This window comes from Podarcis gaigeae (genome assembly GCF_964106915.1).
Source record: "Podarcis gaigeae genome assembly, chromosome: 7".
In the NCBI taxonomy this organism is placed as follows: Eukaryota; Metazoa; Chordata; class Lepidosauria; order Squamata; family Lacertidae; genus Podarcis; species Podarcis gaigeae.
This window is the reverse complement of record NC_139683.1, coordinates 20,702,542-20,954,531: the sequence shown is the minus strand read 5'-3', so window position 1 is coordinate 20,954,531 and position 251,990 is coordinate 20,702,542. Positions and strand designations below refer to the sequence as shown.

The 251,990-nt window shown below is 42.2% G+C and overlaps 1 protein-coding gene and 2 long non-coding RNA genes across 3 annotated transcripts in view; 1 reads left to right on the top strand and 2 right to left on the bottom strand.

Moving 5' to 3' along the window:
• Positions 1-8,453: 8,453 nt before the first annotated feature.
• On the bottom strand, positions 8,454-147,986 carry ANGPT1 (angiopoietin 1). The gene is made up of 9 exons (XM_083749248.1): positions 147,143-147,986; positions 78,570-78,725; positions 74,489-74,610; positions 59,461-59,693; positions 51,234-51,361; positions 48,048-48,149; positions 38,041-38,210; positions 23,525-23,655; positions 8,454-12,082 (listed from the first exon to the last, which is right to left on the bottom strand). Exons 1-9 carry the CDS (start codon positions 147,437-147,439, stop codon positions 11,922-11,924), a joined length of 1,500 nt encoding a protein of 499 aa, XP_083605374.1. The 5' UTR covers positions 147,440-147,986; the 3' UTR covers positions 8,454-11,921.
• Positions 147,987-192,582: 44,596 nt separating this feature from the next.
• On the top strand, positions 192,583-194,184 carry LOC310849433. Its single transcript, XR_014566902.1, has 3 exons — positions 192,583-192,630; positions 193,611-193,757; positions 193,861-194,184. It is a non-coding gene; the product is annotated as an uncharacterized lncRNA (long non-coding RNA).
• A 36,802-nt stretch (positions 194,185-230,986) lies between these two features.
• LOC310849342 overlaps positions 230,987-251,990 on the bottom strand; it is a 431,248-nt gene continuing 410,244 nt past the window's right edge. The window contains exon 2 of the long non-coding RNA XR_014566878.1: positions 230,987-231,598. This is a non-coding gene — a long non-coding RNA (uncharacterized lncRNA). The remainder of the gene's footprint in view (positions 231,599-251,990) is intronic.

Here is a 251,990-nt window from a genome sequence, read left to right as displayed (position 1 = left end):
TGAGATGCACCTATGGTCCACTGTTTTGTTACTACTTCAAGATCAGAGCCTTTAAAAGTGTTCAGTATCATGCTGTTTAAGTACATAGGTAGGCCTGTTAAAAAATATTTTATGAAACCGTGCATATTTAAAAAAGCACACAAGACACTAGAAAATAATTGATTTCACAGGTACAAAATGGAAAGTGTGCAGGAAACCATTTTAATATATGGTGCAGAACACTATGGACCACGTTGACAATGGAATTCCCCTCCTTTCTACAACCAATACTGCACTGTCAAAGAATTAGGTGGTTTTCACTGAGTAATTTTTATTCCTGTTCATTTCAGTACTTTCATTGAGGCTAGTTGATTTTTGTGACTTGTCTGATTGGCAAGGAATGAGAACGGCATCAACAACTGGATCTGCTCAGTGTTCCAAATATTGATTTCCCAAAAAGTATTTGTTAAAGCGAATTAGTTATGGTGGGAAGTCCAGGCTAGAATGCAAAGGTTATCTGTGGCATTGTGACCTCTTGAGCCCAATCTGCATGCTGCTCTGGCTGGAACAGAAGAAAGCTAAAAGGTCAAAGAAACAAGATAGCTGATGTAGGGCAAAAAGATTAGCGGCTTTCGCTGCCTGCTAAGCTATTAATTCAAACCAGAACTGTACCTTTTTGGCAGGTACTGTGGGGGTGGGAGAAGGAGTGTATTTTTTATTATTATTGCTAATTAGAGCCGTCCGAGTGCAGGCAGTGCAGGTCCACCCTATTTAGTTTTGCAGAATAAATCTATCTCTGTGTGTTGCCATCAATGAATGAAATGTAAGCAATGGTGTAAGTTCCTGCGTCTGCATGAATTTCACTACTGAACATGAAAGAAAATAGCAGGTGAATGTTCAGGGATGGATTTTCCATCTATGCCAAGATATTTCCTGTTTCTCCTCCAGTCAATGCATACACTTCCAGGAGAGACTTTGGGTTTATAGAAATGATAAGTGGAGGACGATTCCTACCGAACCTGGGATTTTTTTAGCTTAAACAAAAGGCAACTAAGAGGTGACATGATAGAAATTTATAATGTTATTGGAGAGAGTTGACAGAGGAAAGTTATTCTCTCTCTCTCATAATACTGAAACTCATGGAAAAAGCTGAATGTTGTAAGACTTAAGACAGATAAAGGAAAGCACATAGTTAAACTCCCATTTTAATTATCATCATAACCACAATCTTGATTCCTAGTCCTTGCTTTTAAAATCTAATGTAATTCTGCATTAAGCGCTATCTTATGTTCTGCAATATTGGCAGTTTATTGCAGTCTTGCTAATGAAGTCTGCCTTCTGTTCAGAGACCTGAGACCTGATCAAGCAAACGGCTACGTTCTTAAGTGTGGCTCAGGATAACCCCAGTTGACTATTACCAGATATAGGATAACATCCATGAAGTACCGTATTTTTCGCTCTATAAGATGCACCAGACCACAAGACGCACCTAGTTTTTGGAGGAGGAAAATAAGAAAAAAGATATTCTGAATCTCAGAAGCCAGAAGAGCAAGAGGGATCGCTGCACAGTGAAAGCAGCAATCCCTCTTGCTCTTCTGGCTTCTGGGATAGCTGCGCAGCCTGCATTCACTCCATAAGATGCACACACATTTCCTCTTACTTTTTAGGAGGGAAAATCTGAGTCTTATAGAGCAAAAAATACGGTAATTAGACCTCAGCAAAGCCAGTGGGTGTTTGGGAAGTTAACACCTCAGGATATGATGGGTTAATGTTTGTACATAGTTCTCATAACTTTTCATGAAAAGTCGAACTCTGCCGCACCAGTCCTGGATTAATTCTTTATTCCCCTGTGGGATGTGTGCATGGTGTTGCTGTTGTTTAGTCGTTTAGTCGTGTCCGACTCTTCGTGACCCCATGGACCAAAGCACGCCAGGCACTCCTGTCTTCCACTGCCTCCCGCAGTTTGGTCAGACTCATGTTTGTAGCTTCAAGAACACTGTCCAACCATCTCGTCTGTCGTCCCCTTCTCCTTGTGCCCTCAGTCTTTCCCAACATCAGGGTCTTTTCTTTTGTCTTAAACAGGACATAATCCTAGCATGACGCTGATGTGGATTTAGAAAATAAAAGACAATTTATCAAAAAAATGAATCAACTGCTTTTCAGCCCTCAATCTCCTCCTCTAGTTTTGTATGGTGAAAACAGTTCATTTGAACTTGGCTCTTTTGGCTTCATTAAAAATGTTACTAATATGCTATAGGTGGCAGCAGACATCAAAAGAACTCAGCTGAAAGACCCTTGTGTATTTCATTATGGCTCCTAGGTGCTGGTAATTTCCTCACTGCTTATTTACAGTCATGTCTTCTGTGGGCAAATCCTATTGACTTTGGTAGGACTTATGAAGCAATCCTATGCTCAAGAAGCTGGCGTAAAGCAGGCTGGTGTAAATTAAACCAGCATAAAATTACACCAGATCTTTACCTTGTTCAGCAGCAGGGCTGCTGCTCTGCTTTAAAATCTGGCTATGGAGCACTAATAATAATAATAATAATAATAATAATAATAATAATAATTTATTTATACCCCACATATCTGGCTGGGTTTCCCCAGCCACTCTGGGTGGCTTCCAACAGAATATTAAAAACATGATAAAGCATTGAACATTAAAAACTTCCTTAAAGAGGGCTGCCTTCAGATGTGTTGTAAAAGTCAGATAGTTATTTATTTCCTTGACGTCTGATGGGAGGGCATTCCACAGGGTGGGCGCCACTACCAAGAAGGCCCTCTGCCTGGTTCCCTGTAACCTCACTTCTCGCAGTGAGGGAACCACCAAAAGGCCCTCGGAGCTGGACCTCAATGTCCGGGCTGAACGATGGGGGTGGAGACACTTCTTCAGGTATACTGGACGGAGGCCGTTTAGGGCTTTAAAAGTCAGCACCAAAAGTCTGAATTGTGCTCAGAAACTTACTGGGAGCCAATGTAGGTCTTTCAGGACTGGTGTTATGTGGTCTTGGTGGCTACTCCCAGTCACCAGTCTCACAAAAGCTCACTTTCATGCATAGAGCTCTCTTCCTGGATGGAAACAGTTGTGTATGTGTAACTATGTGTAGCATAACAGCCTTATTTAATACTGGCTGTGAGGGTGAGCATTATTTCTGGTCTTGAATGCTACTTTCATCACTTACCTGATAGAAATTTGAGCTCCCTTCTTTCAACCACAGCTCATTGGTACAGCACTTCTTTCAGCTAAGTAAACACCTGGGCCCATAGCATGCCACTTTTGAGTGGCTATTAGCCTTCGTTACAATAGCTACCTAAAGGAAGGACCATAGCTGAGTGGTGGAGCACTTTCTTTGCATAGAGAAAGTTTCTTGCACCTGCAGTTTAATGACATATAACAGGTGATGGGAAAGGCCTTAAGCTCTCTCTTGCCTGCCTGGAGAGTCACTGGGACTCAGAGCCAGATAGACAAGTAGCCTGACCCGAAGGTAAGGTCAGCTTCCTATGTATGTTAAATAAGTTTACAATTCTTGCATTGCTGATTCCATCAAGGTGCATTCAACCACATGGTTCTAATTTAAGGAGTGGTTGCATTTTTTTATTTAATGCATCCTATCTCCAGCATGGGCAAAGTCCTTCAGCCTGTATCTCTTGTTAATCTGGGCCCTGCTATGTTTGTATATCTATGATGTGCAGTTTAATGCACACCGTAGAGCAACCATAAAGGATTAAGATGGATGATGCTACACCATGTCCGTGTCAGCTTTGTATAACCTGCTTGGAGCTATATCGCGGTGTTTGCTGCTGTAGATGCCACTACATATGTGAGGAACAAAGAGAGGGGTTCTACTCTGGTTTTATGAAGGCAGAATTTTGCCTGGCTATCACCCCATTGGAATCACATTTTCAGAAGAGGAAAGACAAAATAACATACAGTGGATGCGAGACAAGATCTAAAGTCAAAGCCTTTAGTAAAAGGAAGAGAAAAAAGGAAAAGAAAATATACACTGAGGAGTTCTGCTCCATTTCCCTAAAGAAAATAAATGAACAGTTCAATGATGCATCTGAATGTGAAGAAATCAGAGATTTGTAGTTTCCCTGAGAGCAGACAGTGCTTCTAAATTTAAGCATGAAAGGGATGCTGGAGGATGGGTCTACATTTAAACATGGAAGAATAAATATTATCTGAAGATGATTTATTTGACTTAAGGGTTCCTGACTCAGTAGAAATATGGACTGTTTCTTGAGACACCCCCGCTGAAGTCTCTTTAAGAAAGTGAATGTTCTCTGGGTTATGTCATCCATTTTAGAGCCTGATGCCCACTGACATTTCGATATACTGATAGTAAATCTGAAACTATCCATTCATGTTGACTAGTTACACAGCTTGGGCTAGATACTTGTACCATGAGATGCTTTAGGCTGCAGTTCTAACACTACTTATATGGGAGCCGTGGAGGCTGGTCCATTAGGGTGAATGTGACAATGCCCCACCAACTCTCTGGACTCTGACAGCCTCCATCAGCTGGCCTTCTTACAGACAACCAGTCCAGGGGCTGTCATTGCCTGTGACAGCTTTCTCTTCCTTCATCTCAGTGCTGTCCTTGTAGAACTCAGGAGACAGAAGGCAGATGAGGACAAGACCAGAATTAGTTAGCTTTGCCTGTCCTTGTCTCAGGTTCTATGGGCTGTTGGTTTCCCTGTCTTCCACCCTGCCAGTCCCAATGGATACCAGTCACCAGTGCCTGTAAGTCCCACTGGATTCAGTAGGACTTATTTCTGAGTAGACATAGTTAGGACTGCACCATTATTCTCCCACTTTGAGAGCCAAATTGATTCTTTGTACAGTGGTGCCTCGCAAGACGGAAATAATTCGTTCCGCGAGTCTTTTCGTCTTGCGATGTTTTTCGTCTTGCGAAGCACGGTCCGTCACAAGTGCACCTCTTCAAGCGGCTTTAGGAAAAAAGCGAACAAACCTGCAATACATTTTCGTCTTGCGAAGCAAGTCCATAGGGAAATTCGTCTTGCGAAGCGATGCAAAAAACGAAAAACCCTTTCGTCTTGCGGGGTTTTCGTTTTGCGAGGCATTCGTCTTGCAGGGCACCCCTGTATATGAAGCCAGTGAAGGCTTTAGCATTCAATCAAGGCTAAAGGTTCAGAAAAATCACAAGGCATAATGCCTTCAGGACCATGAAGGCATGTTTGAAGGCTCTCCTGTATCAAAACATAGCATTGATATAGATATACCACAAACAGTTTAACATCTACTTGCCTTATATATATTTCTAGGAGACCAGCAATAACTTGCAACTGAACTCAACATATTGACTTGTCCCAGAAAAAAGGACTTTTAGGAGAAGGAGAAGTGGTGTTTCTTCATCATAATAATATCTACCACCTGTTCAGGTCCTCTCTCTCTCTTGCTTTCTTTACTCTTCTGCACCCTTTAGGGCACAGAGAGTTGCCTGAAAGCACACAAGGGAGCAGTCAAATATATATATATATATATATATTAAATAAAATAAAAAAGGTGGCATCTCCAAAATGTGGAGTTCTTTCCAATGACGTACATAGGTGAAGGGTGTGGTGGTATAATAGCAGAGACTCCCAGTAAAGACTAGGGTGTCGTAAAGCTTCCCAGTAAAGATTCTTTCCCAGCAAAGATGCTGTTACCACAAGGGACATTGGAAGAGGGTGGGCTTCTCTCTCCCCCCCCACAGATTTTGGGGGACAGAATGGAGTGCTCTCCATGCACTTAAATGGGGGAAGGCATGGATCCACCTGCAAAATAAACCCAGTTTTTAATCCCTCCTTCAAATCGCTCTGATTCAACTGGCCTGTGAAAACCATTCAATGCAACTAAAAGCTAGACCAGTCCATCAACTCACAATATATTCCCACCTCTGCACACACTCCCTTCTTGAACTCTGGATGTTTTCCCAGGCAGCTTGGCTTTGTTTCTCAGGGTGGTAAAGCAACAGCCGTTGTTGTTGTTGTTGTTGTTGTTGTTTTAGGAGAGCCAAAGCCACAGAGCCAATCAAATTTAGCAAGGTCCTGATTCACTTTGAGACACCCTGTTAATGGTGCATTCTGACTTGGAAATGTGAAAACCTTCACTGAATCACCCAATTTTCCTTATAATTCAGAGAACACAAAGACCTGAGGCACACCCTTAGTATATCTATACAGTGGTACCTCAGGTTACATATGCTTCAGGTTACAGACTCCGCTAACCCAGAAATAATGCTTCAGGTTAAGAACTTTGCTTCAGGATGAGAACAGAAATCGTGCTCCAGCAGCGCGGCGGCAGCAGGAGGCCCCATTAGCTAAAGTGGTGCTTCAGGTTAAGAACAGTTTCAGGTTAAGAACGGACCTCTGGAATGAATTAAGTACTTAACCCGAGGTACCACTGTGTATCTATATGCTGTATCTTAATATTTTGCTAAAGTTATAAATGCATTTCATAGAATCATAGAATCATAGAGTTGGAAGAGACCACAAGGGCCATCGAGTCCAACCCCCTGCCAAGCAGGAAACACCATCAGAGCACTCCTGCCATATGGTTGTCAAGCCTCTGCTTAAAGACCTCCAAAGAAGGAGACTCCACCACACTCCTTGGCAGCAAATTCCACTGTCGAACAGCTCTTACTGTCAGGAAGTTCTTCCTAATGTTTAGGTGGAATCTTCTTTCTTGCAGTTTGGAACCATTGCTCCGTGTCCGCTTCTCTGGAGCAGCAGAAAACAACCTTTCTCCCTCCTCTATGTGACATCCTTTTATATATTTGAACATGGCTATCATATCACCCCTTAACCTCCTCTTCTCCAGGCTAAACATGCCCAGCTCCCTTAGCCGTTCCTCATAAGGCATCGTTTCCAGGCCTTTGACCATTTTGGTTGCCCTCCTCTGGACATGTTCCAGTTTGTCAGTGTCCTTCTTGAACTCCAATTCAGCAGATTGGATTCCATCCCCTTCCTAAAAAAAAACCCTTTCACATTTACTTTCAAGGCATACAAGAGCCTTTAGCTGTAAGTACTAATTGGCATGATAATCTAGGACTTGAAAGAAGCAAAGACACATTGCTCCATTCCCCTATGTCTTTTGTACTGGCTCCCACCCCCAACCCCTGCTTTAAGCTAGGCTGGCTTGAATGTATACAAGAAAGAAGTCTAATTATGCTTAACTTCCCTGAAGAAAAAAGTGGATAAATCTGTTACAAAGAGATGTTGAAAATACTCCCGCCATCCTTGAGCTATATATATGAAACAATGGCTGGGATCTGGTAAAAGAATTTGAGCTAATTGAAGCTGGTCACTGCCAGGCTTCATAAACCAGAGAGGGATTAATGAATAAAAAGTCATTAGGGAAGAAGAAACAAGTAATTCCATTTCATACAAAGATGGCCCAAAGGAAAATGAGTCATTAGAAAGGAAATCCAAATCCAAATTAAGTTGTGTAGTAATCAGCTGGTAGGAACCAGCAAGAAATGGAATTGTATCATTTGTTAGCAAGAGACAGAATACTTTTAAAAAATAATAATTGTGGAGTGCTTTTAGAACATAAGAAGAGCCTGCTTGATCAGGCCAATGGCTCATCTTGTCCTTCACTCTGATCTCATAGTGGCCAATCAAATGCCTAGGGGGAGCCTGAAAGCAGAAGCTGAGTACTTGAGCCCTGTCTCCACTTGGGTTTGTCAGGTTTTTCCTCTTTGTGAAAGAAGCAAGCAGAAGGTTCATGATTGTTTGGGTTATACCTTCAGAGAAGCTGAGCACAGCTGCCTTGAACTGGTTCTCTTATCTCTTCCAATTAAGGTCATGCTGACTATAAATTTAAGTGAGGATCCTGGGTTTTACTTTTGGTATGGTGTTCTGTACACAGTATGCTTAGGGTTAAGGTTTAGTCTTGTTATGAGTTTTTGTAAGTGCTGCAATTGGATTTTTTTATGGACTGTGCTGATCCTGAATGTACTGGATTTGTGACCATTATGCTTATTTGCCTTCAGATGAAAGTAAAGCTCTGCTGGATGAAATATTAATTGCCTCGGGTCTATTTTGGGGGAACTCTGCTACATGTTAAAGTTTTTTTCTCCTCCGGCGCTGGTGCGACAGGGATACCCAGCAATTGGCATGCAGGGGCACATTGGAACATATTTACAGCCTTATCCTCCATGAATTTGCCTAATCCTCTTTGAAAGCCATCCAAGTTGGTGCCCATTACTACTTTTTGTGGGACTGCATTCCATCATTTACCTTGGTGCTGTGTGAAGAAGTACTTCCTTTTGTCTTTCCTGAATCTTTCAACAACCAGATTCACTGGATGTCCCCAAGTTCTAGTAGTGTCAAAGAGGCTTGATCTTCTCAGCCCTCAGATTGCCAGCCTGAACTTCTGAATATTGTTCTACTTAGGTTTTCCCTCCTCTCAAATGTGGGCTACCACAAGAACGTACACTCCAAACACAGCAAAACACGGAGCCAACCAATGTGTTTTAAATGTTTTTATTATAAAGGATAGGAAACCATGTTCCCATTTGTTCAAACTGAGATAAATAAACAGTAAATATCATGCTTGAGTTTTGACATATCTTTTCCTTTATGATTTTTTTTTAATTGTCCTTTGCAATACGATCTACACGATGGCATTCCTGATTTGGAGACTTAAAAAAAAAAAGAATTTTTGAGAAGTAGCACACTTTTTGGACTTAAATGAAGACTGCTGGAATGGGAGAGAAACCAGAAGTATGTAGGAACCACTGAGCAAAGAACAAGTTGGAACACAACAAACTAACCCTTCAGGCAGGATAATGCAAAGAAAAATACATACAGATACATCAATACAAAAGACCTTCTAAACTTGAGAGACATTGAGCCATCACGGTTACAAATAATCCTGTGGTCACCCCCTTGTACTTCCAGGTTTTCAATAGGAAACCTGTGCAAGCTTCATCATTCCCATAAATGGAAGCAAAGCAAGCTGCCTACCAGGGATGAAGAGGGTGGATAGTCAACTTTCTTAAGCACAACATTAGAAACACTTGTTGAACATTTTTTATTTCCTTCAAAAAGAGGCTCATGCTTCAGAGCAACCCAACTGTGTGCTCATTTCAACAGGGCCGGATTCCACTACTGTTTATTTATTAGTTATTCATTTCCATTTCTGAATCACTTGCTATAAAATAATTTGCAGTGATTCAACAGTTAAAAATATATCAAACATTAGACACAGTGAGGTGGTCATCTCAAGTGACAGAGGCTGAGTGTGAGGGATTGACTGTGTTGGAAGGCAGAGCAATGTGTCTACACCACAGCCTGCCCTGCACTTCCTATGTTAGCCTGTTGTCTTCAGGAGTGATGGAGGACATCAAACTTAAAAGAGCCTGCTGGATCAGCCCAATGGCCCATTTAGTCCAGCATGGTGCTCTCACAGTGGACAACTGGATGCCTGTGAGAAACACACAAGCAGGATTTGTGCACAAGAGCACTCTCCCTTCCTGTGGTTTCCAGCAACTGGTATTCAGAAACATTACTGTCTCCAACTATGGAGGGAGACTATAGCCATCATGGCTAGTGGCCTGTCCCATTTAACGGGTGTGTGTGATGAGGGGGCACAAATAAGACCTCTTGGAGGACCAGATGTGGTCTGCAGCCCACAGGTTAGACACCCCTAAGGTACACCCATAATGATATATGAAACACAGTTGAAAGTCAGAGTGAGACTTGTTGAACAGTCCTGAACACGGTCTTCTTACAACAAGGACTTCCTGAGATGCTGATTTGTAAATGATTTCCCCCATAAGATGATCCTTCCTCACTCAGATACTTCTCATGGCATAGAAAAGCTCGGATAATGATACCTTGATAGCTGGAAAACCCCCAATCTACACATACATAAGGAATGTGTGCAGTGCATGTCCATGCTTTGTTGATAGCATTTGCTCAGCGCCACACATGCACACAAGTTCCCATCACAATGTGAGTTCCCATTCACATTGGTTTCCCCATTTAACTTCTCATGCACACTGGAGCTCTGAAGTCTTGTCAACATTTTGTGGACCTGATAAGTTCCCATGTATTCTGAAAATGCACATAGATGAAAGCCAACTGAGCAAATAATATTGGATGTGGACCAGATGGTTGCACATACAAATGTATGGCCGGTCAGCTTTCTCTGATCCCCATTTTCTTTAAAAGGATGGCTCTCAAAAATAATGGAATGAGCCTAATTTTTACGTGTGAATGGTTATCTCACCCATTTCTGCAAGAGAAGGACCACAAGCTTTGTGGCAGAGTACATGGTTTAATACCTGACATCTGCAGGTAGAACTGGGGGGAACTCACATCTAAAACCCTAGAAAGATACTGATAGTCTGCACAGAAGCAGCGCTGAGCTAGAGGGACCTGCATAAGGCAACTTCCTATGTATGAGATCTTTTATGCACATGAGTTACAATAAATGAAGCATAGGTGTGTTTCCTTGGGCCATATGTCTGTCTGAGCTGGTCGACAATGTACACAAGGAAGCACATGAAATTCTAGAAGTGCATACATTGGAGGCAAGTTAATCAGGAACCAACATTGTAGTACTAGAGCACAACAAACCCCTTCCATACAACTACCGAAAGCTACACGTTTATTGCAGCCCTACGCATGGGACATGATTCAGATGAGCACTTTTAAGTCCCATTCATTTCAAATAAAAGAGTTACGCATAGGCTTAATTTTCCCACTGAAATTAATGCCTTTAACTGTGGCTACTCTGTGCCCATGCCCACTGCAATTACAATACATAACTGTAAGTATTCCCTTAGTTCTCCTGTATTTACTATTTCACAGCAGTAACTGAAGCACAGCAAAGAACTGATAGTCTCCTGCTTAACTTATTTTGCAGATTAAGGGTGAATAACATAGAGAAGAAACGAAGGTCTAAAAGCAATCCAGAAGTAATTAACTCTAAAATGTGCACATGCAAAAACAACAACAAAACACTGCTTCATGAACCAAATCCAGTTGGAATATGTGGTTACGCCATCTGCATCCATGCCGTATATTTCAAAGGAAATTCCATTTGCAAAATAACCTTTATTTCACCTTACAAAATATCTGGGTTTGACATTCAGATTTCATTTGCTAGAGGCCAGAGCCGTAACAGTCAGAAAGAAAAATCCCTGGTTTCTTTTGTTATCATGCTATAAATCCCAGTTGAAGGATTATGCCAATTATCAGGATTACCTACATTCACCCCAGCCATGCAGGACCATTGACAACTCTCTGCGTATTGCTCTTATCATTCTCTGTCCATCATGATTCACAGTCTCTTTATTGGGGGCATGTTTCACATTTGAAACTGACTTAATGAGAAATTGCTCCAACATACCATATTGATCCTACATTAAAGAGACGTTATCCATCTAAATGGTGTTTGCTGATACCAAGCAACGCTTTGAACGACCATCTTTGTGTTTCTTTTTTAAGGCACATGTACCAATTAAAATAAATATCGGTTGTGCTTTTTTTTGCATAGATTCTGTGTTATTTCCTTCACTGACAAGCCTCCTTTTCTCCACGGATGATGGTGATGATGATGATGATGTATTTCTGCTTTACAAAATTTCATCTAGTTTAATCTGGCAGTTTTGTACAAGCAAACAAGCTTCTGCTCAAAAGTATTAGGTTCATTTGTGGCAACCGAACCGTAATGTTGTCCACTGATCTGCCGCAATAAACACCTTCGCTAGTCCAAGCAACCACAGTGTCATCTGCATCCTGGTGTGTTGGGTGGTGACTTGTGTCCGTTTACTGCAGCCTGTGACAGGGAAGATCTGAGTACTGATGGGCGGCTGCCATTTGGTGCTTTCAGGAAGTCCTCACCCTCTGCTTCTGAAGGTCACATACGAAGTTCTTCAGAATATGGTAGCTATACTGCACATTGTTCTTGCTTTTGCTTGGCGCGTTTAAAAGTCTAAGGGCCGGATCATCATAGTTGTGGAACGTAATGAATAACTGGGGCCTTTGAAGTAGTGCCATTTGATTCCATTTATTTTTCCATGGTGCTGCCCAGCAGAGTAGAACATTCCATTGAGATTGGAAGGCCCACAGGCATCAAACCACCACCCTGAAATCATTAAAAACAAAACCATTAGACCATACACCAACTAAGCATGCTCACTTTGGCTTGCAACATCATGCTGGCTGGCAAATGTGTAGAATCCAACTCCACGGTAAAGGCCGTGGAGGCCATAGTTTGAGTTTCTTCTTCTTTTTTTGAAAAAGAAGAAATATTTTGAGGTTGGGATTCTAAGAACTGCACGAGTGGCTACATAAAAAACAGTCATAATAATAGAAATAGGAATAGCAGTACTCTGAAAGTGAGGGAATTTTCAAAAAATATTTTGTTATGTGGCATACAGGTCTGCTTCTCAAAAAGAAAGGAACAACTATTCCAGTGGATATTGCAAACCCTTGACAGCAGCTAAATTTTGGGTCCTTGCCTATAATCAGAGTTGATTCTAGATCAAATGACACTGAACAAGACATCCTTCCATTTGTTTGACTTCTTAACATCTTATTTTATAGTAATTTCACAACACTGACACCCAACATGCATGCATAAATAAATTTTCATGGGTGCATCTGCAAATCTAGTCATTCATGTCATTGTCTCTAAACTTATGGAATAGAGCTCTTATGCTGGGCTGCCAGGCCTTGTGACCAAACTGAATGGGGTTAAAAGGTAAAGGGACCCCTGACCACTAAGTCCAGTCGTTGCCGACTCTGGGGTTGCGGTGCTCATCTTGCTTTATTGGCCAAGGCAGCTAGTGTTTGTCCGCAGACAGCTTCTGGGTCATGTGGCCAGCATGACTTAGCTGCTTCTGGTGAACCAGAGCAGCGCACGGAAACGCCGTTTACCTTCCCACCAGAGTGGGACCTATTTATCTACTTGCACTTTGATGTGCTTTCGAACTGCTAGGTTGGCAGGAGCAGGGACCGAGCAACGGGAGCTCACCCCGTTGCGGGGATTCGAACCGCCGACCTTCTGATCGGCAAGTCTTAGGCTCTGTGGTTCTGCCCCTGCTAATTTCGGGTGAATTATGCTGGCATCAGCTGAGTCCTGGCTGAGCCAGGATGAGCAAGTTACACCACCATATTTTCAGCCTAAGCAGGGTCGGGGAGTTAATCAGCTGGGCCAGAGATCCACTGCATCCTAAATTGCTCATCTCAGTGAATCTTGCCATAGGATTGCTCCCTAAATGTATGAAAGAACTGCAAAGATTTTTTTTTAACAGGGAAGCTTGTTTCTTTCCTTGATTAAGAAGCATACATGTTCCAGCCGTGTTTGTGGGGGATCACAATATTTCCTTCTTGAAAGCATAAAATTATGAGAGATCAAGTTTTGCCCTCTGAAGATTTTTTTTGGGTTGTTTAAATATTTGTAGCCAAACTTTAAAGAGGTAAACAATGGCTAAATAAATCATTCAGAAACAAACATTTGCAGACTCTTATTCTTGATGACACTCACTCAAACAAACTCAACTAGTTTTAATTAGAATACAGAAAAGGATCATATCACTTTACTAGCACAGTTTGAGCAAGGCAGAACTTTATGCATTGCAAGGGGTTGGACTAGATGACCCTTAGGGTACCTTCCAACTCTACAATTCTATTATTCTAAATCAAATCATACCCCCTGCAGTGCAGAAATCACAGCCAAAGATTCCCTGACAGATAGCCATCCAACCTCTGCTTAAAAACCTCCAACAAGGGAGAGCCCACCACTTTCCATATGTCCCTTCCACTGTCAAACAGCTCTTACTACCAGAAAGTTCCTCCAAATGTTTAGTTGGAATCTCCTTTCTTGCCATTTGAAAACATTAGTTTGGGTCCTACCCTCTGCTCCCTTTGAATACTTGAAGATGGCTATCACAACACCTCCCACTCTTCTGTTCTCCAGGCTAAACATAACCAATGCCTTCAACATAGTTGTCAACCTTCCCTTTTTTGGCGGGAAATTCCCTTATTCCAGCACCGTTTCCCGCTGCTTCCCGCTGCTATCCCGGATTGTTAGATATCCCATAGACTGTCCCTGGAACAGGTGAGGCTACTGATTCCTTATTTTCGAGGCTGCTGATCCCTTATTTTCAAATCTGGAAGTTGACAGCTATGGCCTTCAACCATTCCTCATAAGGTTGCCAGAGGTCCCTGTTTCCTGGGGACTGTCCCTGGATTTACAAATCAGTCCCCATACAAAATCCATTGAAGCTGAAAAGTGTCCCCGGATTCACTGAAAAAAAACACCTGGTAACCTTATATAAGGCTTGGTTTCCAGACCCTCTATCACTTGGTCACCCATGACGATATGTTCGCAGGCATAGAATCATGGACTTGTAAGGGACTTTGGAGGCTATCCCATTCAACCCCCATGTTTCAGAGGCCTGACTGACCTCCCATAGAAGTCAAGTAGTTAGTGTTACCAGGACCATGCTGTGGAATACTCTTCCAGCAGAGATTCAACAGGTATGCTTGCTATTGACTTTCGGGCATCTCTTGAAGACAGGCCTATGCAACAGTATAATTTTTTTGATCAGCCAGTCACTTTAACAATCATTTTGTACTGTTTATATGGTGTTTTATACTTTGTATATATTGTTATACACTGCCTTCTTATATTGTATGAACTGGTGGTATATACCGTATTTTTCGCTCCATAAGACGCACCAGAGAATAATACACACCTAGTTTTGGGAGGAGGAAAACAAGAAAAAAATATTCTGAATCCCAGAAGTCAGAACAGCAAGAGGGATCTGGCTTCTGGGATACTGTGTGGCTGTTCTGGCTTCTAGGATAACCGCGCCAAGCCTCTTCAGGGCAGTGGGATGAAGGCTCCCCCTGCCCGAAGAGGCTGCTCATGGATAAGGCAGAGGCCAGGACAGGCATGTCGCTGAAGGGGTGCTGCACAGTTCTTCTGTGCGCAGCACCTCTCCTTCATAGGAGAGGCGCTGCGCAGAGAGGGAGAGCTGCACAGCACCCCTTCAGTGAAGCGGGAGGAGGAACAGGGTCTCCTTCTGTTCCTCCTCCCGCTTCGCTGAACGGGTGTTGCACAGCTCTCCCTCTCTGCGCAGCGCCATTCGCTCCATAAGACGCACTCACATTTCCCCTTACCTTTTAGGAGGAAAAAAAGTGTATCTTATGGAGCAAAAAATACGGTAGCTACTTTTATAAACAAATACAGTCATACCTTGGGTTACAAATGCTTCAGGTTGCATGATTTCAGGTTGCGCACTGCGCTGAACCCAGAAGTACCGGAACAGGTTACTTCCAGGTTTCGGTGCTTGCATATGAGCAGAAGCGCTAAATTGCACTTTGCACATGTGCAGAAGTGCCAAATCGCGACCCGCGCATGTGCAGACATTATGCTGCACTGCGGGTTGCGAACATGCTTCCCACACAGATCACGTTTGCAACCCAATCATCCACTGTAAATGCACAAAAGCCTTGTTAACACTGGTTTTACCCACTCACCCTTTCATTCTGTTGTTTCTTATTTCCACTCCTTTTTGCCCTCTTTGATACCCCCACCCACCCACCACCAACGAAATTTAGACTGTCAGCAGATTTGTGGCAGAGACTTGCCATGTACATTGATGAGAGAATAAAATAATGTGGACGTTCCTTCCCCACCTCATATTACTTACAATTCTCCTTCCTCCCACCCCCAACCTCTTTCCAAGCAAATCAATAAGGGATATGCGAAACTCCTGTGAGAACTCTTAGTACTCTTTCCAAACAAAATTGGGCTACCCTCAAAAGCTGTTCACCTGAAAAGGAACCCCCACATTAGCCTTGAATTTCAGTTTAGGTAACGTTTCAGCGGTCACTCTAAGAGCCAAGCTAAATAGTGTGTGGGAGATCTCTGACCGGATCTCCTGAAATCTTTTCCTTTGGTTAAAAGCAGCCACCGTGGAAGCAATTTCACTTGACTTGCAGTTGCAATGCTGGGGAGGGGACATTAATTCATCTCACTAAGCTAAAACTCTGCACCCCCGCTGGAAGCTGCTGTTTAGGTGGCAGGAAAAGCTATCTATAACATGGAATATCATCACCATTCCCACTTTAAGAGTCATGGAACATCCTGAAAACTCTAGGAGGTTAAAGGTGATGACCTCACAGGACTATAATTCCCAGCACCCTTAACAAACTACAGTTCCCAGGATGCTTCATGCTTGTCACAGGATTATAAAAAATGCTTTTAATGTATGGACGTAGGTTATCTCCATTGCTGATAGACGTTTGGGGACATTTTCATCCAAACAAAGCAGACTGAATCCAAACCCACGTGGCTGCTTTTTACCAAATTTAAAAACTATCATGGTTCCCACTACATCAAATCTAGTTTGGCCCTCAGATAAACTGTTCCTTCTACAAAGCACAATGCAGAGGGACCTGCAAGACAAGAATTCTGAAGCAAAGCAATGTATCAGAAGCATGGCTTTACTCATTACAGAAGTCCCTTTTTTGAAAGGAGTATATAGCAGGACAGCTTAGGTTTGTGCTTTTGGGGTTGAAGGCTAATAATGAAATAAAGAGATTCCCCCATCTCCCAAAGGGGAAGGAAGCCCGTCTGCACCTTTTGTTCCATTTAAACTAGAGGTTGCTTGTTTTGTGCAGCAACACAGCATCTGTGAACCTGCTGGAAGCATCTGCAGGGGAGCCTAGCAGAGCCAAGTAACAATCAAAACTGAGCACACACAGTTAGCAGAGCGGTGTGAGATTTCTTTGACTCCATGGAACAACACGGCGTCTTCCAAACTGAAATGCTTACTAACTTTTTTTTTTTTGTAAGAAAGAATAATAAAAATAATAAAAGGCACCTTTGGTGTTCAAGGATTCCCGTCCTATCTCTGGAGATGCAGGGGAATTAAACACAAATTTCTTTTTTTGTGGGCAGAATGTGCTTCCCATGCGGTTTGTGCACTTTGTCAGCAGAATTGGTCCTCTGCATTCCACCCAAAGGAAAGGAGTCCTTGTTTTCTTTTTTCTTTTTTAACCAGTGGTAACAATGATCAGCGCATAGCTCCAAGGTTTACGCGACTCTGTGCATTTCGACCAGAGTGAATTTATGACTTGAGCCTTGCAAAGTAATTTCTTGCATATTTTTTTTTGAACAATACTTTGTAAGCTCCCCACCCCCGAAGTAACACTTCATAACAAGATCTTTGGGGAAGGATCATTGCCAAATACATTCTGGCATTCTGCTATTTTGATATAGCTGACCTCTCTTTGATTACAAAGCTATACCTAAGGGGCTAATAACCAAAGAAAAAGAAAGCAGCAGAGCTGATGTTTGACTGTAACAAGAGCATAATCTTGCAGAAATTTAAGACAAAGCTAAACATGGAAAAATCTAATCCTCGATTTCCCCCTCCCCCTTTCCAGAGCTGAGCCTGGAACACATAAGCGGCTCTCAGCTCCATTTACACTGTCAGGAGTATGAACCAGGAAAGTGGTATCTATTACCATTCTATTTCACAACAACCATCATAGCATGAAAGACAGACTTTCTTTGGGGATATTTTTCTTTTCTGAGCAAGGCAACCTAAACACTGTGTAATCCCAAAGCAGCCCTACATGACAGACTACCTAAATTATGCCTACAGGAATGATTTGCTAAAGTACGTACCACATTTAAGGACTCCCGGCTGACTTGCACAATTAAGTGGGGTCTCCTTTATGGGGTACTGGAGACATGTCTATTATGGTTTATCTATGTGGTCCAGCTCACACAAACATGTGTTGTTTATCCCTTCTTGACTGCCTCATCAAATCATTGCTCGTTTGCTTGGATGAACCATCAGAGTTTAATCCCCTCAGAGAAAACCTGCATCTCATGCAATTCCAACTCAAACAATGCTTTTCCAGTGAAGATGCTTCACACATTCAGCTGAGAGATCAAGTGAAATGTGTGTGTGTGTGTGTGTGTGTGTGTGTGTGTGTGTGTGAAACAGGTCCCAGGATACTAACTTCCTGCCTTCCTGCTGACCTGGCTACAGGACAGATCTCCATATTTCCCCCATAGTTTCAAGTGTTTAAAAGTTGCCATTGCCTCAAAGGTTCGATTTTTGCTAAGCAGCAACTGCAACTTATTCTGGAGAATAATGTGAGGAATGGTCTTTTTTAAACTCTACTTATGGCGCTATCCCCAGCCCAGCAACAGTAGACTGGCAGATAACTGCACAGATAAAATGGGGAAAGGGGAATTTCGGCCTGTTAAATTAATCCACATCCAAATTACAGCCATCTCCCCTACAAATCTCTGAATTTTTCTCATACAGCTAAGGGAGTGGTGATTGACTAGACAGAATTGCAATCAGCTTCTGAGCTGGTCCATTTTATCCCCAGAGATATATTATACTGCCAGAATGATTCAATATAACTGGAAGGATTTTGCATTGTTCTTGGTGGTTCCATTATTCTAGAATTTTTTTTATTTGTTGTTTTAAAAACACTTCAAATATTGTTATGGTCAATGGCTTCAATCATTTCAACAGTAAACATTTATTCATTCATACCAGAAATTATACTGGCCTAAAACAATCAAGGTTTGCTACTTATGGACCTGTAGGGGGAGAGCAAGAAATAATTCTACTGATGTTTCTAAATCCTCATCCTTCTGTTTAAATTACTAGTTGAGCATCTGCTGATTTTAATTCAATATTCCTAGCTAAAAATATGTCTTATTTATTGGAACCGCAGCATACCCTCCAACTTTCTCTGATGGAAATAGAAACATCCCATTCCATAATGATAATTTTTCAATTTATACCCTACACATCTTACTGGGTTGCCTCAGCCACTTTGGGCAGCTTCCAACATATATATATATATATATATATATATATATATATATGCAGGTTTTGGTGTCCTCGGGTGTCTTCCCGTGTAAAAGTTGGGGTGTCTAGGCGACGTTTCGACGAGGTCTCACTCGTCATCTTCAGGCTGGTGCTTTCGGCTTCTTGTTACTGGAACAGAGCGGGATCTCAATGTTTGAGTTCCTATAAATACTGTAGAGGGGGTGTGGTGTCTAGCCTCCAATGTTCTGGGCAGAGAGGAAGTTCCCAGGCTAGTGTGCCTTTTCTTCTTTTGTTCCTTAATTACTTGAGAGATACCTTGAGTGATTAAGTAATTAAAGAACAAAAGAAGAAAAGGCACACTAGCCTGGGAACTTCCTCTCTGCCCAGAACATTGGAGGCTAGACACCACACCCCCTCTACAGTATTTATAGGAACTCAAACATTGAGATCCCGCTCTGTTCCAGTAACAAGAAGCCGAAAGCACCAGCCTGAAGATGACGAGTGAGACCTCGTCGAAACGTCGCCTAGACACCCCAACTTTTACACGGGAAGACACCCGAGGACACCAAAACCTGCATTCCTGTACCCGTGAAAATCTACGAAAGCAAATATATATATATATATATATATATATATATATATATATATATATATATAAACACAATAAAACATTAAACATTAAACATTTAAAGAACCCCTTCCCTATACAGGATTGCCTTCAGACTGCTTTTGAGTCAAATAACTCCATACCCTCCAACATTTCTCCAAAGAAAATAAGGACATCCTGCCATACCTTCTAACATTTTTGCAATGAAAATAGGGACATCCTAAGGGGAAAAAGCAGGATATTCCAGGATCAAATCAGAAACCAGGATGGCTTCCCTAAATCAGGGACATCCCTGGAAAATAGGGACACTTGGCGGTTTACAATCTTTTGTCTTCAAGCTGGTTTCTATCTTTCTCTTTCTGAGGCAGAAAGTTCCACAACTAGAGATGTTGGGTAGCTTGGAAATCCATCCAAAAAATAAAACAAAGCAAAACATTTTTCGGATGATTCTGAACTAGTTCACTCATGTATGCACATTGATGGAGTTTGCCTAGTCTACATGAAAAGACTGACATCTGAAGGTATAGACTTACTATTGATAATGTCTGTTTGATGGGCCATTGGATAATATGACTGCTCCATCTCTGGTATTAGGTCTGTGATGGCTCATGGGCACATACATTGACAGTGTAGTCAGAAAGTGATGAATGCACAGAACACTGAGGAACTAGTTTTCAGTAGAAATGTTGTGTTTATGTCCCCAAGTTCAGGTTAAACTGGCTGCCTGCATGTGCACAACTCTCTCTCTCTCTCTCTCTCTCTCTCTCTCTCTCTCTCTCACACACACACACACACACACACACAAACACACACACACATAAAGAACTTTGCTTAGATCCTATGAAAAAGTAAATTAATGTTTTGTATGTCTGTTCCTTAGAAAGAACACCCATTATAATAACATACAGCTCAGCATTTAGAACATCCACACATGCAACAGGCGATGTAAAACGCAACAGTTCAATGTCCTGTAACTATATGCCTACAAACTCTATGGACATTGGCTCTATAACTGTGGAGGCTGGTCCATTCATAGTCTGCCCTCAGCTGGCCTCTCCTGCCTCCCTTCTTACTTACAAACCAGTCCAGGGGCTGAAATTGCCTGTCACTTTCTTCCTTCTAAGTCTCATTGTTTGACATGAAGGAAGGAGGGGGCAAAACTAGAATGTCTTGGCTCTGCCTGCCACTAGCTCTGTCTCTGCCTACGGTGGCTCCCTCTGCTTTCCGTCCTACCATTGACAATGTGCACCAGCCACCGCGGCATTTAAATGTGATTTAAATATGCAAATGGCCTTAAATATGGCCTTGTCTTAATAATAAATGTGCTCAGTACTTCTACGGGTTTTCAATGGAAAAGACCTTTTTTGATGGTTCACTGAAGATTGTAAACCTTTTTGGAAACAGACTGCTCTACTTTTGCGATCTGTATATACTTCACAGCACTGTAGGTAATTATGATGATCATAACAGGTCAACAAAAGCTGCATCAAGGGACCTTTTATATCCTGTTGCAAACCTCTGAGCCAGGTATGCCAGCACAAAGCAATAGACTGTGGTAGATCTACCTGCTCTAAATCTTGCTTGGCCTTCCATAATTACCTCTTTCGATTCCACCCAGCCTATCAAATGATTGCATGAATGGCATGCAAACATTTTAGATGCAAAATAAATAACGGCTTTTGGAATACTACCTAGAAGGATCAGAGCATTAACTATAGAGTTTTCTACACAGACCTTTAAAGTTTGGCCAAACTTGAAGCCCACCATTCCACATCATGCTGGAAAGAGAAATTCAATCAAGTTGTTGAGCTGGTGGAAGCCAACACAATGAGTCCCTCCAGTGCAATGGGACTTTCCCCTCTCTCCTCCCCGACACCCTCCCCAAATCTGCTTGGGAGGGTTGGGAGATTGTTCCATCTGGCAAGCAGAAATGTTTGTGCTGATGGAGCTAACACCTTTGCACAACACTGAATTCTACCCAAAATCTTCTCCCGTTGGCCTTGTTATTTCTTAGCCTTTAAATCAAGTGTTTAACTTTTGCTGAATTGACAAATGATCTCTCCTCTCACCATGCATCACCCAGATTTGTCCTAGAGGTCCCTCCCGAACCCTCCAGAGCAGAGCTGGGTAAAGTAAATGGGGAGGAGTGGGGGGGGGGAGAAATCCCATTGCACATGCAGAAATCTTTGCAGTGATGGGACGTTGCACTTGAATATTGCAATTAGTTTTATACACATTTGCTTATTAATCCTATAACAAGATCAAATATGTTTCATTTCAGAATGTCTTCATACCTTCCTATGTTCCTAAGTTCTACTCAATGTCTAGTCAAAAATCATATGTTTGTAATTCAATCCAATTATTTTAGGTCCCATCCTTTGAAGCAACATAAATTGAACCTGCTTTATCACAACTCAGTTGGTAGAGCGTGAGACTCTTAATCTCAGGGCTGTGAATTTGAGCCCCACATTGGGTGAAAGATTCCTGGATTGTAGGGGGTTGGACTCGATGATCCTTGTGGTCCTTCCAACTCTATGATTCTGTAATCTTTGTGGCAGCCCTTCAGTTATTTGAAGATGTCTATTTTGTCACTTTTTAATTGCTTTTTCTCCAGGCTAAATATCCCAACTTCCTTCAAACTTTCCTCAAGGGACTTTGGCACTAAAACATTTAACAACAGTACAGAATAAATTGTGGCTTTCCAGTTGTAGTTTTTAATCTCTGGTTATTCCAGTCTCCATCTCTGATCATCTCTTTTGTCACTTGCTACACATAAAATATTTTGCTCATCTCCCAGAGACTACAAAACCCTCCAGGCTGTCAAGATAGCTGCAGAACTTGTGTATATTTTATAGAATTCATAATCAAAAGGCTGTCTATGGTGTTGCCAAAACCAACAGAAAGTCTGATAAGGCTTTCTACTGTCTAAGATACAATTATTTTACAAGATGAATTATTTTTATTACATAGTTATCACAGCCACTTTTTGTTATCAGACAGTTTGTTGTGACAAAAGAATTGAACGGATCTTTCTACGGTTCAGTGTTGTGAAGTGCTCAAAGCGCTATCTCACAGGAAGCTGGCTGTACATTGCAAATCCATGAAAAAAAATAACCCATCATATCCTATTTAAAGATGTTTATGCACAATCAATTAGTAGCACCGACCCTGAAAAAATGACTCAGGCATCGTTAGTCATACAGCTGACAAAAACGGGTAAAAGCATCTCCTTATATGTCCATATAGCTTTTTCTTACTTGGAAGCTTTGCACAAGAAATTACTAGGACTCACTTCAAATGTCTAGGATCGCCCTGGCGGGGGGCATCTTGGTTACTAACTCAACATTCCCAGTGAATTTCCCATTGGACTCTTATCAATACATCAGCAGTATTTATTTTTGTTTGGCGCCATAAATAATATACCAAGATGATAGTGACTTGAGATCAGATGACACCCCCACCGTCCACCCCAACATCATCACCACTATCATTTGTAACAAGCAGCCATGGGGGGGGGGGGGCAGATGACAAAATCAGAAACTGGAACTGAAATCCCCAGTGTTCACTTATTTGTCCCATTTCCAGAACAGAACTAAATCTAGTGAACATGAATAGATACTGTGGTCCCAATCCAAATCTAACAAAAACGTTGTGAGACAGGAGACCCAAAACCAGGTCTCCATTATCCGCACCTTTCGCCCTGCGTCTTTCTTAAAAAGAAGATTTAAATCAATTCGTCACTTCTTAGAAGGTAGAGAGCAGTACAAGAAGCAGAAGGTAGCTCAGTAACAGAAAAAAATGTTGAACACACCAGGTTTCACAAGCCTTAACAAGGCTCCCTTAAAACCCTGCAGATGTTTCCCCTAAGGAGGAAGACCAATTTCCCATTGATTTTCAGTGAAACTTTAGCTAAAGGAATCTCAGTAAGCTGAAAAGAACTTCTGTTTGAAACCCTTTGGAAAACTGTTGGTAGCAGCGGGCTGGAAGGATTAGAATCATGATTCAGTAGAAAGCAGCTCTTTCTCCATTGATCCATCCATCCATTCATCTTTTGATCCATCCATCCCTTTATTATGAGTGTTTTTTATCATTTGATGCTTACCTCCTGTTAGCATAAGGGCACATTTGCACATGCAGTTGTCATTGTCAGCATCTTTGGTACTAAAGTCAGCTCCGTGCAGTATCAAGCTGCTCTGTTTTCCTGCGGTTCCTGAATGACCCTTTAGATACAGCCTACAAAGAGACAAGAGAGGTTCTTCGTGTTATCCAATACAGCCACACAACGAACCACACTTGATTTGGAATTCTGTGGTGGTGACAAGTCAGGAAGATTCCCGAAATCCTGAAAATGCTGAAATCATATTTCAGCCATATCATTATGACTTAACTAATTTGTGATTTCCCCCACTGTGTACAACAGACTTAGAATGGCTCACACTAGGGCTGTATCTAGACACATCAAAGAAGCATTTCAGTTTAAAGAGTTGTAAATTTAAACAGGGAAAACATGGAGAAAAACGGGACTCCATGTCGCCATCTGGTGGCACAATGTTATATCACACATACAACACATATACGTAAATGACTTTTTCTTTACCAGTCTAGCTGAGTCCTAGAACTCATGGACATACAATGAAGGTGAAGGTCGGAAGATTCAGGAGAGACCAAAGAAAGGAATTTTTCACACAGTGTGCAGTTATACTATTTAATTGGTTCCCACAGAAAGTAGTGATGGCCACCAACTTAGGTGGTTTTAACAGAGGATGAAACAAGTCCCAGCAAAGGAAGAACGGATGCAAAAACTTATGGAATATGTGGAAATGGCAAAACTTACCGGAAGAATAAGAAACCGAGGTAACAATTTTTTTATTATAAAAGAACGGAAAAGGTTTATTGAATATTTACAGATAAATTGTAAACAGATAAAAACACAGGCAGGGTTGTTGTAATAACCTGCAGCTACATAAGAGTATATATTTAAAGAAGATAAATAAATGAGTAAGTTACGTTAATCTGGATATGCAGAAGATATTTAAAATAAAGTTAAGGGAACCTGCAGAAAGAGTGGGAAGGAAGTCAAGTTTTCAAATGTTAGAATGATTGTAAGGTCAGTGAAATGTATATATCTGAAAAGTATAAATAAAATGTTTAAAAAGTAAAAAAAAAAGGATTCACAAGTTCATGGAGGATCAATGGCTGTGATCTGTGATGGCTTTGTTCTACCTGCCAGTGTGGTGTAGGGGTTAAGAGCGGTGGACTCGTAATCTGGGGAACCGGGTTCGCGTCTCCGCTCCTCCACATGCAGCTGCTGGGTGACCTTGGGCCAGTCACACTTCTCTGAAGTCTCTCAGCCCCACTCACCTCACAGAGTGTTTGTTGTGGGGGAGGAAGGGAAAGGAGAATGTTAGCTGCTTTGAGACTCCTTAGGATAGTGATAAAGCGGGATATCAAATCCAAACACTTCTTCTTCTACCTGGATGGCTTTTATTGCATTCTTGTACAATTGCACTGTCAGCTACACAATGCCCATTCCCAACTAAGAGAACGTTGCTACATAATCCCTTTACACACAGCCAGAATTGGATCGGTAAGGGGAGAATTAAGGGCACTACGTTGGAAAGAATGCAGCCAATCAAAATGGCAAGATAAATCCAATGTAGGGGAAGTTCCAAATGCAGAGCTAAGATAAAGTATCTTGGAAAAAGTCAGAGAAAGGCTGGGCATAAAAACAGTCACGCTTTATGAGGCACAGTTGAAATGCAGTGCCAATTAGATATTGTTTTCTAAAGCAATACACAGGCTACGTTTTGGAGCAATAAGTATTCCGCTGGTCCTTATGCTTTTTTTGTTGTTGTTGCTTGAATATAAACAAACTAAATTGAGATTAAAGCCTTCTAGATTTACTGAACTTGGACTCTCATGGCTTATTTTGGTAAATGATCTTACTTTTTTTCCCCCCTAGAGGAAAATAAACTCCTTTGGAATAGTGCTGATAGAAAAACGACTCCGGAACATGGTATCTACAAGCTTATTTTAAACTGTCACAGATTGTCAGTACATCAGCCCCCTGCCAAGCTCACAGAAGCAAATGTCAGCAGAAATAGTGGAACCTGGCTTTTTGACACCATTTAAAGAACTCTGGCTAAATCCCATCATGAAATCAATAGCCGAAAGTGCTAAAAAAAGAGCCAGGGGTTTCTTAACCTGGATGTATAGAAACTCGATGAGAATTTTTGCTCGACTTAAATCCAAACTGGTCATGGCATAATCTGCACACGAACAAATAATCTTGTCATGTTTATAGCATTGAAATGTGGTGTCTTTGTGGGTCATTGCTGTTGTTTTGCTATGTCATTATGAAAGTGTTTTTGAACTGTTTGTTTGAATGCAGCCTTGTTTTCTTTGTTGTAAACTGCTTTTAGCATAATTTTATTTTGTGGGAAATCGGCATACAAAGAGCATGAATGGAATTGAATGAATGAACACAGAAGGTCCCATATTCACTACCCATGTATTGAATGGACCTGGGAGACCAGAGTTTGAATCCCCACTCGGCCATGTGTTGGGGCATGTGCAGAGTGCCCATTCAACACACCAGCAGATTGTGCAAATGGACAAAACCTAGGATGTGGTTGTCAAAGAAAAAACCCAGACAGTTTGGGTAGGGTCAGTTTCTTCACTGACAGGCAGTCCAAAATATAATGCTGTTCCTCAGCTTAGCAGTAATATACTGTACAACTGTAGCATAAAGTAGCCCTACTTCAGTCTGTCCCAACAGACTGAGGTAGCTTATGGCAAAATTAATAAAATGTATTTCCATCAAAATGTCCTCCTTGTGGCCTTCCAACACAGAATTGGTTCTAGCCAAGGGGTGGGGATCCAGTGGAACGTGCTACAAACACAAGGGTATTTATACTTTAGATTGTGCTGAGTCACTCACTCACAAGTTTGCTGACTCACACTTAACCAGCTGCAGGTAAAGGACAATCACACCTAAAGTAACCCTTTATTGTCCCTTTTCTCTGCATGCATCAACTCTTATACACACAGAGTGTCTTTCATAGTTTTTATAGGAGGGGAAAGGGGACTAATTAAAGGGTCAAACGACACCATTAAGTTCACTGGGTGACTTTGGGCCAGTCATTGCTTCTCAACTTAACATTTCTCACTGGTTTGCCAGTACTGGAGCTCAAAGAAAGCCAGTCCTTGCCCTGCCATTTTAGATTAGCAGTATGTGCTACTTCAGTATCTGCACAGAGAGGGACTTTGCAATTGGGATAGTGATGGGTCAAGACTGATTGGTAAGGAAGCTTCTAAAAATCCCCCCAACTGAACTTTTAATTAATTAATAATGTTGAATATTAATAATGTTGAATATTGTAGACCAGGCTTAGACTCCCTACCATATGTCTTGGATAACAACACCCATCATCCCTGAGCATTGGCTATGCTGGCTGGTGCTGATGGGAGTTGTAGTTCAGGCCGAGGGAGCTGGCCTTTGTCTGCAGACAGCTTTCCAGGTCATGTAGCCAGCATGACTAAACTGCTTCTGGTGCAACGGGACACCGTGGCAGAAACCAGAGCACACGGAAACACCGTTTACTTTCCTGTCACAGCAGTACCTATTTATCTACTTGCGCTGGTGGGCTTTCGAACTGCTAGGTTGGCAGAAGCTGGGACAGAACAATGGGAGCTCACTCCATTGTGGGGATTCGAATCGCCGACCTTCCAATCGGCAAGCCCAAGAGGCTCAGTGGTTTAGACCACAGCGCCACCCACTGTGGGAATGAGAACCACCTTATTCCCTCATAATGTTAGATGAGTCATTCATTGGGGTATCTGGTGATAAAATTATCTGTTGATAAAATTCATATAATATTTTTTGCATGAAGGGGAAAGTTAACTATACAGTGGTACCTCGGGTTAAAAACTTAATTCATTCCAGAGGCCTGTTCTTAACCTGAAATGGTTCTTAACCTGAAACGTGCTTTTGCTAATGGGGCTTCCTGCTGCTGCTGTGCCGCTGGTTCGTGATTTCTGTTCTTATCCTGGGGCAAAGTTCTTAACCTGGAGCAACCACTTCTTGGTTAGCGGAGTTTGTAACCCAAAGTGTCTTTAACCCAAAGCATCTGTAACCTGATGTATCACTGTAAAGGAGAAAAAAACCCTGATTACCGAAAGGGGAGAATGGACTAAATTCTTTCCTTGTTCTCTCCCACAGCTGTCTATATTTATGACATTCTTCCAGTCTAATAGCATAATTGTGTTTTACCAGAAGTTCTCTTCGAGCCTTTGCAATTTTGAGTTTTGATTTCTCTAGTGTTAATGGCTTAACATATCTTTCACATCATGCTACAGAGATGGTTTCCAGTACAGATGGAAGGGAGATTGTGGTTGATAGGAGACTGCGCAGTGAGACACCGCTAAATGAGTATCTGTAACGGAACACAGATGCAACTGGATTCTAAGTGAGAAACAGAAAGAGAGGGCAATTCACATGTGGAGAAAAGATTGCCGCAGTCGGGACTTTTTAGTTTAGGTAAAAGGCGAGTAAGGGGATTGTTATGTACTGAGTTGAATAGGATCCAAAATGCAGTAGTCTGATTGGTCCTAGAACAATAGGATCCAGAATGCAGCAGTCTGATTGGTCCACAGGAGCCACCCAATCCAGCTCCAGGTGGAAGTGAATCTGCAACCTGATTGGCCTACAGGCGAATCCCAGAATTAGCCAATCACATGAGGCCCATTGTGTAAATAATGTATATAAAGCAGACATCCTGGGGGAACTTCCATTCCTCCTCCCCACTGTGAGGTGAATAAAGAACATGAAATCCACTCTCGATTCCGAGTATATTTCAGAGATGATTATGCAAGGTACGGAGAAAGTGTACTCGTTGACATCAGATGAATACTGGAAGATTCACCAAGGCTCCAATTCTATAGGCAGGTGACAAACTGCCTTGTCAAATGCCAGCAGAGTAACAGTGAATGGAGCCTGCAATTTGTCTCTGTGCCCTCTTTAGGAATTTCCCTCCCATTTGGAACAAGGTGAATGTAATTTGCTGTGCCAGCTGTGAGGGTGGACTTCCCTCCCTGGAGGAGGGAGAATAGCATGGATCCTTCCTCTGATCATCCCCAGCATGCTCTGCATCAGCATCCTTTTTGCCTCCACCAACATCTACTGACTGTTGGTGAAGACTGGACCAAAACGGTGAGGTCCCCTTCTCTGAGAAAGGAAATCTCTCTCCAGCTTCATACACAGAGATCTGCTTTATCCTATAGTCTCTGCAATGCCCCCTTCCTCTTAGACCCTAGGATTTCAGGCCCCAGAACTGATCACATTTACACATTTACAACAGATTCAGAATCCAGCAGATAAAATCTGGAGCTAGATTCAAATATGTTTACTCAGAAGCAAACAAACTCTTTGCCTGGAACTGGACCTTTTAATGAGATATTTAGGAAAACTTCCTTCATTTCTAAGGGTTGTATTTCCAAATGAGTTACCCAAAGGGGTTGACTAATTCCCCTGGGATGAAATCTAGACATCTATCTGTTCTGATTGGCTTGGGTCTTCTAAGGAGGCCTCAAAAGGCAACAACTGGTCCAGATTATGCTTGAGTAATGTCCTAATTCTGATTTATTGCTTTAACTACTAAACACTTTTTATCTAGAGGTAAAAGGAGAGAGAGAGAATGAGCCTCATCTGAAAATATGCCAGGCGTTGATTCAACTTTATTGCAAAATCAAGCGCCAGTAATTGTATATTTTCAATTCATCTGAAGCCAAAAATATTTTTTCCTTGCAAAGAAGTCGATATTTTTTGTATCACACACATGAAATCAGGGATGTACTCCTACTTTGGCAAGGGAACATTCACTTAAGGCAAGACAGTGATTACGGGGAAGTTCCCAAGTATTTGAAAACGCATAATAGGATACAGTAATTGTCATAGTTACAAGAAAAATGCTTATTTTCTATGCCACAAATTATTTGATTTCCTTCTGTATTCACTAATAGCAGAAGAAAATAAGCACATGCGCTTGTTATGCTCAGAGGCAGTGACTGAAGCTGCCTTGACCTAACCTGGTTAATGATGCAGATATATTTGCTGGAATTGCAGGCTTGGACTATGCATGTTATGTACTGAAGTTCTCACCCTGGGCCAGCAGGGGGATACTGTAGATAGTTATGCAAATAAGGGATCAAAAGTGACATTCAGTGATTGGATAGTTTTAGAAAGTTGTTACAGTAACGTTGTACTGGAGCTCTATACAAGCAGGCTGACTGAACCCTTCAGTTCTGTCCTGGCTTGTGAATAAACAAGAGCTGTTTGAAGAATCGCTGTGTCGTCTGATATGTTCACCCACAACCTAACACTACACATAGCAGAAACCCTGGAGAGTTGAATTGTATATTGATTTCTCCTTTACGCCTTATTCTGGGAATGCCATGGAGGTCCCAAACCTGTGTCTGGGTGTAGCAAAGGATTGGATGTGGGCAAACAAATTGACACTTAATTCAGACAGGATAGTTGTGCTCAGGGTAAGGATCTGAAACATGAATTTCAAAGGATACAGTAGTTGTGTTTCAGTTCACTAGCTTCAGGAAATGTGATTAAGTAGGTTTGCATTAAAGATGAAATGAGCCTAATATCTTCCCCATCCCTTATTATATGGAAAACAAGAGGTTGCCACACTAGTGCTTGCCTTGTAATGCTAATGTGAAGGCAAGGGGGGTTGTGTAGAACCCATGAGTTGGTCGGAGATACAGAAATGCCTAAGGAATGTGTGTAGTTTGAAACATACACCAAGCGCAGACATGATGCCCAAACAATGAGGTTTAGCTGTCATTTTTTTATACCTGTATATTCTAATTCTCCTACTGACTCCCTGGTTTGAACAAACCATAGATTGCTGTGTTTTTCTACGCATGGAACCTATGGTTTATTAAAACCATTGTTTGTCTCCAAATCAGAAATGGAAGGCACAGTGTGATCTCGGGTTCTGTTTCTGGCTTGTGGATTAGCTATGGGTTACTCATACTGGGAAACGAGTGAGGGAATCAGATTATGCAAGTGGCTGCAAAGCTGTCTTTAACAGCCCAACTTATAGTGATGTCACAACTGGGTTATAGGGTGTTCATATAAACACAGTTTTTCATTCTATAACTCAGGGCATGAAAGTTCTTTAACAAACAGCTAATTTCTAAGTGTAGGTAATCAGTGCAGAAAAATCAAGAACTGGAAAGGGTATTCCTGGAAATGTTTACAGAAATTTGAAATAAATAAATGTTGTCTTGGAATCCTTGATTTGCTTTCTAAGGACATAATGTGGGTTTCAAGAAGGGCCAAGATGAATGATGTGCCACTAAGACCCCAGTTTGAAAAACACAAACAGCCTGTTAAACATATTTCTACTCCCATGGCGTCATTTGTGGCTTCTAGAGTCAGATATGAGTGAAAGGTTCACTCATTGTCATCTATTTATACTTTAAGTTGTTAGCTGGTGCCATACTGACCAGGCCAGGAGGGTTCAGACTGAACCCTGAACCCTGAACACTTTTTTTCTTCTTTTAAAAATCAGAGTTATGTCCTTATAAAAAAAATCTGCAGTTCAGAATTATGACCCCATCTCTTTAAATAGAATCAGGAATTAGGTACATGGGGCTTATTATTACTGCTAAACAGACTAATAAAGACTACTCAATAATGAGTTTGCTTTATGCATGGTTCGGTTTGCAGCAGATTGTCAGGGAGATTTAATGCAATCAGGTATTTGGCAGGTCTTAGTTTTCCATACTGATAAAAGTCTCATATAATTGCTTGTTTGTAGAATCTGCTGCCTCATCATGTTCGGGGATGGCCTGCTTTAAGATTAAGAAGCATGAGAAAGGAGAGCAGGAGTCTTGAACTAGAGCAGCGGTTCTCAACCTGTGGGTCCTCAGATGTCGTTGGACTACAACTCCCATCATCCCTGAGCTCTGACCTTGCTAGCTAGGGGTGATGGGAGTTGTAGTTCAACAACAGCTGGGGACCCATTGGTTGAGAAAGGCTGAACTAGAGCATCAACAGGACATGATCATCTGTTGAGTTGTGGTAGATCAGTGATAGGACATCTATAGCAAGCAGTGCACCAAACTTCTGAATTGGCCCTTCCCGGCACTCTCTCTAGGCCACACCCCTTCTCCCAGGCTCCCCCACCCCGCACCTTAAGGAGGATTTTCTGTGCAACTAGGAGTGTGGGGTGGAGGCAGACAGATCATGGTGAGGCAAGCTTTAGCCAAGAAACAAAACCAAACCATAAAAACCCTGTAATATTTTTTTTTAAGCATTTGGCTCACACCTACTGCAAATGCCTAGTGATAATTGATGACAGCTTTCAAATTTTTTTCTCTTTTAAAAAAACACAGGGCGGGTGAAGGGTGGAAATTGATGGATGATGTATGAATGCGTCCTATCTAGCTGTCAACATATTGCATGGACTGGGATTTGATTGGATTAAGCTACAACTGTGAGTTTACAAACCTTACGAGAACAATAGCATCAGCTTTCAGTTAGCCAAACAACGTTTCTCTTAACATTCGCTAATGCTCAGAGATAGCTCACACAGTGCCACTTAGGACTTTGGTCACTCAACTGATAAAGCACTTTGGCGTTGTTCCAAAATGGGTCTCTTGCTAATGGGCACTAGATTAAATCACTACACGTTTTGGTATATTTCAAGTCATTCCCGAGAAGTCATGGTGGCCTGTTGAATGCAGGGATAAATCTCCATGTTGAGAACATTTGCAAAATATGCACAGAAAGCACATCTGCTAAAATCTTATTATGTGTTGCGTTCTACAGCGTTGTGTTCTACAGTCATATGGCTTGAACGAGCTCATTTGGATTAGGATTGATTGGATGGGAACTTGGAGGTCCCATTCTGTAACCAGAGAAGGAGAAAATTGGGTGTTCCAACCCACCTAGGCTGTTCTAGAGTACATCCTTCCAGTGGCGTAGCGGGGGGTGCAGGGGGGCCCGGCCGCACCGGGCGTAACATCTGGGGGGGGTGCTCGCACTCGCAGCTCTCTGCCCCTACCGGGTTAGGGGGCGCAAATTACTTGCCTTGCCCCGGGTGCTGACAACCCACGCTACGCCACTGCATCCTTCCCATTGTGATATCGTAATATTATGTACTTCCCTACCTCTGTTACCATTATTGGCTGTTGATGCTGCTGGAGGCAGGGGAAAGCACAACAAGGCAATCGTATGGCATGGGTGAAATGTCCCCCACATTATATTTGAGAGTGGAGAATGTAATGGCAGGATGCTATCCCCATGTTCAGTGCAACACGTTGTTTGGCTGTTTCATTAATTCCCATCGCACTACTTCTTGCCATTGCCCCCCCTCCATATTTTCTCCCAGACACATTATTTAGTAAATTCCCATCTGAAATTTGCTTGCAAAATCAGAGAGAAGTTTATGTTCTGGTGTATACTATTTAAATCAAATACATCTGATGAATGTGAATGCTAATGTGAAAATTTGTTTCAGCCAAATATTCTAATTTGAAACAAACACACATGAAAGCTCATAAAGTATATGCAAGGCATGCCAGAAACAAATGTGCATTCCCCATGATTACAAAGTCTTCTGTTTAACTCTCTTTATTTCCTCATATAGATATAGAAAGAGATTAATTTGGCCCCTGGAATGTAAATATGAATATTTTGCCATTATTTAAAATGTGTATCTAAACGGCCCTTACTTGAATAGAGTTACCTTGTGGTCTAAAAGGATACTTGGAGATAACCCGTTTAATCATTTCTGCATGCAAATACTGCCAGAAAGTAATATTAAAAAACATATAAATCAGATGAGATGCGTTCAGATTCAGGAATTAGGTCATCATTCAGCATTGATTAGTAAATGCCACTTATTATCAGCCAATACTCTAAGCTCCTTCGCACTTTTTTTATACCCATCTGGGATATATTTTATCCTGCCTTCTCAGAATATATATATATATATATATAGAGCAGCTGTATGGTTCTGTAAAGAGAGGATATTTTTTTAATGTACATGTGTTCAGCATTACTGCTTTCAAATCAGAGATCCTTTAGGCTAATAAAAAGTAGTAGAAAGAAGGAAATACAAACAGTTAGGAGAATAAGCAGAACATGTCTGAAGTCACCGATTGGGAATGATCCAGGCTGAATCAAAACTTTCTATAGTGTTTTGTAGAGCCGCATGAAAAATGATTTTCCATATTTTCTCAGGCGTAATATATCACTCCATAGCCTCTGAATCCTTACATCAGTGATTGCAAGGAAATGTTGGAGCAGCGTTATTTGTCCTTTGATAAGGCATTAGTTTGCTGAATGCAAACAAAGGGCTTCTTCCACCTCCCAAGGCTTCCCCCCTCCCACTCCTTCATGTTGTTTTCTGTTTTCTATTTTAGGTTTCCTTGAACTAATGCCCAGGCCAACTTGGAAACCAGTTTCTTTGCTGGTTCTTATTATTGCTGATGGAAATGGTAGTCTTTGGAAGTTAAAAATGCAGTGCATCCTTCCTCCGTGTTTTCTTGCTAACAGGAAATATTGGATGCAGGATCATTGTTGCTGTTAATAGTTTCATCAGCAAGAAAGATCATTTGCTTGGCTGAAAGGAATCTGTTTCCCGTGAGGGATATTCAGAGTAGATGCAACAGGCAACTAGCAGTGCAAAAAGAAAGCAACAGTGGATTTTTGCTCAGTAGGCACTTCTTGGGCTTGCTATGCACAATGCGAACCAATGAAAGTTGCACCATCAAAGGCACAGACACGCTCTGCTCTGTGGTAGGTTGGCCAGCTGTTTGGCATCCAGCCTTAAGATTTAGCTCCCTCCTCAGTTCCACAGCCAACTTCTGTAGCCATCCTAGATTTGGCAAGGGAAGTGAGACTTTTTATTCACGAGGCTGTAACAAGTTCCTACACTAATGCCTTGATGATCAACATTCTTTGGTTAAAAAAAGCTGGGGGGGGGGGGAGAGATTGGCCAAGTTTAAATCTCCCAAGATGAAGAGATTTGCATATTGGTAACACACCTCATTATTTTAGCAGCGATTTAGACTGTTGGCTGTAAAGGACAAAGCTCTCGCTTTATGACTTATGCTACTTTGTAAAGCATCATGATGGCACAATATAAATAGACACATAGGATTAGTTTTAACTACTCTGACCAGCCTGCATCTTCTCAGAATGTCAGATAATTTTCACCTTTAACTCAAGATGCCAAGGACCAGCGCTCCCCCCCCCCCCCAGGAAAACAGGTACCATAACTCAACATGTTACAATAAGTCACCAGGTGACTCGGGGCAGTCCTGGACAGATAATGGTTTTGACATTAGGGATGCGGGTGGCGCTGTGGTCTAAACCACTGAACCTCTTGGGCTTGCCAATCAGAAGGTCGGCAGCTCGAATCCCCATGACGGGGTGAGCTCCCATTGCTCTGTTCCAGCTCCTGCCAACCGAGCTGTTCGAAAGCACGCCAGTGAAAATAGATAAATAGGTACCGCTGTGACAGGAAGGCAAACGGCATTTCTGTGCACTCTGGCTTGCATCACAACATTCTGTTGTGCCAGAAGCAGTTTAGTCATGCTTGCCATGTCTGAAAGCAAGATGGGTGTCACAACCTCAACCTTTGACTGGATTTAACCATCCAGGGGTGCTTTACCTTTTATCTTTCCTTACTGGTTTGACAACAGCTGCGTTTACTGCCAACAGAGGTGCTAAAAACTACAACAAGCTGCCTCCCTAGCTGGCTTGGGGGTCCCCCCTGGTTCTGGTGCAGGTCAAATAAATGTGCCCCCACCTCCCTTGTTCTCTTAGATTCAGGCAGATGGCTAGGGCAGCTAGGAAGGGCCCTCGCGCAAATGCATACATGTGTAATGGTAGATGCCTGGCTGGAAACCTTAAAGCCCACTGCCTCTACACAGGAGACAGATGGAAGAAAGAGAAAGATGAACTGCCCCCACCCCCGTGGCTAGGAGATGGGTGGAGTCATAGATCTAAAGAAAAGTGTAGACTCACACATGCTAGCCAGCTTGCATTTTGACTTGAAATGTTTGTTTGGGGATTCTCAGAAGTAAGTAAAGGTAGAAAGCAGGACAGGGGAGCGCCAGCCCACAAACTGGTGCTGACCTTTAAAGCCCTAAATGGCCTTGGTCCAGTATACCTGAAGGAGCATCTCCACCCCCATTGTTCTGCCCAGACACTGAGGTCCAGCGCCCAGGGCCTTCTGGCAGTTCCCCCACTGTGAGAAGCCAAGTTATAGGGAACAAGGCAGAGGGCCTTCTCGGTAGTGGCACCTGCCCTGTGGAACGCCCTCCCACCAGATGCCAAAGAGAAAAACAACTACCAGACTTTTAGAAGACATCTGAAGAAAGCCCTGTTAAGGGCAGCTTTTAATGTTTAATAGATTATTGTATTTTAATATTATGTTGGAAGCCGCCCAGAATGGCTGGGGAAACCCAGCCAGATGGACAGGCTATAAATAATAAATGATGATGATGATGATGATGATGATGATTATCATCATTATTATTATTAGTGCCAGAACTGTGCTCCAGCTGGGGGGAAAGTACTGCCAGGAACTGAAACTAAAATCTGAGACTAAGGGTGCATTCAGATGTTGCTCTACTTTTCCTGATTACAAAGTTAGCACTTTGATACTGGATTTTAATGTTCCTTTCACACTGAAATACCTGTTGATTATGGTACTGTGGCTTTTGGACTGATGTGGAGGGAAGAATACTGTGCCGGAACACTGGCCCATATTTCATCATGTGAAATTGCAACTGAAAACTCCTGTGATTTTCCAGATTAACAGAATAACAAATGGATTTTTTTCTGGCCGCAAATAACATGGAAATACCGTAATTGCTAGATTATGGTACTTTTCCAGAAGTGGCTTTTACAGAGTGTGAGAGATCACAAAAAGAATGGAAATTATCATATAAAGAAACATTAGAAAAATGGAATTTCTGAAAGTCCTGAATGTAGCCTGACTTTGGCTAGATAAGGCTATATTCGGGTGCTGAGAGACAGGGTGCTTTTGCCTTTATTTGTGTTAATGGAAAGACATCCATAAGATTTTGTGAGTTTACAGACTTTGAAACTGTACTAGACAAGCTGGGCAATAAGGAGACAAACACCAGTATATCAAGTCCATGAGATTCCCCTATCACTGTTGGATCTTGGCTCCAACAGATAAGAAACTGAGCTTGGCTACAGAAAGAACTGTGCAGCTAAACCTCAGCTATTAGATCACTAGCTAGTCTCTTATTTCTACCTTGGGAAATGTTAATCTTTGGGGTTTTAACTGATGTAAGCAGAATTTTCTTGTATGGCTTAAAAAAACCCTACCACCATTATTTCCCCCCAGTATTTTCAAAATATGCATAAAATTAAATCAAAATTTGATAGTTTGGTGATTATAAACCAAACTGAACCTTGTTGCACTGCAGATGATGGAACTGGATGTGCAATAAGGTAATATCAGCTCTCAACTCTATTCTTCTCCTCCCAACTAGCTGTGGCAGCAGCTGCTACGCTAGAGGCAAGGACAGTTGTATCTCTCTCCGACACACCCTTCACCCCTTTTCCCTGGCACTGGGAACAATGTCATGGCAGCAACCAGGTACAGAAAGCTCCCAGAAATGCAGGTTCCTGGGTAAATTACCTTTCCCAGTCTGTTAGCATCTGCGTCACTGCCATAATAATGATCTATACACCGGGGGGTGGGGGCGGGCAGAGACACCTCCTTCTTTCATTGCCTCCCTGCAAGTGCCAGAAAATCAGCTGCCAGATAGGTGAATGGTGGAAAGATTTGTGGTGTGGAGGAGTTCTTCTCTGGTTCAGATTACAATCCAAGCCAGAGGAAGACTCAGAACTTAAAAAATAAAATAAAAAAATGAGGTGAGCATTATGAGTCCCAAGATTCATATTTTGAGCCAAGGAATTGACTCTGTGACATGATTTAGGGGCAACAATATATCCAGTGAATGCAAGAAAAGAAAAGAAAAGAAAAGAAAAGAAAAGAAAAGAAAAGAAAAGAAAAGAAAAGAAAAGAAAAGAAAAGAAAAGAAAAGAAAAAAGTCGCTATAATTCAGAGTGCTGATTCAAGCACTTAAAATATTTTAGGCTACAACTGTATGCACACCTACTGTCAGGAGCAAGCCAGCAGTAAATCACACCGTGCAAGTTTGAGTTAACTCTTTATTAGCAAGAACACGATCTGCACACCTACCTGGGGGTAAACACCACTGAACATAATGAGACATACTTTGAAGTAAACATAGGTAGTTGTGGGAAATATCTCTAGAACGTTATACCAGCAGAATGGGGATGCCTTGTCAAGCATGACCACTTTATATTTACATGTCCATAGTATATGGATATCTTATATGTCAACAAGTATAAGTTTGTACCTAGGCAGTCAGTGTAGACAATACAGAATAGTCTAATTCATGTAATCGAGCTTCATATATTTTCTCATATTCCATCTACTAAAAGCTACCTTCCAATTGTATATGTTTGGTTAGTGAGTATCTAATTCATTGCATGCACACAGTGACAAAAACATCTGGACTCACCTGTAATTCTGCTTTTCATTTCCTATGTAAAATCTATCGTATTGTGAATATGCCCGGCTGCCTTCCCAATCCATTAGTTCAATTCTTAGAGAATAGTGTCTTTGACTAGTGGTTATTGCAAAGATAAACTCATTCCCCAGCCAATATTCTCCAGAAGGACTACCAAAGCCCTAGAAAAAAAAGAGATAATATTCAATTTATTGGTCTTTGCTTACATTTCTTTAATACTTAAACTATAGCAATTGTCACTTGAAGGGAAACCATTCACACCATAGTTGTGATAAAACTTGACTAATACCCACAATATTATTGAAGTTGTCAGATGCAATTTGGAAATACGAGATCGTGTTTTCGTTGACAACTATTATTATTGCTGCTGCTTGTTGACTATGATGACATAAGATTGCTATGAAAGTTTCCTCATGTTTGAGGCATAGAGTTACTACTTATTTTTCCCAACTCCTCATTTATTAAAACATGGCAAGCTTTAGGTCGGATCAGATGTACTCTTTGCAAAAGAATTAAAATATATCAGGTTGGATCCAGACAAAGTTAGTCATAAGGTAGCCACGATACCCTAATTTTCCAATTGATTTTGATAGACCTTGTGTTTGCTTCTGCTGCAGAGAACATTTATACTCTACTTCATTAATTACTTTGTTATACTACTTTATTAATTATTAATTATATTTCTGGGTTGTATCCAATGTAGTGCTAGGCAACCCGCTCTGTTAGCACAAAGATTTCTGCTTCTGCAATGGAGCTTCCACTCTCTCCTTCTCCTGTCCCCCTAAATTTGCTCTGGAATTTTCCCCAACCCTCTGGATCAAATTTGAGAAGGATACAGGGCATTTGCAGCGGTAGGAGGAGTGGGAATCCCATTGCACAAGCAAAAATCCTTGCACTCATGGAACGAGTGCACAGCATATCTCCCTATGCATGTGGAATTTTATTAAAGAGTTGGTTTGATGGTTTTAATGCTATTAATTGTTCTAGGATTTTTAAATGAATTTATTTATTATAAAATTAAAGGAATAATAATACTAAACTTAGTTTGAATGGAACTCATGCCATCTAGAAAATGCAATAAAGGATGGTAAAAAATTCCCAGGAGAGAATGGGAGAGATGGATAGCATTAGCTGCTAAAATAAAGGTAAAGGGACCCCTGACCGTTAGGTCCAGTCGCGGATGACTCTGGGGTTGCGGCGCTCATATCGTTTTACTGGCTGAGGGAGCCGGCGTACAGCTTCTGGGTCATGTGGCCAGCATGACTAAGCCGCTTTCTGGAGAACCAGAGAAGTGCATGGAAATGCTGTTTACCTTCCCACTGGAGTGGTACCTATTTATCTACTTGCACTGTGTGCTTTAAAACTGCTAGGTTGGCAGGAGCTGGGACCGAGCAACGGGAGCTCACCCCGTCGCAGGGATTCGAACTGCCAACCTTCTGATCGGCAGGCCCTAGGCTCTGTGGTTTAACCCACAGCGCCACCCGTGTCCCAGCTGCTAAAATAGCTGTCTACTAATACATGATATGGGACGCAGGTGGCGCTGTGGGTTAAAGCCTCAGCGCCTAGGACTTGCCGATCGAAAGGTCGGCGGTTCGAATCCCTGCGGCGGGGTGCGCTCCCGCTGCTCGGTCCCAGGGCCTGCCAACCTAGCAGTTCGAAAGCACCTCCGGGTGCAAGTAGATAAATAGGGACCGCTTACCAGCGGGAAGGTAAACGGCGTTTCCGTGTGCGGCTCTGGCTCGCCAGAGCAGCGATGTCACGCTGGCCACGTGACCCGGAAGTGTCTCCGGACAGCGCTGGCCCCTGGCCTCTTGAGTGAGATGGGCGCACAACCCCAGAGTCTGTCAAGACTGGCCCGTACGGGCAGGGGTACCTTTACCTTTACCTTTAATACATGATATTGAAAAGGAAGGACCTTTTGAAAAAACAGAAAGAAGACAGCATGTGTTTTCCAAACCAATAGGTTCTAAACTTTTGTTGTGAGCCACATTAGGAACATCTATGTAGAAAAGTGTCATAAAATAAAAACGACACCACTACTACCAACACATAATGGCAGGCCCAAAGGATTACCATATCTAGAAATGACTGCTATAATTAAGCCACATATCTTTGCCCACTTGATAAGGCTCTAAAAATTACAACATAATGTTATTTTTATTCATAATTTTGGCCTGGTTGGGACATCCAGCAGCCCACAATCAAATTTGCAATATTTAAGCTCCTGCTGATCTTGAAATAAAATAAACAACCTGGCAAGCAAAGGCAACATTAATTTGGGACACAGCTAATTGCTCTTGTGGTATGTTTTAAAATGGCAGACTGTCTTTTAAGTGGGATGCCTTTATCCCTTAGGACACCTGGAGTTTCCCATAGAACCATTGGCATTGTCTGCCTGGTTGTGTAGCTGAACTGGCAAAGCAGCAAGCATTGGTGCTGAATGCACTAGAAGAAAAGACATGACCCTGGACAGCTCTGTTGGACGTCACTTTAGAGGGCTTTGCGCCCTAATGGTCTAAGGACATAATGCATCACTTGGCTCTCCTTATTGCAGAGGGGAGGATGTTTTCCTTGGCTCTGCCCAGCATGCTAGGCATAAGAAGCCTACTTTCCTTTCTCCCATGGTTTCTTCCATTTCCCCCCTGTGATTTCCAGGCACAGGTCTGGGCGGTTTTTCCTTTTGTCCTGTTTTTATTGTTGCCCAGGAAAACCCACAGTTTACTGCTGAATTGGAACAAATGTCAATCCACAGAAAACCTGACTGACGTTTGTTCCGATTCAGCAGTAAACAGCAGGTTTTCCCAGGGGAAGTAGAAGGACATACCTAAAACCTTTCAGTCCCGTGCCTGGACATCACAGGGCAAATGTGATGAGCCCGCAGTTATAAAAACCACCATTTGTGTTAGTGCGGACTGATATGGCTACATTAAACCAGTCGTGTCCAATAGCAATAGTCAATTGTTAAAATGTTATTTCAATGACATTCTGATCAGAGGGATATATAACAAAGGGAACTGGAGACAAATGGCATTTTATAATGTTTCAGCTACTTAGCAAGAACCACCAAAGGCCAATCTACATTTCCCGTTAATTGTGCTGCAATTAGAGGAGCTGAAATAACAAAAAGGGTCAGGGAGTCTGTGTGAGTTTTGAAAGCAACTGCAAGGATCTTGCATGACTCTTAATAGAGCCACTCAGAATTTGCAGACTCGATGTTAACAAGGGGGCAGGGGAAAATCCCATGGATGGTGCAAAAGGGATTTATTACCTTTGGCAAATTTCATAAGGGTATCCTATTTGAATCGTGTTCCTTCAGCGTCATTAAACCATTTTCTCTCTTGCGTTGTTTATTTTGTCTGATAATGTTCATAGGAAGCTTTGGCGTTTTTTGTAGGCACTCCCCCCAAATTGAAACCAGACACAGACAGTATAGCCTATGGGTTCATCTCTTGTCAGACAGCCCACTGAAGAAAGCAGTTAATATGTCAGGTAAGCCCCCCTCTCCCCAATCTCAGCAAGCATGCCTTTCCAGGGACTATAAAGAATAATCAGGGAGATTCTCAAGCTTTACATGGGAATACGCAGCAGTCTTTGAACATTTCTGGCAATAATTTTATTACTGTGCACAATTTCTTTTTTTTTTATGCATACCCCACTTTTTAGATATTTCTCACAAGGCAGTAACAAAAAACCACACACACCATAAATAATATGTATAATGTTTTGCGAGGGGGGAATCAACAACAAAGTCAAAATTGTAAGAATAACAGTCAAAGCTAGCAACCATTGATAACCTTATACCCCGTGAATTTGTCCAATGCCCTTTTAAAGTCATTCAGGCTGTGGACATTTCTTTAGATGAGGCCAACCAGAGTGTTCCTCTCTGTTTGCCGTCCCTTATGTTTCGTTACCACAAGGTCAAAGTCTTCATTTCACCAAAAAAGCCACAAACTCCACCAAGAACACCTCTACTGTGGGGTTTGGTTGTTAAGGGTGGGTGGTTAAAATAATAGAGACCACAAGGTTTCATGAGCCAAGATTAAAAGCTAACGAAAAGGATAAATAGAAAGGTTGTTCTTAGGATAAAATGTTTTCACATATGAATAGTTACATGCACACAATCAGTGGTGGACCTATATTTTGGGGGCTTGAAGCTTGAACGGTAATGGGGGCCCCTTTGTAACCAGCAAAGAGGACTGGGTAACCACTGTTATCTTCTTCAATGGGGTTGTTCCATGACAAACCTTTACAACACCTGTGCTACTGACTCTCAAACTTTGATTAACACAAAATTGATCAATTTGAGCTGTGCGACTCATATCACCCTTTTTTTAAAAAAAAAAAAGCAATGTTGACTAAGGTCACTTCTGGGGCCCCTCTAGAATTAGGGGCCTTGATGCTTAAGATTCATTAGTTTTATAATAGACAAAATCAATCCCACAAGAGGAGCAAAGTACAGAAAACAAAAGCAGGTCGAACTCATCCCAACAGCTGAGAGTTAAGGCCCTAAAGATAAAAGTCCTAGAAACCTTATTGGCAGTTTGCAGCTCCCTCTGGCTTGTCATCTTCCAACACCTACATGATTTATTGTTCTAGAGATCCGTGCCAGTCTGACAATCATTGCAAGTAGCTGGCTAAATATACCTTTGCATATCCCAAACTACAAACAGACACAAACATCAAAGAAGTGCACTTTTGTCTGAATCCTGTTTGTAGACGGGCCCACCCAGAATCCACACCTTATCTCATTATTTCCTAAAACCTCCTGAGAAGCTTACCTGAGAAAGATAGCAAATTAACCCCTTGATTCCCCAACCAAACTATATACAATATTTCTGTTTCTTTTTAAGCAGCCCGTTTCCTTCACAACCATCACTATATCTTCTAGTAATAAATTCCATAGTTTGGCTATGAATGGTGTGCATCCTCCATGTGCCTGCAGAAGACCCACTGGATATCTTCTAGCTCACCCACCTGAGCCAAATCTCAGACAACCACAAAGCAGCCATGGTTTTTCTCTTCTCCACCCAAGAAGATGAGGCATGAGGAGAGCAAAGACCTGTTTGAGAACCAGAACAGGGGTCTCCTCTTGCCACAATCCCATTTGAAATAACCCAATCCCATTTTATCTTAGAAATTAAGTAGGGTTGAGCCTGGCTAGTAGAGGCATAGGTAAAGTTGGCCCTCCAGATGTTTTTGGCCTACAACTCCCATGATCCCTAGCTAAGAGGACCAGTGGTCAGGGATGATGGGAGAGCCAGTGTGGTGTAGTGGTTAAGAGCAGTAGACTCGTAGTCTGGTGAACTGGTTTCGCGTCTCCGCTCCTCCATATGCAGCTGCTGGGTAACCTTGGGCCAGTCACACTTCTTTGAAGTCTCTCAGCCCCACTCACCTCACAGAGTGTTTGTTGTGGGGGAGGAAGAGAAAGAAGAATGTTTGCTGTGAGACTCTTTCGGGTAGTGATAAAGTGGGATATCAAATCTAAACTCTTCTTCTTCTTCTTCTTCTTTTTCTTCTTCTTCTTCTTCTTCTTCTTCGCCTGGGCTAGTACTTAGGTAGGAGACTGATTGGGAATCCTACGAGCTTTGACCTCCTATTTTGTGTTTCAGTGAATGGTCATTAACTAGCTCCAGGTTCTCTGGAATGAAATGGGATTTTCCAGATCCATTTCAGTGGGGCTTTAGACCTGATTTTGGAACTGAAACTGCCTTAGTCACCCTGTGAGATTACTTTCGCCAAGAGACGGGTGAGAGAGTTCAACACTGCTGATTCTCTTGAAGGCTTTTGATGCCATCAGTCATGGTATAGGCTGCCGGAATAGGGGAGGGAGGCCTTCCTTTGCAGTTTTCCCTCTCCTGTTTGGATGGTAAGTGTTAGTAGATTTTTGCTTCACCCTACTTCCATTTTTCCTGTGCAGCCACACATCTGGGAACCTGATATTTCAAGGTTCTGCACTTTAGATGTTTGTGTGGTATGGTGAAGCTGGAATATGTGATGTCTGGGGCAAGGCTAAGTGGGACACCCTTCTGCAATGCATGAGCAAATCTTCTGAAGGCAGCTATAATTTCCTCAACAGAATTTATATACAATGCAGCCAAGCGCTATGTGTTATGAAACAACTCTTTTTGCTAGAGCTGAACTCTCCTTGTCCTTTCTGACTAGGGAACACTGCCATATGGGTATTATTTAAATAATACATGGGTAGCATTTATTACAGCATCCCTAGAAATGCTGCACTCAGCCGAACCAAGCAGATATATAGCCGCATGTCAACACAATTCCTCAAACAGATGTTATTCAGTAACATTCACAAAGAGAGGATAGCGGATTCTTTTTACCACAAGCTCAGGCAAAGAAAGTGTAATCAGCTTTTTGTTCAGTAGCTGAGAAATGACTATAAATTAATTAAACAAGAATGTATGTGGTGGCTTGTGGTTTTATCTAATAGGTTTGCTGAACTGCGTGGGGCGGAAGTGTCTCAGATTCTAGTTACATGATTTTGGGCACAGCAAGTTTCTTCCTCTGATCTTGTCCATCCATACCACTCAACCTTCTCCTTTCACCCAGCTGCAGACAGTTTGGTCAAGCAGTTGCACATACCTGGCCTCTTGATAACTGAGCCACTATTCTCCAATTTCTCATAATCCACCCTGGCCTTTCTTGTATATTGTAGGCTTATAGGCATTTAAGTTTGCTTTCAGAAGATGCCTGTTTGCAGCATTTTCCCCCTTTAATGTCTAGATTGCTGAGGCATCACAAAGTGTTTCAGGGGTCCCTGTTCAACTTATACCACCTCACAGAGATCTGCCTTCACCTCTAGAAATCCTCAATCCCACCAAAGTCACCCTGCTATGATTTGGAACTCATCTGAATATAATGCCCATCCTTATCCTAGTTAAGTATGCCACATGCCAGAAACAAGGAACTGAAATAATCTATAGTAGCTGTATTTAAATTAACAAAGAACCGTAAAATCAATAGCATGAGTTGTTTAAAAATGCAGAATATTTATTTTGATCAAAAACATACCCTTCAAGCTAAGCCAAATGTTTTTTGTTTGACAAATGCATGTAAAAGTGGTTTTCCCACTAAAAAAAAAAAAATCATTAGTAGTGAGAGCAGAATGGAAACAGTGAAGCAGGCATGACTAACTCTGAAAACACAAAGCTTTTAAAAATGTAGTTAACACCTCATTTGGAAAAAAAGGGAAAATATTTAATCAGGAACAATTTCTTCCTAATTTAATAAGTTGCTTGACATTATGTCTTCTAGTTTTAGCCTTGTGGTGTACCCTGGCATCCTTCAGAAAGTCTTGAAACTTCTCTATACCCTGGCACCCTCTGGAGGACACAAGGACAGCTAATTTCATTTGTCACAAGATCACATGGAGAAGTGCTGTCAAGTTGTTCCTTGTGTTCCAGAAACCCAACAGGCTTCAGTTACATTTGGGCATTTAGTGACAGTAGCCCCATGCTGTGGAGCAATCCTCCAGCAGAGATCTAGCAAGCATCATCAGTTTTGACTTTCAGGCATCTCTTGAAGACTTTTTTTTTTAATGCTGACAGGCTATGCAGTTGTTTAACCCCCCCGCCCACAGCCAGTCATTTTAATGATTGTTTTGTACTGATATATTGTGAATTATTTTTGTACACCACCCTGACGTTATAATATACAAATGGCAATATATAAATACTTTTGTAACGGAACAAATACCCAACTATTTAAATAGCCGCATTTTATCTCTGGGATTAAATGCAGAACAGAAAAGCCCAAATCAGTGTTAGCCACCACCATCTATTGACTTCAGAACAGGAGTTCAGAGGAGGTGACTGAATACAAATAAGAGTGGTGTATAAATTCATTGTGTCCTTAAAAAAGAAGAGGACCAAGCCAATTCAGCATTTCTCAGTTTTCTTGCACAGTAGAACACAACTATTAGTTGGATTAGCCACTTCTTTGGATTTTGCTCCGCAATAGTGGTCTCAAAACGTGCACATTTCAAAACATTAGTAAGCACACAAAATGTGTATGTTAGGATGAAAGGGAATGTATTGAAAATGCATATTTTATCGGTAAATGAATTCAAAGTTCATATGATTTACATGTGAACTTTGTTTCTGTTAATTTTGGAAAGCCTGCAGAAAATAGGACATAGCAGATCTATATCTGAGAACACCAGTGAAACTGACATAGAATGGACTTAGGCAGGTCTGCCCATCCTTAATCCAGACAAACCTACTTCCCATCATGCCACTATTGCACAACTAGCAGAAGGAATGCAGATGTCCTCACAGTCTGACAATTCATTCTCACAGAGAAACCACATCATAGCCTCAGTCTCATCGGTGATAGTGGAGCCAATGGCTGCTAAAGTAGGCAAAGTGCATTTGCCTACCAGAGGCAGAGGAAGCCAACTGGACTGAGTAACAGCCCCATTTTAGTCTCAGTCTAGGAGTGCCTGGTGCTGAAGCAACATTTGGGCCTGCTCCTGTCAGTCTGTCTACAGCCTGAGCTGCTCTTGGAGCTGTCCATGGTACTACCTCGACCCTGAACTCTTGCCTTCAACATACAGTGGTTCCTCGGGTTAAGTATGGTACTTAATTCGTTCCGGAGGCCTGTTCTTAACCTGAAACTGTTCTTAACCTTAACCTTAACTTTCTTAACTGTTCTTAACCTTAACTTTAGCTAATGGGGCCTCTTGCTGCTGCTGGAGCATGATTTCTGTTCTCATCCTGAAGCAACGTGCTTAACCTGAGGTACTATTTCTGGGTTAGCGGAGTCTGTAACCTGAAGCGTCTGTAACCTGAAGTGTATGTAACCCAAGGTACCACTGTATACTCTTCCCATGAACGTGAACTGCTTATGGGTCTGCTCCCTTCAGGTTGGACTGGAACATTCAATGGGCTGCAATTACTACCCACTTGGACAAGAACACCTCCATCTGAGGGCATCCCAGCAATGAGTCTCTCCACAGCCCTAAGTTTTAATGCTGGAGTCAACAATGTGTCTGACTGTGGAGTAACACAAGCTTTTATGGGTTTTGTAGGATAAAAACATAATGCTTTGATTACAGCTGGGAAGTTTTCAGTCTCTCTATTTCTTAAATAAATTAGTCATTTTCAAGACCTCTATCTGCAAATGCAGAAATGAAAAAATATTGCCTGAATTATATTTGAAAGATGATCCTTGAGAGGACCCTTGGGCTATAGAGAAAAGATGTTCTTCACCATCTGATTATCCATCCCCAGGTTTAAAATACTGAACATCTGTTATTCCCCCACCTCAAATTGAATACATAATTTGTGCTATGTTTTTTAAAAGGAATAATCTAGGGCAGGGTTTCCCAAATTTGGGTCTCCAGCTGTTTTTGGACTATAATTCCCACCATCCCTGACCACTGGTTCTGCTAGCTAGGGATGATGGGAGTTGTAGTCCAGAAACAGCTGGAGACCCAAATTTGGGAAACCTTGATCTAGGGCAAGGTATCAAGTATAGCAGTTTTCCTCAGAACAGTGACTGTGATCCAAACCAGCTTTCTCCTTTAAAATACTAGTCAATTCTCCGTGTTTCCTTTCAGAGACAATTCTCCCTCACTACATGAGAAGCTCCCATTCTTGAGCAGAAGTCCTTTCCCCTTGTTCACAAGGGAGTTTGGAGCTCACCCAAGGACACTTTTATTATTCATGCTGAATGTGACACATCCTCTTGGGGTGAGGAATGGAAAGCATAGACAAAGGCAACAGATACATCCCAAAATCTGCGAGGCATGGGGAGTTTCTGAGCAGAGGAGCTCTAAGAAGTATGATTCATGTTAAATCAAATCAAGAAAGGGTTCTTCAGATGGCTATATGAGACTTGAGTCACATGGTTCTTCTGGCTTTCCTGTTTAAAGGCCACATTCTTAACACAGTGTCTGCTTCAAAATAAGAATGATTTTATAGCAATATCCCCATGGATTCTAGGGATAGAATTCCTGTAAGTAACTCCCCCCAGCTTACCATCTTGTATTCTTTCCAGCTTTTTTGGAAATCTAGGCTCCCATCTTCTCGGTGTTGTATGACTGTCCAGCCTCCTCCTGCGGTCTCCATGTTACAAAAAACCTAGGCATAAGAAGAGACACTCGTAAAATTCACTGTGTGGATCTGGGCCCTTGATATATCCAGGTCAGCTTCCTGCCTCCTGCAGTGGCCAATCTGAGTCTTCAGAAAGCTTTGCAAAAAAGCAAATTAGATAGTAACCCATGTTTTTTAATGCCTAGATTCTAAAAAAGGGGGGAAATGGAAAAAAGAGGGTTACTGAACATAGAGGGTGGATTTCTCAATCTCAGAGACCCAGGGAGCAATCGTATACACAAGAAGCTGGCACAAAGCAAGCTGGCATAAGTTACTCCAGATCCAAACTCCACTAGCAGTGGAGCCACAAGCTAAGCCTGGCAGAGGGAAAACAAGCCTTCAAAATAGTTTGAGTTACACTATCCTCTGACCCTGTCAGATCCCTCAGAAGACAGGCAAGCACTTACCACACTTTGAGAAGGTGCTGCACCACTCACACTGTGCGAAATACACCTCTGCCCACATGCATTTAACTATGTAAGTAAGGCCCCCTTTCCACACACCAGCAGCCCTCTCAGAGCTGTTTCCCTCAGGTGCTATCAAACACAGCTTTGGTATCTGTCCGGTTGAAACATCCACATGGATGGGATCTATAGCACAATTCTTTCTAGCCTCAGCTGAGAGAGTGTAACAGGTGGAAGAGACCCACACAACCACCGTTGGCCACGTGTGGGAAGGGTTGGGCAGTGGCTTCCATGTTCCTGCAGGTGCATGCAAATGGCATGAAGGATCCACACCACTGTGCGCTTTATACTGCACATCTTTTATGGGAGATGCCGGGCCATACACACACACACACACACACACACACACACACACACATATGAGATGCATTCCTATGCCAAAAGGAGCTTTCACTGATTGTATAGCTTACACGGTCATGTATTTAGGAAACAAGTTAGTCAAAATATTCTCAGCCCTTTCCCTTTCTAAGGAGCGGGGGGGACGAAAAACCCGGTTTTTCAGGTTTTGCTCAGTCTTCTTTCTTGAAGCAATTTCCTTAAATATGTTCATACTCAGACGCACACACTCCAGAATGGTTGAAAGTATTTCAGAGTACTTCTCAATGTGATCTCTTAGCAAGGCTACATGCTCCGCTGGTGTTTCGAGCATGATTTTAACAAAAGTTGTTATGAATTCAGTGCAGGTCTCAGCATTCTCACGCAGGAACATAGAAGGAAGCGGACCTCATGACACTAGCTGGTAACATAACGCTGTACATGGCCTGATCACATGGGGGTCACTACCCAATTCCTTTCAACTGTTTCCTTCATAATTGTCCAAAGGATGCTATTTTATCCTTAGCTGAATCAATTCCATGCCTTTCACTCCAAGGGGTATTGTCCATTCTGGTGTTATGCGGTTCCCACTACTGAATGAACTTCCAGTCTGCTTTATGCAGCCAAGAACCCCGCATTTTGTATCAGAGGAAGGGGACTGTACAATGTCCCCCACCCCCGCCACCAAATGGAAGCCTTATTTGAGGAGGGAAGATCAAAAAAGGAAAAAATCTAAAGAAGTGCTTTTGCTTGGAGAAAAACAATTTGGCTCTCTGCTTCCTCCCACAATGAGATTTGAGTGCAAACATTTATCTGCACCATGTGGCTTCATTGGTCTTTGATTTATAGCCGCCTCTTTAAAGCAATTCATGTATCTTATTTAACACTCGCATCAAGCTCCCAGAAACACAGTGGCTACTTTTTATGCACATTAAATTCTCATACACCAGTCTGTAGGCTTATGTTTCCATATGGCAGCTGTGGGGAGGGCATGGCTGGGGGAGATGTATAAGCATGCCTACACATACAGGAAACTTCTTGAAGCGTATTTTTTTTAATTTAAAAAATCCTTTCCTAAACAGGTTAGGGAGTTTTACTGTTCTGAGTAATGTAGCAAATTAAAAACGAGGAATCAGACAATGACAGAGGGATTTGCAGCACTAAATTATTCACTGTGTGGTCTGGTCCACTCCATAGCAATGGAAGGGAACACCTGCCACATTAACAGGAATGGCAGGCTGATTATAAATGTTAGCTTACCACTATCTGAGCCAACAAATGTCCTCAACTGGCTCATGTCCCAGACAAGGTCAAGGAACTCAGCTATTAAACACCTTCAGCATGTTTTGAGGTCGAAACTTGAAATAAGAACTTGAATTGCTCTGCTTTTTTTTTTTTTTTTTTTTTGCTCGATAGTGGATGGAATATAACCTGAATCATCACAATGCAGTGGATTCTAATGAAATGAAACTCCCTAAACTGATAAGAGATGTATCAAATTTACAACAGCCCTATGGAAGTGTGTGCTTTTGCTGTTGTTTCAGGATTAAAATATTACCATAGCTTTCAACTTTATTTTAGATGCTGCCAGTTCCAGTCATATGTCAGCTGAAAGAATTCCATCAAAAATAGAAACAGGAGTGGGAATTGTCATCTCCCTCCCTTTTCTGTCCCATGTCTGGTAATAAAATAAATCCGGTGACTATGATGGGTACAGCAACACAAATGATGTTATCTTTGGCCGAAGGCGAACAGTAGCTGAATGGAAACAATGCCACACGTGACTAATATATGGCAGAATGAAAAAGGATGCCTTCTTACATCCCTAATGATGGACTGGTCGGAAGAAGTATTTGTGGTACATAGGTGACTGCACCCAGTACTCTTTCTTCTTTCCCTCTGGTAACTGGAGATACCAATGAAATGGATCACTGATGGGACACGCATTTTGAAACTATATAGCACTGCTCCAAGCATTGCTTTTTCTTGCTAGATTATTTAGACGTCTTTGTATTTAGAGGATCATGGTTTTTTCGGTTTTTGTTTTTTTGAGGCACAATATTGCAACTTACCTTAATACTGCAAAATTTCGAAATCCCTGTTAAGCAGACACCTGCTTTTAAATCCCTTCCTGCAGAAATTGAGGAGAGGGGCCAGGGATGTATCATATCTCACAACATTATAATTTAAAGATATGATACCCAGATTGCAAAAGGCCAACTCTTGAGCTCTGCGGAGTATCTAATGAAACAGTTAAAAACAACAACAGCAACAACCCACAAAAATTATTTACCTTTTTAGGTTCTGATATGTTATTAACATAAATAGTGTAGACACCACTTTTGTTGAAGCCAGCTTGGTATGCATCAGCACAGTCTCTGAATGGCCTGTCATCTTCTCTTTTTGTATTCTTTAGTACAACTGGAAAACAGAAAACGTGTATGGTGTTGACATCAGCAGTAACAGCCGCATTGCAGTGTTATTTCTAATGGTGTATTTTTTGTTAATGGTTGCTCTAATATTTTACAATGTGGTGACATAAAAATACTTTCATAAATAGATCAATATAATATACAAAAATTAGAGGCATTTAATTCAGTGACAAGCAGAGTGATACCGCAGCCTGAGCAACTGAGTCTAGGTTATCCTGGTCAAAGGGCAGATCCACACTTGTGGTTTTTAACATTAAAGAAGGGTTAAGAAATGCTTTTGATAATGTAGATGGACACATGGCACCCTACTTTTTACGTTCATAAAGCATTATTACCTTGTCTTTTTTATTGCTTAATTTTTAATTGTTTTATGCTGCTATATCGGTGCACACTGCTCATATGTCCCTAGGTAGTGTTTTGCCTTTTGGTTTTCACTGCATTCAAACTCCGCCTCTCCCCCCCCCCCCATAGTATTCAAGGGGCAGATAACAAAGGACACGGAGGGAGAGAGGAAGAATTAAAATGTGAGACCAGAAGGTGGAGCACAGCAACCAGCGACCACCACCAGCATTTTGGAAAATGGCGTAGCCAGGTATTACTTACATTTGACAGGGGGGAAAGCCAAAGGTAAAAAACGTTTTGATTAACAAATATGCCCTGTGACATTTTAGGATGACATATCTAATAGTGTTCCAATAGGGGGAAATAATGTTCAACAGGTCAGTGTAGATCCAGCCCAAGAACACCTGCAGTTGGTGAATTAGCCTACACTGGGCAGAAGCATTCATAGCCACAAAAGCCACTTGAGACTCCAGTGATAAGCCCTGAAGAAAGAAGCAAGTCCTCACCTGGTGCCTAAAGAGATGGGGAGTGTTGATACTACCTGGACCTCATGGGGGAATGAGGATGATAACCCTGCTACTCCGAGGGCCTTCAGGTGGTTCCCTCACTGCGAGAAGTGAGGTTACAGGGAACCAGGTAGAGGGCCTTCTCGGTAGTGGCACCCGCCCTGTGGCACACCCTCCCATTGGATGTCAAGGAAATAAACAGTTATCTGACTTTTAGAAGACATCTGAAAACAATCCTCTTTAAGGAAGTTTTTAATGTCTCATGTTTCATCATGTTTTTAATATACTTTTGGGAGCCGCTCAGAGTGGCTGGGGAGGCCTAGCCAGATGGGTGGGGTATAAGTAATAAATTGTTGTTGTTGTTGTTGCTGTTGCTGCTGCTGCTGTTACTGAGAAGGTCTTCAGCAAGGTACAGACCTCTCCAGCAAATGCTACAGTAAATCAGGGGTCAGCAAACTTTTTCAGCAGGGGGCCGATCCACCGTCCCTCAGACGTTGTGGGGGGCCGGACTATGTTTTGAAAAAAAGAAGAACGAATTCCGATGCCCCACAAAAGCCCAAAGATGCATTTTAAATAAAAGCACACATTCTATTCATGTAAAAACACACTGATTCCCGGACTCTCTACAGGCCGGATTTAGAAGGCGACTGGGCCAGATCTGGCCCCCGGGCCTTAGTTTGCCTACCCATACAGTAAATTAACAGACAGAAATAAACAGCTACAGGTTTGATGGAGGAAGCTTCTCCATCCTGCCAACATGCCTGTTTGAAGCACACACTATCTGCTGACAAACGAAGGTGGAAGCCCTATGTTTAAGTTATGCTACGATACATAAAACTCACATTACCTATTAACGGCAGGATTCGTGACTCACAATCTGTTGGCACTATATAAATGTTAAATAGTAGCAGCAGTAAAAGTTTTACGGAGGGATCTTAACGTCTTTTGTTACACTTAGAGAGGGAAAAGGCAACAGAGCTACTGTTACATTGCCAGATTAGCACATACTCTCTCCCTTTTATTATCAAGGAAAACATCCATTTGCTGCCTTCTTCACCTCACTTTTCTTTTGAGTTCCTAGCACAGCCCGATGGATGAGGCCCAGAGTTTATTGTTTTAGGCTGTTTATCTTGAAAGAAAAATCAAGGCAGCTTAGAAGTCAAACAGTGGGAAAATAGAATGAGAAATCAGAACAATAAAATAGGGTGCTGTTGGCTTCATTCATATGTTATCATCAGTCTGGGTTGCTGAAAGATTGCTCAGATAAAAAAGATTTTATCTTCCTCTGGGAAGCAAATTCCACTAAATAGCGGCTAAGGCTATAAAGGCTTGCCAGTTGCCTTGAAGCTCTGATAAAGAGAAAAGGCAGACCCAGAACAGCCCCAGTCTTGCTGAGCAAGAAGACTTCTATGAGAAGCTCCCTGTGTTATGCTGGTCCCAGGCCTTAAAAAATGAAGTCAGCATATTAAACCTTACCTAGAAGAACTTTAGCTAAAACAATTGTTTTGTAAAGGTAAAGGGACCCCTGACCGTTAGGTCCAGTCATGGCTGACTCTGGGGTTGCGGCGCTCATCTCGCTTTATTGGCCGAGGGAGCCGGCATACAGCTTCCAGGTCATGTGGCCAGCATGACTAAGCTGCTTCTGGCGAAGCCAGAGCAGCACACAGAAACGCCGTTTACCTTCCCGCCGGAGCGGTACCTATTTATCTACTTGCACTTTGACGTGCTTTCGAACTGCTAGGTTGGCAGGTTGTTTTGTAACCTAGGCCAAATACAAATTCCAGCAGCTGAACCGATCAACAGATGTCACCATATTCTATCATTCCAGCTGGAGTGAATTGCATGCTGTGATTGCTATCCAAGGTAGAATCCTGCTATTTTTATGGTAGATGTTTTGTTTCCTGTAAGTCACCACCACCAAAAAGCACTTGCAGGAAGGAATCCAACAGGTAGAGGGGTTTTTTTTGCTTTTTTTTTTTTTACAATCACACACATTCTCTACCTGCTGAATTTCTGGGGGAAAGTTTTTATTTATGGCAACAGAATATTGTTTCTCCAGCAGGGTAGTCATTGATTGTCCTCATACTCACCCATCTATTATTTTAAATATTTATTAGTTGTTTTTTCTTACAAATCTGTATATATATTTATATGTTTATGAAAAAATAAATATATATTTTTTAAAAAAAACGTTTAGTACACACAGAAATTCAACAGGTGGATCATTTACAACCACACATATTCTCTATCTGTTGAATTTCTGTCTCTGATTTTATTACTAAACAATAGGGAAAAAATGGCAGGAATGTTTTATTGTGAAGAAGGACTGCATGAAGAAAATGAAATACAAGCTTGATAACTCAGTTCCTTTTGTTTTTACATCAAATCAGGAATCTCAGCATGGTGTGGTGGAACAATAATTCCCTTACAGGTGCGTTTCCCCAAAAATAAAACTGGCTTGAAAACTGAGCTGCCAAGAAATTGTGTTCCTTAAAGACTGCTGCATTTCCTTTTTCTTTCTCTTTTATGTGTGAGCAACGAAAACCTTTGCCTTCTTGGCAAAGTTCCAATTTGTAATTACTCCAGGATGGAACTACGTTCTCTTGTATCCAAACGAAATGACTTCTGTGCCAAGAATTATCTTCCAGTCACTGCCCTTGTGCACCTCTATTCTATCTTCCCTTACTTGCTCCCACCCTAAACTGAACCCCCCCTCAACATTGTAACCCTTTCCTCCTCTAGGAATATTGCTCCAGTCCCTTGATCATTTTGGTTACTAGTTAACAATCAGCTTTTAGAGATTTAGATTCAGGTAGGTAGCCGTGTTGGTCTGACACAGCCGAAATAAATAAAAAATTGTCCAGTAGCACCTTATAAGCACATGAAAGCTTATACCTAGAACAAACTTAGTTGGTCTCTGAGGTGCTACTGGACATTTTTTTATTTATTTAGAGATTTAGGATATACTTCTTTAAGACACTTAGGTAAAGGTAAAGGGGCCCCTGACCATTAGCTCCAGTCATGACTGACTCTGGGGTTGTGGCGCTCATCTTGCTTTATTGGCTGAGGGAGCAGGCGTACAGCTTCTGGGTCATGTGGCCAGCATGACTAAGCCACTTCTGGTGAACCAGAGCAGCGCACGGAAACGCTGTTTACCTTCCCACCGGAGCGGTACCAATTATCTACTTGCACTTTGATGTGCTTTTGAACTGCTAGGTTGGCAGGAGCAGGGACCAAGCAACGGGAGCTCACCCCGTCGCGGGGATTCGAACTGCTGACCTTCTGATCGGCAAGTCCTAGGCTCTGTGGTTTAACCCACAGTGCCACCTGCGTCCTAGCAGTAAATCTGGGAGACCAGCAAAGCCAATGTGGTGCACTCCAGAATTTGGTGACTACAACTCTCATCAGCCCAAGCCAGCACAGCCAATCATCCACAACATCTGAAGTGCATCGCACTGGCTACCCATGCTGCAGACATCAGTAGGATTCACAGTTAAACATGAAAGACCATGATAACTCAATGCTAGAAGACATGCTTCTACTTTGCATGCAGAAGATCCTGGGTTCAGTCCCTGGGCTGTCCAAGCATGCCTGGTAGGGTTGCTATATTTCAATAAGTGAAAATCTGGACAGAAAAGTTGTTGAGCTTATTTCTGCAAAACAGCAAAAAGATTTTGAGCTTTCTCCTTAGGAAAATCAGCAAAAACAACACTGCCAACATCAGTTGCCATACGTCCAAATTTTCCCGGACATTTAGCAGAGTTTCTGCCTGGACACTGCTTGCGGCAGAAGAAAGACTTCTTCCTGAAACTTGGAGAGCTGCTCTCAACCTGTAAACCATTGTGAGTGATATAGAACAATGGTTTGATTCAGTATATGGCAGCCTCTTCGTGATCTGGCTTCATATCTAGGGCTTATATTAAAAACTGAGCCTAGCTTGCCTCTCCTTCCTTGAATCTGCTCTGTAACTGGAAGTGGACAAGTCACATCCCTGTGGACGGAATGCTAGAATGAGTGGGCATTTACTCTCTCCACAGAGATGATTCTGCCTGAGAAGAAAAGGGCAGCAGCAGTAAGGCATCCATGTACTGTAGGCTGTTCGGCCTCTTTACTACATTGGATTATGATCCTAGGGAGCAAAGTATATTGTGTGTTTTAATAACCACGATAGTGCTGTGCCTGCACTTTTTTTTTTTAAAAAAAGCCCTCATTCACAGCCACTTTGGAACCTTTTTTTGGCTGGGAAGTGAAGCATAAATGCAAATAAACATTTGTGGGTATATAGTGATCTTTTATATCAGTTGCTGGGAAGCAACAGTGGGAGAAAGTTATTGCATTCATGTTCTGCTTTTGTTTTTTCTTAGGCATTTGCTTAACTGCTGCGGAAAACAGGATGGTGGACTAGATCGGCTTTTGGTGTGATGCGGCAGGGTTCTTTTTAATGTTTAAATATGCACTAATTAGTGTTTAATTATCATGTTTAATTTGCTAAGAGGAGCAGTTCAGCTGCAGAAGCTTGTCTGTTTTATACCTATTTATGGGGTGGGGTATAATTAATCACAGGAAGACTTCAGAATTCCCAGTACCTTGTGCTAGACAAGATAACCAAGTCTGAGGTAGATAGAACCTTGCTGACTGTCACTCAGCAACAATGCAAGATTGCAATTGCTATACTCTCTTTTAAGGCCAAACTACATATGATATTCAATGCAACAATTGATGTTTTGAGTGTGTGTGTGTGTGTGTGTGTGTGTGTGAACACTAATGTTGGAGGACCAATCAGGATCAGAACTGCAGTGTGTGGGGAATGGGGCTAACTTATTCCTTCCTCATTGCTTTCTCAATGAAAATCACCCTCACAATTTGGCATTATTTGGTTTAGAACAGAAGCTTCCAATATTTCCAATTCTGTTGTTGTTGCTGTGGGAATTTTTATACACCTTGAAATCCCACCTTTTACCTAGGAAATGTGCATGTGCAAAGTTGACACAGTATTTCCTTAGTGTTGGGATTCAGCTTTTTTCATGCTATAATAAACCTTGAGGTGAAGTGTGAGAAGCTGAATATTGCAAGTAGGAGTTGATGGACACAGGAAGCTAGGCTGGAGGCTGGCACTTGTAACATTTCCTTGCATCTACCATGCTCCCTGTTGTTTTTGTCCATTGAGTTGGGAAAGATGGAGGGCACAAGGAGAAGGGGACAACAGAGGACGAGATGGTTGGACAGTGTTCTCGAAGCTACCAGCATGAGTTTGACCAAACTGCAGAAGGCAGTGGAAGACAGGAGTGCCTGGCGTGCTCTGGCCCATGGGGTCACGAAGAGTCAGACATGACTAAACAACAACAACCATACTCCCTAATGCATGGGGAAGGGCTGTAGCTCAATGACAGAACATCTGCTTTGCATGCAGAAGGTCCTAGGTTCAATCTCCAGGTAAAGAGCACCCCACTTGAACTCCCAGAAGCTGGTGCTGCCAGTTGATGTACTGACCTAGACAAACCAATGGTCATACTTCATGTGTTCCTGCGTTGGTGTGAATAGATTCTGAATTGTCCTCATATGGAGTCAGGAACTTTCCTTTGATCAACCAAAGATTGTCCAATGCTAGTTTAGTAATTCCCAACCCCCTGATAATAATGTGATATTATATATCAGAGGATGTTGAGAAAAGGCTGTGTCAAGCAAAATTAATTTTGATTTACTCAGTAATCTAAGATCTGACACAAGGAATAAAAAATTCAAAACACGGTATTTACTGGTTCCGATGTAAATTAACCAATCCTATTACTAATCGAAGGATGCTTATCTTAATACTAGCATATTTCAACATTTCCTGACATTTCTAATCACATGTTGATATAATGAAGGATGTAGTGCTTTGTGGCTTTTCAAATATCTGTCAAATATGGTTGTTATATTAACCTAAAACTGACTTTTCCTGATTGCATGCTCGACTATTCAACAGTCATCGCAGACATGGGTTTGTGATCCCATTTGTTGGTGAGACTGTTGATCCTACTCATTATTAAGATTGTATAGTTCCATTCAAAGTTCAGCTAATGAGAGTCGAAAATTTCTTGTAGGTTGGTAAAGACAAAAGCTCTGATGCAGTTGCACTTGCACCTAAGTCACCATGATCCCCAGTGACAGTAGAGCCACCATGTCTCACAGCAGCAGAGACCTCTAACTTTTCTATGGTCACAAAGAGTACACCAAGTGGTGGTGTTCCATTTCAGGTCTGGGGGATGCCCTTTCAATGATCCCTACTGGTTGGAAAGCAAATGAGACCCGGGAGAGGTTGACAGGGCCTAGAGAGATATAAAGGCTCTGCAGGAGTAGGGACTTTGTTATGAACAAGTGGTTGACTGATGCCTCCTGGGTCCTGGGTCCAGCCATCTTTGCTATGTGGAACTGTAGTGATCTGCTACTCTTGTCATCCTGAGTTTTGAACATGTACTTGGTTCACCCAGGTCGACCCAGGGTCCCTTCAACATCCCACTCTGTTTAATTCACCCTTTCCCAAGGCAAACACAAGTCCCAGCTCAGCCGCGATTCTCACTGTTATGCTCCCTCAAGGGATTGTTCTGAGGATAAAACTTCCATGGGTGGTGCTTTAATACTAACATGTCAATATATGCTTGTCTAATGCATGTGTTATGAAGCTTATCCTGGAAATCTCTTGGCACTTACTAGTCCCACTTGGTCCATTGGTAGGACTGGTCCTGGTGGCTACCTAGCAAAATCCTCAAAAATGGGAGTCCAGTTGCTGTCCTTAGGCTTAGAAGCCAGCCTTGGAAATCATCCCTGTCCCAACAATTCCTTAATCTGTCTTATTCACTCTTGCCCACTTAACTATGCATAAGTTCTACTCATACAACACTTCCGTGAGGTCAGATGGAGACATGCAGAACTTGGGGGGGGGGGCATCTAGCAACCCACTGAATCATATCACAGTAGTTCTGAAAGTCTACATTATAATCTTAGGTGTTAAATTGGATAATGGCTTTACAATCCACAAGGAGCATAATTCAGTACCCAGTGGTCATTTGATTCTGAATGTGTTCAAGGAAGCCGGCCTAAGCAGGTATTTGGAAAATATAGCTTTATCCTCAGAATTACATGCTAATACAAATCTTGGACAGAATTGACTCAATAAGATGGCAGTCATTGTATTAGAGACATTCTGTTGAGAAATCCATAACCAGCCCTAATTTAATTGTTCAAACATATGCCATCTTACCTCCTTCTTTAGAACAAAGACTGACTAAGTTGTGAACGGTGTCCATGAGCTCCAGCTGTTGTTTTTGCAGAATACTGTTATTGGTGGTTGCCTTACTCAGCTGCCTCTCCAGTTCTTGGATGATGTAGGTCTGACGTGAAACCAAGCCTTGCAGGTTCTCTTTCTCCTCTTTCAACGTATCCAGCTCCCCTTTATGTCTTTCTTCCATTTCAAGGATTTTGTGTTCCAATAAACTAGTAGGGGCAAAACACATCAATACCACATCTTTGTTAGTGCTAGTGTATGGGAGTAGCTGGCTGGAGAATCAAGCAGAGGAGATGAGAGGCTGCAGGTCATTTATTTATTCATTCATTACATTTATATCCCGCCATTCCTCCAAAGAGCTCCACATGGTACCCATGGTTGTCCATCACATTTTGCCCTCACAACCACCCTGTGAGGTAGGTTAGGCTGAGAGACAGTGATTAGCCAAGGTTGCTGAGTGGGGACTATTATCTTAGTCTTCCAGTTCTTAGTCCATCACTCTAACTAGTACATCACGCTGGCTGTCTTTTATATGTGGAAGGGGCCCAAAGCCTTTGAGAACCAACCCAGCTCTGGAGGGTAGCCTCCCAACGATAGGAGTGATTGCATCTGTCACTTTTGGTTTCTCAGTTTCTCAATTTCCCACTCTTAGTTTCAGGTCTCCACATTTTCACATCAGTTTGCAACTTTTTATTTTAATACATCCTCATGAAAATGCATCAACAGTGAACTGCAACTTTCTCCTAAAATACACATGTTTTTTGGAGGGGGGATTCCCAATACAGTGGGCAGCTAAAACCTGCAAAGAAAAAGAGGATAAGGAGAGGAGGAGTGAAGGAGAAGCACACTAGCCCAAAGCTCACCTTATTATTACCATAAACTATAGTCAAGGCATGCCTGCCCATGAGGTGGGCTGAATTTGCCGCCTTGGGTGGTGGAATCCTGCGGGGCAGCACTTGTGCAGCAATGGACTCTTCTGGCAAGATCTCGTGAGAGTTCTGTGAGATCTTGCCAGAAGAAGCCACTGCTATGTGACCTAGGCAACTGAGGCTTCTGCAGGAAAGGGCACCTCACATTTTGCCACTGGTGGTTAAACAGGATGGGTCCCCCCCATACCACAGTTTATCATTACAGCAGAAGAGTCTACACTAAAATACAGCACTGAGTTGCATTTGAAGTGTGATTTCAAGACACTTTGGAGGTTACTGGCTGGAGAAACGGCAAAGGGAGCAGAAATGAGATTCCAAAAGCCTAGTGAGCCCCTCATTGCTCATCCTCAGAGGAGCAACATAACGCAGGCCTGTTTCTGGATAATACTGCTGACAAACATGGCCAAACCTTGAGACCTGGCAACATACCATCGTTATAATGTGAATGGTTTCCTATCTGAAAACTAATATTTGGCTAAAGAGTAAAGGTGACTAGACTGACTACGGCTGCATGGAAAATAAAAATACCACCCACCCACCCCCGCGCGCATTTTATTACGATTCAGATTTCCAAGTGAGATAACATGTACAGCATACAGGAATATATTAAATATGTGTTTAGAAAAAGAAAGATGATGTAAGATCTTCTCTCTCTCTCTCTCTCTAAATGAGAGTGATACCCAGATCCTCGTGTGTCCCCCTTGCCCCCATAGTCTTTAGTTGTACTAGGATCCAAGGACATTTAAAGTTAAAAAATATCAGTTTCTCCAAATCTACTTAATTTCTCTGTGAGGTGTCAGAGGAAATATGGCACCCTAACTGTTCTCAGATTGTAGGGTTATGTGAGGTACATAGCGTCTTTAGAGAACAGGGAAGTGAAAACCAACACAGAAAAGGTGATCCAGATAAAGAATATAATAGTTCATCCAAAGAGGAAATTAGGCACAAGCTAACATGATACTTTACTCTGCCAGAATTTCTTTCAGTGAAGTTGGCTTGTGCATGTTTGAAATATATTTTCATGGTGAATCAGAGGGCGTTCACTCTTCATTGAGAACTTCAGGCTACAACACGGGGATGGGGGAACCTTGGACCTGGGAGCAGAATGTGGCCTTCTCGGCGTCCCTCTCTGACCCTCAGTACTCTCTCCACAGACCCCTCTCAGGGTCACACAACTCAACACCCCAGATCCACACTCTCCTCAACTGTTTGGGCCTAACCGGAATGTCCTTGAACTACAAAAACGCCTATGGCTTCCCTGAATGGAGGAGGCAGGTACGTATAGAAACCCCTGGTTTTTGTGTAGTTGAAATGTCCAAAGTAAGAGTCTCCTCCATTGCACCAGCCACTTTTCTCTCTGGCCCCACCCACCACTGGAATGCAGCCCTTTCTGGAAAGTTCCCCATGTGGGACCATGGTCCTCATTATAGGATTTTTATTCCCACCCGCACTCAGATCTTGCTCCCAGTGGGATAGAAAGCTCGGAGTTTGGAGGAGTTGCCTCTCCTTTTGAGGTAGGTCTACGAACAGACAAGGTTCTTCTATCACAGGCATCTTTACATCTTTCTCTGGAAACTACATTTACAAAGGGGTCACCGACATCCTTTTTCTTGGCCTGCTCTCCTTCTTAGCTTGAAAGAGGAAAATATATGGCTTTCTCCCATTCCTCTCCCTGTGGGCACATCACTGCTATGGGCTTTGTTGGTTTCAGAGGAAGGAAGAGGGTTGGAGGACTGCAAATCTAAATGGGAAATGTTCTTCCGCTCACTCTTCTCTGAGGTGAGCACTGTGAGCTCCTAAAAGCTGTATCTGTTCCTGATAATCTTCACTCACATCCCTAATCACCAGGTCTTACAGAGATGATTGGGGAGCATCTTCATAAATGGATGTGCATTTTGCCCCAGAGTTCCACAGGACACTATAGCAATGGACTACTCGTGGTAGTCCAGTATTAGCATCAAGACTCAGCATCATAAAACCACTCATGTGGTGCTGCTTGGAGGTTTTAGCATCAAAACCTTCCTGTTATAACAAGGAAGATGTAAATATATCCCATCTGCAGACCAGTCTTTTGATTCCGTATGCCAAAGATCATGCTTTTTATATCCACAGACTAACCAGTGGATTCAAGACTGCCAGTGATCCACGTGCTATCCAAGATTTAATTTGAAATTCCCCCCACATCCCTCTTAAGGCTTTTATTTCTGGATAACAGATCAGTGGCAGAGTGCCTTGAACACAGTTCATCTACCCAAACCTCGGGATATAATAGTATCCATATGTTATTGTTTTTATTGACTATCACAGACATTCAATGTGGGATGTTACATATGATAAACATATACTTAATTAAAGCCATGGATCTGCTTCTACACTCTGGAGTAATATTTTTCTAGAAAGGAAAAGTAATGAAAATGAAACACAAATATGCTTTCCATTTAAATTACGAAACATTTGATGTACAAGAAACACACCTCCTAAAAGCATGACTTTTTGTCTCACAAAGTGAAAAGTAGGAGGGATTATGGATTAGAAGAACATGAAAAGAGCCTTGCTGGATCAGGCAAAAGGCCGATTGAGTCCAGCCTCCCTGCTTCCCACCATGGCCAACCAGATGTTTCTGAGAAGCTCAAAGCAGTTAGTGCAGTTCTTATTCTTACAACCACTTCTGCTTGGCTTTTCATAAGAAAGCTGTCCCCCACATAGGTAAAGTTAAGGGGCCCCTGACCATTAGGTCCAGTCATGACTGACTCTGTGGTTGCGGCGCTCATCTCGCTTTATTGGCCGAGGGAGCCAGCGTACAGCTTCCGGGTCGTGTGGCCAGCATGACTAAGCCGCTTCTGGCAAACCAGAGCAGCGCACGGAAACGCCGTTTACCTTCCCGCCGGAGCGGTACCTATTTATCTACTTGCACTTTGACATGCTTTCAAACTGCTAGGTTGGCAGGAGCTCACCCTGTCACAGGGATTTGAACTGCCGACCTGCTGATCGGCAAGTCCTAGGCTCTGTAGTTTAACCCACAGCGCCACCAGTATCCCCCACATACTGAACCCTCTATACACCATTTCTGCAACAATTTCTTTTTTGCTTTTCTTTTTTTTGGTAGATCCTCATGAAAATACATCACATTTTTTCCTAATACAGTCATACTTTGGTTCTCGAACATAATCCATTCCGAAAGTCCAGTCGACTTCTGTAAACGTTCGAAAACCAAGGCGCAGCTTCCGATTGGCTGCAGGAGCTTCCTGCACTCAATCGGAAGCAGCGGGGAAACTGCGTCAGATGTTCAGCTTCCAAAAAAAACATTCAAAACTGGAACACTCACTTCCGGGCTTGTGGCATTCAGGAGCCAAAAAGTTTGAGTGGCAAGGTGTTCCAGAACCAAGGTACGACTGTAAATATGTACAGTCTGTACGACTGTAAAATATTGTGTATGTTTTGAAAAATATACACATTTTTGCAAGTGCTTTCCTTGAATCAAATGCATTTTTCTATGTTATTGTTGTGTGCATGTGCACTTTCACACACACTTTATCTTAGTATATGCATTTTTGTACATACTGCTTGGGTGAAGACCTGCATTGCAAAATTCAGGAAAGCTTAAATTTCAAAGGATCTATGATGTACTGCTTCCTTGAGAAGGGAGGTTAAGTGGGGGTGTCTGTATATATCTGTTGATTTCCACAATGCAGCATGCTGTCTTGTTTGTTACCTCCCAGACAATCTTTTACATAACAGTAGATTAATTCCCAGTAATGAGTCGGCCACGGGAGTTAGATTAGTGGAATGTTGCCTATGTCAAGGAAAAAAGAGAAATGGTAGCATTTTTAACCCCACTGACTGGGATGTTGTGGAATGAGGAAGCCTACAGATGTTTTACTGCTTAAGCAGCAACACATCGGACCATTTATAGATGACTTCATGAAAGTCATATCAGCTTCATGTAGTGCAATAAAGAGTCCGGGTATTTTAGATTTCCCCTTCCCGTTTATATTTACAAATGTGGTTTTGCATTAATTTCAGAATCAGTGTATAGATAAGGGAATCATACACACTGCCTTAATGATTCTCTCTGCAGAAAGGGCAATGAAAACCATATTGAAGTGTTCAGGGTGGTGTGCAGATCCAGAAAGAGTGACATTCTCAGTAACATGGTAATTACTTGTCAACGGTGGTCAGACCACTAATTTCATGTCTCCTTTATTTAGCTGCACAACATACCTCACAATGAAACCACAGGCCTATATTTAGATGGTGGATTTCGAAGCCATGTTTAAAGGCAGAAATACCAGCAGAGAATAAAGTCCTGCTGTTGAGACCTTCTATCAGCCTTCTACTTCAGAGTTTGCAGGGCACACTGCCGCCAGCTCAAGAATTGGATTCTATTTATTTTAAATTTTTGATAAGATCAAGTGTTGGCATTTTTTAAGGGAAACTACCGGGTAATTGCATGTGTTTTGTGAAATTATAAAGTTCTTGGAAAAAACAGGTACATTAGTAAAAAAACAAAACCCTGCATATAAAAATGTGTTTACTGGGAAAAATTCATTCAAAAATGCTGATAAATTTTCATGAGGATCAGAAGAAGAAGAAGAAGAAGAAGAAGAAGAAGAAGAAGAAGAAGAAGAAGAAGAAGAATAGTAGTAGTAGTAGCAGTAGTAGTAGTAGTAGTTTGGATTTGATATCCCTCCTTTCACTCCCCTTAAGCAGTCTCAAAGCGGCTAACATTCTCCTTTCCCTCCATCCCTCACAACAAACACTCTGTGAGGTGAGTGGGGCTGAGAGACTTTAGAGAAGTGTGATTAGACCAAGGTCACCCAGCAGCTGCATGTGGAGGAGCGGAGACGTGAACCCGGTTCACCAGATTATGAGTCCACTGCTCTTAACCACTACACCACACTGGCTCTGAAAAAAGAATTAGCAAATTGAAAAAGAATTAGCAAATTGCTGAAAAATGTGGAGAACTCAATTTAATGTTGGGAAAATGAGCCTGTGAGAACAAAACGTGACAGATCCATCCCTACTTCAAGGAAATAATTAGGGATGCTTCAAATATCATACGTTTCCTACATGGAGAGCATAGGAAAAGCAAGAAGGCCATGTGTGGATTTTCATGAATAATGATCATGCTTGTGTCTATTATTACAGCCCACATAGGAAATACAGATCATTTGAAATAGGCTTTAGATGTAGCAAGATCAGGTTAAAGGTGCAAAGAAAAGTGTGTTGTCTTTAGGGCATGTTAGCTAGGGGGCATATTCCTTTAGATGACAACGTTTAAGAGCCGCTAGTTCCTAGTCTCAAATGCCACAATATTATCTAATGCTGTCAAGTCTATTGATCTTAAATGAGCCCCGAAATCAATTTTCTACCGGAGAAATGGTGCGTTACATTTGTCAGGATGTAAACCAGCAGGGTGGATCAGCAGGAGAGTATACATAACCCCCTTCTCCCTGTTCTGCTAATAAACTTCACTCTTAGGGAGAGGTTAGACAGAAAGGCCAATGTAAAAAATTCTCTGTTGCAGCTACTGTGGAAAAAAGGTGATGAAGTAGACCGTGGAAGCAGCCCTGATGATTCTCCCCTGGGGCTAGGATTGCTTGATTCAGACAATTTCCTTTGCAAGGTAGATCTGCTAATCTGGTCCAGAGCATGCTTGAAGTTTAAAGAGGATTTTAACTCAGATGCATTTGAGAACAGGATGTGGACCAATACTTAGAGATATATTAGGGTTCTCAAGAGCCTGGACATTTTAAAAGTACAGATAATAAGATTTAGTCTGCCCAACAGATACAGATAACTGCCATCACTGGGACAAATGCCCTGCATATCGTATACATTTTTACTGTATTTTATATGTATAAGGGAATTCGAGATGACACTTCACCTGCTATGAAGATGGAATGGTTGTTTTAGAGATGGAATTCTCTGACAATCTTGACCTTGAGCTTATCTGCACACTTTTTTTTTTCTAATTTGAGTCTCACTCCCTTACTGGTTCTGCTAAAAATATTAACATTAACATCAACAAAGGGAGCCCTCCTTGCTCACCTACAGCTTAGATCTGTAAGACAGACAGGCACAAGGCACAGGGCCTTTTCTATGGTGGCTTCATGGCTTCAGAATCTTTTACTGCCTCACCTCCAGAAGCCAGTTTTTTCCCCCAAGGGGCCTGAATGGCTTGAAACTTGGCATTCACGTCAGCAATATTCTTCTCTGAGAGAGCTTTCCTTCTGCTGTCTTGTATTAGGAGGTCAATGTGTTTTATCTGGCTTATTGTTTTGATTTCTTAGCACATAAGTGGAACATGGTTCAGTGAAACTTGGTGATTCAGCCTACAAGTATTTTAAAACAAATAAAGCAATTCACAAACATCAGAAGTAAGAGTTCTCATCCTTTTTCAAAAAAACAACAACCGTAAGCAATCCCTTGCATTGAGCTACCTGGTGGGGCATATTTTGTTGCGGTTGTTGCTGTTATTAATAAAATACATGTTATTTCTTACTGAAGATGTAAACTGGCTCTTTCAAGGAGTACTGGAAACCTTTTCTAGTCTATTTAAAAAGTAATTTTCCATATGTGAAGTCCACAGTGGGGTTTGAAGTTTAAGGGGACAAAACAGCAGAACTTATTAAGAAAACCATTAAAGAAGATGAAAGTGGACGTGACGGAATTTTAGAATGAAACTGTATGCAATCTTGATTATAAACATTGAGGATGGGTGAGTGGGAAGGCAACAGTATTCCAGGAAGTTTTTTTTATGGTTGATGTTTTATTGTGTATGCAATATTTTGTTGAGAGCCACCCAGAGTGGCTGGGGCAACCCAGTCAGATGGGCAGCATGTAAATATAAATATATAAGATTATTATTATTATTAAATAGGATTTTAACTGTTAAGTGACAAAATGTAACTTTGAATTTTGAAATAAAATATGTACTGGGGGGATGTAAACTGGACATTTTATTTAGTCATAAGCGCATTTCTCCAACCCACCTTTCAGGCCAATGGGGCCACCTAGAAGGCATGTACACATACCCACACCCCACAAAATAACAAGCAATACAAACTGGGATCATTTACACAGAGCCAAACAGAATGCAAGCAAACAGCAGGAATGGGATAAAAACAAAAGCTTGGCAAGCTACTGAGGCTTTGCCGCAAATCAAAACGCCATAACAGAGGAGCCCACAGAGCCTTTCCATAGCGGGGATTTCGCAGGCAGAGGTGCTGCTGATGTGATGCAGGAGATCAGATCTCCTGGCTTTTAATTTTATTTTGCTTAAAAGGCTTCATAGCAGAAGAACATCAGAAGTGCCTGCGGGATCATTCCAATGGCCCAGTGACCACCCAGGTACCTGTGGGAAACCCGCTAGGAGGACGTGAGCACAAGAGCAATCTCCCCTCCCGTAGTTTCCAACAACTGGTATTCAGAAACATATTGTCTCCGTCTGTGGAGGCACAGGATACCGGCTGTGGGGTGGCATGAATTGGAATGGGGCAGGGTGCTGGGGGAAATGATGTCCAGTGTTTCCCTGTTGCTCTGTTTCCCTGACCAAAATCCCCCTGCCCAAGCTGCTATTAGCTCTACTAGGAGGAAAGGGGACCTCCTGAGCTTATTAGCTTCCCCCAACGGGACTTCAGGGGAAGGGACATATTTTAACTAGGAAAACAGCACAGAGACAAAGGTTTCAACTCTGTGCCACCTCCTGGTCCCACAGCTGCTTAGAGCTGTAATAAAACATCAAGATCTCTGATTACAGATGTCCCACCACATCATGTATGTTTTGGCCCATAGTTTTCAATGCATCTATAAAAAAAAAATACGTCCAAGGTATTACACATTCCTCTTCCACGGAATATTATAGCACCAGATGTTTTTTGACAGCGCATTATACTAACACTACAGATTTTTTCAAATTTTTTTTTTTGGTGAAGGGATCATAATGTCGCTGCTGTGGCAATTCTCATGCCAAAATCCTTTTTTAAGCACTTTTTGTTCATGGCTGAGCAGTCGCAAGCCCTTGTGTTGGAAATGCAGGGATATCCTTTCCAACGAAAGGCTGCTCCTTAAATTACAATATTCTTACAGGGGAAGATTGGTATGTGGAGGGAGGGATAGGAAACATGTGTAGATCAGGATGGGCAAACTCAGTTGACAAGACCTATTTTGCTTGACAGCGTAAGAAGAGTTTGCAGGATTAGACAAAATGTTCCTTTAGTCCAGCATTTAGTCACGGTGGCTAACAAAAGGCCTGCAGGAAGTCTGTTAGCAGGACATGAGTGGTGTGGTCCTCTCCCACTCATGATTCTCAGCAAATCATGTTCAAAGGCATATTGTCTCTGGCACCGAAGGTAGTACATAACCCTCATGACTCACAGCCTTTTAAAAAATAACTAGAACCTTAAGATCAACCAATCAAACCCGGATGCAAAAGACATACAGTGGTACCTCGGATGTCGAACGGAATCCATTCCAGAAGTCCACTCGACTTCCAAAATGTTCAGAAACCAAGGTGTGGCTTCTGATTGGCTGCAGGAAGCTCCTGCAGCCAATTGGAAGCTGTGGAAGCCCTGTCAGATGTCTGGGTTCCAAAGAACGTTCGCAAACCGGAACACTTACTTCTGGGTTTGTGGCGTTCGAGAGCCAAAACGTTTGACTCGCAAGGCGTTTGCAAACCAAGGTACAACTGTACTTAAAATTAAAGAATTTTGAGCCCAAGGATTTGTTTCAGTACCAGAACCAATTGCACAGCCCCTAAAACCCCACTCCTGTGTGTTCCCCTTCCCCAATTTTCTTCATTCCAGCAATATAATTTGGAATTGGGGGGAGTCATTTTGCCATTGCTGCTGTTAAACAATTGGAAGTTGCCAGTCCACAAACAGATCCAGAGCTACTTTTCACTCACCCCCGGCATGGATCTTTCTTGGTGATGATCTCACATGCAGATACTTTTTGCTCTGAGCTGCAGATGGAATCTGCTTTCCAAAGCATGCATGCATGCTGCCAGTTCATTGAAAAGAACAGATGTGATAGTTTTGCCTGCATTTTGTTATGTATGAAAAATGCATTGACTGAAGTACATGCATTGATTAAAAGAATTGTGATGTGATTGTGCAATCACACCGATTCCTTTTTGTGCTGTGATTTAATCTAAGTGCATATTTATTTATTTTTATTCGATTTATATACTGCCCTGCATCAAAAGATAACAGGGTGGTACACAAGATTAAAACATGAGATAAAATCACAAATAGATACTTAAAACAGAAACAACAAAACAATAAGTGAATATGTACTGGTCTGCATTCATAATCCACAAAGGAAAAAGATGTTAACTGCAAACTGCATCAAACTGATTATGTGCAGGGGTCTGAACAAACTCTGGGTTTTTATTTTATTTTTATTTGTTTAAGGTATTATGAACTGTTAAGGCATCAGTGCAATTCTGGAAATAAAATCAGATTCTAAAATCTGGGTAAAACATTAGAAGGGGGCAATGCCACAAGCATATTGAGGAACCATCCTCACTCAATTATTATCCAAACTTTCAATTCAACCAGTTTGTGGGTTATGGTCTAGGCAACTTTTCTCCATTAGCTATAGGGAAGTTTCTGGGTAGCCTAGTATCTCAATCCTGTTGTTGCATGTCGAGGTCCCCAAGCCACCCCCCAAATAACTCACAACACACACTTAATTTTTGTTTAAGGTTTTCGGCATAATTTTGGCCACAACTTTATTTAAATACAAAACCGTGAGTGGTTGTTTAGGCATTGGTTAAGACTATCTGTCCCCCGCCTGGGGACAGAACTGACTTCCGGGCACCACCGAAAGACAGTGCGGGGGAAAGCAAGTCGGGGAGAAATGGAGCTGAGTCACAGACCCTCAATTCTCATCCGCATGCTCCCCAAAGGCTTGCCGGCCCTAGTCCCATTCCAGGGATTGGACGAAAAGATGGCAAGCCCCAGGATTCCTTTAACGGAATTCCCTTTCCACAGCTACCATGGAGGGGCAGGCCCAGCCTATCCTAACCCCTCCTCCACCAATTTATAACCAATGCCTAACCGCGAACCTTACAAGTTGTGACGATTTGCTACGCAGTAGGCAAAAACCAAATGGCCCAGCCAATCAGCCAGATGGACAAAATTCCTACCAGGCCCCTGCCCCAACGGCAGACGACCCCATGACAGGCATAGCAAGGTCAATGCAACAACCCCTTACTCAAGGGCGGGTGGGTGGGTGATCCGTTGCACGCAGCAAAGAGAAAGCTCCAGGCTGCGTGCAGAGTATTTAAACATTTTACCCCTCCCACCAAAATTGCAACATAACTTTTACCCCAGCAACCCAGTGAACCAATCACTGCCCCAGGCCATCTTTAGAGCCCCTGCCTGGTAACAGAGGGGTGGCTCAGCAGACCCCACCGCAACACGTGCTCTCCATGAAGGAGAACACGCTTTCCAATTCAATTGCTTTTTGGAAATAAGCGAGACAGTGAAAAAGTTGTGATCTCTACAACAAGAAAAGATGATCTCTCCAGTCCGCTCACTCCTGCTAATTTTATTAATGGACCTTACTGCATTCTGCTTTCTTGAACAAACAGTTTCTGCTCCCCTTCCCCCCTTTAACTGCAGCATAAAAATAGGTTGATTTTCAACACATCCCTTCCTTCCATATACAAGGCCAGGCTATTTCATCACATTAAAAGGGCACATCAGTGTGTAAGTCGATGCACCCACACACAGAGGTCAAGGCAGGCCATGTTTATTTACTGCCAAACATATCTTAACACTGTGACACATTGTTAAAGCACATAAATAAATGCAAAATATTAAGCACACCAGTTATCACCTATAGGAATCTCTGCCTTTTCCACATTCTAAATAAATACTTAGGCCTAAGCCGATAATTGGCAGGTCACTAATACAATCAGTAGGTCAGTGGGTTAAAAAGCCACACACATTCCCACTTTGACACTGAAGCTTTGTAATGGTCTTGCAGCTAATTCAATAATACGGAAGCAAAAGTTTGATAGAGCACATTACCTATAAAGGGTCTTGATTTCAGCCGGTTACCGAATCTCCCTGCTCTGCCTTCCTACGGGGCCAGTATTCCTATATAACAAAGTGGCCTTTTATGCATTACCACAAGGATGCAGAGACCACATTCCCACAGCTTTAACTCTGGTTGTACAAGAGTGGTTGAATGCTAAGCATAATGTGAGCAGAGCCAATTGCAAATTTCACCGAAAGGTTGCTGTCTTTCCCAGTGGGATGAATATCAGATGGGAAACACCTATGTAATTTACCCTACCCATATGGTTCCGGGGTTTCATTTCTGCAACAGAATGGAAAGATGGCATGAGTGGCTGTTGTGCTTTCTTGTGACATGAAGGTCCTTAAGGGCGCTGCTCCACATTTTTTAAGCAAACTGGTTTATTTAACAATTGCCAGAATAATGCATACTAAATCCCTGGGAGGATTTTGGGGGAGGAACTACCTTGATGAGCCTGTAATTAAACTTTGGATTTTTCCACATATTGTGATATGGTTATTTTCTTTTATAAAAATGCACCAAAATACATATTTTAGGGTAAAATATGCTTAGAAATGTCTATATTGAAATAAAATGTGAATTTGCATTTTGTTATAAAATACGCATTTAAGTAAGTATTTGGATACAAATTTTCATATGGATTCTTTCCCCACCCCCAAAATGTACAGATCAATGCGAAAATAGGATGAAAACATGTGAAACAAGCATTGACTGGCAACAGACTGCTCCATCCATCCCTAGTGACAACCAAGTCAACTATTTGGTGACTACAATAACTGCTTGATAAATTAGTCAATTAGGAATCATGCGATATCTCTCTATGAGATTGTTTTATCATCTCCTAAGTGCAATTAATGGAACGAAAGATCCTGCAAAATGATACAATCAGCTTGTGAATGTCCTGTTAAAAGCATCTCTGAATACATGCAACCTGTTTGCTAAGCACGAAGCTGTTCCTAGGTTCTTTGAGAATATCCGTGTGTGTAAGTGTTTGTGCAGCAATTGTCCAAGAAGTACATTTCAAACAGCACAAAAAGCAGTCCTTGATGTTAGTTAATAATTGGAATGGTTTGGGAAAGCATAATAATATCCAATTTCATTTGTCTATTTGTCCCTTTCTTAAGCTACCCCCTGCCTTTACATGGAACAATGTTTCTTAAGATAACATGAATAGCCCTGCTCCATATCCAATACTCCTGATAGGGCCATATAGAATTCCCCCTATAGTTGGTGGCCTTCTGCCAATCAAGAGGGTAGTGACATGAGGCCACCCACAGACAAAGTAGGAATTTCTTCATACCTGGGAGATTTCCTAGGTTTTTTTTTTTTTAAGTAGCACTTTGTTTAAAGAATGAGAAAAACCCTCCCCCAAAAGCCTCCCAAGGATTTAGTATGCATAGACCCTTCCCTAGCTATAGATGTTAAAAAGAGTTAAAAACAGTGCTAGTGATGAATGTAAGTAGGGGTGACAATCTCATTCCAAGATCAACAAGAGAAATAAAGACATCTCCAAAACAAGGAAGGAGAGGTGGGTAAACATGTACTGTTCAAGTTGGAGATGAATAAATATAGTCCTCCACAATCTGACCCGCCCCCCACCCTGATTTCTCCCCATTGATCTAGAGCAGGTGTAGCTAACCTGTGGTTCTCTAGATGCTGCTAGACAGCAGCTCCCATCATCCCTGATCACTGACCAATATCTTGAGAGCCATGGTTTCCGCAAGCTAATCAACAGCATTGCTGGACTACAAATCTTCTCATTTACCATGCTAGCTGCGATTGATTAGCACTAGGAATGCCAGAGGATTCCACTGTAAGCACAGCGCAGCGCAGCACTGCCTTTCCACAAAGGAGAGGACTACATTGAAATAAACACAATGAAATAACTGCAAAGAAGTGAGATGTAAGGAAAATAATGCCAAAAATTTAATATCAAAATATAGTGTCTATGTATGGCATTACATACCACAAAAATACATATACAGTATAATTCTACTTACGTGAATGATGAAGTGGGTAGCATATTAGAAGGGGGAAAGAAAATTCTGTTGAGCAGATTGACCAATATGTCAGTATGAACGAATGTCAGAATGGAATGAGGCACATTCATATATCCCTAATGGAGGCTTCCTCAACCTCGGCCCTCCAGATGTTTTGAGACTACAATCCCCATCATCCCTGCTAGCTAGGGATCATGGGAGTTGTAGTCCAGAAATATCTGGAGGGCCGAGGTTGAGGAAGCCTGCCCTAATGGGTCCAACAATATTCAGAGGGCCATCATTTTATCTACCACTTACCTACAGCAATATAGTGCTTTAGCACTCATTCAGGGCCAGTGATTGTATCAAATGTATGAAGGAAGAGTTCACACTCCTTTCACCAACTGTACTGCTCAGTATTTACCTTCCCCCAGTGATTGACATGGGGGTGAAGGGAAGCAGAGCCCCTTCATGAGTCTTTCTGGTTCCCAGGTTCTTTTGAGATGCCAATATCACACCTTGCTGCCTCTCATCCACTGGTATCATTCAAAAGTTTAGGGTCACTGTAAGAAGAGTTTTGGATTTGATATCCCGCCTTTCACTTCCTTTAAGGAGTCTCAAAGCGGCTAACATTCTCCTTTCCCTTCCTCCCCCACAACAAACACTCTGTGAGGTGAGTGGGGCTGAGAGACTTCAAAGAAGTGTGACTGGCCCAAAGTCACCCAGCAGCTGCATGTGGAGGAGCGGAGACGCGAACCCAGTTCCCCAGATTACAAGACTACCGCTCTTAACCACTACACCACACTGGCTCTCTACACCACTACTGTTATGTAAGCATAACAGTACAGAGTACTGGCCACTTTACTTGATAGTCTCATATATAATTGTATTGTTTCGTTGCTTGCCAGCCTGGACTCCTTTTTGAGAAACAGTGGAGTAGAAATCCAATCAATCAATTAGAGAATGTCCGGAAGAAGGCCTCTTGGTACTGCAAATGTTCTTCCATGCATATTTTACAACAGTATTAAAGAACTCTGCACTCACCTGTTTTTATCATGGATTTTCAAGATTTCATGTGTCTGCTGGAGCAGTTGTTTCTCCAGCTTGTAAGTAGATAATGAATTCTCCAGCAGCTGAATTTCTAGTCGGGACGTTTGATTTAGTACCTGAAGGAGGCAAGCGAGAAATAATAGATAGGCCTTCTAATACTTTTGACTTTAGCAGTCAACCTTGCTGTTCTGCTTTGCTTGGTCCCAGACATATCATGATGATCCAAAAGAAAAATATTGCAAAACAGAGACACACCAACAGGACATTTTATTTTGGTCTCTACAGGTTTTCCATTGTTCTTTTATGAAGTGCATTTACCTAAGTAGCTTGCCAGGGTGATTTAAATTTAAACACAAGCCAACCTGCTCCCCAGCTTCTGTTCTGTAAACAGAAGTTCCAAAACATCATTGTCCCAAGGTATTTCTTTGGCTGTGTTTGGTCTAGGTTTATTTATAGCATAGCTTCAGATATTGCATACCTCCTTGGAAGTAAGTCTACATTCCTCCCTTGAGCTTCTTCAATTTCAGCCACTCTAAGCCTCACTAGGTTCTTCCTGTGTCCTTACCAAACAACAACACCTAGAACAGTAGCCTTCAGTGTTCTCAGACCTCAGCCCACCTTTAAACCAAACATGTTTGGGGGGACCCATTCCTTCCTATATATGGGGATGGAGGAATCTTCCTAGGTACACATAAAATGTAAGGCTGTCAATGCCCATCAGGTTATGGAGAATGTATAGGACCACCACCAATCATCATGTCTCTGCATGCCAAGCATGGTGCATGTGTGTTATTTAAAGAAGGCACCATTGGCCAAATGTAGACTTGCCATAGGATATAGCAGGCCTGTCATTACAGGGAGACAGACTATTTTCTACCACGACCCAAAATCATGTGTGCTCCAGCTATGAGTCACTTCAGAGCCAATAATTCTGTCTTGTGGATCACATTGTGAATCTACTTATTCGTGCATGATCAAATCAGGTTTTGAGGGAGTCGGTATAAAATTAGAAGGAGAAGGCTCTGGCAGTTCTGATGGGCAATGGTCTAGAAAATTATTGAATAATACACATTTATCTTGTTGTATCACAACACAAATCTTCTCTACATATTTGGATAGCATTGCCAGAAAAATAGTTGGTGTTATGAGTGACTCAACAAAAAAAGGGTCACAATCTTTGGCTGAAATCCTGTGTAAAGCATAAAGTCTAGTGTTGCCTTCTGATAGTGGGCATCCCCCCCTATATTGTATGTGTGCCAAAAGTCAATTCTTATGTTTAATACTGTGACTTCAGGACTAAGCCAATGGGGATCAGCATCTACACTGCTCTGGTAATATAAAAGCCGGCCTTTGTTTATCAAGGATGATGGGTGAGTTGACCTTGACATGCTTATTTTCTCCTAATGCAGTTCAAATATATAGTGTAGCCTCTATTCTCTGTTATGACTTAAGACTAAAAATATAAGATTTTGGTTCCAGCAATTTCTCATGCTCATATTCCATTACCTACAAGCTAAGGCCATCTTATATGAAACTTTTATTAGCCCTTCCATGGAAAACTAAGAAGCTGAGAGCTTGAGTAAGACTATATTGTCATCACCATGTGTATATTATCTCTAGCTAGACTAAATTAATTGTCCTTTCTTGTGTAATTGATCTTGTTACTCTATATGTTGATATGCGTTTTAAGTAATCATTTCGGGAAAGGATACTGTAAACACGGTTTGAGGCTCGGAGAATACAAAAAATATGATCCATCTCAAACACTCTGCTGGTATAACTAACTGGCCAGTGTAGTGATTACACACATGCATACATTTGTTTTAAGCAGACAGTCTGGATGCGCAGCATCTGCTAGATACCATATGCTTGAAACTGTAAGGAAAAGGGGAAAGAGTGGCGGAGAATTATGAATTGTGAACAGATAGATAATATCAAAGGGCTCTCAATGAGTTAGGGCCAACGGACATGTATCAGAAGCTGGGATGCTGATCTTGTGGACTTCTCTGTCTCCTCCCTTCAAACCCAGGCCCTGTCTGTGATGGGTTCCCAACAGGACTGCAATTAGCAAACAGATGTTCTCTAGACCTCTTAGCCTTTGGTATAGACTGTTGGGAACATAAGACTATGAGACGTGCCTGCTGGATCAGGCCAAAATGGCCCATCTTGTCCGGCATCCTGTTACCACAGTGGTCTACCAAATGCATGTGGGAAACAGGACTCAGACGCAAGAGCCCACTTCCCTCTTGTGGATTCCAGCAAATGGTACTGCCTCTGGTGGTAGAGTACTGCCTCTGGTGGTAGAGGCAGTGCGTAGCCATCTTGTCTAACAGCCAGCAATAGCCTTCTCCTCCATGAATTTGTCTAATCCTCTTTTAAAGCTATGTAGAAACAGGGTCCCTACTTAATTACAGCTTGAACAGGCAGAAAGGGTCTGGTCTTTTCTCTATCCCTGGAAGAAGTGGAGGAGGAGGAGGAGGAGGAGGAGGAGTTTGGACTTGATACCCCACCTTTCACTCCCCTTAAGGAGTCTCAAAGGAGCTAACAATCTCCTTTCCCTTCTTCCCCCACAACAAACACTCTGTGAGGTGAGCGAGGCTGAGAGACTTCAGAGAAGTGTGACTAGCCCAAGGTCACCCAGCAGCTGCATGTGGAGGAGCGGGGAAGGGAACCCGGTTCACCAGATTACGAGTCCACCGCTCTTAACCACTACACCATAGAAGAAGAAGAAGAAGAAGAAGAGTTTGGATTTGATATCCCGCCTTTCACTCCCTTTAAGGAGTCTCAAAGCGGCTAACATTCTCCTTTCCCTTCCTCCCCCACAACAAACACTCTGTGAGGTGAGTGGGGCTGAGAGACTTCAAGGAAGTGTGACTGGCCCAAGGTCACCCAGCAGCTGCATGTGGAGGAGCGGAGACGCGAACCTGGTTCCCCAGGATTACGAGACTACCGCTCTTAACCACTACACCACACTCTGGGTGTGACCAGCACATGGGGCAACACATGGAATGGCCTACACCATAGGCCATCCCACCTCCACTACCACCACCAAACAGGAGAAGTATTGTTTGACATGAACTTACACATGGGACATTAAATGACTTGCAATCTTAAGCACGTCACAGAAGCCCCTACAATAACTTACAATTCAGGCCAAGTTCTCACTGAGATGATAAACGTGTTTTGGTTGTTCCCATGTCCCAGGGCTGGATCCAGGTTCAAGGGGACCCACAGCAAAGTGCCTTCCACAGGTTCTGTTCTACATTGGATTCTTCCTCCCCTCGGCTATGGGCTGCGCCCCACCATTGCCCTGCAACAGCATTGATGGAGTAAGAGTGTTTTCTCCTGTTCTAGAGGGTAGGACCTGCACTAGTGGATTCAAGTTAAGGGAGCGGAGATTCCAACTAATCATCAGAAAGGACTTTCTGACAGTAAGAGCAGTTTGACCATGAAACGGACTTGGAAGGTGGTGGATTCTCCTTCCTTGTTGGTTTTTAAGCAGAGGTTGGATGGTCATCTGTCATTGTTGCTTTAGTTGAGACTCTTGCATAGATGACCCCAAAGGTCTTTCCCAACTCTACATTTCTACAACCCTGGGATTCTATAATTGTCTTCGAGAGCAATACACCATGGGCACAGTGTATTTTTCATGGCTATGAACATTGAAGAGAAAATCAAAGCAACCCAAGCTAGCCTAAAGCGGCAAGTGATCACAGATATAAAAGGCACAATCAGAACTTTTCGACACATTCAATGCTTCAGTTGCTCACAGCTAGTAGCCAAGCTGTTTATTTGAAGTCAGCAGCAGCTCACTTTCTTGGCTAGTCCAGCCTGAGATAACACATGCAGAGCAAACTATACCAAGCAACTTCCATTTGGCCCAAACTAGAACACTTTAACTGAAACCAGCCTTTGCTGCTATTACCACCAATCAATAAGTGTGTTTCCTGCAGCAAAAATAAATAAATAAATGCTGAGAAGCACAGTATGAGGAAATGACACAGAAAAAGGGGAGTAAAGGGGGAAATGTTTTGTCATAGTTAATGGCCTGGTGAATGCAGCCATGGAAACATACCTGTGTTTCGACATCTGTGAGCTTTCTTGTCTGCTCTGCTGTCTGGCTGAGGAGGCTGGTTCCTATTTCCAGCATGGTGGCGGTATGGTTCTGCACAGCGTTCTGCTGTAACTGCGCCATCTCTGATTTCATGTTTTCCACAATGTAGTTCTCAAGCTATAGAACAGAACAGGTAACGAGTTTAAATGGCAGCAACATATTTATGTTAAAATGCATCTGCAATTTAAATGTGTGTGTGTGTGTGTAATAAATTTATAAGCGCTTTTTCCTCTCCATAGCGGACTTCAAACAATGTGAAATGCAAGAGTTTTTTTAAAAATAAAAATAAGCAAAGCAAAAATAACAAAGCTTGGAAACAATCCCATAAATACTACCAGCACAGCAAACAAAAGTAAAATCAGCAACAGAACATAAGAAGATTTCAGGGGCAGGACTGAGGAGGAATGGTGCCCGCCGTTCTCCTGAACCTTCCCAAGAATAGGAGGACAGTATAGATTTAGAACAGTGGTTTGCAGAAGGACCTAGTTCAGAGATTGCAGAGGGGGAAAGCTGGGAAATATTGGAAGAGGAACAGCAGGAAGAAGAAACACCAGGGGAGAGACAGCTGGCGGACTCAGTGTCTTTGGAGAGCATTCCTGAGCCAACTTCCCAAGCGTGCAGTGAGAGTAGCCGAACAGAAAGCTCAGAGACAGAAAGCCCAGCTCAGTCAGTGCAGGGATGACGTAGGATAAGAGAGACGGGGGGGGGGGGTTGGCTTTACTTGGAACAACGCCATTTCTAGAGAGAGATTGGATTCCTTTGTCTCTCGCTGTGATTATTGAATAAACTAATTGGTAACAACTCTTCTTTTTTAATCTGCTTCTTTGCTGCCACCAGGGGAGGGATCTGATTCCCTGAAGCCTGACAGAAGATGAGTCCTGCCATCAGGCCAAAGGCCCACATTCTAGTCCAACTTTCTGGTGTCATACCAGATGCCTACAGGAAGGCCACAAGTAGGACCAGAACCACAATAGCACTGTCCCTGCTTGTGATTCACTTCAGTAGGTATTCAGAAACATATTGCCTCCAGCAGTGGAGGTAGAACAGCCATTGTGGCCAGCAGTGATTGATGGCCTTATACACCACGAATATGTCTAATATTCTTTTATAGCCATCTAAGTGGTGGCCATCATTACATTCACTGGAATCTAGTGTGGAGAACTACACTGTCCTGAATTTTCCAACATATAGCTTCCCTGGATTCATAGACAGCAGCCTCATGCATACCATTTTCTCATAAGACAAGGTGAGTTGTGGTTCTTCTACAGTGAGATGTAGCCCTTTCATATGCAGTATGTTTAGGAATCAATCCTACCATTCCGGAAACGAAAGTTCATTGCAGCTTCCCTTGTAAAAATCAATCACCCAGCGCACTTTTACACAACAGCTGATTCAACAAACTATGTGATGAGCCATATAATAAAGTCTGTTGGGGCCAAATGAACTCTTACCTTCCCTTTGGCCTCTAATGTTGCCTTGGGGAGTACCAATAGTGTCCAAAGTTGTGGATGGAAAACACATTATAATATGTTACAATGGGAAGGCTAGATTTACACATCTAGTAGCAAAATTGCAGTTCTGAGAAGCTCATAATCAAGAAATAGAGCAAAACCACAAGCAATTGGCTTGTGACATTCAGAGGGGGGTGTGAATTAATTTCCTCCAAAATAGTACTCGGTTGATGACATTTTTAGAGTGTGATAACCTCTCACAGAATAATTGTAACACAGAACTCCATTGTAATAATTTCCAGAGAAATAGCCTTGTTAGTCTCTGGAAACAAAAACAAGAACGTCTTGTAAAGAAAATCTTGTGGCACCTTAAAGACTGACAAATTTATGATGAATAAGCTTCTCTTGTGGACTATAATCCAGTACCTGCATCAACTGAAGTGGACTATAGTCCACAAAAGGTTATGCTATAATAAATATATTCATCTTGTTTTTTACAGATGGCCATGGGGGGGGGGCGGTCTGTATTTTATTATTGGGACAGTAAATGAGGAGTGCACAGCTTACAAAGTCAAATGTACATATGACTAAGTCATGTGATTAATTTTTCATATACATCTATATAATTTGATCATTAGCTAACTGTGTACTTACATACTGCTTTGTGAAGAGTTTTTTTATTTATTTGAAAAGTGGACTATAAATTTATTAAATAACAGAAATAACAGCAACAACAACATTAGCATCATGGTATGACTATTCAGCTCCATTTCTGAAATGTGCTTAATTTATTTTTGTAGGCTACATTAAATAGTATATTCACAGTCATAGTTATAGCTGAGACTTCTGCATAAAAAACTAGTGCCCATCATACTTATCAGATTATAGGGTTTTTGAGTCAATGGAATTGATGGGTAAATGTAAAACTCACATCTCCTAGAGATCTACGAATGTAAGGGGAAAGAGGCAGGCAAAGACAACTTCATACACATGTCTGTGAATCAGTTTGATGGGCCTCTCACTCCTCTGGTGATATTATCTCACTGCCCTGTGAGAGAGCCCTGAGAAAGGGCGGCAAATGGAAACACCACCATCTTGTCTGCAGACAGAGCAATTCAGATTGCCTCTTCTGGAGTCTCCCTTCACAACAGTTACAGAAAGGGGCTCAACATGCATTGGACTTTGCAGATGATACTCACTGGGTAAGATATGAAAGTCTAGCTTGGGTTTACTGACTATCCATGGAAGTTAGGAACTTTCTAAGTCAATGTAATTCAGAGGAAAGCATTGCAAGTGGGTTCAGAGTCTTTGAGTCTTGGCTAAGCCGTTCTTTCTTTGTCCCTGTGCAGGATATTTTTTCCCATGTCAGATTTTGAGTGTTTCAGCTAGGGGTGCAGAGGATGAATTTAGGCATAAAGTGGCAGGAGACCTGAATGTCTTCTCCAGTGAAGAACAGATAGGCATTGTTGACCAGATGCCAGGATCTCCGGAGTGTTTGCAGATGTAGGAGGTGTTTTCACTATTGCTATTTTGATAATATTTCTTTGGAGTTCACAGCCTTTTAAAACCAATTCCAGGAATGTGACCCTGTGCTCCCTGTGTTACTGTCTTGAATAATGGTCACTTAAATACATTGAAGATGGAGTCATTGGGGGGGGGGGGAGAGTGAGAAGAAGAATTCAATAACAGCTGAGATACTTTGATGCAACACACTGCAAAGACAATGCCAGTTATGTATTGCCTAAATAGGCACATTCTGTGGGCCATGAGAGCAGTGAAATAAATTGAGACAAGACACTGAAGTTCGGTGAAAACCAGATGAGATTTTCACTGACTACGGTCAGTAAGCTGGGTTGGCATGGCTGTAGGACAAGGATGAGTCCCTCATTCCACTCTGCCTTTGCTGATGGAATGGCAATGCACTGAGCTTAGAAAGGCTCTCTGTGGGAGTTCTCCAGCATTGAACTCTGGTTTGATAAAAGCCTGGCATCCAGGTTCTCACTAGGCAAGTGGGGAGAGATTCCTGTTAGGTAGAGATCCTAACATGCTGGGCATGTCTTAGTGAATGCTCCCCTCAGACCCATTTACTAGGAACCAAGCAGAGGGCCTTCTCGGTAGTGGTGCCCATTCTGCACAACGCCCTCCCATCAGATGTCAAGGAAATAAACAACTACAGTGGAACCTTGGGTTGCGGACGTAATCCGTGATGGAGGCATGTCTGCAACCCACAGCGTTCGTAAGCTGCAGAGCCACGTCTGCGCAAGCGCATGGCGTGATTTGGCGCTTCTGCACATGCACAAAGCGAGGTTTAGCACTTATGCACATATCTGAGCGGCAAAACCCGGAAATAACCCTTTCCGGTACTTCTGGGTTTCCCGCGGTCCGCAACCCGAAAACGCTTCACCCGATGCGTTTGTAACCGAAGGTATCACTGTATCTGACTTTTAGAAGACATCTGAAGGCAGCCCTGTTTAGGGAAGTTTTTAATGTTTGATGCTTTATTGTATTTTTAATATTTTGTTGGGAGCTGCCCAGAGTGGCTGGGGAAACCCAGCCAGATGGGCAGGGTATAAATAAATTACTATTATTATTATTATTACTACTACTATGCCGATCCTACCCAATTCCATTTCCACCCACACTTGTAACAAAAATTCTCTCCAATGCATAACATAATGAGGGAATTAACATTTCAATGAGGGAAAGGGAAACAAAGAAACAAACAAACATACAAACAAGCCCCCAAGGGGGCCACTTGAGGTTGAGAGGAAAGAACCAGAGATCCTTTTAATGGCTTCCGCCCTTCCTTTCTCACCTGAGTTCCCGGGGGATGAACACCACCCCATGAGATCTTGTGAGGGCAGACGTAATTCTTCCTCCCCCATTCCTTTTCTCGGCTCTGTACTGCTGTGCAATGTTGCCCCATTTGCTTGTCAAACCCAGAAAGAGGCTCAGAGGTGTATGAACTTTCCTTTATACAACCTGGAAACTTTTCATATGTGAGATTTAAATCACTTTTATACTTACATTGCATTGTTATGAGAATCCCAAGGCATTTTTTAAAGGCTCATTTCCCTACTAAGCAAAGTTTTAGTCTTCCATCTGAACCAGCCCTCTGAAGTTGCCTTCCCCATTTTAGTCGGGTAACACCCTCAAGTTCTACTGCCGCTCCTTTTCTATTAAACTTGAAATGCTACAGGGGAAATGAGCATGTTTCATTCTGAACAGTAAGCAGCACCCAGTATGCGCCAGATGTATGCCTTGATTTAGGGACTGAGGGAAAAAGTAAGAAGGGAAATGTACAGCATGGGATTAATACAAAAGCACCCTTTCATCTTTTATCTATGAACTTCTGCACATGCCAGACTGGTAAAGGCTGATGAATTGCACTGGCTGAGGTCAAGAAAGATTTGTCACAAATTTGATTGTCTATGTAGAACTCCAAGTAGTGGGGGCGTTTTTTGGTTGTTGTTTTTTTGTAGGAGGCAGAGAATGTTTGCCTATGAGGAAGAAAATGGAGCTGTCCCTCCAGAACAAATATAGGTGATTGAGAGATGATTTTTCAGCTCAGAAAAGGGAGAAAACCAATGGAAGCATTAGAATAGAAGGTCAGAAATATCACAGGCTTTGCTTGCAATAATGCTGAGTTACTGAATAATACCAGTGCAAACATGCTACCTGGCATTCTAAGAGCCCCTTCTTACAAATGTTAGGATTCATAAAAAGTGAAACACAAACAGGGAGTGTGCTGTTGCACTGAGGTCTGGCTTTCGAGCTTCCTATACACATCTGCTTCATCACTGTGACGTCCTCATGTAATAATAATAATAATAATAATAATAATAATGGGACGTGGGTGGTGCTGTGGTCTAAACCAGTGTTTCCCAACCTTTGGTCTCCAGCTGTTTTTGGACTACAACTCCCATCATCTCTAGCTAGCAAGACCAGTGGTCAGGGATGATGGGAATTGTAGTCCAAAAACAGCTGGAGACCAGAGGTTGGGAAACACTGGTCTAAAAAACAGAGCCTAGGGCTTGCTAATCAGAAGGTCAGCAGTTCGAATCCCCGCGACGGGGTGAGCTCTTGTTGCTTGGTCCCTGCTCCTGCCAACATAGCAGTTCGAAAGCACGTCAAAGTACAAGTAGATAAATAGGTACCACTCTGGCAGGAAGGTAAATGGCGTTTCCGTGTGCTGCTCTGGTTCACCAGAAGCGGCTTAGTCATGTTGGCCACATGACCCAGAAGCAGTACATCGGCTCCCTCAGCCAATAAAGCGAGATGAGCGGCGCAACCCCAGAGTCGGTCACGACTGGACCTAATGGTCAGGGGTCCCTTTCCCTTTCCCTTTAATAATAATAATAATAATAATACTTTTATTATTTATATGTTGCCCATTTGAATGGGTTGCCCATAAAACATTAAAAACACAAAGAAATCCAAAGAGAGGGAATGATGTGTATATATAGCAAATATATATATATATATATATATATATATATATATATGCTTTCGTATATATATAAACACATCATATTGAGTTCAATCAATATCCTAGATCTTTTGCAATCTTGTACGTGAAAAGTCTTCTGAGCATTTCCCAGTCAACCCAAGGTAAGTTGTAGCACAGCTCACCCATTTCTAGTGGAACAACCTGTTCCCCTCTGCACTAACAAACCTAGAGAAAAACCAAGAGGAAGCATAGGCTTGCCATACGTCAGAAAAATTCCTGACATGTCCTGGTTTTTGGGTGTAAAAAGGGCGTCAGGTGAATTTTGCAGAATTGGCAAAATGTCAGGGAAAACCCAGATGTATAGCAATGTGATGGGAAAAGCAGCAGAAACAGCTCCAAAAGCTTTAAATCACTATTTTTTTTTGGGGGGGGGGTGTCAACAATTTTGGTCGGTTTCTTAAAAAAAGCAACTTTGCGGGTGTCAGGAATTTTACTTTTTGAATTATGGCAACCCTAGAAAACATTACTGACTGTAGCTCACTGGGTTAAGTTCCAGGTATCATGGTTTGTACAGCAAAACCTTCTTTGGGAGAGAAACAAACTACAATCTCTGGTTTGGATGCAGTTCCAAGACAGGACTTGTGGTCTGTTTCCTCTGTGAGCTAGTTGGGAGGAGCAAAACAGAGCAAAGAAGCACAATCACAGTACAGTGGTATCTTGGGTTACAGACGCTTCAGGTTACAGACGCTTCAGGTAACAGACTCTGCTAACCCAGAAACTTTACCTCAGAATGAGAACAGAAATCGTGTGGCAGCAGCGGGAGGCCCCATTAGCTAAAGTGGTACCTCAGGTTAAGAACAGTTTCAGGTTAAGAACGGACCTCCAGAACAAATTACAGGTACCACTGTAAACCATTAACTATGGTTTCCTGTGACAACATAGATTGTATGGCCTCATTTGTATATAATACTAAACCATAGGTGGCTGTTGATTCTACAGGAAAGGCTTTCTTATGCATTTCTTTACTCGCTTTATGGCTTTCCTTTTTTTTTTTTTGCTTTGGAGCCTCTGTCTAAGCCAGCTCTTTTTATGCTTTATGTTAGCTTGCAGCCTGCCTGCATAATAGTATGGGTGCTCATGCTATTAAATTCAGCGGCATCTGCTTTCTGTAAACACTCATTACACTGAATCTGTGTTTTCAACAATGTGGTAATACTCAGCAGCGATGTAATAAAGCTCCAACGTTCTCTGAAATAAAACTGCCACAGAGTTAAATATTATTGTTTATTAAACATTCCAGGAGATCGTGTATTAGGAGTAACTGATTTTTATTTTATTTTTTTGCTTTCGGTGTTTACCAAATGATCTTTATAGAAGCCACCCAAACGCTAATGATTAAAACGCAAACAGAAATGCTGAACATGAGTGCATGTTAAGGTTAGTGGCTTCCGGCATGTGCCTGTAAATAACGTAAGAGCTATTCTCTCTTACTTTGATTGACTATTACTCAGTGTAGTTTACACTTTTACATTTGACCGGAAGAAGTACAATGGGTGACCAGATGATTCTGAGCTCACAAATAGGCTTCAGAATTCTATTAATTGGCCTCAGTAAGAGGGTGAAGCTTAGCATGACAAGAAATGGTTTTCAAGCTGAAACCCGTTAAAACCCTTTTAAGTATACAGTGTGTTTTGGAGGTTGATGAAAGGCGATAAATTGGTCCATAGCTCAACAGCACACATGGCAGCTGGTACATGCATCCATACTAAAAAGAAATCATGAACAACATTGGGAAAGGAACTATGAGCATGTGTGAAGTGTAATTCACAAACTGATTGGTGCACCAGGTAGGCTGATAATTTATTATCAGCATTTATTTGCTGTGGTTCAGGACTGAAGCCTTCCATGTTAGAACACGAAACACAGATAAAATCAAATTAATTAAGACAGCAAGACTAAAGGCAGTGTGAAAGGACTCCATAGTCCAGCACAAGCAAATGCAGTAATGCAACTCAAAACTATTTAAAACTGAGACCGCATCGGTATAAAGAATAAAATATTGGCCACTGCACTTTTAACTAAAAGGCAGAGGGGAACAAAATGATTTCCCGGAGCTGTTCAAAGGCTGCTAAGGAACAAGGTCAAAGATATATCCCTCAAGGATATATAAAAAGAAAAAAGAAAAAAAAAGATATATCCCTCAAGGGAGAGTTCCACATATATGGGGCCATTACCAGGAAGCCCGTCTCAAGGACCACCTAATCCCTCATATCCCTGCCCAATGACTGCACCTTTGGGGAAGTTGCTGTTAGAGGTTTCCATGGCTCAGATGCATGGTTTGTATCCACCAAGAGCCATCCATTCAGTACTGTGGACCCAGTTTGGTGGAACTCCCTTCCAGCTGAGGTCAGATGGGATACATCCACTTCTGAAACCCCCCCCCCCATAGGCACTTTAAATGAAGCCTGCTTTTTATCATGTTGGCCAATTTTTACCTATTCTCAATGCATTTCTTATACACTGCTTAGGGACAATAGTAGTTAAGCAGTATAGAATTTTTTTAAATAAACAAAAAATATGTACGGTTTCAGAATACATAGCATTTCCATAAAGGCAATTCATGTATTGAAGTTAGACAGGCTTTGGCACAGTACACTTTCTGAGGGTGCTAAACACTAAAAATATTATTTTTACAGCCTTTCCCAGAAGGATGAGTTGACTAATGGGGAAGTATCTGACTTCTTTTTTGAGAACTTTTTGGAAATTAGTTTTTACTTCTTTTATTCTTTTACTGCTGTATATCACCCAAGGCTTGTTCTTGGCTGTAGCTCGCAATTAGTGATGAGAGAGCTTAACTGAAGGGTCTGGTTCAGACAACATGCTAAGCCAAACCTTGGCTTAGATCAGTGGGGTATGGCAGCAAGAAGGACCAGGGAGCAGACAGTGGCTATTAATTCCTCTCTAACTAGCTACACATTCAATTGCAGTCCTCGGTCAGCTATAGTTGGGCTTCCTATAATGTGTGAACAAGACCACAAAGAAGAGGTTTGCCCCTATGTTTCTCAACATATTGCTCCATGCTGAAGCCACTTATATCTGTCAAGGCTGAATTGCCGGCATAATCTGTTAAAAAACAAGAAAATCACATCCATTCACTAGGGATAATTCAGAGTTAACAGCTGATTTATCAAGGGGGCGGAGACAGCCTATACAGAACTGTGGCTGACCACACATGTTCACTTTCTGTCTCTCAACATGATATTTCAATAAACATATTGAGAGCATTTATCTGAGATGTATACTGGATCACACATACAAATAAACAGTTGGTGTTTATTTGAATGTGCAATCACTGAAGTAAACACAGCTGTATTTGGCGTACGTGATGTTTAAATGCGCTGCTTCTAATCCAACTGGCTTGCAGGGGTCCAAATGCACTTGTGCTTGATAAGGATCACCTTAGGGCAACAATGCCTACTGAAAAATCAAAATATATGCACAATTTGAGTAGGAAAATATTGGGTTTGCCAGTGAAAAACCGCCGTTGCCTGTGCTTTCATGGCCACAATCAAAATGCACTTATTTTCCTTCTTGTGCTAAATTAGAAATTAACAAGCTTTTCATCTTCTTTATTTATAGTATTTATTTATTATTTCATGAAATGTATACACCACTTGATTATTAAAAAAAAACCCTCAAAAAGCAAAAAAAGATAAAACAATAAAAGCGACAAAAAAAAATCACCAAAAAAACATACAAAAATTAGAATACTAAAACCGATTAAAATCACCTCAACTTTCTAAGCGCCTTGGTAGACTTGTCTAAACAGGAATGTTTTTAGCAGGCACCGAAAATAGTACAGTGAAGGTGTCTGCTTGATCTCAATAGGCAGGGAGTCTCAAAGTGCAGGTTGAGATCAGAAATGTTCAGTGCATTGGGTTTGCCAACCCAGGAAAGTCCCCTTTGGATAATAACAATAACAACAAAATTTTAATCTATTTATATACCACTTTGCTCCCAAATTGGGAAAAGGCAGCAGTTCTGCAAGATCTTTTAAACTTCCCTACCCCTTCAGGTTTGTTGAAGGAGAAACTTTTGTTAAATAGCTCAGCAGATTGCATAGTCATCTAATGTGTTTCTCTGCTTTTCATCCATGTCCTGGTTGTTAATTATAACCTAGACAGAGAAGTGTGGAAAATCAGACTCTTGGGCCCTTTTGCACATCTCCAAGACATGGACAACCAAAAGTTGAAATTCCAAGGGTGCACTTGAAAGCAATGAAAGAAGTGAAACCCAGATTATATCCACTGTTGCTGTTCAGCTCTCCTGAAATCCCAGATAATAAAGTTTAGAATTTCCATATCCAAAGATCATAATGTTTCATGGAGGTATGACCCTCTATTATCTTCAGGGGCAAACAAACATCTGCGGTGAAATACTCTTAAAATTAACTACAATAAATTATACTGTATTTCCACTACTGCACTTCTCCCCAATCTGTGTAATTCATAATAAACGTGAGAGAGACTCACTCTTGATTTAAATAAATCAAGATTAAATCAAGAGGAATTAATATCAAAAGAATGACACATCTACAATACACTAATGCCAAGTGGACTTAGTTGGGGTTGTTATGCAGGTAGGGAGGGGGAAAGGATGAAACTGTAATTTATTGTAGGTTTGTTCCTATATTCAAAATTAATAAAAAATATTTTTTAACGATGTGCAATTAACTTTGCCGTTAAAGGCAAAGGAAGCCAAAAATCTAGTTTATATGGTTCATCTCTGTTCATGGAAATAAACAGAGGATGGTATACATACCAGAAAACTTGATTAGCTACATCTAGTCACCGGCAATTAAAAATTAGACAGAGGTTTATTTCTCCCATGCATGGCACTTCTGTTCCTGGATTTAAATCTAATATCTACTTTTGATTACAGCTTCGCTTAATAAGGTTAGACAACCATATTCATTGGTGTCCTATAAAGTTTGGTATATTTATGGTCTTCAGTTTTTATAGCACTAATGTATAGCACAAGTGGTTTAGTGATGAATATTCCATATAGATGGCAATGTTTACTTTAGTTCCTCCCCAAGAATTGTATCAATACATCTTTGTTGGACTTGCTTTATAATTGTAGGAGAACATAAACTGAACAATTCCAGAAATGACCATGGCAATAAAGGAGCGATTTTCAGTTTCCCACAGCACCATAAAAATAGCAAAATGCTAATGGAAACTACAGTACATGTCTTCCTTTCCACTCCCATAATTCTGCACCCATCTATTAAACTCCACATGGCCTTAACCCTAACTTTACTTTTAATGAGATTGCCTGCATAACTCTCCACATATAAAACTCTCCAAGTATTGAGAACAAAAACTTTCAATGTAAGTGTGCAGCCTCCATTTACCCAGGATGCACCAGTATTCTGAATCACACATGAAAAACAAAATGGCCGCTGAGTATTTTCAACAGTGGGCTTAGTGGCCGACTCTGGATTCAACTTGTTGAGAATTTAGGGAAATCTGCATTTGGTTTTACTGAGACATCAAACTATAAAGCTGAATGCCCTTAATATTGATAATACCAAGTGTAGTCATTTCTTAGAAGTGTTGGGTGTGGCTGTATTCCACTGAGCAAAAGAAAAAAAGGCTTGGATGTTACACAAGGGTTTGTGTGTGAAATTACACATCACAAACCATTAATATGTTTATCACGCCAGTAAAACCTTACCAGATTCAATCCCTTACCTGTTTACTTTTTTATTCGGTCTTTCTTTCATGCATGGAACTTAAGGTGGTATAAATGTAGTTCTCGGGCAGTCATTCATCTGGGTACTGACCAAATCCAGACCTGCTTTGTTTCAGCAACGTGGTGGATTCATGCACATTCATAGCATAAACTGGAACCAGGGCAATTCTGTGCTTGTCTAATCAGAAGCTAGGGGGTAATTATCAGGTTAGTGGGTACAGGATTTCATCCCACCATGGAGAATCCATCATAAAGAACCGCTTACAGAAAAAGAAGCTGAAGTGAGTCCTACTGTAAAGAGTAAGGGAGCACTTGTGGATTTCATCAATATGGTGTACAGTGGTATCTTGGGTTAAGTACTTAATTCGTTCCGGAGGTCCGTACTTAACCTGAAACTGTACTTAACCTGAAGCACCACTTTAGCTAATGGGGCCTCCTGCTGCCACCGGGCCGCCGGAGCACGATTTCTGTTCTCATCCTGAAGCAAAGTTCTTAACCTGAAGCACTATTTCTGGGTTAGCGGAGTCTCTAACCTGAAGTGTATGTAATCTGATGCGTATGTAACCTGAGGTATCACTGTAGTGGTTAAGAGCGGTAGACTCGTAATCTGGTGAACCGGGTTCGCGTCTCCGCTCCTCCACATGCAGCTGCTGGGTGACCTTGGGCCAGTCACACTTCTTTGAAGTCTCTCAGCCCCACTCACCTCACAGAGTGTTTGTTGTGGGGGAGGAAAGGAAAGGAGAATGTTAGCAGCTTTGAGACTCCTTCGGGTAGTGATAAAGCAGGATATCAAATCCAAACTCTTCTTCTTCTTCTTCACCAACCCCAAAGGCCACCTTGTGCTTAGAGAACTCTATTTTGGTGAGATCCACTTGAAATAGAATGAAAAAAAGTGAAGGGGGTGGGCAGAATGAGTTGCCCGTGCCTCTTCGCTTTTCTTGGACAGTGGTTTGTTACTGCAATAACAAACACTTAGCATGCTGGCTATTGAAAAAGATTCAAGCCAAAATTGAGAGGCTTTGCTTGTGAGTGACATGGCCATTTGCATGAACAATGAGCAAGTTCCACTTGTGCATCTAGCTTGACATCACCGCTAAACAAGAATACTGCTTGCTGTTATTTCTGTTTAGCTCTTCATCTGAGTCTCGTTAAAATAATAATAATAATAACCTCTCTCTCTTTTTTTTTTACTTGGCTCCATTTTCCTGGACTCTCCTGCGGTCCATTTCAGTGCTACAATAAATCCAAGTTAGATAGTGGACATTAATAAACCTATATTATTCTGCCAAGTAAAAGCCTTGGCCAGAGGAACAGCTTTGTAATCATGCTAAGACATTACAGTGTAATCAGAAGTCCATAAAACAGCGCAGCAGAGAAAGATAACAGGGCTGCCAATTTATTTATTTATTTTCCGAAAAGGAAAGGGGAATTCTGCATTCTCTGAAATCACGTTCAAGGACATTAAAACACTGATATGTGATGTTCAGATTTTTATTTCTGGAATGGCGGAGAGCCGTGTCCTTTGCAGAGAAGAAATATTAGCTTTTTATTGCACTGAGTCTCTGGGTGACACATGAGGATGCAGGCTATCGTTCATCACAGCAGCCACAAAAGCAATATGGTACTGAATCAGAGACCATCCTAATTCTGGAGGAGGGAATGAAGAGCCTTCAGAAGCAGCTCTAACTAGGTCACAGACTTTATATCATGTCATGAAGTCTAAGGAAAGAGCAACACCATAATTTGAGTGGAGCTTGGTTGTGCCACCATTGAAAGGTAGTCAGGAAACATGTGTGATGCATCTTACATGGGTGGGATGCCTGGGTTCAAGGCAGCGGCAAGATCAGGTGGAAAACCAGCAGCAAGAACACAAGCCCAATACACTACTAGTGGCATCTGATCTGACATATGGGCTCTGCTTTCCATGTTTTTCTTTAAAATCTTCCCCAATGAGAATAACTTGTTAAGGGCAGGTTTAGGTTAGGGCATATAAAGATTTATCTGTAGGAAAGCAGCAGGCAGCCCTCTATAAGGATGAGACAGGGAGGTCAACGACAAGCTATTTCCTGCCCCCAAAAGAGATGCAAATAATTCTTCTCCAGGCTGACAAACTGCTGACCAGCCCCCGCACTATTACCCACCCTCAGAAGCCTCGCTTGACGTTTCTGGCAACGAGTTTTGTCCTTTCCCTGTAAACTTTCCTCACATGTTGTCCGCGATGATTTTCTTCTAAAACCCGAGCTGTTAACATTAGTGCAAGACGTATGCAGGGGGATTTTTACTTTTTTAAAAAATCATTGTTTCCTTTGGAACAAACCACCCATTTTGTTAAGCATGAAGAGGAAATTCGTAAGTGCTTCTGTTTCAGTTGAAGTGAGCCATCATCGTTCCATGAATTCCCAGATGAAGGAAGGAAAGGTGGAGTGTACTATATGAGGTGTAGGACACGTGAAATATTTGCACATCATGAACTAGGGTCGTTGTCAGTGGAGGGTGGAATCTTGAGAATATTCGTTTTCCTAGCTAGGTGGCAAAGCTGCAATGCAGCATACCTTTGGGTCTGATTTGTTTAACATACATGAAGGCATCTCACTAAAAGCAATTATTTCAAGGGCTGTAAAAATTATTGCTACTATTATGCTGACATCATGATGAGCAGCAACCCCTGTATGGTAATTATTATTATTATTATTATTATTATTATTATTATTATTATTTATTACTTATACCCCACCCATCTGGCCAGGTCTCCCCAGCAACTCTGGGCAGCTCCCAACAGAATATTAAAAACATCAGACATTAAAAACTTCCCTAATCAGGGCTGCCTTCAGATGTCTTCTAAAAGTCAGATAGTTGTTTATTTCCTTGACATCTGAAGGAGAGGGCGTTCCACAGGCTGGGCATCACTACCAAGAAAGCCCTCTGCCTTGTTCCCTGTAGCCTCACTTCCCACAGTGAGGGAACCGCCAGAAGGCCCTCTGCGCTGGACCTCAGTGGCTGGGCTGAAAGATGGGCGTGGAGACGCTCCTTCAGGTATACTGGGCTGAGGCCATTTAGGGCGTTAAAGGTCAGCATCAACACTTTGAATTGTGCTTGGAAAAGTACTGGATCTGAAACTGACATTTCCTACCATATCCCTCTTGTGATTGGGAAAAAATATATGGGAATTTGCTTTAACCAACATGCAGAATTGGGCAGGTTCTTAATGTGTGGATTCTTCTTCTTCTTCTTCTTCTTCTTCTTCTTCTTCTTCTTCTTCTTCGGCGATCACTCGTAGCCGAGTAAGATTGTCTTCCATAAACACGGTTTTAACAATGAGTCCGTAAGTGACTGTGGAAGCCAATTCTGGATCCACACATCCTTCCACAGTGCGGACATTGGTTTCCAGGTGTGAGTTGATCACAGTGTGGATTTGCCAAGTGTGCCTTCCTCCTAGCATATTTCTCCCTTGCATCCTGAGTTTGAGTGTCTTCAAAGCCCATGACACCTTTGATAAAGGCTGTTCTCCAACTGGAGCACTCGCCGGCCCAGTTGTCAGTGTTTATACTACATTTTTTAAGATTTGCCTTGAGATAGTCTTTAAACCTCTTTTGTTGACCATCATTATACTTTCCATTTGTAAGTTTGGAATAGAGTAGTTGCTTTGGAAGACCATGCACATGCAATGAGCAATCAGAAACACCCAAAACATATACAAAATTGATAAGCCCACCACAAATACACTATACACTGATTGCACTTCTGACATAGCATCTAATGACAGCTGTCTGTCTAATTCAACTGCAGCTCCACAATGCTGCTCCAACAGCGGTCACATCAGAAGCGCCCTATGACAACAACCATGCAATCACATGCCAGCAGCCCAAAGCTCAGCCCCATCTCTGCCCCCAAGTTGGGGAACAAATCCCATTTTCTCCAGCAGCGGTGCATTGTAATTTGAGTGCTGGGAAAATGCTGAAGCCCTCCCCCCTCAACATGAAACTTTTAAAGAGGTTGATTATTTTAACCCGTATTCTTGTGCGAGGGCTTTCAGACAAATAACTAATGAAGCTCAGAATCAAAGTCATCAACAGCAAATGTCAAGTATGGGTAAATGCAGGGGTACATTTGATTGGATAAAGGCGGAGAAACTTGGCTCAGACTGTACCGGGGACCAGCAGAACCAGCACAAAAGGCCAACATAAAAAGCCATTCTTTGTAATGCCTTTTGCTAATCCTCACCTTTTAGCACTTGTTTTGGAGGACAAGAAAGGCGAGAAAGATTTAATATAAACTGGCTTTTCTGGCTACAAAATGTTAATATGATTGGCATTTCATATCATTTCCCTTCTATTTAAACTCGGTTCTATTCTTGGGAGCACTGTAAAGCTTTTATTGAGAAAAAAGAGTGAGATGCATATTTGTGTGTGTATACACACACACACACACACACACACACACACACACAGTCCATAATTGGCTCCAGTTGAGTTGGCAGTGGGGCAATACTCTAGACAGCATAATCCTGAACTGGCAAAGGATGAACAGAATGACCTCATCAGAGCATTCCACCTCTGGCTTTCTATGAAATGAGTAGCTGCTTTCTTCCTTTCTTTTTTACTCAACCAATAGAAGGGCGGACAGGATTAAATTCAAATTACAGGCAAATAAATCTTACATAACTTTCTGTAAGGGAGGAGAGACCTAATGGTACAAATCTATTTTTACAACGTAGAACAAGCTTCCAAACTTAGTTAGCTGATCATTAATCAAGTGTCCTATTAAACTCTGGGATAAATTTCAATACAAATTGGATTTTGAAATGCATGAGCTTTTTGTTCCTGGAAGGATCTTGTGTTTAACTGGAATTCGGAAGAGGAAAAAGAAGCTGATTGGCTGAATTCATGCCTTGGCAGTGAGTAAGCAAATGTGCTCACTAATTGTAAGTAACAGAACATGTAAACAGTAATCTCCAAGGAAGACTTCAGGTTTTGCAGGCAAAAGTGTGTGATTAATATCTGGGTTGGACCAGATATGGAAAAAAGGGTTCCCTATCTGATAGATGTTTTACACGTTTCTACTTAATTCATTTCCAGATGTTTTCCTAATCTCATCTTCGTCTAAATAGTAGATACACCAAATACATTTTTGCAGCTAATGCAAGTCAGGAGCATTTATGAGCTTGCAAATCTGGGCTATGAATTAGGAAGTCACTAATTTAAAGCCTGCCTCTTCCATGAACTCACAGGGTGGCCTTCACCAAACCACTCTTTTGGCCTTGGTCCCATATGCAATATGCGGGATAAGAATAGCAGAGGTTGCTAGGCCATAGGTTGTATCATGCCCCCAACATTTCTGTCTGATCGCCAAGACCTTCCTTGTTGCCTTTTTAAAAATAAACAATGCCCTTCTTGCCCCTCTTCCAAACCACCCTTGGCTGAAGGTTTGTATGCAATGTGTTTACATTTCTTTGTATGTGGCTGAGGGGGACAACCCTTGAAAGGTTGGCCAACCATCAATGCCATAAAGGTTAGCTGCTTTTGCCGTCCAGGTGTGTTGTTGGGATTACAGCTAGATAATGCAGGTAAAAAACCTTGAGCACCTGAAACCGCTGTCCAAATGATATAATGATGATGATTCTTATGCCAGTGTGGTGTAGTGGTTCAGAGCAGTAGACTCGTAATCTGGTGAACCGGGTTTGATTCCCTGCTCCTCCACATCCAGCTGCTGGGTGACCTTGGGCTAGTCACACTTCTCTGAAGTCTCTCAGCCCCACTCAACTCCCAGAATGTTTGTTGTGGGGGAGGAAGGGAAAGGAGAATGTTAGCTGCTTTGAGACTCCTTCAGGTAGTGATAAAGCAGGATATCAAATCCAAACTCTTCTTCTTCTTACTATCATTATCATGCATCTCAGAGTCATATCTTTCCATGAATAAATTGCAGAGAGAAAGAATGAGAGTAGCCTGTGTCTATTATCATCAAGTTGTTTATCAGAATGGGAAACTGCCAGCTATTTGCAGGATCTGACTGTGGCTCAGGGTCTGCCTTGAAGCCGACTGCGGCTGGAGGGAGAGGCTGGTGTAGAATCATTTGGGCAGGCAAAAGTTGCAAACATGAAGCAGTAGTTTGGAAGGGAAGAGGAAGATGGCAGCAAGACTGAGGAGTTCAAGCGAAGAACAAACTACTTGCTAAACAGTGTGGGTGAAGTTTCAGCTGCTGTGCTTGGCTGTGTTTGGCTGGCATCAGTCCTAAGGACCTGTGTGGCAATCATACGGAGCCCCTGTTCGTCTCATGGACTATTGACCCATACACCACTAATCCGCTGCTACCAACCAGGTCCTCCCCGGTAAATCACTTAGTCTCAGTCAGGTTCTCAAGTTAACAAAGAAGAGTGTAGTTTATTTCAGACACAAACAAACTTTAACTGCATTCCAAACATTGTTACTCTTTACCTTCTTAGTCTTATTTTATCCTGTCTCTATCTCTTCTACCTCCCCTCACACAAGAATCCACTGCACTAACTGTCTCTCTATTTCCTACTGCCTACCAACTGCTTTTCCAACTGCCTTTCCCAACCAACCAACCCACTAAAACCAACCAACTAACCACCACCAACTAACTCAAACCTCAGGCGAAGCCTCTGGCTTTCCTATTGGTTTACATATTAACCCTTTCTCTCCCCCTGTACAGACATTTTTCAAACGAACGGGCAAATGTCACAACCTGACCTGCTGTTCTTGGCATAGCACCACCACTTGAGCTTCAGGCTCCACCTAACTTCTGCTGAATCTCGAGCTCCAACCACTGACCCTAAACTGGAGAACTCATCCTCCAAGTGTAGTTTTGGGTCAGGGCCAGCCCCAGGTTTCAGATGGGGGTCTGAACAATGTGTCCACAAGGATTCACTATGCCTTCCTGGTGCCTCCCCCATAAGCCTTCCAGGTGATGGCGGCCTGAAGTGAAGGTGGGCACCTTCCCCTTTTATTTTATTTTAGAAACCAAGGCTGAAGGAGTAAAAATGCTCTGAAGCAAAGCACTGAGTGAGAATGCAGCCGCCTCCCATCTTCATCTTGCAGAACACCTCTGTTTCTGTAACCCTAATTTAAAAGAAATTGCAAGTCGCTTTGAGCTGCCTTGGACAAGATAAAGTGGCCAACAGATTTAATACATAATAAATATAATAAAGGGAATGGGATGCTTCTGACATGCATTTGCCTCACCATGCCAAGTGCTGAGGATGAGCCTGATTCCTGGAAGTATGGTATATTTAAAGTTCTTGTTTTTACCTTGCCCTGCTTGTTTTGCACAAGATGGTGCATGCTGCCTAGGGCAACAAACTCTGAGATGTTAGAACCCCGGAGAATGATGAAGCACAGGAGCGGCTAGGATATCATCTTTCTAAAGTGACTCTGATCATGCCACTTCTATGTTAGTAGCACGAGCCCAGCTGAAGCATGAACATAATTTGCAGCCTGCATGGCAAAAAGCCTGAAATCTACCAAGAAATATCCCAGAGGAGCTCCCCAAATAGTAGCTGGTATTTAAAGTTCTTGCTTCTCTTTCAGATCTTTTGCATAGTGTGTAGTTTTTACATTGTATTTTGGGATATATTAGTAGATTTGCTTGTCACTCAAACAAATGGGAAATAAATGTTTTTCCTTCAGAATCCTTACTTTTTCCAGTAAATTTAAACCAACCCTGAATTTTTCTTTCTACACCCTTTCTTGACGAATGAAGGTTCTCTCGGGGTTCCTAGCGCTTAATAGCTTCTTTCAACCATTGACTGTTCCTTCCTAATGAAAAGCCATTTTTAAAAATAAAACAAAACAAAAAGTATTTGTTACATTAAAGGGTTCTGATGGAATGATGAAAGCTCAGTTACAGCATGTCCTTAAATACACAAATTATGTTACACGGCGGAGGACAAATGGTATATTTGTTCATGGCATGCAGTAATCCCTTGTAAGTTGTTTGCTACCTTAGAACTGCACACACAGAGAGAAAGAATGAAATAAAAACACACATGACTTCTTAGTCAGCTTGAAACTTCAGCTTATGCAAAATGCAGTTGCCACAATTTGTGCAAGAGCTAGACAATCTGGTCCTGCGACCATACCAATTTTGCATCTGTTGCATGTGTTACCCTGGCTCAGTTTAGAATGCCAGTGCTAACCTGTAAAACCGAGACAGTCTTGCAGACCAGGTTATCCAATGAGTTGCTTAGATCTGTATGAACATGCCCAGGCCTTAGGATCAGCCTCAGAGGAGCTCTCTAGCCTGCTGGTAAGTTGCATTCAGGTTGGCAAGTTCAATTGATAGGGTCTTTTCAGTGGTGGCTCCATACTTTTGAAATCCCCTCCCCTGAAAATTCTACTTCTGCATGCGAAACAGATGCTGTGCCACTGAGCTATGGCCCTTCCCAAATGATCAAGACAGTAAGGAGAGGAGAGGAGGGCGATGCCTGCTGCCACAGCCCCAGAAGCCCTTCCCCTTCGCCATCCACACACTGAGGGATAAGCTCAGCAAAGAAGAAGGATCTTTGAAGAATCTTTGGGAGGCTTACGGCATTTTCTTTGAAGAGGCTTCCTCAGGATGAACTGGAGTACTCTAGAAATGCAAGAAAGATCTGCCAGCTCAGCACCTGAGCTATAGTTATTCTAACCTTTCATATTATTTTTTCAAGTTGGATTTACACCAATGAATAACTGCTTTGCCTGTGGTATCAAGAGACTTCAGCTTAGACTTGTGTTCTCTGAAAAGACTACAGCTGTTCGGGAAAAGACCAAATCTCAATTCCAAAAACGTTTTGCTTATGCACGTGTCTGGAACTGATTTTAGCTGACCTTGAGACTCCGCATCTATTCAGGTAACCTATCCAAAAGGAACTTGGAAAAGGATTTTTGGTACTCATCTTTAGGACACCTGTGTTGTCCCTCTCTGAGTGCATACCTCATTCATCTCCAAAGCAGATACAAATATATTGCATTGGCAGTAGATGTAGCTACTGTCCGGCCCTGCTTTAGCTCGGCTGAGACAGATTGCAGCTGGAACCCACTTTGTCTGAAGGCAGAAGAGAACAAGAAGAGCAACAGACTTGGTCACAGATGGGCTGGGTGTCAAGGCCCGAAATCAGGCAGGTGAGAGTCAAAGGACCAGAGACAATAGCAGAGTAAGAGCCAGGAAGAAGAGCCCTTTTCAAGCATTACAAAGGTGGAGATGGAACCATGTAAGGGGGGAACTGTGAGGACCAGCATACTATTCCACACCCCACCCTGTCACCTTCCATCTTGTGAAGAACTGTGAAGCAGGAAGGCCCCTGCATCTTTGGAAGCCCCCCCCCCATTTTTCCAGTTCCAAAAAGTGTGGGGAGCCTTCACATAAATGTATGGTGCAAATGCAGCCAGCATCTGCTGCTGCACTTGATCATGATCATGATTATTATTATTATTATTATTATTATTATTATTATTATTATTATTATTATTATTTACCCCACCTATCTAGCTGGTTTTCCCCAGCCACTCTGGGCTGCCCCCAGCAAAAGATTAAAAATACAATAAAACATCAGACATGAAAAACTTCCCTAAACAGGGCTACTTTCAGATATCTTCTAAAAGTCAGATAGTTGTTTATTTCCTTGACATCTGATGGGAGGACGTTCCACAGGACGGAACTACCAAGAAGGCCTTCTGCCTGGTTCCCTATAACCTCACTTCTCGCAGGGAGGTAACCACCAGAAGGCCCTCGGAGCTGGACCTCAGTGTCCGGGCTGAACAATGGTGGAGATGCTCCTTCAGGTATACTGGACTGAGGCTGATTAGGGCTTTAAAGGTCAGCACCAACACTTTGAATTGTGCTCAGAAATGTACTGGGAGCCAATGTTGGTCTTTCAGGGCCGGTGTTATGTGGTCTCGGCAGCCAGTGAGGTCTGTTTAAAGAAGGGGAAAGCAATGGCAGGATGGGTGTTTGGGAGGCTGCAATCGTGTGCACTTACCTGGGAGTATTTCACCTTGAACTCAAGGGACTTACTTCTAAGTAGACATCCACAGGACTTTTCCCATGTGAAAAGTTTCCAGTTTCCTAAAGAGAGTCACTTATGCTGCAGAAGGCAGGCAGGCAGGCTTGCAAAGGTGCCAAACAGCATTCTGCAAGATGCTGCTGTCATTTAAAATTTTTATTTTAAATGCACCAGACAGACTAAAAGTGGAGCAAGGGATAAGTTTGTACAAGCTGTTGGGACCTGGCTCAAGATTTCTGGATGCCTGGAATACCTCACTCATGCACTTTCTAATTATGCTAATAAAAACAGACTCGTTGTGGTTTTCCAGCTTCCTTGTGACTTCACTGCACTTCCTCGTTTATATCAATACATATTAACTGTATTTTAAGACTAAAGATCACCACAGGGAGGAGGCTCCACAATTTGGGCGTGTTGTCAAGAAGGCCCTCTCCACCCTAATGGAGACAGCACATTTGTGAACGTTGGCACTATGTTTCTTTTTAATTGGACGATTTACTACAAGATTGCTTTTGCTGATCTGCATGTTCTAGACACTTTTTTTGCCTTCTATTAGGTTGCATACATGCTCTGCTTTTAAAGCACATTCTGTCCCTCAAAGAATTCTGGGCACTGTAGTTTGGCACTCAGAGTGTTGCAATTCTTAACAAACTACAGTGCTCAGAATTCCCTGAGTGGGAAAATGTACTTGGAAGGTGTTTTAAGTTACAGCGTGTCACAGTCTTACATGACTAAACTTTAAATCAGGTCCTCCCTTAAAGAGGGCACATATTGCGGTGAGACTTGGACAACCGACACCCTGTGTTGTGGGTGGGTACAATTGGTTAGCCACAACACCCAGTTGGTAGGTCCCTCAAAGCTGGGTGCAATCTGGTCAATGGGACGCAGTTCAAATGGTTCGAGGGACCTATTTGTGCCCATGCACGTGTCCCAGAGCTTCCTCTTTCGGCCTGTGCATTCGGAACACCCGCCCGCCTCTCCCTACTTTTAGGGCTTTACGCTTGACCTTGCTATGCCGTCATGTGTTGTCTGTTATTGGGTCAGGGGCACGGCAGGAATTTTCCCCACTTGGATGATTGACTATTGCCATTTGGGTTTCGCCTGCTGCGTAGCAAATCGTCACAACTTGTAAGGTTGCGGACAGGCTCTGGTTCAGGTGATAGGGATGGGAGAACGCTCTTGCCATCCCTATGCAAAGGGTATTCCATTAAAGGAATCCAGGGACTCGATGGTTTGGTCAACTCCTGAGAGGGGGTTGTGCCCATGCCTTAGTCCAGGGGGACATTTGGGTGGTGGAGATAGCCTGTTCCCAGCTTTCCGCTTATCCAGGTGTTCACTCTTGGCTGACCTATGCTGGAACCCTGGGTCAGTGCTACCTGCATGGCAGGGAGCTAGTTGAACCAGAGCCTAGGCAACCATTCATTTTCTGTAATCAATAAAGTTGTGGCCTAAATTCTGCCAAAAACCAAACCAAAATTTGGATTTATTTGGGGGGGGGGGAGGTCTAGGTCTGAACACACAAAAGGAAAGGTAACCAATACAGTTTCTGATTACTCTCAATCCTAGATTATGTATATAGCAGCAGTCCATTCTGCAGCATCTAATAACTGTGCGCTATATTTGTAATTTATTAATATATTGTCGTTTGGCTTTAAATATATATTGAAAAAAATCCTTTAAAAATCCTTTATTAAAGACTAAGGAAGGAGTAGCCAATGTAATTGGCGATGTGATTAGATTACAGTCCACCAGCCCCCCAGCCAACATGGTCTATGATCAGGGATGATGACAATTATTGTCTAATCAAATTTGGAGAGTGTCACACTGGCTACAATATATTTAAAACTGGGACACTAAAAAAGAAATTAGAAGAAGGAATCCCTGAAATATGAAGAATGCGACTATTAAATGTTTACAGGAAGAAATTACTATTGGTTACTTTAAATCACATAGATTTGATAGTAAGAGTTTTATTGAAAATATTGTTTGAAATAGGCAGAAGTATGCATTTCATCAACACAGTTGTATCAATGCACTGGATCCCATTTTTTTCACTCTACTTCCCCCAAAGCTATGGTTTCTGAAATAGTAAATACACATCTAAAACTGCCCTTAACTAACAGATCACAGAAGCATTTTGGGGGTCTAAGACCTCCACACCACTAGATAGAGACCCTTAAATGTACTATAAGCATGTACACCATCCTTAAATAAAAGTATGAAACAAAAGTTTGAAATATATGTAACAGGTTATTACTATTTTACACACTTTTTATGTAGAATACAAGATCTGCTCAATACTTTTCTTAATATTATATTCCTCAGAGGGAATCCACAAAGGTTTATTTTTAAACTAGTCTATAAATGCTTTCCTGGTAATAATTCTTTCTAAAAGCTATTTTCATTACTTAGCATTATATTAAGGTTGCTTTTTCCAGGTGTATACTGAGGAAACATACATGGTTTCCAAACTATGCTACAGTATAATTGCTAAGTGCAGTATCACAGATAACATCAATGGAAAATTGTTAGATGCATATTTTTCCCTGAGGGAGAGTAATTGCTGCACCATGAATGCGTTTAAAATATTGTAAGGTAAAGGTACCTCTGACCGTTAGGTCCAGTCGTGGATGACTCGGGGGTTGTGCACTCATCTCGCTTTACTGGCCAAGGGAACCGGTGTTTGTCCGCAGACAGCTTCCAGGTCATGTGGCCAGCATGACTAAGCCACTTCTGGCAAATCAGAGCACTTCTGGCGGAAACGCAAATGTAGTACACTTAAAAATGATACATATCCGGATTCTTGATTTTAAAACTCAAATACACTTGAAGAGCTCAGGCAGTCTTTGACTAAATTTATTCTCAGAAACTCAGTCTGGCCTGTTGACACACACACACACACACACGCACGCATTTGCATGCAATCTTTTCTCCAAGGAACTGAGAATTATATACATGGTGTCATCCATCCCCCAAAATATATTATACGGAGGTATCTCTAGTTACAAACTTAATTCGTTTCGGAGGTGCGTTCTTAACCTGAAACTGTTCTTAACTAGAGGCATGCTTTCGCTAATGGGGCCTCTTGCTGCGTCTGCACAGCAAGATTTCCGTTCTCATCCTGGGGCAAAGTTCTCAACTCAAGGTAACTCTTCCAGGTTAGCGGAGTTTGTAACCTGAAGCATTTGTAACCTGAGGCGTTTGTAACTCGAGGTACCACTGTACCCACAACCTCATAGGTAAGGCTGAGAGAGACACACACAGAGAGAGACAGAGCCAGTATCACCCCTTGAGCTTTGCACTTGAATGAAAGTTTGAAACCAGGACAGTAAATGACACCACCAAGCCAGAACCTAGTTCAGTATTGTCAGCACTGATTGGCAGTCAATCAATCCTGCAGGCAGGGAACTTTCCCAGCCCTAGCTAGGAACTGAACCTGGATTGAACCTGAGACTTTCTGTTTGTAACCCATGTATGCTACCATTAAGTTGCAAAACTAGTAGAGAAATCTGGCTGCCTAATTCAGATAAGGTCAGAGTACGTACTATTAGAGTTAGGTAGAAAAAGCCTCTTTTTTAAGCGTTCATTAGAGAGGGAAAGCGAAACAAAAATATCTCAGAATTTTTTTTTGGGGGGGGGGTAAAAATTGAGAGGGGGTCGGCCAAAGTGTTTTAAGTTTGTTGTTTTCCTTTTCAAGTGGGGAAATCTCAGTGCAACCTTAATTGCTATTGCGTTTTCATTCCATCCTTCTTCGAAGGAGCTCAGAAGTATACCTGTACTTTCCCCATTTTAATTTCTTAGGCTGAACGATAGCCCAAAGTCATTTAGTGAGCTTCAGAGTGCAGTAGATATCTGAACCTGTGTTTCCCAGGCCCTCCTATCCAACAATTTAATTCCTACACCATAGTGACTATCAATGAAAATCCACTTCAGTGTCATTCAGTTTACATACCACATCTCTTTCCTCTATTATCAGCTTCTCTGATGGCTCAGATGGTCTCTTGATTCCCATCAAAAGCAATAGGATGAAGAGCATTTCACTTTGTACTATGCATCCATTCATTTGATCAGAACTGACTTTGGTTTGATCATGTTTTGTCTTCAGTACTTGTTTATGCAGCACAGAGAATGGATGTTTCAAATGATGTCCCTATTTCAAAGGATTTATGAACACCAGACTTAGGCAAAATAAGAGTTAATGCAGAAGCCCAAATCATCCAGTGGTTTCTTTTGGATATGGAAACTTATTATTCCCCCCAGGGTAGCAGTGAACTCTGATGTGTATAATATCTGCAAAACTGTAAGAAAGGATATCTAAACATGCAGATTTACTGTATTGTTCTGAGAATACAGTCAACAAGGGACCAAAAATCTGATTTCCAAATGACAGTGGAACATGTCCTGTTTTGTTATACACTAACATCCAAGCTGTTCCAAAAGTTAATGTTGGCATGTCAGCCTTGAATTAGGAAACTAGGGAAAATTTAAGCAACTTTTACACAATCGTAAGTTGTCACTGCATTGCTGTAAACTAGGTCTCAGGGGCCATTGTTGAGTTATATTGGTGGCAAGATTGATAACCATCAGGACCACTAACTGTTTGGGCTCCTGTCCAAACCCCAGAGGGATAGTAATATTAGTCTGTTATAGACAATATTCCAAATGAGAGCTTGACACTAGGGATTGAAAGGATTCCTTACATACCATTACACTTTATCTCGTGGATTCTTACATTCCATTTTTCCTGAATTCTGGTTTAATTATATATAATTTGCCATCCTGACTGGAGCTAATGGGAACTGTACTTAATTTATGTAATTAACATAAAAGAGCCTAATGTATCAGGCCAATGGCCCATCTTGTCCAGCAGCCAGTTCTTTCACTATGGATGGAAGGATAAAATATTTGAGGTTTTATACTTTAGCATAATAGATGGGAGGATAGAAATTACAAAGGTTTATTCAATGAGAGTTGAATTAGGACAGACAAAATCAATGACTTCTTCACATCAGCACCGTCCTGATATACTTCACTGCCTAAGGAAAAGGGAAAGATGGCAACCCAGAGACACCCCATTCCACATACAGAGGTCATTCCTGTCTCTCTAGCATTTGCCACCTGAGGCGGATGCCTCACTTTGCCTAATAATAGAGCAAATGCATACTTTGCTTTGTTCCCACAAGATGTGGTGATGGCTTCAGGTTTAGATGGCTTTAAAGGGAGATTAAATGACATAATAAAGGATAGGCTTATCAATGGCTCTTTCTTACATTATTTAAGTTTAAGATGCTTTTCTAAGAAAACAGTCCAGGCACTTCAAAGGCACAACAATGAGATAATCAGTAGCTAACATCTTGAGCTGAGTTTGCAGGCTGTTTGAGAGCCAGTTCAATTGGATAAGATCATCAGAGGATAACAGTGTGGGTGGCAAAAAAGTGATTAGGCAAGCAATGTAATCCTATATCCACTTACCTCAGAGTAAGCCCCACTGAACTCAGCGGGACTTAACTTTTATAGAGACAGACGTCCTGTAAGGCTGAGATCCTGAGGACATTTACATGGATGGCAGTTTCTCTGAAATCTACCTCACTTTTAAGTAAATTTCCATAGGATCGGGCTACAGAAGTCCTTGTGAGTTATTTTGATACCTTTTCCTTGCGGTTATAATTTAGTGCAGCCAAGAGGGGAAAGCACCAGTTATGGAGATTCTTAACTTCCATGCCTGGCAGAGGAATGGGCAATGGACTGAAAGAATTCTGGTCAACAGTAATGGGAAACTGGCATGGATATGCTAATTATTTACTTTATCCAGATTATTTCTGCAGTTCTGAATATTCTCCTCCTCTAGCCCTGTTGAAAGTACTGCCTTGTTGCTGTGCAATCAGTGAGGACCATGCAAAGGTATACCATTTATAGCCTTTTCTTAACAGGTGGTAGCTGTGAGTTTCCTGCACTGGATAATAAAAAAGAAAACCATGTCTTCTTTTTGTCTTTTCCTCTCTTCTCAACATAAAAGAGGGGCAGTATTAGTCACAGTTTGCATGGACAGTTGCCAGCCCAATCGCTTGCTATTTTTCTTTTCTTTTTTGAACCTAATAAAAATGTCTATTAGGCTTTTGTAGGGATTTAAAGACTGACCTGCACCACTGGCCAAAGCCAAATGAAATTGGCAAAGCACGACAGTCAAATCCCATGTTGCTTTGCAACTTTCAAACAATCTAAAAGCCTTGTTGAAATGTAGCAGCCATGGCAAGCTCATGCTCTTTGCCAAAGCACTCTAGGGGTACATTCCAAACAAGATCTGATCTCTCAGGCTCGGACAGTAAAGGGGCGGGGGGGAAAGAAAAGAAAAAAGAGGTTAGGTTCTGTCAATATCGTGCACAGAACAAACAGGGGGAGAAATTCCCCTTGACTTGTTTTCTTAATGAGACATCCCCTTGGATCTGTTTCATCTGTGCTCCATGGGATCCGATTAGGAAGACTTTCATCCAGCCAAAAGTCAAATGAAATTATCAGGAGTGAAGGCTAGAAGGGGACCATGAAACTGGATTTTCCAACAGCCTACTCCAGTGTTCACCCCACCCTCCTCCTCCAAAACAAAAACAAAAGCAAAATCCACGGGGAGAAGCAAAGTAATAAAAATGGTTATAAACTTAAATGACCCCACCTCCTTAGCATGCAATTAAATAAATAATAATGGTTCTACACTAGTAAGAACTTAGTCCACACATGTGATACTGTGTGAAAAACCGCTGAGTAACAATGAGGATTTTAAATGGCATAGGAAACTATTTGTTTTCAACACTATCCTATGAGATGTAGAAAATGTTATCACAGTTATTGGAAAGATAATTGGAACTTAGGTGTATTGTCTTCACTAGATATTGTGTATTTTTTTGTGGGGGGGATGCCAAATTTTGATTATGAACTTATTGGTTGTTGTTTTTTAAAAAAATGCATTTTCAGGTGAAATGTTAACTAAAAAATTGAGTGCTTTGGCACCTGTCAAATCCTAAATATCATTACATCTTAATTATCAAATACAGGATATCAAATCCTGTAATGTCAAGTATCTGGGATAACTTAAAGATTCTATCTGTAGGCATCCATGTTTATGGAGAGAGAGAGAAAAATATTATATGCAGCTGCAGGACAGAGTGCTGAAAGTCCTTTTGCTCTTTTCTATATTTCTGTAGTTTTCCCCTTCTTTTCCTTTTCTCTACCTTTCTCTTTTTTTGGGGGGGGGTCCTTTTCTTTTTCTTCTTTTTCTGACTTTGCTCTTTCTCAAGAAAGTAGCTGTTTTATCTTAGTATATTATAAAAAAGATACTTTGTAATGGGTATGTATTTTTATATATCTATGAATAAATATCAATACATAAGTTAAATCTTTTAAGGGGAGGATGAGAGAAATCTGAAAATGTTTGGGTTCACTTTAATTCCACCGCTGACCATCACCTGTTTTATGGCAGGAAACAACGATTTATCCAACAGGAACAACAGGTTGTCATCCTACATTAAGGATGAGGCCCTTTAGACATTACTGGACATCAACTTTGGGGAGCTGGATCTCAGCATCATCTGAAGAGTCATCTCTGCTCTACAAAATGAATGTCCTTTTGATATTTTGGCTCTGCTTACAAACCATAGCAAGTATATCCTTTAGAGAAAGGTCGGTGCTCACTACAGCCTCTTCCATGCCCTTCCTGGCCCAATGGATTATACAGAGCGAGGTGGTTCTGTGGATATCATTTAGGGTAAAGGTAAAGGTAAAGGTAAAGGGACCCCCGACCGTTAGGTCCAGTTATAGATGACTCTGGGGTTGCGGCACTCATCTCGCTTTACTGGCCGAGGGAACCGGCGTACAAATTCCGGGTCATGTGGCTAGCATGACTAAGCCGCTTCTGGCGAACCAGAGCAGCGACAGAAACACCGTTTACCTTCCTGCCGGAGCGGTACCTATTTATCTATCTACTTGCACTGTGTGCTTTTGAACTGCTAGGTTGGCAGGAGCAGGGACCGAGCAACGGGAGCTAACCCCGTCGCGGGGATTCAAACCGCCGACCTTTCTGATCAGCAAGCCCTAGGCTCTGTAGTTTAACCCACAGCACCACCAGCGTCCCTATCATTTAGGGTAGTACAGGTCAAATCCAGAACCTTAAATTGTGCCCAGCGGAAAACAGACAGAGAGAAGCACAGTAAACCAATAGAGAAACGGGACTGGAATGGCCTGGCCTGGAGATATGGCTGGCACACTATATTGCAGATCTCACTTGTTCAGTGTTGTGCTTAAGTGACGCTTGATGTGTTTATGGTGTAGTTCTCAACCTGTGACTGTTTTTTTGTTTGTTTGTTTTTTTACTGCTTCAGGCTGGGAGCTAAGCATGACTGGATGCTCCACCATATAAACATATCCCCTACCACCCAGGGGAAGGTGGTAGGCTACTCTTCTTCCTCACCTGCACATAAGTATGGGATGCCCCTAAGCCATACCCCACTGCCACCTGTAGTCTGAAGAAGATAGACCAGACACAAGCAAGAACTACCCTTTACAATCAGTCGAACAAGTATTTTCCTGGGGTTGTTTTTTTAAAAGCCAAAGCAACTTTAGGAGTCAGCAACCTGGAGCAGACTATCATTGAAGCACTTGCCTCTTTCGCTGTGGGCCAATTTCACTCTTCTGAGGAATGTTATGATAAAAGTACTGATTGCTTTCTTTCATGAGGTAAAAAGCAGCTTGGGTGGGTGATTTTTGATACGGGGGAAATGGGTCAGAAGAGAAAACTGAAGTGCACTTTCCTCACTCAGTGTGATGTTCAACACCAGACTGTAGCCTTAGCCAAAAGCAGCCGCACAAAGACGTGTGTGTGTGTGTGTGTGTGTGTGTGTGTGTGTGTTTGTTTGACATGCAACTTACCATCTTGCGTTGTTGTGATCCCTTCGTCTTTTTTGTGGTTTTGACTTTATCTGGCTTTTATAATGTTTTGATGATTTTACTGTGCAAACATTTTGAGCTCGCTCAGAATAAAATGTGCACAATAAACAAACAAAGTAAGAGCATAAGAACGCAAGCGCTTACGTTATTTGTTTATTGTATATTTAAGCCATGCTGAATCAAACCAAGCCAAAGGGTCCATTTAGTCCATCGGCTCTTTCCCAAGAATGACCAGCCAGATATCTTTGAGGAACTCACTAGCAAGCCATGAAAACAACAGCGCTCCCCTGTTACTCGTCCTCAGCACCTGGTATCTGCTACTGAACATGGAGACTCCATTTGGCTACAATATTACAAAACCACTGAAGGAACTATCCTCCCTGAATTTGCCTAACACTACCATATCTTGAGGCACAAAATTCCAGATTAATCATCTATTGTGTGAGGAACTACATTGTGTTGTCCATCCCAGATCAAACAACTTCATTGAGTGATGCAGAGCTCTAGTAGCGAGGGAACCCAGACTAGGGAGCACACACCCCATTGGCTTCCTACAGAACAGCTTTTACCTCAGGGAAAGGCCAAAGAAAGGGATTCCAGGCTAGGGAACACAGATACCATTGATTCCCAGTTGGCCTGAGAGGCTTTTGTCACTCTACATTTTATATAATGTTCTTTTTTTTTTTTTTACAGTATTTTTAAATTGTAAACGGCCTGGGCAGAAATCCAAGAAATAAATCCAATAAATAAATACTGTTATGCCATGCATTATTATTCACAGAACCAAGAGTGAGGGAAAGGGTTGGGTGGCAGAGAACAAATACTTTGCACAGCACATCCTTAAACTTTCTGAAGATGTAGTGATGGCAACCAAGTTGGATAGACTTAAAAGGTAATACAGTGGTACCTCAAGTTAAGTACTTAATTTGTTCCGGAGGTCCGTTCTTAACCTGAAACTGTTCTTAACCTGAGACACCACTTTAGCTAATGGGGCCTCCCGCTGCCGCCCCGTGATTTCTGTTCTCATCCTGAAGCAAAGTTCTTAAGCTGAGGTACTATTTCTGGGTTAGCGGAGTCTGTAACCTGATGTGTCTGTAACCTGAAGCGTATGTAACCTGAGGTATCAGTTGTTGAGGATTACAAGCAGGGATATTGCCGCTGCACTCATGGCCTGCCTGTGCATGTCCCACAGGCACGTGGTGAACAGAATGCCGGACTAATGGAAATGCTACAGGGGCTGACAGGATCAGGGTCTTAACTGGGCAACAAAGCAAGTGGAGACTCTCCAGCTCCTATGTAGAAATCTCCTTCCACTCCCAGCTCCCCCTCAGCTGGCCTTCCTTTTTACTGACAATGAGTTTGCTACATACCGTGACTGTTGCATTTTAATGAGTTTATGCATGGCTTCTTTCGGAGCGAGCAATTAAAAGAAAGAAAAGAAGACATGGCACAAAAGGCGAAACTCCTCATTTACTGCTGCTCTATTATTTCTGCACAGGTTTAAGTTGGCCTTTATTTTACTTAGGCCTATTCTCTACTTAATCCCGCTCTGGTCTCAAGTGCTGACAAACCAACCACACTAACTTCAGCAGAAAAGGCCGGTTTAGGAGTTACCAATTCAAGCCTTTCTCTCTCCTCACTCCATTCTATGCAATGCACCCAGAGAAGAAAAAAGGTCACTTAAATCCATCTCCTGCTTAGCTGCATTGTGGCTCACTCTAACCCACAACAACAGTGAGCAAACCTTCCTGACACTGCAGGCTTCGATACGTTCATTTATACATTTGCACTATTTAATAATACCATTTCCCCCAAAGCTCAAAACAGCATATGACAAAACTGTAACACATAATAAGAGTGTGCATAAAAGAATTAGGAAAGAATAACAATCAAAAGAGAAAGAAGAAAGCAGGCAGTGACACAATATCATTAAAAACTAGCAGCAGCTCAAGGCTGTCAAGATCTACTGCAGGCATAGGCAAACTAGGCCCTCCAGATGTTTGGGGACTACAATTCCCATCATCCCTGACCACTGGTCCTGTTAGCTAGGGGTGATGGGAGTTGTAGTCCCAAAACATCTGGAGGGCAAAGTTTGCCTATGCCTGATCTACTGCAATCCAAACGTCTGCCTAGGCTGAACAGTTTTTGCCCATTTGAAGAGGAGTGTCAGTGTTGGCTTCAGACCTCAGGGTCTCAGATTTCAGTGGTACCCCGTGGAACACCAAAATTTGACACCCTTGCCTCTTGCACTCCATTTTAAATCAGTGTCATGGCTCCCTCAGCGGCACCCCTGAGGCTTGATGCCCAGTGCGACCAAACCGGTCACGCTCCCTGAAATCTGTCTCTGGTTCCTCAGCTGAGGAAGCGATGCAGAATCCATGGCCTTCTATATTTTCTTCAGCTGCAACTCCCATCAGCACCAACCAGCACGCTAAAGCCACCCCAATGAACTTCGTAGTTGACTGGGATTTGAGACCTCGACTCTCCAGTCCTAGTTTAGCACTTTATCCACTACAGAACATGCCACGTCCAAGCAGGAGTTGGCGAATGCAGTTCAAACACCATTCTGAGGGCTCATTTTAGGAGTTTGCAACCAGGCACAAGATTTAACTTGTGTCTGTAGCTTTAGTAAGCAGCTTCTTCTGTTTTGGAGCTGCTGTGTGTCTTTCCAGCTCAACACATTTTTCAGGAATGAATTTGATCTGTTAAAAACAAAGTTTTGTCTTCCCCCATTTGTTGTCATGGGGAATCTAAAAATGACCGTAGCTTCACAGAATTTGATTCAATTTGCAGGCATAGGAGGGACTCCATAGTGAATTAAGGCTGCCAACCAAAGGCAGATACATCCATATCTTTTATTGTTAATCAGTTGGGGTGCTTCATGGGAGTGATTCATGAGGCAACGAAGTTTCAGCAGAAAATGGACCTTCACTGGGAGAAAGGTGATAATAAACATCCACTCAGCTGTGCAATCTCTTTCTGACTCCCCACCCCATGCCAACTGCTTAAATCTTCACACTGCTTGACTTCTGCAGGATTCACCATCTTTGCACTGCATGGTAAGCACACAATGGAGTTTGATTTGAAAAAAAGAGGGGGAATTGTTTTGTTTCTCTACAAGTCCACAGTTGTTCCTTTTTTGATAGTTGCACTCCATTTATTATAGACAGCAGAGTAGCTCATTTAGTTAAGCCATCCAGGAACCAGATGGTTCCTATCAGTTGAGATGAAGAAAAATGAAGAGCTATTCTTGAGAAAACCTGACATCAACAAGTCTCAGAAACGATGCCAAGCAACAAACTTAGACCGAGATTTGGATGCCTCAAAGTGCCAACACTACAAGGCTTGGTGATGGCAGAAAGTGGGAAAACATAACTCAAACAGGGCAATCCAGACTCAAGAACTCTTTTAAAATAATTTTTGGAGACTGGAAACCCTACTTTTAGTCTATCAAGACTTTCAATGAAATTTTACACGGCAATTTTACATGAAAGCTATCTTGGGTGGGGAGGTCAGATACAGCATGTTATCCAATTAACACATCCCATCAATGCAAGGATTTACACTTGCACAATCAAATTTCACCCCTCTCCTCCCCCTGCACACCCCCTAAATCTGTTCTGTCAGTTTCCCCAGTGCAGATTTGGGGAGGGGTAAAGTTATGTTGTGCAAGCATAAATCTTTGCACTGATGGGACACATTCATTTCTTGCTCCAAAGAGACAAATAACATAGGAAATTGCCTTAACATGAGTCAAATTGTTGGTCCATCTAGCTCACTATAGCCTATGGTGACAGGTGGCAGATCTCCAGGCTTTCAAGCAAGTTTAGCAAAGGGTACCACACTCCTCAAGATGGCCATCCTACAGGAGTGCTCCTATTTGATGTAAGTCATAGGATTCTCCCGCTGGATTGACCCAGTATATACTTCTGGGAGGCGGGAGGCCAGAAGTCAATGGTTGTACCCAGTGCCTATGTCAAACACCTCTAACATCTGGAATCAATAAAGCTGTGGCCTTATGTGACCCCCCAAAGCATTGTGTTCTGTCTGGTGTATTACTCTGGATGATGCAATGCTTCTTGGCTTGAAACCAAATGTGTGGACTAACTCCATAGGAAAAATTGGGGTTGGATCACATGTTTGTCCCATTGACATAAATGGAACTTTAAGTGAGTCATGAAAAACTTGTCCTGCTGATTTGAATGGAGCTAAACAGTGACAAACTTCCTTTGGATCCAGCAAGTTGTATTTGGAGGTGTGAAGTATATGCAAGTTCTCTTACTGTATCTCTCACTCCTGTAAGTCATCACTTGATACTGCAGTCATCAAGTGATGAACTTCAATGTAGTGAACCAATCTTGAACCTTTTACTTTGTCTAGTGCTTCTTGAGACCCTCATCCAACAGCTAGGAGAGGAGGCCACCAGAAATATCTGCTTTTGCTTGACTAGAATACAAACAATCCAGTCTTCTCTGATTCATACATTTATTAAATTTTTATTACACCCTTCTTCCCAAAGAAGCCCAGGATGGCAAACATCAAAACGTTAAAACAACACCATTTAAATAAGATAAAACACACTAAAAACTTTAAAAAAGCAATTAGAAACCATCTAAAAACATTTCATGTGTCTGAAAATATCTTAAAATGTTTGGAGTCCTTACTCCCAAATTATCGGGATGTTACTGTGCTTGGTACAGACCATCCGCACTAAGGAACTTGGATGGATGTGGAGGTGCAAACATTCACAGCTGGATGTTATCCAGATGTCTTATTTATATCACACACTAGATTTTATCAGATCTGTTATGCTTCGTTTTGGAATAATTTACATGTAGATAGGCCTTGCAGTAAAAATCAGGAGTTGGCAGGACAAGTTGTACCCAGTTCCCAACTGTGTTGTTAGCTGTGTTAAAAGGGGGGGGGTTCAATCATTTTGTTTCGCTATCCAAATCCACAATTGTTCAGTTTTGACTGTTGCACTAACGTTTATTAACTCACACAACTGAGTTGCTCTGATAATTCAGCTGCTCAGAACCAGATGGTTTCTATCAGGAGAGTGACCTTAAAAATTGGTAATGGGGATTATGATTCAGGAGGTGATTACATGCTCCACCCCCATCCCTACACACAACCACAACCTAACCTTCATAGCCATAGCCACTGCTTACAGAACAGTTGGGTCATGCTCCCCAATGCAAGAGTCAGCCTAAGACACCCAGCTGTGGAATGCATACTCCAGTTTTAATGATTCTGGTGCCTTTGTGCATGCTTTATCAATGGACTGCCACATTCTCTCAAGTGCCAGGAAATTCTCTGCTTATACCCTTCCAATTTTTTGTCTCATGACATATATATTTGCCAGCAGCCTTTTGGCAAGAAACAACTCAGCGGATACTGCGTTAGTTGTCTCTGTGGTACACAACCGCATGACAGCTGTCTAGTTACTACACTGACACTTGTCAATGCTTTGAAATGAGATGAATGAATGCATTTCTTGCCCTACCCCACAAAAGATTCCTCCCATCCCTGCAGCCATCTTCCGATTCCCATGCCCCAATGGCATAGTGGCTGGTTCCCATTGGCAATGTTTACTGAGCTGTTTTTTCAGCAGAAGGGTGGTGACTGGTAAGCCCAGCACACCAGAACATTTGTGGGTAACAAGGACAGTCATCTGGGAGCTAGGAGTGGGGTGGGAATTCCTGCAATCCACTTTTTGCCATAAACCACTCTGTCACTCCCAAACTTGCTTGCTGGTAGGATTAGATATTTCCCCAGACTTTGCAACAAAAAGTGTACACAAAAATATGAAATTTCCTTAAACGATGCATAGTTAATCTATCTATCCCACTTTTCTGGGATGTCCAATGAAACAAAGTACAAAAAAAATATGCCTAAAACATAATGAAAACTAGCAATATATCCAAACCTACAATTGAAAGAACAAAATCAATCCAGAAGCCAGGAGCTAAGATAAAATGTTAATTTTTATTTTATTTTATTTTTAAAAATATTCCAGCCTGGATGGAATCATTCTTGTTTTGCATGCTTGTTGGCGAAGGTTTTATTATCACTCTGCTAAGATGTACACTTTGAAACAAATGCTTGGATTTATATAAACGGAAAAAGCAAATATCCAAAATATGTAAACAATGCGGCATTATTTGAGTGGTTTGGGTTTCAAGACAATTATAGTAAGTATGCAGATCTGGTTTTGATGGGCCATGCAGAAGACGTTGGTAAAGTGCTAAATGTGCAAGTAATTATGAACTTGGCACAGTAGCACTATTTATACTTTAAACTGTACATTTGCTGCTTTGGGGGAGGATGTTTACTTAACCAGAATCTATTAAACATGCTGAAGAGTATCACCGGGGAAGACGGGGGAAAAAGCTGTAGCCCGAAACATCTTTCATTGATGAAACACAGTCAGTCAGTCATCACAAATGGTAAAGAAAGGCAGACACAAGTTGGCAGAATACAGGAGACCCTTAGGTGTCTTTTATCTCCTTTTAAAAAAATCTGCGCTGAAGTGTTTGGTGACAGTGAAAAGGGCTCGTGGGGCCGGCGGCTTGAGTCTTTCACTGGGTTACATACTTTGCAGTCATGGAAACATGGAAGGCTGCTATCTGTTGAACCAGGCCCATTGGTCCATTGAGCTTAGTGTTGTCTGCACTGACGGGCAACAAGTCTTCAAGCAGGGAACATTCCCAAACTTTCTTCTGCATGGAAAGCAAATGCTCTCCCACTGAGGTACGCCCTTTCTCTTGTTTTATATCACTGCCTCAAGAAACAACGTTGAAAGGAGGGGAGGGGGGAAGAAATGGGCATTGGTGGGCTACCTCCCCCAACTATATATGCTTTCATCACAGTCATCTCCCATTTTCTCTTTGAAAAAGTGCCAGCGTTATCCCTCTGTTGCAATTTCTTTCTCATTAGCTGGTGTTTAGGCCACCCAGCCCAAAGATTAGCTGAGTGGATAGCCTGCATACAGATTTTTTTTTAAGGTGTGTAAACCTAGGAGGCCATACTATTTGGAGTGATTAAACCATACAGATACCATATTTTCTGTTTGTTGGGTTTCAGTGCCATGCAAAACCAAAATGTTACACTTTCAGGCACCTAACATCAGTACAATATTTGACTGACTGACTGACTGACTGACTGACTGATTGATTGATCAACATGTATTGATCAACACTTCACTTGCCAGAAAGCCTCTAAACAGTTTACAAAGAACAGGCTAAAATAATCATTAAAAAAACAACAACCAATACAGTGGTACCTCAGGTTACAGATGCTTCAGGTTACAGACTCCGCTACCTCAAAAATAGTACCTCAGGTTAAGAACTTTGCTTCAGGATGAGAACAGAAATTGTGCAGTGGCAGTGGGAGGCCCCATTAGCTAAAGTGGTACCTCAGGTTAAGAACAGTTTCAGGTTAAGAACGGACCTCCAGAATGAATTAAGTTCTTAACCAGAGGTACCACTGTAAAAGCAAACATTGCAAACGAATTGGCATGTTTTTCCCCAAAATATTAATATAATCAGCAATTTAAACACAATTATATAAAGCTACATGTCAAAAAATTATGTGGGGGTGTTATTTGGGGGTGGGGATAGGAAATGCAGATTAATGCTGAAATGGGATAGACTGGACTATGAAAATGACACAGAGCAGAAGTAAACTGATCCATCCAAACTTCCTCAAATTCTGTAAACTCTTAGTTGATGTTTCCCTACTCAGTCCCCTTTCTCAGACATGAGAGTGGGGAGTGATTTAAAGCAGTTTCTCTCACCGCTTTAAAAAGTTGATACTTTTAACATGGCTCACTAATGATTATTCATCAATGCATATTTGAATAAATGCAAGTCAGATGTGTCTGAGCTCTCATATAATGTATCTTCGCTCTGTCTGCTTCACTAAAAAAAAGTGAAGTTGAACTATGTTTGATTTGCAGATATGAACAAAAATATGATCTCTTTTAAGGCGTAGAATTTTCTCACACAATGCATAAGAATCTTCTATATATTCAGAAGATTATAATGAGTTAGGGTTGAAAGAGTATTATTTTGAATAAAGAATGTGAAGCGTTAAATGCATAACATCCCTCTGGAAGAAATATATATTTAGCTTAACTTTTAATTGGAGGGGCTAGATTCTATTAACAATTCTTTACATGTGCATCTTATGGATTTTATTACTACTTACGCCAATTCTCATCTTCCACAGTCTCACAGACCCACAGTATGCTTTAAAGTGTTGAAGAAGATTTCCAAGCTTTTGCAAAAGCTACTTTACACTCACAAGTGATCAGAAGAAGAAATCAGGAACGGAGTTATCAATTGCATGAAATGATGTCCTACGGCAATGCACCAGCCATAAGATTTATCATGTGTGTGTATCTGTTGCACTGGGAAACAACTTGAACTGTTTCAGATCCATCTTTCCAATCTGACCTGTTGTTCAGGACCTAATAAAATCTAACCCTCACCAAATATAAAGGGAAATCTACAAATAGCTAAATTCCCCCCTTTTTTCATAGAAGTGTGTGGAATTTGCAGGCAAAGGAGTCCCTCCAGAGTGGCTTAAGCTTGCCAAACTGTGGAGAGATCTATCTGGGGTATTGGGGGGGGGGAGCTTTAATGTTTAAAACCAACCTTCTATGTTAGTCCTGTTTGGCAGTCCCCTGGTTTTTAGAGGCAGAATATCTCCCTTCCAGTCTACTCCCAAGATTTACCGAGGTACTATATGTAACTGGTTAGTAGCTACTGTCTGTATACTCTACAGCTGGTCATTTTGTTGCACTCTTTGGTCAGCACTGAGAGAAGATAAATAAAACGAAAGTCATTTGTAATGGAAAATATTACAAACCGTTTAATTTTAGCAAGTGATGATTTGCTGCCCTATATAATTAGTTTTCCCTTCATTCTCTGACCTAAATATTATGCTCTTTTGTTGTATCCATGAAACCACACATCCTGCATTTAAATCCTACAAGACCCATTAAAAATGGTGTAGCATAACTATTGTATGAAAATGAGCCAAGTAAGAGAAAGGTTGAGTGCAGCGGAGTGGGTTATTAAATCCTTGCTCTGGTCAGTCTTCTTCCATTGCAAATTTGTGCAGCCAGAAATCTGCCAGAAAGGAAAGCAGCTATCTTGTGCCCATGTTATGGTTCTGTTTCTGGAAATGTTTCCCAAACAAGCGGTTGTTGTTGTTTTGGACACATGCAAAATTCTAACTGGACACAACCTTTTTTGTTATCACAGATGCCCCCTTTTACATCACCATCACCATTGCCATCACATATAATGGTTGTCCCTATGTAAAACTATGTTACACCAAGGGAGGAATTCAATGTAGCACCAGGCAGATTGTTCCATCAGTACAAGGATTTCTGTTTGCACTGATAGAATGATCGGCCCTCTCCTCCACCCTGTTCTGGGGGTTCTCCCAACCCCACAGACAAAAACTGGGGAGGCACAGAGGGAGTGGGGAGCCCTTTTGGGCTAGTGGAAGTCATTGTGTGGGCTTCTGCTGGTGGGGTTCATTCTTTGAATCCCACTCAATACGTTTATTCATATGGTTGTTTTCTGATGTACAAAATCACTGGCAGCACATTCTGTAGAGAATAAATGTGTTACTTCTTTCCTATTCTGCCTGCCACTAATGGATTGCACTGTATTCCTTTATTCTGGGTCAGACTGTCTTCAGGGGGTGATACCATGGATTCAAAGTGAAAATTGCCTTCAGATCCAGTCCCAGGTGTACATACAACACCGGAAACACTTGAACAAAATGACCTCTCTGATCCTCTCATTACCCTCTGAGGGCTCCAGCCGTACAATGACTGTCACTGAAACAACACCTGAGCTCTAGTTGTATGGAGTCTTCAACCTGAACCCTGTAGGGAGCTGTCCAGGGTACCACCAAAGGGTTGCCTTGCCTCCAGGCTGCTGAAGCCCTGACTCACAACAAAATGGAGTGGCCTACTGATGTACACAGGAATGCATGCTGTTGACACCACACTTGGGAGAATGCCCAGCGGAGTTGTAGGCCAGTGACACAATCAGCCTGCACTGAGCAGTACAAAGCACAATCTTCCTGATTGGTACAGAGGTAGACTGCCCTAACTTCCAACTTTAACAAGTGACAGCCTCTTAAAATAACAGTGACCCACTTTTGCTCTTCCTCTTTTATTCACTCTTCAGCCTCAACAGCTGAGCTGTGCATCATCTGCTCCATATAAACTGCTGCTGTGTATACGCTCAAAATAGTATTTAAAGTAAAACCTTTCATTTTCTTATAGCTGCTCCCTTGCTACAGCGTTAAAGCATTTTTAATGTAATCTGGTTTGGGTTTTTATCAGCCTCATGAGTGCAAAACCTTTAGATGTTGTTGGACTACATCAGTGGTCAGGGACAATGAGAGTTGGAGTCTAGTAACATCTGGAGGGCCACATATCTCCCATCTTTGGCCTACCTGATGAACTGGCAAAGTTCATGTTCGCTTGTAGAATATTTCCATTGTAACTCACTGCTTCTTGTCTCTGAATTGGTTTATGTATCCTAGCTCCATGATGTGCTCTGCTCCTTCAGAACTAATGGCAAATCATCAGCTTCTGAACACAAGAACTACTGTCTGTTGGTTGACAATTTTACTATTATCCCTCACTGTTTTGCTGGGTTTTGACCTCTTGTGTTTTATTAGCTTAGATCTTAAAGTAGCAGGCTATGATGGCATTCACTCCAAAACATACCTGTAGTGACTGCCAGAACAGTCCCCCACCATCCCCTTTCCCCAGAAAATCCTGGCAAAATCAAAGAGCAAATGCATATAGCATGCCAAGAGTTCAGGTTTTACAGTTCTTCTTTGCTACTGTTTGTCATTTCTCTTCAGATATATTCAAAGTGCTATTTAACCACTGAAAACAACAAGAGGGAATAGGAGTACAAACTTGCTGAATTAACAGTTGTAAATATGATGCAACGCAATACTTAAGTGACTGAATTCAGTAATTTGACCTGCATACGGATCCCAGGAAAGAGAGGGGAGCTGAGAACTGGGCTGGCTACAGGGCAAAATTACCCATTTTGCTAGAAACTCTTCAGATGTAAGATCCAAGCAAAGTGGGAATCACAACCAGGAAGAAAGTATCTGGAGTGCTATGCAAAGTTAGGAAACCGTGTCTGATTTAAACGCTGCTTGCTAAATTACGAGTTTGGTATTATTTATTGCGCATAGGTCTAACCATGCTTCAGCGTGGAAGAGTACTATTCCAATATTCCTCTTTCCCTTCTAGTTATTCCTCTCTCAACCAGTGCAGCCAGACAGCCCAACTGTCTCTCACGGCTCTCTGTCCTCAGTGTTCAGTTCATTCAATATGACTAATCACGCCCTGACCCCGTGAAACAGGAAGCCATAGCAATATAAGAAGGTGCCTTATACCAGGCCAGAGTATTTGCCCATCTAGCTTGTAGGCATTCCATGGGCATCTGGTTAGTCACTGTGAGAACAGAGTGTCATTGGCCAGGAATCAGCTTCAACTGCTGAACAGCAGCCAGAAGGGGGAGTGACTCCATCTGCAGCTGATCAGCCTTCAAGGGCACAGAGTAGAAGGCACTGACTATAGCCAGGTGGTTTCAGCCTTCTTAAGCAGAGCTTCCAGCAGCAGTCAGATGCTAGAAACAACACTTGTAGTTCCTGGTCCTTCTTTTCTGCTGCCTGCTCATCTTGACCCTTGACCCCATGATCATCGGCTTCCCATCTGACCACATGCTCACCCAACCCTAGGAATGGACATGACTTTGGATGCTAACTCTGCCTCCAGGCAAGTACACCTCAGAGACTCTTCTGGTTGGCTGGCCTCCCACTCCACTGAGCTCTGCAGCTCAGGAATGAGACTACAATACAGAGGGCTGGACTAGATGGGCCTTTGACCTGATGCAGCAGAGCTCTTCTCATGTTCTAAGAACTGTCAGTTTTGGCTGGCAAGGTTTTAGGCAGACATCTTCCTCACTGCTGTTACTTGATCCTTTTAACTGGAGATACCTGGGACAGCGCAGGTTGGCTTATAAACACAATAGGGGAGTTGTCATCTCTGTATAGGTTGGGATCTAGCATGCACAGTGATCACCATGCTACAATACAAGTTTGGGAAGCAGAGAATGTAATCTGATTTGCAAAGTCTGCCCTCTTCTTCTTTTTGAAAGGGAAAGCGTGTGCAAATTGGCAAAATCCGCACAGCAAATTCTGCATATGCTGTCCACTTTGAAGATTGTCTCTACTGTGGGTGAGAGGGCCAAGGTGCCTGTTTCACACACCCTGCCTACAGGATCTCTGTGTGCGTGAATCTACCCCCAAAACAAGAAAGTGATACCTGGCTGTTGTTTAAATGCACCTTGTGTTTTATGAGGCAGGTGAACTAAGGGCCACAACAGACTTGTTTTGCTAATTGGCAGCTGCACAACATAGCTTTGACAATACGAAATGTGACGCTCTGTCTTCCTTGTACTCCCCCCCCCAAAAAAAGCTGCTATTAGTGGAAAAGGTGGTGATGAGACCCAAAGAACATATGTACCTGTTTCCCTCTTCTGCTGAGCTGAAAGCAGGTTGGTGGGTGGAATCTCCATCTCACTGTTCTGCCTTTGGGGACAGCATTTGTAGCCTCCACAGGGCAGCGGGGTGCCTTCACCCCGCTGCCCTGCGGAGGCTTTGCGCAGCTAACCCCAAGCTCCGTTTCCCTGTTCTGGCTTTGGGCTTAGCCGCGCAGCCTGCATTCGCTCTATAGGACACACACACATTTCCCCTTAATTTTTGGAGGGGAAAAGTGCATCCTATAGAGCGAAAAATACGGTACATCAGGAAAAGGCATGACAGGAAGGGTTAAGTAAGTCTTGTTAGGTCACCTTTGAGACTTTTTAAATACAAAATGACTGACAAATGTAATAATATAATGATAATGATTTTAAAAACCTCTTCTCCCACACCAGCACATCCACAATTTTCAAAATCATCCCTGAGGAGCTGCTAATGAATAACAACAACAAAAACGCCGCATGAGATCCTCATCACAGCTTTCCTTTATTTTGTCTAGTTTAGCCCTAGAGCTTACTCTAAAAATGTTGGCATTTCATCTCTGACTAACAGGAAATATGGCGCTGAACTCTCAATTTAGTAATGTGGGAAACATTCAAAACTGGAACCCACTTTAAAGCAAGACCCCAAAGCCCTGCTTTTATAGCATGGTGACACATTCTTCACACACCAGCCACAAATTCTGGTCCTCCAGGTGCTTGACAATTCCATCTCTGCAGTTCATGGTAATCAGGAAGAAAAACTAGGAGGCGAGGCTTAAAACTCCACTAATGGGTCACCATTAGAGATGGACACATCAGGCTACCTCTGGTGGATGTCAATTTCATTCATTCAAAAGTCATATGTATATACATTCATAAGGATTCTTTGGATTAATACAGATGCAGTCATGAAAATCTGTTATGATACAAGTCCATTCCATCCTGTTTCTGCATTAATCTGTGCATATATAGAGATATATAGGTAATCATATTTAAATATATATATATATTATCACAATGTACACAGTTCTAAACATATTGTATCCTAAAACATGACTTTTGTAATGCATTTTGATTTAGGCATCATTTTTGAGTCAGGAACATTATTTTTGAAAGGAAAGGAGACATGTAAAATCAGAATGTTAAGTAGGGTCCACCCCACACACCAGTCTGGCCCACACAGTAGTCCACATCGAGATAAGATGTCAGCTTGCACAGAAATTCACAAAGCTGAATTCTTCAAGTATCCTTTGTACCATGCTAGTTTATGTATGTGGGCAGGTGCTCCTCTGAGGTTGAAGTATCACAGCTTGCACAGACCGCAAAACCCGTGGTAGATGCCTGATTTCTATCATGATTTGGGATCCCTTCACATTGACAGGCCACAAAGATTTTCAGAAGCTGATTTCATACTGTGAGGGTACAGTGAGATGAAGTTAGTGTGAGCCAGCTGCATACATGAGGATAACCACAGGGACCTTCCTGATCACAGCTGCCATTTTGCAAAGTGACATGGTCAAGAAATGCCTATGACTGCCCACTTACTGCTTTGGACAATCCCACATCAAGTTGCAAGTGGAGGGTTTCATGTCTGAAGAAGAAGAAGAAGAAGAAGAAGAAGAAGAAGAAGAAGAAGAAGAAGAAGAAGAGTTTGGATTTGATATCCCGCTTTATCACTACCCGAAGGAGTCTCAAAGCGGCTAACATTCTCCTTTCCCTTCCTCCCCCACAACAAACACTCTGTGAGGTGAGTGAGGCTGAGAGACTTCAGAGAAGTGTGACTGGCCCAAGGTCACCCAGCAGCTGCATGTGGAGGAGCGGAGACGCGAACCCGGTACCCCAGATTAGGAGTCCACCGCTCTTAACCGCTACACCACACTGGCTCCCTTTTGCATAAAACTCCCTGAGAACAGGCCTAAATGGCAAGTCAGAGAAAAGGCTTCGGACTAGCCTTCTTCCTATAAACACGGTTTCATCAGGTGAGGAAGTGTCCAGCCACCCAGGACGTGAAGCTGTACATTCGATGCAAGGCTTCAGCCATCATTCTGCTAACTACATAGACTGACTGAAATGCTACGATGAGAATGCCAATCCCCATCTCTATTTTACTTATTCCAACTGTAATGCAGGCACAATACAGAACATCTGTATGGCAGAACCACCGGCTTTTAACTCTGAAGAAAAGAGTTCAGCCCTAAAACCCTACACTGCTCATTAATGTAGTGAAAAGAGGACCTTTAATTGTATGTCTCCTCTGTGTTAGCCAAATTTACTGTCATTCTGTACAGGACCAGCCAAGTAGACTCCTATTAATGTCTGCACATTGGACTGCTCAGCACTGGAGACTGCAAGGCGTGAACCAGGACTGTGGTAAGGCATTTCAGAGACCAGACCTTGGATACATGTTCTCTAATATGGGGCCCCTGCTTTTAGGAGCAGGGACCTGTTTTAGAACAGACAGAAGGTTCTATTAGGGTTGTGCACCAGATTCAGTTGAGGCCAAGGTGAATCAGGTCATGTAGGGCTTCTACTAGGTTGGGTGGAAGCAGCCCTAGACCATTTCTGGTGGGCCCTGCAGAGTGATCCAGGGCTGTTAGGGGGTGGTGAGTTGGACAGGGGGGGGGGGAAGAAAGTGGTTTGAGCATGCCTGTTTCCAACAGGGGAACACACAAACAATCAAACTGAGCAGAACTGATTCAGTTCTGCAGGCTGCAGGAATCTGCTTCTCCAGCATATTCCCCAAAGGGAATTCGCTGGGGAAGCAGACCCCAGCAGAATATCACATTATGATTGGGCATGATCATAAAGCCAAATCAGAGTAAGGTCAATGCTTCCTAACCTTGTGAGTTATATATTTAAAAATGTCAGCCAGCAGCCTAGACCTCCTGAAGAATTATCACAAACATCGTGCCCACAAAGAAATGGCAGTAGTGGGGAGAGATCAACTGCTACATTATTTCAGTGAACTTTCTTCACACACAGAAACCCAAGCTGAAAAAGGTTCAGAGGAAGATTTTTTTTTGTCTAGTTTAAGATGATAAAAGTTCTCTCAGCAGTCTTTGATAGGTGATACCTCTTTCGGATCTGCTTATTTATCACATGTTCCTGCCGAAGGGGGAATGATTATGTGTGAAACAACCCAAAGTGTTTTGTTTTTTTCTTCAGTTGCGGGCATTTGTAACACGTACATAACAAAAAAAATGATGCCCAAAACTTTTCAGCTTAATGGGATAACCTTTAAAAAGTCCAAATGAAAAATGTGTAGTGCTCCCCCCCCCCCATTTTTCCTTTTTGTAATGAGCTTTTAACTTTTCCCAGAGGTGATTAAGCAAAGAGTAATGGGACCCTTTCTTCCAACTAAATTACATCAAGTTTTTTTTAGTATTTATGAATCACTTGGACAAGGCTTTGAGTCTGATCTATGCAAAAGGTGCAAAAACTCTATTTTATCTGTCACTACTTTTAATCATAGCAGAGAGGAATTTCATTCCTAATAAATTACACGGTTTATTGTACAACATTGTCAACAGGTTTCATTTTTCACTCCTCGGTTTTAGAGTCCGACAAGATGAATGTCCCTGGGTATTACTCTATAAGCATTCAGCAGAAAAGCAAATGCAAAGAGCAAATGGTTTTCATGCTGGACCAATTTGATACTTAATAAGAAAGAGAGAAAGGTTTTTTCACAGGGTACATGGTTTTAATTCAAGGAATCTGCATATTATCATCAGCTAATTTCTCCGTACCTGTTTAAAAGAAGAGTCCAGAGGCTTTGGATTCTGTTGTCCATGTGGAAGACACTCACAGACGCACTGCCTCATGGGTATTGTGGCAGATGGCCCATGTTTGACCAGGAGGCTTGGCTATTTTCATCCACGTGCGATCAACTTCCCAACGTAAGGACGTAGAAAATAAGAGCTGCCTTATGAGTCTTCATATTACAGTGGTACCTCGGGTTAAGTACTTAATTCATTCTGGAGGTCCATTCTTAACCTGAAACTGCTTCTTAAGCTGAAGCACCACTTTAGCTAATGGGGCCTCCCGCTGCTGCCACGCCGCTGGAGCACAATTTCTGTTCTTATCCTGAAGCAAAGTTCTTAACCTGAGGTACTATTTCTGGGTTAGTAGAGTCTGTAACCTGAAGCGTATGTAACCTGAAGCATATGTAACCTGAGGTACCACTGTACTTGGACTTGAAAAAGACCAGCTAGAGGAAACAGACTTCCAAACAGGGCTCCATTTTCCATTATGTGTTATAATTATTTTGCTATTTTTTATTGTTTCTGTTTCATATTTGAGCAGGAGGCAATAGAAGACAGGAGTGCCTGGCGTGCTCTGGTCCATGGGGTCACGAAGAGTTGGACACGACTAAACAACAACAACAACAATTTGAGCATAATATAGTTTATTCTCATATTCTGGGTTCTGCTGTTGTCTGTACACTGTCATAGTGGGTCAGACTACTAATTAATGATTACGTATACTGACTCAGTATAAACCAGCTTCCTGGATTAAGTGCTAATCCATCTATCTCAGCATTGTCTGGTAACAGTGACCAGCAAAAGCTCTCCAGACTTTCAGACAGGGGCCTTTCGCAATCTAATCTGGAGATGCCAGGGATTAAACCCGAGACCTTTCGCATGCAAAGCAGATGTGCTATCGCTGAGCTATGACCCTTCATCAAAGTGGGAGAAGGAGGAGGCCTATTCTGCTCCTTGGCAGCAAATGAATCACACTTCTTCCAGGCTTCCTGTAGCTCTGGCTGGCCCATTGTGAAAACAAGATGCCGAGGTGTATGGACCTTTGGCCTGATCCAGTGACACCCTTCTTACGTTCACGTTACATTTAGGAAAAAGAGACGTACCTGAACTCAACAGACACAACACGTATTGTGATGGTGCATATTCATCTGCCCTAAGAGAGCCCCCATATTCATTCTGAATTTGTATTCAGACTTTACTAACAGTTCTAGTCAAGGCCAAGGTTGGACACATGCAGATTTGTTTATTTAGCCCCATCTGTATTGCTTTCTAGGTTGGCAGGAGCAGGAACCGAGCAGCAGGAGCTCACCCCATTGCGGGGATTCGAACCGCTGACCTTCTGATCAGCAAGCCCTAGGCTCTGTGGTTTAACCCACAGCGCCACCCGCGTCCCAACCTAGCAGTTCGAAAGCACATCAAAGTGCAAGTAGATAAATAGGTACTGCTCCAGCGGGAAGGTAAACGGCGTTTCCATGCGCTGTTCTGGTTCACCAGAAGTGGCTTAGTCATGCTAGCCACATGACCCAGAAGCTGTACGCCAGCTCCCTCGGCCAGTAAAGCAAGATGAGTGCCGCAACCCCAGAGTTGGTCATGACTGGACCTAATGGTCAGGGGTCCCTTTACCTTTACCTTTATATTGGTTTCTGGTTCTTTCAATGATATTTTAGTTCTGTATTGTTTTGCACGTAGAAGGTTGGGGGGCTTAGTTAAAAGACTTCCAGGCAGCAGAAAGACCCAACCCAAGATCTTGGAGAGTTGCTGTCTATAAGAAGAGAAAGCACTCAGCTACATGAACTAATGCAGAAAAAGGCAACTCCATACATTGGGGAGAGGCTGTGGCTCAGTGGAAGAGCATCTGATTTTCCTGCAGAAGGTCCCAGGTTCAATCCCTGATATCTCTTGGTAGAACTGAGAGAGAGCCTTGTATGAATTCCTAGAGAGACACTGTCAGTCACCATAGACAATAGTGAACTGGATGGATGGCATTTCTGAGCCAGAATAAGGCAGCTTCCTATGTTCTATCAGGTTGTATTGATATTGGGGAAAAATAGGGCCCTTAAAATATTGTTATGGTGCGGAACCTGCTGCAACATGTATTGTTCATTTACTACTCCACAACACTACTTGTTCCATTTGCCCAAGTTTCAGAGGTGAGGCAATAATTTCATGGGAAAGAGCCTCATTGCCAGGCTCACTGACATATCTGTCAAGTCTTCTGACTTCACTGGAACTGCAGAAGAACAGGATGTGCTGCAACAGCTCCCATCATGCAAATGTAACATCATCATAAGGTTGTTTCTCAATCTGTGTGACCAAAAGTCCATTGCCAAAGTGAATTTAAAGCAGCTGCCATTCATCCAGGACTTCTGCTTATATCCCATCCGTCTTCATTCCAGTTTGCATCTGTACTGGAAATACTTTTACCTGCTTCTATATGTGGAATTGTTAAATATTTTGTATTATTTTTCCACATGCAATTATTTTTAGTTGTTTTATATTCAGAACTGCTTTGTTTTATGGTTATATAACTGTTTTATTTGTTTGATTTTTAATTTTACATCAAATGTTAATCTGGCATGTGCATAGTTTTTTATACTTAGATTCTATTGGCAAATTAGCTTGGCATAAACTCTCATTTTGCATAACTTAGCACTGAAGCACAATAAAAAAGGGGGGCAGAAAACATAAAAAAGAGAGCAAAAATAATGTGGTGTGTGTATGTATATATATATATGTATATATGTATGTATGTATTTTGCATTCAAAAGCCAGAGCAGTTACTTCCGGGTTTTTGGCATTCAGAAGTCAAAATGTACGATAACGGAGGCATTCGGGCACCGAGGTTAGACTGTAAATAAATAAATTGCTAGTAAAAATTAAATTGTTTAAAAAAGGAATCAAATACACTAAAATTATCTGGAAACTGAAGATTATTTAAGGCAGGGGTAGGGAACCTATGGACCCTGACGTTAACTCTTTAGTCAAAGGAACAAACAGCTCAGGAGGCCAGGCCTAGTAAGCACCGCAACTCTTCCTATTAGATCATGCCCTCAATAAGGTCCCCATCTTCCCACAGTTGCTTAAACCTCCTTCTTCCCCAGGTCCATCCCAAGCAATTTGAGACTCTGTCAACATGTTTGTCTCTGCTCCTCCCCCTTCAAACTTATTCTGGTCCTGGGAGACCAGAGGGGAGAGGAGCTTTGCTGGCTGGGGTTGATGGGAATTGGATTCTAGCAGTATCTGGAAGGCCATGAATTACCCATCCCAGGTTTAAGGGCAAATCTCACTACCAAATCTTTGCTAATGAAACAGTAATATAATGCTTGGTCCATGGATAAAATCCACCAAATGGTTATTGTAAATTCAGTTGCAGTGTTAATAACAGATGTTTCTATATGCTAACACATACGATGATGGACACATGTTCTTCAGTCATCAGAAACTGTGGTGGGTAAGTGGTTTACCTATGTCCTTGCTATTCTAACACAACATGAACCTGAAATCAACCAGAAATCATTGTTACATGCCTCAGGAGAATCACGTCTCTTCATAAAGTTGCAGGGGCAGCCTATTTTGGCCACATAGACTCCAGAAGTAGATACTTTCAAGAAAGTCGTGCTTGTGGTTTTCTCTGCTTGGGAACATAGCAGTCATTTTACAAGGCCATTGTGTTAATTGTAAAAATAAAACAGAAACTATTTGATGGTGTTGTATTTCCTTGCTTATGTGTAAGTCTCAAGCAATAATAAACTGAGATCATGAGCAATGTGGGATAATAATTGGTTTGATTAATCACTCATAAGTAACTCTGCAAGCAGACAGACATATCACTGTACTGTGTGTGGTGTGAAATTTTCAGTACCACTAAGGGATGCTGGTAGAACGCATCTGCTTTGAGACAACTGAAATCATATTGCAGAGTGCCAGTGTCTCAGAAGTAGTTCACGTATACTTTGCATGCCAGAGAAAGAGAGAGAGAAGAAGAAGAAGAAGAAGAAGAAGAAGAAGAAGAAGAAGAAGAAGGGGAGTTTGGATTTGATATCCCGCTTTATCACTACCCAAAGGAGTCTCAAAGCGGCTAACATTCTCCTTTCCCTTCCTCCCACACAGCAAACACTCTGTGAGGTGAGTGGGACTGAGAGACTTCAAAGAAGTGTGACTGGCCCAAGGTCACCCAGCAGCTGCATGTGGAGGAGCAGGGAATCAAACCCGGTTCCCCAGATTACGAGTCTACCGCTCTTAATCACTACACCACACTGGCTCAAGAGACCTTGTTCATTTTTATGGGAATGCAAGATATAAACAAAGTAGTCAGAGAGGTGTGCATTCTATGGACTGTGCAAAGACTGAATTCTTCAAGCATTCCTACAGTTCAGAGACATCAGCGGGAATCTATGCACTCAGATGGAAATGTTGCCTTACCATTGGCTTTGTATTAACCTATCCATATGATTATGGATAAAGGTACTATAAACTTTGCACAGCATACTAACCACAAAGCCAAACACACACCAGCAGTCATATATTGTGGCCTGTCTGGGGCTTCTGCAGTCTCAGACAAGCACCCAAACCCCGGAGGGCTATGGCAGGCCAGTTAACAGTAATTGGCTTGCTGAGTCAGACGTTGTGAAGGCTCCTTCAAGCAGCTAGATTAGCTTTTCAAAGGTAAACTAACAGGGGAAAACCCAACAAGCCACTGAAGGAACTGCAAGATGGCAAAAGTAAATCAACATTACAGGTTACGTCAAAAAAGCAATGCTGTTGAAACTCTTTCAGAATGAGTATCTAGATGTGCAGTGGGAAAATATCATCCCTTCTGATGTTGGTGAACTACAACTCCCATCAGCCCCAGCATGCATGGCCATTGGCCAGGGATGATGGGAGTCGTAATTCACCAACATCTGGAGGACCAAATGTTCTCCAACTTGCTCAAATATGTTTGAATTGGCATTCAGAGGAAGAGGGTAGAGAAGAGGCTGCAGGGAATGATTATAGAGAACAATAGCCATTGTCACAAGTAACAATGAGTCATACCTTTTAATGATCTATTTTGCATCACAACCAAAATATTAATTCAAAAAGACGCGTTTCCTCCTTCAGTGATTCTAAGATTGCATTTTAAGTGGAGCACTGAGAAGAACCAACAACAGTGATATATTATTTTGTAAAGACCCTCATCCTTCATCTCACTTGTTTATTTCCCAGTTCAGCTGTTAAGGGAGGTTTTGATATATATACACATATATATTCTTGAGCATTCTGGAGGAAGGTTTTCCCCCTCCAGGATGACTTAAAAGAATTGTCAACAAGGAGTATTAGTTCTGAACTGAAACAAAAACTAGTGCACATGGGGGGAAGTTACTGATTTATTATTCTGAATGTGCTTTTTGTTTTTTTGCTTTTTAAAAAGGAATTCTTAGATATAGAGATGAGTGAATTCTCCAGAGCTCTTCTAGCATAAATACATTCAAAAATGTTCCAACACGTGTGTGTGCACACACACACATTAATCAAATAATGAGTTTGAATGCTGATCATCACAGAATGTGTGTGTGTGTGTGTGTGTGTGTGTGTGTGTCTGTGTGTATCTCCCCTAGTGGGGCTAGATTTTACATAATTGACGTTTATAGGTTGCAGTTCAGAATCCATTTAGCGCCCTGTCAATGAAAGACTGAGTAAGTAAAGAAATGATTTGACTCTCTTCCTTTCCATTGTTTCATTAACTGTGGTCAGAACATCTTGAAAATATCTCCCATGTTTGTTTATTCAAGGCAGCAGTAAAGACCACCTGTTTTCCATAATATCTTGACTTTCCTCTGAAGGAAAAAAAACAACCAAAGGGGAAATCACTTTTCTAGTTTTAAATGGTTTGGTAATTTTTATTTGTTTGCTGTTTTAAGTGATGTGCACCTCAGGTCTTCAGGATATCTCCTGGCATAACGGGGGGGGGGGGATCCAAAAACAAAACAAGAGACCAGCAACCAGAGATGGTGATAAACCACAGACAAATCTGTTTGGACTGTATTTTGGATATAGTCAATGAAAAGGAATATCCTGGAAAAAAAATCTCTGAAGAAATGAAGTTCTCATGAGAAATAGAGTTTGTTATCCAGGCCAAGCTGCTTTTCACAAAAGCGTGCCCAACCTGAAATCTGGTTAGCTGAAGCTAAGTTACATATGTTTTGGGGTTTCATGCATCACAAAATTCTAACTCTGTGGGCAATCCTTCCATGTCTATAAAGATACATTGTGATATGGTTGCTCCTTGGATGTGTATTCATTCATTCTTCATTCCATTCAGAAGTGTTCTCTTGGCATTGCTCCACCAGCTCCAGCTTAGATATCTGCTAATGGTGATTTCAGTTATAAATATAATTTTAGTTGCTTGTATTTGAGCATGGTGCTTGTTTTTCAAGGAGAGAAGACATCCTTCCTTTACTGGACAACTTAATACCACTGCCTAGTGTACACCTGCTTATGACATAAATTAAGCAGGAATGGAGATTTGAACTCTCAATGACCATTCCAGAAATGAGGGTGCAGTTCAGACAATCAACTCACCATAAGACACCATATTTTATAAGAAACCTTGAGAAGGACATGCAAGAAATAAACAAAACTTTTCATTGCAACAATGGGATATCTTCAGACATCAACAACTCATCCGGAAAAGCTCCCTGATCTGGGAATCCCACCTTCGCCATTATCAGTGGGAAGCAGGAGATGTGAAACCCCCATGGAATCATATGCCTCAGAAAGAAAGCATGGCCTCTTTAACTGGGGAGGAAGGATCTCAGACACAGTCTTCCCCAGAGGACTACTTCCCCAGAGGACTACTTCAGTATGCCAGCCCAGTGCTGGAGCAACATTCCAGGCTATTGATTCCTTGATCCAAATACACCTGCTGCAGCTACACCAAGTCTGACTCCCACAGTGCACTGACCAAGGTGCTGACTTCTGACTTGGACTCTATTACATGCCCATCTGTCTGTCAACACTTGAAGTCCATCCTCAGTCAAGGCTGCAAGAAGTTTGGAGTAAGCTACCATTAGATGTCGGGGAGATGTTCCTTGTCTGCTTTTTTGAAAGAAGAAGAAGAAGAGGAGGAGTTTGGATTTGATATCCCGCCTTTCACTCCCTTTAAGGAGTCTCAAAGCGGCTAACATTCTCCTTTCCCTTCCTCCCCCACAACAAACACTCTGTGAGGTGAGTGGGGCTGAGAGACTTCAAAGGAGTGTGACTGGCCCAAGGTCACCCAGCAGCTGCATGTGGAGGAGCGGGGACGCAAACCCAGTTCACCAGATTATGAGACTACCACTCTTAACCACTACACCACACTAGGATGTATGATGCTGCCTTATATTGAGTCAGACCATTGGGCCATCTAGCTCGGTACTGTATACACTGACAGGGTTCTCTTCCAGCCCTTCCTGGAAACAACACCAGTGACTGAACCTGGGACCTTCTACAGGCAAAACAAATGCCCTACCACTGAGCCAAACCTCCTCCCAGAGTTGGGGTTGTATTCTTAGTGGTTGAGCTGATGGCTACAACTCAGCTGTTATATTGGTCCTGTTCTGCAATGTTTCTGATTTTTTTTATTTAAAAAATGTTGCTTGTTGCATTTCTGAGCTACATTTGGAAAATAGGCACTGACATTATTTAAATTAACAAATCCTCCTCTTTCTTTCTTTCTTTCTTTCATTCTTTCTTTCTTTAACACTGTTGCAGTTGGTTTGCTAAGACTCTTTGCTTCAAATGCCACTGGAAGACAGATTCTAGACAAGCACAGCATGTAGCAGGCAGAAAACGTTCTTTAGCTACCTGCAATTGGCCAGGGGAAAAACATATAATGATCCAAATGTCTGTATTTTCATCCATGAAATGTCTGAGAATATCCACTCATGTGCAAGCAGCCCATCAGAGGATGGATTACATCCTATTTTTATTGCATTTCGAGGAGTGTAAAAACAAAAACGAGAGTTGCGTGGCACCTGGTAGGACAAAATACATGACTGCTGAGCTGTATTTAGCCTTGTTGAACAAACCTGGTGAAACTGATGGAGTTGAGAGTGCAAAGAAACAGAGAGAGATAACTATAATAGGAGAGAGAGATGATTTCAGCATTCTGAACAGACCAAAGAGCCTGAAGCTGGGATGGGAGACCTATAGATCTCCAGGTGTTGTTGGACTGCAGCTCGCAGACTGGCAGGTGTTTATGGGAGTTAAAGAGTCTGACAACATATGGAGAGTGACAGGCCATCCATCCCTGGTGTAAAGGAAGTCCTGTATTGTACTCTCAAGTACAGCTGTGGGTGCATTGATCATCTGGCTTCTCCAACTCCCTTTGTACCACAGGCAATTGGGGGTTTGACTAAATATCTTTACATCTGCAGTGGTCTTTGGTCATAGTGCAGAGGCCTTCAAATACCAGAGCCTCGTCTAAGCCAAGAGCAAATAACCCTACATAATAAATCTGGTTCACCCCTGAACAGATGTGAGTCAAGCTGAAAATAGATAAGATCTTAATAGGAGCTCTGCAGGAGTGCAATCCTCACAGTTGAACAACTCTAGCCAGCCAGATGTTGACAAGCATCTGGGAAGCTTATAAGCAGGGCATGGAGGCTTTCCTTCTTATTTGTCCATAGCATTTGGTATTCAACATCTGGTATTCAGAGGTACACTAGCTCTGAAAACAAACACTCCATTTAGCTATCATCTTAATAATTGTTGATAGACCTGCTGGTGAGTAGTGGGTTGCTATTTTGGGGTAATTTCATGTTACTAAATAATATGGAAGAACATGTAAACACAAGTGAATTATTTGAGGGATGATGGGGTTAATGTATGCTAAACTGGGCAAAACTGTCTAAGTAGATTTGATACTGATTTACATCCCACTGCTATTTGATTTCAAACACTTTATAAATTAAATGCCTCTATTAGGCCTCTGTTGTGCAGAATGATCAAATTAACAACAATGGAACTGCGGACTTCTTGGCATGCAAATGGATGGATTAATTCTGATTTATAAAGACAGCATGTGTGTGCCAGGAAGTCTGTACTATAATGGGGGGGGAGGGGTTTGACCACACGCGCAACCCAAAATATACACACACTACACAACCCAACACACTTTCCCAAAATAGGTACAGCCCTAGACTTTCTGATACCCTTCCAAAGTAGGAATGAGTTATACGACAGGATTCAAAACCACATGGACATTTGGAGAGCTGACGGAATCCAGCTTGAAATTCGCTAAGGATAAAAAAGTGGGATTTCAGTCTACAGCTAGTTTCCAATATTCCATCACGTTAAATTATCGTTCAGTGGAAAAAGAACAAAGGAAACTCAAGTGACTTCAAAGCCAAGACTTTTGTTCGTAGAAGTTCACATGCACTCTTCCTCTGTACATAAGTCACAGGTCCCATCATTCTAAAAGCATTTATGTCACATGGTTGTGTTCTGTGTAACATTTGGGGAAGGGAGTGTGAGACATTTCCAGCTTTTCACAGTTCCTCCAGAGTTTCTATGGGACAAACCACTAAATCTTTCCAGGATATGTGGGAGTGTAAAAATGTTGATTCATAAAGTCAAATCTGGTAACACACTTCTCGGTTTCTTTACACCACACTCAAGGTTTCAACAATGTTTTTCTTTTTCATTTTAATTACTGCAGAAGGGCAAAAGGAATGTAACACTTTCTAGTAAGTTTACATAAGGCTGCTCTTTTTCACAGTTTCAACTAGTTGCTGTCACTCGTGAATGCAATGAAGTCTGAGTACTGAGGCAGTACTGAGGCCTTCCAACTTCTCCAGTGGAGATTACCCTTCAGAGGTCCCACCCCATGAATGCACACTCCAGTAGTTGCCCCCCAAAACCCCCCATAAACCCCATATTCCCAACTTTCATTTAAAAAGCAAGGTACATTTAAAGCAATATACCACTTTAAATAGTGGGTTCACCCAAAGAATACTGGAGCCTTTAGTCTGATAAGGGAGCTTAGAGTTGTTAGGAGTCAGTCGCCTTTTCCTCTCAGAGAGCTACAATTCCCAGAATGGCTTAACAATCAATTGCTCTTCCCATGGAACTCTTGGAATTGTAGCTCTATGAGGGAAACAGGGGTTTCCTAGCTGCCCTGGGAAATCCCACAGAGGCCTATTTCTGAGGGAAGAATGGACCCTTATCCGACCATTACTGGAAGACACACCAATTAAGTCCTACAGAATAAATAGAATTTGTGTCTATTTATTGTGATCCCAGATGAGGTAAGTGATCTCATTACAGGAGAGGTGACCTAATTTCATTCCTATTCCAAATTTCATTCCTATTCCAATTTCATTCCTATTCCAAAAAGCTCCTCAAATACATGTTGGCAATAGCTGAACGACAACATGGCCTGAACATTTGCAAATCTGTGTTTCTGTGTTAATCGGCAGAATGCAAGATATACCTGGCATGCCTCTCATTGACAACTGGTTTTGCATCGTGTCCAAGACACGGCATTCTTATATTAGATAATGTTCTTTTTAAAAAACGCAGTAAAAAATATCCTCTGGGGGATACAAAAATAACCTATTAGAAGAGACTACAGCCATGACACTATTGTGCAAGTTCTGGCAGAAGACTTCACACAACAATACCACAGCAAATGTGTAAAACTTTCCATAAGCAAGGGAGTGGGGAGGTGCTTGTAAGATAATAGTGATGGTGCAAGGCAAAGAAGGTGTGGTGAAATTTCAGAATGTTCCTCTAGTGTGAAATAGACATGGTCTATGCAAATAATTACACATACAAAGCATGAGCAAACACATCCACTACAGACAATTCCACAGTTTCCCCATCTGTAGCATATGTACATGTAATATGACCGTGGTATATAGGCTGTATAGACATCACCTTGCCAACAAAGGTCCGTATAGTTAAAGCTATGGTTTTCCCAGTAGTGATGTATGGAAATAAGAGCTGGTCCATAAAGAAGGCTGATCGCCGAAGAATTGATGCTTTGAATTATGGTGCTGGAAGAGACTCTTGAGAGTCTCATGGACTGCAAGAAGATCAAACCTATCCATTCTTAAGGAAATCAGCCCTGAGTGCTCACTGGAAGGACAGATCCTGAAGCTGAGGCTCCAATACTTTGGCCACCTCATGAGAAGAGAAGACTCCCTGGAAAAGACCCTGATGTTGGGAAAGATTGAGGGCACAAGGAGAAGGGGACGACAGAGGACAAGATAGTTGGACAGTGTTCACGAAGCTACCAGCATGAGTTTGACCAAACCTGGCGTGCTCTGGTCCACTGGGTCACGAAGAGTCGGACACAACTAAACGATTGAACAACAACAACAATATCGGCTGTTCACTTGAGAAAGACCACTACAGCAATAACTGGGTTGTGGCAGCTATAGGGAACAGAACATAAACATTAAAAAACCCTGGCATATGTTGGGTGTGGCTGACTGAAACTAGGCCAAAGTTCTCTGTGCCAAAATATCTGCTCTAGGAAGTTATCAGCTTCTGCAAAGGATGCAATCTGCATTTTAACAACAGCAGCGTTGCCCTCCCATTCCACACAGAATCAGGAGGCATCTGAATAATAATATAAAAACCAGGACATATTAGAGAGACATTATTCATGTTTACATGCTTCCTCTAGTTTTAAGGTAAAGTTCACATCTCCAAACAGTGTTGGCATCCCAAAAATGTCTCCCCGCCTTGGAAGACTGACTCCAATTCTTCCCTAGCGAAGTGAGAGCCAATGTCCCAAACAGCTGCTCCTTAGATCTGACCTGGGCAAGGCAGTCTATTTAATCCAGAGATGGTATCTTTAGGAAGGAAGCTCCTTTACACATTGGCAGACAACTTTAGAGCATGCATAAATAAGACAGCCCAAAGGGCAAGTCAACTCTCTGTGCCTCTGAAGGGCAAAATTTGAAAAAGAGAATAAAAAGAAAGAAAAAGAAAAGCTTTGATATATAGCTTTGAAGAGTTCTCCCTGGAACTTTCAGAGCTGCATAAAATATTTTCCAAGATCACTGAATGCTCCAAAGGTCAGCAACTGATATACTTCTCAAATTATCAGATAAAATGCACCCAAGTTAAGAGCAGTGTTAGTTTCAAGGGCTGTCAGGAATAACTTCATAATACATAGTGATTGCCTACATGCATTTAAAGCTCTACTGCATGGTGACCTTAAAATACTGAGAAACATAAAGTATAAATGTTTGATAGAATTCTCCACCACCTGCTCTTTCAGCCTATAAGAATGTTGTTATTTAAGCAGCTCTGAAACCCATTTTCTATATAGAAACCTTGAAAAGATTTGAAGATAAATAAAGGTTGCAGTGCTCATCTCGCTTTACTGGCTGAGGGAGCTGGCGTACAGCTTCCAGGTCATGTGGCCAGGATGACTAAGCCACTTCTGGAGAACCAGAGCAGCGTACGGAAACACCATTTACCTTCCTGCCAGAGCAGTACCTATTTATCTACTTGCACTTTAACGTGCTTTTGAACTGCTAGGTGGGCAGGAACAGGGACTGAGGAATGGGAGCTCACCCACTTGCGGGGATTCGAACCGCCGACCTTCTGATTGGCAAGCCCTAGGCTCTGTGGTTTAACTCACAGCGCCACCCGCATCCCTATTTGAAGATAAGTAGTGGTGAGGAAGGAAGGCAGGAAAAAATAAATATAGATCAGGTAAATATTGAAACAGACAGGAGAGAATACTGTAAAACTTTGGAACAGTGCAATTTTAAAATGTCCTACTAACTAATAACTCCGCATGTTTGTTATCAGATTTGTTGCCCAACTTGTGTCTGTTTTGGAGAGGATCTAGTTAGAAACTGAAACAAGCATCACTATTAATCTGGAGCAATTATGAGCGTTTTGCAGAATTGACCTTCCCCAGGGCCCAGTATTTTTGCAAAGCTGCTGCTGCTGGCTGCAATCCAGAATTTCAGGTAGGCTATCCTATTTGTTGCAGCAAGTAAGAACCACTGTGCAAGAACAAGCAAGCTTTCCCCAACACTGCAGAAAAACAGATACATCTTTACTTGTATGGAGCTCCATGAGTGTGTATGTGTGGGTGTTCTAGGTGTGCTACTGCATCTAGAAAGGTGCCAAAAATTAGGTGCACCGGCCCTAACAGCCACTGGTTGGGTTGATGGTAGAGCTTGTTGGCATCTAAATGTACATACTGCTGTAGTCTGCATGCAACCCAAAGACACAACAACACCTTTCTCTGCTTCTACCCATCCTGTGGAATGCAAATCACTTTCCAAGAAACTCACACCAATCTAAGAATGGGGTGAAATTCAATCCTTGCTCCCAGGGTTTAAAGCAAAATAAGAGACTGTAAGCTCCTTGAGAGCAGGGACCTATGTAACACTGAAAGGCAGCAAGCACGTTACAAATAGTAGCTCATTGTTGCAATATAGAACCACGCACAAAACCATTCAATGTAAATAAGAGTGGGACGAGATCAATGCATAGGTTTAAATATTTCCCAATTAAAAGCTGCAATCTTGCCCAACAAAACCCAGGCAAAATAGACTTTTTTTTGGCAAGAGGATTCGTAAGGATGGCTTTGTCTCAAGCTTTGTTGAAAACCTATGTATGCTTCCTTAGAAATCATCATATGGCACAGCTCTCTTAAAATACACCACGAGAATCAAGGTGGCAAATAGCATGTTTGAATGTTCTCTCAAAAATCATAACATTAAGCATGTATGTATGTATGTATGAACCTTGCAACTCAAGAGTTCTCATAGTCTTCAGCCTTGTCAACAATGTCTCATGATCCCTTGGTTTTTAGGTATGGCATCTGGGAGCTACAAGAGAGCAAAGCGCCCACTAGCAGAAGTTTAAAAATAGAACGAAGAAGACACCATCTGCTAAAGGTGAGTGACCCCACAACAGTGGCAAATTTCAATGTGTAAACCTCCCTCCCCTGCCACAATGGGATAAACCTTCCCCTGCTTCATTGCTTATGAACAGGGCCACAAAATGCAGAGGGCCCTCTCTAGGTGTACCCATTGTTTTGTCTTATCTTCTAGTATATATGGGATAATATGGCATATTTGGTTGGCAATGTAATATGCTTCTATGTTGGGGATTCCCCATCCTCCTTCTGAGGTGGGGAGGTGCAGGTATTTGGGGCTTATTCTTGGCCACCAACAGCATACAAATCAATATGGCTAACCTGATCCAAAAAACCCACCCACCCCGCTCACACATGAAAGCAAAGATCACCACAGCCAATCAGAAACAAACAAACAACCACACCCTAGGCCAACCCCAACCTCTCTCACCACCAAAGAAACACAAATGAACAGCACGAGCAATGCTGACACCAAACCCTACATACATTAAGCAAAATAGAAACATCGGCCCCCGACCCCACCCCCACCCCATCTCCCCCCCCCTCCACCCCTAATATCTCAACAAATGAAACTGATTTGTAAAAATGTTACATGGAAAAAATACGAGAGACATTACACATACTTCTTTAAGACAAGAAAATCTTTAATTAAAAAATAAATAAAAATGCAGAAGGCCATTTTGGTCCAGCCAGTAGACCCACATCCAAATGCAGGTCCACACCAGCAACAGATGTGCAAGAAGATGCTGACTGCCATCTGCAGATATCCCTTGTTGGACCCTAGCAGCTCATACATACACCATTTATTCATCACATTAGCAGTTGCCTCTATTTGTCCTCTGCATTTGATTAGTAAAATATACACTGGTGCTTTAGGGATAGTGAGTTCTCCCAGGGAGAACGTCAGGGACAAGCCTAGAGACAAGTCTGATGACTGATAGTTTTCTATGATTTAGTGTGACCGCAAAGCGCCGACCTACCACTGTTATTAATGAAAATAAATAATTCGGGGCTGGATGGCCCATTGTGACAAGGCTCTCCATCAAAGCCTGGGAAACATTTTGAGAAACTAAAGAAATGTGATGATGCCCCCCCCCCCCAAAGCAAGATAGGCTGCTTCTCTTTTCTAATGGCCCTTTGATGCTTCCACTTGCGTGTATTTATTTTATCATTGCCAAATAAATAATCTGTCAATTCTGACCAATCCTTAGCATTTCTACGCTGGGGATCCCTTGACTTTTGTTGTGGGCACTTGGAATATCTCTGTGGGTTACCAGAATGTGGATGAATAAAGCTCTTAACAAAATTCAGCCACATGAATAGGAGAAAGATGTTTTTAATGCCCAAAGCAGCCAACTATTTTTATTTTTGGACACAAAGTGCATTGCTTTTGAGACAATTTTCATTGCTAAATAAAATCCCGCTTCCAGCCTGACTCTGTTCTTGGCTGCAGGTGTAAGAATCCCAAAACAGAGTGTAGGGAAGTTGAATTTCTCACCCACTCACAGCGACTGCTTTGTAACCACCATTGGTTCTGCTGTGGGTAAATTCCTTCCCAGACTCTGGGCAATACTGCTCTGTCATACAAAGAGCATTTTAGCCCAGGGGCAGACACACGCTTTGCATTCAAAAAAGTGTGCCTGGTTCTGTGTCTAACATTTCCAGCTTAAACGACTAAGTGATGAAAAATAGGGCTGTGTAGCCAGTTTGGTCAAAGCTCAAGTACTGACCCAAATCCGCCTGATTTGGGTGTATCAGGGCTTCAGCCAGATCAGATTGAGACTACACTGGCTTGACCAACCAAGAGCAACCCACGGCATTTTAAAATCTGTCTCATGGCTTTCCCTCGTGACCAGCCACAACTTTCCCAAAACACTACTTCCCCTGGTCATTCTGGCTTAGAGACAAAGTGGGTGGCTAACCAACCAACCAACCATAAGGATGGAAGGATCTGTCAATTTCACTTCTCTCCATTTCTCATCAACCCAATCTTAAATACAGTTCTCCACATTTTCCAGCAATTTATACCTATATCTATATAAATCTGCATGAAATTTCACCAGCATTGTAATGTGAATGTCTTCAGATTTTAAATGCTGTTTTGAGTAATGCACACATTTCACAAGCAATTTCCTGTAATAGAAAATAGACTTTTTAATGTTGTTTTCAATAATATCTTCATTTTTATGCATGTTTGCTAAAGGAGGTTTGTTGGGGGAGGGACTATGAATTTCAAAGGAAAGATGTGTTTCAATTTGCATATTGTTTTGGAAAGTGTGAATCTGATATATTCATCTTTAAATGCATACCGAATCTAATTTCTCCTCCCTTCCTAGTTGGGTGACACTGAAAAGAGGTGCATTGAATAGCACCAACTAGCATCATCCAACATCTCTCTCGTTTTTGAGATGGAGAGGAGGCTATCATAACTGAATGAACTAAAGTCTGTGCATTAGGTTTTTTCTCTGTACAAAATAATCAGAAAAGTGTTTCATGGACACTGCCAAGAAGAGATTTGGTTTATTGCCACATCTTAAATCTCAGTAATGCTTAGAAAAACTATAAATCTCAGCTGATATTGTAACTAAGGATTCTATCCCAGCAAGCACTGGTCAAACGTGGAGTTGGAGAATTTCTTACTGGATTCAGTTGCTTTCTATACAATTGTTCGGAACCAGGCAGAGGGCCTTCTCGGTAGTTGCTCCCACCCTGTGGAACACCCTCCCATCGGATAAGGAAATAAACAACTATCTGACTTTTGCAAGACATCCGAAGGCAGCCCTGTATCAATAAATTTTTAATGCCTAATGTTTTACAAAATAAAATATGTGCTATAAGCTGCCCAGAGTGGCTGGGGAAACCCAGTCAGATGGGTGGAATATAAATAAAATATAACAATAATAATTTAATAATAATAATAATAATAATAATAATAATAATAATAATAATAATTCAGAGAGTATTCAGGTTGGTTCATTTTGGGGTGGGGAGAAAAAGTGGGAAAAAGAGAAGGAGGGGGAGTCAGGTATCAGAAAAAAGTGAGAAGGGAATAGCAAAAGGAGAGAAAATGGATCACATCCACCCTGGGCATGTGATCTACAACACCTTGCAATGGCAGAAATCCATACACAGATTTCCTACTCCTTTAGAAACCAACTACTCAGGGAAGAACATTGATGTTCAGAGTACCTTTTAATTGAAGTGTAACTGCAAGGATAATTTCATGTGCAACTTCATGGTTAGTTCCGTTAGCCAACTAGTCAAGACTGGACAAGTGGAGGTATTGCTTAGCAACCAGCCAGAGCGGCATGATGTTTGTTGAGGTAGTACATGGCCTCACTGGCTATGTAGTACTGAGTGAGTTTTCCTCTGTATGTTTGATTGAATGCCTCCCTGCTGTCTACAAGGCCTGAAGTCAGAAAGATAAAGCCTCTATTTCTCCTCATATTATACAGTGTTCTGTACAGTTTCTCTAGTAAAGCATTTTGGGATTTCTCTTCTCTCTGAACTCCATCTGCGTTACTTAAGTGGCTTTTCAGTTTGTTTGTTTATTGAAGAATTTATAAAGGAGCTGCCAACCAATGTTTCTGAAGTGGTGCTCAGTAAAGAGATCAGAAAACAGAACGTTTAAGAGAAATAAACAACACAACAATTTGAGCGCAAATCTAAAAATAAAAAATAAAACTCCAAATGGCCAAGTCACACTGCTCAGAAGGCCTTTTTTTAAAGATAAGTTGGACCATGGTTGTCTATGATATGGCACTTATCATTCTTAGTTGCTAACTGTTGGTTAGGACTGAGCTACACATGGAGCAAAACCAGGTGGGAATGAGATGGTAGAATGGATTGTACCACCTCAGACTGCGAGTGGGGATAACATTTTCAACAGCTTCTGTATGCAAAACAATGACAACTTGCTCATCTCCCTGCTTGCAGAAAGCAAGCATTGAAGGATAATGGCTCAGTTAGCACTTTTCACTGCATTGCCAACTTGTACTTGGAGCTTGAGATGAAACCTGCGTTCCTCCATCTTTCTTCAGAGTAGCTTAAGACAATCCCTCTTCCCAGGGAACTCCGGGAATCGTACCACTGTGAAATTAACTCTCAGCACCCTTAACAAACTACAGTTCCCAGGATTCTTTGTGGGGAGTCATGAGTGTTTAAAGTGGCATGATACTGCTTCAAATGTATAGTTGCAGATGTGGCCTGAGAAAGGCAATATATGAACAGAAACAAACAGGCAAGATAGGATCTTGAGAATGACAACAGAAAAGACATTCTGACTGCCTAAATTCAGGAAACGTCAACATTGTAAGGCTATCATATATGCTGAGCCATCATCTTCCATACACAACACCCTTAACAGACTAAAGTGGTCTACGGTCAGAAAATAGGTACAACATGCGATCAGGCATCCCAAGCGTATATGGAGAGGTTTATGAAAACATATTCAAATTACTCAGTCATGAAAACTCTGCCACATGGTAAGAGGAACAGAGAACATTCCCCTGAATTATCTTCCAATCTGATTCATGGGAGATCGGCTTAACAGACCCATTTTTAATTTAGATTTTGGCTGATTACAGAAACAACCGCCAGTGGTTTCTCTTTAACAAGGTTATGCTTTTAACTGTTGGGTATTGAATGCCAAACACTTTTGCTAGAAACGGTTATGAGAGAGTTTTTTATTTTTTTTAAATGCTGGCTGCATTATGCCGATGTGCAACTTCATTCACCTACAGCAATCTCAAGCATTGTGTTGAGAGAGGGCTAAATGGATACCATACATACATCTGCACAGTTGTGAAACTATTTGTACTTCTATTGGTACCATACATTCGCTCAGCATGGGAAAAAAATCCTGAATAGTTGCCAAGCTAAAAATGTCAGTTATTCTTTGACAATGTTTAAACACTGAAATTACAACCTAAGCATTTCAGTGCTGCATGACAGCCAGTTATTGCAAGGAATAAAAACCAGTAAGCAGTCTGTTTGACGCTGTTAGAACAAACATGGCAGATGCGCAGCCCAGGGTTAAATAACGAAGGAAGCTACCCTTGTTAAAACAAATCCTTCAAGGGAAAAGTGCTAAATAGGCTTCCCAAACCATCACCTTCTGGTAGTTTCGGCAAAAGAGCTCCTCATTGCTAAGCTGGGTCTTCCTCCAGCCAATCACTTCCGCACCAACCGTGAATATGCAAATGTCACTGGACAATGCAGAAACTCAGACAAGGCAATCCTCAGGAAGATTTAAACTGACAGTTCATTTTAAGAGGGGTTTTAAAATATTTATTTTGTTTCCCAAAATCTGCTGCCTTTCGCTTTTTGTTAAAGAAAGACCAGGCTACATTTCTTCCAGATTAGCTAAACTAAGACCCTCGCAATGTCAACTTCCTCGTTAAACAATGCATACTACAATCCTTTCTTACATTGCCAGTCTGCCTTCCAAAGTGTACAAGACTGTGTTTGGGATATGTTCTAATAGAAGTAATATGTTCTGACGTGCTCTAATGCTGAACAGTTTTAATGAATGTGATACATTACAGGAAAGGCTCAGGAACCCACATAGACACAAGCACTGTGAATATAAATATATATCTTCCCAGATTCTTAAAGCAGTTCTAATGCTGCACTTGGGTCATAGCCATGGGACTAGTAATATTTCTCATTTACTCTGTCTGTGGCAATATATTGCTCAAACAGAAACTTATTTGAACAGACGGGATTTGGGGAGAGGGAATTAGGGGGCATAAACCTCAGCTTTGGAACTGTAATATAGTCTTTGCTATAAAAAAGGAGGAATTACAATATAAATGCCCCACATTGACAACAACAATGCAGCAAATGGATATTATAATGGAGCCCAATAGAACTGAGTCATTTGCACTACCAGCTATAATGCTGGGAAGCAGGCTATTTTGTTTTGTGAAATAGTGACACAGAAAGAGATGTGACCTTTGTTTGTTTGCTGCTTTGAAAGGACCCGTCAGGAAACCTTTTGCCTAATTTCAAAATTCCAATAACCAGTGAAGGGTGCTCTCCCTAGACATACCACTTAGGTGATGAGTCAGCCAGTGGCTATCTTCTCTTAGAGCCTGGGGGCCAACTGCAATTCAGAAGTAGGTTTTTTTCCTCCCTTACTTCCCCCTCTCTCGCCCCCCCCCCCCTTGTGCAGATTGTAAATAAAACAGTGGGCTTAGTTCAGTCCCTAGTGGTCAAATGCAGAACACGGAACAACATCCTAGATGCCTTCTAGCAGAGCAGCTCTTTCCACAAAAGAAGCAATGACACGTGAACACAGAGGATTTGTGAATGCACACACTTCTCTCCTGCATAAGGTTTGCTCAAAGCCATGCTGAATAGAACAAGTGTTTATTATAAAAGTGTTCCTCTACTTTAAGTCTCCTCTCAATGAAGTTGGAGGCACAGGCTGAAATTCTACAAACCTTTAACTAGGAGGAATTCCCAATGCGTTGGATTAGTCTTATCTCTAGGGAAATGCACTTGGAATTGTGATGCATGGAAGCCACTTGGGTTCCTCCCAAGCTATTCTTCAGGTTAAAATGCAACTTTAAACCAGTAAAACTGCAGTAGCAACACGTTCATAAGTCTAAATGAGGCAGATCTTCTCCGGAAAGCTTTAAAGCTGCAATTCTATGCACCATTATGTATGAGTAAATCCAACTGAAAACAGTGGGTCTTACTTCTGAGTCGAGGTGCATAGGATTGTAGTGCAGGATTGTGCTCATGAAATCCACCTGTCCAGGTGATTATCACTGTTGCGATATAATGAACCACATTTAGTGACTATTTAGTATAATTAAGGAATGGATCGTGCATAGAATGTAGAAAGGCACCCTCAGAATATTCAGGCACAGAGAATGGCCAAAAAGTTTTCAAATCACTAGTTAGGTGATGTATTGGGATGCGTGATTCAAAGCTGCTTTTCAGATGAGAATCCAGTGTAAACCAAAACAGCAAACCCTTTACCTAGCCACAGTTCTACTAAGGTGCATGCATGTCTCATCTAAAACTTCCAGCATAATTCTTCTGACTAAGCACATTTATAACATTACTAACTTGTATCAACTTTTTCTTAGCTGAACCAAAATAAGGAAGGAGTCCAGTGATTATTGATGCAGCACAATGGAGTGAACAATTACCGTAATTACCCTTAAACCATTCATCAGTTATCCCCTGGAATAAATTTCAACTTGATATTGATATAAGATGCAAGCTGTTTTATTTTTATGAGGGTTAAAAAAGAAAAAAACCTTTACAGTTCTCTTTATAGATCCATAATGCTTAATCTCTTACCTAACCAACTGGCAATACTTATTTCCACGAGCACCAAGATTATGCTTAAAATGTTGCATGCAGTTTATTTTTTAAGAGCCTGTTTTAGCTTGTCAACAGGTTAGCTGATCATAAGCTACCAGCACATGATATAAAATGTATTCCTTCAGAAGTTCCTAACGGATTATTATAAGCCTCTGCTTTTATGTTCGGAAACAAAAGAAATCAAATTTTTGTTTTGTTTTAGGATTGGGGGAAAATCTTCAAGAAACATGCAGCAAGCTTTATTTGCATTATTCCACAACAGAGAGGATGCTGCCACCGTTTTATCAGCAAGTATGCAATGTTCGCCCGGCCAATATAACATCTCAGTCAGAATAGCATGTACAACTTGAGCAAGGTGTGCGAGGAATCGAAAATGGAGTGCTTACCTTTTGCAGCCACTGAGTGTAGTTTTCCATCACATGCTCCAAGCGCTGCAGTTTCTGGGACGAGAAATCCTGCTCCATGTGGGGGGCATCCCTTTGGAGAGCGTTAGCGTTGTATTGGTCGGTGGTGCTTTCACGACAGTTCCCATCCTGTTCTGGAAGGATGAACGTGTAGGTGCACTGTCCATGCTGAATCCGGTTATATCTTCTGGCACTGGACTCTGGACCCCGACGTGGATTGCTGCAGCCTAGGTGAGTCAGAAGTGTAGCAAGGAAAGCAAACTGAAGGAATATGGTCATGTTACTGTCCCTTTCCTTTCCTGCTCTTAGAGACAATTTTGACCCAACCCCTTTCCTTCCTTCCTTACTTCCTTTTCTTTTCTTTTTTTCTAAAAAAAAATAAAAAATGCTTTACCTTGTCTTTTGAAATCCCTTTGGGGGATCAGAGAAGGTAAAGAAAAGTGAAGAAGATTCAGATAATAAATGGTGACTTAAAAAAAACCAACAACAACAACAGTGACTAAGTGCACCAGAGCTGATTGCTTCCTTAGCCGGAGTTTGAGCAATTTATTGCATAGTAGCCGGGATTTATCGTTTCCCCTCTGTTACACTTCAGCATGCAGCCTCTTTGAGTCAGCTGCCCAGGCATAGCCCCAGCCTCTTTCTCCTACCCTCGCTGCGGCTGAACTGCTATTTTCTCGGAGACCTCGGCGTGTTTTATTAAGGTTGTACATTCAAGCCAAGTTGGAAGCCGGCAGCTTTTCACAAGATGACTTGAGTGGAATGTGTGTGAGTGAGTGTGTCCCTGTGCGAAGGGATGCCTGATGGGTTCGGCAAAGGAGGATCATCTTACACTCTGGCTCGAAGCATGACCTCAAACATGCACGCCTGCTCAGCTCCCTCTGCACAGAAAACGGCTAAGAGCCTTTTGACAAAGTTTAACGAGTCGAGCAGTCCACCTTAATAGACTTCCCATGTTCAAACTGAACTATTTAAATGGACTTGCAGGGTCCAGGCTTGCTGTAATCCCCCCCTCCAGTAAACATTAACACACAGACCGCCGCACATGGAAAATATCTGCTCTCGTATAATGGGTATGTGACCAAGCGACTCTCTCAGGGAATGCTAAATCGGAGAGTGGGTTGCGATTCTTGTCAAACGATTGGGGTAGAAAGCAGGCATGATAACAGAACAGAGACCAATTTCATTTCTTTCATCAAAACACAGAATCATTTCTGCATCGGAGATATGATTAAAGCAAAAGCAAACAGTTTGGGAAATGTAACTCACCAGATTATTTCTTTGCATGTCGATACAAGATTGAAAAGACTGTTTGCATATATAATGTGGAAGAGGGAAGCAATGATGCTGGTTTCTCTCCCCCCCCCCCCCCCGACTAAGATTTCAAACAACTTGGCACTGATCCATTGAGCCGCACTGCACATTTGCAACTAATACTGTGTACACATTAAACTTCTGCGATGGCAATTTTCCTCTTGCAGTCCCCTTTGCAGCTCAGCACATGACTTTTAAAACTGGGGAAGCTGCTTGAGGACAAATGACTCAAGGAAAACCCTACTTGAAACCTGGATATGTTGTGCTGCATTGAATTATGACCACAGATGCATTTTATAATAGTGTTTTATATCCATAGGATATCCCACCAGGTATTCTCTTTGTATATAATTCCATGCCTATAATTCACTTGCATGGGGCTACTAGGTGGTCTCCCATCAAGGTGCTGACCCCTCACCAAAAGACCTCCTTAGCTTTAACAAATGAGGGCCGGTTGAGGAACAAGGTCCTGCAAATAAGGGGTCGTGGTCCTATGCTTCACACTGAGCTTCCACATCAGATCCAAGATTTTCACTTTCAGTGTCATTCTTAGTAAAATTCCAAGATTCTTGTGGCTTTATAACTGGAGGTGCATCATTATGTTCAATGGGTCTTGTTGCCGATGGCAAATTCAGATATTGTACAATATGTTCAGATTTCACCCCAGTGCCTCTTTGTTAAGCAGAAAAAAACAATCTCTGACATTGTCTTTTGGCTTTCTCCAGACCATCATCATCCTAGGAAAAAGCAACAAATGGAGTGTCAAAGGTTTTCATCCTGGGCCCACTGTTGTTCATTGTCTACAAATCCACCTAACAGTTACTGTAACTCACTCTGCCCACATTTTACCAGCTTCCTTGCAAGAATATTATGGAGCAGTTTGTCAAATCTAATTGACCAACATAGCTGCAATTTATAATTAGAAGCAATTAACTTCATAAAGATTTTTCTGATTGTTTTCGCACCCCAATGTGTTTTGAAAGCGTCAGATCAGAATTATAGCTTTTCTTCATAGTTAAAATCTTTTTGTTGTTGTTTTCGTTCATCTGCTACTTTAGTTAGCAGACAGTTTGAGCCAGACAGAAAAAAGTCCTCGTCTGTTTTGAAGGATTAATTGGTGTCTTTTAACCCCTTATCATTCAGTTTCTTCAACCTCCTTACATCCCTGGCTCCCTGATTTGTATTTATAGCCAGACATAACAGTATGGTATATGTATGAGTGTGGGTGGGTGGGTGCAAACTAGACATTTGCTCAGATAGTAAGGGTTTTATGGAGCCCTAAACAACTCAATGATCCAAGTATCTGTAGGAGAAGCCCCTTCATTACCACCCAACTCAATCCTGACAAGGCACACTCTTCTCTTGATCAACACTGCTATTGAAGGATGAAGGAGGGAACACATAGAATGGCCTTCTCCGTAGTGGGACCTGAACTCTGGAATGATCTCCCACCGCCACCCAGAGTTTTTTGCGCCCAGGCCTTGGTAAATTGAACTCTTCCATCCTTGAAATGTTCCGAGTTCATTTTTGTCTCACTTTATCACTGTCTGGAGGGGCTGCAGTGCAACCAATTGTGGTAGCATAGCAGAAGAAATCAAAGCCGAACAGATTCACTGCCAATGTCAAGTCACTGTGTCAAGGACATTGCAGAACGCACCCACAATAAAACTTGAGAAGGAATGGCCCCTAAAGCTGCGTACACAGCATTAAAGGTAAAGGGACCCCTGACAGTTAAGTCCAGTCACAGACGACTCTGGGGTTGCAGCGCTCATCTCACTTTATTGGCCGAGGGAGCTGGCATACAGCTTCCGGGTCATGTGGTCAGCATGACTAAGCCGCTTCTGGCGAACCAGAGCAGTGCACGGAAATGCTGTTTACCTTCCCGCCGGAGCAGTACCTATTTATCTACTTGCACTTTGGCATGCTTTTGAACTGCTAGGTGGGCAGGAGCTGGGACCGAGGAGCGGGACCAAACAATGGGAGCTCACCCCATCGCGGGGATTCGAACCGCTGACTTTCTGATTGGCAAGTCCTAGGCTCTGTGGTTTAAAACACATTTAAAGGACATGGTTTCCCTCAAAGAATTATGGGAATTGTAGTTTGTTAAGGCTGCTGGGAATTGTAGATCTGTGGTAGGTAAAGTCCAGTTACAGAAACTGCAGTTTACAGACCTACAATTCCCAGCAGCCTTAATAAACGACAGTTCCCAGAATTCTTTGAGGGAAGCCAAGTGCTTTAAATATATGGTGTGTCTGCAGCTCCAGCGTTTAAGATGCTTTTATATCCACTTGTCTATCTCATAATCTATATCTTGACTATCTGTGCACACCAGCATCAGTACAAATGTGCATGAGTTGATATCTTTGGCATTGAAAAGGGTGACAAACAGTTTACAGAGTTTGTTTGTTTGGGATTGGCGTAGGTTTTTGTTTGCTTGCTTGCTTGCTTGCTTGCTTGCCTCCCTGCCTGCCTGCCTGCCTGCTTTTGAGGCTGCTAGATAAAGTTAAGTTACGTTCACGTCACACAAAATACCTGAATCCCTTCCAACCCAATTTCCTGTTCATGGCAAAAATAGAAATCATAAACGCTTTTCTACCAGACACATGATTTACAACCTAATGTGCTTCTGACACAACCGTCACACAGTTCAAGTAATAGCCGGCATTAACAACTGTCAGAGTGGAAGCCCTTGACTAAAGAAGCACAGAATCATGGTAACAGAAGGAACTACATGGACATAAGAAGATGACCATAAAGCTCAGATCAAAGGTCTTCTGAGTTCCTCAGTAAGTTTCAAACACAGTTATATGCCTTCAGAAAGTTCGAACAGGATATAAAGGTGACAGACATTCCCTGTTGTCTAGGCCTTAGCAGTGAAAATTCAGAAGGAAACCCCCCTTCTTCTAAACCCTTAGCCATCATGGCTACTGACAGGTAGAACCTGTAATAAAATGTTGCACTGTGAAGGACTGCAGTTCAGAATTCTAGCCCCTTCACTCAGTTTCTCCTCCAGCCACTCACACAGGCTGTGTACACGCAAGACTTCTCCAAAGAATCATGAAAACTCTAGTTTTCACCCCTCACAGAGCTACAACTCCCAGAGGCCTTAGCTAACTGCAGTTCCTAGGGGTTTTGCAGGGGGACATCTTGTGCTTTAAATATATGGCATGTATGCAGCTACATTCATCCATCATTCTACGACAACGGAGACTGCTAAGTCTTCAGTGGTGAGACTTTCCCATGGGCTTCTCCCCACCCCATAAAGTTTTTTGTACTTCTGCAAAGCCTACTAATATTTCCCTCTGGTGCATTAGTTGTGCAATTTGGGCTACGAAACAAATGATACTCACAGCCTGACAGTCAGAAATAGAGGGAACAATCAACATATCCCCCTTGGATTTGTCTAATTTGTAGCCATCCATTTTTAAAAATATATATATATGTGAAAGAAGTACTTCCTTTGTCTCTCAAGACTCTAGCAAGTATGTGATGAATTGCCTCATGATCTACTAAACCATCTTGGGTGGTGGGGGCCCTGAAATGTCTGTTGAACGCACAACACTTTCCTGGAAGGCACACCTATCCGCAACGGGAAAAGGAACTTCTAATCAGAGATTAAGAAAGGAGCAGCTTTGACTTCCTTGCGCCAAGAGCTGCAGGAGATTTGGGGGCTAAGCTGAGGTTATGGTGGGGTCTGTACTTGTCGTGCATTGCTGAAATACCTTCCCATCCGCTTCGTGAGTAAATAAATTATAAGGAAGACACTCAGATCCGTATGAAGCCTATATATACAGCAAACACTGTATGTCTCAGGATAACTTGCCTCAGAGACCATATAAATCATAACTGCAGGAGCCCAAGCCAATGAAGAACAACTTGCGGCAAGGGAGACATTCAACTATCTTCACCACACACTAGGAACACTCTTTAAAGGTGCAGGGACCAATTTATGTCACCCAAACTATTCCATTAAGGCCTAGGTAGCTAAAGTGATGCCCTCTCAATGTTTGCAGGACAACAACTTCCATCATCTCTAACAGTTGGCCATGCTGACTGGGGCTGGTGAGAATTGAAGTCTATCATCAGCTAGAGGGCTTTGCTGGATTGGCTGACCCTACATTGCAGCAATGGTACATGGCATGGCCAAATGTCAGGGTTGATGGAAGTTGTTGTCCTGCAACACCGTTCAGTATCTGGGAATGGGTAGGTACAGATGCACATTCAAACAGAAAACTGCAAGAGTGACCAGGAGGTTGTCCAGGTATTAACTGTTGATGGGCAGCTTCAAGGACCCTGTTTCCCATTATTATTGTTCTTGTTGTCTTTAAACTGAATTGGGCTGACAGTCCTTCAAATGGAGGGTGTCAAGGACTGTGCTGAGGAGGGCTGCACAGATAAGGAATGGTGGGAGCCTCCCCCTCCCCCTACTCCAGATCCGGTTCCTGAATCTTCCTAGGAACAGGAAGATAGTATAGATTTGGAACAGTGGTTTGCAGAGGGACCTAGTTCAGAAGGCAGAAGCTGGGAAATACTTGATGGGGAACAGTTGGGAGAAGTAACATTGGAAGAGAGAGGGTTAACAGATTCAAAGTCTCTGGACAGCATTCACACACACCCTTCTCCAAAGTCACAGAGAGCTCAGAAAACCGCAGAACAGAAAGCACAGAGGGTACAAACTCAGATTACAAGACGTAGTAGATTAATTGGGATGTAAGAGGGTGTGAACCTTATCTGGAAGCACCGCCATTTCTAGGAGATGTGTTCTTTGTTCTCTCGCTGTGATTATTAAAGTTTCGAACAGCTAAGAAGACTCCTTTTCCTTTGCTCTGCTTATCTACTGCCATGTGGCCTGACAGAGGGCATCTTCAAATAGAGAGCCCTGACCTCTGAGGGCCCTCCCATTAGAGGACTGTCCGCTGTAAAGTAGGTCATATAGACATATAGACTTGCATGACAGGCACGCAACCTGCATACACACCATTTAACACACACACACACAATTTTGGGGGCCGGGGGTTAAATGTATGGTGTGTGCCAGATGCGCCATCTTACGAGGGTGATTAAGGGGGTTGACACAACGTTGCATGGTCTCACACATTATCAACGTCCTGATGTTGGGCGGAACTGTGGGTGGAGACAAACACATTGGTTGTGTGGCTTCAATGGCAGATGGCCCCTCCTCCTGCCGCAGCCACCAGCAAGAGGAGAAGGAGCCAGCCACTGAAACCATGCCACATTCGGTTCTGCACTCAGCCTCCTCCGCCCCCTGATTTTTTGGGACATGTGGGAGGGGCTGGTTCCCTTCCAAAAATACTGGGGTTGGGGAGAGAAAAGAGCTTGGCCCACATGAGTTGGCACAACCTGGTGTGTGACGATGCCTGCTTTGGAGTAACGAAGGTGCTGATGTTGGAGGAGGGGGAGTTTCAAAATGTAGAGTCTCCCCTCTCAAAATCCCAGCCTTGTTTTGAGTCAGGATCAAGCCCCATCGAAAGCTGGGCCCACCATGTAATGGGGGCTACACCCTATCCCTGCATCTCCAAGCCCTCTGTGCCAGTCTCCCACTCCTTAGACCTGCCTCAAAAGGGGTGGAATAAAACTTACTTTGAAGAAGGGCACCACCAGAGCTGAAGTGACTACATTTCCCTCAGAAGAAGCTTATCAGATGGCAGAAATTAATTTTCCCACTCGTGATGGTATAATGGAAATTAGAGATATTTCCTCAAGGTAAGGTAGGGCTCTTTTTCATGCTTGGGAAAGCAGGTGAAGGAAAGATGAAAGCTATTTTTCAGTCAAATTGGGCTCATTGAACATTCCTATCACATGTGATTATATTGTGAGGAATATCAGTTGCAGGTTATTTGGGCAGGTTCCCTAATTACACAACTGACTAAGGCAGCTGTTTTAATTCAGTTTCAGTTCCCATCCTGTTTGTTAGTAGGGTTTTCACTATTGTTGTTAAAGTAATTTTCAGACAGGGAACAGAAGAGGCCTTGTCTATACTCTAGTAAAATTCTGTTGGGTGTCGGAGGAGTTACCACATACAGGCTTAGAAAGAAACCAACACATACACACCTTGAGGTGGCCTGTGAGGGGCTTGGTATACCTCCGTCTTTTGGCATCTGCCTGGGATTGAAAACAGATTGTGAAGCACCCAAGCAGACCACAATGCATAGTTCAGATGTTGCAAACATGGCCCTGGTGTGAGCAATGGTGCCCTTGAGGTCTTTCTGGGGCAGTTTACACAAGAACATAACAAGACGCAGAAATCAAAATGTTACAAGCAAAACAGAATAGGCAACTATCTGTAGCCATTTCTCCTCCGTTTTCCTAAGGCCAGATGGGTTTTTCAGTAGCAGTTGCAGGACGGAGAGGACAATGGCTGATAGCTGAATGGCAAACACACTGCATCAGGTCAATGGCTCATCTAATACAGTAGACTGTTCTCACAGCGGCCACCCAGATGTGTATGGGAAATTGGCAAGCAGGTCCTGAGACCAAGAGCCCTCTCCCCTCCTGTGGTTTCTGAAAACTGGTATTCAGAACCATCATTGCCTCCAACTGTGTATGCAGGGCACAGCCGTTATGGCTAGCAGCCATCGATAGCCCCCTGTCCTCCCATCAATTTGTCCAATCCTCTTTTAAAGCCATGGAAGCTGCTGGCCATTGTTGCTTCCTGCAGCAGTGAGTTCCATAGTTTAATTATACACTATGTGTAGAAGGGGACGCAGGTAGCGCTGTGGTCTAAACCACAGAGCCTAGGGCTTGCCGATCAGGTCAGCGGTTCGAATCCCCGCGATGGGGTGAGCTCCCGTTGCTCAGTCCCTGCTCCTGCCTACCTAGCAGTTTGAAGGCACGTCAAAGTGCAAGTAGATAAATAGGTACCGCTCTGGTGGGAAGGTAAATGGTGTTTCCATGCGCTGCTCTGGTTCACCAGAAGTGGCTTAGTCATGCTGGACACAAGACCTGGAAGCTGTCTGCAGACAAACTCCGGCTCCCTCGGCCTATAGAGCGAGATGAGCACACAACCCCAGAGTCGTCCGCAACTGGACCTAATGGTCAGAGGTACCTTTACCTATGTGTAGAAGTACTTTCCTTTATCAGTTCTTAAACCTTCCAACATTCGGAATATACATGAATTCTGTGTTTGGAGGAGGGGTGAGGACTTTACTCTATCCACTTTCTCCACATGATGGCATCTCCCCAGGCTGTTTCTCTGGAAAGCCTTGGTTCTTCAGAAGAGAAGGCATCAATCCTGCCATATGGCACTGCCATAGACCCCAAGCATACCTTTTTCTCCTATTCTTGGCTCAACACTAATTATTTTGGACCCTGAAGACAGCACCCATCAAAGCAGGAGACGTCTACGAAGGATTAGAAGGTAAGTAAACAAGCGTGCAGACACAGTGAGAAAGAGACAAAGAGGGAGACAAAGTTCAGATTCAAGAATTACAGCTATTTCTTATTTAAGCAAGGCAGCTTATTAATGAAAGATCACTTACATTTTTATACACTGCTTGGCTTGCCAGAACTTTATATTTATTTTTATACCCAGCCTTCAGTTTCACGCTGTGATGCTCTGAGTATATGCATGGTTATAAACGAAGAAGCAGGACCCTGAACACTGTGCTCAGAAGGAGCCATTTATATATAGGTAGTAGAGTCATGCATATCTGTCTATAATCCAGAATGCGGCAGCTAGATGGATGACTGGGAGTGGCTGCCAGAACCATATAACACCGGTGCTAAAGGATCTTCACTGGCTCCCAGTACGTTTCCAAGCACAATTCAAGGTGTTGGTGCTGACCTTTAAATCCCTAAACAGCCTCTGCCCGGTATACCTGAAAGAGCTCCTCCACTCCCATTGTTCTGCCCGGACACTGAGGACCTCCTCCGAGGGCCTTCTGGTGGTTCCCTCACTGCGAGAAGTGAGGTTACAGGGAACCAAGCAAAGGGCCTTCTTAGTAGTGGCACCCGCCCCGTGGAACACCCTCCCATCAGATGTCAAGCAAATAAAGAACTACAGTGGTACCTCAGGTTACATACGCTTCAGGTTACATACGCTTCAGGTTACAGACTCCGCTAACCCCGAAATAGTACCTCAGGTTAAGAACTTTGCTTCAGGATGAGAACAGAAATTGTGCTCTGGCGGCGCGGCAGCAGGAGGAGGCCCCATTAGCTAAAGTGGTTCTTCAGGTTAAGAACAGTTTCAGGTTAAGCACGGACCTCCAGAACGAATTACGTAAGTATTTAACCTGAGGTACCACTGTATACAGTAGTTCATCTGAAGGCAGACATCTGAAGGCAGCCCTGTATTAGGAAGTTTTTAATGCTTGATATTTTACTATGTTTTTATATGTGCTGTAAGCCACCCAGAGTGGCTGGGGAAAACCAGCCAGATGGGCAGGGTATAAATAACAAAAATATTATTGTTTGTTTGTTTGTTTGTTTACAGAAAGACTCTAGACTCTTACTTACTGGTGGGGTACAAGATTAGTTGATAGTTCCACATCAGATAGAGACCTGGAATCTAGTGCACATGTGGTTCCTACCACAAGAACAAACTGAAAATAGATTTGTTCATCCTTTGTTTGAAAGGGAAAATATGGTGTACTCCCAAATGACTGAGGTATTGCCAGACCAGAATAGGAAATTAGTGCACACTTGGGACTCAGCTATGCAGCTGAAAATATAAGTGCATTATAAAAATGTGACACTAGATAACGCTGTTAAGCTAATGGCAAATACCACATATATTTTAAAATGTTTTTTTAAAAAAACATTTTCACAGTGTTTTTTTCACATATGCGTAGATTCAGCCTTATTCCAAGGGAACACTTTCCCTAGAGTTCTTTTGGAAGAGGAACTTCCTTTAACTTTGAACAAGAGACATGAAATCAATAACATATTTCATCAACAAACTGACCACATGCATAATCCAAGATTACTTGAGTTGCAATATTTTGTTGGAAGGCATATAGATAGAACTCACTAGCATCTCTGCATCACACAGCTCATTCCCACTCTTCTCTTTTTACCTGCAAAATATGAGACCTGTAAAAAGGATCTCCTACATCTATTTAAAAGGTTATAACAGCTGTGGGAAGCCTATTTGATTCCAGACTGTGGTTCTGCAGGAGAGAGTTAATTCTTTCCCTTTTGCATTCCAATTTTGCCCAATAGGGCAAAACATGCAAATACCTACATGGTGCTGTATGTTTCTCTCCATGGAACAAACGGCAACTAGGAAGGAAAGATAATTTTAATTGAGAAAATGTATGGGGAGGAGGAGGAAGGATAGCTATCCACATGCTTGCAGTCAGAAGGGAAAATAAGAACCGAGATTATCACTTATTTGATATACTAAAAATAGGGTGCTGATAATAGGAATGGATAGTGGAACAAAGTAGCACTGCTGCACTTAAATAAATTCATCATGGGGCTTTTCGCCACAAATTAGATTTGCCACAAACGAGACGGAGATTTTGCCTCTATATCAAAAACATTTTAGAAGAAATTGAATTTAAATATTATTTTTTTAAAAAAGGGGGGAATGCAATTCTATACCTGTATACTTCTATACTGTTTGTGTGTGTGTGTGTGTGTGTGTGTGTGTGTGTGAGAGAGAGAGAGAGAGAGAGAGAGAGAGAGAGAGAGAGAGAGATACTTTATTTGTTGTTGTTTAGTCGTTTAGTCGTGTCTAACTCTTCGTGACCCCATGGACCAGAGCACGCCAGGCACTTCTGTCTTCCACTGCCTCCCGCAGTTTGGTCAGACTCATGCTGGTAGCTTCGAGAACGCTATCCAACTATCTCGTCCTCTGTCGTCCCCTTCTCCTTGTGCCCAACATCAGGGTCTTTTCCAGGGAGTCTTCTCTTCTCCTGAGGTGGCCAAAGTACTGGAGCCTCAGCTTCACAATCTGTCCTTCCAGTCAGCACTCAGGGCTGATTTCCTTAAGAATGGATAGGTTTGATCTTCTTGCAGTCCATGGGACTCTCAAGAGTCTCCTCCAGCACCATAATTCAAAAGCATCAATTCTTCGGCGATCAGCCTTCTTTATGGTACAGCTCTCACTTCCATACATCACTACTGGGAAAACCATAGCTTTCCATAGCTATAAATACTTTATAAAAGTATTTATATACCTCCCTCTCATAAGATATCAGGGTAGTACACAGCACAACAAAGACATAAAACACCACTGAAGAGAATGATTAATGGAGGAGATGAAAATTAGGGAAATGTTATACACATGCATGAATAAATCCACTTATGGGGCCCCTCTGGGAATCGGGGCCCTGAAGCTTAAGCTTCATTAGTTTCATCGTAGCTCTGCCCCGAATATGAGCCTCCATTCTTTGAATTTATGTCACCAAGAGCACATGTGATTTATGCCCTGGGTCAGTAGCTTTCCAGTAGCCAATGAGTTTCATTTCCTAGTGTAAACAGAGCACAGATTCATTTTGTGGTGCAAAATGGCCTATCATCTGCATAGTACCCGCCCAGCCAGCCAGCAAACCAGCTTTCTTTTTCTTAATGGTATTTTGCTTTTAACAATATAGCACCCTAGTGACCTATTGCCACGGTTACTGCATGTTTTAAACTGGTGTCTGCAACTCTTCATTGGGATTACTATAAACTCATCAGGAAGCGGTTGTGTTTTCATACTACTGAAGAGCAGCAGAACAGTAAAAATGCTTGTCAGAGCTGTTAGCTGCTACTTTTCAGCAGCAACTATTAATCGCTGGGCCCAATGTTTCCAGAATTGTCACTTTACAGAAGATTTTTTTAAAGGTCCTTGAGTATGGGAGAGAGCACATAAATAAGAGTGAAGGGGAGGAGCTAAAGTCTTTGCTGTCAAGAATTTTTGAAGGACCACTACAGACCACCTGGCTGCACCCTATGTTTGTTACCTCCTTCTTGTTCTTTTATTTGCATCTCCCTTACAGGTTTACATTTGAGTTGCTGGGTCTGGTACAATGTTAAGCAGTACATTGAGTTGTTAAATAGATACACTCTATCCAGAAGAAGCCTCATTGAATTCAAAGAGTTTTGCTTGCAGTTAAGTGGGTACAGCAGAGATGGGGGAATCTGCGGCCTTCTGGGTATTGCTGAAGACAACTCCCATCAGTGCCAGACAGCCAGCCTGGCCCAGGTATAATAGGAGAGGTAGATCTGCAACATCTGGAGAGCCACAGGTTCCTCATTCTTGGGGTACAGGATTGCAGCCTTGATGTTACTACCGTAAAATTTATTTTCAAGGAATGTGATCCTGCCAACGGCTTTAAAATCTTTGCACTCTTACCAAGGAGGAAGTTCAAAGTTAATGTTACGGTGTAAAAGGCCTCCACAGAATTGGCCTCCACAGTCACTTGGCCTCAGCCAGGTATACCTGAAGGAGCGTCTCTACCCCCATCGTTCTGTCCGGACACTGAGGTCCTGCACTGAGGGCCTTCTGGCGGTTCCCTCACTGCGAGAAGCAAAGCTACAGCAAACCAGGCAGAGGGCCTTCTCGGTAGTGGTGCCCGCCCTGTGGAATGCCCTCCCATCAGATGTCAAAGAGATAAACAACTATCTGACATTTAGAAGATATCTGAAGGCAGCCCTGTTCGGGGAAGTTTTTAATGTGTGACATTTTAATGTATTTTTAATCTTTGTTGGAAGTCGCCCAGAGTGGCTGGGGAAACCCAACCAGATGGGTGGGGTACAAATAATAAATTATTATTATTATTATTAATTCTTATTGGAAGACAATCTTACATGGCTACGAGCGATCACCAAAGAGGAAGAAGCTTCTTTCCAAATACACAAGCAAGGGATGGTGCTCTCTCTCAAACCCCATTTTCATCTTAGGATATGCATCCACCATAATTTATCCTTGATGTTTTTTATGCAACCATAGCTGGACCTCCTTCTTGCTCTTCATCCTTTCTGCTTCCCTTGGAATCGTGCCTCCCTTTAGTTGCCCCTTCTTAATGTGCGTCCTCCCCTGTTTATTATTAGGCTGCCCTGTGCATGACACAAGCAATATATTTACGTTCCTGGCTTCTGCTTATAATCGGCAGGCAATTTGAATGCAATTTATACACTGGAAAGGGAAACACCACACTGAGTTTTGTTTCCTTGAGCTGTTTTCCAATGTCCCCTTTCTTTTTCCTTTTTGCATGATAACTTGGTAATAAAGGCAGCTGCTTTGAACATTTTCAGACAGAGGAAATGGTAACCCTGACAACAGGAACCATGGCGCACGTGTGATCTTTCAGCACAGCACCTGCATAGTTTATTCACACCCTCGTTGGTTCTCTCTTGTAATATTAGTAGTTTGAATTCATTAGCTTTGTTGAATTGCTTTCCGTTTTGAAACCCCTATTCTTTTCCTCTTTCTCCTGTGTTGCAGTTCCTCGCTGAATCTCAAACAGTGGGTTCTCTTGTTCCATGTCGGAGGCTGCAAACTGATATATACCTATCTAGAACTCCTGGGGACTTTCTTCTGAGTAGACATGTACAGAGTTACACTGTGTAGGTGCAGGTTTTCAGTTGTCATAATGCCCTAGTCCATGTGCTTTCTTAAAAATCAGTTGAGAACATTAATCTGGGACACACATTTCCACACTAACCCACAAAGACCACAGCCCAGCATGTTTCAAAAAAAATTATTCATGGCATATTGTTATGATTTTCTTTACTGTAACAGTAGTAATAGCCGTGACTTTTTCCGAGAGATCTGAATGTACAGAGAAGAGATTTCTCCAGGGTTGATAAGCCATTCAATGAACAGCAATTGAGTAACTCAGTTTTCCAATTAACTCTTTCTTTCTTTCTTTCTTTCTTTCTTTCTTTCTTTCTTTCTTTCTTTCTTTCTCTCTCTCTCTCTCTCTCTCTCTCTCTCTCTCCTTGTATTTTTTAAAAATGCAGTCTATAAGTATTTAAATATTTTATATATAAACTCAACTCAAAGCCTAATCAATAAACCAATAGAGCTAAGGTACATTAGCTTTAATCTAGTTTAGTCTTTTGGCTTCACTTGGACTAAATAATATTAAATTCCAGTAACGTGATTCCCAAACCATTTAGCCATATGTTTTGACTTTACAATACTTCAAAGATCAAATGTACAGTAAGTACCCGATAACAATGGGGCAGTTATAAAGAAATAATGTGTTTCTCTAACTGGTGGTTGGTTGGGGTTTTTTTTTTTAAGTCATCTATTGCAATTGCTTCTGCTTAATAATATACATTTCAATTACCTCAGGTTACATACGCTTCAGGTTACATATGCTTCAGGTTACAGACTCCGCTAACCCAGAAATATTACCTCGGGTTAAGAACTTTGCTTCAGGATGAGAACAGAAAATGTGTTCTGGCAGCGCGGCAGCAGCAGGAGGCCCCATTAGCTAAAGTGGTGCTTCAGGTTAAGAACAGTGATAGAGTTACCATCATATCTGTCACAATGCTTTTTTCATAGAACCACTTCATGCATTCATGATTTAAAGGGGACGACAGAGGAAGAGATGGTTGGACAGTGTTCTCGAAGGTACTAACATGAGTTTGACCAAACTGCGGGAAACACTAGAAGACAGGAGTGCATGGCGTGCTCTGGTCCATGGGGTCATGAAGAGTTGGACACAACTAAATGACTAAATAACAAAACAAAGGATATACTCAATATTATATTTTAAAAGGCAGTATGTTTTGAGGACATTTGCTGTACTTTCAAATAGTTGCTTTTAAAAAAGAACAGCAAGAAAAGGATTTTTGCCTTTGGCTTCATGGATACCTAGTATATAAACTCATTTAGCTCAGTTGAATCCAGTGCTGCAAACATGGAGTTCCCCTCACACAGGAAAAACTTATAATGACCTTCTGATGGTGAGAGGATCTGAAAGAGAGGATAGGCAGATGACATCTGGGCAAGTTCAAATGATGAAAGACATACCTGAAAACCTAGCTAAAGTAATGACGGCAGCTTCACTTAGGCTTGGAAATGAACTGTCAGCCAGTTAATTTCTTTTAATATTGGTGCACCTAAATGGAGATATGCACACCTTAAAAAAAAAAGTGGCATAACATAACACATGGCTTGACCTGTCAGTACTATATGAAATATTATGGAATTGATTACAGTATCATTCTTAATTATGTGAACTGGACTATCTGCAGCTCACTGAGAAAATACTCAAGCTTTGGCTAATCTCTTCAGAGGCATTTGCTTGTTTAACCTTGACCAGTATCAAGCCTGCTGAGATTCATTAATCAAAAGCACTATCTACGGTTTTGCAAGAAGATCGACTCTAGTTGCTAATTGCTGATCTTTAAGCAACTTTTCAATCATGCGTGTGGCTAGGCTGAGACATCCTGCTCCCCCAAGTGGATGTCTTGTGCAATTCAAAGTCCTTGCCACATTGCTGAGGAGGCTGTAACTCTGAAATTGGGCATGTATGCCTGCAGTCCTAATGACACTACCCAGCATACTTTGTATCCGTGCAAGAAATAATCACTTAAACTGTGCTGTGCTTCATTGGTTCCCTAAATATATTGATGCCCCTACTGAGTGCTTTGGTAGTCGATCCAGTCCTGGCCCTCAGTTAAGTATGACATACAAAAGAGTTTGCCAATAACATTTGAAAATAGATCTGGCCCATTGTTTACCATGTCCAAGACTGAAAGGAAATTGCATCTAGGAGAGAACTGTGTAAGAGGGCTGAAGCTTGACATCCTATTTTTGCCACAATAATCCCTGCACCTTTGAAACAGTGGCTTATCTCTTTAGCAACAAACTGTGAAAATATGCTCCAGCAGCATGCATGGTTCTCTTCTGCATACACATGTTCCTTCCATGGATGCTGGCCAATAATTCCCATTATGAAACTAACAGCCTTGGACCAGGGGTTGTATTGGAATTCTATGAAGAAGAAAAACAACAGTGGGTGCCGTTTTGAAATCAGTGATTAAAATTAGTGCAGCTTTGACAATTTCAGTCTGAGGTTGAATCCTGACAAGACAGAAGTACTGTTTTGTTTTTTTAAAAATAATATGTATTAACAGTTTAAAGACTATAAAAGAAAAAAAAATCAACAAAACAATACAACACAATACAAAAACAAAAACACTACGTAACACTAACACAAAATATTAAATTAACAGAACAAAACAAACACAATTTAGAACACATCCAATAATTTCAATATCTTAACTTTCATTCACTTGTTTCCACGACCTCCTCACACCTCCCTTTTTGTATTCCACTTCAATTAACTGTTTCAGCAATTCCTTTCCATCTTCCTCTGTTTTCTTTCCTGTAATTTATCTTAACTTATTCTAATCTTATTTTTCCCTTTAATACATTAAAAATCTATTTGTACTTAATTCCTTATAACTTTTCTGCTAAAGCCATATAACTTCATTTCAACATTTTTCTAATATTCATTAATTTTACAGTATTTTCTGTAAATAATCTTTAAATTTTTTCCAATCTTCTTCCACCGACTCTTCTCCCTGGTCTCGGATTCTGCCAGTCATTTCTGCCAGTTCCATATAGTCCATCAACTTCTAGTCAGATAACAGAGAAGGTCGCGAGGTACATCGAAAGAGCTATGAAATTGAGGGCCACCATCTGAGTGACAGACTTGTTCATCTGACAGACCTCCTTTTGCTTGTTCTTTTCTCCCTTTTATCCTTATTTCTATTTTTAATTCTTGTATAGCTGTGGCCTGTTGGCTTTGCTAATAAAGTTTTGATTGATTACTAGTCCATCAACTTCATCTGCCATTCTTCCCGGGTGGGTAAATCTTGTGTCTTTCAATACTTCCACCTGTAAGTCATTTTCATTAAATTCTCTCTTAGGGCATTACATGCCGTAAATTTCATACCTGTGGTCCATAACTGTTCCCAGTCAGCCATCATAATGTTATGTCCAACATCTTGTGCCCATTTAATCATAGCAGATTTCACCGTTTTATCCTGCGTGTTCCATTTCAACAGCAAGTTATACATTTTTGACAAATTCTTAATTTTGTGATCTAACAATTCTGTTTCCAATTTTGATTTTTCCACCTGGAAGACAGAAGTACTGTTTATGGGGGACAGGGGGCGGGCAGGTGTGTGGGACTTCCTGGTCCTGAGTGGGGTAACTGTGCCCCTGAAGGACCAGGTGTGCAGCCTGGGAGTCATTTTGGACTCACAGCTGTCCATGGAGGCGCAGGTCAATTCTGTGTCCAGGGCGGCTGTCTACCATCTCCACCTGGTACGCAGGCTGAGACCCTACCTGCCCGCAGACTGTCTCGCCAGAGTGGTGCATGCTCTAGTTATCTCCTGCTTGGACTACTGCAAAGTGCTCTACAAGGGGCTACCTTTGAAGGTGACCCAGAAATTGCGATTAATCCAGAATGCGGCAGCTAGACTGGTGACTGGGAGTGGCCACCGGGACCACATAACACTGGTCCTGAGAGATCTGCATTGGCTCCCAGTACGTTTCCGAGCACAATTCAAAGTGTTGGTGCTGACCTTTAAAGCCCTAAACGGCCTCGATCCTGTAAACCTGAAGGAGCGTCTCCACCCCCATCATTCAGCCCGGACACTGATATCCAGCGCCAAGGGCCTTCTAGCGGTTCGCCCCTTTGCGAGAAGTGAGGTTACAGGGAACCAGACAGAGGGCCTTCTTGGTAGTGGTGCCCGCCCCGTGGAACGCCCTCCCTTCAGATATGAAGGAAATAAGTAGCTATCTTATCTTTAAAAGACATCTGAAGGCAGCCCTGTTTAGGGAAGTTTTTAATATTTAATGCTGTATTGTTTCTAACACTTAATTGGAAGCCGCCCAGAGTGGCTGGGGAAACTCAGCCAAATGGGTGGGGTATAAATAATAAATTATTATTATTATATTCTTATTATACCAATATTCAGAATGAGGTCCATTTGTATCCAAACACAGACAAAAACCTGCTCTTGAATCTCAAGAACCATCATGCAAAATTTGGTTATGAGACGTTCTATTCAACTCAGAGTGGACTCTGAGTGGTGCTTAAGAAATGTTCAAATACATAGTGAACAAACTTTCTTCCTCCTTTGCTTTTTTTTGTAATCAATTCTTCAGACCATAGTTTACTGTGGTGTCTGGATAAGTAAACGGCAAGTAAATTGCAAACTATTAATGATTGTTCAAACCACAGTTTGCCAGTTCAGCAATCACAAAAAGTACACAAAAATAACAAACATTAAACATTTTTTTTAAAAAAATAATACATATAAAATTATAAATATAATATATTTTAAATTTAGCATACATACTGCACTAGAGAATTTAGTTTAAACATGCAGCCATATGCAAATAATAGCCTGGGAGAATAGCCATATATTCTCCTGGCATGTCACTAGGACTAGTCCCTTGTCACCAACCACCTCACCTGAGAGACTTTCTAATCCCCTGATCTTGAAAAATGGAAAATTTCGTATTAAATGCAGATATCTCAACGATAGTAAAGCCATTATAAACCATTTATAAATAAAAACAAAAAAAAATTCCTTCCAGTAGCACCTTAAAGACCAACTAAGTCAGTTCTTGGTATGAGCTTTCGTGTGCATGCACACTTCTTCAGATACCATTTATAAATAAACATTTATATTGGTTGTGGGACAATATAGATGAGTGTGCACTTAAGTCCTTCCAATTGGAATTTATCAGACCTAATTTCTTAGTTTGGGTTGGATAATGCCTAGTAATTGTACAAATGACTTGTTTTACTAAGTGATTTAGCTGTATGTGTTCTGTCTTGGAAGCCTAGCAAGGAATCAAAAAATTAAAATGGCAGTGCTGCTGTCAGCATATTATTATAGACATCATGTTTAGGAATGTGAAGGTTACGCTTTCTGGGACCTGCCAATTAGAGCAAACTCACCTGATAGTTGTATTAATAAACATTCCAATAACTCAATTAGATATTGCCCTGTTTGTGAGCCAGATTTATCAGAAGAAATGTTTACATGCCCTTGGGAGTTGACATCACACTTTAAAATCATTACACAGAGTCTGTCTGTGGCACCCTCCTACAATTGCAGGTGACTGGATCACACACAAAAACCACAATTCACTTTAATTTTTGCTTCTAATTCATACATTTTGAAATGAAACTCCAGGGGTGAAACTTCCTACATATGCAATCTCAAATAACCATTTAAAAATATTTTTGGATTCAGTTCGCAGCATGCTACAGGATAGCCAATTATAGGCATTTTTGTTACAGCTTCCTGGGAAATAAAACCAAAACACTAAGCAGTTAGGATTTGGCAGGAGGGGTGGCTGACAAGCTGACAATCTTTTTCTTGCTCCAATATTCAACAGACAAAATAAAAATCTTCTGCAGGAAGTAAATGAGTGTTAGCCTATAGACCCTACATGCAGCAGCAAAAGTTAATGTTCGTTAAACGAATCCTTGCTTGGAGCAGACCTTCAGCTGAAAGGTAGTCACAGTGAGACTTGGTATCAAATGGGAAAGCTGATGTTTATCCATGTTTATTGTATTGTTGATTGGGAAGAGTTCTATAGTTCTAGTCAACTATCTAGTTGGAAAAGCAAAGAAGCCATGTTTGCCCCTTTGCAGGAGCAGACTTTGGTCTTTCAAATTTCAGCAGTGTCCTATGCGAGGCCAAAATCCGCCTCTCACCTTCTGTTCTGCTCAGTATGCCACATTATATTTGTCATGTCCTAGAGTGCTCTCTAGGGATGCGGGTGGCGCTGTGGGTTAAACTACAGAGTCTAGGACTTGCTGATCAGAAGGTTGGTGGTTTGAATCCCTGCGACGGGGTGAGCTCCTGTTGCTTGGTCCCTGCTCCTGCCAACCTAGCAGTTCGAAAAGCAGATAAATAGTGCAAGTCAAAGTGCAAGTAGATAAATAGGTACCACTCCAGCGGGAAGGTAAATGGTGTTTCCATGCGCTGCTCTGGTTCGCCAGAAGCGGCTTAGTCATGCTGGCTACACGACCTGGAAGCTGTACGCAGGCTCCCTCGGCCAATAAAGCAAGATGAGTGCCACAACCCCAGAGTCGGCCACGACTGGACCTAATGGTCAGGGGTCCCTTTCCCTTTCCCTTTAGAGTGCTCTCTAGGCTCAATGTCCAGTACAGCGGAACTGGTCATGTTGCCCTAAACTAATCTCTGCCCTTTGTTCTCAGAGGATAGATCCAAGATGACCTCTTGCCTTGAGGTCCAGCGAAAGAATGTGAGGAGGAGCAGGAGTTCAGCCTACACTCGAGTAGGACCCTGGCAAAGACACATGCCCGACTGGCATGTTCCCTCCCTCTCTCTCTAGCATCAGACAGACAAAGAGAAAAAGAACAAAGGACAATAGTCCCACTTCACAGAACACAGTAACACAAACATCCTGTTACTGTCACTTCCCACTCTGTGGAGTCAAAACAATCCTATGACAGACAACAATCCTATGACTGCAATCACGGAGCAGGAATTCTAACATCAAGTTGTTCATTTGATCAGTGGAATAGCAGGGGGAAGCAGAGGGGCCAATGCCCCGGGTGCAGAATCTTGGGGGGCATAAACCCGGTGCCCCTGGCCCCTGCAGAGATCCCCACACACTGCCTGGCTCCAGCGGTGGGGAGGTGGTTGATGAGAACGGAGAGCACCCTCTGCCCCCACTAAGCACCAGACAGGGAGCGGGTGCTCGTCACCCTCTGTTCTCACCAGTAGCACCCCCTGTAACCTGCCCCCCATGCCCACCCAACAGAGAAGGCTGGGCAAGCATGCTCTGACCTGGGGACCTGGCATGTGTCCCACACACCCTCCTTGGGCATTGATGAGCAGCCCCTGCACTGGACACAACCTAAGATTTATAATCAAAGAGATAGAGAGAAGTCAGCAGACAGATGAAGTTAAAGGGATAGTATGGGAAGCGCCCCCTACTCTATTTGAATTGCACCCAAACTGCCAACAATCTCAAATGCAAAGAACGTCATTGTAATACTCTCATCAAGCAATTCATCCAACAGTTCATGATTAAGGGACCTAAGAATAAGTGTGTGGGTGGTTTTCAAAGGATGGTGTGTTTCCTATGGCTCTGTTAGCTGCCCAGGGAATGTAAAGGTGAGGTATACATTATTTAAGTAATAGTGCCACTCTATTCTGCCTTGATCAGACCCCACTTGGAGCACTGTGCCCAATTCTGGGCACCACAGTTTTACGCTATTCAGAAACTCTGATCAGAGTGTTGGGATTGCTCTGCAATTTCATAACTAAATTTAATCAAAGTGTCATTTAAGAGAAGACCCCCTTCTGTATTCTTTAGAATGGCTCTTTTGGCTGCATTTTCAAAATAAATCAATGCACACCACTTCCTCCTGTGCTATTAGCCTAAAGCTGACTACCAGCAGCTGCAGGGAAACTTATCTGATACTATTACATATTTATTGGAAATATTGATATATGCTGCCTGCCTTTCAACAGCAGCAAAGCTGTTGCCCCCCCCCCCCAAGCCAATGCTTTCAAGTGTCACTTTTGAAAAGGACTCCCACCCCGTAGCAGTAAGTGGGGGATATGAACAAATGCTGTTGGGAGGCATCATCACATGGTTTACATAACAGAGAGACAAAGGAGAAACAGCACTGTTTTGTTTTTAAAAGTTAAAATAATACAGGGTCAGAAAAGGCTGCAGTATCCCTGCTGAAATATGTGTTGGGGCATTTTGCTCCCCGAGCTCAGCAGGACAGGGTCACAACTGAATCTTAAGGCATATCTATCCCACAGACTTGTGGTTTAATAATTTCATTTTCTCCCCAGGAGACTCTGAGAACTGTAGTTTTGAAGTGGGGGAGTCGAGATTCCTAACCAATTCTCAGCACTCACATGACCAGCGACAATTGGGAGATGCTTGGAGTATCCCTAGGAGAAGAGTACAGGGCAGGCAGGCATTTTGTGGTGTCTACATGCCCCTCTTAGGAATCAGGGTGGAGGAATTCTTTCAGATTCATTTTTGAAGGTAACCTATCGAGGTCATATTTTCCAAACGAATGTGTGGTCTGAAACTCTGCCGTCCTTTGAAATTCACACTTTTCTGAATGTTGTGATGCATGTCTCTAATCAAAAAATGTTGCGCTTATTCACACACACAGAGAGAGAGAGAGAGAGAGAGAGAGAGAGATGAAAGGTGCATACAAAAAAAATTGTTAATGTAAGGGAAAACAATGTGCAACAATGCATTCTATAAGGGGTAAAATGTGTATATTAGAGTCTGTACAATAATTGCATTATAGTACATAACGGGAAATGTATGTGAAAATGCATACACATTTTATTGCAGAATACACATACACATACTTGGAAACTGGAAAAATCAGAAAGTGTTGGGAACCAAAACCAAAGGCAAAACAAAAAACAAACACACTTCTTCAGATACGAACACTTCTTCGTATCTGAAGAAGTGTGCATGCACACGAAAGCTCATACCAAGAACTAACTTAGTTGGTCTTTAAGGTGCTACTGGAAGGAATTTTTTTTGTTTTGACTATGGCAGACCAACACGGCTACCTATCTGTAACCAAAACCAAAGGCTCATTCATGTGGACAAAATTTGAAGTGGAAGGTCATCTATATAATCCTGATCTAAAAAGATGAAGGGGCAAAAGATTGCATGTTCATTCAGTTAAAATGACCATCCTGTTCCTGCTGCCTACATAAAATCTCCACAAAAAGGACCTTGGAAGTTACCTAGTCCAACCCATTGCCACCAATCCATTTGGTGCAGCCACAGCACCCGTGTCCAGGCACTTCAACACCCCTTGGGGATGGCAAGGGAGGCCAGGGTATATCAGGTCACCATTTTGAGCCTTCCAGTTACTGGAAACAATGCAGGTCTCTCACTGGAACCCCAGCTCCTGAGGACACTGCTGCAGCACGTGGTGGTTTCTGCTTGCCTTTGGCAGGAACAGCAGAGATCTCTGTGGTGGCAGTGACTCCCCACAGTTGGAACAGAGTGGAGGAGCATCTCTGTATATCCACAGCACCTCCAGCATGGCAGATCAAGTGTATAAATGGATGTTCATACCTGCTACAGGTCCCAAGGCTTCCCACTGACCCTTTCCCCTTGTTACTGAGATCGAGGCAAAGTGGGGACGACTCCTAAGAATGCTTAGGGTGGAACCTCTGGTTCTGGAGGTTAATTGCAAGTGCCTGCCTAAGTTGAACAAAAAGGTGCAACTTCCATTTATTTTATTTTTGCAGATTGGTACAGTGCTTGGCCCTTTAATATCACATTGGTAGCTATCTAATTCTTTGTATCATAACATCAAGGAAAGAAAATCTCTTGGTTCCTGGCTTGTTGCAAAGATGGACATTTGGCTTCCCAGCTGTTTCAGAGTCCCAAGTGTTTTGTGTTACTGTCAATCACCACCAGGCTTCCAGCTGTTTCCAGCTCTGTGTTTATGGGCTGGCAGCCCATGATCCACATCTCAGGGAACTTGTTTTTGGAACCAGCCCACAGAACAAGCCCCTTGGAACAACTTTTTACCACCTCAAAGGAGTCATCTGCTCAGGATTGTTAGGGAAGTCTTATAGAGTTCTGCCCTTATGTAAACAGATCACCAGAAGCTTTCCATTTTGTCTACTGGGGCCCAAATCAAATGTGATGTAGGCTAACTGAAGAATGCAGGGAATTTTCTTTTAGCCATGTGTGGTTCTACAAGCTCAGCATCATATAAACATTTTGTCGTTGGTACCTGCAGCATTAGCATGTCAACACTGTGTGCTCTTGGCTCATAGATCTGCAGTATGGTGACACTGAACCCACAGATGCAAGCAATTCAGTGTTTACCCATGGAAGCTCACAAAACATTTTTTAAGTATTAGTATCTGGATTATGCTAGACCTCAACAGCAATGAGGAGGAGGGGGAGAAGTGAAGACTACAGGAAACCAGGCAGAGGGCCTACTTGGTAGTCGCACCGGCCCTATGGAATGCCTTCCCATCATATGTCAAGAAAGTAAACAACATCTACCTGACCTTTAGAAGACATCTGAAGGCAGCCTCGTACAGGGAGGCCCTTAATGTCCTAGGGTTTTTGTGTTTTAATATTTGGTTGGAAGCTGCCCAGAGTGACTGCGGCAACCCAATCAGATGGGCGACATAGAAATAATGAATTTTTTGTTGTTTTTCACCTTTAAATGTGAACTGAATCCAATCTCCCACCATCCCTCGTAGCAGGTGATGAGGAAGACCTATGCTTGACACCTTGAAGTGTGATTGCCAATCCGAGGAGAATGGGGGCAGCCAATGTGGTGCCATCCAGATGTTGTTGGACTCCACCTCCCACCAGTCCTAATCAGAATCACCAATGGTCAGGGATGATGAGAGTTGAAGCCCAGTAACATCTGGAGGGCATCTATTTGGTTATACCTGGAATAGACCATACTGGCTTTGATGCATAAACAGCATGACCTTGCGTAAGGCAGCTTTGTGAGAGCTCATGTTCAAGGTTTGTACTGGGTGGTAGGAAGGGAGGGGGCGAGAGATGAAATCTGAAAGACGCATAAAAACAAAGGTTTCTGTTTCCAGGATGGAAATTATTTTGTAGAGACCGTGAGCATTATATATAATGTTTGGCCAATAAGATCTACCCCTCTTGCCCCATCATTGGCGCCTTTCTTCCTACAGTTTGTTCCAGGCCCAGATAAACTATGCCCAGACACTGCCACTACCTTAATCTGTGGGTAGCCTCGTTTTGCAGCCAGACTGATAGTCACAGAACCATCAGATTTGGTATTAGAAGGGAACTGGAATAGTCTGTATATAAGATATTGTGACATTGCAGTAGTATGCTGCCAGTTCTCGCTTGCGGCCACAGAAATCTGGCACCTGAAAAATGGATTGGCTTTGCCAAATGTCTGGCACACTGCTAAGGGTTCCAGTATAACCTAAGTAGAAAGCAGTATCTCAATCTAAGATTTATGGTATCTAGGATCTCTCATCATGCAAATGAAAATTAGAAAACTTGGACCCAGTGAGGTGAAATTCTTTTATAATAATTCTTTAGAAGATGTGTCAAGAACAAGGATTTAATTGTTACAAATCTGGAGAAACCAGAGGTATCCTTTGTTTTTGTTTTTCCCCCTGCCGTCTCCACGATGGATGAGATCCAATGCTTGGCAAGGCGGCACAGCCACAGAACTATAGATATTTGGAAGTAAAGCAGTGATGTGAGTGCAGGTGGGGATGTTTATACCCACTTTCTCCAAACCAGGCATAATTTTATAGATCATGTGCAGAGGAGGGACCAGGTTACTTCAGGGCTTTTAAGATGGTTTTAAATATGGGGACTGGACTAATTTATGGAGGTCAGGGGATTTCAGCCATGATGAGTAAAAGTAACCTCCACAGTCAGTTGCAAGAGTGAATATAAGCTGCTGGGGTAGGGGGCAAACAGCAGTGTCTTCAGCATTCATGCCCTGGTTGTAGGGATGGAAGGCTTCTCATTGTTCCAGGCTTAAGTTCAATGCACAACATTTGCACAGCAGGTTGCAATTTTTTAAAAAAAAAAGTTATGAAAATTCACCAGCATATCAGTACATACATGAGCTTAGGGGTTCTAGGTGTCTCTTGTTCCCAATGTTTGGGACTGTCACTGAGCTGTATGTTGCACAGTTCTGCAGAGCAAGAGTGGAGAACTTCAGGCCTGGAGGCCAGATGTGAGTCTGGAGGATAGAGAAGGGTGTTTGTGAGGTGTGTTGTACAAAGATGAAATTTACATTAATTGCACCACCCACCTTTGCCTCTGGCCCAACACATCACTGTCATGGGCTCCCAGAAGGTTGCTCAGAGTGGAATGCCACCCTCAAGCTGAAAAAAGGTCCCAATCTATGTCCTAGAACCTTACATACCAGCTTTTTGCACAGCCCTCTGTCTGAGATACAGTTACCACCAAGGACTTGGATGCAAAAGGAGTGAAAACCCCACTGCAAAACAGAAGTGGTTTTTGGGTTTTTTAAAAAGCACGCATGAATCTCTGTGGTTTTTGTTGTTTTAGATAAAATCTCTGTGATTTTGATCAGTTCGCTCAATTGGTTCTAACAAACATAGGGCAGGTGTCTGCCCCTACCCCAGCCAGATCTAAAACTCCATTGCATTCATGAATGTGTTGAGGTTGGGAGTGGAGGCATTGAGACAGAGGAAGTGGCTGAATTTTCAAGTGGTTCTTCACTACAACTGGAGCTGGCAACTGCAAATTGCACCGGTTAGCATAATAGGGATAGAGCAGTATGGCCGAGCCACTATTATAAAACAGAATGGAGCAGCCTTTTCTTAACACTGTACTTACACAATAAAAAAATTTCATAAATGTCAAGCAAGTGAAATTTACCCTTCACTAATAGGAAACAAAATTAAAATGTTCATAGGCAAGCATACAGACAAACTACATTAAAATATCTATATGGTGATTTTTTAAAATAATAATAATAATAATAATAATAATAATAATAATAATAATTATTTTTTATTTATACCCCGCCCTCCCCAGCCAAGGCCGGGTTCAGAGCGGCTTACAAGCAATAATAAAAACAAGATGAATGATTACAACTTAAAAACAAAAATAAAATACATTTTTATTTGCCTGGCCATTTTAAATTTATGGCATTGTTTTAGCTGTTGGAATAGATTTTGGTTTATTATTTTTCAGATATCACATTGTCTTGCTTTTTTTTTTTAAAAAAAGTTATTTTAATATAAGGTTGTATTCAGTGTGGCACTTGTTCCATCAGTGCAAACTCTTCTGCTTGCACAGCAGAATTATCTTCACTCGCCTCCCTTGCATGCTGTTCTGGAGTTTCTCCTGGCCCTCCATAGCCGATTTGGGTAGCGTGGGGAAAGAAAGAATCAAGTACTGTAATTCTGTTGCACTAGTCAGAATCATTGCGATTTAATTGAATACGGCTCATTGTATTATGTTTAGGCACACTGCTCTGGAATCCTTATTTTGGCTCAAGACATGGCTTAAACATTTCCCCAATTAAAAAATGCATTAAAGTGAGATTAATTATTTGACAGTAACATTTCTCTAATGGGAATTATGTGACCTAGGCTCCTACAGTGACTTACTGTGTGACCTGGGTTTCTGTAGTAGTTTTGTGGACATTGCTAAAAAGAAAAAGAAAAGAAAAACCCACGTTAAAGACCTTGCGAAGCATTTGGTTTTATATTTGTGTTTTTTTCTACTGACCCGTGTTTTTAATTAGGAGACATGTGCTTTGTATTACTCTGCCTGTAGGAATAATTGTTACTGCCATGGTCCATTCAAACTGCAAACGATTATCTGACTAATTGCAATTTAAGAGGGTTCTGTTCTCCCATTCTATGTCCCTACAAAGAAGTCATGCTATTTAACCGCTGGTCTTGTCCAAGGCTCTTTTCCCTTAGAAGGTAAACAAGGCGAAGTTTCGAGGCTAGACACAGGTCATATTTGTCATTATCTCTGCTTGTTAAAACAAAAGAAAAGAAAGAAAGAAAGAAAGAAAGAAGCGATACTGTTAAAATCTAGCAGTGTACCCAGCCATAAATTAGCCTTGCCTTGGTGACCAAATATGAAGTCTCCAGGCATCGTTCTAAAGAGAAAGAACACTGTGACTATATATTGGGTCACCCGGACTCCTTTACCTCAGTCCATTTATACTTGTGGGTCAATTCCACAAGTGAAGAAAGGTTTTATCCATCAAGGACAGCAGGGCAATGCTCTGCAGATGAGGCTATGGTCCTTTCCGCAGTCTAAACTGTTAAATGACTTGTTATGCAAAGCTCTGGCAAAGAACTTCAGCACTGCCACATAATGGAAAACAACTCTGACAAATTACAATTTAAGCAGCCAGATAACGGGGGTGGGGGAGACACAAGGAAAAACTATCAGTCTAGTATTTTCTGAAGATCTACAAGTTGTATAAACTTCATCATCTAAGTATGCTACGTCATCCGGCCTCAGTGCAACTTTTTCGGAGTCATTCTCTCATTTATCCACCTGCTAATTATCGCTTATTGTTACCTATATATCGACTTAATTGATGGCACTTTTATGCTGATTTTCCTTCAGACAAGTTCCAAAGCAGATTGCAATCAATAAATAACAGCAATTTTTTTCAAAAAAAAAAATCACAGTTCCAGCACATAATTGTATTGTAAGATTAACAAATCGTGAATGGAAGTTATTAATAATTATATGTGAAACAAGACTAACAAAAGAGCTGAAAAGGAAGCTAAACAATATTCCCTGCTGATATGCGGTACTCATCTGGATAGTTGACCATCACTGTTGCCCTCAGGTCATAATAGGCTAAGTGCGCAGGGACACAGGACTTGAGCTGTGAGTCTGCAGCTAAGTTGCGTTTTTCCTTATCCCTCTTGGTCTCCACCTCGAGTAAGTTAATGCATTATTCTGCTTTTCCTGTGACACGCTCCAGCATTCACATTATCGCTACAATGTGGAACTGGTTTACAATGTGGAACTGGTTGGCCCAGATGGAAGGGGTGTTTCCAGAACATTCCTTTCACGCTCTTTTTTATGTATTGGTGCAGGAGATGGCACCATACTCTGTTTTTGAGAAGAAGAAAAAATCTTTATTGGGTGTTTCCACATGCCACAAGAGGAAAGTATAACAAAGACTAAAAAAATCCAAGTTACCAAAAGTGCTAACGTATCCCAAGAGATCTATGCATTCCCCCTGCGTTGTACTGACGTGGTCACATTTAGAAACAATTGGAGCCGTGCTATTCCTCTAGAAAAAGAGAGCCAGTGTGGTGTAGTGGTTAAGAGCAGTGGACTCGTAATCTGGTGAACCGGGTTCACATCTCCGCTCCTCCACATGCAGCTGCTGGGTTACCTTGGGCCAGTCACACTTCTCTGAAGTCTCTCAGCCCCACTCACCTCACAGAGTGTTTGTTGTGGGGGAGGAAGGGAAAGGAGATTGTTAGCCACTTTGAGACTCTTTAGGGTAGTGATAAAGTGGGATATCAAATCGAAATCAAAAAAGAGGTGCTGGAACTGACCATGAACACCTCCTTTGTTCTGTTATCATGGTCATGGCACGAACCTGAGAGGTGCTGGAACTGAGTTCTGGAGAGTTCCGGCTGAAAAAAAACCTGTTCTTAACCTGAGATACCACTTTAGCTAATGGGGCCTCCTGCTGCCGCCGCGTGATTTCTGTTCTCATCCTGGAGCAAAGTTCTTAACCCAAGGTACTATTTCTGGGTTAGCGGAGTCTGTAACCTGAAGCGTCTGTAACCCGAGGTACCACTATATTCAGCCTTAGAGGTTATTTTCAACTCTTTGATTAAACAATGCAACCCCCTCATCTTGACTGATATGCTTCTGCTTCTTTCATCACTTCTTGAGCAGGCTTTCTTTCTTTCTTTCTTTCTTTCTTTCTTTCTTTCTTTCTTTCACTCCTACTTCTTTATTGAGTGGCCCTGCGGTTTTCCTTGGGGTGCTCAAGAGTTTCTATTTTGTTCTGTTTCTCGGTTTATTTTTGTTCTTAAAACTCTCATTAATTTTATGGTTTTGTCTGCTGCCCACCTTTTCTTTTCTTACATCTATCTTTCACATCTTTTTTTTTTTTTTGCCACGGCTTATCATGCAAAACGGCAATAAAAGTGACAGAGCTGATTTCAGCAGTCACCTCTTGGCAGATGCATTTTGTTTTCCCATGATGCCTCAGATGTTGCGCTGTTCCAAGGCATTCTGTGGGTGGGTGGGGCAATGTTTTCCAGAAAGATACAACATATGAGATGCTCTGGAAAAACAAAAATGGTGACTGCCAAGAGCAGTCACCAAAACCAAGAGCAGCTGCTCCTTGGGAAGGAAAACCCTCACAATCTCCAAATCACTGGCAAATGGGTTTGAATGGAAACAAATATGGGTAATGAAAAGCATGCCGATTCGTTACTCATGACTTTTGGAATGAATGAAAATTGAACCCAATAGACCCAATTTTCGTTCATTCTCACATGACTGGATACACTTCTCCTCAATGCCTGCACCTTTCCATGTAGACTTTTCTTCTTCTGATTTTGGTCACTGCTTGGTTTCTGGCCTTCTTCCTATTTTGGAGGACATTTCAAACAAATGTCTCCCATCCTGAGGATCCCCAATTGCAGTCTTCAACACCTTTTCTCATGGTATGTATGGTAAGAAACCCAGCAGAGGGAACACACCCTCAGCATGAGCTTTGTGCTACCCTTTCAGAAGTACAGGCATGAAACAGTCCACAATATCCATGATGGATATGGATCTATAATCCATTTCCCAGGCAGGCAAATTGAAGTTTATTTTTATTACCACTTAAAAATACCCTATTTTATTTTATTCCAAGTAACTTTTAAAAGGGTGGGATCTTTACACATGCCAGGATATTGTTCTTTCTATCTTCTCTATAGAATACTGATACTCTGCTTCAAAACCCCAAGAGTCTTTCAAAGATGGCGGCAGTTGATAGGCAACAGCTCTCACTGAGGACCTCTGAGGCAGGTCAGCTGGAATCTCCGCAACCGAAGATGGAGGCAAATATTCCCTTGCTGTTGGTTCCCACTGATGTCCTCTAAGGCAAGGGGGTTGAATAGCTGGATCCTGCCCAGCCCATTATGAAGGCAAGTCTTGCCTTGCTGGTGGCTGGCGGTTTTTAATATCAGTTAACTTTTGACAGATAGCTTTTCAAAGAGAGAAATAAAATGGCTTGTGAAACTTTCAGATGTTATTTCAGGAATTTAGTAATGCTCTTCAGGTAAACAAACATTACATGGCTCCTTAGGTTTCCAATAAAGCAAATCTGAAATGGGCTCCAGCTCTTTCTGGAGAAATATTACGATTCTCTTTGAACACAGCATGAACTTCTATAGAAATGTGTCATCTCATTTATGATATATTAAACATTTGCCTTGGGGAAAAAAATCCCCCTCATTTTTATTCCCAAGGTGACATCTTACTTTGGGTAAAAGGGGTTTTCTCGCCACCATTTCCCACATCATGAGCTGAGTGCTCTGCTAAATATTTCCCATGCCTAAAAATGTTAATTGAGAAGGAACTGTATGCATTTGCTACGCAGGTGAAAGGCTTGCATATGACAAGCTAGACCCAGAGACCTCCCCCCTAAAGTCACATTTGATTCAAATTTTAATTTTGGTTTTTGGCAGAATTTAGGCCACAACTTTATTGATTACAGAAGGTGAGTGGTTGCATAGGCTCTGGTTTGATTAGCTCCCTGCACCCTTGCAGGCAGCTCTGACCCAGGGCACCAGCATAGGTCAGCCAAGGGTGAACACCCGGGTAGGCGAACATGCCCCCTGGACTCAGGCACGGGCACAACCCCCCTCTCAGGGGTTGACCAAACAAGTTGAACCATGGATTCCTTTAACTGAATACCCTTCACACAGGGATGGCGAGACCATTCTCCCATCCCTATCACCTGAACCAGTGCCTTATAAGTTGTGACGATTTGCTACGCAGCAGGCAAAACCCAAATGGCAACAGCCAATCAGCCTGGCGGGGGAAATTCCTGCCATGCCCCTGTCCCAACAACAGACGACACATGAAGGCATAGCAATGTCAATCGTAAAATGCCCTAAAAGTAGGGAGAGATGGGCAGGTGTTCCGCATGCACGAGCCAAAAGAGGAAGCTCTGGGTCATGTGCATGGGTATATACAGGTCCCTCAATCTGTTTGGACTGCGCCCCATTGGCCAGATTGAACCCAACATTGAGGGACCTACCAATGGGGTGTTGTGGCTATCCAGTCTTACTCATCCACAACACAAGAGTTCGGCCTCCAGATTTCACCACAACACATGCCCTCTTTTAGGGAGGACACAATTTCTCTGCATATTAGGTGGCAATCCCATACAACTGTCCAGGGGTCCTTTACTTTTACCTTTGCACACTGACCTGGGAGTAACTTGCATTTAACTCAGGGGGGCTTACTCCTGAGGAGACATGTATAGGGTTGTACTGTTAAAGGTCACAGGCTGTAATCCTATGCATATTTATTTTGTAGTGAGTCCTATGATGGAACTCAGTAGGATTTACTGCTGAGTGAACATGCATGTATACAGCTGGAACTCAATGTCACACTCTTATAGTCTTTCCCTCTGTGCAAGCATTGCAGCTGACCAGACAGAATAATCTCCTTTCTCCTCCCACATGTGCTTTCCTGGGGAGGAAGGGGGGGAGAGCCTTTTGTGCAGTGGAAGTCCTTGCACAGGGTATTCACTGAAGGGGCTCCTTAGGTCAATCCTGCCCTAATTCTTGTGAGGTTCTGCCTTATTCATTTAATGCCTTTTAGGGTCTCTGGCATTACCTGTCCCATTACCTGCTACCTCTTAGGGATTGAGCATGGGAATTTCAGCATCAAAATATGTGTCCTACCAATCATATTTGATTCCTCTCCATTAATATGTTGACAACACCCAGCACTGTATTCCTTCACACAACTCTGAAGAGGCTGTGGAGGTCCTCAACCAGGGCATAAAATCATAGAAAGTGGGCCAGGCATGGCAGACTGAGGCAGCTGCCCCAGGGGACAGATGCTGGAGGGCACAGCTTAGTGTACCACGCAGGGCTAAGCTGGCTTACTGCCCTCTGATGTGCTGGAAGGGGATGTCCTGTTGCCACTGCTGAAGAAAGATTCAACCGCCAGTCCCAATTGTGGAACTGGGAGAGGGTGTCATCTGGTTCTTCAGCTCAGACGACAAAAAACATTTGGCTGGACCTAAACTGCACCCAAAGGGACGCGGGTGGCGCTGTGGGTTAAACCACAGAGCCTAGGGCTTGCCAATCAGAAGGGCGGTGGTTCGAATCCCCGCAATGGGGTGCGCTCCCGTTGCTCGGTCCCTGCTCCTGCCAACCTAGCATTTCGAAAGCACATCAAAATGCAAGTAGATAAATACCGGTAGGTACCGGTCTGGCGGGAAGGTAAACGGCATTTCCTGCTCTGGTTCGCCAGAAGCAGCTTAGTCATGCTGGCCACATGACCCTGAAGCTGTACACCGGCTCCCTCAGCCAATAAAGCGAGATGAGCGTCGCAACCCCAGAGTCGGCCATGACTGGACCTAATTGTTAGTGGTCCCTTTACCTTTACCTTTAAACTACACCCACAAACTGGGTGGGTATGGGTTCTGGAGTTCACCCATGTTCCCTGTGTTCATGAGCCACTCCTTTTGCCCAATATAATCCAGAAATTGGACTGCATGAATGCACAGCAGTCAGCAACTTTCTTCTTCCCAGGGATGCTTGCGGAATTTGTGAATTCCGATTTGAAGCGACCTCATCTGCACCTCCTGCACTGATTTGTGAATCAGAACTTAGTTATCCAGCAGCTTTCACACTTCTGAAATATTACAATGCAGTTCTCCACTAAAAGGAAGAAGTAAATTGCAGATTGATGTGGAACTGAGACAGAACAAATTTATGAGTGAGCACATGCGATGGCAACACAGTCCAGACATAGACTGATTCATCTGCAACCATTTCCAAGAGTGTCTACCTTTTTTTACTCCCCTCCCCCTACATATTACTACTTACTGCAGGCACATAAATATATCAAAGGCAATTTGTTCCCTGTGTCCTGGATGGCAGAATACATTTTCTCTTCCCAGCAAAAGTCTGCATTTTCATTCAGTGTTTTATCTTCGGGTTCAGTTCCTATTCTTTTCACCAGCTTAGCAGAAGCTGTTATAGTGCATATATCACAAATATTTTACAGCCTGTAAAGGGAGTCATGTACTGGATTCTGAACAAGCCGTGAGTTTGATGATATGAGCTTAGCCATATTTTCAACATCCAGGTGTTGCTAAGCCATGGCCTTTCAAGTTTATTATTCTATTATCAAATCTAGGAGGAGTAAGATAATTACAGCCTATCGACCCAAAATAGCTCTGAAGTGTTGGCAAATATATTCTTGTTGCGAAGTTACATAAAGTGCTCTTTGTCAGCTTTATGCAACAAGTGTTAACTGACATACAACATGCAGGGGAAGGCAGCCTCATAAAAAAAAATAGCTTAAGAAATAATTGCAAGGTGAAGACTTTGGGCTCTGTTTTGTGTGGGCTGATTTGGTATTTGGAACATATAAAAAATTCCAAACATGTTAAACAATCCAGATGAGACTTTTTATGTGACAGGCAAAGCTCATAAATATATGTGTGTATTTCTTATAAAGATAGGCAAAGCTTCCCATTTCAATTGTGTTATCTTTTTAAACACAGAAGCATTTGACTGTCTGAAGGCAAAAAAGATCTAACAAGAAGTAACTGAGCCTTCCTGCATAAGTGATGTTGCATAAATGGTCTAGGAAATTTCTGTGAACTTTAATTGTAAGTCAACAGAAGGGCAGTTCATCCAATGTTTTTATTACCCTTGCAAATAGTTCTTAGCATTTTTAGACAAATATTATGACTGAGACAAATTATCAGGAAAACGTGCTCTGATCCAAAAGTATGAATCATGCATTCGGATTAATGACATGAATATCTTTTTCCAGAATGAAAAGCCCAATCCAAAAGATGGGACTCTATATACAGTGATCAATAGCTTCATTCATCTATTTGGGAGTCAGTCAGGCAATGGAGGGTTGGATTTAGCGGGGAAATGCTGTCTAAGATCCACTGGGATGAGCAGCTTGGGCTGCAGTAGATCTCAGCCAGCTGATTCCTGACTCAGCTGACCCAGCCCCAGTTCAGCTAAAGTTACGCTGGCATAATTTACTTGTCCTGGCACAGCCAAGACTCAGCCAATTGCAATCAATTTTTGCAAGCCATGTGACTTTCATTGAACATCTGAGTTTAAAAGCAAACTAAAATTACACCAATGAATACAGCTGTATTTATTTTCAGTACATTTGTCTAAGCCACATGTTCTTCTTATGATTGACGAGGTTCTTCGGTCCAGACAGATATCTGCTTTTGATGACGAAACAGTTCACATTCTGTTTCAAATTCAAGATCCCTTTTCATGCATGACATAAATCCTAAAGTGCACGACAGAAGATAATTCATGATGGGTCTATAGAAAAGTCCCACATTGTTTTATTTCCGCTGAAAGTAAGAACGGGAAAGAAATTCGGTTGAGTCCACATTTAAAGCTAAACTTAACAAATTCACATTTGCTGAAACAATACACAGACTGAAACACAACCATATTTCAAAATTCACACTTCTCCAAATGCTGCAATGCAAAGTGATGTGTACAATCATATATATACTATGTAGAGCAAGGTGGGCATATAAAAGCAAAAATAGCATATGAAAATGCATGATAGGGAGAAATTATTTGCATAAAAAAACCCCAAAAAAACAAAAGACTGGATAAATATTGAGAATTTATGTTCACTGTAGCACCAAATCACAAGTGAATTTCTTCTTTTTGGTATATATTTGTTGTTTAGTCGTCTTAGTTGTGTTTGACTCTCTGTGACCCCATTAACCAGAACATGCATTAGAAACTCACTTTCTTCTCAAAGCTTCTCCTTTTTTATGTCCATGAAGTTTTCTTGGCAAAATACTGGAATGGATTGCCCGTTCCTTCTCCAGGTGGATCACATTTAGTGTAAACTCTCGGCTATGACCTGTCCGTCTTGGGTGGCCCTGCATGGAATAGCTCATAGCTTCATGGAATTATTCAGGCCCCTTCACCACGAGAGGAGGGAGAAAGGTTGTTTTCTGGTGCTCCAGAGAAGCGGACATGGAGCAATGGATCCAAACTACAAGAAAGAAGATTCCACCTAAACATTAGGAAGAACTTCCTGACAGTAAGAGCTGTTTGACAGTGGAATTTGCAGCCAAGGAGTGTGGTGGAGTCTCCTTCTTTTGGAGGTCTTTAAGCAGAGGCTTGACAACCATATGTCAGGAGTGCTCTGATGGTGTTTCCTGCTTGGCAGGGGGTTGGACTCGATGGCCCTTGTGGTCTCTTCCAACTCTATGATTCTATGATTCTACGACAAGACAGTGATCCATGAAGGGGTTTGGAATATATAGCAATCTATAAAAACAAGTCATCAAAGTCATCAAATCCCTATGTGCCAGGATTAAAATCCCAGAATGCTTTGGGGTGGCACCATTGTGAGCATCAGAAAGAAGCAAGCCCTTCTTCATGAAGCTCTTCTGAGACTGCCTCTGGAATCTTATGCTCAGGTCTGGGACCACATTATTAAAGAGATTGGGAAACTGGAGGCTGTTGACAGAGAAAGTAAGAGAAGAAACTTGAGTTAAACAGAAAGTTGTAGAGAGATAAATGTGTTGTGCCTTGGCAAACTAATTGCAGCAGCTGTTATATGGCAGTTATCTAATTATATATCTGAAAAGGTGTAGAAGGCGGAATAAAAGGTAATATTTTCTCTCCTGTGGGGAGAAAAGAAGACTTGGATAATTTGTCAAGAGAAAGAGTAATGTAGCATTGTAGTAAGCATGTGCAGAAACCTGTTTTCCAGTTTCTCAAAAGTTTTCTTCCCCCATGAAGGAGGCTTATTGTTTGGGGCCTCATTTACAAGATGCTGTATAATTGATTTAGAATTCAGGTGGGTGCAAGGTTGAGTTTACCTTGCCACTGTGAGGTGGCCTAGTGTGGTGTGTGTTTTATTTCCATATTCTTTTTTTTCCCCTCTAGGGTGAAAAAGCTCCAGGTTTCCTGATCTGAAAATGCCTCATGTTTTGTGATTTGAAAAAGCCCCAGGCGTGGAGTTACCTTATGTTACCTTCACGCAGCCTTTAAGTGAAGTTCAGGAAGCCAGATTTCTCTAGCAATCAATGCACTTGCTGACTTTGTTTTTGGGAAAGTTGTCTTCTTTAAACACACACCCTTTGTCTTCTTTAAACACACACACTCTCACACACATACTTCACAATGATTTATGTAAAAGTAAAAAGACTTCACTTAAAAAAATAACCATGAACAGATGTCAGGACCATGGGAGATGGGCCTCCATGAGAGGCCCAGCTGAAGATACCATGAGGTGTTCAGGAAGTGTGGACACCTAGGAAGACTGCAGAAGGCAGATGACCAGAGAAATGATTTGTAGATTTATGCCCCACCTGAAAAGCGTTTTGCTGAAAGTTTCTCTTCTCTCCTTTTCAAGCTGCTTTCTTATCTCGTTAATTGATGGGATTGTTAAAATAAAATACAAATACATTTGTACAGCTGTAATTGCAGACTTTTGCTGAAGGGGATTCCACTCACCCATTCTTTCTTCAGGGTAGATAGATTGTATGGACAGGCCCTGTTTGGAACGATGTGTTTAAGCCCTGGCTTATATTAATGGATGCCAGCAGATAACAAATTAGCCCAAGGCTTACCCTCATGCCCTCCAAATTGGCATCTTGCTCACAAAGCCTATATGCAAGCCAGCCTTTAGAAACTGGAATGCACTGTCAAAATTTGGCTGGGGCTGCTGGAAGCCATATACAAATCCCAGGATTGTCTACAGTGAACAGCAGTACCTCACCAGTGACAAGGGACATCCCAAGCCATATCTGGAGAGGCTGCATGGGAACCTGATGCTGTACCGCTCAACTACAGCCATTCCCTGGCCTATGGGACATGTCCAGGTAGGAGCGTCATGTCACCAAATCTCTCCCATTCTGAGGACACCAGTCCTTATAAATTCAGGATTGTAAAGTTATTTGGAACTCTAGACTTGATGCCATGGCATCAGTGTCCCCAGTCTTTGTCCCAGGCTACACATGGCCACATTTTTGGCTGGGGTGTCCCAGGGGGCAATGGTACTTGGCCAGCAATGCAGCTGCAACAGCTGTGTTGCTGCTTGAAGTCGCAGAAAGGCTTTGTTGGATAGAAATAAGGCAAAACGGGGAAATCCTTGGCCACTTTGTAAGATAAGAAAGCATTTTTAAACTCCTCCCCCCAAAAAAGTGCATGTGTGACTGGGGGAGATATTTGTCCCAGCTTGAATCCAAATATGAAGCATTTTGTCTTACAGCTGGTTCAAAGCCAAGCTGGGGATTTAACCACTGAGACCAGGTTTCCTCTTCTCTTTACCATGAAATCTTTTCAGTTCTACATTCATCGTATTTTTTCCCTTTCACCAGTCTCCCTGTCATTTTTGACGTTTTCTTGAAACTGATCAAAAAGGTACTACTGTGAAACAATGCATGTTTTGGGGAAATATACCAGCGATGGCATGACAGGTTTATGACAAATACATACTGTTGAGAGGGGTGTTTGTATTTATTCATACGCATGTACATTGTAAAACGTTAAAAGCCATCAGGTACATTTTTAAAGTTGCACTCCATATTTATTTCCAGATTACCTCAATCAATATTTCACACAAAAATCCATTTGAAGATTTCCCTCTCCTAATTATTATTGTTGCAGATTGAACAATCGCTCCTCTGAACCACATGTAAAACTCAGGAAATTCACAAATAACTGTGGTTGCTGAAAGTTTTCTTTAATATCCTGGAACGAACACTTAGCCAGATGTCTGAGTCAAAACTGCTTTTGTCAATCTGAAGTGGGTTGTGTTGGTTACAAGGAAAGTGTGCTTAGAAAATGACTGAGCTGCTCAGCAAAGAAGTTGGGGAAATTGCTCCAATTAATATATTTCCAATGAATTGCAGTTGGTTAAGCCACTCTAGAAGGAGTGCTGTGTTGCTGTGTTGACACTGCTTGGCAGTGGCTAAGTGTGGGATGAGTGGGGAAGGCCTTATCCTGTTGTGCAAAGGTCTCTTCAGGATGCAGTGGGCCCATGTCATTATCAGCAGCAGAGACACAAGCCAGACATCCCTGGTTGCCAGAAGGTTGGCCTTCTGCACGCTGCACGTTCTTCATGCTGCTACCATACAGAGGGTCTTTATTTTTGCAGCAGGAATAATGTCCATCATTGACAATGCATCCTATGCAAAAAGTCTGCACAGCTGGCTTCCAGTGGCTGATTCTAAACAAGCAGGTGTATCTTCCACAGAATGCACCTAAAAGCAAATGTACAAGGGAAATTCCTTTATGTTCCACACATTCCTGTTCATGGTACTCACATCCTGGCTTGTGGCTCATAAAACACTAAACCCATTTGTTTTCAGTGGTTAAGCAACCTACCAGACTACAATGTGACCCAACATACAGGCCACCAATCATATATTGTGGCCAGACAGGTGTTGGATCAGGGGAATGCTGTGGACAAAGTGTATCTTGATTTCAGTTATGCTTTTGACAAAGTTCCTCATAATATTCTTGCAAGGAAGCTGGTAAAATGTGGGTTGAACAGGGTAAACAACTCTTTTAGAATTTTAATTTTGTGTTTATTTTGTAATTGTGACACTTAGGAGAAAGTCTGTCTGACTTTGTCAGAGACTGTTTTGAGCTCCCAATTGGCACAAATCATTACAAATCAGTTTGGGTCAATCTGATCTGCTCTGTTGTGATTTATAGCCGCCTAAACCCAATCTGGGTTCACTACAAATTGACCTGACTCTGTTCAGGATTTGGGCAAAGTGGTTGCACAGCTCTAGTGTGTAATGTTACTATTCTGTCATCACTATGTCAATAATATTTTTTTAATCGCATGTTCTTTTCACAATTATTTTTATGCTTACTTTACTCTAGTATGGGTATTTCTGTACTTAGCTGGAGTGCTGCATTGTAAAATTCAAAGAAGCCCAAATTTCAGTGGAGGTCTGTGTTTGCATATTGTTTCAGAAAGAGCAAATTAGGTGGGTTCACTTTTAAATGACAACTGAATTGAATTCCTCTGACTGTGTGTGTGTGTGTGTCTTTCTAAATATAAATATCTATTCGCTAGCTTTTTTCTGTAGCCCCAGGCATGTAGCAAAAAGAGGAGAGTTCTCAAACTACAGGCACACCATGATTTATTGCTGGTGAGCTGCACTTGGCTTTGTAGCTCACTGTTTCTGCATGCTTAAGCTGGTCACATCACTTAACTACTCTTCTCAAGGCAGCAGACACATGAGTGCTCTTCTCTTCCTTTTATACATCAGCTGAGAGGATTGAGATCACCACCTGGATTGCAAACATATACGGGCGTCACACTGCCAACTTCCAGCCAAAATGGAGAACCTATTCCATATGCCTCTGCTGTGAGCAACATTTGCATTTGTAATGTCATCTCCTGTCATCTCGAAATCTCGCCTGGCACATTGCCTTAGCTAAATAGCTGGCTTTCAGAGCAAACAAAGCAAGGCAACTGTGCCAGTTTGGCAACATACTGCAGGCACAGCAGATTGGAAGAAGCGTCCAGGAATCCTACTAGCTGCCCAACTAGCCACAGCTGGAATCATTCAAACTCTCTCACACCCAGCAGGGTGACCAAACCCTCAAAATCCCTCTTCTCCCCTTAAGTACCTGGTTATTATGAACACACTGGGACTGTGGAACTGATAAATGGACTTATTTAGATTTTTAAATTCCCTCTTTCCCTAAAGGCTGAGTGTGAGGCAACACATATCTGAAGTGATGAACACATGCATGTGTGTATGGATGTAAACATATTGGATGTAAGAGTGGTGTAAGGAAGAATTGGGGAGAACTCAGGGAGTGCCAGCAAACCCAAGGCCATGTGCCCTGAGGATAGAGAAGCTTTCAGTCCCAGGAATATGAATTGGACACGAAACACTTTCTCTTAATCCAGCAGACATACTGGCCCAGTGTCTTCAGAAGTTATGGGAAATATAGTCAGTTGTTAAATCAGCAAGTTACAAATATTGCAGAACATTAGCAGGCTGGGACAACACTATTTGTGCACCACAAGAAATGAATTAATTCAATTTCTTTCTTTCTTTTTGTATTATTATTTCTTAAATTTGTCTGCTCCCCTTTATCTATAGATCTCAGGGCAAGTCACAACATAAAATTACAATCTTAAGAAAACAAACAGACCATGGAATACATAATAAAATTAAAAACATCCCCCCCCAAAAAAAATTGCCCCCTCCCACAACACATTTAAAATGACATTGAATGTCAATCAGCCAAAGCCCTGGTTGAAAGAGGAACCTTTTTGCCTGGCGCCTAAAGGTGTATAATGAAGACGCCAGCCGAATCACTGCAGAAAGGCCTGTTATTGTGTTGCCACCCTCAGGACCTCTTGTGGAGGAGGCACACAAAGAAGGTCTCAGAAGATGATCTCAAGGTCCAGGTAAATTCATTTGGAGAGAGGTGATCCTTGGCATCTTGTGGTCTTGAGCCATTTAAGGCTCTTAAACCAGCACTTAGAATTGGACCTGGAAACTAATTGGCAGCCAGTGCAATCAAGCCAGGAATGATGCAATGTCCTCAATCTTGCTCCAGTGAGCAATTCAAGGCTCCCAGGAACCCCAAATGATCTATCCACAAAAGAAACCATCTCTACATGATCTTGCCTCAGTCTATGCTGTGCTTTGTCCATTCTTCCATCATATAAACAGATCATCCAATCACTCCCCTGTTACCAAAAGACAGAAGATTTACCTGTTTTCAAAGGAGGCTGCCCATTGTATCTATCCATATCAGTGTTCTCACCCCTTCAGACTGAGAGTTATGCTGAAAACAATCAATAATCTTTGTAGAGCCACTGATCTGTTACAAAAGAAGCTTCCATGGATGAGATTCCTGGAAGCTTCCATCAGATGCACCAGAGCTCTGATGGAGTGGAATCCAGACCATGGAAGCCTCAACTACAAGAAATCTCAGGGAAGAAATCTTCCACAAGATTCTTTGACATTTCAGCTTCAGCAGACTAGCAAAGCTACCCACCTGCAAGTTGTTGCCATGCTCAAAAAGTGTCAAAACACAGGAACATGATGTCTGTGGTCCTCAAAGAGTGGGTATTATTTACGACTTTAATGATCTAGTGAAAAGAAATATTGATGGTAAGAGTGAAGCGTACCTCCAAATTTATTTCAGGAAATAATGATCCCCTGGCTGCCTTGTGCAGAGATCAGATTTTTAACCCACCCTTTCGAGGAGATAAGCATGGAGGGGAGGCCAAGTTGGCTTTCATGCCTTGTAGAGCTCAGCTAATGAAGGAGAGTTGCCATCATCTCTCACCGCTGTCCATGGTGTCAGGGGCTGCTGGTTTCAGCAACATCTGGGGTTCAACAACATCTGCAGAGCCACATGTTCCCCATCCCCGTTGTAATGGATCGTCCTTACTTGTTTTGGTTTTCATTTTATGTTTTGGCCATTCAGATTGTCGTTAGCTGCTTTTTATGAGGGAATGTGGAGTAGACAGGTTTGCAATTAATAAGGAATGAACATGTAATTGGCCCATATAAATGATTACTGGGTTTTGACAAACGGAATGCTCTTGCACAACGGCATTTGAAATTGTTTTTCACAGAAACCTCTGGAGTACAATCTTTCACATATGAAGTCGTTTTGGTGGACTTCCTACATAATATGGGCACTTTTACATCTTAGGAAGAAAACCATGTGGAATCTTAAGAAAATTAATAGAAAGGATGTTGTGTGCAGTGCCAAATTGTCCTCAGAATAAATAGAACGCAACCAATGCTCATTTTTACATTCTTGACCTGGCAAATATATATGTATGTATATCGTATTGGAACAGGAAATCACAGTCTGAAACATCGACAGCCTCCAAATCAAAAGTACCTATGAACAGGACAAAATATGACCATGTATCACCTACAATATGCATTTTTTTAATTTAAAAAATGTACCCAGTTTAATGTCTCCCCATAATGCAAAGCAGACTTTCTCATTATTTTTATAGGCTTTATTGCTTTCATGTGGCCCACAAAATGGTTTGTATTTTTTGTTCAAATGGTAAAAATAGGCAGTATTTCCACAAAGGATTGTGCATTATTGTCACGACTTATAAAATCGGGAACGGATGATGTTGCATGTGTGTGTGTTTTGGAAATAAGCAACAGTCAACATGTAGCCAATTATATTTGATCATTAAATTACTGTATTTTTTGCTCTATAAGACTCACTTTTTCCCTCCTAAAAAGTAAGGGGAAATGTGTGTGCGTCTTATGGAGCGAATGCAGGCTGCACAGCTATCACAGAAGCCAGAACAGCAAGAGGGATTGCTGCTTTCACTGCACGGCGATCCCTCTTGCTGTTCTGGCTTCTGGGATTCAGAATATTTTTTTTCTTGTTTCCCTCCTCCAAAAACTAGGTGTGTCTTGTGGTCTGGTGCGTCTTATAGAGCGAAAAATACGGTATTTAACATCTGAGATAGGGAACCAAACACTATTCATTGTGTTAAAAATGGTTCACAATGCAGATCTCTGTGTGATGCAAAAGATTTCAAAACCTTTCCCTCCCACCCACCCACCACAGTGCTTGACAGATGGATGAAGAAAGTACAGGGAGAAAAAATAGTTATATTCTGGTGTTCTCCTAAGGACTTTTATTTGATTTTTCCAATGGGTCATGGGAACTGAAGACAAACAACATCTGGGGGGAGAAAAGTTAGCCATCCCTGATTCAAAGCATTAGTGAATGATATTCTTATATATACGCCACTGAACTCCAAAGTGCATTTCTGCTCCTAGAAAAGTGCTGTAATCATCATGAGGGGAGCATGTAGGGCTTTAACTGCTTATGAATTGCTGCTTCCTGTGTTCCATAAAAGTTTGATCTAGTCTGAAGACACCAAAAGCAAGAGTCCCCCTTCTCCTGTTCTTTTGAGCAGGCACACATGATATAAGTGCGATGGTCATGGGGGGAAGTTTGGTGAAAATGTCCTAATGTGCCAAATTGGGATCTGCGCTGAACCTAATGAGTCTCCCCACCACTGACTTACATGAACAGTTATCATGCCAGCTTGAAACCAAGCTTAGCCAGCTAGTGTCGCTTGGACATGGACCCATGAAGGCATGATAATACTACATTTATTTACAAAAAAAGGAGAAAGAAATTACAGTGAGATCACTTACACTAAATTCTCACAGAGCTGTGAGGGGCTGGATGTTTACATGCAGAGTAGCTTAGTTTTATCCAATGTCCAAGTTGTATGTGTGTGTTCTTGTATTTTTATGTACTGGAATCTATTTGTGGGTATTTGGACTGCAGTGGGTTTTTGTTTTGTTTTTTTAATGGCATCCTCAGAGAGTCCAAGATCAGTCCCTCTCCAGGAAATGGACTGACTCAGGGTCCAGCAGATCTATGCCCAGCCCTGACCTTCTCCCATAATTCCCCATTTAGATGGCCTTCTCTGGTTACCTTTGATGGTACGCTGTTGGCGGTAGCTTCTTGGCTGCCCATGCTTGTATTTGGCAGGTGTTGTGAGAGCCTCCAGACCAGGAGATTCCCCACTGTTAATAGAGCCTGGCAGAGGGACTCCTCTGCCTATTCCTAACCCCCTGCAGCAATGTTGATGGGAGGGGCGGGGTTGATTGCTCTCTAAGTATACATTCGTAGGATCAAGTTGACAAAGGGTCCATTGGCAGTTGTAATTGATGTAGTTATACTAATAAAATAAACTAAAACCCTGAGAAATGACTTAAAGTTTCAAGCCAGCCCTCGTGGCCAATACACACAAACCTCTGAGCATGCCAAGATGTGGATTGAGTGAATGTTTACTTCATTTTTTCCAGTGCGTCAGTCAGTTTGTGGCATTTCCCATATCTGTATATTGAATTTAAGAGCTACATTGTCAAGATCGCTGGTTTACAAGTCACGGCCAGGATCCATGAGTGAGTCACACATTGTCCACTACCATCATTTTTCTTTCTTTCTTTGTTGCTTAGACTTGGGAAGGGGCTTTTCAGAATAAGATGATGGGGTGGGTGGGTGAGAGAAAGACAGGCAGGTACATAAAAATGAAGTGCGCTCCTTATTGCAGTTTCAGATTAAAAGTACATCTTGAGATTGTAAAGTTTGAAGGCTAGAGGGTATATCTATAGGTCACTTTTGCTTCAAAACACTCAAGCATGCACTATCAACCTATTCATAGACAACCTTTCCTCCCATTTTTCTTTTTCTCATCACCCTAAAAACAGGAAACATTGGTGCAGTGGTACAGAAACATTGGGCGTCATTCTGAATTGGCTTATGTTTTCTCACATTAGCACTGTTGCAAACAAGCAAATATGACAGGTTTTTTGGCATTGTGACATCAATACATTCCCAATGTGATCCCTGATTGACTGGGATAGTGTTGTAAGAATGAAGAAGTCTTGATGGAAGACAAAAAAAAATGCCCCAACAGCTGTCCAGAGGTTAGAAAATATAAAAAAAGGCAAACTTTTGAGAGTTTGGCCAAATGATTCAGTGATTCCCAAAAGCTCCCTTTTAAATCCAAAAGTGTTCATCCATGATCAGTCAAGACAGCCCTAATATTATATTTCAGAATGCCTTTTTCCAACAACAAAGAGAAATGATGTGTTCTGATGGAATGGCATTCTCAGCCCCCCCCCCCTTGTGAAAATGTGGTTGCTTAAGGTGACTGCACATTGCAACTGTGTGATTTGCTGTTTACCAATGAGTAAGCGAGGGGAGCCCCAAGTTTTCTAACCTATCTATCTTGATGGGTAAAGTGAACATTTGACAGGATAATCACATAAGTGGCTTGGCCCAATGGCCAATTTGAATAAAGAAACGATCCAGCTCGCATCAGGGAGCACACTGAGAGTTGTGTGAATTGGCCCTCGCTTTCTAGTGGAACACCTGCAATAGCACATCTCTCCGAAATGCTGCCTGCCAAAAAAATTGGGCCATTTGACTCACTAATGAAAGGAAAAAGGAAACAGACACAGATCTTTGTGTGTGTGTATAAACAACAAAGTCAAGACCAATGAGGAGAACCAGCATACCATGGAAATGAAGGGATGGAGGGGTACCAAGAATGGGCACTGCACATGTTGTATGACAACCGTAATAAACATTTCACACGGAGAATTATAGCTGGGTTAAGTCTCAAGGAATGTCCCACAGAGAGAATAGGTAAAGTGATACCTTTCCCAAGAATGAAAAACAAAAATGGCAGTGATGAAAAGCTATGTACAGTATGATCTGCATGGCTGTATGGATATGAGGCATGGAATATTGACATGGAACAGAGGGGGCGGAAATGGGACCAATTCAGATGTAGTTTTCTTAGGCAGATGCTCAGAATGACTAGTATTATTCTATAGCAGTGTAACCCCTGAAGGCTTTTCGCTGCTGCATTAACCATTTTCTTCCACTGTAACCTTTCCAGATGTAGTGTATGTCAACCAAGAGAGGTGATACCTTCAAAGTTATTTATGTATTATCACAGGCTCTTTGACTTCTTCTTCTGGCATGGTTTCACAGCCCCAGACGCAAGTGGAGGAGGAAGGAAAAGGAACAGATGAAAGGCTGGAAGGTGAGCATCTCAGGGATGAAGGAAGAAGGTCCTTCTCTTGTTACTCCAGATGCCAGAGAGGGAGAAGCAGATTTACCAGCTCTCTCCCTTGCCCCTCCTACAGATCACAGAACCTCATGTGCCAGAGAGAGGGACCCAACAGGAGGAGGCGGTAGCTGAGCTGGAGGAAGAGTGTGGACACTGAGAACCAGGTGCTGCCTTCAAAAGTAGGATCAGATGCACCCAGCATCTGTAATGTTTGTGTGTATGCATGGCAGAACCATAGAGAAAAAGCATAAGATGAGTGAGCTCATCCTACATCATCTTTAATAGCTTGGCGGAAGAGGCATGTCACCAGTCAGGACATCTTCATAGCTTCTGGTTAGGTATGAATCTCTTGCCTTGCTCATATACCGTGGAATCTTGACTTCTAGATCTTGTGCTTGCTGCTGAGCCTGTACTGCTATTTAGAATGAGTAAAGATCTCTTCTTTATTTTCAGCTAAAAGTTGTCCTTGCATTTTGGGACAGGAGCCTGACACATATCTTAAGCAAAATCATATGTCTCAAGGCTGAGGAGCCTTATGCCTGGGGGCCAAATGCAGCCCTTCAGATCTCTCTACCTGGTCCTCAAGAGTCTCTCTAGACCAGGCATAGGCAAACTCAGCCCTCCGGATATTTTGGGGACTACAACTCCCATCTTCCCTAGCTAACAGGACCAATGATCAGGGATGATGGGAATTGTAGTCCCCAAACATCTGGAGGGCCGAGTTTGCCTATGCCTGCTTGCACCTTCCCAAGGCCAATCCTGCTCCATGCCCTCCTCAGGTGCTTTTGCTTGAAATGTGGTGATGTCTCCTGTTTGTTTGGATGAAAAGAGGAATATGTACTGATTTAATACTGTAGTCCAATTGTGATTTTATTTAGAGCAAAGATTACTGAAGACAAGCTCTCTTGGTCCAGTAACTTTCGCTGGTAAGCCAGCTGTAACAAGATGTAGGCACAGTTCAATATACATTAAATAGTTCAGCTTGTAGAGCTTTTCCAGTTCAACTATTTCCCAAAAAGAAACAGCTCATCTTGTTTATAAGCTAGTCTGACTTTGGAAATCAGAGTAGCCCTCAGAAAAACCATCGCTCCCAAAGGATGCTGGAAACTTCTCCACAACTACTGTCCTAACAGCACACAAGAGAGAAGGAAAGGAGAAACCCAACCTCCCTCTTCACATTAGTCTTCCTCCATTGCAGCTGGAGTGCCAACACTGCTGCTATCTCTGTGCTACCCAGTAACTGTAATATATATGGGAGAGGGATGAGGGTTTGGAGATCAGGGAGCTGGGAGGAAGAGTGTTTTGGGCATCATGGCGGCTGGGTGGGTACGCCTGGAATTTTATTCTGAGTCAGAGAAGAGTTTGGGGGCCTGTAAAGCTCAGCAAAACTTGTATCCGTGCCCACATTTGGAGATCTCTGCCAACATCTTCCATGCTTAATATACACTTTTTGATTTGATTTTGTGAACGTCCAAATCAAATCTGTTGCAGTTTCCAATTTTTTATTTATTTTAATGATAGTAATGGAAGAAGAATAAGAAATAATGAAAAACACACTAGGCTGTATCATGAATGCAAAAATCAAATTACAGAGATATTCATTGGTGGCCTTCACAGGAGCCCCTAATAAACATGTTCGGCCACCAGTGTTCTTCAACGTAGCTGTGCTGATGAAGAGATAGAGAAAGATAGGAACCTGCAATAGACTAAGTAAGACTACTGGTCCACCTACCTCAGCATTGTCTACACCAGTGTTTCCCAACCTTGGGCCTCCAGCTGTTTTTGAACTACAACTCCCATCATCCCTGACTAGCAAGACCAGTGGCAAGGGATGATGGGAATTGTAGTCCAAAAACAGCTGGAGGCCCAAGGTTGGGAAACACTGGTCTACACTAACTGACGAGTGTATCTCTCAGGCATAAGAACATAAGAAGAGCCTGCTGGATTGACGCAGAGGCCCTTCTAGTCCAGCATCCTATTGTCACAGTGCCCAATCAGATGCCTGTGAGAAACCAGCAAGCAGGACCTGAGCAGGACAAGAGTGCTCTCCTCTTCTATGACTTCCAGCAACCGGTAGTCAATAGCATTACTGCCTCCAACCCTAGAGACAAAGCAGCCATTGGTAGGATGGCTAGTAGCCCTACTTGGAGATGTCAGAGATTGAACATGGGATCTTCTGTGTTCAAAGCAGATGTTCTATCACTGAACTACATCCCTCTCTTGGGGTGCTTTGGAGGGTGTTAACATACAGGAATTTTCTGTACTGTTCTAGACATCAACACATTGTTGCCATCAAAACATTTCAAGAACCAGCACCAACAGTTTTTAATGGCTGATTTTTTTTGCAGCAACTCTAAATCCAGCCTCATAAAACCTTAAGTACCCAGATTAGTTTAATGATGAAGGTTTTAAACAATGAGAAACTACCGACGATTAAGAGTGTGATTCTGATTTATGGAACCCAAAGGCATGCGTAACCTCAAAAATTTCTCATTAGAGCACATGTTTAATAAAGCCAGGCATTTGCAGATCTGTGTGACATCTATCTTTACACAACATGACAATGAAGAGAGTCTGCCTCCCTTCTGAATCTCATAACTGGTATCCCAGTTTTGCAGAAACGATGGTATGCATTTCTGTTTAGCTTGGATTTTATTTCCTTTGCATTAGAAGCTGCAGAAATCATCTGCAACAGCCTACAGATGAGTGAAATAGCAGCTCACAATGAATCTACATAGTGTTCACATCCTCTATTAACAATAATTAACCACACATTTTATATACAGAAAATGAGGCCAGCTTTGGCTGAGGCAGCATCCTTCTTATTCTCACGCCCACTTCCAGAGTGGCTTTCCCCACACAAGATGAATAGCCATAGCTCACTGGTAGAGCATCCCAGGTTCAATCCCTGGCTTCTCGAGGTGGGACTGGAGGGAAATGCGTATCTGAAAGCCTGGAGGGTCTCTGCTAGTCAGTCCTACACTAGGTGGACCAATGGTCTGACTCAGTATAAGGCAGCTTCCTGTGTCCACACCCCAGCTTTTATAATCCCATGTTTACATGCCCAGGCACAGCACCACCTGCTTCTCACGTCTCTAATGGAATAACCAGACAGGACAACATAAAGGTAAAGGGACCCCTGAGCATTAGGCCCAGTCGTAACCAACTCTGGGGTTGTGGAGCTCATCTCACTTTATTGGCTGAGGGAGCCAGTGTACAGCTTCCGGGTCATGTGGCCAGCATGACTAAGCCGCTTCTGGTGAACCAGAACAGCACACAGAAACACCGTTTACCTTCCTGCCGGAGCGGTACCAATTATCTACTTGCACTTTGATGTGCTTTTGAACTGCTAGGTGGGCAGGAGAAGGGACCGAGCAATGGGAGCTCACCCCATCGCGGGGATTCGAACTGCCGACCTTCTGATCAGCAAGTCCTAGGCTCTGTGGTTTAACCCACAGCGCCACCCACGTCCCTACAGGACAACATATTTGGGGGCAAATAAGGCCATAACCTTTATTGATTACAGATGTCAGAGGTTTAGCATAGGCCTGCCTGCTGGAAGTATTTCCTGGTTCAGGCCAGCAATGATGGAGTCCTAAGACATGCATCAAATAAGAATGCCTCTGTGGGATCGCCGTCTTGAGCAGTGCTGTGGTCCAAGACCCCGCTGTTATTATTTGTACTGTATTTGTTAGAAGATGTATTTTACAAAGAATAAATCGTACTGGGGAAAAGAAAACCTATGTAATGTAACAGCTGCAAAATCTTGTCTCCAATTCAGGTCACAGAAATGCTGAATCATTGCCTTTTCAATTTGTTAACTCCCTTTAAAAGTGAGGTTGTGTGTGTCTTATGGGAGGGATGGGAGTTGAAGGTTGGCTGGTTGTTTTGCTGTGTATGGAGACTCCAAGAACACACTGTTGTGAGGACAGACAAAGGAGTTTTAGAAGCAAGAAGCAAGAAAGGTGCTCAAGGGAGAGAAACACATTTTTGGACTTGATATGCATAAATACTATTGCTTGTTAATAGTTGCCATTCTGCAAGTAAAGAGTCCTCTTCAAAGTCTTGTGTGTGGAGTCTACTTCATCACTAGGGCTTCAAGGGTAAAACCACTGTATCACTCTGCATGATGCAGAAAAATAGCCAACACCCACCTGGGTGTCTGGGCAAAATAATCTATTCCCAGATCCCTTTAATGGGATACCCTTTCCCTTGAAGGGGCAGGCAGAGGCTAAAACCTCCCCTCCAACCAAGACTAAGGCATACCTAATTCCAATCCACCCAAAGTTGTGACAATTGCTATGAGACAGGCAAAAACCAACTGATGAGAGCCAATTGGCCTGGTTGGAAAATTCCTGTCTGGTCCTGAAAATGGCAGCCAATGAAGTCCATAACAAGGTCAAACACAAACAAGAGAAACAAATGGAGGAGGTTGGGAGATCTGGTGATGACCTGGGTGCAGAGGTCAGGGAAGGTTTATTTATGTTCCCCAGGAGCAGACCCAATGGAAATCTGAAGCTTGATGATGAAATGGGGGGGGGGGAGTTTTGTGTGAAATAAACCAGTTTCAGTGGAATGAAAAAGAGCAGGTGAAAATGTGAATGAATGTAAGAATAGACTGAGGTGCACCCATCCATCCATCCTCAAATGCCACCCAAAGGGAGAGGGCAGGAGTGAAAGCACATTGCTTCAATGATGGCGGCTCTGCATGGTGTAGTGGTTAAGAGCAGTGGACTTGTAATCTGGTGAACTGGGTTCGCTTCCCCGCTCCTCAACAAGCAACTGCTGGGTGACCTTGGGCTAGGCACACTACTCTGAAGTCTCTCAACCTCACTCATCCCACAGAGTGGTTGTTGTGGGGGAGGAAGGGAAAGGAGATTGTTAGCCACTTTGAGACTCCTTAAGGGGAGTGAAAGGAGGGATATCAAATCCAAACTCCTCCACCTCCACCTCCTCCTCCTCCTCCTCCTCTTCCTCTTCCTCTTCCTCTTCCTCTTCCTCTTCCTCTTCCTCCTCCTCCTTTACTTGCTCCACTCAGCACTCACTCACTTGGCTTCAGTATAGGATAAAATGCAAATACGATCTAAAGTTCCTCAACTCAGTCTTCAAGACTGTGAATGTCTAATGCTTAAGCTAAAAACATTCCCCCTCAAAGCATTCTCCCTTTCAAAATAGATGAGCCACAGCATTTCTGTAGATTGTGGTGGCTTGAACTGCAGGACTTCCTCTTTCTCTGGAATCAAGAAAATCACCACACTTTCCAGCACAGAGGACTTGGTCATAGCTTAGTGGCAGTGCACATAACTTAGTCTGCATGCAGGTTCCCAGTTTTAGTCTACAACATTTCCAAGTAACAGTAATTACTGAAACCTTGGAGAACATTTGCCTGACAAAGTATACTATAGTAGGTATTTTTTTAGGGGGGGGGTCTCTGCTTTTTAAGATGCTGTCTTAAGCAGAGACATCACCTTGCCAACAAAGGTCCATATAGTTAAAGCTATGGTTTTCCCAGTAGTGATGTATGGAAGTGAGAGCTGGACCATAAAGTAGGCTGATTGCCGAAGAATTGATGCTTTTGAATTATGGTGTTGGAGGAGACTCTTCAGAGTCCCATGGCCTGCAAGAAGATCAAACCTATTCATTCTTAAGGAAGTCAGCCCTGAGTGCTCACTGGAAGGACAGAATGTGAAGCTGAGGCTCCAATACTTTGGCCACCTCATGAGAAGAGAAGACTCCTTGGAAAAGACCCTGATGTTGGGAAAGATGGAGGGCACAAGGAGAAGGAGACGACAGAGGACGAGATGGTTGGACAGTGTTCTCGAAGCTACCAGCATGAGTTTGACCAAACTGCGGGAGGCAGTGAAAGACAGGAGTGCCTGGCATGCTGTGGTCCATGGGGTCACAAAGAGTCGCTAAATGACTAAACAACAACAACAACAAGGGAGATCTATACAGACTCTTGGGTTGGGGTATTGTTTAATATAAATAACAGCAACACCCCAAAACACTTTTCTGTATCTTTGTCTAAGGTCTTATGATTTATGTGGAAATTGTTCGCGTTTGGTTTTGTGCTTTTTGATTCAATAGTCTATTGTTGTTTCAAATGAATCAGGCTACGATTATCCAAGATGTCTCCCTTGACAAATATCAGTCATCCCTCTGGTGTGACTGGAGCTATTTTTATCTAAGCCAAGCAAATGAATCAGTCTTTTTTATGTGTGTTACAAAACTAAACTCAATACAGTACAAACTAAACTGTAAAACAAAATGTATTTTATCAAACATTCTTCTACAAGCTTTGGGAAATAAAGTAAGCCACTTGATTTTAAGTGGAGCTTGCCTAGAAAGCCATAATGAGATATAACATGTGCTTTAGCACCTGCTCTGCTAATGGGGTTGCCATAACATCTGCCACACTTGGCAAAATTGCCTGGAAGTATTTACCTGGAAGTACCTCATTGACAACATCCACTGGTAAGACTCCAAGAACAATTTATAGCTGCCCTCTCTTGGTACCCAGAAAAGAGGAAACCTCATCTCCCTTTTCAAGTAGAGATTAAATTCTTTACTTCTGGTTAGTGAGGTGATTATTGCTTTGGAGGAATTGGGGGGGGGACCATTTGTGGAAACATAATCCATCTCTGAAGGCAACTGAGAGGATCCTGGAAAGAAGCCCATCGTGTGAACTGTAATTCATGTATTTTCTAAGGCTGATCAGCAAGCTCTACCTTCCTGCTTAGAAAATGCAAGCCTTTTTCTGCCTGGACAGCACAGACAATATCCATGCAATGAAGTATCTGAAACAGTCATCTATTAAAATGCTGCCTTCCTGATCTTCTGCTTCCAGAACCATTCCAGATGTTTCATAAAAGTGGCAAGCAAGCAACGTATTTATTTACCTTCTTCTGAGTCAGACCAGCTGGTCTGTCCAGCTCACAAGTTGCCTAATTTGTGGTAAGCTGCTATGTGAACATATTTGAAAGGCTGGTTCAAATGCCTAAAATATTAATAAATAAATGATAACTTGGACAAAGGACAGTTACCTATTGTTATGACAGGAGATACTTGAACCTGACCAATGAATATCATTCCCAGAGGCTTTGGAGAATAGTAAGACAGTGGAGACCGGACCTTTATTTATTTATTTATTTGTTTATTTATTTATTTATTTATTTATTTATTTATTTAGGCATGCCAATATTGTGTTTGCCTTCCTCAAAAATTCCAAGGCAATTTACAAAATCATTTTTGACAGCTGTATTTAAGCATCCAAACAGACAAAGAACAAGCTTCAAAACCACAGTAAAGACAGCAGCAGACAAGTTCATTAAATCTATTTTAACCAAATTAAAAACTATTGAAAAGCTACTCCAAAAGGGCCTAGGAGAATAGAAAATATCTTTGCCTGTTGGCGGAGCAGTTTGGATAACCGCACCACGCCCTTAGAAACTCACAGGACTTTATGGAACATGCTCACCAGGGATCCTCGCCTGACACGTATTACATTGAGGTTTCAGGCACTAAGTCAAAAACCATTTTATTTTGCCCATGGTTGTGTGTGTGTGTGTGTGTGTGTGTGTGTGTGTGTGTGTGTGCAATCAGATCTCTGTTTTGCTGCTATGGCTATTGTTCTAGCTGCTGTTATTTTAGAATGAGTCTATGTTTTTGGAACAGTATAATGCTGCTTTTATTATTCTCTTGTTGCCTTTGAATATCTTATGGTTGGAAACTGCCATGCAAATTCTTTGAGTTTAAAGGCAGGGTGTAATACTCCAAATAAACAGAGAAATAAATGGCTCAGACCTGAAGCCATCAATATACAAAGCTCTACTTGTGCACAATGACTCCTCCCCACAATTTCCATCAAGAAAGCTCATCCATATCCCAGCAGATACAGAACTCCCCATATTCAGTATCTGCACTGAAATCTCGTCAGGATCATTGTCAAGGTGTTGGTGGATCAGTTAAGACAACTTCACCACACCCTCGGAAAGCTGCATGACTGATTGGATTCCTGCACTCTTTAGCAGACATAACTATCAGGCACTGTTCATTGTCTCCAGGTAAGCCCCTTCATTAGGGACACGGGTGGCACTGTGGTCTTAACCACAGAGCCTAGGACTTGCCGATCAGAAGGTCAGCTGTTCAAATCTCCATGACGGGGTGAGCTCCCATTGCTTGGTCCCTGCTCCTGCCAACCTAGCAGTTCGAAAGCACGTCAAAGTGCAAGTAGACAAATAGGTACCGCTCCGGCGGGAAGGTAAACAGCGTTTCTGTGCTCTGCTCTGGTTCGCCAGAAGTGGCTTAGTCATGCTGGCCACATGAGCTGTACACCGGCTCCCTCAGCCAATAAAGCGAGATGAGTGCACAACCCCAGAGTCGTCCGCGACTGGACCTAACAGTCAGGGGTCCCTTTACCTTTACCTTTAATCCCCTGGAGGACAATGGAGGACAATGGGAAATTCATTACAGCCATTGGATACTCTTAGACTCAACACTGCAGCTAAGTTCTGAGAACAAGAAGAGCACCTTTCAACAACCCAGTTTGGCCAAAAGATTGCACCCCTTTCTGCTGAGAGGTCACCCATAAAGGCTGCCCTTTATGGTGTTTTGGCAGATTCATAAGATGCAGAATCTCATCATAATTTCTAACAGAGGTAGGATGCCAACAGCGTACTACCTCGGCACACCACCATACACTCTGACTTCCTGTTACCTTCCATGACCATTTCAGCTCCCTCCCGCATACAAATACCCACTGGGAAGTGTTTTAAGTTTTGAATGGGGGACAAAGAGCAGCCCTAAGTATGTTTCATGTACAATCCATTCTGGATCTCTTTCTGTCATTATGGCGGAAGCAAAGTTGGTTTCCCACAATGGACTGACATCTATACAGGAGATGTTGGGCAGAACTAATCACCTTTTACTGCAGCTTTGTGTCTTCTGAGGATGATTGCTCTTCCTTCAATTCAGTTCTATCCTCCTTGTCTGCACCTCTGAGTCAGAAGTCTGAGTATTTGCCTCCTCACACTGCTGGTAATCAAACACAAGCTATTCCCCATAAATCTGGTGTGTTCCTTTACCAGCACCTGAAGAGGTGATAAATGTTTATGAACATTCATTGACTGCAAGGCTTATTGTCTTGGATGACTAATTATACTAGGAAGCATAGGCAGCAGCCCTGAACTACTGAGGTGGCTTAATAATAAGCATACAGAGCTCTGCAAAGTCTCATCTCAGCTTGCCAATTTGTAGTGCATCCCTGCCTCAGAACACCTTCAGGTGATGAGATTTCCCAGCCAAGAAAGCTTTCAGCAGATGGAATGGAGCACTGAAGAATGCCTTTCTTGAGTCAGGCCTTACAACTGTCTTTTGACAGGCTTTGCACAGTAAATCCATCTGCAATTTCTGTGGGAGGGATGACAAATGCGTCTGCAAAGACACCTGATTCCAAATACATGAACAGTTCCAGATATGTTTCTGAAACTCCTCCTTCTTTACTGTATCACAGGATAGAAGGAACACATTTCATTCTTAGACCTGCTTTTTTCCTGAATGAGTCATCTGTGTTTTTCTTCAAACCTACAAAATTGAATGCTCCCATAAACGGTAATAAAAAAAGCAAATGCGCACATTCTCTTTAGAATTTTTATGTACCAAATAAACTTACTGGGATTTGTGCTTTTCTGCATGGCAGCTTTGGCTCCTGCTAATCTGTTTGGGTTCAGCAAACTAAAGAGCAGGAAGTCATTCTTGTATTATTTAATATTATTATTATTAACCTCCTGAGGATTTAAATAGAAATTCTGTATAAGATGCACAGTTCCTAAATTTTCATATAAGAAAGTTGTTTGACACATTGAATCTACCCCTAGTCGTGCCAAGGTTATTGACTGAAATTCTTCAGGTTGGTTGTATTTCAATATTAAGCTCTGCAAGTTATCTGAGTTAAGGGGAAATCCTATTGCAAGGCCCACCAGAATGAGCAGTTTAGGATGAAGCAGATCTCTAGACCTAGATTATAACATCTATATGGATCAATGGGAGAAATGCTTGCTTTTCCTCTGCCAGGCTTAGGCACAGCAGTAGCCCTGCTTAAGTCAGTCCCATTAAGTTAGACCTAAGTCCTATTGATTCCACATATGCCTGAATCCATCCTATTTCAGCCGTACATTAACTAGTCACTCCTTAAGTGATAATGCAGAAACATTTCTCCACTTCTGTGGTGACAAAATTCTCACTGGCGCTAACAGCTTCCAAACTATTTTTGCATTTTTTAATCAGTTTTTTTTTTTTTTTTTTTGCTGTAATTCTCCATTCTTTGCTTTCTTGTTGTTGTTGCTGCTTTTTGGTTGAGCTCTTTCCCTATTGGGTTTCTGATGCTGTTGTTTTGTAAAAGAAGATTGGAGTTGTTTTCATGTATAGAATTGTTTCATTTCATTGCTTTAAACAGTTTAATTGTGAACAGCTTTTGAAGCCATCATGGTTGCAAGTTGATCTAGAAATATAATTAAAAATGTCCTCTGATCAATATATAAACACTAGTAGCCTAATCTTGACTTTGAGGCAAAATTAGGAGCTATTTGAGCATATTGTATGAGGATCCTCTGCATCACAAAGCATTCAAGGGGGGAAATTGAGATCCAAACTGTAATGTTTTCATGACTTTCCATGATTTCCCTTGTGTCAAAGATTTCTTTCTTTCTTTTAATTAAGGGCCTAATATTTTTAACAGACTATATAATGACAGTAGGATCAGCTCCTTCATTTAGCCATTGACATAAATTAAAATAGGTTTTCATATGTTTTTGACAGAGATGACTATTTTAAATTCAATTAAATATTGTTCCTGATTTCTGCTGTAAGATCTTCATGAACAGAAATTTGCAAATAAATAAGATCAGCAAAATGAGCAAAACACAGTGCTGGCTAAAAGAACATTTTTGTTCCTTCAAAGTCTGGTCTGCATCTCTGACAATATTTGGAAAGATCACTGATGTATTCTTTGGAAGCACTTGATTTGTGTTTTATGCAATCAGTTAATCAGTGACACGGGGCTCTTTTTTCCTGACAAGGTGATTAAGTTGAATGTGTTAAGATTTCCATACATTTTGGCTGTGGTAATCGGTAGCTTTCTGAAACAGGTAATGCCATCTTTTAGCGAACTTCAACCATCTATCAAGCTATAACTTTCCAAGCATCAGCAAAACAGCAGCAATTATTTTTTTTAGATCAGAGGTTGGTCACCCCCCCCCCCCCACATACAAACTTCTCCTGCCCCATTCAAAATTCCTTTAGGAGATCCAGGCTTTCAAATATAGTCTCATGAGATAGTAGCCCTTTACAGCAAACATACATTTGAAAGGAACGTTGCATTCCTCATTTGTTTGCACTTAAGAACCATCTTCTTGCACCAATTCCACTCACTTAAAGAAACCAACATGGTGACCTTCAGGTGTTGTGGGGCTACAACTCCCCTGATCCATGCTGCCTGGCACTTTTGGGAGTCTATAATCCAACAACATTGCAGGGTGACTGCACAATGGCTAGCCCTGTTGTTTGCAGCATAATGCATAGTGGGTAAAATGATATATATATATATTTTAAGGTGTGCTTGTGGCTATGGTGAAAAATCACAAAAAAGTATAAAGAATTAGCTTCTACTTCTATTTTCCAGATGCTATAGGAAAGCCAAAACAGGAAAACAAAAGAGTTTCTGTGATATGACCTGAGCATTCTGGCTATTCCCAAAAGGAGCATGGTCTTGCAAGATTTCCAGCACAATGCTGCATATACTAGATATTTAGATAAGGATCTGCACTTGTCCAAAACTCACCCAGATTCCAAGCCTCTGGAGAGCCATCAATCAATATGAATTTCCCTCATTATATGGACTTGACAGACTCCTGTGACCCTAACATTTTCAGTGGGGTTTGAGGGTCCACAACCCTGATGAAAGTCCACAGGAACAATGGAACCCAATTCCCATTTCCTTCTAGGAAGTGAGAGCTCCCTTTTGCTTATAGATGTGTTCCTGTCATGAACTAACATACCAAAGGGGAATTTGCACAGCTATCCAAAATTAGGCTCTGGGCACCTCTTATAAATATTAGAGCCCTCAGGGTATCAAGTTTCAGTCATAAAAGGACCAATGTTGATTGCAAAACACAAGCAAATACCTCAGGCAGGCATGTGTGTTTGTGAGAGAGATAGAATAATTGTGACTGGGGGGGGAAACATCAAGGCTAACACAATTAATCATAGTACAGTATAAACCTCCCTGGGACAGCTCATTTCATCACAAGTAATGGGTGAGTCCACAAAGTTTGTGCGCCAGCCTTCTTTAGTGCCCTTCAGGTATTTCAAACTGCAACTCCTATCCTACTTGAGCATTGTTTAGGCCAGTTGAGGCTTGTGGGATTTGCAGTCCAACCATATCTAGATTGCTGTACATTGGGATAGGCTGGTATACGCCATAATATGCCATGTTTGTCTTTGAGGGATCACAAAATTCTTCTGTTTTCAGACTTACAGGGCTACACTCTATGGAAACTGGAATGACATATTCATTTATGAACTAAAATCTTTCTTACATCCTGCAAATGCTGGTGTTGGGTTCAAAGCAAAGAGGTGTACCATGTTTGTGTGGTTCCATGGAATGCATTTCTTCAGTATTTTCATGGGCTATGTGAACTTATTCCTTTTGTGAGTAGAGGTGACCAGTTGCACCAGAAGGTGGGATGTCTATCCTGACAGGCTTAAGCCTAAAATTGATCACACTCTGGAGGTGGGGAACATGGAAATTCATCCCAGAAAGCAAAGTGCACAGCCTTAGAATTAAATGGAAGTCAAAGCAGAAGGGTGGGGGAGGGAATACTAGCAGGCAGGAAGACAGGCAAGCCATTGCTGGAGACAGCAGTTGTTTTGAGCCCCATGAGTGCTTTGCACATGCTTTCTTGGAGCACACATGGAGTGAGCCCCTCTTGCAGCAAACAGCAGGATGCTTGAGTATCCCTACCTGACATGGATTAACATCTGTTTAGATTGTGACCATTAGCAATTACATCGAATAAACCAATGAACAAATATTGAATTTTCGTTCATTCATTCTACGTGTCCTCAGGGGAGGAAGCTGCAATACAGACAGGTAAGTAGATAGACAGATACACACAAGCCTAAATCGTAACAATAACCCCCTAAAATATTATTCATGTTCCAATGTTGTGGTATAGTGGTTAAGAGTGGTAGTCTCGTAATCTGGTGAACTGGGTTCACATCTCTGCTCCTCCACATGCAGCTGCTGGGTGACCTTGGGCTAGTCACACTTCTATGAAGTCTCTCAGCCTCACTCACCTCACAGAGTGTTTGTTGTGGGGGAGGAAGGGAAAAGGAGATTGTTAGCTGCTTTGAGACTCCTTAGGGTAGTGATAAAGCGGCCTATCAAATCCAAACTCTTCTTCTTCTTCTTCTAATGCAATACAGCTTTAGGATACCATTAGTATTTACTGTTGACATGTGTTGGGATTTGTTAAATTATGGTCACACACAATTCACTCTGTCTGTTGCATTTTTCCTGCTATTGCTGCACCCTGCTTTGAATAGGGAAAAAAAATTCCCTCTTCTCTCTTCCACACACACACACCTTGGTTTGTTTTAATGTCATAGGTGAAAGGCTATCATATTAAGCCTTGGGTGTAAGGGGATCCATCTCTTTTCCTTCACTGCAGCTGCCCTGTTTATACCAGGAGCGGTGAAAGCTGAGCTGGTTTCCGCTCTCTGGCATATTTCTTCAGAGCTCAGGTTGTGTTTTTGTGTTGTTTGGCTGAAAGCTTCCCCTGTCGTGACAGAGAAATAAGAAACACCATGCCCTCAATTCTCCAGGAGCATGTCATGTCACTGGGGTTGTTTATATTGGTTAACATATGTCACGAGGTTGCTTTCTTCTTTTTAGTGGGCAGTTGGCCAAAAATGTAGAGTTGGGGGGGGGGCTGTGCAGTTAGAAAGTCAACAATGTGCAGTTTGGAAAAGGGTGGGGGGATTTGACACATCAGGAGTCTGTATTTATTAAGCACTTAAATGATGGGCAATGTTAAGGACAACATGCACACAAATTAGGTAAAAGTAGAATACGCTTAGTTTCCATACTTTAAAGACAAACTGCATTAACCATATTAAAAACACATTTTTCTATTTGGCCAGAACCTCCTGTTTTGCACCTTCATCTTTATACAGGTAACTTAAAGTTAATATCCTTAAAGTACACCTTTTTGTATTCCTGCTAAGTTACTAAGCTGAGGCAGATTCATAAATGAATTGTCATTGTATAGTAGATAAGAACTACTGACTGACAGTAAATAAAATAGTAGATATTAACTACTTTTTTTATAATGAAGAAGGAGCTGGGATAGCTTGAGAAGGATGTAAAAGAACTGAAGAAAAACAAACAGGTAGAAAGGCTGGGATGAGAAGAAATACAACACACAAGCTGATTCAAAATGCCACTAACAAACTCTTTGTAATGTTCAGAGAACTAGCCAAAGAGTGCAAAAATGGGAAATCTTTAATAGAATCAACATTCCTCACCCTACGCATTGTCTTCTTCTTTGGCTTGTAGCTAAGATTGTCCTCCATGAGTATGGTCTTAACGGTGTGTCTGTAAGTGACTGTGAAGGTCAATTCTGGATCTATACATCCTTCCACGATGGGGAAATAGGTTTCCGGGTGGAAGTTGACCACGGTGATGGTTTGCCAAATGTGCCTTCCTCTTAGTTCAGTTGTGGTGTGTTGGGTGAGAGTCTAGCCCTGGATTGGAAGCTGCAGCTCTAAGTCAGCAAACTCCATCTCCCTTCCCATTCTCCTCCTCCGGTGTTTTCTTTTTATGATATTGTTTACATTAAAAAAAAATGAAGATGGGTTGCCTAGCATAAGCAATGTACACGTTGCTGCTTGCTTTGTCCCCAACACTGGTGTTTGAAGCTGAGTGCATGTGAAATTAACCACAGTCCTGTAACTTCTTGAGAGATACGCCCATTTGATGCACTTTCCTTCAACTACCTTCCATCTTGCTAAAAAACCAGAAGCTGCAGTTGTTGTTAATGAAATTTATACACACCACGGGGCACTTAAGCTGAGGTGTGCATACATTTCAGACAGCGATTACACACATGCAGATGGCAGCTTCAGTGGGTAAACAGATCAGATAATGGGTGAAGACATCCCTGTCCCCTCTCTGGTCAGTACTGCAATATAAGAATGTGACTGGAACGTAGTGGTGGGGGGGTGACCTCCCTGTGTTTCAAGCTGCCAATGTGTACACAGCCTTAGAATGCAGTTTTTGAAACTCTAGATATCTCCAAAGAACTTGTGGGGCCCACTTCCACTTGGATCACCTGTAAGGGGCCTTGTCTTGCCTCAGGAGAGCCAGTGTGATGTAGTGGTTAAGAGCGGTAGTCTTGTAATCTGGTGAACCAGGTTCGCTTCCCCGCTCCTCCACATGCAGCTGCTGGGTGACCTTGGGCTAGTCACACTTCTTTGAAGTCTCTCAGCCTCACTCACCTCACAGAGTGTTTGTTGTGGAGGAGGAAGGGAAAGGAGAATGTTAGCCACTTTGAGACTCCTTAGGGTAGTGATAAAGCAGGATATCAAATCCAAACTACTACTACTACTCTTCTTCTTCTTCTTCTTCTTCTTCTTCTTCTTCTTCTTCTTCGTCTTCTTCTTCTTCTTCTTCTTCTTCTTCTTCTTCTTCTTGAGGTCTCTGCTTCATTCTGAATATGCCTGCCTCAGGATTTGGATGAAGCAGATTTACAGACCGAGCTTCCAAGTATAGTATATATTGTAGTGTAAAGAAATCTCTCTCTCTCTCTCTCTCTCTCTCTCTGTGTATATATATATATATATATATATATATATATATATATATATATATATATTCCCACATACAAGGCAAATGAAAATTTTGTAATAGGCTGCTGAATGCTGTACTGGTCCTCTGTTTCCTATTTTGGAGAGAAATTATGTTATATGATATAGCTGGGACACTTTGTTCCAAAGATATTGATCTCTCACAACTGGAACTGGATATACTATAGAAATGCAATAACAAATATTCTTTTCCTAGCAACATATTGTGTTGTTCATTTGGTAGACTTGGCCTTCTCATAGCATATCTTTATTAAAGGCTTTAATCCACCTCTTATTCTCTTTAATAGAGAGTTTTCCATCACTGAAAAATCAAGCTTTGAGAGAGTTTTCATTTTATTTACAAAGTTGCATTATAATTTTTTGTGTTCTGTAGTCAAATATCTCATGTTCTTTTGTAATATGTAAACAGCATTGTGGGAGAACATATTGAAATAACATCTTGAGGGAACAGCTCATGTTCTTCAGAATTTAAATCTGATTAACCAAACATATTATTTGAATGCATGGTGTACATATCAATGTTCTAGGAAATTTTATATATAAACTCTGCAAGCTTTGAGTTTATATGTTGTCCAGTGTGATGTCTTTTTATGGTTACATGTTTTTGAATTTATTTATATTTAAATCTGCTTTATTGCTTCCACAAATCTGCATTTCTTCCATTTGCAATGACCTCTACTTCAGCTGAAGGTAACAAAAAAGTTCTGATTTTTTCCAGTTCCATAACTTTATTCTGATCTGTCTAAAAGGTCTTTGTGTATACTACCAAATAAACTAGTGTTGCCACACAAGTGGTTGTTATGTTTTATGGGATAATCTGGAACACAAAAATACAATTCCAAAAGAATCACTCACATCCTACAGATTCTCACATTAAGCTGGGAACGGCAGCTGTATTTTTGGTTTTTATGGAAGCCGCCCAGAGTGGCTGGGGAGGCCCAGCCAGATGGGCGGGGTATAAATAATAAATTATTATTGTTGTTGTTGTTGTTGTTGTTGTTGTTGTTAAAACAGGCAAAAGGTTACTCAGTAACTATTGTTCTACTATTATTCTGCTATTTGTTTGTTGTTTAATTTATATAGTGTTATATAGTATATCAAACCAAAGTATATCAAACATTAACTTTTTATATATTTATAATTAAAATACACCAAATTTAACAATGCAGTTAAACAACATAGTGTTCAAAACAGCAGAGTGTGGATCAAGCAATCAAAGAAATGCCTATCTGAAAGATTTATGCATTTCCTATCTATAATATACCCAAAGCACCTTACAGATCAATGTGTAAAACTGCATGGGGAAAATCATAAACTAAAAACAGTAGTAGTAATAAATATCAAAGAGCATTGTAGAATTGACCAAATACCTAAATGATAAAAGAGTAGATGCCTCTTAACTGGAACTACTGTTCTATACCACTTGGAGTAAGAACTCATGATACACTGTCTAAAGTAGGGTTGAGGAACCTTTGGTCCTTCAGACGTTCTTGGGCTCCAAATCCCACCAGCCCCAGCCAGCCTGGCCCATTGTCAGAGATTGTAGTCTAACAACATCTGTCCCACAGCTTCCCCATCCCTGGCCTAAAGACTGAGTAGGGCTAAAGCTGAAGTGAAGGCCATCTGCCAACAAGTAGCAGGTTCCAGACAGCAAGCTGGACAAGATCTACAGGACCTTGGAGAGCTCCTAGTGGAAACTAGCCCAAGTGGAGTGGGGTAGCGGCAAGAGCAGAGATACCCAATAAAAGGTCACAATGCAACAGTCTGCTGTGCATCCTAGGGCTTGCCAAGTCTTGCTAAATGTTAGCAAGAATTTAAGTAGACGAGGCCCACTTTGAAGTTAGGTACTACTGAGTGTGCCCTGGCCCAGAATGAATTCTTGTTATTTTGATTAGCTAATTTAACTCATACAAGATGCTCGAGCTCCACAAGTCTTTTGTACTCATTTGCTAATGATTAAGATGTTATTAATGACAGGACCATGCCAAATTTCAGACAGAAAGCAAACGTATTACTGCAAGCTGCCAAGACACAGGTTTCATTATAATGCATTAAACATGCGAGTCTCCCTTTGAGTTTAGGAAAATCGTGAATAATTTAGGGCAGAGAGTTGTTCTGTGCATTGCTTTTGCCAAATGAAAATCCCCTGGATATCAAGGGCTGTGCAAAATGATAACAGAAACTCGAATAACGGCCATGTTAGAATATCAGACTAACATTTTTGTATATCCCTTGCCAACGTAGGATAATACTGTTTAGCTGAGAGGCATTCACTTATTTTCAATTATTTGTTTTATTTACAGCGCTTCAAAGTTGCTTTTCTGGGCAAATGCCCATCCAAAGTAGGCTAGCAATCTAAAATGACAAAAGATGAAAAGAACAATAATACAAAGGTTTAGAACTTAAAAGGACAAGTCAGCAACACTCTTTGTGTGTGTGTGTGTTTGTGTGTGTATGTGTGTGTGTGTGTTTTAAGAGAGTTGGGGAGTGGGGGGATGTAATTCAACCAGACCATCATCCCAGCTAATAAACATCACATGCCTGGAAGGCCAATTGAACATGATAGGTCCTCAGGGCCTTCCAAAAAGCCACTTACATTTGTCTTCTATTTTGTCTCAACCAGCTTCAAGAAAAACATACACAAAATATTGGTTGGCTCTTCAAGGACATTACCCCCTGTTACAGTCTGCTCACTGCTCAGACTGTCTGGTCATCTGTATTTGAGGGGAGGAGGAAGGGACAAAATTAAATCCAGCTCTCTTGTACCTAACCTTCTGCTTGTTTCTATCTAGCCACAGCTGTACCTTAGCTGCAACTGATGCCTTATATGATGTCATGAGTAGGGCAGGTGTATGTGATGAATACTCACCTACATAAATACTATTTGTTGCCAACTTCTGAAAGCGGATCTGTTTTCTCATAAATGCAATGTTTACTTGCTAGGGAACTTAACATCTCATAGGCTAGACAGTGGATCGCTCTCAAATTCTCCACTGATACAAAAGCTGTGCACGATCCCTGAATGCTGCTTAAAGCTAAAATAAAATAGATAAAATAATAAATAAATAAAGGGGGGAGGGGAGTCAGCCGGCAGCTGCTTCCAAACTTGAGCCAAAACCCATCTAGCTGATCCAATCAGAGGAACCACAGGCTGCAAGGATGGCTCCGGCCGAAGCAAAGTAAATTAATCATCTCACAAGCCACATCTCACAGCCAACAAAAATACCCACCTACATAAAGGGGTGTTGTATCTCTGGGACCTTGGGGGAAGGTGGGAGAGCCATCATTATGCAGTGGTTAATATAAGAGACCAGGGGAGACCAGGGTTCAAATCCCCATGTGGCCATAAATCTCACTGGGGGACCATTGGACAGTCACAAACTCCTAATCTACCTCATAGGGTTGTTGTGAGTACAATATGATAATAATAATAATAATAATAATAATAATAATAATAATAATAATTTTTTATTTATACCCCACCCTTCCCAGCTCAAAAACCTGGCTCAGGGCAGCCAACAACAATTTCAAAACACTTAATTGTAAAAGCAGCATAAAATACAGTATAAAAACATGAATAACAATAAAATTCAAAATTCAGAAATCAATTTAAGGGAAATAAGCATTAGATAATCCCCAGGGCTAGCTGGCTGAATTGGTCCTACTTGGGCCAGCGAGGAGGCCAGGGGAGAATTAGCTGTGGGGTCTCAGAGCGGGTGATCTTCATAAAAAGGGAAGGGGGAGGGAAGAGAAGGGAAATAAAAGATCAGGCTGAATTCAAATTAAAAGCCAGGCAGAATAGCTCTGTCTTACAGGCCAGATGGAAGGAGGTTAAATCCTGAAGGGCCCTAGTCTCATGGGACAGAGCATTCCACCAGGTCGGAGCCATCACTGAAAAGGCCCTGGCCCTGGTGGAGGGTAGTCTGACTTCCTTAGGGCCCGGGACCTCTAAACTATGGTTATTCATGGACCTTAAGGTCCTCTGTGGGGCATACCAGGAGAGGCAGTCCCGTAAATATGAGGGCCCTAAGCCACAAAGGGCTTTAAAGGTCAAGGGGGTGAGTGATACATGCCACCTTGAGCTCCCTGGAGGAAAGGTGGGATATAAAAATGTCACAAATAATTAAATTAATTGCTACACTGGGCAGGTCAGATGTGCTCTTTGCCCAAGGTTGTTCAACTAATATATATGCTGGATGGCTGGGGAAATCCAGACAGATGGGCAGGGTATACATAATGAAATTTATTATTATTATTATTCAGTTGTTTCTATGGAAAAGAAAAAGTGGTGCAGGATTTAAGAGTATGCAAGGATGGCACCAAATCAAGAGAGATAATCAGCTTTACTTTTATCAAATTGTGCCCACAGTGAGTACTACTGCACTTCAAGAATGTAGCATCAATAGCAGATCAAAATCCCTAGGACTTTCAGCTTCAAAGTAGAAAGAGAAACATTCCTATTTCCTTGAACAGGTGAACCCAGGTCTCAAAGAACAAATTAGATCAAGCTTTAATTTTTATTTTTTTAGCATAGTAATTAAAATATATGGCCTGCATTTCCATTAGAAATTATGGCTGAAAACAGGCACTTTGATGTTCTTGCAGGTAGGGTAGCTCACTGAAGAAACAGTGAGAGACAGACAGAGAGAGTGATTGAGACCTGGTCACTGAGCATACAGTAGAAACTGGCATTATTAAAATGAATTGGTTTATGTTAAGTAATAGGAAAAGGTTTATGGGATTGTTCCTCTCCCTAACCAATCCCATTATACTCCAAAGAGTGCATACACACCCTTGGGAATAAGATGCTTTGTTATGTGATCAACACATTAATTAAAAATAAAAGATACAAAGTTGTTTCCAAAGGAAAGAATGTGAATGACGGACATGCTCCCTGCTTTGGATTGAGGCTGGCAGTTATGAGCCATATTGAAGAATGAGCTCAGTTGACATGATGGCTTCTGTGTAAGCCTCCCAACTTCTCCTTAAAAATCGTATTTTGGAGCTGGAAGGCTTGTAGAAAAGGCAAACCTAAATAATCAAGGAGCCAGAGCAACTCGCCAGTGAGGTAAGGCTACAACAGTGAATATAAGTGTGCATGGTGTGTGAAAAGTGAAGAGGGAGATGTTTTGCTCTCTCTCTCTCATTCTGACCCCCAGTGTCAACCAATGAAGGTCAAGAGTGGGAGTTTCAGGGCAAAGCATTTCTTCACACAATGTATAGTTAAAGTGTGAGGAAATGTAGTCTGGGAAAACTACAAAGTGTAGTGATATCCACCCACTTGAATGGCTGTAAAAGGCAGGCAAATTCATGGAAGATAAGGCTACAGAGGATGCGTGTCTCTATTCACTGTATTTTACCTCCAGTATCAAAAATGTGGTGTACCTCTGAATAGCAGATGGTGGAGAACTGCTGAGGCAGTTTTGGGGGCCCAAATTTATTTCCTGGGGGTGTTTGGCCCCTTACAACATTGTGCAACATCACATTAGGCCCCCTCAATCTTCTAGAGAAGCTGGCACCTGCAGTGGAGAACAACAGGGCTATCATCTGGTGGGTTGCAGTGGGAACAAAATGGTTAAGTAGCTGGGTCTTTGGTCTGATCCAGCAGTGTTCTTCTTAAGTCCTTCTGCCATCACTCAGCAGCACACCTGTGGCACAGCAGACACACCTGGCCTATCCCTCTCTGTCTTTCCCATGTGGGAACACCTGCATTCCTCAGGGGAAGGGAGTGAGGGCCAGGAAGCTAGGAAACAGTCCATCAAATCACAAGCATTCACCATCAGAGAGACTGGATGAAAGGTATTGAGAACCACTATGGTGTAATAATGAGAACAGGTGATTTGTAGCAAGAGATTACAGGTTTATTGGATCTACTTTCACTAGAACCCCAAGATCTAGTGAACCAGAGCCAGGTGCAAAAAAGCATACAGTTAGAACTAAAGAACAGGGTGCCTGTTTTTTAGCACCCTGCAAGCTAGTAGTGGGAGTGGGGGGCCTCCAGCCTGTGGGTCAAATGAAACCCATCAAGCCTCCTCATTTGACCCAACAGGTGATTTGGTCCAAAGCTGTCCTATACCAGGCATGACATCAGGTGTGGCTAGGGTAAAGGTGTGGTTCCTGCAAGGCTTTGCAAGTACCAACAATGAGCAGATCATCAGCTCCTGTCAAAGTTGTCCCATTGTGATCGGTGTGGGGGGAGACAGAGAGAGAAAGACAAATAATGTAGCTGCTGGGAATGGCCAGCTAGGTTTAAAATCTCATACAAAGAGAGCTGTGTAATGCAGGCAAAGAGAGTGGGAAGACATGAAGTTTGAGAAGCCAAAGAGATAAATGGTGCATCATGCCTAGAGCCACATGCAGTTGTTGGGAATGGGTACAAGTGCCTGAAGAATAAGGCATACAATATTTGGCTGCAGGTCTCCAGTCTACTTATATATATTTATGTTGGACAACCAGCATGCAGACCTTTGCAAGATTCATTCCCCAGATTTACTCCATCTCCTCTACCCCATTCCCTGCATGTATCTGTATTCTTTTAGAATATCTGCCTAGATTGCTGGCTGAATATCAGGAAAGAAGTCTGTTATATATTTCCCTGAAGAGTCATGATGCATTATGTTTTTAATTCTGATAGACTTTCATGATTGTACAGTCCTCCCAGCCTCGCATTAAGAAAAGGTCTGCTTTCTTCTTTTTTGTACACACACATTCTTTCGCATTTTGTTACTGTGGAATCACTCGAGGCTAGCATGGATTTGGTTTAGACAAGTCCTTGTTCACCAAGCAAAGAGAGAGAGGCTGCTATCAGAATATCACATCTCCCCTAAGGGTGATGCCACTTGGCTGAAATAAGGTCATTTCAGCCAGCAGGGTATGGAAGTCTTTGTGAAACTGACATTCTGGAGTAGGCCATGCTGGAAAGATTCTAGACATGTTGCTTTGTTTTGTTTATGTATTGCATTTGAAGCATCTATCTCCACACTACTCTTCTGCCCGAGGGCTCCCATATTAGCAGTGGTGACTGGTGTGTGTTAACAATAATGATAGTGATAATGGTGATAATAGTGGTTTTATTTGTAACCTACCCATCTGGCTGGGTTTCCCTAGCCGCTTTTGGCAGCTTCCAGCATATACAAAAACATGATAAAACATTAAAAACTTCCCTATATAGGGCTGTCTTCAAATATCTTCTAAAGGTTGTTTACTTACTTATCTCCTTGACATCTGATGGGAGGGCGTTCCACAGGGCAGGCGCCACTACCAAGAAGACTCTCTGCCTGGTTCCCTGTAACTTTACTTCTTGCAGTGAGAAGGCCCTTGAAGCTGGAACTCAGTGTCTAGGCTGAACGACAGGGGTGGAGACACTCCTTCAGGTTTGTTGGGTCTGGTTGCACATACTTCATTGTAACAACTATCCAAACAGAAAATGATTGGCACATTAGAGCACTGATACTGCTGGTGCCCTCCACACCTTTGTGTATACATAGTCCAGCAAAGCAGGAGAAGCATATCACCCTCACTATATATTTAAAATGAAATGAAATGATTATTAATAAGTGTGGTTTGGTGTGATGTAGGGATCTTAAAGTCACCTGATTCTTTTGAAAAGGAGAACAATGTAATTTGGATGATGGGGTGAGAGCATCTTTCCAAAGAACCTTATAAAAGAAAAATGACTGGAGATGGTTGAACTTTTGAAGAGGAAGCAACTTGCCTTTAGTAAAGGAGTCATTGTAATATAACATTCAACGGAAAATGGAGAGATGGGGTTTGCTTGCCTTTCCAAAGAGATTATCAAGTCCTAACTAAATCCTTTTGGACAAACTGAGAACATCCACAAGCACCACTGAGCTAAGACAGAGTTTCCATTGATTGGTTTCCAGTGCTCCCAAGGAGATACTGGCTTGCCAGAGATCTGTTTAGAGTCTCATACTTTTCAGGCTCCATTATCCTTCAAACAGGTCTGATGGCGGCCTTGCCAGCACAATGCATGTCATGCGCTGGGCTTGATTAATGTGGATTTGTGAGGGGGGGGGATCCTGAGGAATGCGGACCCATGAAAAGGAGATTGTGTGAAAGTGACGATGAATAAGACGTGGAAAACAGGAAGCTTCTATGAAAACATGAAGAACGAGCTGTAAAAATGTGTGAGGAGAAACCAAAAGCTTTTGTGAGGTAATTCTATTTTCATAACACAGCCACCATAATACATCGATTGTTTATCTTGATATCTGATTTGATTAATGAGTTCAAGCTGGTGAGAAAGGACAACTCTTCAGAGCACATGCTAGCAGATGCCTAGATGCAGGGGGTGCAGCAAAGCTGCGCACCAGAGAATGCAGCTGTCTAGCACTAAAGATAGCGTGAAATTCAGAATCCTGAAAACCACAGCTTTCTTTTAAAAAGAAAGAGAGAACAAATATCTAGTCCTCATTGTTTTTGGAGAAACGCTGTTTACTGAGGAAGAGCATTGCATTCAGCTTTATTATTATTATTATTATTTATTATTATTAGTGCTTTTTCTGGGGGTATTCAAGGTTATGCAGTACCAGCACCGTTTTCTCCAGAAGCAAAGCACATCATTGATGATGATGATTTATATCTCTCTTTGTTCCCTGGTAGGGACTCAAGGTGCCTTACAGATAAAGATAAGAACAGCTAAAAACAACAATCATTTTTTTTTTAAAAAAAACAATTAAGCATTGATAGAACATTTTAAAAATCTATTAAAGCCATACAGATAATTACAATAAAATACAGCCCTTTCATTAAAAGCAGTCAGTTCCCCAGAGCCTGTTGGAACAGGAAAGGCTTCACCTGCCAGCAGAAGGACAACAAGGAGGGAGCCAGTCTAATTTCTCCAGATTTCAAAGTCTGGGAGCAGCCACCAAGAAAACAGCGAATATGCTATAATGCACCAGCATTTGAGAGAATTATTTCTACTTTGCATGGAAAGCACTGCGGCTTCTGAACATGTGCTATTGTGGGGAAACAGAGGTCGTGTGATGCATGCAAATAACACAGGGAATTAGGCAAGTTGCCTTATGCCTCTGGTCTTAGCCCAGTATTGCTAGCATTAGATTGAGAGGCTGCCTCATCCCTTACAGCCAGTAGCTCACGGTGATCTGTGGGAAAGTTTCCCTAGAAAATTCCAAAGATCTCAGGAGCCCATTCTGTGGTAACTCATAGCAGGGCTTTTAGTGGGGCTGCCCCTACTCTATGGAGTAGCATTCCTGGTGAGATACGACAGGTGCTCTCTTTCCGGAAACACTTTTGTTCCAAAAGCCTTTCACAGCTGTTTAAATGGGACTTTGCCCTGAGTGTCTATTCTATTTGGTTTTAGTTTTGTTTTCTATGTATAGGCAGTTTTTTTTTGTGTGTTTTCAGTTTTTCTTTTCCTGGTTTTATTGTACATCACTTTGAGTCAATTAAAGAGGTTATTAATAAAATATTAACAGTAGCATCAATAACTGGCAGATCTCTCTGGAGTTTCAAACAGGAGCCTTTCCCAATTCTATTGGATGTGCTGTTGACTAAACTCAAAACCTTCTTGTGCAAACTATGCATGAAAGCCACTACAGCTTGCAAGCATGTGTTAGTGTGTGGAAACAGATGCCCCATGATGTTTGCAAATGTCAACATACATAATCGTTCCTCTACATAGAAATTGTCTCTGTGTAAGGAAAGCTAGGCCTGTATGAAAAATCATTTACACTCCAGGGTGTTACAGCATTTTTTGTACAGTGGTACCTCAGGTTACAGACGCTTCAGGTTACATACTCCGCTAACCCAGAAATAGTACCTCGGGTTAAGAACTTTGCTTCAGGATGAGAACAGAAATTGTGCGGCGGCAGCAGGAGGCCCTATTAGCTAAAGTGGTACCTCAGGTTAAGAACAGTTTCAGGTTAAGAACGGACCTCCAGAATGAATTAAGTTCTTAACCAGAGGTACCACTGTACTGATTAGACCCAATCCTATCCTGGGCAAAAAACAGATAGGATTACGTGAAAGGGTTGTTGATTATGATTCAGTAAAATGCATAATCCAGGATGCAGGTGGCGCTGTGGGTTAAACCACAGAGCTTAGGACTTGCCAATCAGAAGGTAGGCGGTTCGAATCCCCGCAATGGGGTGAGCTCCCGTTGCTCGGTCCCAGCTCCTGCCCACTTAGCAGTTCAAAAGCACATCAAGTGCAAGTAGATAAATAGGTACCGCTCTGGTGGGAAGGTAAATGGCATTTCCATGCACTGCTCTGGTTCACCAGAAGCGGCTTAGTCATGACCACATGACCCAGAAGCTGTACGCCGGCTCCCTCGGCCAATAAAGTGAGATGAGCGCCGCTACCCCAAAGTCGGTCACGTCTGGACCTAATGGTCAGGGGTTCCTTTACCTTTACCTTAAGATGCATAATATACCTCTAAGTCAGCGATAACCAGGGGGGTTGGTCCATCAGGTGAACTAAGACATTTCCCCACCAACCTCTGTCTGCCCTCAATGAACCCCCACCTGCCTGCCTTAATACTTGTAACCAGTTCAGGGAATGAACATGGCTGTCCGCTCCCTTTGTCTTGGTGTTGCCTTTACAGTGGTGCCTCGCTAGACGAAATTAATCCGTTCCGCGATTCTCTTCGTCTAGCGGTTTTTTCGTCTTGCGAAGCAAGCCCATTGACAGCTTAGCGGATTAGTGCTAGAGCTGTCAAGCGGCTTCCAGCGATCAGCTGTTAAGCGGCTTATCAGCGGAACAGCTGATAAGCGGCTTAGCGGCTTAGGAAAAGGGCAAAAAAACAAAAAAAAAAACCGCTGGGGGACGCAAGATTTTTTCGTCTTGTGAAGCAACCCCATAGGGAAATTCGTTTTGCGAAGCGCCTCCAAAACAGAAAAACCCTTTCGTCTAGCGGGTTTTTCGTCTTGCGAGGCGTTCGTCTTGCGGGGCACCACTGTACAAAACTCAACAGGGAAGAGGATGGTGACAAAGCAAGAATTAGTTGGCTCTGCTTTTCATTGGCTCTGGCTCCATCTGCTGTTGACTTCCCTTCCTTCTGTCCTATGAGCCTCAAAGGGCACCAGCCACTATGAGGGTTAGTTTGTGTGGTGCTCTCCAGATGTTGTTGAACTATACATTGTTGGGGCATGTGCAGAGTGCTCATTCAACAAGCCAGTGGAATGTGCCAATAGAATAGAAAAACACCAGGCAGTTTGGGTAGGGTCAGTTCCTTTATGGACAGTATAATGCAGTTCTACAGCTTAGCGGTTACATACAGTTGTAATATACTCTCCGTGCAGCATTTGAACACAGATTACGCTCTAGCTATGGGCAGGAGTGAAGAGCAACCTTGCTTCAAACACATACTTTAGATTGTCCTGAGTCACTCTCACATGCTTGCTGACTCACACTTAACTACTTGCAAGTGCAGGACAAGCACACCTAAAATTAACCAGTGCACCTAAATTAACCCTTTCTTTGCATTTTTCTCTGCATGCACAAACCCTTTATACATTAACTCAGCTCCCATCAGCCTCAGCCAAGATGGCCAATGGTCAGGGATGAAGGGAGTTGTTGTTGTCGTTGTCGTTGTCATTATTATTATTATTATTATCATCATCATCATCATCATCATCATTATTTATTATTTGTATCCCGCCCATCTGGCTGGGTTTCCCCAGCCACTCTGGGCGGCTTCCACAGAGACCAAAAATACAATAATGTCACACATTAAAAACTTCCCTGAACAGGGCTGCCTTAAGATGTCTTCTGAATGTCAGGTAGTTGTTTATCGCTTTGACATCTGATGGGAGGGTGTTCCACAGGGCAGGCGCCACTACCGAGAAGGCCCTCTGCCTGGTTCCCTGTAGTTTTGCTTCTCGCAATGAGGGAACCGCCAGAAGGCCCTCGGCGCTGGACCTCAGCGTCCGGGCAGAACGATGGGGGTGGAGACGCTCCTTCAGGTATACTGGGCCGAGGCCGTTTAGGGCTTTAAAGGTCAACACCAACAGTTGTAGTTGTTGTTCAGCAACATCTAGAGGGCACCCCCTGCTCTGGGCACGCACAAATAGCTCTCAAAACAGCAACCATTGGTGTCTAGAACCAGGCAAAAAATGCAAAAGCTGGAAAGTCAAGACTAGCAAGCAAGGAGGGATTTGAAGATTTTGCAAAGCTCTGGAGAGGAGCTCAATGTCAAGTCTTTCTGACAAGCCCTTCAGACGAAAGAGCTGACAAAGTTTGGGAAGATATATATATATGTCATTATTGCCAGCAGGACAAAGGAGTTCTTGAATCTGTTGACTCAGTTGTCAGTACTCAGGAGATTCAGCTGCTTAATGAGACCAGCTGCCCCCAGTTTGAAATCTGCGGTAGCTGACACCCCTAGTCCACCAATGTTATCAACCCTTCCTTAACCCCCACTGCATATTACAAGGTCTTCATGCTACATCTGCATTAGACATGCCGTATTCTTGGGAGGTTCTTCGTAACATACTTTCCCACACATACTTTTCAAACCACAAAATGTGGTAATGAGCAGTGGGTCTCAAGCACGTCTTGCAAGGGGTCCCCCCATATCACTGTCTAAGAGGCCAACAGCCTCAGTGCAGTGATGGCATTGGCCCAATATGCCCAGCTTGGCAGGATTCCCTCTCCACCCCTCTTCTTTCATTTCCAGATCACTGGACTAATTAGAAAAGGGCCCCATTCTGAAATGGCTTTTCCAGAGAATTTTATTTTCATTTTTTTTAGTTAGCCGCAGCTCATAGAGGTTTCCGTGACTCAAAGCAACCCGTGCCAGATTTCCACTAAGCCATCTGTTAGATAGGAATGATGAGATGTCAAAGCACATGGCCGTTAAGTAAAACATATTTCCAATATTTCTCATTAGAGCAGCAATCCCTCGACATTAAAACTCTTCTTTCTAGGAGGTCCTTGGAAGCCACCCAGAGCAAGCAGGGATGCACACTGAGAGTGTCACAATGCACCATGTATTTATTTCAGCAAGGCAGTTAATCTTCAAGGAAGGACGCACAGCGGCTGCTTTAAGGAAGACTCACCCGACCCATTTGCTCTCCCTGCCTTCCTGAAAACAGGTTAATTGTGCAAGCTGAACTTTATGGACCAGCAGGAATGCCATATTGACAGGAAATGAGCTATCCCTACAAATAATAATAATAATAATAATAATAATAATAATAATAATAATAATTTTTTTTATACCCCGCCCATCTTGCTGGGTTTCCCCAGCCACCCTGGGCAGCTCCCAACAGAATATTATTATTATTATTAATATTATTATTATTAATGTGATAAAACCTCAAACACTAAAAACTTCCCTAAACAGGGCTGCCTTCAGATGTCTTCTAAAAGTCAGGTAGTTGTTTATTTCCTTGACATCTGAGGGGAGGGTGTTCCACAGGATGGGTGCCATTACCGAGAAGGCCCTCTGCCTGGTTCCCTGTAACCTCACTTCTCATAGTGAGGGAACCACCAGAAGGCCCTTGGAGCTGGACCTCAGTGTCCTGGCTGAGCAATGGAGGTGGAGACACTCCTTGAGGTTTACCATCACCGATGTTCAGATCATATATGATTATTCCTGAAGGAACACCTGTTTCTGTGTCCAACACACTCCAGTGAAGAATTATTATCACTGTTATTATTAACTGTTGTGGTGGTGGTGGTTGTTGTTGCTGCTGCTCTTTTTCTTTTTCTTGTTCTTGTTCTTGTTCTTGATATGTGGTGGTGGTATCCAGCTCCTTTGTCTCATCAGTGAAAGGATTTCTGCCTGTGCAATGGGACTTCTCCCATCCTCCCCCCTATGTGCATCCCATGCCCTCCCCAAATCTGTTCTGGAGGGTTGGGAAAACCCTCAGAACAGATTTAGGGGGACTGGGGGTAGACCCATTGCACAAGTGGAAATCCTTGCGCTGATAGGATGGCTACATAGTGCTACATTGGATACAAGCCATTAGTAGTAGTCGTTGTATTTGTTGCCCTCCTTTCAACATAAGGTCCCAAGACAGATTGCATGTACAGAAAGACCGTACCATAAAAACAAACAGAAAGAATCAAGAAATACCACATGCCACATCGGAACAAGATATACATTGGAGGACATGAGTAATAGTAGTCCATCTATCAAAGGTCAAGGAGAAGAGGAACCACCTACAGCTGTAAAAAGATGGTGCCTGATTCTCTTCTGTTTACATGCCACTTCTCAAAAACAGGCTTAAAAGTGACTTGCAAAAAATCTAGTGTGAAGCACAATGTTAAAACATTGATACAATACAGACAAAAAGGTGGTCAGATCATAAAGCAAACCCCTCTATCCCTCAATGCAGACTCGGTCACCAAACACATAGCCCCAAATACCTTCAGTTCCTGAAGAAAATTAACAATCTAAATGCCTGAGATGAGACAGAAGTTTCTGGGGTGTATCTCCTGTCATCCCTGGCCTTTAACTACAATGGCTGGAGCTGGTGGGAATTGGAGTCCAACAACCTATGGAAGGTTACATCTTCTCCATCCCTGCTGATTATTGCTATAAACCACCATTTCCCCCTAACCTGATATCCTCCTGGTGTTTTGGACTACAACTCCCATCAGCCCGCATGACCATTGGTTAAGCATGATGGGAGTTGTAGGCCAACAACTTCTGGAGACACCAGGCTGGGGAAAGCTTCTGTAAATATTTAAATGGTCCTGCGTGTTTGGCGTGTGTGCCAAAGGCACAAAACTCTTCACTTCACAAAAGAGTTGCTTCCAAAAAGATGGTGGGAGGAGGTGGTTCTGTGTCAATAAAATTTCTGGAGCTTTTTGTGAAGTATAAACAAGAAAATAATTCCACTAAATGTTCCTTTGCAACCTTGAATGTCTCCCAGAGGGGACCTTTGCATCCTCCTGAACCTTGACGCCCTGCTGAAATCTTTCCACTCTCAAATGAAAAAACAAAAAGGGTTCCTTGCCAATATGTTTATTGGTATAAGATTAGAGAGGGAAATCAAACAGTTGCACTTTAAAATTTCTGCTCCAATTTGTGATTTGTTCCAGAAACTCATATAAAAGTGCAGCATGCTAGACTGTGTAGCACCTAGTAATTCCATGTCAACAAGTCACTCAGGAAGGTATGCAGAGAAGGTCCAGGGCATTGTATATGGAGGGATAGCAGGTTTGATGGAACGGATGAGTTTCCTGGCTTACCAGCCCACCCAAAAAGAGTCTGCCTCTTCTCTCTTTATTTATTTGAAGTTCTTGGTGCCAAAAAGGCTCCCAGAACATCGTACAGATCACACACAAAGACACAACAGTCCCTCCCCACAGGCATCTAAAAAGACATGACACAAAAGGAAAGTGGATTGAATGGAAGAAGGAAATGAGCTTTCTTCAAGATCTTGGTTTACAAGTGACCGGCTGGGGGTGGAAAAGTTGAAGAAGAAGAGGAGCCAGAGTTGCTGGCCTTTCAGCTCTACCATTCCACAATGCCTTTCTCTATAACATAAGAACATGAGAAGGCTCTGCTGGATCAGGCCAATTGCCCATCATGCCCCACCTTCCGGCTCTAGGGAAGCTGGTCCTGGAGGAAGAAGTGTGAGGGGAGAGACTTCATCAGGCAAGACCTCCTTCCACCTGCCTTGCTCCACCCTCTAGTCTCTGCTTCTCAATTTGTATTGTATTCTTTTATTTCATGTACTGTGGCTTGCTGTTGTTTTATTGATTATAGTTTAGAAATTATTTATTGTAACTATTGATTGGATTTCTTTTTTTTTTAATAATGTTTATTAAAGTTTTAAAAGTTACAAAAAGAAAAAGTAAGCAAAAACAAAACAACACATCACAATAAGGAAAAAAGAAATAAAAAGAAAAAGAAAGAAAAAAAGACAGAAAAATAAAATCCACTAAAAAACACAGCAAATCTTCCCATAACTCATCTATCATTTACTTGTTTCATTGACCTCCTCACACCTCCCTTTTTTGTATTCTAGTTCGGTTAACATTTCAGCAAATCCTTTCCATCTTTTCCAGTTTTTGTCCTGTAATTTATCTTACTATAATGTAACTTTACTTTCCCTCCTTTCACCAATTAACAGTCTGTATTTTCCTAAACCTTTATAACATTTCTGCTAAAGCCACATAACTTCATTCCAACATCCTTCTAACATTCATTAATATTACAATGTTTCTGTAGATAGTCTTTAAATTTCTTCAAGTCTTTCTCTACTGACTCTTCTCCCTGGTCTCGGATTCTGCCGGTCATTTCTGCCAGTTCCATGTAATTGATTGCATTGATTGGATTTCTGTTTAACTTTTATATGTTGATGTTATTATTATTTTATATTATCCTAATGATTGTTGAATGTTACTTTTGTGATGCAGGTTGCTTATTTTAATGTTTTTATGGTGTTAGCCGCTCTGAGCCCAGCCTAGACCGGTGAGGGCAGGATACAAATAAAAATTTATTATAATTATTTATTATTCTCACAGTGGCCAACCAGCTGGCTGTGGGAAACCCACAAGCAGGAGTTGAGCAGGAGAGCACTCTCCCTTCCCATGATTTCCAGCAACAGACATTCAGCGGCATTGCTGGCTCCAACTGCAGGGGCAGAGCTCAGTCATCATGTTTAGTACTGTCTAATGTAATGGCTGCTACCAGGTCACAATGCTAGGAAGCTGGAGAGGAGCCTGACTTCTCAGCAGAGGTCATGCTATTAATGCATCCCTTCTCTTACCCCTTTTGTTACAGCCTGTTGTGATGGCTGCTGCCAGGTCACAATGCAATTATTTCCCCTAGTATAAACATTTGCTTTGGGGGATCTATGAAGCTGTTTTTTATCTGGCAAAATGGCTTTCCTCTGGCTTTGCAACAGTCCAATGTGTAAGAGGGGCACAGGAAACAATTGTATTCCAAATCACCCCATTGGGTTATATAGTTCGGTGTTGTCTACTTGAGCGGTAACCAATGTGGTGCCCTCCAGATGATGTTGGACTACAACTCTCATAAACCCTAGTTGGTTGGCCAAGAGCTGAGGATAGTGGGAATTGAGGTCCAGAATTTTACCAGACACACAAATGAAGGCTGCATTGTCTTTTCCCAGAAATAATAATTGGAAATAATAATGCTTTGTCTGGTTGCATTTCTTCATCCTTAGTTATGAGAAGTAATGCTTTTAATTGCATCCATATTTACATTATATTTATACTGCATACTCATAATAATAATTCAGATCTAAGGGCTGATAGCCCAGATTGAATTTTTTAAAAAATAGAATGACTGTTGGAGCAATTTTATGCACAAGAAGCTGATATAAAACAAGCCACTGTAAATTAAGTGGACATAGCGTTACAGCAGATCTAAACTCTGCTCCCACTGCTGCTTTGTGTAAGACTTTAAAACAATGTTCTATGCCACATTACTGGGTTCAAGACTGAACTGAACAGGCTTAGGATATAGTCTTAGTCTACTATCTCTGAAGTAATCTTCCTGGAGTGATGTTAAAATGAAGGGAGAGATGCTTCAGATAGCAGTTTCTAATAAAGTGACATGTATTTAGGCTTGACTATGATAGAGTAGGGACACGGGTGGCACTGTGGGTTAAACCACAGAGCCTAGGACTTGCCGATCAGAAGGTTGGCGGTTCGAATCCCTCCAACAGGGTGAGCTCCCGCTGCTGCTGCCAACCTAGCAGTTTGATAGCACATCAAAGTGCAAGTAGATAAATTGGTACCGCTCTGGTGGGAAGGTAAACGGCATTTCCATGCACTGCTCTGGTTCACCAGAAGCGGCTTAGTTATGCTGGCCACATGACCCGGAGGCTGTACGCTGGCTCCCTCGGCCAATAAAGCGAGATGAGTGCCGCAACCCCAGAGTCGGTCACGATTGGACCTAATGGTCAGGGGTCCCTTTAACTTTACCTTTATGATAGGGTAAAGATAGCCATATGACATCCTCCAAATGGTGTTCAGCTACACTTCCCATCAGTCCCAAACAGCTTCACCAACGGTGGTCAGAAATGTTGTAGTAAAACATTATTCAGAGGGCACAATGGTTAACTGCAGTAAGATATGGGGACCGTGATGATTTCCCTTTAAGAAGTATTGCTTAATTTGAACAGAGAACTCCATGACATCCATTAGAAGGTCCGTGGGGTTTTGCAAAAAGGTGACTTGAGGAGGGATCTGGAGAAATGAAAGAGATAGGAATACACATGTTGTCTGGGTGACTGTTCAGGGTGGCTATCTGAAGAAGGAGAAGACTTGGATGGTTGCATCTCCAGTGGAGAGCCACTGCCATTCACTGAAGACAATATTGAGCTAAACTGTCTGACGTCATATAAGACAGCTTTCTGTTTTTTGATGTTGTGTTGCACAACTCCTACGGTCAATGGCCTTCAAATTGTGGTCAGAGCAGCCTGTGTCAGAACATCTAGATGTGGCATGTTTAGGGATTGATCCGTTCTCACAGAACTTTGAAGCCAGATCTTCTTCCTCTGGGTGGAACTAGAAGCAGGTCCACAATTCCACAGTGTTTTGGAAACGTCATCAGAAAGCCTTTAAACAGTTTAATCAGAAGCAGAACACTGAAGGCTCAAAAAAAGGGGGGAAGACATGGAGGATCCACAATATTTTTGTGCAGAATGCTCCCATCCTTAGGCCATTCAGTTTTCAGGCATGGACATCTGTGAAAGGATCATTTTCTATGTGGCCAAATCCTGAGGTCATGCTTCACTTTTCACTTAGGTAGAGTCCCATTACAGTGGACAAAAACTGGAACAGAAAAATAAAAATAAGGACCTCAGGACCCAGCCAAAAGTAAGTACTGTAAATTGATATCTACAGCTTCAATATATAATCTTTGAAATGGAGGAGTGAGAATATATCATTCCATTTGGCTATGTCTGAATTTGATACAGACAACGATAAAAGACCCCTGAGCAAATAGAAGTCTATAATTTACACGGTACACTGCTGTTATGAGCCATTAGTTCATGTTTAAGGACAAGAGCTATTCTCAAGAGATAAGTCTGCCATCTATTGTCTCTTAATGTGCAGTTTTTGCAAAATTCATTATCCTGTGTTGTAGGAAGAGTGGAAACTGTGAGACCCTCCGGTGATTAACTTGGAGCACTTCAAAGTTGTACAACTTTCTGTCAAAATTTAGGGCAGAAAGTAATGTATATTGGTGCAATCAGAATAACCATACAGTCTTCTTGTTTTTCAGAGCAGGTCACTCACCATGTTTCTGAGTAGCAATGGCTACTGCCTCCAAAATGACGGGTTTGTTATTGCATCAAAGTGCTGCAAATCTGCTGTAGCCAATGCCGTTTTGTTATCGGTCTTAAGATTTTAATTGCTCTCATGTGCTTTCGGTTGTTGTTCTGATGTGTGTAATTTTTATATTGTGTCACTAGGTGCCGCTATATCTCCCACTGACAAAATACAAGCACTAGCCACTGCCACAACCATGTGATCTGAGGCAGAGGGTTTTTGTTGATTTTAGCACACCAGTGTTCTGCATGAAATAGAGTCAGTGCCCCACCTTTAACTACAAGTGTTGGATTCAGAGAAGCTAATGTATGAGCCAGCCCTTTAAAAATGGTACTTTCTGCTCAATTCTTTTTATTATTATTCACCCACTATGTATGTAGATCTTCCCGATATGGAGTCCTTTACAATCTTCTGTCATGTCGAAATATCTGGGTAGGAAATACGGAAATACCCATGGTGCATGGTGTTGAGTCTACGTGACTTGCAAGTGCTTTTCAGCATGGAAATGCCAAGATTCAATATCAAATATAAACAAAAGAAAGATATATCCACTTAGCCCTTCAGACAGCCATTACTGTTCTGAGTCTGGAACAAACTATTCCAATTCTGTGGAAAGAGACCAACAAGAAGGAAGGAAGAGACAAAATGAGTACAGTGGTACCTCAGGTTAAGAACTTAATTCATTCTGGAGGTCCATTCTTAACCTGAAACTGTTCTTAACCTGAAGCACCACTTTAGCTAATGGGGCCTCCCATTGCCACCATGCCGCCACACGATTTCTGTTCTCACCCTGAAGCAAAGTTCTTAACCCGAGGTACTATTTCTGGGTTAGCGGAATATGTTACCTGTAGCGTATGTAACCTGAAGCGTCCGTAACCCAAGGTACCACTGTAATCATATGAGAGTCATCCTGGGCAAAGAGCTGCTATAACTTGTGATAAGAAAGTATAAGGCTTCTCCCTACATTCCTGTGTTCTAAGGACAACGTTTGACATGATAAAAATGGTTCACCTAGAAATATTCATTCCTGCTTTAGTCCCCAAAATCTGAGCAGCTGCTGCACTGATATTAAGTACTCAAAATCAGAATAAGGGGCATATTATTCATTCACTAGTCAGCATTTTTTACTTTCTCATCTACAAACCATAGAATAGCAGAATCGTAGAGTTGGAAGGGACCTCAAGGGTCATCTAGTCCAATCCCCTGAAATGCAGGAATATCAAGGAAAGCATCCATGACAGATGGCCATCCAACCTAGCTGGCTTACAACAATATATTGTAATAAGTATCAGTAATCTACACATATAACAGTCTTTACTGGCCTGTTGCCCTCCCAATGCTTTAGACTACAATTCCCATCAGCCCCAGACAGTTTGGCTAATGGTCACAGATGATGGGATCTGCAGTCCCGAAACATCTGGAGAGCTCCAAGGCTGCTCTTGGTTATCTTAAAAAGTACTCAAAGGCAGTAGCAGTATAAAACAACTTAAGGAGCATTCAGTAAAGACTTCCTAGGCGTTGTCTCTTAGCTTTTGCACACATGGCACAGGAAGAGAAGGTGTTTCTGAACAAAAAATTTGAAAAATGAAAGTAATTTTCTTTTGTTGGACCTGCTTTCAAAAGATGGATACAAATAGAAATTGTCTCCTCTAGAGGGAGCTTGTTAAATTGTTGCTGGAGTCGATCTGGGGATTTCACAGCTGTGGAGATTAGGATCGTGGGACCAGACTCTGACCTTGAATAAAAAATGTGTTTAGAAGAAGTTTTGGTGCTTGCTTTTTGCAAGACAAGTGCTTTGTTGGAGCAGATGCATGAGAAGATGGATTTGATGACTGTTGCAGTTAAAAACTTTGGACAAACAGCGAATACTCATATAGAAACCATTTAGGAACCAACCCAGGAACCTGTTTTGACAGGGCAAGTGCAAATGCAGAAGACAATGGAGGAGGTTGCTGCTGAACCTCAAGTAACACAAATGGAGAGACCCGAGGCCCTGCAGGAGCATAAGCCGCTGTTCTTGAAGATTGAATCTGGAGTGGGCCAGGGGGGGTCTGGAGTTGTGGGGGCTCTTAATTTTGGAGGGACTTTGAAACATGCTTTTAAATACTTTCTGGACTTCACTGCTGACTGTGGGGAATGGGACTGTGGGGAATGGGCTGATCTGCTGAGGGGAGATGGAGATATTTTTGGGTTGGAGTTTCCCCGAGACCTACTCCTCAATGAGAAAGGGAAGAAATTAAGAAAGAGATCAACAAAAGGCAAGGTAAAGTGCAGGTATAAACAAGAAGAAGATCTGCAGAAGGGACATGGAAAAGACTTAAGAGCCTCGGACACAAGATTACCAGGTTGATGGACTAGATGGAATGGACAGTAAGGACTGACATAACCCGAGACCAGGAAGAAGAGATGTTGGATGAAGATTGGAAGAAAGTTTTTAAAAATTTATTTTGGGAAGTAGTGTAAAATTAACGAGTATTAGGAAAAAAGTTGGAATGAAACTATTTGGCTTTAGTAGAAATGATATAAGGAGTTATGTATAAATAAGTATTAAGTTTTAAGCTTTAAGGTATTTTATGGTAAGATAAGGTTAAAATAAATTAAGGTAAACTGAACAACAGAATATAGTGAAAGATGGAAAGGATTTGCTGAGTTAATTAATAGGTTAGACTGTTAAGATAAATTACCCAATAAAAATTGAGAAAGATGGAAAGAATTTGCTGAAACAAATAACTAAACTAGAATACAAAAAGGGAGGTGTGAGGAGGTCGATGAAACAAGTAAATGAAAGATAAAGATATGGAATATTGGATGCGTGTTTTTTATTGTTATTGTTGTATTGGTTTTTATTTTATTTTTTCCCTTTTTTGTATTGTAATGTATGTTTTGTTAAACTTTTTGTTGTTTTCTTTTCTCTGTAATTTTTAAACTTCTAATAAATATCATTTAAAAAGAAAAAAGGAAGAGAAGGTGTTTCTGTTTCTCAGCCTCCTGAACCAATCAAGGTAAAGATGCAGCTGTCATACTAACAGTGGTTTAAATTGGTTCAGGGAAACTGATGAAAAGTAACATCTCACATTCGTCTTTCTCTGCAGTTACATTTTGGCACTTGAAAAAAAATAACTAGTACAAATTCACATCGTGTCATTTTTTTAAAAAAAAATGCAATCTTGCAGGTTCAGTCTCAGAAATGATCATTACAAGATGTGCATTTAATATGAATGTCAGAATGTCAGACAAGCTTGAAAATAACCATGGCATATATTTTCTTTTATAAAAGAAGAGCTGAAATAATAGGAGTAATTCTAAAGATAGCTGTGCTCTCTAATGGAGCCATTATTTACCTCCTGTTCTTCTCCAAATGGCTACCTCTATTAAATTGTCAAGAACTAATATATGTTTCTGCATGTATGTGCTGATTTAAGGTTCTCTTTCTATATGTCACAAATGGATGCAAAGCAATGAAGTTGTTTCCACTGGGATTACTCTGTGTACGATTGGGATGTGCATTCTTCATAGCCCTTGAAAGCACTCCGAAGCTTTTCCCAGCATCCCACTATGGAAGGAGGTCATCCAGAGTTCTGTTTGTTCAGAAGGTTGATAAATCAAGGTTGCACAGTTAATGAAATGGGCTTAGGATAGAAACCCACAAACAAAAGGAGACTAAACGCCCCAAAAAAAGTTTATGTGGTACTTTTATTTATTTACTTACATTTCCACATTCCGCCTCAAGGTTTGGTGTAGCTAACTATAGCTACTGTCAGTACAAAATATATAGAAAACATGAAAATGTATGTCTGGCCACCAATAAAGGCAGCCAAAATTTTTAAATTCTAATAGCTCTGCTGGATCAGATCAGGTCATCTAGAGTAGCATTCCATAACCTACAGTGGTCCTTTGCTACACCATCCCCATGTCAGGACCATATTTGTGTGAGAGTGTGTAGAAACCCTTGAGTTTTTCATGGTTGGGACATTTGTACATGACTACAAACCTAAGAGTCATATCCACCACAGCACCCATTTTTTACTCCATCCATGCCCACCATCGGCATGCCGCCACCTGAACGTTGCCCTCACACGGAATGATGTCCCTCAAAATGAAAAATGTTCCCCACAGCTTTTTAAGGGCATCAAGAAGAGTCAGTAAATACACACACGCCACTGAGGGATCACTGCCCTCAGCTGCACATTTGTCTGGGTAGACTAGCTTCTAAATCTTTTTTTTTTTCCTTTTCTTTTTTTGGTTTTCACATACAGTGGTACCTCGGGTTACGTACACTTCAGGTTACAGACTCCACTAACCCAGAAATAGTACCTTGGGTTAAGAACTTTGCTTCAGGATGAGAACAGAAATCGTGCTCCGGCAGCACGGCAGCAAGGGCATTAGCTAAAGTGGTGCTTCAGGTTAAGAACAGTTTTAGGTTAAGAACGGACCTCCAGAACAAATTAAGTACTTAACCCGAGGTACCACTGTATTGCATTACAATACAGATGTACCAAAGCCAACACCATTTCTTCCCCATGCCCCCATACATTTACATTTCTATTTCCTCAATCTATCATATTATTCTTTTCTCCTTCCTCCCACTTCCCTCCGCCCCCACTCGATTTCCTCCACATTATACAATTTAGAATAATATTTGCATTCTACAATCTTCTCAAATCATCTATATATTATTATTACCTTTCCTTACTCATTTTTCTTCCATCCCGTACTTTACATTTTAATCTAGGCATATTAGCGTATCATTTATTGAGCAATATTTTGCCATATATTCATCAAAAAAATTCCACTCCTTTTTTAATTTTTGATTTGACTGATTTCTTATTACAGTGGTACCTCAGGTTACATACGCTTCAGTTTACATATGCTTTAGGTTACAGACTCCGCTATCCCATAAATAGTGCTTCAGGTTAAGAACTTTGCTTCAGAATGAGAACAGAAATGGTGCTCCGGCAGCGCGGCGGCAGTGGGAGGCCCCATTAGCTAAAGTGGTGCTTCAGGTTAAGAACAGTTTCAGGTTAAGAACGGACCTCTGGAATGAATTAAGTACTTAACCCGAGATACCACTGTATAGCAATTAATTTTGCCAAAATTAAATATTCATTTAGTTTACAAATCCATTCCTCCTTTGTGGGTATAGTTTGTGGTTTCCACCTAGCAGCAATCCCTATTCTAGCAGCATGTAGAAAAATTCTTACCCCCCCCCCATGGTATCTCCTGACTCCTAGCGCCTAAATCTTTATTAGATACAAGTCTCAGGTTTGAAACTGGTTCTGCCCAACTGCAACCATCTCCCAGCATTCCTTAGGCAGAGTGAGGCAGCCACCTCAGGTGGCACAGGCTGAAGTGGGGAAGTGGACAACCTGTGGTGTGACATGTGGCTTGCCACATACCCCTTGAACTAGCCTAAGATACAAACAGGAATGACTCAAGACATTTTGTTGCCCTCCCCCAAGGCACATCCAGAAGATATCTGGACTGGTAGTTGAATCTTACTCCACTACTGGTGAAAGGACAGAATCTTGCCCTGCACTTGAGGGCAGCAGGCAGCATAGGGGACACAGGGCAGGCCACTTGCATCTCTGCCCCTCTCCAAGCCTCAGCACCCGCTGTCTGAGGCAGCTGCCTCATTCTGCCTCATCACAGGGCTGGCCCTGAATGCTGAGGAGGGCCATGTGCTGCTGACAGTGCCTAAGGAAGATTCCCTGCTTTTCAGATCAGCTTTTGAATATGGAAATGGCAGTGGCACCATTTGGTCCTTTGTCTCTGGCAGCGAAATGTTTTGAGCCGCCCCAGACTTCATTGGTTCTGTCCACAACTGGAATGGAGCTCCTGACAAATTACCCCTAAGAAAACGCAATCCATGAGAGAGAGAGAGAGAGAGAGAGAGAGAGAGAGAGAGAGAGAGAGAGAGAGAGATGCTGCCCCTTACCCTTAATGTACATCTTCCTCACACCTTCCCACACATGCTAATCTATGTACAGCAGTTTTCTGCTCCACACGTATCCCCCATCAAAAGCACAGAGATGCGCTCACAGGACTAGATCAGGCCCTAAGTATTATTTATTTACAGGCATGTTTACAAACTGCCAACTCATTGGGGAAAAATATATATCCTGGCAGTGTGGAAATTATAAAAACATCATAAAGTTATAAGGTCATTAAAAAACAGAACAAATGACAAACTCTGAATTAAATTTGTTCTCTAAAAACATGTGGTGAAACAAGAACATTTTCAGCAAGCAACGGAATATCAGGATTAGAGGTGCCTATCTGATTTTAGTAGGAGCTGTGTTCCAAATCACTGGTGCCATGACACTAAAAGCCTTTATTTATGAATATATGATAGCTGTGAGACATCCAGGAGACCTTCTCCAGATGATCACAATGATCTGGCTGCTTTATAATTAATTATTCCTTGTTTACAGTTTAGCTTTTTAGAATATAGGCTGTTTTTTGGGCCCAAAGCCACCTCCTTTTGTTATTAGGTGCTGCTGGACAGTGTTTTTATTGGACAGTGTTGGAACAGGATGTGGTGCTCATTTAACTACTACAGAAATTAGCACCCTCTACAGCCACTTAGAATTCCCCAGTGGTGCATGTAAATTTTACTATAGTGCATGCTCTCAGATTACAATGGAAAATAGCTACAGTTCAAGGACCAAAGTGCTTCCCACACACGAGAAAACCAAGATGACAGGTTTCCTTTTCTTTCTCTAACTTGATACTGTGAGAAAGAGCATCATCTTGCCTTGGATTCGACTATTTGTTGTATTTTTATTTTTATGTGCAATCTTTGATGGGGAAGAGAATATGGGGATTCCTCTCTAAAATAAAGCTAAAAACACCACCAAAATAACAATGGGCCATTTGAGATGTTGATTTCTGTTTCTGACCTACATATTGCAAAATATTGGGTAAGTACAGTACAATCATACCTTAGATCTCAAATGCCTTGGCTCCTGAACAAATTGTCTCCCGAACATTTGAAACCCGGAAGTGAGCATTCCAGTTTTTGAAAGTTCTTTTGGAAGCCGAATGTCCAAAGGGGCTTCCACAGCTTCCGATTGGCTGCAGGAGCTTTCTGTAGCCAATCAGAAGCTGCGCTTTGGTTTCCGAACGTTTTGGAAGTCGAACAGACTTCTGGAACGGATTCTGTTCGACTTCCAAGGTACGACTGTACTGAACTTGGTCCTATGAATAATCAAAAGCTCATCCCATTGATTGCTGATAGCAAATGGGATCTGCAACACAGTCAGTTTTGCAATGCCGACTGCTCTAGACTCTTTCCCAGGACACTCCATTCTATTCTATGGCTTTTTCCAGGACACTCCATTCCATTCTGCCCCCCTGCTCCAGTTTTCTACACACACACAAAAGACAGCTCCCAAAAGAGGCAGTTATGAGCACTTGAGTGGCTTTAAAAGGTAAAGGTACCCCTGACAGTTAAGTCCAGTCGCGAACGACTCTGGGGTTGTGGCGCTCATCTCACTTTACTGGCTGAGGGAGCTGACATTTGTCCGCAGAGTTTTTCCAGGTTATGTAGCCTGCATGACTAAGCCGCTTCTGACAAGCCAGAGCAGTGCACAGAAACGCCGTTTACCTTCCCGCCGGAGTGGTACCTATTTATCTAGGTTTATTTAGGGTTAGACAAATTCACAGAGGTTAACGCTATGAGTGCTACTAACCATGATGGCTATGCCCTGCCTCCAGTATCAGTGACAGTGGCTGTATGCTTCTGAATACCACTTCCTGGAAACTGCAGGAAGAAAAATGCTGTTGCGTTCATGCCTATGGGAAGCCTATCTGCTTGTGGGCTTCCCATAGACATGTGGTTGGCCACTGTGAGAACAGGATACTGGCCTGATGCAGAAGGCCTCTTCTTATGTTATTAGCATTCATTTGGCTGTTTGGGCCTCCCCACCCGATTTTTTTGTCCTTCTGCAAAGCTTGGCATTTCCTCAAGCCTTCCAATACGTCTCTCTCTCTCTCATGGATGGTGCCATTTTGGCTACATAAGCAACAACATATCACTCTGAACACCGAAGGCAGAAGTCATGACAGCCCCTGCAAATTCCTGTTTTGACATTTGCTCTGATAGAAATGTCCACTCACCCACATGGGAAATATATAACCGGGGGTGTCACTCAGTCACATATTCTAGGGGCCTTTCAGAAGCTGCATTTTCTTCTTTCTTAGGAGGCAGCTTTTTCAAATTAAAGTTAAGGAATTGCCAGGCCTGTGCATATAAGCTTACACTATTGCTGTCTGTCAGGAGCTTTCTGTCAACAAACAGGGAAATCTAGACTTCATGGCTGTCAAAGCCCCCATCTTCAGGGAGCAATAAATACACTTTGAAAGATAAATGAAATCCCAAAGGATAAATTGACACAACACTAAGAATGTTACTTTTCTCTCCTTAAAAAGAGAGGGGGAGAGAAACTACTGACAAGGATTTTTCTCCCAAGATGGCCCTTGCATAGTAATTGCTGATTTAACTGAAGCATTTCAGTTAAACACATTGCAAACTTTGTATGAGAAATTGAGATGGCAAAAATGGAACTCCACAGCGGCATTTAGTATCACAGTGTTAGACTGCATAAACAACGCATATAAAGCGCTTTTTCTTTGCCAATGTAGCTGAGCCCCAAGTCTGCCTGCAATCCTGCAACTAGGACTAAACCTCACAGGACTCAATGGGATTTTTGTTTAGGGTTGACATGTATTGGTTCGTACTGCTAAAGATCATAATGGACATCTGGTCAAACCATCAAATGTTTCATAACAAAAACCGCATGCCGAGAAAAGACATTTAAAAGAGAACAAAACTCAGAGGGTGCCTCCAGTCTGTCCGTATTTCACAGGAGGGATTTAAGTACATACTGGAATTTTTTTTACACTTGGACATATAAAGCGGATTAAAGAGCTTTGTTGCCCTAGTACAACAAATTCTCTTTAAGGGGGGAAATCAACTTTTTGCAGCTTGGAAGCAAACCAGTTGGAGGCACTGGCCTTTAGTTGATTGATTGGGACCCATTAGCAGGTCGGGGCTTAATCCAAGGTGGGGTTGCAGCAGAAGCACTACCACCATGCAAATGAAAAATTTAAAAACGGTTCCCCCAAAGCATGGGTTAAAAGTAGGTCCTGTGTCTGAAAAGGTTGAAGGTACCAGTTCTATGGCACATTGTCCTCAGAGCACCCGACTTGGACAAATCTGATTTCAGCTACTGAAGGAGTTATTCTAGTATAATATTGCCCCACACACTTCTCTTTTTAAAAAATAAATATTAATCCTGTCATAATATATGAATGGGAAGGAATTTCTCAGCAACTTCTATGTCAAGCTGCCAGATAAATATTTACAGCACACTCAAGAGTTTGCTGAATGTGTTTGACTTCACTCAAGAAAACTCTTTCCAGGCATGAAGGTCATGAAATGTGTTATCAACGTCCAGGACCAGCCTTCAGAATCACATAGAAGGTGAAGAGACACATGTCTGGTTTGCGCTACTCAAAACGCAGGCCTTCTGATAATGTCTCTGTGAACTACTCTTTCTATGAAAAAGCAAAAAAAAAAAAAAAGCTCTGTTCTCTGAGTGTTTAATTCAGAACACAGCAGCCTATTTCCGTGACAATGAATTTTCAGCTCAAACCGAATGTTAAGCCTTTATATTTTTGCCATGGTGCAAATTGAAACTAACTGGCTGATGAACCTAACTGATCCTAGTGGCACTTTCTTCAGAGTAAACATGCCTAAAATCATGCAGTCTGGTCCTGGTTATGTCTACTCAGAAGTAAGTCCCACTGAGTTCTGAGTAGACAAAACTAGGACCAGACTGCATGATTTTAGGCATGTTTACTCTGAAGAAAGTGCCACTAGGTTTAGTTAGGTTAAGAAGTCCCACAGAGTTGTATTTCTTTATTAAATTTGTATACCACCTTTCATCCAAAGTTCTTGGGGTGGTTCACAAGATTAAGATACAGGGTAAAAGCACAAAAAAGTGAAGAAACAAGACAATAACACCCCTCCCACAAACAAAAAGGCTGTAGAATATTAATCAGCCCAAGGCCTGGTTGAAGAGGAACTTTTTTGCCTGGTGAGTCAGGCAATCATCCCTGGGGGAAATGGGAAGCCTCTGCAGAAAAGGCCCGTTCTCATGTTGCCACCATCTGGACCTCTCGTGGAGGAGGCACACGAAGAAGGGCCTCAGGTGGTGATCGCCTAGTCTGGGAAGAGGCAGTATTTGAGGTATTCAATGGAGTTCAATGGAGTTTACTCTCTGGAAAGTGCACATAGGGCTACATACTTCCCTTACTTTTGCAGCCACATGAGGCTGTATTTCATGCTTACCTAAAAGCAAGTCCCACTTAACTCAATGGGATGTACTTTTTAGCTGCTATGTACAGGGAAGGACCACATTTAGGGGTTCGGAAACTAGCTGATGCTGGTATGTGTTTAACACTTGAAACTTTTAGTTCCTGGGTTGTATTCACCATGTTCATTTTAAAATTCTTTCTGTGAAAAAAATGGGACAATTGTGTTCAGGTGGGTTTTCTGTTAATCTGGGCATTCTAATCCAATTCGGTTTCAGTTGTCCATTCTGCTGCGACCGTAACATTTAAGTGTGATGGTTTTATTGTATTTTGAATGCTGTTAGCCACTTGGAGCTCTATGCTGGCAAGTGGAAAGGTGGGGTTTAAAATAAATAAATGGTGGGCAAAGCAAGGAATGTTTTACCTTAGCCCACTGGGCTGAATGAATGAATGAATGGATTGATTGATTTCGTTCACTGACCAGCGTGCAGCCCACTAGGCTAGTTTCCTCCCACACTCCAACACTCTCACTCACAGCTCTATCCTTCATCCAGGGAAGTAAGGTGCATCATCAAAGCTCAAGGACCACATTTCAGCTAGGTGAAACACTAAAGGAGAGTGCGAAGCAAGCCTTGTGGGTAGGTGTGGCCTGGGGAAAGGGGTGTGGCATTGGGGGAGGGTCCTGGGGGCAGAGAGAGAGGCTTGGAGGACTGCATATGACCCCAGAGATTTCCCACTCCTGCCACAAGTGTGTGCAGAGTTTGCAATGTTAGTTTTGTATCAGTGATCTTTGGGGTGAAATATGGAGGCTTCTCATGGGTGTACAACAATCTACTGATTCCGTTTGCTTTGCTCTTTGTACCTGCCCAATGGCTCCATACTCCTGGGCGAATCTGTTTGTTTTCACATGGAAATGCTCATTCCATTACAGTTTTATTTTTAGCACGGCAGATAACTAACTGCTGGCAGAAGGGAACGCGATAGCGTGAATATTCCCCCTGCTGTCTCTTACCAAAGAGATAATTGATGTAGCAGCCCTCTCGCTCTTATCTCCGGGGAGCGTTTAACTGCAAAATGCAAACTACGTTTTGATTTGTGGGAGCTCCGTCTGGGTGGCCCAAACAGCTTGCGGAAGGTGTTAACAACCAGATAGCAGCCTCTTTTATAAAGCGCAGGGACAAAAATGGTTGCGCATCCACGACTTTATTATTACAGCAAAGTGACAGAGCTATCTTGGGATTAGACTGGGAGGTTATGCACCTGACAGCATTTGTTTTAAACGGGATTTGCTCTCCCAGGTGAAAAACAGGGCTGGCTGAGATAAGGGCATCCACCACTTACGACAAAAGAACTCTGATAAGCAAAATTCTAAGATATGATCAGAAACCAGTGATAAAATGTGAATTGCCGTTCAATCATGTGCTCTTTTTAATGCAAAAGTAAGCTCTGCTTCATTAAACACAGGTTGCTGCCAAGTGATTTTGCAAGGGATTGTGATCCTGGGCTTACTTAGGAACATCAGAATCTTGCCAGATCAGACCAAGAGGCCTATTAGTCCAGCATCATGTTTTCCACAGTGACCAACCTGATGTCTCTGGGAAGCCCCAAAAGGAGAGATGGGGACATTAGCTATCTTCTTCTGCTGTTCCTAAGCAAATGATCTTCAGAGGCATACAGTTTCCAAACTTAGAGGTAGAATTTATAGCCACCTGACTAATAGCCATTCATAGACTTACCATGAATTTGTCGAAACTATTCTGGCCAGGGGCAGCCCAGTCCCTTCCATTGCCTGAGGCGAAACGGTAAGGTCCCCCACATCTGCCCTGCCAAAGCCTTGCTTACCAGTGTCACATGGTGGTGGATTCTTCCAGCAAAATCTCGCGGCACTCTGGTGAGATCTCACATGAGCTTTGTGAGATCTTGCTGGAAGAGGCTACACAACCAGGCATGGCAGGGGCATGCACCACCCAGAGGGATTCTGCCACCCAAGGCAGCTGCTCCATCCCACCTCATGGGCTAGCAGGCCCTGAGCCTGGCCCTGTGGCCTTGAATTCCATGTTGACTTTGTGCTGTGTGAAGAAGTCCTTCTTTTTGTCTGTCCTCTCCTGAAAATCTTTGCTGGATGGCCCTGGTTGACGACAGGGAAAGAGAAAAAGAACATTATTTGGAAGAGTATCAACATTTAGGAGCATACGAAGTTGCCTGGATCAGATCATTGAGCCACCGAGTTTTTCAGGATTTTAAAACAAGTCACTCTCCCAGTCCTACCTTGAGATGCCAGGGATTGAACCCAGAACCTCCTTGCAAGCAAAACAGATGGTTTTCGACCCAGCTATGCTTTGTCCCCATTAACCTCAATTTTAATAGCTTCAATTTTGTTTTCCATAATGTCAATGCTTTTTTTTTTAATTTCAACTCAAGGAAATATGCACTAGACTAGCGGTTCTCAACCTGTGGATCCCCAGATGTTGTTGGACTATAACTCCCATCATCCTTGAGCTCTGGCCTTGCTAGCTAGGAGTGATGAGAGTTGTAATTCAACAACAGCTGGGGACCCACAGGTTGATAAAGGCTGCTCTAGACTATCAGAAAGGATTGGTGTTGGTTAAAAATGAAGTTTTCCATTGCTATAACTCAAGGAGCACTGGATCTATCCCCTCCATTTGCTCAGGGCAGAGTAAGGGGCTGATAACTGAACTATAGCAGGGCAATAGTTGTGATTTATTCCATCTCCTCTCCAACCCCCTTCCTCTCCCTCATACCTCTCAGTCATGCACCTCCTTAAGAGGTTGTGTGGGAGACTGGGCTTCTTGTTGCATCACCACTGTTGCAGAATTCCCTCCCAAAGAGGTGAGACTAGCCCCACCGCCTGTGGCATTTAGGTGGGCAGTGAAACCATACTTAATCTGCATGTCTTTTTGTGGTTTTTAATAAGATGACCCTGGCTCAGTGAAAGAGCATCTCTGCCTTGCATGCAAAAGGTCTCAGATTTAATCCACTCAGCGGATACATTTGTATGACAGACCCTGCAATTTTAACAAACGTGGCAATTACACAGAGCAGATACTGCATCCTACTAAGTCCTTGTGTTGCGCTTTAAAAGAGTCCAAATATAAATACCTGTTTTATATGGGGGGGGAAATAAATAAAATTAAACTTGGCTCTTCTAGCAGCTGGTCACTGCCCTTAGTTCCAAATAAATAAATAAAATTAGAACCAATAACTGTTGGAGATTTTAGCCTCGGGACACAAATTAAGAGTGTCTAAGTTCCAGGATTGCAGCTTGCGTCTTGTCAGTGTAGCTGTTAACCTCAAAGAATATGATGGGTATTTGCGGTGTTGAAAGGCAGGAGAGTGACGTTTGATTCTATTAGGCTGGATATGGAGCGATTGATAGCGTGTGTGAGAACCCAGATAGAGAGCTCTGAGCAAGGAAGCATGGGAGACGGGAAATAAGGTATATTTTGCAGCAGCTCCTCTCATTTCTTGAATAGAAAAAGACCAGTTTGAGTGTCTTTACATACATGCATACTCAATTGCAACCACAAACAAACACAGAAGATGTGTCTGTACAAACCTGACTCTATTCCCACCCCCCCACCCCCGCCTTCTTTTTAGATGCAAATTGTTTAGAGGAATTAGCTAAACTTGCATAGAACAAGGGGAGCAATTGGAAAGAGAAAGACTTTGGCTTGAGTCTTATGATAAGGGGAGTTTTTTATTGCCGTATTGGCCCTAATATAAGCCGCACCTGAATAATAATAATAATAATAATAATAATAATAATAATAATAATAATAATAATAATTTATTATTTATACCCCGCCCATCTGGCTGAGTTTCCCCAGCCACTCTGGGCGGCTCCCAATCAGTGAATATAAGTTGCACCATTAAAATTGGAGGGGAGGGGAGAAAATAAATAAATAAATACCCAAATATAAGCCGCTCCCTTCCTCGCTGTTCCTGGCTGCATAAGGGGGGGGGGGAGCCGCGTTGCCAGTGGCCTTTTCCCTTCCTCGCTGTCTCCTTTCCCGGCCTTGGGGGAGAGGACGGGGGACTATGCATGGGGCAGGCACCACTTTGCCAGGCTCCTGGCGCTGTTTGCCCTGCACTCCTGGCTGCATACCGTAAGGTCGTGAATATAAGCCACACTTTAACTTTTCATGATCGGAATTTGGGGGGAAAGTGAGGCTTATATTCAGACCAATATGGTATCACTACTACTACTACCTGAATGAATTAAGAAATGGAAAGCTTATCAACCCTTCTCTCCACCCTACAACCACCTATAGCCCCCCAAAAGCCTTTCAGGGCAGGGCTCTCCTGTACAATGTTGGATGGGTCTTCAGGGGCCTGGTAGCAGAAGCAGGGAAGGGAGAGCTCCTTTCTTCCATGAATTCCTTTCATGCTAGTCCCCAAACTAAGGCCCGCGGGCCGGATGAGGCCTGAGGGACTCGTTTATCCGGCCCATGGCGAACCCCGCTGCCGCCGCCCATTCTTACCGGCGCTACACTGCGCAGCTGCCCACTTCCGGCTCGGAGAAGCACCGGAAATAGCTTGTGCGCATGCGCAGGTGTTATTTGCACATTATTTCTGGTGGGAGGAGGCCCATGCACATGTGCACAAGCTATTTCCCGTGCTCCTCTGACCCAGAAGTGCACCAGAAATAGAATGGGCACGTGCTCCCCTGCCCTCCTGCCCGCCGCACGATCGGTGCTGGAGACACCAGCCCGAGGCACGGTAAGTTTGCTGACGCCTGTGTTAACTTGCCTTATGAGTGATTCCTCCTGCCCCGATCTGTACCCCATTCAACCTTGCTCAGTGGTGTCCCTAACCATCCAGAGAAGGAGTAGGGAAACTTTTCCATACATCCCCTCAGCACCACATTACTGTTATCTCCCTCTTCCTTCATAATGTATAGAGATGTAAAATGTGTGATGTGACACCTTCACACCCAGCATTTCTCACTCTTGCAGCCAGTGAAGTGGCTTGGGGACAGAAAAACTCACAGTGGGTACAATGGGTGTACCTCTGACCTTTGCATTGTACCTCTACATTCGAGACACACGGAACTAACGGTTTCTACAGACAGAGATACACACCCCTCTGTCAAGGCAAGCCAGAGGCATTTTCACAATGTTCCCTCCAACATTCCTCAGTTGAAAATAGGGACATTCTGTTCTACATCAGTGCCGCCTCTTGAGCATCTCCTCCGGGTTAAGCACAAAAGTTATTAGAGGAAATTCACAAAACTGAAGCATTTTAAGTATGCCATCACCGTCGCTTGCACTTGGGAATTTGGGACTCTGTGTGACAAAGTGAGAAGCTGTGATGACTTAACGGTTTTTGTGACAGTCCCAGCATTTGGGGGGCAGTTGGAGACTATGCATGTTATAACCAGGCAAAAGCGCTTGAGGAAGCCATGGAGGAGCGGCATTGATGGACATGGCTTACAGAGGGCCTACAGCCTGTGCGTCTTCTTTGATGGTCACTCGTAGCCAAGTAAGATTGTCTTCCATAAACACAGTTTTAAAAGTGAGTCCATAACTGACAGTGGGGGCCAATTCTGGATCCACACGTCCTTCCACAGTGGGGAAATTGGTTTCTGGGTGGGAGTTGATCACGGTGTAGATTTGCCAAGCGTGCCTTCCTCTTAGCATGTTTCTCCCTTGCATCCTGAGTTCGAGTGTCTTCAAAGCCCATGACACCTTTGGTAAAGTCTGTTCTCCAGCTGCAGTGCTCACTGGTCAGTGTTTCCCAGTTTTTGGTGCTTATACTACATTTTTTTAGATTTGCCTTGAGAGAGTCTTTGAACCTCTTTTGTTGACCACCAGCATTACGCTTTCCATTTTTAAGTTTGGAATGGAGTAGTTGCTTTGGAAGACAATCATCAGGCATCCGAACAACATGTGGGTGGAGCCTAGAAGACCTGGTTCCCCATCAGTTGCTTCAGATTCAAGCCTTTTAGCAATATCAGTGCAGGATATGGCTCGCTAGTAATAAATCAGCTGAGTATGCTGAATTAAAGAAACTGCCTTATGCTGAGTCAGACTATGGATCCATCTATCTCAGTGTCATCTACAGTGACTCGTAGCAGTTCAGACAGGAAGTCTTTCTCAGACCTCTCTGGAGATCCTGTGGACTGCACTTGGGACCTTCTGCATCAAAGCTATGTGCTCTGTCACTGGTCTACAGCCCTTCCCTGTCTGATGGGACCTTTCATAATTCCAACTGTAGGCACATCCAAGTCAGTAATTAGCAGGTGTCTGTTTCCACACACAATTATGCACAGGGTCCCCACCCCCATCATTCTGCCTCATGGACACTGAGGTCCATGCCAAGGGTCTTCTGGCAGTTCCCTCGCTGCGAGAAGCCAAGTTACAGGCAACCGGGCAGAGGGCCTTCTCGGTCTCATCACCAAGAGCTTTTTGCTCTCCTTTCCCCCACCCCTCACCCCCAGTCACAAAAATCCTGCTCTGACTTTGGAGCTGAGGCTGGAACTTGAACCAAAAATAGCAGCACCACATTACTGTTATCTCCCTCTTCCTTCATAATGTATAGAGATGTAAAATGTGTGATGTGACACCTTCACACCAAGCATTTCTCACTCTTGCAGCCAGTGAAGTGGCCTGGGGACAGAAAAACTCACAGTTAAGGTTCTTGACCTGAGATTGGGAATAAATGCGATTCAGTTCATATCGAAAGGGAACCTTACCTAATTTGCACTTCACGAAACAATGCACAAACCCAAATTCAGCCTTCGAAATACGCTTTTCTTTTAATCTTGCAGTGCAGTTCTCTAGCCAAATACTGTGCACAAAAATGCATAAGTGTGAGAATGTGTGCATCTAAATGCATATAACCGTGAAAATAACATACAAAAAGGTGTTGTATCTGGGGAAATTGCTTGCGAAAATATGTATATTTGTCAAAGATGCATTCAAAAATGTGTTCATTGGGAGAAATTTGCACTACAATGCTGATGAATTTTCATGAGGGATTTTTTTTTTAAAAAAAGCAAATTGCTGCAGAAATGAGAATGACTGAATTTAAGATGGGAAGAACAAGAAACTGAAAGAAGCAAGATTCTATCATCTATTCTATCAGGGATGTGAAGATGAAACAAGAATGCTCTTCCCTACCTGACTTTCTATGTGGTAGTATCCCAGGAGCATTGCAGCATGTGCTCCTTGAAACATTTGGGTAGGTTCAAAGATTCCTCCAATCTCCGAATGCCACCTTTGTCCAGATTCTGTGCTTCTGTTTTACACCAATGCACAAATTGATGTTTACATGTCATCAGAAAGAGGAAACTGGGTCTGCCTGCTCAATAGGTAGAGTTCGCAACTGCCTTGGGCAGATGCTGGGGGACAGGGACATTACTAGAGCATGGGCAACCCAGACAGAGGGGTGGGGTACAATATTATCATCATCATCATCATCATCATCATTAACATTATTCAGCTCAGGGAAGCACCAGTCACAAAATGGTAGGGCAGAGATGAAGCCAGCCACTTCAACTATCCCATAACACAGCAGCCAGATTACTGGTCTGGATTCCAGTCTTTCAACCAGTGCTCTCAACGGTTGCCAGGGGGGAAACAGAAGGAAAAGGGGTGCAGAGGTGAGATTTTGTAGCTGGATTTAACTGGAACTGGAACTATGGTGCTCTGTGGCTTGTGGGGAGATGGTCTTCTAACTATGTGCCACTGCTTATGCTCGACTTAAATATTTGAAAATAAAGCAAATATTATGAAAACACCATCACTCTCCAGTTCTTTCTCATCCAACAGCAGCTAAATCCAGTAGCTGTGCTCCTGGAACATCTTAGTGTTCAGGCTGGAAGGAAGCATGCGTTACAATATCATACAGTCCCTCTCAGAAATGAACACTCACTTCAGATACAGTACACACAGCTGTTTCTGCATGTCTGAGTAAGATGCACTGGGCCTGTTTATCCCAGGAATCCGCTTTTTCTTTGTCTTTGAACCAGAACTCAGTCTAATTCACCCTGGGCGAAAATAATAATCCAGGTTTGACAATGTAATCCTACCCTGTTATAGGTCTATTAGGAGCACCGCTTTCAACAGTAGTTGCGAGTCAATACATTTCCCTCTTTCAAGATTGGTTCCAATGTAACGAAAGCTTCCAGTGGCTTAAGTAACAGCTCTTTCGAGTACCAAACATTACAGAACGTTATCCCACTGCAATTCTGGCTGTGTTATGTCATCAGTTATTGAAGAGAGATGATAAAACGCCAGTATGGAACAGCTTGACATTCTGAGCCCATTAAGAGAGTAGATTCAGGAAGACGAGGAAATATAAACAAGCCCAAGACAAAGGGTTGGGCCCTACTATATTAGTTGCACATTTCTATCCAGAGCCTAGGAAGCTCCCCCTCCTCAGTAGCTCCTCTACACTCACGGTCCCCAGGCCACAGCAAGCCAGCTGACTCATGCAGCCCCAACAAAGGCAGTCTCGGGTCCTGATTTCCATCAGGGGAATGCTGGGGAATGTTGGAGGGTATGCAATGTTGTATATGGAGAAACAGCTGCCTCCACAAGTCGGCATTAATTAAATGGGAACTTACTCTTAGGTAAGTGTCTATAGGACTGAGATGTATGTCATTCCTACACTTCTGATAAAAGCAGTGCTTTTTTCTGGGGGGGACACAGGGGTACGCATACCCCTAAACATATAATATAAGGCAGGCTCACCAGAAACAACAGTGCAAGCCACACCGGATGTTCAGTTTTTTAAAAAAACCATTCAAAAACCAGAACACTCACTTCCGGTTTTCGATCGTTCAGGAGCCGAAACGTTTGACTCCCAAGGTGTTCAGGAACCGAGGTATGACTGTGCTTTTACCATTAAAGTATTTATTTTCCCCGATTTGAACTATAAAATGGTGTTTTTCTTGAGTCAAAATGAGAGTACCCCTAAACATTTTTTAAGAAAAAAAAGGATATGTAGTTTGCAGCTGTTGTTGAGACACAGCTTAGTAATGGCTGGAAAAGCTTTAGTGATTGAGGCTGCGAGCCTAGCCATGCCTACTCAAAAGTAAGCCCTGATTAATTCAATAGGACTTACTCCCAGGTAGGAAGGATGGCAGCCTAGGTTTGTCAGTGATTGGAGAAAATATTAGACTAGGAACAACGTTTGAAGATGCACGTCAGTGGTATAAAATGAAGCATTTGGTTGTAAGAACCCAAACACAATTGGCGGGGTTAATTATGTGTAAGTAATATATACTGTAGCTATTATGCCTTCTATTCTTTTCTCTCTTTTTTAGTTTCAAATGCACATTGTTTATAAAAAGCAATAGCAATTTTGGACCAAGCTTTTCAGCAGATGGTTAATTATTTTCTTTTTGGCTTATCTCATAATTTCTCCATTCTGAGCTTCTAAGAAAAGTACCTTCTTCAGGCCAAATCACTTGAACTGACTCATAGATAAAGATACCTAAAATATGTTTTCTCTTCATATTACATGGATTATTTCCTCCTGATAAAAGCTCTAGTATCTTGCCACTTAGCATAGTTTACACATTCTCTTTCACATGTGAGAACAGAGGGAAGCACTACATAGAATCCAATTTGCATAACTACACATCAGGGACACACAAATCTGTCAGTTTCAGTTCTCTTACTTTCCCATTTTTCCAACCTTAAATTCAATTATCCACATTTTTGCAGCAATTTGTGGGTTGGTGTTATTGTTTTTTTAATTGCCAGTGTTTTTGTGCGAATCTCTCCTAATAAACACATCTTTTGTATGCGGTTTTAGCCAATTATACACATTTTTGCAAGTGATTTACCTTAATAGAATGCAGTTTAGCATGTTTTTCTCATTAATTTATACATTTATATGCACACTTCATCCTAATAGATGCAATTTTATACAGTTTCGGAGAACTGGGCTGCAAGATTCGAAGAAACATGAATTTCAAAGAATGGTTGTGTTTTGGTTCGCGTACTGTTTCCTAAAGAACGAATTTGGAAAGTTCGCCTTTAAATGTAAGCTGAATACAATTTCTTCCTTATCCCTACTACACATTCATAAATTTCACTATGGGCAAACTCACTGGTGAATGGTCATGATTAATAAGAAACTGCCTTATCTTGATATTTGTATACCCAGCTATTTGTTTACTCTGTATGGGAGCAGCTTTCCATGACTGTTTTAAGAATACATTTCACAATATTTTTATTCCGCTTGATTGTATTAAAACCTCAAAGTGGTCTCAGACTCTCAAGCAGAATCTTCCAAATCACCCGCTCCCTGCTCCTTTTAACTGGAGAAGCCATAATGGATCCTTCTACACGCAAAGCACATGAACTACCACTGAACCATGGTTCTTCCCCAGCAGAAGAAGACTGAATTGCAGCTGGGTCTTTCTACACACAAATGATGTGCTCTACCATTGAGCTATTGTCTCCTCTTTCCAATGCAGCAAGGATATCATACATAGGAGAGCCAGAGCTGCAAAAATAAGAGTTGCCTGAAAATTTTCCCGTATAAATACCACTGGATTGACTACAGTGGTACCTTGGGTTAAGTACTTAATTCGTTCTGGAGGTCTGTTCTTAACCTGAAACTGTTATTAACCTGAAGCACCACTTTAGCTAATGGGACCTCCCGCTGCCACTGCACCGCTGCTGCACGATTTCTGTTCTTATCCTGAAGCAAAGTTCTTAACCTGAAGTAATATTTCTGGGAGCCTGTAACCTGAAGCGTACATAACCTGAAGTGTATGTAACCCAAGGTACCGTTGTACACATTTGACTCTTTTGTTTATATTTGTAGATTCAGAATTTATGGACCCTATATTCTGACAACTTATTCAAGGAGTAGCTTATCACACAAACTTACTAATTTAGGGTTGATATGAAATTTCACAAGGCTCATATCTGGGGTGAATTCGGCTGCCTGACGGCGATTTGGCTTAGGTCATGAGACCTGTCTTATCTCAAGCAACACTCACTGCAACAATTCCATTCCTGCTGCTGCTTTTATACTCCCACCCCTTTCCTAATAATCCTTCCCAATAACTGTTGCGCTTTAAAATGACAGTTTACAATTGTGTTGAAGTTTACAGGGTTACTTGACTAGCACCATCTCATTCAGAACCCAGGTAAGCTCAGGAGAGGCATAAGCAAAACGAATCTCATTTTGTTCCAGTGTGATTCATTTTGCAAGCTGCATTTCATCTCCTAACTGTTTGCATTTTTGATAGAGTTAATTTCATTTCGTTTTGTTTTAAAAACGCCAGCCCTGCCTAGTTTGAAAAAATCCAGACTGCTTACAATAAAACACAGAACAAAACCTTAGCGATCAATAAATTGTGGCTGAAATTATGTAGAACTTTTAAAAACCACAAAATCTAATATGGGTTGAATGAGAGCTCAGCCAAAATGGACCCTGCACTTTGCTACTGTCTTCAAAGTTTACCATTCTGGTCATTTTTCAGTGGGGTGACATGGACAGGAGAGAAGCATCTACCCCACTTATTGGTGGCAGAGGTGTGTGCCTTGCTGCTGCTGGTAGTGGTGGCCACTCCTTTGATCATTTTTTAAAAAACTATCTAACTCTATCATGAGTGAGGGCAGGCAGCATTTGTCTTTGCTCTGATTTGGCTTCTTGGTGATGACACATAGCCATTTAGAACTGGTAATGTGCTTCCGGTCTGAAGCCAGATCAGAAGGAGGGCAATTTCTTCCTGCTTTTACTCTGATACCTTGTGCGTAAAGAAGGGGGTTGACACCCAACTGCAGTGAGACCCTGTTTCCGCAGCCACCACAACCAGACACAGTTATTGAAAATGGGGCAGGAAAGTGAGCAAGGAAAGATTTTCCTCTAACCTCCCCATCCCCTCTGAGCTGAGAAAGTTGGCCTGAAACAGGGGTGCCAACTTGAATAAAATATTGTGGGGGCCCAGGTAAGCCCCACCCTGCATAATCGATCACATGATTATTTGAATGGGAACATCCATCATTTGAATGGGAACATCCATCTAATTTGTATGGGCCTGGCCCCCTCAAATATTCTATTGGGGGGGCAAGCCCCCACAGCCCCTACCTAGGAGTTAGCTCCTATGGCCTAAGAATTTCTGGCAGTGGTGGCTGCTGCCCATTGGGACTGGTAGGGTGGATCCAGCAGTAGGTGGAACCAGAGACAGGCAGAGTCAACTCATTTGAGTTTTGTTCCCATTTTCCTGCTGAGTTCTATAAGGGCAAAACTGAGGCTAAAGAGGAGAAAACTGACAGCCAAAGTCACCGCCTGGGCTGACTGTAAGTAGATGAGGGCAGGCTGAGGTTGGTGGGGCAGAGATTAGGTTCGAATTGATACGTTTGAGGCCACCGTAGATGTTCTCCCCTAGCAAGTACCAAGTCTTATGAAAGAAATTGGCAGAAAAGGGACTGCAATATGTGAGCGTGGGGTTGTGAGGATGAGTGGGAAGGCAACTGTCTGAAGCTTATCTCACATGAAGACCCTTGAAGAGATCTCACCCAACTAAGAGGCTGACCCACTTCAGGCAGTTGTTCTTCACCTAACAGGGACAGAAAGGAATGGGGGTGAAGAGAAGAGGAAACACGTTCCTCTCTGTGCATGCCCTGTTATATCCCCTAATTCCTCTAACACCTGGATAGGGCTCCAGCCAACCTCTCTTCTCTTCCAGCCCTGAAGGGGTGGGTGGGTTGTTTGATTAAAACAAGGGTG

Bases quoted from the DNA above. Each gene is read 5' to 3' on its own strand.
- ANGPT1 (XM_083749248.1), bottom strand. From the start codon at position 147,439: ATGACCATATTCCTTCAGTTTGCTTTCCTTGCTACACTTCTGACTCAC. The intron at 78,726-147,142 runs GTAAGCACTCCA...TCTGTTCTATAG, and splicing joins ACACTCAGTGGCTGCAAAAG to CTTGAGAACTACATTGTGGA. The intron at 74,611-78,569 runs GTATGTTTCCAT...TGCCTCCTTCAG, and splicing joins TCACAGATGTCGAAACACAG to GTACTAAATCAAACGTCCCG.